This window comes from Acipenser ruthenus, chromosome 10 (genome assembly GCF_902713425.1).
Source record: "Acipenser ruthenus chromosome 10, fAciRut3.2 maternal haplotype, whole genome shotgun sequence".
Taxonomy (NCBI): Eukaryota; Metazoa; Chordata; class Actinopteri; order Acipenseriformes; family Acipenseridae; genus Acipenser; species Acipenser ruthenus.
In genome coordinates this window covers 26,523,918-26,748,701 of record NC_081198.1, presented here as the reverse complement: position 1 = coordinate 26,748,701, position 224,784 = coordinate 26,523,918, and the positions used below count along the sequence as shown (strand labels likewise).

The window sequence follows — 224,784 nt, the reverse complement described above, 5'->3', positions numbered from 1 at the left end:
CACGCACACACCACCATGCAACCCCTGCACGCATACACCCACCGTAGCAATTCTTTGCAAAATATATTTTCGGGTATTCAGCCCCATTCATGTCTATGGCGGTGTTAAAAAACACATTTTCAGTCATATCTCTCGAACCAGAGCACCTACAACCACCGTTCGAAGGGTTCTAGACCAGCTTGAATGTAACATGCCCAGTTTCGTAGCAATTCTTTGCAAAAAATATTTTCAGGGCGTTCAGGGTGTTCAGCCTCATTCATGTCTATAGCAGGGTTGAAAAACACATTTCAGGCATATCTCTCGAACCCGAGCATGTAGAACCACCATTCAAAGTGATATAGACTCAGGGTAGCACCCCAAACAACCCCCTAAAACGGTGTGGTGGTTCACCCAAAAACTCATGTCATGACGCAAAATTCACTTTGCCAGGCCATCCTGGCATCTGAACCATGAAAATGGTGACTCCTTGTGTGGGGCCCCATGGGGCCCCGCCGCAAAAAAAATCAATTTCCTAACCCTCACAGAACCCGAGATACGCCCTGTCAAAAATGTCCAAAAACTACCCTTTTCGGGGTCATATCTCCATGACCCTGGGGCCTAGAAACCGGGTTGAACTTCCTAGGGTCATGTCTGGGGACCCTCTTTCACAGGGAACCAGTTTTCAAATGCTACATTTTCAACAAATTTACACATTTTCAGCATGATGGCATGTCAAGGTTGCATTTCCAATAGCTTTTGAGCTCCAGGTTGGCAAAAAAAAGTCTAAACTGGTGTCCTTTCTAGCTGGGGACACGTCACTTGGAGGGATCGACAGGAGGACACCCAACCCCCCCCCCCCCCCCCCGACCACGATTTCCTATAGCAAAATACATACAAAAAATGTCCATTATATATAAGACCTGAAATGTGCACATTTTGTAGTGTATTTATGCAACAGAAGCACCAATTTAAGTCCATTCCAAGTGTTTTGTGATCACAGTATCAGCTTGAGTGTATCGGAGCATAGTTTTGCACCAAAAGCGAGCAGAGGCGAAAAAAAGCACTATATACCCTATTCTTTAAAATATCACTTTGCAGTGCAAATTTGAGGAACACAACCACTTAGCAACTTGCAAATTGGTACTGCAATTTAAAGGCCTGTAGTGTCAGACTGGTAGTCCCTAACTGATTCAAGTGTTTTTGGAATGATTCTTGCAAAGATGAGAAAAAAGAGAGATTGACAAACAGCATTTTGCTTTATATGCAGAAACGGGCAACTACAAGAGGGTGTCAAACAAGCTGTGAATGTCCTAGGAGGCTACAGAGTACCTCTGGGTATGAATCCAGATGCTCGCAGTACCTGTTCTTAGATGTCGGAAACCAATGTATCGCTGTATAACTGTATACCCTATAAATATCACTTTTTATTGTGTATTTGAGGAACACAACCAATTACAAACTTCATTTGAATTGCTGTGCTATCAGAATATCAGTGTATAACTTTTCTGGGTATTGCAGTGTATGCTGGGTATCAAAAGGTCTTCACTTTTACAAAAGGCTGTCAAAATTTAAAAAAGGCCGTCAATGTTACAAAATAATAGGTGTGCTCCTAACCCAATACTTGTCTTTTTAATTCTGTGCATCCAAATACTTGTAGTTAAAAGTTTTAAGAATTAAGCCTACTGTTTGTTGTTCTGTCCTAAACCAGCAGTTTGTCACCCAAGTTTATTAAATAAACAGGAGGGGGGGGGGGGGGGTTATCAGATTATTCTCCATTTTATTGTAACTGAGGTACCGTTCAGTTGAGCGGAAATTGTAAAGGGGTACTCGAGCTGAAACCTCCAGATAGAAGGGGTACAGTTTCAAAAAAAGGTTGAAAACCCCTGACCTACCCCTGACCTAAACTATCAGGAATAGATAAGGGAAATGTTGACTAATACAATAGGATTTATTTGAAGTTGTTGAAGGGCACTGGTCTCTTAAACCCAGAAGTTCTGATAAACCCCTATGCCTCACTATATATTTATGGACATTACATAAGCAAATTAGATGTTTTGGTATACCATGTTCCTAAATGTTTTCTGGGGAGAGTAAAAACTACATTAACTTTGATTCACGTACTAAGGGTTACTCTTAAATGAATTAACAGTCCAGTTTATGGTAAACTGTGCATGCATGACTTAGAAACTCGGCTGTCAGCTAAGCAGAATAACTCAAAAACTGGCCTGAATTCGAAAATGCAGAATTCGGGACGTTATCTAAAAAGCAAAGCGGCCCAGAATTTGGGACGTTATCTGCAAACCAAATCGGCCCAGAATTTGCGACGTTATCTAAAAACCAAAGCGGCCCAGAATTTGGGACGTTATCTAAAAACCAAAGCGGCCCAGAATTTGGGACGTTATCTGCAAACCAAATCGGCCCAGAATTTGGGACATTATCTGAGATTACATTAGAGATAAACTAATGTATCCTCTAACAAAACTGCAATAGTGTATACATTTTATATTAAAATATATCGCAAAAACGATTATAGATATATGCTACTTGAAAGAAAAAAGTACACCACCACAGAAAGCCAATTCTTACATTCGTGCATAACATGATAATTCATATAAAGTAATCACCCATAGTTTGTTATATCAGTACAGCGTAATACCACATTATATTTTAATGGAAAGGTTGTGGAAAGCAGATCTCTCTCTCTCTCTCTCTCTCAATTCAATTCAAATTGGCTTTATTGGCATGACAATAAAAATAATTGTGTTGCCAAAGCACATACATGGCATAACCAACTCAAATATACAGACAAAGAATTTTTCTTAATACTAACAGTATCCCTCCTCCCTCTATATTAATACAGTAAACAGAATCCCTCCCTTCCCCTCTATATCAAACAGTACCCCCTTCCCCCCTCTATATTAAACAGAATCCCCCTCCCTCCCTCTATTAAACAGAATCCCCCTCCCTCCCTCTATTAAACAGAATCCCCCCTCCCTCAATTAAACAATACCCCCTCCCTCCCTCCCTCCCTCTTTCTATATTAAACAGAATCCCTCCCTCCCTCCCTCTCTCTTTTCCCTCTCTAGTGTGACGTGTTCACGGTCTGTCCCTCAGGCTATGACAGGTCTCCACGTATTGACCAGCCAGTCTGGCTGTGTGTTTGTCTTCCCCCAGCAGGATTGACAGCTTCTGGGTATCACACATTTTTGGGAATTCTGGGACTAAATCACAGAATTTGGGGAAGAAAATGTCCCTTATGTTTTTATATTTTTCACACTGTGTCAGGAAGTGAATCTCTGTCTCGACCTATCCTGTCTCACAGTGACCACAATGCCTGTTCTCCCTGGCCAGCCAGGTTTGCCTCTGTCGGCCTTTTTCAATGGCCAGGTTGTGGTCACTGAGCCGGTATTTGGTCAGGATCTGCCTCTGCTTTGTGTTTCTGACAGTTACCAGGTAATCTGCCAGGGTGTAATTTCTATTTAGGGTCCGATAGCACTCTAGTTTGTTTTGTGTTTTAGTGTTTGTATCCCAATGGTCCAGATAGGAGTGTTTCAGGTGTTTTATAATTTGGTTTACACTAATTGGAATTGTTTTTGCAGTGCTGTCCTGAAGCTGACTGATGTCAGTGTTGTTCAGCTCAGTGAGCTTCAGGACCAGCTGGCTGAGGGGACTCTTTTCTGGGCTGAGCTCTTGGTATTGCAGGGCTTTATGATGGAGTGAGTTTGGGTCACTAGTTTTTAGATCAATCCAGTATTTTAATGCTCTTTTTTGGATGTTAATAATCAATGGATAAAGGCCTAATTCAGCCCTGCATGCATTGTTTGGTGTTTTTCTTTGTAATCTCATGATGTTTTTACAGAACTCTGCATGCAGGGTTTCTGTGGGGTGTTTGTCCCATTTTGTGTAGTCCTTGTTGGTGATTGGGCCCCACACTTCACTGCCATAGAGAGCAATTGGCTGAATTACACTTTCAAAAATTTTGACGGGGGGATTTATATTGTAGAGCCTCCTCTTTATGGCATAAAAAGCCCTGCGTGCTTTCTCCTTTAGTGCATTCACTGCCAGGTTAAAGCTCCCTGATGCACTGATGGTCAGACCCAGGTATGTGTAGCTGCTGGTGTGCTCTAGGGTGGTGTTGCCTAGAGTGAAGTGGTACTTATTTCCCTGAGATCTGGCTTTCTTCTGGAATATCATGGCTCTGGTCTTGTTCATGTTTACTGTCAGGGCCCAGGTCTGACAGTACTGCTCTAGCAGTGCCAGGCTCTGCTGCAGCCCCTGCTCTGTGGGTGACAGCAGGACCAGGTCATCTGCATAGAGCAGAAACTTGACTTCAGTGTCATGTAGAGTGAGGCCAGGGGCTGCAGACTGCTCCAACACTGTGGCCAGCTCATTGATATATATGTTGAACAGTGTTGGGCTCAGACTGCAGCCCTGTTCTTTTGTTGCCAATTTTCACACCACACTTATTTTCTGAGTACATCGATTTTATGATGTCATAGACTTTACCCCCTACACCACTTTGAAGAAGTTTAAGAAATAGTACTTTATGCCAAATTGAATCTCTCGCTCTCTCTTATCACAATGTTAAAAATGCCTGCAAGCTTTTCCACTCGTGTGACGACATATTCATGTGACAGACATGGACCAATCAAAACGCGAGAGTGTTATGCGGTTCCATCCCAAAAACCGGGCCTGTGTCATACCTCCCATGTACCTCCGCGGTTATACTCATACCTACAGCATTCGACGGCAGTCATTATCACGGTACGTTTTAAACATCATCAATATTAAAATGAAAGACAAACTAACAGATACAACTTAAAAGTTGTATTCAAGCACATCATATCAAACATTTGCACCGAAACACCGTATTTAAATGAACAATTAAACATAAAGGGGTTTATTTTGTAACTTACCACATAAAGCACTACTTCAGAAAACGAAAAACTATAATAAAATAAACATTTGAAAACAAACTAGTGTGTAAACAGGTTTATGTACATACAAAACTGTAAAAACAAAAGTAGTTTTTAATCTCAAACAAAAGTAACATATGATTTCTCATAATCCAGGTTGAGCTGCTGAGAGAGAGAGAGAGAGAGAGAGAGAGACTACTGTAGGTTATAGTCGAAATAAAAACATGTATTGTAAAAGTTGGTTCGAGTGTTAATGAAATTTAACTTTCACATGTTCCACAAACACACAGACAAATATCAATTCTAAGTAGTAAAACTTTTACTTAGTAGAAATTATGTTTCATATAATTGTGTGCGTGTGTTGGAAAGGTAACCTGTAATGCGCGGCGTAATTCAGAATGTGCGCGACAACACGTGAATTCATTTCTCTCGTTAAATGTTTTTATCTTCATGGCAACGCATAAAGCTCTCCTCACGATATTCAAAGTTGTTATTTTCCAACTTAGTAAGCAAACACAGGCATTTAAATATCCCCCTCCCCTAAATGACGAAGCAGGCTGCACTTGCAGTTCCAACACAACATAAAAACTTCTTGTAAACCCGGTTTAAGAAGACTGTATGTATGATCAGTAGACACGCAAGGACAAATCGGAACAAACATTCAAATATACCCTCCTGCATTTTAATATTAATTAGGTTATCTGCATTTGGAAGGATCATTTCTCTGGCTAAAATAAACTACACACACACTACCCAAAAGTTACTACCGGTACCAAAATAGCGAGAAAAAGGCGAAGCTCTGAAATCTGAAACAAATGCGGTCTCCGACCAAGTATGAGGCGCCGTACCGGACATAATTCAAACTGACACCTCATACACTACACACTGAAATTGCAAGCGGTACACACTGAAATCTCATACACTATATAGTGAAATCTCATACACTACATTGTGAAATCGCATACACTACACACTGAAATCTAATACACTACATAGTAAAACCTCATACACCACATGGTGAAATCTCATACGCTACATACTGAAAATTCAAACAAGGTCAGTGACATCATAAAATACTCCCGCGTCAGACAAAGGAGTTCATTTCAGTTGCACAGGTTGTCAGAATGGAGGGATTGAGGTGTACAGCGGCAGAGCTAATAGAACAAATTTTAACTAGACCTGGAATCATAAATACTCTTTCAAATGCACTTGATCAAAGGGCATCGGCCAAAGCACGCCCTGTACATACCACTGTCAATTCAGAAATTAACAGTTTGTTTCATAGGCCTACTAGTACTACATGTCAAAGTCAAACTGCTTGTAAACAAAACGAAGTTCAGAATATCACTTCCCCGACAAATTCAAGAACGGCAGACACACCCCACTACCAAACTAGGCAGCATTTTGGTTCTTGGCACTCGGTCAAGGAAAAGGTACAGTATATTTTTCTTAATCACAAATTAAAAGTTATGCTTCAAAACACACGTCTCACTGAGAGCAGTTAAAACAACCACGATTATATTTATTGATATAAATGCATTCGCAGTTGTACTGAAACGTTTTTCTGCCAGTATTTTTTTTTAGTTCAAGCAAAGTTGTGCAAATAAATATGCTTTGTATTCGGAGATAACAGTAAGTGTGAAAGAGTGTAGGCCTAGCTAACCGACGCCAGCAGGCACGTCGCATGTGTTCTGTTTCAGTGCTCTTTCGGCTGTTTAACTTTCAAAAATATTGAAATGTTAATTGTCGTGAAAGCAGTTTTTGCTACTTAGTAAACACTCGGTTACATTGGTCATGGGGTTATTTGCTGATAGCCAAACATAAAGAAAGCAAAGACGAGTAATTAGTTTAAATAATAGCTGTTAACTATGTTGTGATCTAGTTCTAATTACTGCTTAGCGACAAATTCAACTTGTCATTAAGCGGTGAAAGGTTATAGTAAAGATTCTAATTGAATTGTTATGACGCTGATGTCTCCTATGGAATTGGAATTGAAATGCTGTACAAAACGAGAAATCAATTGCACGGTGTGTTTCTATCCTAGACCGAGAAGCTGTGTAACACCCCATGAAAACTTCTACAAGGATGTCATTCTCCTGCAAAACCCTGAAGAAAAGAACGTGGTAAAGCAGAACAATAAACAAAAACTGTATGAAATGGGGCATATTTTGAATGCCTTTGAGTTCTCTAAGAATTGGGACAGCATGACGGTGATGTTCAAATTAAGGGATGCCTTCCATGCAAAATGTAAGGTAGTGTACTCATAAGTTGTTCATAACATTAAAGCTGTATGATTTTTTTTTTGTATTTTACAGTATGTATTTACACTACATCCAAGCCAGCCAATATACAGTTATATTTAATATAGCCTTATTTTACTGTGTTCATGTTGTAAATCTGCATAACAAAGACAGTAAAAGTATTAGACTGGTGGTGCAGTTATGTGAGGTGACTCAAAAGCTTGCTTCTCTTTCTTGCAGTGTGGAGTTCATGATGGGCTGTGGAAACAAACTGGTAGTCCCAACATTGTCAGGGAATCGAGAGCTAAATGGAAGAATGCTTCACAAAATTTTTGGACAGAAAACCTTATATTTAAAGCCTTCAAGATCACTTAATGTAAGTATGTATACATTGTTTAACTCTTATTAGCCCGAGTCAGAAGATGAACTTGAGAAAGAGTCTGAAATTGTTCTTCCTGAATCAAGGAATTCCTTTCAAGAGGAAGCCCATGCTTCAACCCATGTGTCTGCATATAGACACGACACACTGCCTGCATCAGCAGACCAGATCATTGTAATTGTGGAGGAAGATGACAGAATGCCTGCAGAAAACAAAGTAATTGAAGTTACAACTGTTGTGAATGATGACATTGCAAATCCAACCCACAGAGCTGTTTTTTCTTCAGAAACAGAACTACTAGTAAATCAAGAAACATTAGGCAATAAAGGAGAGGTCTCTGTGCATTTGCCAATAACAGAATTGTCAGCAGCTTCTGAATATAACACTTACCTTAACCTCATTAGTACCAGCAACGACAGCGATTCTGAGTTCTCTGAAGATTTAAATGAAGCAATGAGGGCTAGCATTGAGGATCAACTGATGTAAGTGATATGAAATACAATATATATATATATATATATATATGTATATAGCATCTATATCCCCTTATTTTCCCAATCCAGTGATGATATATAATTTATTCATTCATTAATTTAGACCACACAACCTCATATGTATTTAGTATATACATGTGTGTACATTTATATTAAGCATTCTCTCTCTCTCTCTCTCTATATGAGTTTTGGCAAAATACTAAATTACAATATTTTTGTATAAAATCGAAGCTGCCAACTAGAAAATACAAACTGGAGCAACTTTCCATTATTCATCTAAGTAGTCAAAAGTTATTGTATGAATTTGAGTGCTTTTAATCAGTTAGATTGAACCTACTGAAATAGTTTATATGCATTATAAAAACTATTAAATAATGATGGATTTGTGTTTTAAAAGTATATTTACAGAGAGTAATAGGAAATTGACATCATTGGAACTCAGAACTACTGAAATTAAATAGTGGTAATGGTATTAGATTGCATTATACTGTTTAATTGGTGTTCTTTACATTGCAATGATGTCTTTAAGCAATACTAATTGTCTTCTCTATTTCCATTTAAATAGGACTTCTGCAGCCACCCCTTTGCAAGCAAAAGAAATTATTAGATCTTGCTTCCAAAATATGCCATGCGGAAGTTTCCAGGTTTAACATAAACCGAGCAAATATTTTGGATGGAGCCTTGAGAGGATTTCGAAGAGCTACCTATAGTTTTGCTTACGATTGTAAATCGCCCTGGATAAGGGCGTCTGCTAAGAAATAAATAATAATAATAATAATAATAGTCCGAACAAAAGGATGTCTGTTAAGTTCTCAGATGATATGGGAAAATTGGAGGAGGCAGTGTATCTAGGGGGTCCCCGCAGAGAGTTTTTGCATTTGCTAATGCACAGCCTTGAGCAGTCACCCATGTTTGAAGGAGCTGAAGGAGCACTCAGTTCAAAAGGTAAGTTATATTTTAAAGACCAACTTAAAACAAGTTGTTGTATTATGGTGACCTGGGGAAATAAATTGCAAACAGAACTTCTTTGTTCAGAATCTCTTAAGATTAAGGTACATGGTTTCAACACAAAAGACCATTAGTTTGATCTCAGGTCCAGTGACTCACCAAACTGCATTAGTAAGCTTGATGAGAGTATAACATAATAACATTTTTTTTTTGTAAAGTTTCCATACTTGGCCATACAGGATTTGAGCTTTGGTGTACTGACCAGACATTACGTCGACTAGTTAAGTCGACTTTCTTCCTTTTAGCTGTTTTAGTTGGAGATAATGATGTTATCCTACATGAAAATCATATTGGAAATTCTGTTATTTCAGCTGTGAGGGAGGATTTATACTTTGAAACTGGGAGAATGATAGCCGTGTGTCTGGTGCATGGAGGGCCTGCTCCTGGGTTTTTTTCTCCCACCTTGTTTGCTTGCTTTGCCACTGGCCCAGAAACAGCGAAACCAGTCATTGAAGATGTAGCTGATTTCGAGCTACTTGAAAAACTAAAAAAGATAAACAACAAGCTGAAAAATGATTGTCTTACTGGATTGTTTTGGGATATAGTTTAATGTAATCTTTTTTTAATATATACAGACGTGCTCAAATTTGTTGGTACCCTTACAGCTCATTGAAATAATGCTTCATTCCTCCTGAAAAGTGATGAAATTAAAAGCTATTTTATCATGTATACTTGCATGCCTTTGGTATGTCATAGAATAAAGCAAAGAAGCTGTGAAAAGAGATGAATTATTGCTTATTCTACAAAGATATTCTAAAATGGAGAAAAGTAATCACTGTGCTGTTTGGTATCATTGTGTGCACCACACTGAACATGGACCAGAGAAAGCAAAGGAGAGAGTTGTCTGAGGAGATCAGAAAGAAAATAATAGACAAGCATGGTAAAGGTAAAGGCTACAAGACCATCTCCAAGCAGCTTGATGTTCCTGGGACAACAGTTGCAAATATTATTAAGAAGTTTAAGGTCCATGGAACTGTAGCCAACCTCCCTGGGCGCGGCCGCAAGAGGAAAATCGACCCCAGAGTGAACAGAAGGATAGTGCGAATGGTAGAAAAAGAACCAAGGATAACTGCCAAAGAGATACAAGCTGAACTCCAAGGTGAAGGTACGTCAGTTTCTGATCACACCATCCGTCGCTTTTTGAGCGAAAGTGGGCTCCATGGAAGAAGACCCAGGAGGACTCCACTTTTGAAAGAAAAACATAACAAAGCCAGACTGGAATTTGCTAAAATGCATATTGACAAGCCACAATCCTTCTGGGAGAATGTCCTTTGGACAGACGAGTCAAAACTGGAGCTTTTTGGCAAGTCACATCAGCTCTGTGTTCACAGACGAAAAAATGAAGCTTTCAAAGAAAAGAACACCATACCTACAGTGAAACATGGAAGAGGCTTGGTTATGTTTTGGGGCTGCTTTGCTGCGCCTGGCACAGTGTGCCTTGAATCTGTGCAGGGCACAATGAAATCTCAAGACTATCAAGGCATTCTGGAGCGAAACGTACTGCCCAGTGTCAGAAAGCTCTGTCTCAGTCACAGGTCATGGGTCCTCCAACAGGATAACCTCTCAAAACCCCAGCCCCTCACAGACAATTTCCGCCTGGGGGGCTGTGCCCTTAAATAAATCACAATATCTTCCAAAGTATAGACAGCACAGGCATGGTTCAGGGCTTGAATTCAAGGTAACCCTTTGGGCATCAAGACTAAAACCTCAGGTGTGATAAAAGTCTTACTCAGTACCACACTGGAAGGAGATATCCAGAAAAAATACATAAAAAAACAACAAACGCTTTTCATTTTTTTATGTTCTATAGTCATTTTTTCAACTTGTAGCATATGAAAATAGTGCTTCACCAACATGTCTAATATACTGGGTAAAAATTTGGAACTGTTTGATCAAATTCTACAGGAGTTTTTACAAAGCTAAGCCCAAGGGTCCCCAAACCTCTCCAAAAATAAACATTGTGTAAATCTTTATGTCAATTGATATACTAAGTTCTAAAAGGGATGTTATCTTCTGGCAACTCACAGGCTAGCCATTGACACATGCATTTGCCTTTGAAAAGCTGTTTGTTTTTTTTTCTCTTATCTCATTCAAGAGGTGGGCGTGTTTGTTTGCACATCAATTACTCTGTGATGTATTGGGTTACAAACACAGTAAAGGCATGAATGGAAAGCTTGTGACCTCCCCTACAACGTGATCAGGAAGATTTTACCGTCATCAAGGTTGTAAGACCAGAGCAGCAAAACGCAAGCTAGTCGATTGCTTTTATTTTGAATGCATGGGGGTACTAGACACATTGCGAATGGGATATCTCAGCGGTGAAATGACGGATTCGAAAAATTCCTTCGCTGTTTGACGGTAGGAAAACAACGATTTTGATATCGAGTTAGCTTTTTTTTCTCTTTTGCTTTTGTAATAATATTAAAAATGAGTTATGAAATATAATATTTACATGCAGTTCTGTGTTCCGCCCGCGGGACAAGAGGGGGCGTAAGAGGATAATGACCCAAAACACACAGCTAAAAGCACCCAAGAATGGATAAGAACAAAACATTGGACTATTCTGAAGTGGCCTTCTATGAGTCCTGATCTGAATCCTATCGAACATCTATGGAAAGAGCTGAAACTTGCAGTCTGGAGAAGGCACCCATCAAACCTGAGACAGCTGGAGCAGTTTGCTCAGGAAGAGTGGGCCAGACTACCTGTTAACAGGTGCAGAAGTCTCATTGAGAGCTACAGAAAACGTTTGATTGCAGTGATTGCCTCTAAAGGTTGTGCAACAAAATATTAGGTTAGCGGTCCCATCATTTTTGTCCATGCCATTTTCATTTGTTTTCTTATTTACAATATTATGTTGAATAAAAAATCAAAAGCAAAGTCTGATTTCTATTAAATATGGAATAAACAATGGTGGATGCCAATTACTTTTGTCAGTTTCAAGTTATTTCAGAGAAAATTGTGCATTCTTCGTTTTTTGTGGAGGGGTACCAACAAATTTAGGCACGTCTGTATATTGAGTATACTTAATTGTTCTTTCTGAACTTTCTATGGGAATATCAATGTGTATTAACATCTAGAAAATGCTGTCCAAAGTGTGAGCAAATCTTTAATAGGATGTCTTATCTGCTGACCTGGATGCCTTTTTATTTAAACTTGTTATTTATTGCAGATTTCAGATTCTACCTGTCTTCAGAATCTTCAAGAATCAACTGAAGCATGTGTTGACTACCTGATAAATGCCGGCTGTTTTAGGCCTATTACACGTTTAGAAGAAAAGGACGTCCTAGTCCAGGATATTTTGATTTTTCAGGTTGTGAATCGTGTCCGTGGGTCATTTGAAAGGTTTGATTAGTGTTTTTTTATTCTTTTTTTTATCTAACATGCTGTAGTGTAATGCAATAAGTATTACATTTTAGAAAGAACTAGGGCTGGAAGAGTTTAAACAGTTTAAACAGTATAATACAAATTATTTTTTATTTACTTTAATTATATGTATACCCCCTCTCTCCGCTCCACAATAAAGACAATCAAAATAGTTCCATTCAGTTATTTTCACTTCCTTCACCACACTAGGCTTTCCTACTGTATATCAGAAAATGTTTTGTGACAACTTTGGGAAAATGAATGCAAACTCGTTTGAACTGATGTAGTTAACTTCCAAGCACTTATCTTTTCTTATCATTAGTTGGTGTACCCCCACGACCGAATATTTAAACACTTTACATGTGTATTCGTTTAAATGTTGATTTACAACCTTAGAAAGATCCAAACAAATGCAAACGCTTTGGTGCACAAACCATTTCCCTTTGAATTGTACTTGCTGTGATGTCTGCTTTTGTTTTCTTGAGACCCAACTTCACTACTTTACTCCTACTTTTATACAGTTCAGCTGTTGATTTAAAAAATATGTAATAAATAAATAATTAGCTTTTTCCCTTTGCAGGTTTAAGGAGGGCATGAAAACACTTGGAATTTTAGAGAAGATTAAACAATACCCAGATAAATTTTGTCCCCTACTTTGTCATAAACCCATTAAACTTACTGCTAACATCTTGGACGGCCTCTTCCACATTACGTTCTCTATAGATGGAAGTAACAGGAAATTTGTGGAAAGTAGAGTGGTGGCATTTTGGTGTGATTACTTGCAAGATGCAGAAGGCAAGTCTTGCATTTGGTTTAAATTCTTTTTTTTGGGGGGGGGGGGGGGTTGTTGGCCTTGAAAATTGCTTAACGTTTCATCACTCAGTAGTTTGCAAGCTTCTAAATATTGTTCTGTCATACAACTTTAACCATTATCTGTACATCTCTCTTTTAAATTATTAGATGGTAGTTCTATGTTTGTAAACTTAACACCAATGCCTCTTTTGCAAATATTGCTCAGATCGAGTTTTTGTGGCTGCAGGAAGTTTTCCTTTTTACATTATACAAATAGCAGTTAACTGCAAAGTTCTTTACTTGGAGTAAAGATGCCAGTCAGCCTTTAAAACCCTAAGGTACTATCTTCCCCTGTACAAAAGGCCAGAGAATATGCTGTTTTTATTTTAGCATAGGCATACAAGCCTTAATCAATACTATTTACATGTTTTATTTTCAGAGGGGAACACTGAATCAAGTCTAGAATGCATTCTTGCATTTGCTACTGGGTCCAGCACAGTTCCACCAGTTGGATTTTGTCCTGAGCCATCTTTAGAGTTCCTTCATCCACAAGATGTTGCAGCCAAGTATCCCATTGCCAACACCTGTGTCAATTGTCTGCGTTTGCCTCTTTTAGAAAATTATGAAAATTTTAAAACAAATATGGACTTTGCCATTTGCAATACTCAGGGCTTTGGAATTGAGTAGAACTTGCACTTCGGCAGTTTGTGGAGTGAGGTTATTTTTTAGCAGACTGCCAGTTTCTCAGTATTTGTATCGCAACTTACTTGTTTTACTATTCTGCATGAACACCTAGAAGAACAAATAGCGTGGTTCGGAAACATCTAGCATTATATATCCCTGCTTGTTTCTACAACTGTTTAACGTACCTGTCATTTTTCTTTTCATTGTCAACATCCTGACAACTTTTTACACTTACCGGTATAAGTTCAAAGTGTGTTTCAAAGGCCTTTTCAACATGGCAGATATAGTGGAGTCGGGTCTGAGATCAGGGGTGTGTCCTCTGATCACTGCAGGAAAAGCGATTAAAAAAAACCAAACAAAAAAACAAATGTTTAAGGTTTTGTGTTGTGTACTTGCACTTGTGGGTTTTTTTTTTTGTTTTTGTTTTGTTTTTTAATTGTTCTTCCTGCAGTGATAGAAACACGCGGGGATGTATAATGCTAGATTTTTCCTGACCCTGCTATTTGTTCATCTAGGTGTTCATTTGTTTTCATTTATTTTAAATGAAGGTGTGAGCTTTCGTTTTCAGTGTATACAAGTTGAAATATTGCTACAATGTGTAGAATAATTCATCCATTGTGCTTTCGTTGAGTGTTTTAAAGTTTTGGAAAAATGTACTTACAATTTGTTTTCTATCTCTAATAATGTTTTTTTTACTGTTGTGTCAAAGTACACCAAAAAATTATATTAAACACAGTTTGTGAGTTTTTTCTCATATGTCTAATGTGTCATATTAAAATGATGGTTGCCTTCTAAGAATAACCCTTCTTTAACCTAGGGAATTAATGAATGTTGATGTTTTCCCACTGTTGCAGATATCATTAAGAAAAGTGGTATAATGAAACTGTTGAGAAATATCCAGTTATTGTTAGTAAAGTTTTGACTACTCCTAAGTTTATAACAAACCAGTGTCCAGTACAATTACAGATGCAACAGTTAAACAGTGAAAATGTTTTAATTAATCTTTTACATTTGTATTTTTACAAACCTTCAAGTAATAAACAGTGAAATTTCAATCTTGAATTTTTTTCTCACTCAATACAAAAAAAAAAACCTTTCTCAAAAGACACAGTTTCTTTAACTGATCAGGCATGTTCTGTAACATTTTATATATATGGGTGTGTGTATGTATAATATATATATATATATATATATACACTACCGTTCAAAAGTTTGGGGTCACTTAGAAATGTCCTTGTTTTCCATGAAAACATACATGAAATGAGTTTGAATAGGAAATATAGCAAAATGAATAGGAAATATAGTCATTGACAAGGTTAGAAATAATGATTTTTAATTGAAATAATAATTGTGTCCTTCAAACTTTGCTTTCGTCAAAGAATCCTCCATTTGCAGCAATTACAGCCTTGCAGACCTTTGGCATTCTAGTTGTCAATTTGTTGAGGTAATCTGAAAAGATTTCACCCCATGCTTCCTGAAGCACCTCCCACAAGTTGGATTGGCTTGATGGGCACTTCTTACGTACCATACGGACAAGCTGCTCCCACAACAGCTCAATAGGGTTGAGATCCGGTGACTGTGCTGGCCACTCCATTATAGACAGAATACCAGCTGACTGCTTCTTCCCTAAATAGTTCTTGCATAGTTTGGAGCTGTGCTTTGGGTCATTGTCCTGTTGTAGGAGGAAATTGGCTCCAATCAAGCGCCGTCCACAGGGTATGGCATGGCGTTGTAAAATGGAGTGATAGCCTTCCTTCTTCAAGATCCCTTTTACCCTGTACAAATCTCCCACTTTACCACCACCAAAGCACCCCCAGACCATCACATTGCCTCCACCATGCTTGACAGATGGTGTCAAGCACTCCTCCAGCATCTTTTCATTTGGTCTGCGTCTCACGAATTTTCTTCTTTGTGATCCGAACACCTCAAACTTAGATTCGTCTGTCCATAACACTTTTTTCCAATCTTCCTCTGTCTAGTGTCTGTGTTCTTTTGTCCATCTTAATCTTTTCTTTTTATTGGCCAGTCTGAGATATGGCTTTTTCTTTGCAACTCTGCCTAGAAGGCCAGCATCCCGGAGTCGCCTCTTCACTGTTGACGTTGAGACTGGTGTTTTGCGGGTACTATTTAATGAAGCTGCCAGTTGAGGACCTGTGAGGCGTCTGTTTCTCAAACTAGACACTCTAATGTATTTGTCCTCTTGCTCAGTTGTGCACCGGGGCCTCCCACTCCTCTTTCTATTCTGGTTACAGCCAGTTTGCGCTGTTCTGTGAAGGGAGTAGTACACAGCGTTGTACGACATCTTCAGTTTCTTGGCAATTTCTCGCATGGAATAGCCTTCATTTCTCAGAACAAGAATAGACTGACGAGTTTCAGAAGAAAGTGCTTTGTTTCTGGCCATTTTTAGCCTGTAATCGAACCCACAATTGCTAATGCTCCAGATACTCAACTAGTGTAAAGAAGGCCAGTTTTATTGCTTCTTTAATCAGCACAACAGTTTTCAGCTGTGCTAACATAATTGCAAAAGGGTTTTCTAATGATCAATTAGCCTTTTAAAATGATAAACTTGGATTAGCAAACACAACGTGTCATTGCAACACAGGACTGATGGTTGCTGATAATGGGCCTCTGTACGCATATGTAGACGTTCCATTACAAATCAGCCGTTTCCAGCTACAATAGTCATTTACAACATTAACAATGTCTACACTGTATTTCTGATCAATTTGATGTTATTTTAATGGACCAAAAATTTGCTTTTCTTTCAAAAACAAGGAAATTTCTAAGTGACCCCAAACTTTTGAACGGTAGTGTATATATATATATATATATATATATATATATATATATATATATATATATATATATATATATATATAATCGTATGACCTTAAATTATTTTTGAGCTGGACTGTTCATTAAAGATTTTGTAGAATAGTAAAAAGCGTAATCGGGTAACAGAGGTTTGCACATGTCTTCAGTGATAACACCGATAGAGAATGTAATCAGTACTCTTTTTGTATTGTTGATAACATCACTTTATGTGGCTTAAATTACTGATTAGCATCTGTCATACTAATTTGTTATAATTAGTTTAAATATTTGGTCAAACTCATCTAGGAAATGTATGCTGCTTAACAAACAATGTATACTTTATACTTTCCAGATTTTTCAAACACATGTAAAGAGAGTTATGTTTTTTAGTTTAGTCTCACTTTAAGAAATGTCTGATGGAATATAACATTTTAGATGTAATTTCACCATATGAACCAAAAAAGGGTTTTCCACATAAGGAATTGCTGTATTATGAAATAACAACTACACTCCTACTGCTGTTCTTTGAACTTCATTGTTGGTTTTGAAGGTCAAATAACCACCAGCACACTTAAAAGTAGTTAGTGTTGCTAGATATTTGCCCCTTTTACCACAACAAGTAACAGTATATTAGTTCCCAGAAATACATGCAGAAAGACTGGATACCAACAAAGCCAGCTGCTTATTAAGGATACAGTGTTCTGCTCTCAAGAAAATTGCAAAGTGTTCTAAATAATTCAATACCATGACTGCCATCTCTGGCCAGAGGATCAATTAATTGATGAATATCATTATTAATATCTTCATTTAAATTAAGGCTGTTTTCTGGAATTACCACATTATTATTTGTCTGGAGGTCAGGTAGTGGACCGTCTTCATATATGCCAAATGCCTCCCCATCCTGGTCAAAAATTCTGTCTGGCAGGATGGTTAGAGCCCAGCTGCTGCAGAACACCTCTGTGCCACAACTGAAGGGGAGAATGTCCTCCTTGTGTGGAAAGGCCATGATTGTTCCACTGAGATACAAATTCTGTTGTTGCCCTTTGAATTCTTGGTCAGTACACATAATGGAGACTAAACAAATGGAGCTCATTAAGAGAATCAAGTATGTTGTGCTCTTCCATGAACATAAATAAACTGATGAAGTAGGACGAAACTACTCTGTTAAGTTCAGACCACAGCCTTTCAATCCTTTGGTTGTGTACACTGCGACCGGTTATGAAGCTTTCCCCGATTCAGGCCTCTTGTTTGTAACATATATTGTGCCACTTCCACATTTTCCATGCCTTGGTCACCACGCACTCTTGGCATTCCAAAATTGCGAACTCCATTGCAGAAAAGAGATAGGACACTAGATGCTCTATTGTTTTCAAGGCATTAAAGATATATTATAGTTCGACTATAGCCATCTATACATCCATGAAATACCATCCTCCAGCTGATAAGCTTGTGGTTGCTCTCTATGTGCCTGAAACCGGTCAGAAAAAAAACAATGAACTCATCCTATAAAAACATTTATGTACAAAATAGTTTTTTTTTTTATTATTATTATTATTATTATTTATTTCTTAGCAGACGCCCTTATCCAGGGCGACTTACAATTGTTACAAGATATCACATTATACATTATTTCACCATACAATTACCCATTTATACAGTTGGGTTTTTACTGGAGCAATCTAGGTAAAGTACCTTGCTCAAGGGTACAACAGCAGTGTCCCCCACTGGGGATTGAACCCACAACCCTCCGGTCAGGAGTCCAGAGCCCTAACCACCACTCCACACTATTTTTAAATGTAATATCAATATTATTACTGTACCTGTTTTTTAAAAGCCAAATATTGTATAATACTGAAAAACATTGGTCTCTGGCATTTGGATTTGTCTTCTTCAGTGTTATAAATTCCAATATGGGAATAGGTAAAAACTGGACCAAGACCAAACTGCCTGGATGGGGCACTTAATTAAATCTTAATATCACATATCATATGTCAATCAAATACTGTAATTGCCATCCATAATTATCAAAAATAATTATTCTTGAATCACCTATGGTTTTTTGTTGCGTGTTATCCCTGTCCGGGCCAGTCCAGAGGGTTTAGTAGCTGATACTGGACTGTCATTCTGTGACAGAGATCGAATGATTCTTGGTGTTAGATCTCCCTCTCGACCTGTGAGGGCACGGTGCAAGAGGAACAGAGTACCCTTAATTAAATGGCACGACAATTTATTCCGTAGGGTAGGTGGAAGTCGGTCATTTAGGAAGGGGGCGGAGCTACGGCACCCAAGCTCATTGACCCGGACGGTAAACGGTGTGGCATCCGAGGACTGGAGGAGCGGATGTGCTCGTTAACTTCGGGGTCATGGGAGAGAGTATAAATAGGGGGCATGGCTTGAGTGATCTGTTCCTTTGTAGATGGTTAAATTACGTAACCGAGAAGCAGCCCGTATTGTAAAACAAACTGAGTGTTTCGTGTCTGTGTCTTAACACTGTGTGTCTTGTGTGTTGTTTTCACTAAAGATTACTGAGCACGATCCGGAGCTGCAGCCGCAGCCCAGCGAAAAACCGGGACTTCACCACTCACCTTTTCACTACCGGAACTGTCTTTGTTTTCACCACTAGCACTAGAATCACGCACTGTCTAATTGTGTCTGTGTTTTGTGTTTTGTGTGGGTGACGGGTCAAACCCGTGGGATTACAAACCGAAGTGATACACGCCGCTGTATCACTTCCAACACTCTTATTATTTGCAGGTTTGCCTTAAGGCTCTGGACATTTATTAAATTAAATAAACACCCTTGCACCTGTACAAACGTTGTCCGTGTGATTACTCTGCACTGCACTCACCTGCACATCTTTACCACTTTGCCACACTGCTTTATTATTATTATTATTATTATTATTATTATTACAACGGTTACATAAATTACATATGAGGGGCGCAGAGAGAGTAAAGCTTAATTTTCTTGCATTACTTGCGTTGGTTCTTAACTTCGTATATTCTTGCTGGTCTGCAGATTTTCTTGACACATGGAAAAGTTCTTTCAGCAACAACAAACAGAAATTGGAAAATTGATAATTAGTGTTGTTTCGTCCGGAAGCATTAAAATGTATTTTTTAAAAAAAACAGGGAAACTGCTATAATGATAATTATTTTTATATGTGGACAATGGGGAGGTAAAAGGCTAACCATTTGATGCAGGTGTTAGGAAGATCAGACCCTTTTTATGCCCTGTCTGGACAGTTTTGTCTTGGTCCTGCAGCATTTTTGCTTATTAAAAAAAAATATGAAAAATTGTATTATAATTATTTTTCATTTGGAGGCTATATATAAGGAGTAAATGTCGGCAGCATTCTTGCTCGGTCCTACTAATTACCACAAAGTACCACAAAATACCACAAGCAATTTTTAAATAACATAAACAACAATGCATTTGTATCATTTGAGCCGATGTACTTTACTAAGTTTCAGTGCAGTACGTCACAAGATGAAGTGTTTGTTTTAACACGTTTATATAAACTAAACTTAACTTCATTAATGGATTTTTTTATATAACACAGGTAATGGAAATAAGCATTGATACAGTGAAAATCTTACTGCTGGTGGTACAGAAATAGCTGTGTCATTTAAAGTTAAGAGTGTTTGAGTCTTTTGCTAATATAGTACATGACCTGATGATGTGAAGTTCTCTATGTTTATTTTCATTACCTGTGCTATATAAAAAAAAAACATTAATAAAGTTACCTTTAGTTATCCTCATTGCTATTAACATGTTCAAAAAACAAGTTTTGTTATTGTAAAGTACTTCCCTGCAAGGCAATAAAGTATATCGCCTCAAATTATACAGTACTGTGCAAAAGTTTTAGGCAGGTGTGAAAAAATGCTGTAAAGTAAGAATGCTTTCAAAAATAGACATGTTAATAGTTTATATTTATCAATTAACAAAATGCAAAGTGAGTGAACAGAAGAAAAATCTACATCAAATCAATATTTGGTGTGACCACCCTTTGCCTTCAAAACAGCATCAATTCTTCTAGGTACACTTGCACACAGTTTTTGAAGGAACTCGGCAGGTAGGTTGGCCCAAACATCTTGGAGAACTAACCACAGTTCTGTGGATTTAGGCAGCCTCAGTTGCTTCTCTCTCTTCATGTAATCCCAGACAGACTCGATGATGTTGAGATCAGTGCTCTGTGGGGGCCATACCATCACTTCCAGGACTCCTTGTTCTTCTTTATGCTGAAGATAGTTCTTAATGACTTTCGCTGTATGTTTGGAGTGCTGCCATTTTTCTGCACCCCAGTTCCTGTGTTTTCGTGCATAGTTGAGTCGCTTGGCCTTGTTTCCACGTCGGAGCTATGGCTTTTTGGCCGCAAGTCTTCCATGAAGGCCACTTCTGACCAGACTTCTCCGGACAGTAGATGGGTGTACCAGGGTCCCACTGTTTTCTGCCAATTCTGAGCTGATGGCACTGCTGGACATCTTCCGATTGCGAAGGGAAGTAAGCATGATGTGTCTCATCTGCTGCAGTAAGTTTCCTTGGCCGACCACTGCGTCTACGGTCCTCGACGTTGCCCGTTTCTTTGTGCTTCTTCAAGAGAGCTTGGACAGCACATCTGGAAACCCCTGTCTGCCTTGAAATTTCTGCCTGGGAGAGACCTTGCTGATGCAGTATAACTACCTTGTGTCTTGTTGCTGTGCTCAGTCTTGCCATGGTGTATGACTTTTGACAGTAAACTGTCTTCAGCAACCTCACCTTGTTAGCTGAGTTTGGCTGTTCCTCACCCAGTTTTATTCCTCCTACACAGCTGTTTCTGTTTCAGTTAATGATTGTGTTTCAACCTACATATTGAATTGATGATCATTAGCACCTGTTTGGTATAATTGTTTAATCGTACACCTGACTATATGCCTACAGAATCCCTGACTTTGTGCAAGTGTACCTAGAAGAATTGATGCTGTTTTGAAGACAAAGGGTGGTCACACCAAATATGGATTTGATTTAGATTTTTCTTCTGTTCACTCACTTTGCATTTAGTTAACTGATAAATATAATCTATTAACATGACTATTTTTGAAAGCATTCTTACTTTACAGCATTTTTTCACACCTGCCTAAAACTTTTGCACAGTACTGTATATATTATTATTATTATTATTTATTTCTTAGCAGACGCCCTTATCCTGGGCAACTTACAATCGTAAGCAAATACATTTCAAGTGTTACAATACAAGTGTATTGTGGCTGTTATATTCATTTAGCATGCATGATTTTCTAAGAGTAAAATGCATTACTGTTTATGTTATTTAAGGATTGTTTGTGGTACTTTGTAGTAACTTTGGGGTTAGTTTGTAGTAACTTTGAGGTACTTTGTGGTAACTGTGGGGTACTTTGTGGTAACTCTGGGGTACTTTGGGGTAACTGTGGGGTACTTTGTGGTAACTCTGGGGTACTTTGGGGTAATTAGTAGGACCCCCCCAAATGTTTGAAATAATTACAATATTTATTAAGACATTTAAAACTTGAAAGGGTTACATACCACAGCTGGTTAGGACTTTGGACATTATAAATCCATCTTCGAATTGCCATACGTCGTCTGAAAGCTCTCCCAACGGGGTCAACATCTCGAATACTCTGCCTTACACGCCAACGCTGAACACGGAGATTACGTCCTCTTAGACTTCCAAGCACATATGTTTCCCCAGCGTTGGGTGTATTTTGTAGTATATTAAATATCTCACGATTCAAATCATGGTTGGAAATAGCAGAAAATGGCTGTGGTTGAATTCTCAGACGGTTTATGAGTCTAAAAAGAGTACGCCGGTGTATTCCAAAACACGTAGCAATACTTTGCCAACTGAATCCAAGGGATATGCAATGATTTATTTGTTCTCGTGAAATGCAGCATTGAGGTCGACCCACAGCCCCAGTTCTAACAGTTGGGGGTACGTGTAGACGAAAGATGCATTGGCAGGACAGAGCGGTCTGGTTTCATATTCATTTAGAGAAAGACGAAAAGTGTTGTAAATCATTTCAAGAATACAAATAAGTTATTGTGTATGTTCCGGTTCACCAGTGAAAGAATTGCACGCAGAAAGCATTGAACTTACTATTCTTGTCTGGTCTTCAAGATCCCTGTGTAGACGCTCTAAAATAATGATTTCATTGTTGAACTCGTGCCTTGTTATGTGTTCAAGTCAACGGAGTACCCCATTAAAGTAATTCACAATATCCCTTCATTGCTTTTCACATGTTTTGTCAAAAGGGAATGTATGAAAACACAACTCAAACAAATGATAATCTTCATTTTCAGGGGGAAAAATATTCGACATCGTTACTACCAAAACAAAGGCTTTGACTTTCAAAATCGTTGTTATAATTGTTTTGCCAATTTTAGCAGGCGATGTATGCGATTTCACCGTGTAGTGTATGCGATTTCACTGTGTAGTGTATGCGATTTCACTGTGTAGTGTATGAGATTTCACTATGTAGTGTATGAGATTTCACCATGTTCTGTATGAGATTTCAGTGTGTACTGCATGCAATTTCAGTGTGTAGTGTATGAGGTGTCAGTTGAATTATGTCCCTAGTGGTTAGGGCTCTGGACTCTTGACCGGAGGGTCGTGGGTTCAATCCCTGGTTGGGGACACTGCTGCTGTACCCTTGAGCAAGGTACTTTACCTAGATTGCTCCAGTAATAACCGAACTGTATAAATGGGTAATTGTATGTAAAAAATAAATAAATAATGTGATATCTGTATAACGTGAAATAATGTATAATGTGCTATCTTGTAACAATTGTAAGTCGCCCTGGATAAGGGCGTCTGCTAAGAAATAAATAATAATAATAATAACGGCACCTCATAACCAAGCGCTTCCAATTTATTGTGAGTGCCCTGATTATACCTGTATGTTGTAAGGTAACACTCTACTCCCCTCCAGTGGATTACCTAGTAATTGCAGTGTTTTCTTACACTGTAAGACAGTGCTGCCCAAACACGGTCGTGGAGAGCCCCTATATGGTAAGTTTTGTAGGTCACCCTAAATCGCTAATTTCTAAAGACTGGGAACACATGGAAGTTATTGATCAATTAAGCAAATAACTTGTTCAATTAAGGGAAGGTCATTGGGCCAGTTTACACGCTGGGAAAATGTCATGACTTGTTTACTGTCATGACTTATTTAAGGTGGTAGGGTCTGGATTACAATTTTAGTTAGTTTTGGTTTATGTTTAGTTTATGTTTGAATACAAATGTAATACATTATACAAAAATCAAATACAACATGAAGTTTCAAAGCAGGAATTATTAAATTAAACAAACCAAGACTATCTAAAATTATAATTCAGCCGTACCACCTTAAATAAGTCATGACAGTAGACAGATAAGTCATGACATTTTCCCAGCATGTAATCCAGGCCATTGAGGGCTGAAAAGGGTAGTTCATTTTTTGTACCAAATGATCTCTAAATTACTTAATTTAATAAATCACCTGCTTAATTGATCACAGTGAAATTGTTCCAGGTGTTAAGAAATTGATGATTAAAGGTTACCTATAAAACCTGCTGGATAGGGGCTCTCCAGGACCGGGTTTGGGCAGCACTGGTGTAAGACCTATCTAGTGCCTAATATCTCCAGTACCTGCACTGCCCTGTTACATTTTTGTGTTAACACACCCTTCTGTTTGATTCACCCTTGATAAAGACATGCCATAGAAAAGACTCTTAAGCTAAGCCAGTGAAGGATCTCAGCACCCTGATGCCAACACAAAGTCAATCTCAGTGATGCTGAGAGCCCTGGGCTCAACATGGCAGACAAGAACTACATTACAGTAAATATGTTATTATTATTATTATTATTTATTTCTTAGCAGACATCCTTATCCAGGGCAAATTACAGTTGTAAACAAAAAATACATTTCAAGAATCACAGTACAAGTATTAATACAATTAAGAGCAAGATAAAATACAATGACTTCAGTTCTTGTAAGTACAAGTATATTACAAAATACAAAATGTTATTGTGGCTCATCATTGTAACAGTAAAAGTACCACTGCTTGGAAGAAATATTCACCACAAAATGTCCCCAGTTACTACATAAAAAGGGCCCATTACATTGTAGTGTGGGTTTGTGAATCTCCAGAAGCTCACCTCACACAAACCTCCCCATCAATCTCCTCCTCGAGTCCCTCCATGTGCTCCGCTTCCCTTCCAGATCTTGTTACATGAATGGGTAGAGGGGTGGGGCATTGCAAACCCGCTGAACTGTGTGCCTATATAAACTGTCCACACAGTCCATTCTGTATACTACCACCTGCTGCTGCTCAAGAAAAACCTGACTGCGTTCCGACAGAACCTGAAGGTAACGAAGGGCATTGTAGAATCTTAGCATAACCTCCCTAGACTTGTATTCCGCACCTTTTGCAATTATGCTATCATTCAATTGGCTTTTTTAATTGCCTCCCCATATTGACAAGATCGTTCAAAATATTTCTCCCCTATTTCCATCACATTCATTTTACACCTAGAACCTATATTTGTACACCCAATATGCAATACTCTGCATTTCCTAACATTATAATTCTAATATTATAATAGTCTTCAAACTTACCTCCTGATATTGTTTCCTTCATGTTGCATGTTATGGAAGTTAAAGTAATCTATAATTACCTGGGTCTGTCTTTTTATTTTTTTATTTTTTTAAATTTAGAGTCGTCAATTAGTTTTTTTTTTTGTTATTTTCTCCTCAATTTAGTGGTGTCCAATTATTCTTTTTAGCTCAGCTCACCGCTACCACCCCTGCGCTGGCTCGGGAGGGCGAAGGCGAGCACACGCTGTCCTCTGAAGCGTGTGCCGTCCAGCCACCTGCTTTGTTACACACTGCAGACTCACCATACAACCACCCAGAGCTACAGCGTCGGAGGACAACGCAGCTCTGGGCAGCTCACAGGCAAGCCCGCAGGCGCCCGGCCAGACCACAGGGGTCGCTGGTGCATGGTGAGCCGAGGACACCCTGGCTGACCTAACCCTCCTGCCCCCCGGGCGGCGCTCGGCCAATTGTGCGCCACCCCCTGGGAGCTCCTGTCCTTGGTTGGCTGTGGAATAGCCTGGACTCAAACTCGCGACGTCCAGACTATAGTGCACATCCAGCACTCCACGTGTGCTTTCACTGGACAGCCACTCGGGAGCTTGCCCCTCTTTTTTAAATACTGGTACAACATTTGCTCTACAGGAACTTCACGTGTCTCTAGTCACGATACTAGCCAGTGGTTTTCATATTTCTACCCTTGTTTCCTTAAGCACTCATTTATCCGTTCAGTTTCTACTGAACCACATCCTGTAGGATTTCCCCACTATACTGGGCAAGATGAAATCACCCATAACCTGGGGGGCTGTAACAAACCCCAACAGAAAAACCTTTGGTGCTTTTACCTAACAGCTCACTTTGGTTATTAGTCTGAGATAAATCAATGCTTTTTATTTGTAGAATCACCCCTAATATATAGAGCTTCTCCTCTCCTATCCGGTGTGTGTTTTCAGGATAGTTTGTACCCATATCTATGGAATCCTGCACCATCTTCAGGACTAAGCCAGGTTTCTGTGATTCTAGCAGCACTCTACTTTTCAGTTAAAATGTGTGCTTCTAGTTCTAATGTATTTCTGATGCTTCCAGCATTTAAACGCAGGAATTCAGTTTTTGCGACTTACACCTTTGGTCCTAACTAGAACCTGTTTAGTTTAAATACTTTCTAATCTCCCTGTGGGTTCTTTCTATGTTCCTTCTCAGAACAGGTGTCTATCCCGTCCATACATCCATCCAAATGCACAGCTATGGCCAAATGTTTTGCATCACCCTATAGAATGAACTAAATTTGCTTCATGAAGTCGAATGAAACCTGTTGAATAATGTTACGTTACCATATTGAATTATATACCACTTTGTAGTTTTCCATATACTTATGAAAAGTGAAAAGATTTGAGAAATGTGACATTTGAAAATCTAACATGAAATACTGTACTACTATTATGGCTTCCGGTAGACTTGCGATATCATTTTGTAGTTTATTTGATTACATGATGTTAATAAAATATCTAATTATGTTCATATAGTTTTTTTTTTTTTTTTTTTTTTTTTTTAATTATGTCTCAATCCTAAAATTATAGATGATGCAAAACTTTTGGCCATAGCTGTGTGTCCCGCTTGCATTTTTCCATTTATGTGGAGAAGCGGTTAAGTTATTTCATGCCAGTTGTTATTCTATACTATTCTATACATACTCTTGATGCTTACTAATCATACTGATAGATGGAGTTGTCACGTTTGAATGATTCTGTGCTAAAGAGGCCACTAACGAGTGACTATTACAACAATTGTACAAATGGCTGAAAAAATAAATTAAATAGAGACAGGTCCTCAATCATCGCTAATATTTGTATGACCAGACTCCTGATTGGGATTGCTCTGTTTTTCAGGTTAGCCTATAACCTGAGTTTAACCAAGTGCCAAAGTGCAGTGAGTACCAGTTTTCATCATTAGATGGCGCACTAGGGATTGATCAATAGATTGAAAAGCTTTCTCTGTACTAGACTGCTGATGCATTTCTAGTCTATGTACTGTAACTGCATAAAATAAACTGCCCTCTGTATACTGGATTCATGTAAACCACTGTGTTGGGATTAAATAAAAGGGTTTACTTTTTACTAATTGGCTGAAATATTTTATTCCCAGAAATTATAAGAATTCTAAATTAAAGTAATTAAACTAACAAAACCCAGCAGCGTAGAACGTTGGGTTACTCACCGTAATCCTTGTTCCATGAAAGACAAGACGATCACCAAGACATTATGTATGGGATATGCCTGCCCATTGGGTAGGTATCGCTGAGCTCTCTATACCAGAGCTGCTGATAGGCCCCTTCCTGGGATGATGCACTCGGTCCTGTCCACCGAGGGATTAAAACCGTCATCCAAAGGAAGCCATTTCTCTTTTTCCATCGAACCCGTGAGGACGACCGATGCAACCTCGCGTGGTGACATTACGTATGGAATAATGTATACCAGAGCCGTCGCGAGGGAGAATGAACGGCAGCATATGAGGGACTGTGATAGAAATATAATGAGTTCTGGTTGTAAATCTCCCTCTCGACCTGTGAGGGTACTAAGTAGCGAAAGGGAAAGGCTTTGGACAGATTGTTCTGACAGTTTATTCCCTGGGTCGGATGGTAAGTCAGCCTGGAAAAAGACGAGACTCTGATGCGGGAACGTATTGACCTGTAAGGTAAACGAGGTAGCAGCTGCAAGCAATAGAGCTGTAATCGTTTACCAAGGGGTCATGCATAAATACATAAAAGGGGCCGGAAAATTGTAAATCTTTTCCTTCGCATGGGTTTCACCGATACGAGGAGACTGGAAGGACCGGGAGATATCCCCGCAATAAAATAAAGAGTTAGTGAGTGTTTTGTTGGTGTTTTCTGTTTAGTAACTGTCTGTGATTGTTTCGTTAAATAGCACTAGACGGCTAAACAAATCCAGAGATGTCACCAGGGGCCAGCACAAAGCCGGATCACCACAGCACTTGTTTTCACCAATAGCACGTAATATATTGTACTTCACCACAAGCACTGAGAGCACTCACTTTGGACCTGTGACCGTGTGTGTCTAATTGTGTGTGTTTTGTACCGTGTTTATTGTTTGCGGGACTGCAACCCTTTTTCATTACTGTGCAATACACATTGCTGTGTATTGCCAGTTCATTATTGTTTTCTGGCTGGTCATCAGACAATTGGATTTCAAAATCATTAAAACCCTCATTTCACCCGTACTTTGTTGTCTGTTAGTTATATGGAATTACTGCATCCGCACTGCACCTGCTATACACCTGCTACTAATTACCACTTTGCCAAAGGGACGCACAAGCACTGTCTAACCCAGAGGTTAGCGGTGTGAACGTACACCCTCAAGGACCCTTGTGGCAGGGAAGGGTCTACCACATTAAGACGGTAGAACTTGGAGAAAGTATGCGGCGTAGCCCAGCTAGCCGCAGTACAAATATCAGACATCACGGCACCTCTGAAGAAGGCCCAAGATGTAGCCAACCCTCTAGTGGAGTGTGCAGCTACCCTACCAGGTGGGGGCAAGACAGCACCATCATAAGCAGTCCAGACTGTATCCACAATCCAGTGTGACAGATGCTGCTTAGAGAGGGGCTGTCCTAGGGTCCGTGTCCTGTGACAGATGAAGAGCTGGTCAGATTGACACAGAGCTCTCCACAGACTGATTAACATGGAAGGCTGTGATCACCTTGGGGAGGAAAGCAGGTTTGGTGTGCAGAGACACCCTGCTGCCATCCTCCCAAATACACATGCAGGAGCTGTGCACAGACAGCGCCTGCAGCTCACTGATAGCCACGAGGGAGGCTGTCTTCATAGACAGGTACTTCAGCTCTATGGAGCGTATGGGCTCAAGCGGGGTCTTCGTGAGAGCCTCCAGTACAATATTAAGGCTCCATTTGGGGGAAACAGTCCTGCTGGGAAGGTGTAACCACCGAGCGCCTTTAAGAAATCGGGTAGCCAAAAAATGCGCGCCTGGAGACACTGAATCTACGGGGGCATGGTAAGCAGAGATAGCCGCTAAATACACCTTCAGAGTGGAAGGGGACCTACCAGCATCAGCCCGTTCTTGCAGAAACTGTAAGGTGACTGGCATGGGGCAAGATATGGGGTGATGACTTCTAGCCAGACACCAAGTTTGGAAATACCTCCATTTACAGGTGTACAAGGACCTAGTGGAGTCTGCCCTAGTGCTCTGCAACGTACCCACAACTGCATCTGATAGCCCTAGGGCTAATCAGCGGTCCCTTTCAGGGGCCAGACCCATAGCTGGAACCTGCCCGGTTCCGCGAGCCAAAGAGAGCCTTTTGCCTGACTGAGGAGACCCATGCGCAGTGGAATCTCCCAGGGCTGGCCATGCAACAGCTGGCACAGGGTCGAAAACCAGACTCTCTTGGGCCACTTGGGGGCCACAAGGAGAAGTGACGCTTCCTCTAACCGGACCTTTTCGAGAAAGGCCGGGAGCAGCGGTATCGGCGGGAAAGCGTACAATAACGCTTTGGGCCATTCGTGCGCTAGGGCGTCTACGCCTAAGCGGTGGAGGGAGTAACACAGGGGGCAATGCGTTGTCTCTGCCAAGGCGAAGAGATCGTCCCCAAAGCCGCTCCACTATCTGAGGGTGGAGACGCCACTCTGACGGATGCGGACCGCACCTGGAGAGGCGGTCTGCTGGCCAGTTAACCCTATATCTTGCCCTTTGCCAGTCATCTTACAGTTTCTACTCCCATTCTACTCCCACTCCCATGAGAGTTAATCCTCCACCAGCGTAGGGCTGCCGAGCACGCGTGAGACAGTCAGCCAACGGTATCTGTCTCGTTTGGCATTGAGTTGAATGGCCAATATGGCACAATAGGAGGGTGACCTGCGATCCCTGTTGAAACAGGGAGAGGCAACCCTGGATAGCTGCAAATCTGTCGTCCAACAGGTATGGAGTTCAGCCGGAGCCCCAAGTATGTAGTGCACTGCACCGGTGTAAGCCGACTCTTTGCATCACTGATGGTGAGGCCCAGCCTCGCCAGATGTTCTGTCACGACCGCCGTGTGGGCCACTGCTCCCTCTCGTGACTGGGAACAGATCAACCAATCGTCAAGTTTTTTACTTGATCCCCTGAAGCCGCAGGGGAGCCAGGATAGCGTCCACACACTTTGAATACGTACGAGGAGCTAGGGAGGCTGAATGGCAGCACAGCAAACTGAAAAGCAAAGCGGAGATACTTCCTGTGCTCTGGACGAATGGGAACGTGAAAGTACACGTCCCATAAGTCCACGGTGGTGAACCAGTCGCCAGGCCGGATGGACTGGAGAATGTGACGGTGCGTCAGCATTTGGAATCTCCTTTTTTTTAAGAACCCGTTGAGGAGCCTCAGGTCTAAGATGGGGCGAAAGTCGCTGTCCTTTTTGGGTACCAGAAAATACCTTGAGTAGTGTCCCTCTCCGTGGGTGGTGGGGTCTATGAGACGAATGGCTCACTTGCACAGCAAGGCGGCCAATTCCTTCTGAAGTACCGAGGCCTGGAGAGGGTCTGTCACGGAAGTATTCGTGATGCCTCGAAAGGGAGGAGGTCCCAAGCGAAACTGAAGCACATAACCGTTTTGCATGGTGGCGAGCACCCAGGAGTCTGAGGTACAAGCGCGCCAGTACTGCAGCTGTTGTGCCGAAAAGGGAGTCTCAGGCTGCCAGCCTTCAGGGGCCCTGCTCAGGCTGCTGAGGTTGAGGCAGGGCAGTTTGGGGTGGCTGTTTAGGCCTCCTGTGACGCTGGTGTGTGGACTGGCCACGTCCTGCGTTCCCTCTGCCTGCCGGTTGGGCCTGGTTGTTTGCTCGGTACTGCGTGCACCGAGTACCGAGAGCACTATGTGCACTGTGTACCGTGCAGCGCTGTGACTGTGCACTGACGGTGTAGTGCTGGGCACTCTGTGCCGTATGCACTGAGCACTTGTGCACCGAAATACCTAAGTATCATGGGCTATGTGTGCGCCACGATACCGAAGCACCGGAGGGGCCACTACGCACATGTGCCTACCCTAACCGCGTGGTCACACACACCTGGTCAGCGCGTAGTGTGTACCAGGGGGACACAAGGCCGAAGCCACGGTGGCGAGTTGAAGTAGACAGCAAAACACAGTAGAAAGATAGGGGAGTTTGTTTGTTTACAAGGCTGTCATCAGGTGCAAGTGGTGTGGTGCAATAAAGTGACTGTCCAAACAGTATGTCTCTGTAGCAGGGGAGACCTGGACTGACTATCTGGCACATGCGTATTGCTGCAGGTAGAGGGCTGCAGTCTCCTATGATCCGCCTGTCAGTCATGGCGATGACACGGAGAGGTGGGGAAGAGAGTGTGTGTGTGTGCTTTCCCTCTCTCTGAGTGGCTGAGAGAGCCTTGGGAGATTACTCGGCCCTTAAGAACGGTGCTTTAGGTGCACTCGGGTGGCTGGATTGGGGAACACACCGTGACCCTGACCGCAGACGTCAGGTGTTAAAAAGGAGGAAAACGAGGCAAGTCTGGCTGAGGATAACAGCCGGCCTGAAAATAATTAAAAGAGAAATCGAAATACGTAGCTACACACCCAAGGGGACGGGTTTAGTTATACGGGGAACTCCGGCCATCCCAGTGTAAAGCAAGCGAGCGTAGGACGGAGGCTCGTGCTGACCGGCTTAGCGGCAGTGGGGGCACTGCGTAAGCAGAACTTTTGTTTGTAGGTTTATTACTGTGTTTTATTTTCCCTTTTTCTTTCGCCTTTGGTTTTCATTATTATTTACGAGCACTTGTTGTGCCCTTGCTTGTGTACCTGTTGTGGTACAAGCCATGGTGCTGGTTACTGTCGCCAGTATCCAGTCCACGGACAACAATGCCATCTCCTGGACGCAATAAATCAGTGCGCCTGAGCGGCGTTTCAAATAAAATACTGTCTCCTGGTGTCAGTGAGTTGCCCACCACCCTCCCACAGTCTCCCAATAATAATCTGTGTTTATTTGAACACAAAAAGAAAACAGTCCACCCCTCTACCAGGAATGGTATTGGGGGGTACAGGACGGGCTTGCAAACCCAAAAATAATAAAACACATTATAATAATCCAATGGACTTGGTCTGTTTAGCGTCTGCCGTGCACGAAAGGGTGCGTGCTCGGTTCCGGGGATCATGGTAAACAAAGACGTGGTGTTTGTGCAAGGAAGTGCTTTGGTGTGACTGCTGGCTTTGTAGCGACAGCTCCGGGATGCTCAATCCTCCTCTGCAAAAACAAAACACACACGAAACAAAACAAAACAAACAATACAGGCTCCGGCCGTCTGGTTACGTTTGTCAGTGCAAGGCGGAGTACTGACGTAGCTGCTTCCCCTTTGTACCCACAAACTCCTCTCTGTAATCAACCCGTCGCCATGGTTTCTCCAATAGAGGGCCGTCCCGCAGCTGATTGCAATAGAGTCTTTCCGGATACGTGCAACTACGCACTCCCCCTAATATGGTCACCTTCCGGTTTCCACCCACCATCGCAGTCGGCAGGGTCTACTCGACAGCGGGGATGCGGCAAGGCTTAGCCCCGTGGAGGAGAGCACGGCGGGAAGAGTCACTCAACAGCGGGGATACAGAAAGGCCTACCCGCGTGGAGGAACTGTGTACTCTCAGGAAGAAATAGACAAAGTCTTAATCATACGACTCTCGCCTTTCTTCACTGTATGCTCTACTGCCGTACACTACCTCTTTACAGGTACAGAATAAAACTCAAAATGAAATTAATACCACGTGTGACAGGGTGGCTGGGTGGTGGGCAGAAGCAGGAACTAAAAACACTGACACCAAGTACTGCAGTTAAAATAAACGACGCGGTGCGCCGTTTTATTTTTAAATAACAAAAATAAATAAAAGGTTTAAACAGAAAACACTTCCTCACAGAGCAAAAATAAAAGGTTTAAATAAAACAAACCACGAACACAAAATGATAAATACAGGTCAGGCTGGGCAGTCGCTGTCACTGTTCCTGTATATTTTAAAGTTTAAGTTTCGTTTTCTCTCTCCTCGCTCTCTCCACTCTCGCTCCTCATACACCCACCCCGAGTGCAGAGAGCTGCAGGTTTATATATTGTGGCCGAGGGGTTTAACTAGCTGGCAATTATTCTATTACCTCTTGGCCACAATCTGCATGAGTTTTCTAAATTACTGTGGATGGGGCTACCCATCCACGCTACTAAACAATACAAACAATGCAGCTACGCCGTCATTTAAAAACATTTCTAAATAAATAAAATAACAAAACACCCGGCGCTTCACCGTCATATAAATATAAATACAATAATAAAACAAAACAAATACAAAATACACTGCACAGGGGCGGAGGGGGAGACCCTGTTCTCAAAATAAGTAAACACTAACTGTACAGGGCTTCTCTCCCTGTTACACACACAAATTGAGTTGTTAAATGCTTAAATGGTTGGCTTTCTGAAAAATAAAATACAATTTGACTTTAAATTAATTACTTAATAATCTTTATCCCAACAAAGCATCTTAAACTCTTGAGCTGTTTGGTATACACTAGAGCAGGGATGGTGAACCTTTTTCTTTTAGCTGGAGTGCCCAAAGGCCGATTATTTTTTTTTTTATTTTTTTTTTTATTTGTTCTGACTGACACACTATTGTGGGCCCCCAGATGAATTTAAATCAAGGGAAGTAATGTTAAAACTTTACAATGCGTTAGTAAGACCTCATCTAGAATATTGTGTTCAGTTCTGGCCACCTCGTTACAAAAAGGATATTGCTGCTCTAGAAAGTGTGCAAAGAAGAACAACCAGAATTATCCTGGGTTTAAAAGGCATGTCGTATGCAGACAGGCTAAAATAATTGAATCTATTCAGTCTTCAACAAAGAAGACTACGCGGTGATCTGATTCAAACATTCAAAATCCTAAAAGGTAAAGACAATGTCGACCCAGGGGACTTCTTTGACCTGAAAAAAGAAACAAGGACCAGGGGTCACAAATGGAGATTAGATAAAGGGGCATTCAGAACAGAAAATAGGAGGCACTATTTTAGACAGAGAATTGTGAGGTTCTGGAACCAACTCCCCAGTAATGTTGTTGAAGCTGACACCCTGGGATCCTTCAAGAAGCTGCTTGATGAGATTCTGGGATCAATAAGCTACTAACAACCAAACGAGCAAGATGGGCTGAATGGCCTCCTCTCGTTTGTAAACTTTCTTATGTTCTTATGGCGCTTTAACACCACTTTACTGCAGAATGAATCTTTTTGCAGTTCCAGCTTAAACGCAATGAGTTTCTTCAGTTCAACCTTGACTCTGTTGATGACCTCTGTATTCTGTGGGATTCAGTTAAAGGTTTCATCAGAGAGAATTCTATTTTATTTGCCTCACACTTTAGAATGATCTTTGAAATGGAAACCAAGCTGGCACTTTTAGAACAGGTTCACCAGAGCTCCCCCCTGACGTCACTAAGCTTGCTCAATCTTATTAGGAGCTTAACCTGCTGCTCAGACAGCAGGCTGAGTTTCATATTCATAGAGCGAGACTAGGGTGACCAGATAGCAAGAGTGAAAAATCGGATCACTATCAGTTGGTGAGGGGAGGAAAGAAACCTCGCGAACTACTGCACAACGCAAGCGACGCATACTACGTATCTTTCTTCTGTAGATAAGCTTTTTTTTTTATTCCAAAGCGGTTAACTTTCTTGTTTACTGTTCAGATGACAACGGTGTTTTAATCAGCCTATCAGTGCATCTGTACTGGCTTTTCTGTGACCTGTACTGTCTGTACAGTAGGGGGTTGAAAAGTCAGTGCTGCATTGTTTTGATTTAGGCTGCTAAAATGTTTTCAGCATTTGACGTAAAATACCAAAAATGGACGACAAAGCAAAACAAGCAAAGTATATTTCGGCTGAGGATCATGTCAAGACATTTCCCAAAGAAACTGTACATGCAGATGGAGGTAATTGTTTTGCACATCTTGTAACGTGACTTAAAGAAAATACGATCGATAGCTATAATTTCAGAATCACACATTAAACAAAAGGCTACTACAGAGGCTGCTGAACAGAACGTAAAACAAACAACAGCTTTCAGAAAACAAACTGGAAAGTCAGCGCAGACAAAAGAAAGTATTCCCGCTACCTCGGTTCAAACAACCTGCTGTTTACTTTTTAAATGCAGTTAGAATTTTAGACCAGAACGGGCACGTTTTCTTTGTTTTGACTCGGTACTGATAAAATAAATTCCTGGATGGGACAAATAACATGACAACTAACGTGCTGCCTATATGGACTTTATTTATGAATGGCAGAAACCTTTGGGTAACTGAGTTTTGGGACAGTTTCTAATTGATCTCCACATCTGTATAACTTGGCAAAGATTTGCCTTACACTTCCAACCAATTCAGTGGATGCAGATGTGCAGTCTCAATCTATGGACAAATCCACACCAGACAGAGAGGCAGCAACTATTAGGAGATGTTGCATGCTTGCCTTTTAACAAATGACAGCACTCTGTTTTAGTAAGGAAGCATGTACCACTATCTTTAGGCTTTTATAGTGCTCTGAAATATTAGGTGTATTTAATGTTTAAACTGGTCCGTGAAATGTCAGTGAAATCCTAATTATAATCCTAATCCTAATTGGATGATTTGACCATGGGCATATGATTGAATCCATTTTTTCCACACTGAGTTCGGTACTTGTCTTTTTTCGGTCTTTTTTGCTTTTTAGCGACAGGCTCGTCAACAACACCAACCACCATGACACGTCGCCAGTAAAACCTGACTCTGGCGCAAGCACCAAGAAAAACACATGACACATGCCGCATCATGTGACTGCAGGTTAACGTGATTGGATAGCCGCATAGATGCAATGCAAACAACTCACTCAAACAACACGGCCTAAACCAGTAGAATATGCTGTTGCACCGCGAGACAGTACAGCAGCCACAAATACGACATTTCCTAATGAGAAAATAATTTCACATTTTACGATGGGTTTTCAACGTTTACTCTAAAAATCGTGACAAATGGCGTCCCGACAGTACCTCGATCGGGACGCGGACAAAGCCCCTAATATCAGGACGACCCCGATTTTATCATGACGTCTTGTCACCCTAAGCGAGACAGAATTATTATTTTCATGGCAGTAGACCTTCCCATTTGCTGTTGTGTTAAAATGAGTGCTTTGCTGATATCTTAAGCTGTTAATTCCTTACAGGGAGGCAGGTTGACGGATCCTTCCCAAATAAACTCGGCATTCTGTTCCTTTTACACTGATCTTTACAGTTCTGATATTCGTTTTGATAAGGAAACTCATTTCCTCCAAAGTTTCCAAATGCTACGCCTTTCACCCACTGAGTCTGCAGAGCTCAGGGCTCCTCTTTCCTCGGATGAACTAGAAGACGCGTTACAGAGCATGTGTAAGGGGAAATCCCCGGCCATTGACAGTATCCCTTCTAAGTTTTTTTTTTTTTACTTGTTGGACCCAACTAGGCCGTCTTGTGCTTAATATGATGCAAACTGCCATAGATAGAGGCTCTTTTCGTAGAGACGTTAACACTGCTCCCTCTTACTAAAAAAAAGATAGACAGTGCTCTTTGTTCAAGCTATCCGTCCCCTGTCTCTGATTCATTCAGATGCTAAATCATATGCTAAGGTTCTATCGTGCAGTCTTGAGACCTATATGACTAAATTAATTCATCATGACCAGACTGGGTTCATTAAGTCACTCCTGGCATCTGACAATGTTCACCGCCTGCTTCATATTTTACACATTGCCACAGATGTGGCTGCTCCCTGTGCTGTACTCTCCCTTGATGCAGAGAAGGCTTTTGATCGCTTAGAATGGGACTTTCTGTGGTCGGTTTTGGATCATGGGGCTGGGCTCAGAGTTTATTGATATGATTAAAGTTTTATATGCTAACCACTCGGTGTCAGTGCTAACAGGAGACAAATGCTCTTCCCAATTCGCCATCTCTAGAGGCACCCGTCAGGACTGTCCACTTTCGTCTTTGCGGTTTGCTTTGTCATTAGAGTCTCTGGCTCAAGCTGTCTGCCAATCGGTGCTTTCTGATCCTGTCACTGTCCTGTCACTGTCCTGTCAGTGCTACCCAACATCACATCTCGCTATATGTCCTGTCAGTGCTACCCAACATCACATCTCGCTATATGTCCTGTCAGTGCTACCCAACATCACATCTCACTATATGTCCTGTCAGTGCTACCCAACATCACATCTCGCTATATGTCCTGTCAGTGCTACCCAACATCACATCTCACTATATGTCCTGTCAGTGCTACCCAACATCACATCTCGCTATATGTCCTGTCAGTGCTACCCAACATCACATCTCGCTATATGTCCTGTCAGTGCTACCCAACATCACATCTCACTATATGTCCTGTCAGTGCTACCCAACATCACATCTCGCTATATGTCCTGTCAGTGCTACCCAACATCACATCTCACTATATGTCCTGTCAGTGCTACCCAACATCACATCTCACTATATGTCCTGTCAGTGCTACCCAACATCACATCTCACTATATGTCCTGTCAGTGCTACCCAACATCACATCTTGCTATATGCGGACGATGTGCTATATTCGTTGAAAATGTTCCCCGCTCACTTCCTCACCTTTTAAATATTTCAATCTTTTTAATTTAATATCGGGCTGCAAAATTAATTTGTCTAAGTCTGCGATGGGGAGTGCAACCCTGCCTCCTAACATACCATTGGTTACACATTTCAAATATTTGGGTGTTGATATTCACACATCCTTACATTGTATCAAATAATTTTAACAAAATCTTTGCTCAAGTGACTCAGATCTAGATAGATGGTCACGTCTTCCTAACTTGCTACAGGCCCGCATCTCTGTAATTAAAATGAATATACTCCCTTGCATAACTTTTTTCAGTTCTCTCTTTCTCCCCCTCCCGGGACAAACAGCACACTTCGATTTCTAAATTTATATGGAAAGGGAGACACCCATGTATTAAACTCTCCACTTTACAACGTGAAAAGATTTCGGGTGGTTTATCGTGCCTAACTTTCAATATTTTTGATCATTTGTAATGCCCACTACTGTCTGGCTTGAGCCTGATGCTCCTGTTTCATGGTGATTAATAGAAGAGAAATTGGTATCTCCATACAGATTACAAGACCTGATTCATTCTAACATCACTCTCCAACACTGTAGATTGCGCTTCGGTCTAATAATCTCACAGTTAATTACTATTTGGCATTCTGTTGAAAGACACTTCAAACTTCATCTTAAATGGCATTCTCACACACCTATCTTTCTTAATTATGCACTATTATCGGGTGGTCGTCCCTTCTCTTTCCTACTCTGGAAAGATAGGGGTATACACAGTCTCACTGATATTTCTGACATTGGCTGTCTTCACAAATTCCAGGATATACAATCCTCTTTTTATTTTATCTTTGACTTCACTCAGCAATGCGTGCCTATGGGGTTTACTGGGGGACTGCATTACCAGTGCATCCACTACACGATATGCTGAACACGGGGCAAAACAAAGGGGATGGATTCTTCATTATATGTCTATCTTTTAAAAGCTTCATACAAACCTCTAGCAGCTAGTACGATCTGAAATAGAGACCTAGCTTCCTTATATATCAAGGTTAACTGGGATACTATCTGGAATAATTTAGGCTTAGCTTCTAAGAACCCTAACCATCAGATGATCCATTTCAATTTTTTTCATAGAACATAATTAACCCCTCGTAGACGCTTTCACATGAAGCTTGCCCCTACCCCTGAATGCTCGCTTTGGCACCTTTCTGCATATGGTCTGGGAATGCCCTGTCGTAGCTTCTTTTTGGGAGCGAGTATCCGCTACTTTCTCCATTATATTTGGAAAAGTAATCCCTTGCTCCGCTCTGGTTCTCTTATTGAACGATGACACATCCCTTGACTTAACTCCACAGCAGAAACGCATCTGGTTAGCTGGCCTCGCTGCAGCGAAAAAGATGGTTGCTCTGCATTGGCAGCCACTGCACTCCCTTCGCTGGCACCAGTGGATCCAAACGTTCCTTGATATTATTTACTTAGAGTTCTCCAACGCTCGGATCCATGGTTTCCAGCCTGGACGATCCAAGCCTGGAAAAGTATGGCTGACATCATCAAGCCATTGTTGAATCCGGTCTAATTTAGATACCTGGGGTCTTTGGGGGGGGGGGGGAGGGGGTATTGGGAGGGAGGGGGATAGCCACCAGGACGTAAGCCGAAAGGCCTCGGATGATGTATAATTCCGACCTATCTGACCCCGAGCACGAAGTATGAAAGATTGTGGCCATTTCTCCATTTAGTACAGGAGATGACAGTCAGCAAAATGCCACAAGCACTAGGCTAACAATCCCGCCCATCCATAGCTGACATTTGATCATCCATGGGGCAGACTTACTGTTTTTGATCAGCTTCCTGGTCCAGGAGTGGTTGAATAAGGCAGCTCAGTGGCATAAACAGCCAACCATGAATGGGCAGATAATAACGGCTACATTTAGCACTGCTCCATTACTTGGGGGCGGGGCCATCCTTGCAAAGCAAACTGACTGTCACTCAGCTCTGTAGGGGGTGGGCAAAAAAAAAAAAAAAGCACATAGCACAAAGCACATAGCTGCTCACTAGGCGTACCAACAAATACGACTCTGCGTGCTAGAGCCAGTGGGAGTGGATTACCTAGCAACAATGTTACGTTGAATATGCAGGAAGTCAGGCATGGGCACCTCATGGGCACCTCACAGATACACAACTAAGCAGGTTTTCTTTCATAGTTATTTAAAGTCAGAAAAATGAACTGAAATACATCAGACCAGGAACAGAAATGGTGAGTGAATTGTGAATTGTGCTGTTGCGCCGGTTTATTACAAAATAAAAAAAGGTTTTAACAAACCCAAACACTGATACAAAACAAATGGCACATTGGCTAAAATAAATAGACAGACAAAACAGACGAAACGAAACCAAACAATAACAAGTATCGTGCTGGTTTAAAAGCCAGCATGCTTAGCAATTGTTACTTCTTATTATTTTACCTCCTCTCCACACCCGTTCTCCACTCTCAAACACACAACCCAGAGTGAGTGAAACTACCTCTTTTATGCAGCTGTAGCGAGACTCGATTGCTAATCGATCATTCAATTGGAATCTGTGTATATCTGCACGTGAACTAATTGTGCTCCCCGTGCTTCCATACTAAACCCATTTTAATCTGCACATGGAGCGATTGTGCATTTCCCTGTGCCTAAATACAAATTACAACACTCGTGTTACATAGCCCAATTTATATTCCGTGCACCACTATATCCACATATAACAGACAACATGAAACACACCACATGCAACATAACACATGAAATACGCACAGGTGCGGGGGCACCCTGCCACAGGACTATTTTCTGTTGTGGAAGGTTATACCTCAAAATGTTAATAAATCTTTAGAAACTATATAGATTTCTCCTTTCTTTTTTATAACATGTTTATAAATCTGTTTTATAAAAGCAGTAAGGCACTTGAGGGCATGGGTTGTGCTGGATATTGTCACTTCTTGGTTGGTTGCAGGGACTCGACTGCGTCTCGTGCCTAACAACGCACCAAGAAGTGACAATATCCAGCACAACCCATGCCCTCTCGTGCCTTATTGCTTAAATCAACACCACATCAGGGCAGCAGTGTTTCATTTTCTGAGAATAAACAAATAAAGATCATGCATTTGTATATGGAATCTGTTGATTTGGGGAAAAATAAACTGCCAGCATGTTTTAATTTTTTTATGGAGGCCATTTTTTTAATCTTATCTTGAATACTGTGTAAACATCTTGTGAGGTATTTACAGCTGCAAAATAGTACTACAAAGTCTGTTAATACTGTAAATTCTGCAGTCTGTTAATATTGTAAATTGTACAAGGTCTGTTAATACTGTAAACTACAGTCTGTTAATACTGTAAACTCTACAGTCTGTTAATAATGTAAACTCTACAGTCTGTTAATACTGTAAACTCTGCAGTCTGTTAATACTGTAAACTCTACAAAGTCTGTTAATACTGTACTTAACTCTATAAATCAGTAACGTGAAGTGGTAATTTAAAGGGTTTTTAAATCCTAAACCAATCTAGTTATTTCAAAGGTTATTTTGTTCCTTATGTAAGGTTTTATTGTCTGAGGAATTACCAAAGTTTAAGCACTCTGCAGGTTTAAAAGCCTACTATCACAGGAGACAAAGCACATTGTACAGAAGTACACACTATTACAACCCGAGGTAAGAACAAACCTAGACTTGTCGGTCAGCCTTCAGTGTTGCCAGGTCTTCTTAACTTGAACCTTTTTAAACCATAACCTAAGCAACTAATAGCAGTTTCTGAAAGCAAAGGTGTCTGAGGTTCCAAAACCACAGCTAGAAGTGTGGTATGTAGATACAACAAGAGAAACAGGACTGCTAGATTTTGTATAATAAACCAAACAAACTGGAAAGAACTTTCCAAAATATCTGAGTGAAGGTATGAGTAGAGCTCTGTGAGATACTTGACTGTTAAATATACTGGTACATGATGTAGCAGCAACAATGAGAAAATGGGCTTGTGTATTTAAAAATGTTAAGACTTCTCTCGTTTCTCCAAGATGCAATCTCAGATTACAGAAGAGTGTGATATCATATAAGGCTGTAAAATAAACGAAAAAAATCTAAATATAATGGCGTTTTAAGTGTGATTTTAATTAAAAACAAACATTTGGCTCGGTTTAGATTGATTGTTTTAATGTGTTGCAAATATTTCTGTACAGTTGTGATAGCACATTTCAAAGAACTCTGCTAGGGAGAACACATATGTACTATTATTACCACCCACTTGGGATACTGTGTGAAATGTACATGGCATGGCTGTCAGCAAACATACCACGACTGCGGTTAGATGTCCCGGATAAACTGGGATTCTCCCAGCTTTCAGCCTTACTTTTTTTGTCCCAGTAGGAAACAGTAAAATTGTTAAGTAGTCCCAGTTTTTTTTAAGTACAAAATTGTAGCAGTGTGCTCAGCAAATTCATACAAGCAGAGTAATGTATTACATTGTGCAAGCTCCATTCAGAAATAAAAGAAACAATACGTAAGAAATAACCCACAACAGGGTGTGCGTTAAGACAATTCTTACCGCACGCCCTGGGTGAGTTGTGAGGCACGAGGCCGCAGGCTGAATACCTTCAACCACCCAGGAAGTGCGCTAAGAACTGTCTTACCGCACACCCTGTTGTGGGTTATTTCGCTTATAAAATGGCTACATTTTTTTTTTTTTTTAAATAAATACACAAACTAGCTTTTAAGGGAAAAAATAAGAAATATATTATTTTTCACAATGTTTCACAGCAGTACTACTCACAGTCAGGGCTGGATTAAAGGACGTGGGGGCCCTATGCATATTATGGCAAATGGTGTTATTGGCATATTAGTTAATCCGGCCCTGCGTTGGGGACAGAGGAGGTATGACACAGGCCCGGTTTTTGGGATGGAACCGCATAACAGTCTCGCGTTTTGATTGGTCCATGTCTGTCACATGAATACGTCGTCACACGAGTGGAAAAGCGTGCAGGCATTTTTAACATTGTGATCAGATAGATAGAGAGAGTGATCTGCTTTCCACAACCTTACCATTAAAATATAATGTGGTATTACACTGTACTGATATAACAAACTATGGGCGATTACTTTATATGAATTATCATGTTATGTACGAATGTAAGAATTGGCTTTCTGTGGTGGTGTACTTTTTTCTTTCAAGTAGCATATATCTCTAATCGTTTTTGCGATATATTTTAATATAAAACATATACGCTATTGCAGTTTTGTTACAGGATACATTAGTTTATCTCTAATGTAATCACAGTTTTACATACAGTGCCTTGCGAAAGTATTCGGCCCCCTTGAACTTTGCGACCTTTTGCCACATTTCAGGCTTCAAACATAAAGATATGAAACTGTAATTTTTTGTGAAGAATCAACAACAAGTGGGACACAATCATGAAGTGGAACGAAATTTATTGGATATTTCAAACTTTTTTAACAAATAAAAAACTGAAAAATTGGGCGTGCAAAATTATTCAGCCCCTTTACTTTCAGTGCAGTAAACTCTCTCCAGAAGTTGAGTGAGGATCTCTGAATGATCCAATGTTGACCTAAATGACTAATGATGATAAATAGAATCCACCTGTGTGTAATCAAGTCTCCGTATAAATGCACCTGCACTGTGATAGTCTCAGAGGTCCGTTTAAAGCGCAGAGAGCATCATGAAGAACAAGGAACACACCAGGCAGTTCCGAGATACTGTTGTGGAGAAGTTTAAAGCCGGATTTGGATACAAAAAGATTTCCCAAGCTTTAAACATCCCAAGGAGCACTGTGCAAGCGATAATATTGAAATGGAAGGAGTATCAGACCACTGCAAATCTACCAAGACCTGGCTGTCCCTCTAAACTTTCAGCTCATACAAGGAGAAGACTGATCAGAGATGCAGCCAAGAGGCCCATGATCACTCTGGATGAACTGCAGAGATCTACAGCTGAGGTGGGAGACTCTGTCCATAGGACAACAATCAGTCGTATACTGCACAAATCTGGCCTTTATGGAAGAGTGGCAAGAAGAAAGCCATTTCTTAAAGATATCCATAAAAAGTGTCGTTTACAGTTTGCCACAAGCCACCTGGGAGACACACCAAACATGTGGAAGAAGGTGCTCTGGTCAGATGAAACCAAAATTGAACTTTTTGGCAACAATGCAAAACGTTATGTTTGGCGTAAAAGCAACACAGCTCATCACCCTGAACACACCATCCCCACTGTCAAACATGGTGGTGGCAGCATCATGGTTTGGGCCTGCTTTTCTTCAGCAGGGACAGGGAAGATGGTTAAAATTGATGGGAAGATGGATGGAGCCAAATACAGGACCATTCTGGAAGAAAACCTGATGGAGTCTGCAAAAGACCTGAGACTGGGACGGAGATTTGTCTTCCAACAAGACAATGATCCAAAACATAAAGCAAAATCTACAATGGAATGGTTCACAAATATACATATCCAGGTGTTAGAATGGCCAAGTCAAAGTCCAGACCTGAATCCAATCGAGAATCTGTGGAATGAACTGAAAACTGCTGTTCACAAATGCTCTCCATCCAACCTCACTGAGCTCGAGCTGTTTTGCAAGGAGGAATGGGCAAAAATGTCAGTCTCTCGATGTGCAAAACTGATAGAGACATACCCCAAGCGACTTACAGCTGTAATCGCAGCAAAAGGTGGCGCTACAAAGTATTAACTTAAGGGGGCTGAATAATTTTGCACGCCCAATTTTTCAGTTTTTTATTTGTTAAAAAAGTTTGAAATATCCAATAAATTTCGTTCCACTTCATGATTGTGTCCCACTTGTTGTTGATTCTTCACAAAAAATTACAGTTTCATATCTTTATGTTTGAAGCCTGAAATGTGGCAAAAAGGTCGCAAAGTTCAAGGGGGCCGAATACTTTCGCAAGGCACTGTATAGACTGCCCCTGTTTTCATTTACGTCGCAAATTCTGGGCCGCTTTACTTTTCAGATAATGTCCCAAATTCTGGGCCGATTTGGTTTGCAGATAACATCCCAAATTCTGGGCCGCTTTGGTTTTTAGATAACGTCCCAAATTCTGGGCCGCTTTGGTTTTTAGATAACGTCCCAAATTCTGGACCGCTTTACTTTTCAGATAATGTCCCAAATTCTGGGCTGATTTGGTTTGCAGATAACATCCCAAATTCTGGGCCGCTTTGGTTTTTATTTTTTGGGATGTTATCTAAAAACCAAAGCGGCCCAGAATTTGGGACATTATCTGAAAAGCAAAGCGGCCCAGAATTTGGGACGTAAATGAAAACAGGGGCAGTCTATATGTAAAACTGTGATTACATTAGAGATAAACTAATGTATCCTGTAACAAAACTGCAATAGCGTATATGTTTTATATTAAAATATATCGCAAAAACGATTATAGATATATGCTACTTGAAAGAAAAAAGTACACCACCAGAAAGCCAATTCTTACATTCGTGCATAACATGATAGTTCATATAAAGTAATCGCCCATAGTTTGTTATATCAGTACAGTGTAATACCACATTATATTTTAATGGTAAGGTTGTGGAAAGCAGATCACTCTCTCTCTCTATCTTCTGATCACAATGTTAAAAATGCCTGCACGCTTTTCCACTCGTGTGACGACGTATTCATGTGACAGACATGGACCAATCAAAACGCGAGACTGTTATGCGGTTCCATCCCAAAAACCGGGCCTGTGTCATACCTGGAGGGGACTGAGAGTGTGAGTCGAGCTGACTTTTCTGGTCCTCTCTTTCCCATCACTGAGAAGAACTGACGGTTTGTCTGCTCGAGCCTTCTATGTTTCTGTACACACAACACGTCATTACTCGGACAGAGCCTGTCACTGTCGTTCACGCAGAAATTACCGGAGAAATAAAAAAGAAATGGACATCAATGAGAAACTACATGTAAACACACACAACCTAAAACTTCTACCAAAATAGAGTGAGAAAAAGGTGAGATTTATATCAATTCGGGGTCATTTTTATTATTATTTTTATACACAACCCCTGAAGCAGTTGTAATTGCTGTCTTTACAAAGGTACCACCAAATGTTCCTGTCAGGACACTGCACTCTGATTGGTTATCATATTGTTTACCGAAACCCTAAACCTAAGGTCAGTATCATATACTGCAGCCATTACACATCTAAAGCAGTTAATGTTTGGCAGTTAATAAGCGTTTTTGTTACTTAAAAAAAAAAGTGACCGGAGGTGCTGACTTCTTCAGTTGTCCTGTCAGGCACTGCGCTGTGTGTTGACTCGGTCTGTGAAGCTGGCAATAATTTCACTTCTGTTGCTTCCGGAATAGCGGAAAACAACAGAGGATCAGTGTAAAATAAGTCCCGTTTGACCCATCCTTTTGACAATCAGTATCAGGTATTTATTTTAAATAAAATATGTATCGTATTATTATTTCTTAATTTATATCTGTAGTTACACACATGAATTCATTATTATAAATCGAGCTGTTACAATATACATTTAATAAATATATTGTAACGGCGAATGTGCTGTGGTTTCTAGCGTGTGGTGACACAGTGCCGATAGTGGTAATAACAGACCAGGCCGGTGATGTGGTTCAGTTAGTATTTATAAGTACTGTTTATTGAAGTGCTCTGTTTCAACCAAGACAAGCTCAAGGGTCATTACAACTAAGATGACTAGATTTTAAGCTCTAGGGTTTTTATTTTTACTTTGCCAATGTTTGATCTAATAGCATATTGAAAGAGTGAATGCAGAGACTCATGGTGATATTCAGAGTGGAATCTTTTACTTTCAAAAACGGTTTTTATGAATAACTGATCTTATCTCTGTAATGTCATTTGTACACAGCAGGTAGTCATTACATTACACAGTAGCAATTCAATAATATCAAATTCCGAGATTACTGCTGCAAATCGAGTTCCTTTTCTGCTGAAGAAACTGCATCTTCTGTCTTTGATTTCCACTTTCCATCTCACTCTATCTCTATGCTATCCTTCAGTGTCCAATCTGCAAACCAGGCCCTTCCTGCATGACAATATTACATAACTCAATATTTCTATTTATTAAATGGTTACTTCATAGAATCTATTTTTTTCAAAATATAGAATTTCTTACCATTTAATATAGCATGCTATTTGTTCTGTATATGTTTTCTATTGCAGTTTCTGATTTGATCATTGTTTTTCTCCTATGAATCTAAAAGCTGTGATAAAGTAAAATACTTATAAAATACCTTATAGAGCTATCACACTATGCAACAGATAGCATTAACCTTAAATATTGTCTCTATTTCCTTAAAACTTTGCAGGATAAAATATACATTTAACACAATAATATAAATAAGGGGTCACCAAATTAAAAAGCGATGCCTCTAAGGCAGCTTATTTACATATATTTTTTAAAAAAAGCTAAAATGAAACAAGGACGTGGTTCTTTTTTTATAATTGTTTTAACCTATTTGTATCATATGCAGTACTCAACTATCAATGTAAATATTTTTTTTAAAGAAATTAAATTGCTACCAGGAGACATGAAACTATTGTATTTCATTATTGCTAAAAACAGCATAACATAAGAACATAAGAACATAAGAAAGTTTACAAACGAGAGGGGGCCATTCAGCCCATCTTGCTCGTTTGGTTGTTAGTAGCTTATTGATCCCAGAATCTCATCAAGCATCTTCTTGAAGGATCCCAGAGTGTCAGCTTCAACAACATTACTGGGGTGTTGGTTCCTTTCCCTCACAATTCTCTGTGTAAAAAAGTGCCTCCTATTTTCTGTTCTGAATGCCCCTTTAACTAATCTCCATTTGTGACCCCTGGTCTTTGTTTCTTTTTTCAGGTCAAAGAAGTCCCCTGGGTTGACATTGTCTATACCTTTTAGGATTTTGAATGTTTGAATCAGATCGCCGCGTAGTCTTCTTTGTTCAAGACTGAATAGATTCAATTCTTTTAGCCTGTCTGCATACAACATGCCTTTTAAACCCGGGATAATTCTGGTTGCTCTTCTTTGCACTCTTTCTAGAGCAGCAATATCCTTTTTGTAACGAGGTGACCAGAACTGAACACAATATTCTAGGTGAGGTCTTACTAATGCATTGTAGAGTTTTAACATTACTTCCCTTGATTTAAATTCAACACTTCTCACAATATATCCGAGCATCTTGTTAGCCTTTTTTATAACTTCCCCACATTGTCTAGATGAAGACATTTCTGAGTCAACATAAAGGTCTTTTTCATAGTTCCCTTCTTCAATTTCAGTATCTCCCATATGATATTTATAATGCACATTTTTATTGCCCGCATGCAATACTTTACACTTTTCTTTATTAAATTTAATTTGCCATGTGTCTGTCCAGTTCTGAATGCTGTCTAGATCATTTTGAATGACCTTTGCTGCTTCAACAGTGTTTGCCACTCCTCCCATTTTTGTGTCACCTGCAAATTTAACGAGTTTGCTTACTATACCAGAATCTAAATCAATAATGTAGATTAGGAATAGCAGAGGACCTAATACTGATCCCTGTGGTACACCACTGGTTACCTCACTCCATTTTGAGGTTTCTCCTCTAATCAGTACTTTCTGTTTTCTACATGTTAACCACTCCCTAATCCATGTGCATGCATTTCCTTGAATCCCTACTGCGTTCAGTTTGAGAATTAATCTTTTATGCAGGACTTTGTCAAAAGCTTTCTGGAAATCTAAATTAACCATGTCGTATGCTTTGCAGTTATCCATTTTCAATGTTGCATCCTCAAAAAAGTCAAGTAGGTTAGTTAGACACAATCTCCCTTTCCTAAAATCATGCTGGCTGTCTCCCAGGATATTGTTACCATATAGGTAATTTTCCATTTTGGATCTTATTATAGTTTCCATAAGTTTACATATAATAGAAGTCAGGCTTATTGGTCTGTAGTTACCTGGTTCGGTGTTGTCTCCCTTTTTGTGGATCGGTATTACGTTTGCTATTTTCCAGTCTGTCGGTACAACCCCTGTGTCAAGAGACTGTTGCATGATTTTGGTTAGCGGTTTGTAAATAACTTCTTTCATTTCTTTGAGTACTATTGAGGATCTCATCTGGCCCAGGGGATTTGTTTATTTTAAGAGCTCCTAGTCCCTTTAACACTTCTGCCTCTGTTATGAAAAATAAAAATAAGTCTCACCTTTTTCTCACTCTATTTTGGTAGTAGTTTTGGGTTGTGTGTGTTTCCATGTAGTTTTCTCTTAGACTGAGAAATTATCGTTCCAAATGCAAATAAACTAATTTGTATGAAAATACAAATTTTCAAAGGCAAATGAATGAATATGCAAATAAGTGTCTGAATTTCAACGGATATCTGAACATGAAAATTCCATGTTTGTCCCAGCAGTATATTCATTAGGTTATCTACAGAGGAAGTGTTTAAATGTGTGCATCATATCCAGCATAAGAGAGACTCTTGTCTTTTACCTGGGAGGATGGGTCAAATCATATTAATATAGTTAATTCAAAATTCTCTTATCAAATATTTATTATTTATTTGTATATGTTTTGAACTGGAGAAATACTACTAAAATGTATATGTTACATTTGCCTTACAGGAAACTCATCTGTTAAGAGTCACAGTAATGGCCACACTCCCAGTACTCGGTGAGCCCAGGATTGTGATAGTTGGTGCTGGGATTTCTGGACTGGCAGCGGCTGCCTCATTAGTAAGTAATGGATTTCGAAATGTCACTGTTCTGGAAGCTATGGACAGGCCAGGAGGTCGAATCCATACAATTAAGCCTTTTGGGACAAATGTAATTGAGCTGGGTGCTAATTGGATTCATGGTCAGGAGGGAAACCCCATCTATCAGTTGGCCATGGAACATGGCTTGCTGGCTGAAGAGGGAACTAGCATTACCATGTGTGTTCCTTCGTCGATAACGCGTCAAGATTATTTCTTCAGCCAAAGTGGGAAGCAGCTCCCTCCAGAACAAGTTGAGCAAGTGTGCTGTTACTTTAGTAAATTGATGTCAAAAGCATTTGACCAAGAGTTGGATGTGAAGTATAATTTAAGAAGTCTTGGAAGTTATCTAGATGAAGAGTTCAAGGCGTCTGATTTGGCCTCCTCAGAAGATGCCCGAAAAGTCTTTGAGTGGTGCAAGCGGAGTGAGTGTACAGACGAAGCCTGCTCCTCTCTGTATGAGTTCTCAGTTGGTCAGCTGTGGCTATACACTGCATTAGAAGGAGGCTTCTTTAACTCTGTGGGATCAGGAGGCTACCAAGCTTTATTGGATGTGTTTCTAAAAAGTCTGTCTCCAGGTGTCCTCTTGTGTAACAAACCAGTAAAGTGTATCCAGTGGGGTCTGTCTGAAACAAGTATCTCTTTTCAGGGTGCCTGTCCAGTCAGGGTGCTTTGTGAAGATGGTCAGCAACTAGAAGCAGATCATGTCATTGTGACGGCCTCCCTCGGCTACCTGCAGGACAATTCCTCCACGATGTTTAAGCCTGTGTTACCAGAAGAAAAGATGAGGGCTATTGAGAGACTGGGGTTTGGGGTGGTTAGCAAAATCTTCTTGGAGTTTGAGAAGAGGTTCTGGCCACAAGACTGTGCCGGGATTCAGCTGGTTTGGGAGGAAGGGCCAGAGGACAGGAAGGTTTACAAGTCATCGTTGGGTGATGAGGGCTGGAAGGACAAGTGGTATAAGAAGATCTGTGGTTTTGACATGGTGGCTCGCCATCCCAACGTTCTTTGTGGCTGGATTACAGGAAGGGAAGCGGAGCACATGGAGGGTCTCGAGGAGAAGACGGTTGGGGAGGTTTGTGTGAGGTGAGCTTCTGGAGATTCACAAACCCACACTACAACTCAATGGGCCCTTTTTTATGGTGGTTGTCTATGCTGCACTCTGTGAATATTTCTACCAACTGAATTTCTTCCACAATGATCACCCATTAGCAGAGAGTGGTGTAACATCATCTTAGTATTGTTGTAGAATATTTTCTCTAGATTTTGGAAATGTGCAATAAAACAGGACTCACCTGGACAGGAAGGGATTTATTTTAATTTAAACACTGAACTGCGACACCTTTAAATATCATCATCTAATACCAACAAAAATACATTCCCAATCTAATGTAAATCTTTTTGCATGTCTCCTTAGTTATTATTATAGGGCAGGGCAGCAGTGTGGAGTAGTGGTTAGGGCTCTGGACTCTTGACCGGAGGTCGTGGGTTCAATCCCACTGCAGCTGTATCCTTGAGCAAGGTACTTTACCTAGATTGCTCCAGTAAAAACCCAACTGTATAAATGGGTATTTGTATGTAAAACTAATGTGATATCTTGTAACATTTGTAAGTCGCTCTGGATAAGGGTGTCTGCTAAGAAATAAATAATAATAATAATAATAATATTATTATTTGTTTATTTGACAGAGTCACTTACAGCAATGTCTCACCCGAAAGACGGAGCACAAGGAGGTTAAGTGACTTGCTCAAAGTTGCACAGTGAGTGAGCTAGGATTTGAACCAGGGACCTCCTGGTTACAAGCCCTTTAACCACCGGACCACACAGCCTCCTCTAAGTAGTAGTTAACACACAATTTCAGAACAGATAAAGCCAGTGGACAAGTTCTGTAGTATCCAAATAAAGCAAGGGAAACTAAGTTTGTTGTAAACACAGACATTTATGGTGTATTATTATTTTCTTTTTTAATAAAGGCTGGCCCTGATTTCCAAGCAGTGGTACTTTTACTGCTACAGCGATGAGCCACTGGAGACCAATAACATATTTACTGTATTGTAGTTCTTGTCTGCCATGTTGAGCCCAGGGCTCTAAGCGTCACTGAGATTGACTTTGTTTTGGCCCCAGGTTGCTGAGATCCTTCACTGGCTGGGAGGTTCCTGACCCTCTCCGTGTGTTGATGTCCCAGTGGAGGCAGAATCCTTATGTCCGAGGCGCCTACACCTATATCCCTCTCGGGGTGGATGCAATGAGAGAGCAAGAAGCCTTAGCAGAACCTCTGCCACTTGAATCCTGTGACTCAATTTCGAAGGTACTTGTCTGATTGATCATGGCTGCATTTTTATATTGTGCTTGTGTGCACAATCCAGTAAGTCTCTTGCCCAAGTAAGTTTGTTTGGGAGTCTTATTTTGCCACACACAGACATCATACAGTTGTAATCCCAAATATGAGATGTATGGCATTCTAAAAATTAGCATAAAGATTATTTTTTTGGATGTGCAAATTAAAATGGACATTTAACTTTAAGGACTGAACGTTTTTCAGTGCGATGGTCCCCCAGGACCTTTTTTCTTTTTTTTTTTTGGCTGTATTTGACTCTCTTTTCTATAAAAATTCACTATAAGTCTAATTCTTATAGTAGTATCCTGGAATTGAATTGGATTTACAGTGTTTTCCCAGGTTTTTTTCTGAGCTCTAAACAAGTTCCTGTAGTGTTTTTGTTTCTGCGTCCTGCTGTAAACTCCTCCACCCTTTAAAAATTAAAATCAACATGTACTGCAAAGTATGGTGGCCCAGTAAGTCAAATAAATGAAGTGTGTTTTTTATTGTGTTTACCCGATCACGGGCCCAGACTGACACTTCAGTATGAACGTGTTTACACCATCACAGTCCTTAAAGGGTTTAAATTTCCTACATTTGGATAGCTTCTAAGTTCTATCCGATCTATTGCTGTTTGGTGCCTTTTTACAATATGTACCTCACAAGGCTATGCAGAATGGCTTAGTTTAAGTGCCCTTTCTATGCATATCTTTTGATCTGTCGTACCAATATCATAGATATAAACCCAAGATGATGCCATGTATATTTTGGATGGAATTGGGTGCTTTATATAAACACTTGCACCCTTATTTGTTTACAGCCTCTGCAGGTGCTTTTTGCTGGGGAAGCAACACATGTCCAGTTCTACACCACCACCCATGGCGCATATCTCACAGGAGTACGGGAAGCCCAGAGGATCATACAGCATTATAGCGATAGGCTGCATAGCCCAAATGGAGAAAGAGCTTCTTAGACTAATAATCTTCACAGAGCTTTTCTGTGACATCACCCTTTGTATCTTTTGATTGATTAATTCCACGAATCTTCTGGCTAAAAGTGCCCCCATTCCAAATGAAAAAGGAGGAAAGACAAATCACAAACAAGAAGGAGAAACGCTGCAGTGAAAGCAGATTTCTAATGTCTGTAAGCACCACAAGGCCTGTCTCCCACCACAACAGAGAAACACATTGTCTTGTATATGTGGTGTTTTACAAAAAGAGAATCTCCAGAATGTCTGTGGATCCCCTGGGCTTTGTGGACAACCAGGGACCCCCCTACCCCAATTTGAGTACCACCGTCCTGGGCAGAACCTGTAATGTGTGTGCAATATGTGACTGTAGACAAGCAAGTACAAACTCATGGTTAGTGGTGTCAAATGCAGCTGTAATGTCAAGCATCTTTGTCTGCATTCAGAAGCAGATTGTTCACTACTCTGAGAAAGAATGTTCTAGGCTATAATTATCCTAATACCAGAACAGGTATTTTACAAAAACTATTAGAAGAAGAATACAAATTTTAAAAATAAACCCAGAATGATTGCAATTTCCTTGACATAACACAATGTCCCATGCCTACCACTATTTGTGTTGTTTGGCACTCTCTGTCAGGCTAGTGAGCAAATTGTCTTTAAATTTGTTTATTTACAATGTTAAACAGTTCAAGTGTTATGCTCTCTGCAAAATGACAAGTGGAGACTAATATACAAGAAATATTAGAAAGAGAAAATGTACTAACGAGAGTAGGTCATTTCGCCTGTCAGGTTCCTAGTAACTGGTGGAGCTTAGCTCTTAAAGGATCCCAATTATTTAGCAGCAAAAGGCAAGTGGAATCCATTAATATTTAATCAGACAATTTTTAGTTGTTACCATGGAAACTTGCTTGTAAACATATCAAACTTGCCTCACCTCAAGCTCGCCGTGGTTTAATGATACGACTCGTAAGATGAAATATGAGGGTTGTAAACTAGAACGGAGATGGCAAGAATCTAAATTGCATGTTCATTACATCGCATGGAAGGGATCCCTGGTTAAATATAGGAAGACTCTGGCGTTAGCTAGATCCTCATATTATTCCAATTTAATTGAAACAAATAAAAATAACCCTAGATTTATTTTTGCTACCCTAGATAGATTAATGAATCCTTCCCCTAATAGTCCTACCCTTGACATTGGCTCCTCTCACAGCTGCAATGACTTCTTACATTTCTTTAAAAATAAAATACTAGACATCAGAAATGAGATTCCACAGACACCAGCACAATTTTACCAACTACACCTATTAAGGCTGCTATGGGGGCTTTTTCTTTGATTACCTTACAGGAACTGACAGAGCTAGTTCGACAATGAGAGATACTACATGCTCTCTTGATCCGATTCCTACAAAACTATTATAAGATGTTCTTGGTGTTATTAATACCCACATTTTAAAAATTATAAATGGTTCACTTTCCTCCAGTATAGTTCCCTCAGCACTTAAGGTAGCTGTGGTAAAGCCTATTCTTAAGAAACACAATTTGGACCCTAAAGTCCTCAATAACTATAAGCCAATCTCCAACCTACCATTCTTAGATAAGTTTCCAGAGAGAGTTGTTGCAGTTCAATTACAAACATTTCTAACTCTTAATGGCATATTCGAAGTTTCAGTCTGGTTTTCATGCTGCACATAGCACCGAGATGGTGATACTGTAGACCAGGGGTTCACAAACTTTTTTTACCCGAGGCCCACCTGTTCAGCTGCATTAGGCACTGCGGCCCACTATTAGCACACCTTGGGAAAACGTCAAATTAAAAACATGTTATATGTTTAAACCTGTAACATTCTAAACCTAATCTAAACTGTCCTTCATTCATTTGAATAAATATTGTGAAAGATGGGAATCCCATAGCATATGCACCAAGTGAAAATAAAAAAATTGAAACAATTTCATTTTAGTCAATAAAATAAATTGCAAAAACTTACAGACGTTTTTATCAAACCTTTGTATAACTGAACATTGATTGATTATTGATTATTTTTCTTGGTTATCAAACAAGAAATAAGTGCATTCATAAATACCTTAACAGGAATCACTTTCAGTAAAACAAGTACAATGTGCACAAAAACATAATTATTAAATCCTAATTTCTGATCACTAACTAAACCGTCCAGCCGTTACCACTCATGCTGAACTGTCAGGCACAAAAGACGAATGCGCTCAATACAGAGGGAAACGGGAGCCTTGCAGAAGTTACTTTTTTTGCCACTAATCTGTGCAACCAAATACAACTTGCAAAATGACATTCTGCTGGCTTGCAACATCCCCGCCCCCCAAAAAAAATAAAGCACAGCTGCGCCATTTAACCAAACACAAAGGAATTTACCTGGAGCAGTAAAGCTGGTGATGAGAAATCCAGATTAGATTTGTGGACGGTTTCTTCAGAATCACTACAATACATTAAAACTGTTTCACATCTGCCTTCTCCTTTTATGGATCACAATGCTATGTTTTTAATTTAAATGGTAATCTCTCTAATATAAATGGTAATTTAACTGGCTACTGGAAATTTAACTAATCTTTGTTAAAAGACAATATTTTTTGTGATAAGGTGAAAACTTTGATTAATAATACACTATATGACGATTTAAATAAATCAGACATTAGTAGAGCTTTTTATTATTATTATTTGTTTATTTAGCAGACACCTTTAGAGACTAGGGTGTGTGAACTATGCATCAGCTACAGAGTCACTTACAATTACGTCTCACCCGAAAGACGGAGCACAAGGAGGTTAAGTGACTTGCTCAGGGTCACACAATGAGTCGGTGGCGGTGGTGGGATTTGATCCGGGGACCTCCTGGTTACAAGGCTGTTTCTTTATCCACTGGACCACACTGCCTTGTTTCTGAATTCAGAAACAAGGTTGTGGAATTTAGTAAAATTAAACAGGAAAAAAAAAGTATTTTTTCTTTAAATGATAAATGATCCTCTTTGATTAATAAAGGTGTATTGTCTGACGAGGAATCTTTAGAATGGCAAAACATACAATTAGCACTTGATAATTATTTTATTGAACTAATTAATGGCGCTTTCATTCATTCATGTGCTCAATGGTTGGAAAATGGTGAGAAAAATTCCAGTTATTTTTTTGCTCTTGAAAATGTATCTGTTCTTTAAATATTAATGGTAAAGCAACCAAAAATCAAACCAAGATTGCACAATATGTAGGAAACGTTTACCGTAATGTATATAGTTATAACTTCAAGAATAAAGAGACTGAGGTATTTTTGAACAAAATTGTTAGTATTATTATTTATTTCTTAGCAGACACCCTTACCCAGGGCAACTTACAGTTGTATACAAAAAATACATATCAAGAATTACAGTACAATTAAGAACAAGATGCAAAATACAAAAAAAAACAGTACGATTTGCTATCGGGGCAGTTCAAGAGCAGATAACAGTGTTGATAGTTACATCAGGGTTAGATACGAGTGCAGGTGAAATACAAAATACTACAGATTGGGTTAAGTGCAGAATTAAATACAGTAAAATAGGGAGCAGATAAGTGCAAGTTAAAGTGCTTTAAAGGCAGAGTACTATATTGTCCAGAAGGGGAGAGTTGAGTTTTACAGGTGTTGTCTGAAGAGGTGAGTCTTGAGGAGGCACTGGAAGGTGGTCAGGGACTGGACAGTCTTTACATCCGTAGGATGATCTTAGGTCTCCACTATATTTTATGTTAAAGGAACGTAGCAATAGAGAGGAATTATCTGATTCAATGAAAGGCGTTATTTCTCTTATTCCCAAATCGGATAAAGATGTTTTATTGTTAGATAACTGACGTACCATAACACTTTTAAACATAGATTATAAAATTATTGCCCTTATCTACACCAACAGGTTAAAATAAGATTTAAATTATATCATTAATGAAAATCAGGCTTCATGAAAAATCACCACATTAACAACAATATTCGATTAATTCGATTAATTTTAGATTTATTGGATTTATTGGATTATAAGGATCACCGCTCGCATCCAGTTCAAGACTCTTGTACTAGCCTACAGATGCCTTGACCAGACTGCACCCAGCTACCTCCAGACCCTCATCTCTCCCTACACCCCCACTCGACCTCTCCGCTCCGCCTGCACTAGAAGACTGGCTCTACCTCCGCTACGCTCCCCTGCCTCCCAAGCCCGCTCCTTCTCCACCCTTGCTCCGCAGTGGTGGAACGACCTTCCTACAGATGTCAGGACTGCCCAGTCCCTGACCACATTCTGGCGCCTCCTTAAGACTCACCTCTTCAAACAGCACCTGTAGAACTCCTCTGTTGTATCCTGGGACACTATCACCCTTCATTTAAATATGCTTTATTTTGCTCTTATCTGCCCCCTATTTTACTGCATTTAATCCTGTACTTAAGAATATTGTAATCTGCCAAGTGTTTAACCTGTAGTATTTTGTACTTAATCATATCCTGATGTAACTATCACTATTTAATCATATCCTGATGTAACTTTCACTATTATCTGCTGTATTATTAAATTGTGGTTTGTCACACTTGAAAAAAAAAAAAATTGTATTTCTTGCTCTTATTGTATTATTTGTATTGTAACACTTGAATGTATTTGTATTTGCTTGCGATTGTAAGTCGCCCTGGATAAGGGCGTCTGCTAAGAAATAAATAATAATAATAATAATAATAATAGTTGATAAAAATTTTGTTTTTATTTCTAGACTTTTGATTCACCTGTCACAAGTGTAGAAAACATTTCAGTTAAAAACTCTGTTACATACTTTGGAATTTTTATTTCTAAGAATAGCATTGAAAGAGAAAAATAAAATATTTCCTAAAATACAAAAAACCAAATCAATCTTTAATCTCTGGTTACAGAGAGATTTATCTATTTTTGGTAGATCTTTATTATCTAAAGTTGAAGGCATCCCTAGACTGGTATACCCTTCACTCTCTTTGTATGTATCTGAAAGAATATTACAAATATTAATGATGTATTATTAAAATGTATTTGGAAGAACAAACCCCATATAATTAAAAAATCGGTTATTATTTCTGATCCCAAAATTGGTGGTTTAAATAATATAGACTTTAATCATCAACAATGCCTTTACAATTAAATGGTTAAAACAATGTTTGCTTCATGATAATTCTATTTGGTTTTTAATTCCAAACTTAATTTTCCATAAATTGGGAGGTCTAAAATTTCTGTTAGCATGCAATTAATCCCTTGATAAAATTCCCTGTAATTTATTAAAATTTCACTGGCAAGCTTGGAACCTAGCTCATATCCATAACTTTTCTCCTAATAGAGAATTATTATGGAACAACCAAAATGTTTTAAAAAGAGGGAAATCTTTATTTATTGAGTCATGGAAGGAAAAGAATATTTTGTTTATGAATAATGGAAACGTTCTATCATATGAAACTTGTATGAATAATTTCAATTTTCCTGTGCCATACAAATATTTTTGTTATACTGTAAGTGCTATTCCTCCAGGAATTTGGTCTCTGCTCAAGAGTCACTATGGTTATAATAATATGAATAACTCTTTTCCTGAATTAAAGATTAGATCTAAACTTCTTTTAGATCCCTTATGTTAGAAACACCTTTCTTAATGAAGATTATACACTATCTAAAGGAACTCCCTTTTGGAATAGCATTTTTAATAATATTAATTGGCAGTTCACTTGGTCCCGCTCTCTTAAATACTGTATTAATAATACAATTAAAGAAGTTAGTTTTAATATTTTACAGAAGATTTGCCCTACGAATGAGACAGTTAGTAAATATAACTTTGATGTATCAGCCTTGTGTAGCTTTTGTAATGGGGAAACAGAATCCATTGTACATTTATTTGTTTTGTGCTCTCTTACCAAAAAATTCTGTCAGATGTTTGTCTTTTTATCTGTAATCATTTGAATGTAACTATTGACCTACAATCTGTAGATATAATTTGCTCTTTAAAACATGATAACAAAGATGCCTTATTCATAGTAAACTTAATAATACTTTTGGCAAAGTTTTACATTCACAAAAAAAAAAAATCCAGTTCTTGCACTTTTAGACAGAATAAAAATAATTATTTCAGTTCTCTTATGTTGTGTAAAAACAGTAAATTCTAAAGAAATATAATTTGATTTAACCCCTTGTATCTTTATATATAAATGTAATTAGTCTACAATTGTTAGTATTTCAGTTATTATTATTTATTTCTTAGCAGATGCCCTTATCCAGGGCAACTTACAATTGTTACAAGATATCACATTATTTTTTACATACAACTACATTATTTTGTACACATTTCTAATGTTGAATTCAGATAAAACAGAGGTTATGCTAGCGGGCTCACAGAACCAACTAAAAGGAAATGTGGGATTACATGAGCTCGACCCTTGCAGTCTCTCATCAAAGCTTAAACTAGAATTTAAGAGTTTGGGGGTCATCTTTGATCTTGATCTCTCATTTGAGACTCTGTCACAAAGACGGCCGGAGTGGGTGGCGTCAGACCAGATGCAGGAAATAAACAGACAGATATTTGGGGTTTGGTGAAGCTGAGCGAATGCTTTCGCTCAGCATTTAATAACAGAACAGAAAATAAAAGGTTTGAAACAACAAAACACAGCACACGGCACTTGAGGCCAAAATAAATAGACGAACAAAACGGACTAGACAGACAAACAAACACGGTGAGCAGATAACAATATTTACGTTCTTTTATATTTACTTTACTCCTTCTCTCTCCCGTTCTCCACTCACCGAACACCCAACCCCCAGTGAGTGAAAACATGCAGCTTTTATGCAGTTGTACCGAGACTCGATTGCTAGTCAATCATTCAATTGGAATCTCGGTACAACTGCACGTGAATTAATTAAAGTGCAATTCCCCGTGCTCACATATTATTACTTTTTACTTGCACGTGATGTGATGTGCCATCCCCGTGCCTAATACAAATATACAATTTACACACACGTGAAACACAGACCCGCTTATATCCCGTGTACCATTGCCTATACACCAACATTTACACACAACACGTAACATATAACATACACAGGGGGGGCACTTTGCCACATATACCCCCCCTTGTGCAACGCACACATGGCCTCAATGGCCACCTCCCCCCTCAGTCCCAAAGTCCCGGAAGAGGGGGAAGCAAGTTGTTTCTGGGGGTGGCCATGGTGGAATGTCTGGCACCCCCCAATACTTCGTGGCTGGCAGCTCCCTCTTCCGGGGCTTCAGCCACACTATCTCCTGCCGCGAAAGAGCAGCTGGGGGAGCTGGTCTCCTGACCTCCCCCCCCTTCTTCATGGCCGGCAGTTCCCCTCCGTGGGGCTCCGGCCACCCAATTTCCAGCAGCGAAACTGCTGCGGGGGGAGCTGGTCTCCTGACCTCCCCCCCTTCTTTGTGGCCGCCAGCTCCCCTCCGTGGGGCTCCGGCCACCGTGTTTCCTGCCACGGAAATGCGGCTGGGGAAGCTGGTCTCCTGACCTCCCCCTCTTTCTTTATGGCCGGCAGCTCCCCTTCATGGAGCTCCGGCCACAGTGTAGCGACCCGAGGCAAAGCAGAGGCCCCGGCAACCCCAGGCGACGCAGGACCCTCGATGACCCCAGGCGAAGCAGGATCCCTGGCGACCCCAGGCGAAGCAGGATCCCTGGCGACCCCAGGCGACGGCAGCAGCAGCGGCCCCTCGGGAGGAGACGGCAGCAGCAGCGGCCCCTCGGGAGGAGACGGCAGCAGCAGCGGCCCCTCGGGAGGAGACGGCAGCAGCAGCGGACCCTCGGGAGGCGACGGCAGCAGCAGCAGACCCTCAGGAGGCGACGGCAGCAGCAGCGGACCCTCGGGAGGCGACGGCAGCAGCAGCGGACCCTCGGGAGGCGACGGCAGCAGCAGCGGACCCTCGGGAGGCGACGGCAGCAGCAGTGGACCCTCGGGAGGCGACGGCAGCAGCAGCGGACCCTCGGGAGGCGACGGCAGCAGCAGTGGACCCTCGGGAGGCGAACTTGGGAGGGGAGCCCCTGGCCATAGGGCCGGCAGCGGGAGCTCCACTTCTCCCTCGCGCCCTGCACCCTGTGTGGAGCAAAAGGCAGCCCCAGGCGATGCGGAACAGGCAGCCCCAGGCGATGCAGAGCGGCTGGCAACCCCAGGCGATGCGGAGCGGCTGGCAACCCCAGGCGATGCGGAGCGGCTGGCAACCCCAGGCGATGCCAGACAGACATCCTTGGGCGAAGCGTGGCGAGCATCCTTGGGCGAAGCGTGGCAGGCATCCTTGGGCGAAGCGAGGCAGGCATCCTTGGGCGAAGCGAGGCAGGCATCCTTGGGCGAAGTGAGGCAGGCATCCTTGGGCGAAGCGAGGCAGGCATCCTTGGGCGAAGCGAGGCAGGGAGTCAGGACAAACTGGGGTGCGGGTGTTGGCCCACTTCTCGACCTCTGCGGCCGGGCGGTTCTTCCCCGTGCTTCCCTCAGCAGCCTATGCAAGGGCTGCTGAGGACCGCCAGCATCTAGTCCTGGTTTTTCTGGTGAAGGGAGAGGCAGCTCCTGCTCCTCTCCTCGTGACGGTGGGGGAAGTAATACCAGCAGGCATTCATCCTCTGCTGGTTGGGGAAGTGTTACCAGCAGGCATTCATCCTCTGCTGGTGGGGGAAGTGATACCAGCAGGCATTCCTCCTCTGCTGGTGGGGTTGGCGGAGGCAGAGGCAGCTCCTGCTGCTCTGCTCCTGCCGGTGGAGGTGGCAGAGGCGTGTAGTCTCCTGCCGGTGAAGGTGGCGGAGGCAGAGGCAGCTCCTGCTGCTCTGCTCCTGCCAGTGGAGGTGGGAGCGGCGTGTAGTCTCCTGGCGGCGGAGGTGGGAGCGGCGTGTAGTCTACCCTTGTTTCAGGGGACTGGTGCGGCCCTCCATCTCTTGCAGGGGACTGGTGCGGCTCTGCCTTGGAATTCACCCTCTGCTGGTGGACAGGGACCCAGCAGGCATTCACCCTCTGCTGGTGGACAGGGACCCAGCAGGCATTCACCCTCTGCTGGTGGACAGGGACCCAGCAGGCATTCACCCTCTGCTGGTGGAGACTGTGGACGCTCTACCTTCCTCTTCTTGGGCCGTGGACGCACCGACTCCTCCCTCTTGGGCTGTGGACGCACCGACTCCTCCCTTTTGGACTGTGGACGCACCGACTCCTCCCTCTTGGGCTGTGGACGTTCGGGCTCCTCCCACTCAGGCGTAGGACGTTCGGGCTCCTCCCACTCAGGCGTAGGACGTTCGGGCTCCTCCCACTCAGGCGTAGGACGTTCGGGCTCCTCCCACTCAGGCGTAGGCTGTGGACACTCAGGCTCCTCCCGCTCAGGTACTGGAGAGGGCAGCGACTGTACCTCCTCCTCTCCCTCTTGCTCACTGGAAGGCATCCCTCCCATGTCTGCCGCTAGGTACCCCAGCACCACCATGGTGAGGTCACGAACGGATGCCGGGTTGTGCTGTTGCTCCCAGTCCTCCCATCGTTCTCCATCTCGCATCCGCAGTGTGTTAATAACCCAGGGGAGGTCACTGGCGAAGTTCCCCTCGGGGTGCACCAGCCAGTCCCATATTTCCCGGGACGGTGGGGAACCCGGTGGCAGTGGGGGTAGAGGGGTGGCTACTGCCCCGTTGTGGCTGTCCTCCTCCCAGCCCGGCATGTAGGATGAGGGCTGCAGCTGTTGTTGTTGCTGCTGCTGCTTCTGCTGCTTCCTGCAGCTCTTTCTTCCCATCCTCACTTTACTTTTTTTTTTTTGTAATCCAAGAAAATGCTGTTCCTGCTCTGGCCTGAGTCCTGGAGGCGCTGTCGATCCCACTTAGGACACCACGTGTCACAAAGACGGCCGGAGTGGGTGGCGTCAGACCAGATGCAGGAAATAAACAGACAGAGATTTGGGGTTTGGTGAAGCTGAGCGAATGCTTTCACTCAGCATTTAATAACAGAACAGAAAATAAAAGGTTTGAAACAACAAAACACAGCACACGGCACTTGAGGTCAAAATAAATAGACGAACAAAACGGACTAGACAGACAAACAAACACGGTGAGCAGATAACAATATTTACGTTCTTTTATATTTACTTTACTCCTTCTCTCTCTCTCCCGTTCTCCACTCACCGAACACCCAACCCCCAGTGAGTGAAAACATGCAGCTTTTATGCAGTTGTACCGAGACTCGATTGCTAGTCAATCATTCAATTGGAATCTCGGTACAACTGCACGTGAATTAATTAAAGTGCAATTCCCCGTGCTCACATATTATTACTTTTTACTTGCACGTGATGTGATGTGCCATCCCCGTGCCTAATACAAATATACAATTTACACACACGTGAAACACAGACCCGCTTATATCCCGTGTACCAATGCCTATACACCAACATTTACACACAACACGTAACATGTAACATACACAAGGGGGGCACTTTGCCACAGACTCATATTAGGGAAGTTACTAAAGTATCTTTTTACCATTTGAGAAATATAGCCAAAACTTAGACCAATTATTTCTGTATCTGATGTCGAGAGACTAATGCATGCCTTTGTTTCATCTAGAATTGATTATTGTAATGCACTTTTTTCTGGTGTCCCAAAACGTGTGGTATCCCGCTTGCAGCTTGTTCAGAATACTACCGCTAGAAATCTGACTAAAACCAGAAAAAGTGAACATATTAACAGTTTTGGCCTCTTTACACTGGCTGCAGTATAGAATTGATTTTAAGATTTTGCTGTTAACTTACAAGGCCCTCAATGGATTAGCACCTATCTATTTGCAGGAGTTAATGACCCTGTATCTTCCAAACCGCACTCTGAGATCACAGGATACGGGGAGCAACACGGGAGGAAGGGCTTTTTCTTGTAGAGCTCCTAAATAATGGAATGCTCTGCCTGCGTTTGTTATGGAAGATGGGACCGTTACAGTTTTCAAGTCAAGACTAAAAACGCATTTTTATAAAATGGCTTTCTTGTCTTAGTGGGTTTTAATGTAACTTTAAAATTGCTGCTTTTGTATTATTATGTGTATACTGTTATTTAAATGGCCAGATTATGGCAGTTGTGTGACACGCTATACAAATGTATTGTGGTTTGTTCTTTTTTTCTGCTATGTACTGTACAGTGCTTTGCGATACTTTTGTATAAAAAGCGCCATATAAAAGCAATAAATAATAATAATAATGGAGTGACACTGATAGCTCTGCCAGGTAATCTACCAAATCCTGGTAAAAGGCCAGATGTAGTACAAAATTATGAGACTGAGCTTCTGCAACAGCTATTGGTTCCTTCCATTTCTTTGCATACCTTCTATACATATAAGTTCATCATGAAGTCATCAATTTGAAAAATACAAAAAAGATTTCATATTTTGGGTACTGCTGTACCTCTGGAGCGTGGTTATATTGAGCTCAGTCTAAAGGGGCGTTCACACCGGACGCGGCGCGGCACTGCTGCGGAGAAGGGTATACTTGCAAGACGATGACACACGCCTCACACCCTAAGCCTGACACCCCAAGCCTGGTACCCTTATAACTCCGCCTCTAACTCCACAGTGACGCAAAAAGAAAGGCGTCACATTTGAAAAGGAGAAACACATGCACGGTTGTTGCAAGCACAGTTGCATTAAAATTTTGACAGGAGAGGACACACAAGGTGAGTTTAACTTGTTAAATTCACCCTGTATTTAATTATCCATGAGTAATTATATATATATTATATATACACTGAGTGTACAAAACATTAGGAACACCTTCCTAATATTGAGTTGCACCCCCTTTTGCCCTCAGAACAACCTCAATCCGTCGGGGCATGGACTCTACAAGGTGTCGAAAGAATTCCACAGGGATGCTGGCCCTTGTTGACTCCAATGCTTCCCACAGTTGTATCAAGTTGGCTGGTAGTGGATCTCTACTCCGAATAGCTCGTTCCATCTCATCCCACAGATGCTCAATTGGATTGAGATCTGGTGACTGGGAAGGCCACTGCAGTAAGCTGAATTCACTGTCATGTTCATGGAACCATTCCTGGACAATCCTAGCCTTGTGGCATGGGGCATTATCCTGCTGAAAAAATCCATTATCATATGGATACACTGTTACCATGAAGGGATGCACCTGATTGGCAATGATGTTCAGATATCCTGTGGCATTCAAACATTGCTCCACTTTTATCAAGGGGCCCAATGTGTGCCATGAAAACACACCCCACGCCATCACACCACCACCACCAGCCTGCAATGCTGACACGCGGCATGATGGATGCATGTACTCATGTGGTTTTCTCCATACCCTAGTCCTCCCATCAGCGTGAAACAGCAGGAACCGGGATTCATCAGATCAGCCAATGTTTTTCCAATCCTCCAGTGTCCAGTGTTTTCGTTCCTTAGCCCACTGCAACCGCAGTTTCTTGTGTTTTGCTGAAAGAAGTGGAACTCTGTTAGGTCGCCGGCTGCCATACCCCATTCGTGTCAAGGTACGACGAGTTGTGCATTATTTTATGGGTCTTTCAGCACCAATGTTGTACTGGACTGTCAGTTGACTAACTGTAGCCCGTCTGTTGCTCTGCACAATTCGTGTCAGCCTCCTTTGGCCTCTTTCATCAATGAGCCGTTTTCGACCACTGGCCTGCCGTTGGCTGGATGTCCTTTGGGTGGTGGACCATCCTTGATACACACGGGAAACTGTTGAACGTGAAAAACACAGCAGTGTTGCAGTTCTTGACACACCGGCACGCCTGGCTCCTACTACCATACGTTAAGTTTAAGAAAAAGGGAAACTGCTGTGTACCAGGGACTTGGGAGAAGATTCACCTTCCAGCAGACAATGACCCCAAACATACAGCCAAAGCCACACTGGAGTGGCTTAAAAACAAAAAGGTCAATGTCCTGGAGTGGCCCAGTCAAAGCCCGGACCTCAATCCAATTGAGAATATGTGGAAAGAGTTGAAAATTGCTGTTCACCAAAGGTCCCCATCCAACTTGACGGAGCTTGAGCAATTTTGCAAAGAAGAATGGGCAAAAATTGCAGTGTCCAGATGTGCAAAGCTGGTAGAGACTTATCCAAATAGACTCATGGCTGTAATTGCTGCCAAAGGTGCCTCTACCAAATATTGACTCAAGGGGGTGAATACTTATGCAATCAATTCTTTTCTGTTTTGTATTTGTAATTAATTTAGAACAATTTGTCGATTTTATTTTTCACTTTGACATTATGGACTTTTTTTGTGTTGATCAGTGGCAAAAACTCCTAATTCAATCCATTTTGATTCCATGTTGTAACACAATAAAATGTGGAAAAGTCCAAGGGGGGAGAATACTTTTGAGAGCCACTGTATGAGGCATGAGTCACTCACTCAGGGTTGGTGTGTTCTGGGCGAAAGAATGGGAGACAGAAGGAGAAAAATAATTACCGTATACCCACTGTATATTCTCTGACTACAAGCCGTTTGAAACAATGCAGTACTTGTGTCTGAGGTTGAGATAGCTTCTATTCAGATGGAGCCTGCCGCTGCTCCTGATACTTTGCCTGCACCAGCAGTATGCAGAAACACCAGCTGTCCTGCTCGGCCTGTCTGTAACAATCCCGTCCACCTGCTGCAGCCAGCAACCCAGTGTTCGAAGCCAAAAATCACGTTCCCCTCTCGCCATCCGGCACGTACTGATCCAGTCCTTAATAACTCTCTCGTACCTCGCCGCTCTGTTACAGCTTTGCCGGCTCAGTCTCTCTCTTGGGTCACCGCCCATGCTGAAAAGCAAAAGGAAAAGAAAGCAAAGCCTTTTACTGGGCAATCTATTTTAACTCATCATACAGAGGGTATCACCCGCAGTAAATACATCATTAATGGGTTACAACCCCAAGTCAAATTGCCTTCTTGGCCGGTTACTGCAACTTAACCAGTCATTTTTATTGGGCTCCCTATTAAACAAAGTGGCGCTTCCCTTAAAGTGGCAAGCTTCTATATTGTAACCCTGTGTGAATCTGGGGGCAGAAGTGTAGTATATGGAATAAGGAATTCCTTATATGGTAAAAAGAGCGCCAACAGAAAACATAAGACTGTACGCGGCAACGCCGCAGAGGAGAGCGCAGTGAGAGTGAGAAACTGGAAGTACTGTTTAACGCATGTCTCTGTAGCGAAATAAAGGATATTCTTCTTTTTTTACAACACTTGTCTGTTCCAGTTCTTAGTATAGCAAGAAGGATAAAAAACAGTTTGTTACACATGTATTTAGGAAAAGTCATAAATGGACAACCGCATAACTTTCAGACACGCAGAGTAATTTCAATTTGAAAACCTCAAACTGTAAAAATGACTGCTGTGATGGTTCTGTATTAAGAACATAAGAACATAAGAAAGTTTACAAACAAGAGGAGGCCATTCAGCCCATCTTGCTCGTTTGGTTGTTAGTAGCTTATTGATCCCAGAATCTCATCAAGCAGCTTCTTGAAGGATCCCAGGGTGTCAGCTTCAACAACATTACTGGGGAGTTGGTTCCAGACCCCAGGATATTGTTACCATGTAGGTAATTTTCCATTTTAGATCTTATTATAGTTTCCATAAGTTTACATATAATAGAAGTCAGGCTTATTGGTCTGTAGTTACCTGGTTCGGTTTTGTCTCCCTTTTTGTGGATCGGTATTACGTTTGCTATTTTCCAGTCTGTCGGTACAACCCGTGTCAAGAGACTGTTGCATGATCTTGGTTAGCGGTTTGTAAATAACTTCTTTCATTTCTTTGAGTACTATTGGGAGGATCTCATCCGGCCCAGGGGATTTGTTTATTTTAAGAGCTCCTAGTCCCTTTAACACTTCTGCCTCTGTTATGCTAAAGTTATTTAAAACTGGGTAGGAACAGGTCGACATGTGGGGCATGTTGTCTGTGTCCTCCTTTGTAAAAACCTGTGAAAAGTAATCATTTAATATATTTGCTATTTTTTTTTAACTATGATTTTGCCATTTGTGTCTCTTAGACATTTAACCTCCTCTTTGAATGTTCTCTTGTTATAATATTGGAAAAACATTTTGGAATTGGTTTTAGCCCCCTTAGCAATATTGATTTCTCTCTCTCTCTTGGCCTTTCTAACTTCCTTTTTGACTTGTGTTTGCAGTTCCAACTACTCTCTCTGTGTACTGTTTTTGGTCCCTTTTAAACACTCTGTAAAGTGCCTTTTTCGCAGAATATTTTTTATTTAATTGATCTATTAAACCATTTTGGCCATTTTGTTTTAGATTTAGATTTGTCTACTTTTGGGATGTAATTGTTTTGCGCCTCTAGTACTACATTTTTAAAAAAACAGCCATCCTTTTTCTGTGGATGTTTTCTCTATTTTACTCCAATCTACTTCTGTTAGTCTCTGTTTCATACTTTCATAGTTGCCTTTAAACCACCTTAAAAGTGCTAAATTCATACCTTATTAGTTGCCTTTAAACTATCTTAAAAGTGCTAAATACGGTTAGCGTCCACACTACCCAGTATTTAATACAGTATCGAGAACCGGACTGGAGACCACCTCAGGGGTAGTCTCAAGTCCAGTTCTAAATTAGATCTGGTAGTTCGGTTTGAGCTATGAAATCAGAGTGTATCCAAAGGTTTCGTCAGGCTTTTGGATGGTGTTGAAAATGTGTCGTTCAAATGTAGTATTTCTTTTCAGAGTGCAATATTCATCACATTTTTTAATCAGGATCTCGATTTTGTCTTTTCCCTCCTCCTCGAAAGTAAACGTGTTGAATATTTCTTGGGCCTGTTCTCCTGCACAGTGCAGCAGCATTGCGCATTGCAATTTCTGTGATTTGGTGTCTTTTTCATATAAATTTGGAACTGGTCAATCCACCGTCTCCAGTTTCCTTCAAAGCTTAATTGCTCGGGCGGCCATAGCATTTCCATTTTGCAACAAGTCCCTGTTATTTCTTCTGACACCATGTAATGGTTGTTCTTTTAATAAGAGATGTGACAGAGATCCTCCAGGGTATCCAGTCAACGTTATTCTACTGAAACTTCCTCCTGTGCACTAGAGGGCAGCATACTAATTGCAATCAGTAACTCTTATTATTACAATATCTGTTTGTTTTTGATTAAAATGAGTTTACTAACTGACTTTCTGACAGAAGGGTTAATTGCAGCATGCCAAAATGTGCCAACAGGGGGATAGTGTGCTTGATCCACTTGCTTGGACTAACATTAGTTGTATTGTTAATTCCAAAAGCAGCGTACTAAAAGTTGATGAGATGATTGGGATCATCAGTTAAACTAGATCAAGTTTAGTACTGATTGCAGCACACTAAACCAGACCCTTCTGGTCACAAAAGATCCACAGTAAGTGGATTCAGTTAGTTCTGTGAAGTCCGAGACTGCTCTATAGTCTGCTTCCTCTGATTTGTCCTCTTTTTCTCAATCTTTGCTTGCAGATCTGTTTGTTGTTGTTCTTTACATTCCTCATGTCTGTATTACATCACTCAGGAATGTATACTTCTAATAAACATAAGCGTTTTAAACTTCTAATACAACCTTGCAGTCCTTATAAACACAGCCATGATCATGTGACATGGTGAAATTACAATTTCAGGTGTTTCATCAATGCTGTGCATTTACAGTGCTTTTATTATTCACCTATGGGTCTATTTACTGTGCTTACCACACCTTCGTGTACATTTTGCTTTACAATGCTTCAAATAAATATTTAAGGATATCTCTAAATCATTTCCAGATACAGTATCTCAAAATATTTTAAGATCTCTAAAATACATTTAGCGATATCTATAAATAACTTCTTGCTCATTTAGAGATATCTCTACATTGACAGGAAGTCCATTTTCACAGGAAGTAATTTAGAGATATCTTGAAGTAATTTAGAGATATTGTTTATTTACAGATATCTCATTCATTTAAAGACTCTCTATATATCTCTATATGTTTCAAGATACAGGTAGTGGACAAAAAAATGGAAAGTCACTTAATAGGGCGTTGGGCCACTATGGTATCCTGCTCTGTGGAGTTCTCGGCGGACCGTTTTTGATTAAACTGGCTGCTCGTGCCCCAGGTTGAAATTTGCAGTCAATTGATCTGCAGTTACTCGCCTGTTTTGCCTTGCACTTCGAATTAATGCACGGATATCACGATCCTGGAGTATGCGCTTCTGCCCACTGTTGCCTTTTGCTGATGATGTCTTTCCCTCGGAGTTCCATGCCGACATCACTTTAGACACCGTTGCCTGTGAAACATCAGCAAGTTGAGCTGTCTTGGTCACTGAAGCGCCTGCCAAACGCGCCCCAACAATCACCCCTCTTTCAAAGTCACTGAGGTCTCCTCTTGCAGTCATGCTAGCCATAATTATAGGCAACCAGGCCTGTCCAGCATTTTTATACATGACCCTAAGCATGCTGGGATGTTATTTGCTTAATTAATGCATGAGCCACGCCTGTGTGGAAGCCCTTGCTTTCAGTATACTTAGTGTCCCTCATTTACCCAGCTGTTTCTATTATTTTGTCCACTACCTGTATGTTACAATGCAATTTGAGGTATCTCTAAATGATAATTGGGCTTCCCATACCTTCTGCCTCATGCTGCTAGCACTTTGTTTAGTGCTTGCTGCTCTGACCTCCACTCAGCTCTCCCCTATACTTTACTATCACAGTACTTGTGCATTATTTGCATCATTTTAACCCTTAATATATCATTAATTTAACATGTAGGCTACTTTTAAGTTAATATTTGTTACGACAATGTTAAATGTCATGTTGCCATTTTTTGTTTTATGTTCTTTGTAAATTAATTAGAATTGTATGTACTAGATTGGTATCTGCGAATTATTGGTGTAGTGGAGGGTTAATGGAGATCCAGTCTTAATACTTAACAAGAGGGCTGCACCTAATATACAACTCCCAATGTCCCTTTGTTTAAAAGTATCCACGGGGTATACAATGTTAAAAAGGAATACTGGGAAAAACAATGAGATAATGTGAATAATAAATATAAAAGAGGGGGAAATAATGGGCTCTAACTATTTGCAGCACAGCACACAGGAAATGTGTCTTCAAAATCAGGGTAAATTTTGTTCAGTTCCTGGAGATTGGTTCAGAAATTATTAAAGTGGACCAAACCACAAGCAGTAATTATCCCATAGAGTTTAGAATCCGTCTATTTACAATGCATACGTAGAATGACAAAATGACCACGGTAAAGCATGGGTTGACGTTTTGTATTAGGAGTTTAAAACGTAAGAAGTTCAAGGGAATCATTCTTTGTGTTAAATCCGACATTGAGATTTAAAATTAAATAAATAACTATTGTTCTACCGAAAAAACGCCATCCACATTTTTTTTTTTTTTTTTTTACTGAAATCTTACAGAATCTTGTTTTTATAAATAAAAAAATATGACGAATCACTTTGATTTTAAAGAAGTGATACTATAAGGTAACATTAAAAGTAAGGATAGGCTATCATGGCCTCTATTCATCAGTGTCGGTCCCAAAATTCCTTATTAAGAATTTTCCAGCAGTTGTCCGACTGGTTTGATGAATCAAAAACATTCTTTCATCTTTTCGACTGCGTGTGACATAACTTCATTCGAAAAAACCACTGACTTTCACAGTCTGAAAAATCACTCCTACCCACTTTTGACCATCTGGATACATTGACTACAACAATGGGGAGGTGTAAGTGATTTAATACATGTTTTAGGAGTAAAAAGGACCGTTAACGCTGCCTCTAACTGCTTCTAAAACATCATCATCATCATCATCATCATCATCATATAGCAAAGCCTATATTGAAACTTGAATTACATTTTGAATTAAGCCATCATGAGATTTTTGTTATAGAGCTTTATGTTATAAATAATACGTTTGCTCATAGTGGAATCCCGGCTCTATTTAATCTTTACTGTGCTGGAATGTATGCAGAGGTGGGAGGGGCTTCACCTGTCCCATTTTCAGAACCCAGCAATACCAAACCCTTTTCACAGATACATATTACATGTGTGATGAATTAGGGGCAACCATATTCCTCATGTGCACAAACCGAAATACAAAATAAAATAAAACAATAACAGAAGCACCATCTTTAAAATATTACATTGCATGCATGTTATCCTTTTTTATTAGAAAGTAAACAGACAAGAATAGCCTTGGCTCATCATACTGCTAGTTCATTTTTCTATCTGAGGAGTGGGTGAAAGAGCAGGGTTATCTTGGTCCAGCTTTAGCTTTCACCCACTCCCTTCTATCTGTGGCCTTCATGTAAGCCAGCTCTTTCATTCCGTTCAATGATGGTCATTTGTATCTTTGTGGAAGGAATGTGTGATAGGTCCTATCCCTTTTTTTGTCAAACTGTGTTACCAGCAAATCTAGGCTTTTTATGACTTCCTTATCCATTCACTACCTGCATGATATTGTAGGATACTGAATTGGGATAATTCTTCATTAATAAAATGCTTCCTTATGTGAAAATCCATTTTAGATACAACACTGATAACTTTCTTTCTGCAATGGTAGGTCTTCACTGGTTTAATTAAGCTACAGTTTATTTATCTTGCAGAAGTGCAGTGCATTTACATTTTGGTATCTTGATTTAAAAAAGGAGTGTTTTGTGCTGTATTTATACTTGCCAGCACTTTCCATACAGCCTGCTATATTGATTTTAGTGCAATAACTATAACTCCTCCCGTTTGAACCAGCGTGAAGAACCAATTGACGTCAGAGCAGAACTCCAAACCATGTGCAGTTTAGCTGTGCTCTGATAAAATGCACGATTGTCTTTAATGCTTAGTCTAAGTCCACAGCACTCCCTGTTTTGTTTAATGCCTTTTCTGTTTTCTTTTGCCACCTGGTGGCAGGACTAATGAAGTGCAGCTGATTCAAAGCTGGTCAGAAGAAACAGCATTGCAAAGCTGTGACATTTTTGTGTTATCGTGACAGGTTGTGGCTCCCACTGTATTTCTTATTGTTCTCATCTTGAATCATGTGCCTCCTGTGACTTTAGCACTGTGATGTATTATCTGATTCCACCTTTAATGACCACAGCAGCACAGTTCACTCCACAATCTAACAGCAATTGAAGCAGAATGATTTATTTTTCAGTTTTATAAATATATTAGGACGATGTGCAGAACAGCTTGTTATAAACTTATTTTGATGACCTTCTGAGTAACATTATTCATTCCATTAGTTTTTCACAGATTCATTGAATGTGATAACAGTATGAGCCCCTGGATCGACATCAACCCATTTCCTTGAGTAATGTTCATCACACTCCTTGTCAATCCCCAATTACAAACTGCAAGAACAGCTCTGCCTGTTGAGCTTCAGCCCCCCTGGGAGAGTCAGTGTCCAATCTCTGCCACATTGTCGATGGCCCCTCGAGGATCCTGTTTGTTGAGCATGAAGTGCCCCTGGACCTGGGCAGCACTAATACTTTGAGACACAGCCAATGCCCGCTCTGCAAACTTCTCCCCCTGTCCCGTCGGCTCAGTGGGGTAGAACCTCTGGAACATCTGGGTCAGCTGCCAATGTGAACAGTACCCAACATACTGCTTCAGGTCGACCCGTCCAGGACGGATCAGAGCCGGGTCTAGCCTGAAACAAGCAGGGTGGTGCATTAGAAAGGTTCAGACATTGTGACAGCTGTTTCCCAGTTCTATGGCTCCTTTCAGTCAAAATGTGGTGAAAGCTGTAATTAATAATAATTAAAAGGTTTTGAAGGCTGTAACACCAAATCACTTGAGGGTTACCAATGTATGGTTAGTAAAGGCACAACAGGGCTGCAGTTATAATTGTAAATAAGGGGTATATGTAGACAGAGTGGGGGGTAATGCGTTACTGCAATAATATTACTTTTCTCCATAACGAGGTAATATAACGCATTACATTTTTAATGGGAGGAATACTAGTTACTTTTCTCATAAAATATACAAGTTTGTCTCGTTCCGTTTTCTCTGTTGTGCACCTGCGTTGGTGGTCTTTTCTTTTTTTAAAGCCAAAGTACCGTTCACGTGAACAGCTCTTTATTGTATTTTACAGATGAATTGTCTCAGTCAGCACCACACGCTGTGAAACAGGAAACACTACCAACTGGACTTACCACAGTGTGTCCTGAATATCATGACAGTCCTTAAAGTAACTGCTATTTACCCTGAACATATGGAAACCTTGATCATAACAGCTTTCATACAAGCTTTAGCAGCACCGAGGTCTTAGTTTCATTTTTATCTGGCTAATTCCGTGCGTGTGCACAAACAGGTTAACTGGCTTGAGTACAGAGCTTAATAAAGCTGGCATAACAGAGATCCCTACAGGTACTTAAACAGCTTCTTCAGTAACATGAGCTACAACAAGGACTATTTAGATTTAGTTTGACAATGTAAGCTTTGATGAACTCTGCTGTTTACAATAATGTGTTATGCACTGCAGCGCGTGAGTGAATGCAAATCTGTTTCGCTGGCTGATGCTGTTTCTCTCTCTCTCTCTCTTTTTGAACAGCCCGCTCCAGCCTGCCTGTCAATTTGTGTGGTTGTGAGGTTGTGTCAGCGACTGTGTGTCAGCTGTGTGTTATGCACATGGCCGTTTTTCAGCTGTGTGCTACTGCGCATGGCCTTGTGTCAGCTGTGCGTTATGCACATGGACGTGTGTCAGCTGTGTGTTACTGCGCATGGCTGTGTGTCAGCGGCCGAGCAGAGTGGAAAATAAGTTCTGACTGCTTTGAACTGCACTCTTTTGTCTGCCTCTCCCTTCACCACTGGAATTCACACACACAGCCGGCCGCTGCAATAGGCACAGTTTAAAAACCTGTTTGACACATCTAATAAATTCATTACCAGACGTATAGTTAAAAAGGAAACAATAGTCGCAACAATCCTTTTGCAAGACAAAACAAAACAAGAAATGTAATGAGTAACATGTAACAAGTAATATAATGCACTACTTTCTTTATTAATTAATAAGGAAGGACATTATATTACTTGTTTTCTGCAGAACTGAGTAACACGTTCCTTTTTTCCAGTAGGGTGCCCAACTCTATGTAGAGATAAATAAGAGAACGGTAAGGTCAGAGGATGTGTCATATTGGAATAAACATCTTGTCTATCAAAAAAGCACTATTTTTAAAAAGGGCAGATGTAACCAATAAATAACGTATATTGTGATAAAAAACATCTTCTTACATTGTTTTAGTGTCATTTATTTCTGTGCCATTTATTTCCTGACAGGTTGTTTTGAAGTGGAAGTAAGTGTAATGCTGTGCAAAATCTGCTCCGTTTATAAACATCGAAAAAATAAAAAACATCCAGTAAATAGTTACATTGACACCTTCATATGGTGAAAAAATAGAACATTACCATTATACTGTAAATTAAGAAAGCCTCTTTTATTTGGCTGAATTTATAACGCTGTAAAATATTATATTTGTGAGAAAATATGTGAATGTAAGAGTTGACAAAAAACATAGTGTCCGAGTTACGTTTGTCACCAAATGTATTTGCTGTTTTACAGATCTATATTTACTCTAAATAAAGTTTCCTGCTGCTAATATGTTAACTATTAAACAAAATAATGTGTATTTTAGACTTCCTGAAATGATGTTAACATTATATAATGATTTAAATGTCTTTTTGTTAGTGTTGTAATTAGCATATTAAGGTTTGCCACACATTGGTAACCCCTTTTCATGAAATAACCCTTGAACAAGAAGCACTGTACAATGACTTCAGTGAGCCTGGAGTAGGTCATATTGTTATTGTGGTCGTACCTGTCTATGTAGTTGGTCGTCATGAATACGATTCTGGCCTCAGTGGATGCTACTCCATCGAGTGCGTTTAGGAGTCCGCTGAAGGTCAGTCTGCCCATTCCTTGGTATGCAGCTGGGTCTGTGAGTAGAGAAGACACACTTCAGAACAATGCCAGAGTGCTGACCGTCTAAGCTCTAGCAGGGAGCATTGTCAGGAGCTCATGGTGACAGTCTAAGCTCTAGCAGGGAGCATTGTCAGGAGCTCATGGTGACAGTCTAAGCTCTAGCAGGGAGCATTGTCAGGAGCTCATGGTGACAGTCTAAGCTCTAGCAGGGAGCATTGTCAGGAGCTCATGGTAACAGTCTAAGCTCTAGCAGGGAGCATTGTCAGGAGCTCATGGTGACAGTCTAAGCTCTAGCAGGGAGCATTGTCAGGAGCTCATGGTGACAGTCTAAGCTCTAGCAGGGAGCATTGTCAGGAGCTCATGGTAACAGTCTAAGCTCTAGCAGGGAGCATTGTCAGGAGCTCATGGTGACAGTCTAAGCTCTAGCAGGGAGCATTGTCAGGAGCTCATGGTGACAGTCTAAGCTCTAGCAGGGAGCTTTTTCGGGAGCTCATGGTGACAGTCTAAGCTCTAGCAGGGAGCTTTTTCGGGAGCTCATTGCACACTTTATTGCTGTAGACAATTCATATTAGCATCCCTTAATAATGTTATATAGTAACAAATAAATCAGAAGTTATGACTAGACTTACCTGATTGTGACAGCCCTCAGTAGAGATAACCTGCGGCTTCATACTTAGTCTGGGTTTCCAGATGTCTAGGGCTGGGTTTTTTTTAGGTTGGTTGATGAAAGTGCTGGTGCTAGTACTAGCAGGCGTATGCAAACACCCAGCCTGCGTACCACAACTTAAACCTTTTGTTAAAAAAATGCTAAGAACCTAATGCTGGACATTTTTGAGTTTGTTAAATTATTCTGTGTAGACCTGATTTGGACTTGGAGGGCTGTTAAAAAAAATAACAATGATGCTAAACTGACTAAAACAGCCAAATGCAAAAGTATTGAAAGAAAATAAAATGTTAGTTGAGGTCCCAAACTATTGTGAAAGTGGATAAGCAGTAAGCTGGGCAAAGCTGTAAAACAAAGGGATGCTTGTTAGTAATGTGAGGAGGTGCGTGCTCACTAAGCACTGGATTCAAAGGGATGCTTGTTAGTAATGTGAGGAGGTGCGTGCTCACTAAGCACTGTATTCAAAGGGATGCTTGTTAGTAATGTGAGGAGGTGCGTGCTCACTAAGCACTGGATTCAAAGGGATGCTTGTTAGTAATGTGAGGAGGTGCGTGCTCACTAAGCACTGGATTCAAAGGGATGCTTGTTGTTAGTAATGTGCGGAGGAGCAACTGCCTGCAGCTCCAGGAAATTTATGTGCAGCCCCACCCAAGGGGACTGCCACACACCGGAGCCGGAGGCGTCCGTGGTGATCACCTCTCGCCTTGTGATACTGCCCAATGCCACACCTAGATACAGATGAGCTGGCTGTTTCCACCACGAGTGGGCCTCCACACAGTACTGGGACACCGACCCGCACTCTGATGCCTTGTAGCCTCAGAGGGGCCAGGATAGCCTTGATGCATGTCGAAAAGGTGCGAGGAGCTATAGAAAGGCCGAACACAGAACTTGTAAACAGTCCCTTGAAAGGAGACCCGCAGATATTTCCTGTGGCGGGTCTTATCGGGTCATGGAAGTAGGTGTATTTCAGGTCCACCGTAGTGAACCAGTCGCCCGGTCTGACAGACCACAAGGGCTGTTTCATTGTCAGTATCTTGAAATTCCTGCGCCTCAAGAACAGATTAAGCTGTCGAGAATGGGTCGTAGGCTGCCGTCTCTTTTCGGCACCAGGAAGTACCTGGAATAAAACCCCGACTCCAGGTCGGAGGGTTCTATTACCTGAACAGCCCTTCTTTGTAACAGGGTCTTCACCTCTTAGAACACCACCAGGGCGTCTTGAGGGTTGGAGACAGAAGTCATAACCACTCCCGAAAAGGGGGGAGGTGCTACTGGCTCGTCCTCCTCCAGCTCCTCCAGTTGAGGTTCTTCTAGCTCCTCGGGAGTTCCCGAGGCAGTGAGGGACATGGAGTCATCCTGCACGCACTCTTGCTCTGCAACAGCTGCTTGCACCACAGGGGGAGCAGGGGCGGGCTGCGCCGGCTGCGCCTCAGCCAGTGCCTTCAACATCTGGCTCTGGGCTGAGATGGCTTCCCACATGCGATCCATCTGGGTCTTAATGGCCGGGTCGCTCAGGGAATGGCGGCTAGCCTTCCTACGCCTCGGGGGGTGGTGGTGGGGAGAAGAGGATGAGGTCGATGCCGAAGACCGCAAGGGGCTTCTGCCTCTGTGCTGTCATTTTTGCCAAACGCCACGGTGAGGAAGACATATCCCTCTGAGAGGAGGTCGGGGAGCAAGTACTGCAACCTGATTGTGCCTGCACTCAACCAAATGCCTGGTGAACAGTACACAGGCTTCACAAAAGGAGTGATCCTTTAATGCCTGCTGATCATGCTCAGCCCCAAGACACCACAGGCATCGTTGCGCGGTATTGAATACGATACGGTGTACTGTGCGATACGGTATGGTATGCACGGTACAGTGTACTACGGTGCACGGGACAAGTCTGCCCGTCCAGGAGCGCTGGCTTGCAAGCAAGTCTGAGTCCAGACTGCTGTACTGCTGAAGCAGTGAGCCGTGCGCACAGCACCTGGAATAAAAAATGGGAGAAACACAAATACAGCAGCTTCAACCACAATATATATTTAAACATAGTTTAAATTCACACTATGCTTGTAAAAAACAAGACTAATAAACAAGACTAAAAAAATCTCCAGTCGGAGATGGTACAGAAAGAGAATAAATAATATTAATAATACTGTGTCAGCGATCTGCGTGTGCAGGAGCAGGATAGCCCGCTGCTGCCGCTGGCCAGGAGGCAGCGAAAAAAAGACATTCGTATGAGGGATGCAATAAATCTGTATTCAGCTTCCATTGTATTGTTTGATCACCACCGATGGTCAAGCCTGTCCATGGTTTTTTGTTTTTACTTTTGACCAAGCTTCCTCTGCCTGCTGGAGGTTTGACTGTGCATTCACACCCCATTCCAAACCCCTCTTTCTCCTTAACAACAGCGCTTGAACGGATTGTCGTGCACAAGACCTTCAGTGAGGTAAACACTGTCAAGTGATTCAATGAAACATAAAGTCATTGTATTTGGGCTCATTTTACTTTTACATCTCGAACGTGTAGTGTCACAATGCCTTCTTTTCTAAAATTGAAGATGGCAAGAAAGTAAAGTGCAGCACATGCCAAAAATGTCTCAGCCACTCACTAACACTACCAATTACTGAGGCAGGACCTTTCAAAATTACAAACAAAAACTGACAGTGGTAAAAAGAATGACCTGAATGGTGACACAGCAAAATCGATTCCAAGTATGATCAATAGACACAAGTTAAGACCTATGATAGTTGTTGAAGGGGGTGCATTTCGTCTTGGCTACCAAATGCCTTATCTAAGCTGTTCACTTTAAAACACGTTGGAGAGAACATCTCTTACCAATGTGAATCCCTATCAAGCACGACAGATGTGTGGACAAGCATGGCTCGAGAACTGTATCTCACGGTTACTGGGAACTGAAAACAGCAGTAAGACGACTGGTTGGCCCTTTTAGAAAAAGCGAGCTAGCAACTACTGTTTTAAAGCAGAAACAACAGGAAATGGTAGCTACAGAAGCGCCATCTCTTAAACCTGTACAGTATGTCACAACAAGGTGGAACCTGAGGTGGCCCGTAGTGATTGTTTTGTCAAACCCAGATTATATCCGCTGTAAATGATCACGATAATCATGATTATCGGCGGAATAACAAAAAAGTATTATCGGCAAACTGTAGATAAACGAGAGGTTTCTGTCTCCTATCTTTCTGAAACCAGGTATTTGGACACTGTAGCGGTGCTTGCCCCAGTGCTGTGACCTTTCAACTTTGGTTTGTTTATTTTTTTGTAAAGGTGCAGTATTGTAGCCTACTCAGAAACAACCATTCACAATCTGAATGTCACCTAATTATTATTATTGAGGTTCATTTTGAACATGGTAATAAAAACAAGTTATTTGCCACATTGAAGTATATTTTTCATAAATATATTGGTTAAATAAGTACATTTACGCCCGATGCCCACAGAGAAATAGGAACACGGTACATGCCTCACGCAGACAGTTCGGTGCTGCTCACTGCTTCAAAGCACAGCTACTGTTACCCACAAGCATAGGCCTATCATATTCTGTAAGAGACGATAATACCACCCTGCCCCTCCCAGTGTTCTGGTATAAGTCCCTGCTCCAGTTAGATTGAAATTGAAATGAGATTCTTTATTATTAGTTTATTACTTCTGTGAGCAGGTCAGTTCATTTTATTAAGTAGCTTCATTTCATTTCACTAAGCTTTTACATCATGCTTGTTTTGTAAAAGGAACCCAAGTTGCTTATGTGAAGTCATGCAATATTAACTATGTGTTTCCTTTTAAAGGAAAAAGAAAATGTTGCAGATTTTGTACAGGAGCAAAAGATGCAATGACCCTTTGTGTGCAGACATTCTTTGCTGTTCAGTAATGTTTTGATAATTATCCAAATAATCAAAGCAATGTTTCGATATATTAAATCAACAAGATTAATAATGATTTTATGTAGCACTGAATGATTTTTAAACCCATAGAGGCTGTAAGTTTCCTCTGATTGATGCTCACTCTCTGTGGCTAGCTCTCTGCTGACGAAGGCAGCGTCCACGTCCTCCAGGAGGATGATGCTCTGCTCTGGAGCCACGCTAAGCAGATGGTTCAGACGGTCGTCGCTCAGGCTTCGGTCACTCAGGCTCATCAAGCAGATACTGTACTCCAGCTTCCCAGCCAATGCCGTGCTGAAATACACCAACAGAGGAGATGGGAGGCAATGTTCAGGGAACCTATCCATCTACCCAGCCATGCATTTAGCTGGATGAAATCTGTACAGCACCACTAATAATATTTTAACCAGGAGCGACTGAGAAGTGAATGCTGTACCCTTGGCTCCATCTGTACTCGAAGGGCCCTAGTAGCAACAGGTGCAAGGGCAAAAGCACATTCTGGAAACAATTATAAAGATCTCTTACTTGCTGCTAATATTTTTCTTGTAAGTTTTGTACCATTAATGATGGTGCTGAATTAATGTTGATGTAATGTATCTTCCGCCAGTGAAAAACAGTCCCTATACTTTGTCTTTTAAAGCTACTTTTTATGTTTTTGAAAAACTAAAAAGATAACTGCTTATTTACATGTTTCATACACTTCGGTAAGTAAAGTTGCCGTTTGAAATCCCTGTTTCCCTAGTAGCGCTCTGCACCTTTATTTTGAATTCCTCTAAACACGCTGCCAGACAGTCAGTCCTGCAGAATGCCACTCATATCAGTCAACCTGAACAAAACTGCTCACTGCATTACACTGCACAGAATCAATTCCAATTTTGAGAATCAGTGGAATCGATCCCAGAAGTCGATTCCCAAAAGCTATTCCAGCCGATTCCGATTACATTACATTAAAAAAAGATATTCCTGAACACTTTTCTGTAAACAAGTATATTATATATATATATATCGGTGCCTTGCAAAAGTATTCAGACCCCTGACCAATTCTCTCATATTACTGAATTACAAATGGTACATTGAAGTTTCGTTCTGTTTGATATTTTATTTTAAAACACTGAAACTCAAAATCAATTATTGTAAGGTGACATTGGTTTTATGTTGGGAAATATTTTTAAGAAAAATAAAAAACTGAAATATCTTGCTTGCATAAGTATTCAACCCCCACACATTAATATTTGGTAGAGCCACCTTTCGCTGCAATAACAGCTTTAAGTCTTTTGGGGTAAGTATGTACCAGCTTTGCACACAGTGTCGGAGTGATTTTGGCCCATTCTTCTTGGCAGATTTGCTCCAGGTTGTTCAGGTTGGTTGGACGACGCTTGTGGACCACAATTTTCAAATAGTGCCACAGATTCTCAATGGGATTGAGATCAGGACTTTGACTGGGCCACTGTAGAACATTAATCTTTTTGTTCTTGAGCCACTCCAATGTTGCTTTGGCCTTGTGCTTGGGATCATTGTCCTGCTGAAAGGTGAATTTCCTTACAAGCTTCAGTTTTTTAGCAGACTGAAGCAGGTTCTCTTGCAGTATTTCCCTGTATTTTGCTACATCCATTCTTCCTTCAGTTTTAACAAGATGCCCAGACCCTACTGATGAGAAGCATCCCCACAGCATGATGCTGCCACCACCATACTTCACTGTAGGGATGGTGTGTCTTGAGGCATGGGCAGTGTTAGGTTTGCGTCACACATAGCGCTTTGAGTTTTGGCCAAAAAGCTCTATCTCTGTCTCATCTGACCACAAAACCTTTTCCCACATCGCAGCTGGGTCACTCTCATGCTTTCTGGCAAACTCCAGACGTGCTTTCAGATGGTACTTTTTGAGTAACGGCTTCTTTCTTGCCACCCTCCCATACAGGCCAGTGTTATGCAGAGCTCTTGATATGGTTGACTGGTGCACCATTACTCCACTCCCAGCCACTGAACTCTGTAGCTCCTTCAAAGTGATTGTTGGCCTCTCTGTGGCTTCTCTCACAAGTCTCCTTCTTGTTTGAGCGCTGAGTTTTGAGGGACGGCCTTTTCTTGGCAGTGCCTGGGTGGTGTGATGCAGCTTCCACTTCCTGATTATTGATCCAACTGTGCTCACTGGGATATCCAAACACTTGGATATTATTTTGTACCCTTTCCCTAATCTATGCATTTGTATTACTTTATCTCTAACTTCTGTAGAATGCTCTTTGGTCTTCATTTTCCTTCAGATTCACAGCCTGACCAGTGATCCTTCAACAGTGGGGTTTTTATCCAGAAAATGTGATAGCAACTTTAATGGTTCACAGGTGGAGGCCAATGGTAAGGTAATTGTGTCGTTAGGGCAATTTCTTCATCGGTGTAAACTGGGAGCTTCCACAGCACAGGGGTTGAATACTTATGCAAGCAAGATATTTCAGTTTTTTACTTTTCTTAAAAATATTTCCCAACATAAAACCAATGTCACCTTACAATAATTGATTTTGAGTTTCAGTGTTTTAAAATAAAATATCAAACATAACTAAATTTCAATGTACCATTTGTAATTCAGTAATATGAGAGAATTGGTCAGGGGTCTGAATACTTTTGCAAGGCACTGTGTATATATATATATATATATATATAAACATTTATTTTACAAATCAAAACAAGAAAATGTAAATAAATACACATCTGAACAGACATCGGTTTACAACATACATATTTATAAAACTGAAACGATAGCAATACATTTTTTACTTTTCAACAGCAATCGGTTTAATATCAGATGAGCAAAAGCAACTGAACAATGCAGATGAATAAACTTAGAAAAAAAACATTTTACAGAAACGCACAGCATAAGTCTAATTTCTTTTTCTTTTTTTTACCTTGAGTCTAAGGCTGTTCACAATCAACACAGATTATGCGCTTCTCACCGCCGCCTTTCTGCACAGGGCACAGCTGCTCAAAGTTTTATTTTTATTGCACTTGCCAACCTGGCATTGGCTTCTCTTGTGGCTCTCAGTGGGGTTGCCAGCTTCAGCTGTGGGTACACGCTTGGCAATCTCCCTCTGTTCCAAATGCTTCTTGCAAAGTTCCTGTGCTAACTGTAAAATATATTCTCTCCTTGGTAAATTCTTCTCCTTGCATTCTTTGTAAAGTACCCAGGAGTTGATGGCTGCTAGGTCCAATACATTGTAAAACACCTGAACAGGCCACCTTCGGGAGCCAGCTTTCACAGAATACTTCCGTGCCATCTGATCCAAAACATCAACTCCATATTTTGTTGCGTTGTAAAACTCCACAGTCTCTGGTATTTATTTTCACTAGTCCCGATGCTAATTGACTGACCAAAGCAGTGCAGCTGGCAAGCAGGCACCAGCCTTCAAAAGGCTGACTGAAAAATAATAGACTGTCAGTCATTCACTCAGGCAGAGAGTAGAGACTAATCTGATTACAGCTAAACACACTGCGGAATGGTAAATAAAAATAATAAAGTAGAATACCGTTCTGTATAATCACAATACAACTGTTTTCTGTGTGGCCGTCAATGTGACTGCACCCGGGGCTTTTAGGTATAATGTAATATATCTCCTTTATTTCTGCACTTGTTTCATGCTTTGTGAGAATATTTAATACATACGGACAGAAAGGTACACGAACGCGCAGGGGCCGCGGGTCTTCTAGTGTTAAGCCAATCACAGTGTTTAATTTATCCAAGCCGTTTTATAATTGTACTTATTTGAGGTTGTCCGGTATATATAATAAGTTGCTTCCCGCTGAAGCTTGCACTGCACCCAGCCACACTTCTCACTACACTACAGATAGTGTGTATGCACTACTCTAGGACCACTGAACTTTTCAGTTTTTTGCTATGCATTGAAAATTCTGCAAGTAGGGGCTAACTGCGCATTGTTTCCCGTGATAGATGTTATTAATGTAATCTCCTGAACCATATACTCTGAAGGATTTCAAAAGCTCAAATCAAAGAGTAGATCTCATAAATATAATCTGACCAAAACATTTCTGAAACAGTTAGAATAAGCATGTTAGTGACATCCACCCCCTGACACTGCAATACATTCTACATTAGAGCCACCAAAAACATGACATGTTGATCCCCATAATCACTATCCACTGCAAACAAAAATGTAAGCTTGACATACAGACAGCTACCTTAATATACTCTATCTATGCCTTCACATGTATCTATGTATGAAACAAAATGAACCACATCACTAATGATTACATGTTTGAAGTAATGGCAGGGATGGAAGTAGGACACTTTGATTAGCCACAATGTAGCGGTAACAAGCTCAGGTGTGTCTTATTAAACCTATACTGTAAATCCAGGAATGGATCAAACTGCTGTGCAATGGGAGTCTTATTTCCATCCCTGTATTGGATCATGGTTACAAAGAAAAGGACCCAGATTCCCAGTTCTTTACATGGAACTCACATGAAGCTGCTCTTGCCACAGCCGGGTGGCCCGTGCAGGAGATAGCCTCGCCTGTAAGGGATCCCTTAGAAAGAGAACAGGAAGAGTTACACAGGCCTAAGGAAATTCAGAACCAACACAGACAGAAAGAGTTACACAGGCCTAGGGGAATTCAGAACTAACACAGACAGGGGGTTTATTATCAAAAACAATGTTCTGATAAAAACAGTAGATACTGTCAACAAGGTATATTTTTTGATAAAGATGGCTACATTTTGGAAACATTATGTTAACAATACCTCTGTCTGTGTACCACTTGGGATTGGCAATAAAATCCTTCACGTCATCTACAATCTTCTCAGCCAGCCCTCTCTCCAGGATGACGGAGGTCAGAGGTCGTCGTCGCCGCGGACACCCAAATGGGCGCCACTCTGACCCCATGGCTGTATACATCACTGTCCTTCCCTCCTGCTGCTTCAGGGCCAGCTCCCTTGCTGCAGGAGAGGAGAGAGGTGAGCGAGAGTAAGAGGAAAGTATCGGGGGTACTCAATAGGCGGACTCCAGTCCGAATCCGGACCGCAAGTACATTTTGACCGGACCGCCAATCATATGCCAATCTATGCTTTTATTTGCATTCAGATTGGACATTTTTGTAAGCGTCAACATATCCCTTCTCTATGGCTAATAAAACAACCGTTATATTTTGAAAATAAACAATTAAGATACAATTTTCAAACATTATAGTGCGAGTTCAGAAAATCACATTTTACAAAGACCAAGAAAACAATGACAAGTACCGGTGCTACAAAGCCCATTTTTGTTAAGTAGCTTTTCCAAGCTGATTAAAAAATATTACCGGTAAAACATACAATATAATGCTCTTTTTAAAAACACACATGAGTCAACGTGTATTTGTGTTACTGTTGGTACTCCTGACTCAGGGAAAGCACACAACATGATACCGTACCGTACTGTACTACTCGTGTGTACGAAACATCACTTTGCAAGCAATGGTAGCACAACGGACAGAACCCGGCCGATATCTCATCATTCCACCATCCACTATGTGTGCAAAACTTAGCAAGGAGTATACTGATTGTATTGGCGATTAAAACTGTCAAATTCTCCGATCCAAGTCAGGCTTACAGCACATGCAGTGTGCAACACTTCTGAGTGTGTGTAAAATCATATTACAGCACAGATCCAGTAAAACTACAATTCCCAGATTCCCATCACACTCACACTGAATCAAAGATAGGACGGGCAGACCTGGTCTGCTGTACACAGCACCTGCACACACATACTGTGCTGTGACAATAACATACGAATGCTTACTGTGAGACACTGTATGAAATGCCTGCACACACATACTGTGTTGTGACAATAACACACTAATGCTTACTGTGTGCCCCACCCCTGTGCGTATTTTGTGTTTTATGTTGTATGTGGTGTGTTGTTGTTGTGTATGTATGTATTGGTGCACGGGGTATAAACTGGGCTATGTAGCACAAGTGATTTAAAATGTATAGCTTTATTTAGGCTCGGGGATTGCACAATCACTTCACGTGCAGATAAAATGTGTATTAGTATGTGGGCACGGGGAGTGCACAAAGTAGTTCACATGCCGGGATTCAAGTGAATGATTCATTAGCAATTGACTCCCGGCACAGCTGTATATACAGTGGCTCTCAAAAGTATTCACCCCCTTGGACTTTTCCACATTTTATTGTGTTACAACATGGAATCAAAATGGATTGAATTAGGAGTTTTTGCCACTGATCAACACAAAAAAAGTCCATAATGTCAAAGTGAAAAATAAAATCGACAAATTGTTCTAAATTAATTACAAATATAAAACAGAAAATAATTGATTGCATAAGTATTCACCCCCTTGAGTCAATATTTGGTAGAGGCACCTTTGGCAGCAATTACAGCCATGAGTCTATTTGGATAAGTCTCTACCAGCTTTGCACATCTGGACACTGCAATTTTTGCCCAGTCTTCTTTGCAAAATTGCTCAAGCTCCGTCAAGTTGGATGGGGACCTTTGGTGAACAGCAATTTTCAACTCTTTCCACATATTCTCAATTGGTTTTACTTAAATAATACAAAAATAAATAAAAAGTTTAAACAAAAACACACTGTGCTTGCAGAGCAAAATAAATATTTTAATAAATAATAAACCATACAGGTGAGGCTGGGAAGTCGCTGTCACTGTTCCTGTATATTTTAATTTAAGTTTCGTTTTCTCTCTCCTCGCTCTCGCCACTCTCACTCCTCATACACCCCACCTAGAGTGCAGAGAGCTGCAGGCTTATATGCAGGTGACCATCTCCAGATTAGCAATAAAATTAATCACTTATTTAATTCGGGAGATGGCCACCTTTTGCACGAGTTTATTAATTATTCCTGGCAGAGGACGAGCACCAATGTCGCCTCTGCCAGAACATGTTTTAAAATAAACAAAACCGCACGGCTACGGCGTCATATATAAATACAATAATAAATACAAAAACAATAACAAAACATACAGCGCTTCGCCGTCATATAAATACATAAATCAATAATAATAATAATAATAATAATAATAATAATAATAATAATAATAATAATAATAATACAAAACAAATACAAAATAACACAGGGGCGGAGCGGGGAAACCCCGTTCTAAAAATAAATAAACAAAACACTGTACAGGGCTCCTCGTCCTGTTACACTACCCTACTAAAAAAAAAGTGTTTTGCTACTTGCTGCTAAGGGATCTTCACGTTCATAACAACATGATGTTAAATAGAACTGAGATGTACAAACCTCCAATATGAAAATTCACTTGTGAAGGCATGATTAAAGCACACTGTACCGTTGATGGCAGCCCTGCAGCGGTCACCAATGATTGTATTGGTCTGATAGCATTTTAAATGAGCATTGATGACCAGAAATGTACTTCGATAATACGCCATTTCCATCTTTTCAAAATAACCCTTTTACCAGCACCCAAAAGAGCTGTTTTACATACTCAGTATATATTGAAAATGGTATGCTAAATTACCTGTCCACATGCTGTCTTTCCAATTACAAAAACAGTAACCACCGATTGAACAGCAGTAATGGATTGCCTTGGCATGACAGAGCTTAAACAGACCTGTCCAGACCTCAGCCCTGATTAATATGTTTCAACTTGCTGCTGTCGGAAGAGCTTCCTCCCATCTCTTTGAGATCTTACCTACATCCCTGAGGTACTTCTTAAGTGAGGTCCCAAATCCCTCTAAAACTTAAAAGTATTAAACCAGCTGAAATGGCACTTTCCACTCATCAGGAAACAAGCGTTACCCTTGCATTACGAGCCCCTGTGTAATTTGTTTTTTTTGTTGTGTATCACTCTTAAGAGCACTCCTTTTAAATAGTAAAAATGCACTTCAACTACTTCCACTGTGATTCTGGCAGAAAGTGTGCGGCGAGGTGGACACGTCACGAGAGGCTTCTCCGCTGGCAGTGCAGTCAGCACCTGGGTGTGGGAATATGCAGGACAGAAAATATTCTGCAATTTATCATCAGAGTCAGGCGAAATCGATAATTCAGTGTGGTATATGTGTTTCAGGATTTAGGATTTGAATGTAATTAATATGAAAAGAATCTGATCAGAATGAGTATTACAACTCCGGTATGCAGCATCCCAGATACAAGACTGCACCGTCCTTACTGAGCAATCGCCTGTAGCATCCCAGATAAAAGACTGCACTGTCCTTACTGGGCAATCTCCTGTAGCATCCCGGATACAAGACTACACTGTCCTTACTGGGGAATCTCCTGGATGATTTGTCTTCTAAATTAATTACATTTTTTTTTTTTTTTAATATAAATTAGTCGTTGCCAATTAGTTTTTATTATTTTCTCCCCAATTTGAAATGCCCAATTATTCTTTAGACTCAGCTCACCGCTACCACCCCTGTGCTGACTCGGGAGGGGCGAAGATGAACACACGCTGTCCTCCGAAGCGTGTGCCGTCAGCCGCCCGCTTCTTTACACACTGCGAACTCACCGTGCAGCCGCCTCAGAGCTACAGCGTCGGAGGACAACGCAGCTCTGGGCAGCTTACAGGCAAGCCCACAGGCGCCCGGCCAGACTACAGGGGTCACTGGTGCGCAGTGAGCCGAGGACACCCTGGCCGACCTAACCCTCCCTCCCCTCGGGCGATGCTTGGCCAATTGAGTGCCGCCCCCTGGAAGCTCCCGTCCACGGTCGGCTGTGGAATAGCCTGGACTCGAACCGGCGACGTCCAGGCTATAGAGCGCATCCTGCACTCTAGCGAGTGCTTTTACTGGATGCGCCACTCGGGAGCCCCGTGTTAATTACATTTCTAACATTTCTTATGGCTGTACTATGACATGAATGATAGTGTCTAATGGCTGTACTATGACATGATGAATGATAGTGTCTCATGGCTGTACTATGACATGAATGAGTGTCTCATGGCTGTACTATGACATGAATGAGTGTCTCATGGCTGTACTATGACATGATGAATGATAGTGTCTCATGGCTGTACTATGACATGATGAATGATAGTGTCTCATGGCTGTACTATGACATGAATGATAGTGTCTCATGGCTGTACTATGACATGAATGATAGCGTCTCAATGCTGTACTATGACATGAATGATAGTGTCTCATGGCTGTACTATGACATGAATGATAGTGTCTCATGGCTGTACTATGACATGAATGATAGGGTCTCAATGCTGTACTATGACATGAATGATAGTGTCTCATGGCTGTACTATGACATGAATGATAGCGTCTCAATGCTGTACTATGACATGAATGATAGTGTCTCATGGCTGTACTATGACATGAATGATAGTGTCTCATGGCTGTACTATGACATGAATGATAGTGTCTCAATGCTGTACTATGACATGAATGATAGCGTCTCAATGCTGTACTATGACATGAATGATAGTGTCTCATGGCTGTACTATGACATGAATGATAGTGTCTCATGGCTGTACTATGACATGAATGATAGGGTCTCAATGCTGTACTATGACATGAATGATAGTGTCTCAATGCTGTACTATGACATGAATGATAGTGTCTCATGGCTGTACTATGACATGAATGATAGTGTCTCAATGCTGTACTATGACATGAATGATAGTGTCTCAATGCTGTACTATGACATGAATGATAGTGTCTCATGGCTGTACTATGACATGAATGATAGCATCTCAATGCTGTACTATGACATGAATGATAGCGTCTCAATGCTGTACTATGACATGAATGATAGTGTCTCATGGCTGTACTATGACATGAATGATAGCGTCTCAATGCTGTACTATGACATGAATGATAGCGTCTCAATGCTGTACTATGACATGAATGACAGGATTGTCCACGCTTTTATTTTAGCCTGCTTTTGTAAACTGCCCCCAAATAATACCAGCGTAGCACAGATATGTATGATTCTTAGGCACAGAAAGTCATACAGGTTTTATCTCTTTTTTGCTGTTTTGCAGTATTTTACACTTGTTGACAAACAAAAATGTAGCTTAGGTATGAATATTAAGGGATTTCTGTTCAGTAGTAATGTTGATTAGTGTGTGGTTTTAACATATGTATTTTATTTTATCCAAGGCGACTTACAGAATGATTGTGACAGAATGATTATTGGTGGTAAATCTCCCTCCTGAACTGTGAGGGCGCCAAGTAAAGGGAACAGAGTACCATGATCTGGATGGCCTGACAATTCATTCCCCGGGTTAAAAGAAAGTTGGTCATCTAGAAAGGGGGCGGAGCTCCGGTACACTAAATCATGAGTAACGGTACAAACAGGGAACGGAGCGACGTGATCTGTTCCTTTGTTTGTAACAAACTCACCTTTAACAAAAGACAACTTCTTTATGTTCCACTTCCCAAAGAAAAAGGAAAATATCAATCATTTAAACCAGACCACAAATTTACAGTTATTTCAATCCTGTTTTTTTTATTCCTCCAACTAGATTTAAACTGAGCTTGGAACAAAAGAGAGAAAAAATAAAACGAGGCTGCAACAAAGTACCATTCAAAGAGAAATGTATTTGTAACAATATCAAGCACTGATCAGTAACATTGCACAACAAAGACTTCACTCAATCCACACTCTGTTAATCACTCCAAACAAACCATATTCAATCTTATAGGCTATCGTTCAAAGCCAAAGTTAGCACTGAATTTCTATTTACAAACAAACCAATATACACTGTTAACACGTTTAAACAGCAAACACAGACAACAAAGTGTTAGCGTGTTTGCGACTCAATCCCGGTTAAAGTTAGTCTAGTTATTAAACCCAGTCCGCTTATATAAGCATGGTAAACAAAGCACAGTCTCAAACCATTAATATTTTAGTACTTTGGGTTTATCCAATAGGCCTCCAAACCTATTAAGAACAATAGATCCAAAGAAGAGAGAAAAAAGAAACTCCAATTCCAAACAAAGTATCAAATAAATAAATAAATAAATAAATAAATAAATAAATAAATAAAACCCAGGTTTGATCTCACCACTCCCGGGTACCCTTTTGCTTGTAGATCATTGCACCTCAAGATGAATGTAGAATTTGGAGACTCCAATCCATGCAAGTAATAGTGATAAAAATACTAATAAACACATAGCCAACTGAAGACTGACAATGGCGATGCACTTCTGACTAGTAAAAAAAACCAAACAGATTCACTGCTTTAATAGTTTCCCTCATTGCTAAGTTCCCCAGCATAGCAATTGCTCATAGAAACCCTGATTGCCAAAAAGTGTGGACACACACCTTCAGCATACATAACTCCATTGAGAAAAAAACATAAGAACACCCCTTCCCAACCCGATATAGAACTGCAGTATTTAAGAAAAACCAAACATAAACAAGATACCTGTCCAGGTTTAAGTGTTGTGCAATTAGGTCCAACACATGGTGTAATTCTTGCACCATATAGAAACATGTATTATGTCGCCACATCCCTATGGTTAAGGAACTACCCGGAAGGACCAGTATTGTATGTATCATATCGTGAGTGTTTTGCTTGTTTGTCTCTAATTGTTACTTGTACTAGTAGACGGCTAACAAGTTCCGGGGCTGTCGCCAGAGGCCAGCACGATGCTGTGTTCCTACTTTTTTACAGGATCCCCTTTATTAAGGGGTCAGTGTGGAATTTTCCAAGTACACGCCTGTAAATAGTTGTACAGAATTCAGAAATGGCAATCCTACCACTATGCATCTGTCTCCTGCTAGACCTGCCTTCTCTTCATTTTACCCCCAAAATAAGTTTCGGGTTTAGGATTGCCAAGGACACTGCCATCACTACTCGGGAAGGTGACTACTGTGTGGTGACGTCACGGACCAGGAAGTACCAGAAATAAAACAGTGGATGGGCGGGTGAAGCTGAACGCTACTGCGGTCAGCGGATTTACTAAATAATAAAACAAAACAAAAGATTTAAACAGACAACAAAACACAAAACAAAAAGGCGCATTGGCCAAACAAATAGAAACAAATAAGTGTGCTGGTTTTAGCACCAGCACAATACTTAGAAGTTGTTTTTAATCTTTCTCTCTCCTCACTCTCTCCGCTCCCCGTACTCTCCTCTGTACACTCTTCCCGCAGCACGGACAGTTGCAGGTTCTTATACTCTGGCCGATGGGTTAACTAGCTATTAATTATCTTATTACCCCTCGGCCACAGTCTGCACGAGTTTAGTAAGGATGCGTGACTGTCAGCTAGTTAAATAATCAGTAGCTGATCAGCCACGCATCCTCACAAGGTTTTTAAATTATAAAAACAACAATAAATACGCTGCGCTTTGATCTGCGGCGCAAACAAAAAAACGAATAATAATAAATATATATATATAGGGGCGGGACACTCCGCCACAGGGTGCCACTGAACTTATGAGATGGATCGCTTATTCAAATCCTTAGCATATTTTTAAAGAGGAGAAAATGACTTGTGTTACTGGCAGCTGGTAATACCTTCCTGCAGGAGGTTGAAGAATATCTGTCGGTCCCTGCCCAGAGCAGTGAAGGTGACTGATTCCCAGGGGGTCCCTGTATGGAGGTCTATCATCTGCTTCTCCCTGGTCCTCTCCACTCGAATCCACTTCCTTTGATACCTGCAAGTGTGAAACACTTAGAACTCAACCAGATCACATATACTGTAACTAAATTTGAATATTTTTCCCTTTTTTTTTTATTTATAAATTTAGTCGTCGCCAATCTTTTTACCCCGGTTTTTCTCCCCAATTTAGCATGCCCAATTATTATCTGTATCCTCGGCTCACCGCTCGCAACCCCCCCGCCGACTCGGGGAACGGAGGCTGGAACATGCGTCCTCCGAAACGTGCTCCTGCCAAGTCGTCATTTTTGCCAAGCCCTCAGTTCCTCCTGCAAAAATTGAGTCATGTTCTCTGCGGTTGTTTCTTAGGTCTAATTAGATTTTTTTCTTTATTAGCATGATGACTACAGATAAAAGCTTTAATATTAAACTTAAATGAAATCAGGAAATGATCCGACCACTCTACCTGAATGATATCCAAACTAGAGACCAGGATTTGTGCTGAAAAGATGAAATCCAGTGTATGTCCGGCTCTATGAGCTGCGTAATCAACAGACTATAGTCTAGACTAAGCATATTATCCATGAACTGGGAGGCTAGTTTATCATTAGGGGAGTCGGCCCAGACAGTGAAGTCCCCCCATATCAAAGAAAAAGGGGACTCCAATGTCAGGGTCACACTTAGCTCAAGCATTTCGTCCAACCAATTGGGAGTCTGAACCAGGGGGTCGATAAACAATGGACAGATTACAGGAATAGTTGTTTTCAAAAGAACAATGAACAGATCAATATTCGAGAGACTGAAAGGAGGTGGGAGGCTTACAGGTGCAATGCAGGTGGTCCTGGAAAACAAGGGCTACACCAACACCACGTTGAGGTTCTGTTCACATGGTAACTCTTATAACCAGAGGGAAGTAAATGAACTATGTCAGGACCATTGGGGTTTGAGCTCCTGTTAGATTTACTTTTAAAACAAAGAATGTCAGACACATTCTATCAATTTGTATTATACGTTAACTTATGTAAAAACGGTACGCATTTATTTATCGGTTAACCATTTAACCTATTACATCCCTAATATTTACATTAATATTATAAGGACGCTGCAGATCATTTTAGTTTCTTTATGGACTGATCATCTCCTGTACGCTTAAAAAAGGGAAAGTGTTTTGTGGGTATTTAGGGCTACTGATTTTCCACGATCACGGAATCGTGGACAGAATTGGCATTTTGGGAATGGAATTCTGCTTTGCAACTGCACCTTTAAAAAAAAAAAAAAAAAAAAACTGCGCAAACAGTTTTGCATCGCTGTTATTCTCCTATAAAAAATAATGGATTGCTTTGAAAACTACACCAACCAGAAGCCCAGCGATGACGCTTGTATAAAACGTTTTTGTATGTTTATTTGGATCACTGGATAAGGAGAAAACATGTGGTTTGTGGGCGTTACGCTGATGGACTGTCCGTCTCTGCTGCGGCGCTACCTGTGTACTGGGTGAGTTGAGTTGTTTAAAAAAGCAACTAGCTGTTTTGTGAGAGTTCTGTTCTGTGGAATAATTTTGGAGTTGTACATGCAGAAAAGTCAAAAGTACCTGAAAAAAAACGATCGTCAACCCCCTGATTAAAATAACTTGATTGAATTTATGTATTCATTTATTTAGTTATTATCACAAATCCGTTACCCCTTTATTATTTGTTTATTTAGCAGACGCCTTTACCTAAGGCGACTTACAGAGACTAGGGTGTGTGAACTATGCATCAGCTGCAGAGTCACTTACAATTACGTCTCACCCGAAAGACGGAGCACAAGGAGGTTAACACAATGAGTCAGTGGCTGAGGTGGGATTTGAACCGGGGACCTAGTGGTTACAAGCCCTTTTCTTTAACCACTGGACCACACAGCGCCCTTCACCCACTCAACACAAGGAAACGACATGGTGATTGAGGTGAAACCTTACTTTAGTTTATAACTTATTATTTCTAATGCATCAACTCCTTAATAATACTATGTACTTGGAGTGATTTTTTTTTTTTTTTTACTTGTGTTGCTATAACAAGGCTCTTTCTACTCTAGCTAGTAAGAACAGGAAACGTGATGGTGAACGAGTGGACCAATAAATACATATTTATTTTACCGACTGTACCAAACACAAAGCCAATGAGTTTACTGTGCAATGAATGTGTGTCTGTAGTTAAGGAATACAATGTGAAAACCAAACACTGAGCTTTTGGAAATACGTATTCAGAGGGCTGAGCAGTTAGAAGCTCAAACGTAGACGTGCTGATCTCTTAAGTTATACTATTAATATGTTGCACACATAAGTGTCCTGAACATTGTATTTAATTTGTAATTTTATGAAAATTGCATATTTTTGTAATAAAGCCCCTCGTTTGACAAGTCTGTATATTGTAATGCCAGCAATAAGCTGTTTTTTCAAAACACCTTTATTTGTTGACTGACCTACAGTGCATTGTTACAAATGGACTACAGTATCTGAGGGACTTCTATATAAAAAGAAAATGAATTCAATAGATTTTTAATGTAAAAATGTTATTTATGTTCAAATTACGTTGTTAATTCTTAATCAATTGGTAAAAGCTGAAAAAAACAGAATTGTCCATTCCCAGAATCAGGAGCCCGGGGTGTTTATACTTGCCAGCACTTTCCATACAGCCTGCTATATTGATGTTTGTGCAATAACTATAACTCCTCCCGTTTGAATGAGCGTGAAGAACCAATTGATGTCAGAGCAGAACTCCAAACCATGTGCAGTTTTGCTGTGCTGACAAAATGCATGATTATCTTTAAGCTTAGTCTTTAAGTCCACAGCAATCCCTGCTGTTTAGTTAAATGTATTTTCTGCTCTTTTGCCACCTGGTGGCAGGACTAATGAAGTACTGCTGATTCAATGTTAGTCAAAAAAACAGCATTGCAAAGCTGTGACTTTTTTACGTTATTGCACTGCCACAGTATCGCGTCAGGTGCCTGTAATTGCAGAAGTGTCAAATACTCATTTTCCACAAACCTCTAAGAAAACCAGTCCCTTACCAGATGATATGATTCCCTGGGCTGGGGAGGAAGTCAAACTGGGTATGGACACGTCCACTCTCGTGCTGCAGGTAGGAGGTCTCCACACTCAGGTGCTGTGTGTGCTTGGCATGCTTTGTGATCCAGCTCAGAAGCCACTGGTAGCTCTTGTCCTTGCTGGGCACCTCCAGGGTGATCATGTAGTGCCGGCGGAAGGCGATCATCCCCAGTTGGGCACTCTTCCTGGCTATGGCCATCGCCGTGCCCAGCCCCACCAGCCCGAAGCCAGCTCCAAAGTAGGGGTTGTCCTTCAGAGCTCCCAGGAAGTCAGACAAAGGCATAGCTTGAACTCACTGGAGACTCCACGGCACACAAACACCTCTTCAACTCAAGGGCAATCTGAAACACAGCCCACACAGAATGAGTTCACCTAGTTCAATTAGTTCATTAGTAAGTATGCAGGACTAACAAAACTGAAGGTGACCCTCAGCACCATCACCAAAACCTATTGCATGTCTTCCAGGTTTTAATGGATATTTTCTGCAACCAGAAAAATGTAAATGATGCGCCATTGTACAGCATTGACCTCCCTAAATATAGCTTTAGGTGTTATAGCTAATTAAATACATTTTGACTGTTGTTAAAGAAATCTCAGTGTTATACTCGCCTTACTTTCAGGTAATCTGGTTCTGTCTCCCTTCCTTTGTCATTTCATCTGAGCAGTGTCTTCTGTGCCCAAGTCTGCAGGACAATTGGGGAAGTGGCTGGTTCATGGCAGAGAAGGAGAGAGAGAATAATACCCTTGAAGTACAAGACTTTTTAAAAAATAAATGTTTGCTTTAACAATTTTTTTTTCTCAAAACTGCACTCGTGAGACCTAAATATTCAAAAGAAGCACACGACAGGAAAAAAAGTTTTAAAAAAATGTACTTAGCGATAACCTCGTTAATGAGATTATTTTCTTATTTGTGTAACTAGTGTGTTTAGAATGAAATGAGATCTCAATCACACACACACAGTAACTGTGTGGAAGAACAGATACATTTCTGCATTTCCCCCTCATCATCTTATTTGATGATGTTTATTGAACATATTCAGCAAATCAGAACAGTATTTCTAGTGTTGCAATGGTTATACTATACATTTACTACAGTTTGCCATGTATTTTAGTATGCTTTACCATACCTCTCTGGGCTTTACAACACCTACCTATTATTTACCATGTTTTCACTATGCTTTATAAGACGCTGCTATGCTTTTACTAGGGTACAACATTTTATCGGAAAAGTGAGCAATCATGTTTGTAAGGTGTGTTCTATTTAGGTGAAGACATTCACTCCCGAGTTTTTTACGTGACATCCAGCTCACTCAGTACACTACAGCGCTGTATTTTTATTCTTTGACAATCGTTGTCAAAATATTTTGAACAACCTGGTCAGATTATAATAAAATCACATGAGAATAACTGTTACTGATGGGTTTTTTATAATCTTAACGCTCTACCTTATTTTTCAATAGCAGTATTTCTTCAGCCTCTTTTATCTCTTCCCAAACCTAACCAGTCTCTCAATGGTCTCTCCAAACTAGGTGTCAAAGTCACATGGCCGCCCTCAGTGCACTTCCGTTGTTCTCCACTCAATGTTTCGTAACAGCGAGAGGTGCAACAATAGTTCCTAGCTAAATGAAATTTGTAAAACAGAACTTGGAGTAGCTGTCCCAGGTGGTTACTGAAATATGTTTCCAGCAATGATTTCAATGCATATTTGTATAAAGCAAAATATATTTACGTCTGTCTTGCATTTTCACAGTTGTTATTCAGGCGCTGCGACGACTATACTTGCCGGTGTACTCCGCCCCTCCCCCAAATCAAAATATGGCGACGCAGAGTGTTGATGTAAGTATGGAGCCCCACACACTTTCTACGCCTATATTGAATTATTCCTGTGTTTTTTGCGGGTGGTGGTGTTGAGATAATGTAGTTTTATGTACCATAATCTATTCTAAAAAGTACAGTATAAAATAATAATGATCATTTAAAACGGAGTGTTTATGAAAAGTGTTACTGAAAGCAATACCTATTTTTCCCTTCGGCCGAAATCATAATAAACGGGCTAGTCTAATTGAATGTCAGTCTTATTGTTGAAGCTTTCTGTCAAATGAATTTCGGTGATTCTAACTATTTTAATAAGCGTTTAAATACAATGGGTACGGTATCGTATTACTTCGCTCCTGAAGTTGGGTGAAATGCATTTTTTTGCAGATCAGAAAATATAAAACACAAAGGCCGAAACCTTTATATTAACATAATAATGGTAATGTGTGTTTTTTATTTTTATTATTTTTATGCACTCATGTGTTTTAATTTGTAATGCGTTTGTTTACCACCTTAGTTTTTTTTTTAGTTTTTTTTTTTATGCGTTTACAGTACGCAGTAACCAGAGCAGGTTTGCACAAACAATATCCACACTATATTAGTGTTTTCGTGACTCTCCACTTAGTCACACAGTAAGGTTGTCGACTTTGTGAGTGTATATATAAAATACATGGATGAAGGCTATATTTGCATCCTGCGCCATTCGAAAAATGGCATAATACCACAGTAGTGACGTCGAAAAGTGATAATTCCTCGAGGAAAATATACTTGAACTTTGACCCATTCGACTCCTCGAGACCATCACTTTCAATTAAAACACAAAATATCTCGTTTTCAATCACTCGACAACACCGAAAGTACAGAAATGTTCATTAATTATCAACAGATTGAGAATCGTTAAGAAAAATGATGTAAAGCTGGTACATTAGTATTTCAGAGAAACAGTTAACGACATAGAACGCCTACAGCACTGAAACACTGCGTTTAAAAAAAATCGAAGTGTACTGCTGAACCTCGTCTTAATTAATATTAGCATCACAAGGGTATCCATGTATTATAAAAAAAATAATAGATGGTCCTCTTAAGTGAGTTACCAGAAAACAATTCCATCTCGGGTTTCAGTGACAGTTTATAAATTACTCGACCTTCTGTCTCGTAAAGTATGACGTCACAGAAACCCTAGATGGAATTATTTCCCTGCAACTCACTGAAGCCCATATATATATATATATATATATATATATATATATATATATATATATATATATATATATATATACATTTTTGTACAGCCGTGTGCTGCTGGCCAGCCATTTGCTTTGACACAAAAGAATCTTTTTCAGTTGTTACAACTTCAGAGTAACTTCTCTACCATATTGCAGCTTTCATCTATCACAGCAGTGCTTGTATTTTTGGAACTAACAGTTTTTTCTATCCAATGTTAAATCACTTTTCAGAAAAATAACATGAATACAGCCATCATTCCTCATGCGTAGCAAACTGCTATTCAATACTTGTTCCATGTTTTCCAACATAAATAAAGCCTGCTTTTTACTTTTTCTTTTTACAAAAATATATTTATTTTATTTCGTGTGCCAGTATAATAATATTAATAATAAAAAAACAACATTTTGTATCATGCAAATATGCATTTAAAATGTTTTTTTTATTTATTTTTAATCTATGCAGTTATGATGTAGCTGCACAGAGTTCAATGCTGATGTAATTATTGTTAATGATAAATAAGTAGTGTGTTTTTTTTTTAACCCATCTATTTTAAAAGTCATAATGTGTTGATAAAATCTAAACTAATAATAATAAAAAATATATATATTTAATTGTTAATTAAACAGAATATAGAAGCCAGTAATAGAAAACAGAATAGTGAATCCTTGGGATCAGTAAACAGATTACTCTGGGTAGCAGGAAGGAAGAGTGGGGCTGTGTTGAGTTTAAGAGCAATGTTAAAACACCAACGTGGTGCCGGGCGTGGCTCCAGTGGGGGATGATCAGAATCTCAATCCTGGTTGGTACTACATTGATTGTGTGTTTTAGAGGATTTCATGGGCTTATCAAGTGTGACTGACCAAGTATAACTGCATTTTAGTATTTTTTTTTTTTTTACATTTAGGGTGATTTTGCATATTTAGGTTGTACAAAAAAAAAAAACTGCTGATATGTGTAAAACATCTACCCCTATATGTAATAACCTCCCACTCAATGTAATAACTCACAATGTGTAAAACATCTATGCCTATATGTAAAAAGTTACCCCTATATGTAAAATACCCCCCATATGTAAAAAGTTACCACTATATGTGAAACACACTCCCTCTACCCCCCCATGTAAAAAGTTTTTTTTTTTTTTTTTTTTTGTTATAGCAGTTCGCGTTCAAGTTGAGAGTTGGTCATAGTTTTGACGTTGTTTTACATTTAGGGGCAAAGATCATTTTTACATTTAGGGGTATAACGTTTACATTTAGGGGTGATTTTACATATTGGGGTTGTACATTATATGAAAAGGCATGATTAGTTGTGATATATCATTTCAATGTTCCAGGCGCGGATTCAAACCAGTTCACGGGAACTGGTTAGAAAAAAAATATCAGTCCACACTTCCGATATTCATGACCACGGGCAGTGGAGCGGGGTAGTTGCTGGAGCGGAGCGCGGAGCGGGCATTTCCAGCCTGTTCTTTCACAGCACTGAGAAGAACTGAGCACTTTTTATTTTTATTAAATACATGTTCGGCCATGGAGTTTGCACAGAAAATTAAAAAAAGGCGGTGACAAATACAGATGCAGTCACTGTACAGTATTTTCCATCATGCCTGTGCAAGGTAACCATTTTGGAATTCCATTTCCATTCATACCAAAATTAGGGACTTCTATGTTTTGCAGACTTGAGAATTGCATTTTTTTTTTAAAAATGTTGCACTTTATAATTCATTATGGAGGGAAAAATATATATTCTCCCGATTGTAGAGCTGCCATATAAAAATGTGAGAAACGTCATCAGTGTGTTTATCTGTCTGCGGTTATTACATAGCCTACATTGTTTTCATACAGTTCTACGGTTATGCACCAATACAGCGCTGTGAACACGGTTTATATTTTCTGCACTCTCAGGATAGTTTATACATTACAGGATGGTCTGTTAGCCCCGTTGAGACTCACTCATTTGTGTTCGTGGGTTGCTTTGAGCTCCCTATGAGATACTCGGATACAAACAAGCCCAGCATAAAGCTAATTTGATACAAATCAATATGAGTCACAGACATAAAAAAAGCTTTAGCCCCAGGCAGTAAAGTACAAAAGCATTTGCAAGTGCATAATATAACATCCACTGGGGTTAATGGGTCAGAATACCCATTAATGGGTCAGAATTAATGGGTCAGAATGAGAATACCTTCAACTGTTTATGTCCCGCCTCCGCTCACTTATGATTGGACTGTCGTGGAGAAAATGCAGATCTTCTATTGGTCAATTTTATTTTATATACAGAAGTAAAATTCTTTACGATTAAATTGTAAAAACAATTAAACTCTAGTTGATTAATTGGTCTGATTAATCTGTTAATCGGAGCAGCCCTATATATATATATATATAATGTGTGTAAACTCCAAAGAAGTGGTTAAACGTTGAATAATATGCTAGACGTTCACATGACAAATTTCACCGAACGCATATTTTTAATGTATTCATTTTAGTAATTTATCATCATATACAGGAGTCCGTCACATATCCAACTGCTGTGGTGCCAGGGTAAGGGCAGATATTATAAAAAGGAAGGGTTTTAGCATAAGAACATAAGAAGAACATAAGAAAGTTTACAAACGAGAGGAGGCCATTCAGCCCATCTTGCTCGTTTGGTTGTTAGTAGCTTATTGATCCCAGAATCTCATCAAGCAGTTTCTTGAAGGATCCCAGGGTGTCAGCTTCAACAACATTACTGGGGAGTTGGTTCCAGACCCTCACAATTCTCTGTGTAAAAAAGTGCCTCCTATTTTCTGTTCTGAATGCCCCTTTATCTAATCTCCATTTGTGACCCCTGGTGGATTTTGAATGTTTGAATCGGATCGCCGCGTAGTCTTCTTTGTTCAAGACTGAATAGATTCAATTCTTTTAGCCTGTCTGCATACGACATGCCTTTTAAACCCGGGATAATTGTGGTTGCTCTTCTTTGCACTCTTTCTAGAGCAGCAATATCATTTTTGTAACGAGGTGACCAGAACTGAACACAATATTCTAGGTGAGGTCTTACTAATGCATTGTAAAGTTTTAACATTACTTTCCTTGATTTAAATTCAACACTTCTCACAATATATCCGAGCATCTTGTTGGCCTTTTTTATAGCTTCCCCACATTGTCTAGATGAAGACATTTCTCAGTCAACATAAACTCCTAGGGCTTTTTCATAGTTCCCTTATTCAATTTCATTATCTCCCATATGATATTTATAATGCACATTTTTATTGCCTGCATACAATACTTTACACTTTTCTCTATTAAATTTCATTTGCCATGTGTCTGCCCAATTCTGAATGCTGTCTAGATCATTTTGAATGACCTTTGCTGCTGCAACAGTGTTTGCCACTCCTCCTATTTTTGTGTCGTCTGCAAATTTAACGAGTTTGCTTACTATACCAGAATCTAAATCATTAATGTAGATTAGGAATAGCAGAGGACCTAATACTGATCCCTGTGGTACACCACTGGTTACCTCACGCCATTTTGAGGTTTCTCCTCTAATCAGTACTTTCTGTTTTCTACATGTTAACCACTCCCTAATCCATGTGCATGCATTTCCTTGAATCCCTACTGCGTTCAGTTTGAGAATTAATCTTTTATGCGGGACTTTGTCAAAAGGTTTCTGGAGATCTAAATAAACCATGTTGTATGCTTTGCAGTTATCCATTTTCAATGTTGCATCCTCAAAGAAGTCAAGTAGGTTAGTTAGACACGATCTCCCTTTCCTAAAACCATGCTGACTGTCTCCCAGGATATTGTTACCATATAGGTAATTTTCCATTTTGGATCTTATTATAGTTTACATATAATAGAAGTCAGGCTTATTGGTCTGTAGTTACCTGGTTCGGTTTTGTCTCCCTTTTTGTGGATCGGTATTACGTTTGCTATTTTCCAGTCTGTCGGTACAGCCCCTGTGTCAAGAGACTGTTGCATGATCTTGGTTAGCGGTTTGTAAATAACTTCTTTCATTTCTTTGAGTACTATTGGGAGGATGTCATCTGGCCCAGGGGATTTGTTTATTTTAAGAGCTCCTAGTCCCTTTAACACTTCTGCCTCTGTTATGCTAAAGTTATTTAAAATTGGACAGGAACAGGTCGACATGTGGGGCATGTTGTCCGTGTCCTCCTTTGTAAAAACCTGTGAAAAGTAATCATTTAATATATTTCCTATTTTTTTTTCTTCATCTATGATTTTGCCATTTGTGTCTCTTAGACATTTAACCTCCTCTTTGAATGTTCTCTTGTTGTTATAATATTGGAAAAACATTTTGGAATTGGTTTTAGCCCCCTTAGCAATATTGATTTCTATCTCTCTCTTGGCCTTTCTAACTTCCTTTTTGACTTGTGTTTGCAGTTCCAAGTACTCTTTCTGTGTACTTTGTTTTTGGTCCCTTTAAAGTGCCTTTTTTTGCTGATTTTTTTTTTAAAATTGATCTATTAAACCATTTTGGCCATTTTGTTTTAGATTTAGATTTGTCTACTTTTGGGATGTAATTGTTTTGCGCCTCTAGTACTACATTTTTAAAAAACAGCCATCCTTTTTCTGTGCATGTTTTCTCTATTTTACTCCAATCTACTTCTGTTAGTCTCTGTTTCATACCTTCATAGTTTGCTTTTCTAAAATTGTAAACCTTAGCTTTAGTCATTACTTTTGGGGTTTTAAAAAATACTTCAGATGAGACCATGTTGTGGTCTGAGTTTGCCAGTGGCTCTCTGACCTCTGTTTTAGTTATTCTATCTTCATTATTTGAAAAGACTAAATCAAGGCATGCCTCCCATCTAGTCGGTGCCTTGACAAATTGCGTTAGGAAGCAGTCATTTGTCATTTCCACTATTTCAATTTCGTCCGTCGTGCCCCCCATTGGGTTTTCCCATTTTATATGGGGGAAGTTGAAATCCCCCATTAGTATGGCTTCTCCTTTTCTACACGCATTTTGAATGTCATTGTATAACAGATTATTTTGCTCAGCGTCTGAATTTGGCGGTCTATGGCATGCTACTGTTATTATGCCCTTTGAATTTGTGTCCATTATTCTGACCCATATTGATTCTGCATTGTTTTCTTTGTCCTGATTTAACACCTGGGCTTCCAGATTATTTCTTATGTATAACGCTACCCCTCCGCCTCTTCTGTCCTGCCTGTCTTTCCTATATAGTGTGTACCCACTAATATTATATTCGTTACCATCACTCTCAGACAACCAAGTTTCTGTAACACCTATCACATCGTAGTTACTTGTTAGTGCAGTAGCTTCAAGTTCTAACATTTTGTTTCTGAGACTTCTAGCATTAAGATAAATACATTTAATAGTTGTCTTACCTGAGTTGTTGCCCTTGTTTTGATGTGGTCTCCCTTCTTTTTTTTTTTGTTTTCTCCCCCCTTCCTTTCTAGTTTAAATGCTTCTAGACCTCCTGAAGGATCCTATCTCCGAGTAGATTGGTTCCCTTTCTGTTTAAGTGCAGTCCGTCCCACCTATATAGATAGTCCTTGTTGTAGAATGTGCTCTAATGTTCAAGAAAGGTGAAGCCTTCCTGTGTGCACCACGATTTCAGCCATGCATTTTGATTTTGTATTTCCAGCTGTCCATATGGTCCTTTGCAAGGTGCCGGCAGTATCCCAGAAAATACCACAGTTTTGGTCTAGTCTTTTAATTTCCTTCCTAGCTCTCTGAATTTGTTTTGCATGGATCTTGGTCTGTCTCTTCCAATGTTGTTTGTACCGATGTGGATGACTACTACCGGGTCGTCTCCTGTTCATTCTAGTAGCCTGTCCACGTTCTCAGTGATGTGCTTGACAAAGGCTCCTGGAAGGCAGCATGCTGTTGTAGTAAGGGGGTCCAAACTGCGAACTGAACTTGCTGTGTTTCTCAATATGGAGTCCCCAACAATCATGACCTCCCTTTTTTTTGCTGCCTGGCCAGCACTGTGTATAGGGTCTTGGATGTTGTTTCTTTCGTTCTCTTGATGTTTGTTTTGTTCATCTAAATGTTGAAGTGGCTCAAATGTGTTGGATGTCTGGATTTCTGGTGGTTGTGTTTGACGAAGTTTCTTTTTTTCCCTGCTTCTGCCTATCTGAACCCAGCTGTTTCGACTCTCTTCCATCTCCCTGGTGGCTTTCAGTCTGCTAGGGGTGCAGACTTCCATGAATTGTGGGTGTGTCAGCTCCTCAAGCTCCTGTTGCTGTCTCATTTCCTCCAGCTCCTTTTCTAGCAGGCCTAATCGTTGAAGCAAGTCCTGGATCGTGCGGCACTTTACACACACTTGGTTGAGCTCTGCTGGGTTTTCTCGGATTTCCTACATCATGCAGTTGGCACAGATTACTGGCTTGACCATTTTTTTTTTTTTTGGTAGTTTAGTTTTGCTTCTGCAACTGTCAACCTGCTTTCAACTGCTTCTAACTGCGTTGTACTTGTCCACTCGTACTTCTCCCACGCTGTCGCTTCCACACGCTGTCGCTGGGAAGACTGCATATTTGGAGGCCTGCAATTGCCTCCAAATATTTTTTTTAACTGGTGCAACAGAAAGATTGACACTGGGGCCGGTAAATAATTATGCCAAACAAAATTGCCGTACCACAATAAACACGTTCAATACGTCACCATTTGAAATGACAACATTCCAAAATTACTGTGGATGGAGTTACTGAATGCAGTAAAAAGCAAACATCCCTAATGAACAGAACGCTCTGACTGACGTTTATTTAGCCCTTACATCCCTGTGAATACATATACTACAATTAAAAAAAAAAAAAAAAAAGCTTTGTAGTTAAGTCTTTGTGATTGTGACAGGGTTGGAGGAGTGGTGACGTCAGGCCAGATGCAGGAAGAACACAAACTCAAAATACTGCAAAACAAACTCAAAATACTGCAGTGCAGAAAGACGCTGCGGCGCCGTTTCTTTTTTTAAAGAACAAAAATAAATAAAATATTCAACCAAAACACTTTGCTCACAGAGCGAAACTAAAAGTTCAACAGGTCACCAGCATTTCAGGATGTGAGGGCAATAGTTAAATCTATTTTTGCTCCTGTGCTAAGGTTTTAACCAATCACAGGCCAGAATTTCCAAGCACTATGTATGTACCAGCATATCTCTTAACTTTTCTTTTTTTTTTTTTTTTTTTCTTCCCCCCCCATAACAGCAGAAGTACACAGAATATCAGAGTGGAGACAGAAGAGCACATTCTGAATCGTGTTCTTATGGGACATGCTCTCTGCTGAAGCCTTCTGCTTCACTGTAGTGGTGTGCCTGTTCCACAATAGGTAACCTGACTGCCCAGGGAGACGTGGTAAAAATCTCAGGCAAGATGGAAAGCAGTGCAGCCAGTCTTCATGTAGACACTGAAGAGGAAAGAGAAGGGAGCGGCGCAGTGGAAACCCATCCTAGTGATCCCATCTTGGGAAGAGATGGAGGTAATGAAACTGCAGTGGGAATAGACTGCTGGAAAGAACTGTGAGCCCTGACCACAAGGACTCCCTGTGTGAGCCCGGACTCCGCAAGGACGCCCTGTGTGAGCCCGGACTCCGCAAGGACGCCCTGTGTGAGCCCGGACTCCGCAAGGACGCCCTGTGTGAGCCCGGACTCCGCAAGGACTCCCTGTGTGAGCCCGGACTCCGCAAGGACTCCCTGTGTGAGCCCGGACTCCGCAAGGACTCCCTGTGTGAGCCCGGACTCCGCAAGGACTCCCTGTGTGAGCCCGGACTCCGCAAGGACTCCCTGTGTGAGCCCGGACTCCGCAAGGACTCCCTGTGTGAGCCCGGACTCCGCAAGGACTCCCTGTGTGAGCCCGGACTCCGCAAGGACTCCCTGTGTGAGCCCGGACTCCGCAAGGACTCCCTGTGTAAGCCCGGACTCCGCAAGGACTCCCTGTGTCAGCCCGGACTCCGCAAGGACTCTCTGTGTGAGCCTGGACTCCGCAAGGAACTCCCTGTGTGAGCCCGGACTCCGCAAGGACTCCCTGTGTGAGCCTGGACTCCCTAAGGACTCCCTGTGTGAGCCCGGACTCCGCAAGGACTCCCTGTGTGAGCCCGGACTCCGCAAGGACTCCCTGTGTGAGCCCGGACTCCGCAAGGACTCTCTGTGTGAGCCTGGACTCCGCAAGGAACTCCCTGTGTATGCTTGTAAGGCATATATATATATATATATATATATATATATATATATATGACAAAGATGTATTAAAAAGTAAAGTCTCTTATTACACCCACTGCTCACCGAATACTGATAGTTTGTACTTGCCTCTCTTCACAGAGACTGCAGAAGTATTGGTGGAGACTGAAAGACTGTACCCCTGCCAGAAGTGCAACCAGAATTTCCCTGACCGCAGCCTGGTCTCTTCCCACACATGCCCTGAGCCTGTCCTCCAGAATCTCTTAATGGCAGTGGAACTGTCAGAGGAGTCCATAACAGTGCGTTACATGTGCCCGCTGTGCGCTGAGATCTTCCCCCTCCCCAATTCCCTGAAAAAACACTTCCGTGCACACCGTGCTGTCCCAAGCAGACTGCTGTCCTGCCCTGAACCAGGATGCATGTTTCACACTCCAGACTGGCGGCAGTACCAGAAGCACATGCGCTCTGTCCACTCGCTAGTGCCGGTTCCCTGTTCCTTTCGCACTTGCCGACTGGCTTTCCGCAATGCTGAGGAGATGGAGGCACACCGGCGCGGCCACTTCCCCTTCCACTGCCACTGCTGTGACTTTGTCACCGCGAACGCCAAGATCTTCTGTCAACACCGCAGGGAGCACGACCAGCCGGGACCATCCAAGGACGGTGAGAACCTGTTTCTTTGATTCACTAGTATATTAAAGGATGTATTCCTGCATAAACTCCCAATATGTTTGTTTAATAAAAGTATTTTAAACTTGTGTTTGGTGAGCCCTGCATGCCTGGTTCAAATCCCACCCACACCAAGATGCCGATTTTGGCTGGGGACCCCCAGAGAATGCTGCATTGACTTTTGCGCTGTCATGGGGTTAAGGGTAGAAAGTAGACTGGGGGTAGTTCAACTCGAAGTGCTTAAGGACCACTGCTAGTCAGGTCACTTGCCTCCAGGGATCAGGGCCCTATGAAAGCCATTGTATTTTTTTCTGATTACTGTGATAACAATTAAGTAGCCTAACAATTATGTGGGATGGAATAAACAGGTCATTGAAACAGACATCCCCATCTGTATGTTGTGTGGTTATTTTATTCTTCAAAACCTGTAAAAAATAAAAAATAATAATAATAATAATGTATTTTATAAATTAATAAATCACATAAGATAATAATATAATATAATTGATACAGCTTCCAAAGTCTCTTCAGCTTAGGGTTGCCACCTGTCCGGGTTTGACCCGGACAGTCCGGGAATTGGCATCTGTGTCTGGGTGGCAAGAATTAACAAACCCGGACGCCCTAACCTTCATTTAATATTTTCTTTGACATACTGTATAAAGGGACATTTTGGAGTGGAATTTATTTTGGCTTTATTGGCAGTTTGTATTGGATCGCCAATAATACTTCCACCAATCAGAGTGGCATACAGTGAGCGATTCCACCCTCTGACACACTGGTGGTATGCAGCACAGGTTAAGAAGCGCGCGCTGGACAAGGGATAGAATGTGTCGCATGTCACAGTGGATATGAGAATGACAGTGAGTGATGAAGCCAATTTGCTTAAAAAACTAAAAGCAGGCCGGACATTTCCATCAGTTGATTTAGGAAATCTGAAGTTCATGATGTGATCAGAAACTCTGAGGCAGTGTAAACTGCGCCTGCGACTGTGGTACCTGTAGGACTGTTCTTTTTAGGTTAAAAAGAACAGTCCTACAGGTACTGTTCAGTTTTGTGTTAATTTATTTTTTTATAAGGGGTTAATTAAGTAGCAGCCAAAATTGTTTGTGCCAGACTTGTTAGAAAGTCTCTGTAACAATTGTGCAATTTGCTTTGGATTGTTATTGTCGAATCGTTGTAGATACTACTATTAAGACACCCACTGTGCAGGTATCGCAACGTCCCTAAACAATATGTTAAAATAAATTAGTTCTGCACCGTATTAAAAAAGCTGATTTTGCCAGTGCTTGCTAGTCTATTAACCAGTTTTAAATTTAAAGCGTTTTAGTTTCAGCTTTATTATTTTGGCAATACTGTCCTACACTTACTACATGATACTGTGATCATTCCACTGTGTTATGTCAGTGCTAAGCTAGCTAACCATAGCTAAGTTTTTTAATTAAATGTAGAAATACAAAACTGCGTGGCGTTTTTCTTTGTGAACGTTCTAAGAGATAAATGCCAATTCAAAAACCATCAATCTACCAGGCAGCAAATCCGCAAATTTAATACCAACCAAAATTTCCAGATATACGGTACAGTAGTTGCTTAAAGGATTTCCACTATCTTGTATTATAATTTTGACTGTCACAAATGGTCTGCCTGTTCAGGCTCAGAAATCTAGTGACTGCCTGAAAAATGATTTGTAAAAAAGCAGGTAGACAGGATCGTCACTTCAGAGATTGCATTGATTTACTACAGCGTTACTCATCACCACAGCTACTTGTCTCAGGTAAGATTCACCTCTAACCTACCATGATATAGCTACTATTTTTCTGGCTTGCAAGTTCGATTGCTAGAAATATCAAGAGCACAATACTGTGTATACTGCATGATTATTGATTTGTACCGTGATCTGGTGGTATTGTGTTAAACTATTACAGTATACTGCAGTTTGGATAGACCTAGGCTGACTGAGAAATATGTCCGGGTTTGGTCTGTGGAAAAGGTGGCAACCCTACTTCAGCTTTACCCTTCCAAATGCTGTGCCAATAGTAGAATATCTGTGCTGTCTGCTGCTACTCTGTGTTTCTGCGCATGCAACACAATATGGGACTGTGCTGTCATAATTTGCCAATGTTGCTGTTTTCTTCAAGAGACCTTGGGCAAAAGTGAAATTGACTTGAAAGTTTGATGCATTTTTTTTAACACAGCAAAAATCTGCAAAATTTGACACCGTTCCATTGAATCTTAATAGAACATTTCTCCCGAGTTCTCTGTGTATCCCATAACCCTTTGCGCGTAGCATGATGGAAGTAAAGGGGGAGTTGAGTATCTCTGTATATAGAATATCTATGGTCTCTGCGTCTCTTAGCAACGAGCAGGAATGTTGTTAATGGGCGCCCCGCTACATGGTAGCTAGCCTGGCTGCCCTGTACTGTACACAATGCTTACGCATTTCAGAAACATGTGCTTAATGCTTACTTCAAATGCATTTCATCCCCATTGTTTTTGTCTTTTTGTACAGCACTGGATTCTGCGTTATTCTTTTTATTCCGTCCGTGTTCTCGCTGATAATAACGCAGATTTCAGAGGGCTTTATGTCAGTAGCGTGGTAACATATGTTGCTTTGGTTCAGCAGGTGAACAGAAGCGATAAGTTTTTATTCAAGTCTGTCTAAACAAATCCTAACATGATATACATGACTGCAATTAAAATGGTGTTCAAGAAAATTGGATTTCTTCTTTAGTGTGTTTCACTAGAACACCATTGTTCTCTGTACACAAGGGTGTCATCTGAGCATAGGAGGAGTTTCCACTGGAACAAGATCCTTTTACAATTACATGTCTGTTTTAATAATCTGTTCCAGGAGTTAGCAGTGTTTATTGTTTAAGAAATGTCGGTGATACAGTGGGAACCGCATGCTCCAACTGCAGTGACGCAAAATCTTCCAGCAAGATTTGCAGCACAGTCAAGGTTTGTGCGATTTGTTTAATCGGCCATTACGTGGTTTGCACGCTAGAGGACGCTACGTGGCTAGAAACTGGAATTTCAAAAATTATAACTGAAATACATCTGTTCACCAGCAGGTGTCGCATGCTGAAAACCATGTGCCAAATCAAATCACTACCCGTTCTAATTTGATAAACAGAAAATTAAACCAAAAAGTAGATGTGAACCACTATTTCAATGCACTAGTTGTGCTGTGTTTCACGTTATTCATGGCAAACAAGATATTTTTGATGGAATTACATCACTATAAAAATGAATGATCAACTACGTTAACATACATATAATAATAATAATAATAATAATAATAATAATAATAATACGGGTTATGAGTTTAGACATCAAGCAGTAAATTAGAGTAATAATAATGTATCCTTTTTGACATTTAGATGCCAGTTCTGGATAAAAGCCATGTTTGCTGCAAATGAAAAGAATAAGGTAGACAGCAGCAGAGATGAGTGTTGATAGTTTATACTTAGAGCTGTGATCAATATTTCAATATCAGAACTTCTATTAACTGAACTTTATTGATGTGGGTCAAAGGGAATGTGTCTGTTCCATCAAATCTGTATTTTTTCTTTTGTTTTTATCTAAAGTTACGGTGCAATGATACAGTTGCTAGTATTAATTACAGCAATACCCTGTTCACCAGGGTTTTCAATTTGTTTTAAGGTATGAGGCAGATGCAAGGCAGTAGGAGGCAGCGATCTCAACATGGCGCAGAGAGTGTGGAAGGGGCGGTCCCCTCTCCCATTTTTTAAAAAATAGATTAAAATGGTGCATTTTAGCACAATCTTTGGATGGTTTAAGCATGGGCTAGACTAGTAATGGTCTCCTTGTAGTGTCTGACAAGTACTCCATCTGTGCAACAAAGGAGCTTTATTTCAGCACTGCTCACAGCAAGGCAAAATCAACAAGAAGAAAAATTGACTTTTGGAGCATTAAGGCCCCTGCAATACAAGACTGCACCTTTAATTGTGTACAATTGTAATATTGGAAACAGCATGCTGCAGCTCCCATGCTCAGTGTTAGTGAAGTCCTGATCTGACAGCATGTAACACGGACAGCTCTTATGATTACATGTTACTGTTTATTTTTCATTAAAACAAGTTTAAATTGCAGTGTGTTCATTCTGCTATTTCCGATATTAAATACACCACAGCAAGCACGTTGTCATATATTGGAGATATTTTCATCAGCACAATCCGAGAGTTAAATTTAGTGCATGGCAGTTTATTTTACTGCAGTACATTTCATTTTGAATTCCCTCTATATATATATATATTTTTTTTTTTTCTCAGCAGTGCACTTCCTAATTACAGTCACAAATATTTATATGCGTTTTGTTTTTACCTTTCTGGTCAGTTTGAGAAATACACTGTTTTCATGCAACAGTTTGACTCTGCTTTAGTACAAAACTTACGCTACATTACTGTTTTTCATTATGGTAACATCTTGAATTACCGTGCCTGCTTCTTTGGCTAAAGAGAGGTTATCAGCTTGTCATCTACTAGGGAATCTGCTGCGTGATTTAATCATCCTAAACTCCTGACAGCAAAAAATGGCTTGGTTTACATGTATGTGAAAATTGACTCTACAGTCATGACTGTGTGACATTGTCACGCGAATACATCGTGAAACAGCAAAAGAACGTCCTTTTGGCAGCACGACTTTAATGGCAGGGTCTATCGCTTTCTCACGATACAAATAGCTGTAAAAACCCATGTAAACCGGAGCAGGAATCGTGCTTGTGGCTCACAAGGTTTCAGCAGTCAAGATCCTGTTTTGACTTAATATCACGTAATCTCCAGCAGAAAGGCCGTACAAAACATACCCCCGCCAACACACACACACACGCAAAATGTACATTTATGGACTACTTTAACACTAGAACCGCTGCAGTTATACTCATACCTACAACCGCCGGTACATTTTAATCACCATCAATATTAAAATGAAAGACAAAACTTTCTTACACAACAGTACTCACACACTTTCTTACACAACAGTACTCACACACTTTCTTACACAACAGTACTCACACACTTGTTTGGTCACCATCACAACTGTTGCATGGAAGTGGGGCTATTGTTATCGTGGATTGAAAACAAACATGCATGCAAAATAAATACAATCACATTTCATCTGCTGTGCTTCTCACCCCCACTGAATTATTATTACCTGAACCCTAATCACAATAACAGTGAGTACAGCTCTTACAAACGATTACCATAGAAAAATGCATTGCAAACATAATGCTGCATATTGAAGCAGTGAGGCATGGTACAGCATATTAAAACATGATAAATGCACATGATTACTATTTGAAAACTGCAAAAATAAGTGTGCAAATTTACTGTGGTAACTTTTAGTTTAAGGAAGCCACATAAACCCTTACTTGCTTACAGTATGATAGGAGCAACAGTTTTGAAGCAAAAAAAATAAGCGTTTGTCAAGGAGTGATTTCAACCACACACAAATATAAATTATAACTACAGATGTAGTTTAAATTATGTATAATTATTTTTTGCTAAAAACATATTCCATAAATATTCAAATACAGCCATTTGTTGAAGAATTTAAAAATAAAAAACATATTTGAACGATGCGATCAATCTCCTGAAGATAAAAATAAATTAAACATTCATTTTCTTTACAGCTGGATAAATAATAAACTTTGTTGTTGTTTCTGAAAAATAACTAATGGCTTTTCGATCCTTTTAATCTTTATTGAATTTCCAACGAACCCTCCATTTCAATTCAGAAATTCGCATACAGTGTAGGCATACCTGCTTTTCTCCCATGACGCCGGCAAATTGTGTGTGAATGGGGGTATCAGTAGTACCCTTACATAGAATATCGTAATTAATTTAAAAATATAAATATGTATTAAATATATGTAAATCCAATTGCAACACTTTATATACCTTTTACAATGTACAGATATGTGTGGTTTTCCCCCCCTTCTCAACAATGGTAAAACATAAGCCTGTATTTTATATTCTCTCCGATGCCTGGATTATTTTGACACTTGAAACTTTAACTGATTGAAATTGTATTTTTAGCAAAACTATCACATACATGTTACAGCGTTTCTGCAAGGGGAAGCTACTGCCTGTCACTAAATGCTTTACCGCTGTGACACCTGTCCACTCCTAAAAGCAGGACACATGCATGTAGTTATGGAGAAAAAAATAGGCCTATGTGAAAAATTAAGTTTTACATTAAAATAATAATTGCTTTCACTTGGCAGCCTTATTTTTTTTAATTAAGCAGAAAATGAAAGAATATAGTTTATAACAATTTGTTTTCAACATTCATAGTTTAGCTTTGTAATTATTTTGCAGAATTATATATTAATAATGTTAATATTAATAATTTGTGTATTCTGAGTCAGGTACATTGCTTTTATAAAGTATAATGTGACAGCAACCAAGTCATACATTTTCATTAATACTGAGGTTATGGCTTGATAGCTCTGGCTTTTTATTTTGAACTACACAGTTTCATTTGAAGAATGAGAAGACCCCACATGCAACATCAACGTAGGGTACATGTAAATCATACATGTTTGAATGCAAATAAAACCAATAACATTCATAAATATACAGCAGTGTGGGGTAGTGGTTAGGGCTCTGGACTCTTGACTGGAGGGTCGTGGGTTCAATCCCCGGTTGGGGACACTGCTGCTGTACCCTTGAGCGAGGTACTTTACCTAGATTGCTCCAGTAAAAACCCAACTGTATAAATGGGTAATTGTATGTAAAATAATGTGATATCTTGTAACATTTGTAAGTCGCCCTGGATAAGGGCGTCAGCTAAGAAATTAATAATAATAATAATAATAATAATAATAATAATACAGTCGATATATGAATCCAGTTTTATAGCTGCACCCTTGTTTAGAGTTTGTCTCCCAAAAGGATCCAGTGGAATGTCATTGACTGGAAGAGGGCACCTGCTGACCTGAATAATGAAGTGCTGCTGAATTCAAGGTTTTCAGAAAATTCCCAACACACACATTTTAAATAAATTAATAAATAAAGTAAACAGAGGTCACCCAGTGATCTTCAGTCATCCTGATCAGTAAGTGTGTTGCTGTGGTGAAGACAGACTGCATAAATCACAATGTAGTAGAGATCATTTCAAAACTGTGCTGTGGTAAAGAGACAGACTGTATAAAGCACTATGTAGCTGTGTTGAAGTGTGAAATCCAAGAGTGCAATCTGAAACGGGGTTAACCACATAAGACAGACAACAAGAACAAATACTAGTACAAGTAGCAAGCAAGGTAGCGTGAGGTGACCCTTCTCTGCAAAAGGAAAAGGTACGTGTACATCGTCCCTTTGTTATAGTTGTTGAAACTCAAGTCATTTTAAAGGATAACCACAGTGTCAACTGTGTAAATACAGTGCAGGGTTATTTTCGCCTTTGTCTGTAAGCTGATCACTGACCACAGTGTGACAAACAGAAGACCACATTCTCTCCTAGTAAACAAAGCAGTCCCTGTATGAAACCCCAGATTATCTTTAATTTTCTTTGATGGTCTTGTTCTCTACCATCACAGAGACTCTTCACATGCATGATGTGGAGGGAGAGGCAGGGCAGAGTGGCAACATCAGCCAATTACCAGCGCAGAAAAAACGAAAGCGGCTCACATTGGTCAACAAAGTGCCCAATGAAGAGGAGGATGAAGGGAACGGTATGAGAAAGAAGAAGACTAAGAGACATGTGGAGGAGAGGAGTGAGGGATCACTTGATACAACCAACACTTCCAGGGGAAGGTACTTCAAAGGTATGAGGGTTGGATTCTGTAATAGTTGTAATAGGCATTAACATTTATGGCTGCCTGAAAGGCTTTTTACAAATTCATTTTTACACTTGTGGCATGTACAATGCAAACATAACACCACCAAAAGTATAGAGCAGGTTTTAGAAATCTACATTTTCTTTTTTAATTTATTGTACTTTGTATCTTAACATAATAAATGGCATAAAAATGTATGAAATTCAGCTTACTAGCGACCCAAAATAAACAAAATGGGGGCTATTTTTACTATTTAAATAACAGCTGATCTTAATACTTGATAACAACGACGTCTAGAGCAAGCTGATGGAGACTACCTTGCACTAGCAAATTACACCCAAAAGGTGCTCTAAGTATAGTTCTACAGATGTGTGATCTGGTATTTGTAGTGTCTGATACCTATAAGAAATGAACACTAGTATAAAGTAAATATTTAAAACCTGATTCATAATGAAACAGTATGCTTGTGTGATACCTCTCAAACCTATTTTCTCAATAATGTGGCACATTTATTTGATCTTTTTTTTTCTGAAAGGTTTGTTACAGTTAAACCTTGTAATTAGCACAGGGATGCATCCTCAGTAATAGATGTCTGTCTAAACCTCCTTAGGGGACATTGCAGAGGGCACAGAGCACCTGTACCGCACCCACATCTGCCCAGAGTGTCGCCGCTGCTTCAAGAAACGCACCCACCTAGTAGAACACCTCCACCTGCACTTCCCGGACCCCACACTTCAGTGCCCTAAGTGTCAGAGATTCTTCACCAGCAAGAGCAAGCTAAACATCCACATGCTACGGGAGGCTGGCCAAAAATCCCACCACTGCCACCTGTGTGACTACAGTGCTGTAGAGCGCAACTCCCTCACACGCCACCTTGCCAGTGTACATGAGGACAAACCCAACTTCTACTCAGATGTGTACCCCTGCCCCTCGTGTGGGGAGCAGTTCAGACTGAGCCACGCCCTCAAGGAGCACATGAAGACCCACCATAGCATCCCAGAGCAGAAGGCCTTGGCCTGCTTTGAGGCAGGCTGCAGGTTCGAGACACAGGACAAGAAAGACTTTCAGAGGCACACGAAGGAGACACATGGTGTCACAGTGGCAGAGTGCCGTCACCATGCCTGCAGTGCCTTATTCAAGTCGAAGAATGAGATGGAGGCCCACCTCCGCATGCATGCAGCCTTCCACTGCTCCCAATGCCACTTCACCTGCTCCAATAAACATGCCTACCGCCGGCACAAGCGCCAGGGCCACCCAGGCACTGAGGAGCTGCGCTGCTCCTTCTGCAACTTCACGTCCTTCAACCCGGTGGAGTTCTCCGAACATGTGAGCCGCCTGCATGCCCACGAGAAGACCCATCGCTGCTCTGACTGCGGTTTTGCCACTGCACACAAGAGGGTGCTTAGTCGACACATGCTGCTGCACACAGGTGAGCCCTTCATGAGAGTGGATGCATAAATGGCACATACAGTTTTTATATTCAACTTGAAACTTGGTCAGGACATGTTTCTGCAAAATTATTTAGCCAAGTTTCAAAATAAATCATTCAGATGTTTCAGATCTAGAATTCCATTAATGGCCCATAGCTGGCTTGAATTATGACATTTTTGGAAAGCTACTTAAGTAAGGTAGTCAAGGTTTTACATAGTAAGTGATGGATGTATGAAGGGTTACCAAGCAAAGTTGTTGCTGCTGAATTGTTGGGATACTTTAATAAGTAACTAAACACTGGTAGCAATCAGCTACTCGGAACCTAAGCGTTAGCATAGGCCAAATTTCCTCTCGAAATCTTCCCCTATTTGTGATGATTATCTTTTTTATTTGTTCGTCATATCATTGAGTGCCTGCAGCATGTAAAATAATACAGAAAGGTTTATTGCATTGTTAGTTTTTTATTTAGACATGTAATGTCCAAAGGGAAATCTGTTTTTATATCTACTGTTTAATGTATTCTAATGCAGTTCTGTTTTACTGTGTAAAGTGTGGTTAATGCTGAAGTGTAATGTATTAAAAAGAAGAAAACATGAGGGCTGTTTCCAGAGTACTCCCAAGGGCAGAGCTGCAGCTTTCACAGTATATTAGCTGGAATATGAGCTTGTACAAATATATGTTTTTGGTGCTACAGTTTTCATAGAACCCATGATGATAAATTCCAGGGAGAAAATGGTTACACAGTAACCCATAATGAACATGTAATGCTGGCTCATCACTTGTTTCCCTCATTCCCAGGTGAAAAGCCCCACAAGTGTAAGCTGTGTGACTTTACCTGCCGGGATGTGAGTTACCTCTCCAAACATATGCTGACACACTCGGACGATAAGAACTACATGTGCTCTGAGTGTGGCTATATCACCAAGTGGAAGCAGTATCTAAATGTGCACATGCGTAAGCACACAGGCGACCTCAGGTTTGTTTCAGGATTTAAATAACACAATGCCCAACTGTCTTCCTCTCCCTCCATCCTTAAACACCCATTGTTTTAACACAATACATATTTACATTAAGTAGTATTGAACAGGCTGAAAACATTACTACATACGGGGGGGGGTCCAATCAGGTCGCCAGTCACAAAGCACAGTCTCCAATTGGATTATGGACAGTAGATTTTACTGTAAACTCACCGCGTACATACAAGAGAACTTCAGGCTTTTTGCTTCAAAACTGGCACCGCCCCTTTTGATCTCAGAGCTAATCCTTTTGAACTCATAAACCCAACCCTCTTTTCTTGTTTCCATAGTAACATGCACCAGCCAGCTAGAACAGCGGAAATGATCATTCCAAATTCATTCTGCTTTGTCTTTAGTTTGGAAGAGACGTCTTTTTCCAACTGTAAAGAAACACAAAATCCTTCAGATAGTAGGTTGACAACACGTGAGGAAGGGAGTGTTGAGGTGTCTGTGCAGTCCTAAACCTGGTAGCTGGTTCAGTTTGCCTTATTGAAGCTTTACCTGTTACACTGCATTTAGAAACCTGGTGGTCGGTTCAGTTTTCCAGTAAACTATTAAATGCACTGCATAGAGCTGCACAATTTCTTTAAAATGTATTCAATCAAAAAGACACCAGCTGCATCAAAGATCGGAAATGCTTCTGCTAAAGATGGCTCTGTCCAGTACAAGAAGGGGACATTTAACATGTATGTTGTTGTTTTTACTTTTATTTATGTTTTTATTTTGTTTGATAATTCACTGATACAGTCAACCCTCTTTATACCGCCAGGTAAGGGCCTTGGACAAAACGGGCAATAAAGCGAGGGTGGCGTTATAGTGAGGGTCAAAAAACAAACAAAAAAAACCCTTCTATGTTTGCAATTCAAACGTTTTATTTTTTTTTAGTTCTCCAATTATCTCCAGGACATTTTAATAAAACATTAATCTTTTTTAAAACTACAGTACTGTAGTTCTTAACACAACAGTAGGCCTACTAGTGAAGTTTTATCAGCTTTTCCCATCTGTATGCAACTAAATGGTTACTTTTGTGGAACAGTTTATACTTAGTGTCAAATCACCCAAACAACAATTCCATAAAAACAAAGAGGTGTATGATTCATTTGAAATTTACTGTATGTGGCACGACTGTAAGCCTGCTGAATACTATCCCCCATTGAACGATGCCATCTATTTATTTCACAAAGCAGTTTAAGTTCAATGCTTCAAGTAGCCTATAGCATTATCATTTAAGCAGTTCAAAAAAGAAAAAGAAAAAAATGTTGAATGTACAGGCCAACACTTTTTTTTTTTTTTTTAAACGAAAAGTAAAAAACTATTCTGCTGTTTACAAAATTGATAAGAACATAAGAAAGTTTACAAACGAGAGGAGGCCATTCAGCCCATCTTGCTCGTTTGGTTGTCAGCTTCAACAACATTACTGGGGAGTTGGTTCCAGACCCTCACAATTCTCTGTGTAAAAAGGTGCCTCTTATTTTCTGTTCTGAATGCCCCTTTATCTAATCTCCATTTGTGACCCCTGGTCCTTGTTTCTTTTTTCAGGTCAAAAAAGTCCCCTGGGTCGACATTGTCTATACCTTTTAGGATTTTGAATGTTTGAATCAGATCGCCGCGTAGTCGTCTTTGTTCATGACTGAATAGATTCAATTCTTTTAGCCTGTCTGCATACGACATGCCTTTTAAACCCGGGATAATTCTGGTTGCTCTTCTTTGCACTCTTTTCTAGAGCAGCAATATCCTTTTTGTAACGAGGTGACCAGAACTGAACACAATATTCTAGGTGAGGTCTTACTAATGCATTGTAAAGTTTTAACATTACTTCCCTTGATTTAAATTCTCACAATATATCCGAGCATCTTGTTGGCCTTTTTTATAGCTTCCCCACATTGTGTAGATGAAGACATTTCTGAGTCAACATAAACTCCTAGGTCTTTTTCATAGTTCCCTTCTTCAATTTCATTATCTCCCATATGATATTTATAATGCACATTTTTATTGCCTGCATACAATACTTTACACTTTTCTCTATTAAATTTCATTTGCCATGTGTCTGCCCAATTCTGAATGCTGTCTAGATCATTTTGAATGACCTTTGCTGCTTCAACAGTGTTTGCCACTCCTCCTATTTTTGTGTCACCTGCAAATTTAACGAGTTTGCTTACTATACCAGAATCTAAATCATTAATGTAGATTAGGAATAGCAGAGGACCTAATACTGATCCCTGTGGTACACCACTGGTTACCTCACTCCATTTTGAGGTTTCTCCTCTAATCAGTACTTTCTGTTTTCTACATGATAACCACTCCCTAATCCATGTGCATGCATTTCCTTGAATCCCTACTGCGTTCAGTTTGAGAATTAATCTTTTATGCTGGACTTTGTCAAAAGCTTTCTGGAAATCTAAATAAACCATGTTGTATGCTTTGCAGTTATCCATTTTCAATGTTGCATCCTCAAAAAAGTCAAGTAGGTTAGTTAGACACGATCTCCCTTTCCTAAAACCATGCTGACTGTCTCCCAGGATATTGTTACCATATAGGTAATTTTCCATTTTGGATCTTATTATAGTTTACATAAGTTTACATATAATAGAAGTCAGGCTTATTGGTCTGTAGTTACCTGGTTCGGTTTTGTCTCCCTTTTTGTGGATTGGTATTACGTTTGCTATTTTCCAGTCTGTCGGTACAACCCCTGTGTCAAGAGACTGTTGCATGATCTTGGTTAGCGGTTTGTAAATAACTTCTTTCATTTCTTTGAGTACTATTGGGAGGATGTCATCTGGCCCAGGGGATTTGTTTATTTTAAGAGCTCCTATTCCCTTTAACACTCCTGCCTCTGTTATGCTAAAGTTATTTAAAATTGGATAGGAACAGATCTACATGTGGGGAATGTTGTCCATGTCCTCCTTTGTAAAAACCTGTGAAAAGTAATCATTTAATATATTTGCTTTTTTTTTTCTTCATCTATGATTTTGCCATTTGTGTCTCTTAGACATTTTACCACCTCTTTGAATGTTCTCTTGCTGTTATAATATTGGAAAAATATTTTGGAATTGGTTTTAGCCCCCTTAGCAATATTGATTTCTCTCTTGGCCTTTCTAACTTCCTTTTTGACTTGTGTTTGCAGTTCCCAAGTACTCTCTCTGTGTACTGTTTTTTGTCCCTTTTAAACGCTCTGTAAAGTGCCTTTTTTCGCAGAATTTTTTTTTTTAATTGATCTATTAAACCATTTTGGCCATTTTGTTTTAGATTTAGATTAGTCTACTTTTGGGATGTAATTGTTTTGCGCCTCTAGTACTACATTTTTAAAAAACAGCCATCCTTTTTCTGTGCATGTTTTCTCTATTTTACTCCAGTCTACTTCTGTTAGTCTCTGTTTCATACCTTCATAGTTTGCTTTTCCAAAATTGTAAACCTTAGCTTTAGTCATTACTTTTGGGGTTTTAAAAAATACTTCAAATGAGACCATGTTGTGGTCTGAGTTTGCCAATGGCTCTCTGACCTCTGTTTTATTTATTCTATCTTCATTATTTGAAATGACTAAATCAAGGCATGCCTCCCATCTAGTCGGTGCCTTGACAAATTGCGTTAGGAAGCAGTCATTTGTCATTTCCACTATTTCAATTTCGTCTGTCGTGCCCCCCATCGGGTTTTCCCATTTTATATGGGGGAAGTTGAAATCCCCCATTAATATGACTTATCCTTTTCTACACGCATTTTGAATGTCATTGTATAACAGATTATTTTGCTCAGCGTCTGAATTTGGCAGTCTATGGCATGCTGCTATTATTATGCCCTTTGAATTTGTGTCCATTATTCTGACCCATATTGATTCTGTATTGTTTTCTTTGTCCTGATTTAACACCTGGGCTTCAAGACTATTTCTTATGTATAGCGCTACCCCTCTGCCTCTTCTGTCCTGCCTGTCTTTCCTATATAGTGTGTACCCACTAATATTATATTCGTTACCATCACTCTCAGACAACCAAGTTTCTGTAACACCTATCACATCGTAGTTACTTGTTAGTGCAGTAGCTTCAAGTTCTAACATTTTGTTTCTGAGACTTCTAGCATTAAGATGAATACATTTAATAGTTGTCTTACCTGAGTTGTTGCCCTTGTTTTGATGTGGTCTCCCTTCTGTTTTTTTGTTTTTTCCCCCCTTCCTTTCTAGTTTAAATGCTTCTGGACCTCCTGAAGGATCCTTTCTCTGAGTAGATTGGTTCCCTTTCTGTTCAAGTGCAGTCCGTCCCACCTGTATAGATAGCCCTTGTTGTAGAATGTGCTCTAATGTTCAAGAAAGGTGAAGCCTTCCTGTGTGCACCACGATTTCAGCCATGCATTTTGATTTTGTATTTCCAGCTGTCCCTATGGTCCTTTGCAAGGCGCCGGCAGTATCCCAGAAAATACCACAGTTTTGGTCTTGTCTTTTAATTTCCTTCCTAGCTCTCTGAATTTGTTTTGCAGGGATCTTGGTCTGTCTCTTCCAATGTTGTTTGTACCGATGTGGACGACTACTACCGGGTCATCTCCCGTTCGTTCTAGTAGCCTGTCCAAATTCTCAGTGATGTGCTTGACAGAGGCTCCTGGAAGGCAGCACACTGTTGTAGTAAGGGGGTCCAAACTGCGAACTGAACTTGCTGTGTTTCTCAATATGGAGTCCCCAACAATCATGATCTCCCTTCTTTTTGCTGCCTGGCCAGCACTGTTTATAGGGTCTTGGATGTTGTTTCTTTCGTTCTCTTGATGTTTGTTTTGTTCATCTAAATGTTGAAGTGGCTCAAATGGGTTGGATGTCTGGATTTCTGGTGGTTGTGTTTGACGAAGTTTCTTTTTTTCCCTGCTTCTGCCTATCTGAACCCAGCTGTTTCGACTCTCTTCCATCTCCCTGGTGGCTTTCAGTCTGCTAGGGGTGCAGACTTCCATGAATTGTGGGTGTGTCAGCTCCTCAAGCTCCTGTTGCTGTCTCATTTCCTCCAGCTCCTTTTCTAGCAGGCTTAATCGCTGAAGCAAGTCCTGGATCGTGCGGCACTTTACGCTTAGAGGCGATTAAAATGATAAGCAAAGTGAGCTCAAGTAAACTCTGCTATAGGAATCATATTTTGAGTTGCTTACCTGGTATTTTTGGAGTAAAGCAAATCTAACAGTGTCTGGAAAATAAAGAAATGTGTTCACTTCCCTGGAATGTTGTATATAGTTATCTTCCCTGGCATTTGATTAATATAGTTCTGTTCCCTGGCATTTGATTAATATAGTTCTTTTCCCTGGCATTTTACTTCACTCACTGGCATTGTATGCACACAGTAAATGGTTCACTGGCATTTTATTTATATAGTTCCCTGGTGTTTTATGCACAGAATATAATTCCTTGGAATTGTATACAGTTAGTTCTCTGGCACATCGATTGTATACAGTTCCCCTCCCACAATTTAAAGTTAATGAAACATATCCATTACATGAAAACAAAGCATGCAAAAGCAACGTGTGTGCAGCATACACATGTCTCCTCATAGTGTCCCCGTTTGAAATGCTGGCCACCAGGTTTTTAAAGCCAAACAGCCACCAGCATACAAAACACATTACTTACAGCTTCCGCCTGCCCTGTTGCAAATACTATTTCAGTAATCATGTTTTGATATTTTTTCACATATCCATATCATAAATGACTCATTTGTGTGAATTCTCGTAGTCGATTTAGACATCAACATTGTCGTACTATGTACAACAAAACAGTCCGCAAAAGGAAGTGTTTTTTTGTCTCCTACAGCCTTTTCAGCAACACTCAGCTAGTGTAGCATGCATTTCAGACCTATTAATAGAAGGTCGGTAGAAAAACTTAAGATTAGTATTACTGAAGATACTGAAAAATTGTATGTAAAAATAAATGAAAAAAACTTTTACCAATACATAAATGCTGGTACAACAAATAGATGTGTACTGTACCCCACTATTCTGTGCTCAAAGTAATGATCCTTCTCTCTGTCCTGCCCTCCCAGATACCAGTGTAACCAGTGTTCTTACCGCTGTCACCGCGCAGACCAGCTGAGCAGTCACAAGTTACGGCACCAGGACAAGTCCCTAATCTGTGAGGTGTGTGCTTTTGCCTGCAAGCGCAAGTATGAGTTACGCAGACATATGCAGGTCAAGCATTCACAGGGGGGCAACTGCCAGTCGCCAGTCTTCCAGTGCAAGTTCTGCAGCTACAACACTCACTACCGACAGGCCCTACTCAACCATGAAAACTGCAAGCACACTCGACAACGGGAGTTCCGTTGCGCACTCTGCTCCTACTACACATTCAGCAACACCAGCCTGTTTTTCCACAAGAGGAAAGCCCATGGTTATGTTCCAGGGGATAAGGTGTGGCTTGAGAACTATAAGCAACACGAGACAGACAACAATGCATCACAGATACAACTAGGCTATTGTGAAAATACAGTAGGTCTCCCGTCTAATAAAGAAGAAGGGTCTGCCAAAGGTCTGAGGGCTCCAGAAGAACTTGGTGGTATTCAAGGAGAGTCTATCCAGGAGACAGAATATATAGGACAGGAGGCGATTCAGGTATGGGCAGGGAATTGCAGCTTAGAAAATGGTAACCAAAAACCATTGGATAACTGTAGCATGGATAACTACAACCAAGGTCTATCCTCTGAAATTGTCAGACAGGAGTTGCCCTCTGAAATCTGTGACCTGGCAAACTGCAGCCAGGAGTGGACCGAAACCTGCCCAGCTAATAATTCATGCAAAGAAAATGCCATCAGAGACAATTGTACTAGACAGGAGCCAAACGATGAACGAGAATTCTGTACCATACTATTGACTCAAGTTTCAAATGTCGAACTTGAAGACCCCAATTGTTCTCAGGGCCAGGCTGAAAAAGAGAGGGGTTTGATGGCAGCTGACTCTCCGGTTCCTCCAATGGGTACAGGGAGCAAATTATTCCCTGAGACAGAGGCCATGGATCCTCCCTTATGTAAGGGGAGTGAAGAGGAGGGGGTGGGAGGAAGTGAGTCTGAAGAACCCATTGATGCCAGTGAAGGAGAAGTGCCTTTAAGAGTACATGTGAGGATAGGAGAAAGTCAGATAGAATCAGAGCAAGACAGTGCCCTGATGGACAGCCAGGAGGAAGAAGACACAGTGGACTCTATTGTTCTTGAAGGCAGCTCAGAGAAGGGGTTGCCCATGAAGGCCAGTGGTAGTCAGGAAGGGGAAATGTCCCACTCCGAGTGTGTGCTTAAGGCCCTAAGGAAGCAGGATAAAGAGCAGGCAACGACATTGGTGCTGGAGGGCCGAGTGCAGATGTTGGTTGTACAGAACAAAGCATCTGTATTCAAGTGTGACCAGTGCTCCTACGTGACAAAGAAGCAGACATCCTTGAGTCTGCACTGTCGCATGCGATGTCGTGCAAGGAAGGCTCACCTCCAGTGTGGGGAGTGTGGAGCTGTTTTCAAGCAGCAGCGAGGCCTTGATACACACAGGCTAAAAAAGTGCCCAGTCCGCCTGAAAAAGAATAGGCGGTTTGCGAGGCCGCTTACTGCAGGTCAGCCATCTTCTAAGAAATTGGGAGAGAGTGAGCAAGCTGTAAGCCTTCCAGGAGAAGCAAGTACGAATCAAGCCATAGCAAAGCTGTCAGAACTGAACCAGATAAGAACTGGTGAGTTGGAAACATTGGTATCTGTAGAAGCAACCAGCCATTCCACTCTTGAACAATCTGACTGCACCACTGCAGCGAACTGTGCTCCAATGGCAAGCCTACATGACTTGAATGCTCAAGAAGAACCTGGCACAGTTCTTGGTGAGGAAGAGAATGTAGCAAGCATCGAAAGGGAGGCTACAGATTCTCCTCTATCCTTTACAACCTCTCCGCACCATGTAGGTGACTTGGAAGGCTATCGTAAGGATGGTGGAAAGTTCCGGTGCAACAGGTGTTTGTTTGCCTGTTCTCGTCCCTCTACAATTAAGCGACATTGTGCTTCCTGTTCTTCTAGGGCCTCTACAACACGGGTGCTACGTAGCCAAATGGAGAAAAGGGGAAGGAAGAAGAAGATGGCGGAGGAAGAATACGATGATGATGATGATGATAAGGAGGAGGTTGAGGATGATGAAGATGATGATTATGAGCAAGAGGAGGAAAATAAAAACCTGAGAAAAAATCGGTTCTCCTGCTCCACTTGCCCTTTTACATGCCACCAGAAAAGAGCACTGACGAGCCATCGTAAGCGTGGCTGTCTCAAGCCAGGTGAGTTCCAATGCCAGCTGTGCTCCTTCGTCGGCAAATCAATAACTGCCCTTAAAAGCCACAAAATAGTCCACAATAAGAAAAACCGGCTAACTACACTGAGTGGGAAAAAAGCACGTCTCCGCTGTGAATTATGCCCTTTCACCTGTAAGCAGGAACGTTGCCTGCGCCAACACGTGGCCCTCAAACATGAAGGTCTGAAACCCCATATATGCCACTACTGTGACTTTAGGACCACTCGCCGCTATCGCCTTGATGCCCATGAGTCCCTCCACACAGGTGTAGGCCGTATCTCTTGTGACCAGTGTGACCAGACCTTTGGCACCAACTCTAAGATGCGGCTTCACCGACAGCGTGTCCATGAGAAGCAGCCCACCCACTTTTGCCAGTTGTGTGACTACAGTGGCTACAGTGCCAATGATGTGACCCGCCACACCCTTTGCTGCCACACTGGGGAACTATGCTACACCTGCACCGACTGTCCAGCAGGCTTCAGCTCAGAGACTGCCCTGAAGCAGCATAGCCAACGACTGCACCAGAAAACAACTAGCATGGTCTGTCCACACTGTGACTTCTCTTGCCGCAGCGAGGCAACCCTTAAGAGCCACGTGCAGCGCAAGCACCCGCAGCTGCAGTGTCCCAGCTGCCAGGTCAGCTTTGAGACCAGGGAGAGCCTGGAAGAGCACCGCAAAACCCATTTCACCCAGCGATGCACTCTCTGTTCGTTTGCTGCCCGCGAGCGGCAGCTCCTGGTCCAGCACCTTATGGATGAGCATGAGGATGGCCCCCCTTCTGAGAAGCCTCTGAAGTGTGCTGCCTGTGGATTTGCCTGCCGTCACCAGCTGGTGTTCGAACAGCACGTGCGCTCACATGGTGGCACCCGGCTGTACAAGTGCACCGACTGCCAATACTCCACCCGAAACCGTCAGAAGATCACCTGGCACACCCGCATTCACACCGGGGAGAAGCCGTACCGCTGTGAGCAGTGCAGCTATGCCTGTGCAGACCCCTCGCGCCTGAAGGTGGGTTTCATGTCTGTCTCTCTCTACTAGGGGTGGGCATTTCCCTATATTTTAATGAGTGTATACACATACTTTACTAATCCAGTCTCTTTAAAATTGTACCCCTTCTGTTTGGAGATTTTAGCTCAAATACCCCTTTACAATTTTCGCTCAAAGAAACTACAAAATGATATCGCAAAAGTTTAGAAGTACAGTATTTCATGTTCGATTTTGAAATGTCACATTTTTTAAGTATATGGAAAACTACAAAGCAGTATGTAATTCAACGTAATATTATTCAGCAGGTTTCATTTGACTTTATGAAGCAAAATAAGTGAATTGTATAGGGTGATGCAAAACTTTTGGCCATAGCTGTACATTGCCTGAATCAATAATGTGGACATTAAGTTAAACTTTGTATATCTGTTGGTGAAACGTACATGCAATTTATTATAGAAACTGAAAATTGACGAGTTTGAGTGGTGTTTATTCTTAATAACCGATTAATATCCGATTTTACCAAATAATAATAAAAAAGGGTGAAAAAAAACCCTGAACTGAACAAAAACTAAAACCGAAAAATACAAGCCTTAGTATATCGCTTCAATGGACACTATAAAACACAAATGCATGCCTTCCGATCCTGGTACATCTCTTCATTGGACACTATAAAACACAAATACATGCCTTCCGATCCTGGTACATCTCTTCATTGGACACTATAAAACACAAATACATGCTTACAGTGAAGGCAGGACATGCCTGCCGATCCTGGTATAAGTTCTCCTCTGTGAAGTCTTATAAATAGTGTAGCACAGAGTAGACGTTAGATCATTGAATATCTACTAAAAGTCATCATTGTAATGGAACAAGTTAAAACTAAAAACTTGGTTTTATTTATTGAACCCCATCCTTCAGCGGTGCTTAGTCAGTGTATCTTTAGCCATCATGTCAGATATTAGGGTTGTTATTCGCTTTATTTTTAATGGCAAAACAAGGAGGCTCATTTTGCTGTTTAGTCCACCATTTGGGTAATTGAAAATACACAAAACTTATAAATTCACAGTCCCAATAAAAATACTGTTTTTTAAAAATGTATTCTGGATTATTTGCAAAGATAGGTTTATTAGGATTTCATATGCTATCAAAACTGGACTTTAAATATTAAACAAATATAAATTAGATTCACTAAGCTTTGCTGAAGGAGTAAAAACACTTAACTATACAAATACCGTGACAATGTTTTAAATAATTACACAACAATAATTGTTGAAAGTGAAAGCCTATACAAACCCTGTACAGTCAGGCTCTTAAAATGTTCTCTGAAATGCAGACACACTGCCAGACAGAAAGCAATTTCATTAAAAAGTCTATTGAGGGTTCAATATACCTTAAAGGCATACAAATGCTAGAAAAATCTACTTGCCCCCTCCCCGTCTCACAAAACACACACAAAAAAGCACCATATAACTTGTAGGATTTTGGTTTTATTTAACAGTGAACACAATCAATTGATGATTAACAGGTGCTTATCTAGCCTTGACTGGTTCACTAAATTCAAGATACAGAAAAGGTTCCCCGTGACCCCACCTCACCTCCACAAATGTATAACATACTTTAAGGAAATGTTCCTTTCAGTGCAGTTTGGAACACATTTGCTAGTACATACTAAGAGTACAACTATAATAAGCAATACCTGGAGTTATTCAAATATAAAAATAGCTTCTGCCTGTTTTTTCCACTCTTTCTCTATAAGCTGAATCCAACTCCTGATGTACAGGTGTTTTAGTTTGTTGCATCACAGGTACAAAATCATTGCCAACTATTACTGCTACTTTGTGGATTTTTCTTGACGTTCTTTGTTTTGTAACACTGAACCCCAGATTTTTAAAGGACTTGTGTATAACCTGTCAAGTTTCTCTGCATTTTTTTACTGTTTTTCTACCAAATTGCAGGCAATATTTACAGTAGGCTCCATCAAATTCTGCAAAGACAAAATAGGTTTTCACTTATTTATTTCTATATATATTTTAAACCATGTACAACGTTTTACAGCTATTTTTCCTCATCTAGCATCTCGTCCCATGATGGTAACTGAACACTGCTGCAGCAGAGTGATCCTGGTTTCATACCCTGATGGTTGTTTTTTTGTTTATTTTTTGGAGGGCAACATTCTTTCCTTTCATTCATGAGAATTACAGTCTGTATTTTATTTTAAAATAATAATACAATATTGCACAGATAATCTCATATATAAGCATTTCATTTCTATCATTATAAACATATTTGCCAATCTTCATGTTTTAATAGTTTCACAAATCTAGTATCACTCACACACTCTTCTGCAGTATTCACAGTAAACAGGCGTGCTAGTGTCACTCACACCCTCTATTCTGCAGTATTCACAGTAAACAGGCGTGCCAGTGTCACACACACTCTCTGTTCTGCAGTATTCACAGTAAACGGGCGTGCCAGTGTCACTCAGACAAGCCCATCTGGATCTGAAGTTTTAGAGTCTGAATTGCATGGCAGCTTCTGAAGGACCACTCAGTAACATGGCTGTCAGTACTAAGAGCTTTAAGGAGCCACTTACTATGCCACAATACAACTGTCAACAGTGAAAATGTATATTAAGAGTAATGAAAATGGAATAACAGGAAAATCTACATGTGGTATAAAAAAGAACTCTTCATGAACGTTCATAGAGTATCCTGCATTTATTAATTTTTTTAATTAAAAATCGTAGCTTAATCCCCCTTTGGCATAGCGCCATAGCAGAACCTCTGATAGAGTAGCTGCTATGAGCTGGCTCTCTGCATTACCCATAGATACAATACTGGTATCACCCACTGTTTTAACAACGCTTGATTTTATATCTGTCAGGATATTTAATCAAGAATGATTGAATAATTTAGAGCCATAGAAAGAAATAATGATGGATTTAATATGTATTTATAGTAATACGCTGGGCTGCAGCGGCAGGCTTACTGTGATTAATGGGTGTGTTCAGGTCATTTCCAAAACAAGACAGAGTATACAGTTTGTCATTTTCTAAAGTAGTGGTTCTCAATCTGTGGTCTGCCAGCTCCCTTCAAGTGGTCCGTGGAAAGGTTACATAATTACGGAAAGGAAGCGACAGCATAGTTTATAGATCCCATTGCAAACCCAACATTTGAGACCTTAAAAACTCAGATACAGAAGCAGGAAGAAAATACATACATGGAGAATATCTCCAATTTAAAAAACAGGTCTAAACTTGCAGTCATATATATAGGCTGGAGTGTCTAAATGTATTCTTTACCAGGGAGTTTTCATGTATTGCGCTCACATGCACCGAACACAGTAGCCTGTAAGGTTAGGGATAACGCACCACAGGGCATTAACATACAACTGTAGTTGGGTTGGAGGCACGAAGCGAAGCACCTTCAGCTAACAAAGCTGTATGTTAATGCAAGACAACGCACAAGCCCTGGAGTGTTATCCCGCTTATAAAACAGATGCAATTTAAAAAAGGTTATTTCTTTTTTTAAAACAAATAATTTTGTTTATATATCATTCCACTTAATTAATTCAAATGAGTGAAACCTCCGTGCCGGTCTCAATCGCTCCGTAAACAGAGCTGACGTTAGCCTTGTTAGTGACCAAGCATTAAAAAATGCCAATCTTGTATTTATGTTGATAATGAAAAGATACAGAAAAGGAGGCAAAGACGAGATCAATACATACATATGATTACATATAAGGGAGAGTTTGACTGAGCAGTTACCCTACAGAAGAAAGAAAATGCTTATACAAGTCCAGTAAGAGCACGTAGCAAGTACGATAAATGGGTGAGAACTATTTCAAATAAATAAAACATAAAAAACCATGAATAAGGATCGATTGAGACCAGCACCGAGGCTAACATAACAAAACTGAGTACTCGTGACAAGCCGAATTGCGCACTGAAGCATAGAATTCTCGTAACAGACCGTTTACATTTTCAAGACAAACTGTTTTTAAATCAATTAAAATTTCTTTGTTTAATCAAATCAATAAAAGCACCAGCTGCCCAATAATTGTAGTTTTCTTTGATTTCATGAAGTTGTTGACTTGGTAAATCTTTGTGTCACTTGGTTTTGCTTCTTGTAATTCTAGCCATTCTACTGTCATGCCTCTGAAAAAATCAAATGTGATGAAAGGAATGTCACTCATTTTTAAAAACTGTAAAAGATCTCTCACAACAATGTGTATTTATTGCGAGTTGTTTATGTTGTGTATTGATAATGTATTAATTGAACTGTGCTTCGGCAAAAATAAGTTCCATTGTTCATTGTACTATTTAACTGCAGGGTAAAAAATCCTCAACAGCCAATCAGCGAGCAGCATCCAAACATTCAGTTTTATAAATAAAGATTATACCAGCTGGAGATTCGTAGCTCTGACTGTGGCGCTACCTCATGGATGTATTGTAACGTCACAGATTATTAATTCACATAAATCAATTTCTGCTGCAGTTATCAATTTAAAAATAAAACTGCCCGTTTTTTTCCCCTGTCGGCAAATTCGTGTTAGTGAAAAGTAAACTAGAATTGTTCTTTGAAACTCCAATTTTAAAATAGCTTTGCTCACAGAAACAGGCCCATCCATCGCATTGATAGTATATGGCGGAGTGTCCTGTCCTTATATATATTTGTGCACTGTTTTATTATTATTTGTATTATTGTTTGCGGCATGGATAAAAGCGCCACGTATTTGATATTGTTTTTGTATTTTTAAAAACCCTGTGAGGATACGTGACTGATCAGCTAGTGGTTTATTTAGCTAGCTGACAGTCACGCATCCTTATTAAACTCGTGCAGACGGTGACCATCTCCCGAGTTAATTCATTGATTAATTGTTGCTAATCGGGAGATGGTCACTGTATATAAACCTGCAGCTCTCTACCCTCGGGGAGAGTGCATGAGGAGTGAGAGGGGAGAGAGCGAGGAGAGAGAAAACTAAACTCAAAAATAACTGCTAAGCGTGCTGGTTGACACCAGCACGATACTTATTTGTTTATTTGTTTGGCCCTTGTGCCTTTTTGTTTGTAGTTTATTTAAATCTTTTGTTTATTCATTTAATAAATACGCTGAGCGCCGTAGCGTTCAGCTTCACCACCGCCATTCCATCCATTGTTTGGTTTCCGTTTACTTCCTGATCCGTGACGTCACCAGTCACACACCACTCAAACAGCTGCTCGGCTAAATAGTATTATAGTGATTTTTTTACGTGCTTATTTTTCAGTCAGCTATACTGTTTATGTGTGGTCCGTCGAGATAACAAAAAATAATAATTCAGGTGGTCCTCGAACAAAAAAACTTGAGAACCACTGTTCTAAAGGATTAACAATGTTCTATTTGATTACACGAATAAACGTTCACACATGCCCATCCCTATCTCTGCCTGAGCAGATCAGTCCCTATAAGCGTTCACACGTGCCATTCCCTATCTCTGCCTGAGCAGATCAGTCCCTGTAAGCGTTCACACATGCCCATCCCTATCTCTACCTTAGCAGATCAATCCCTATAAGCGTTCACATATGCCCATCCCTATCTCTGCCTGAGCAGATTTTTTTTTTTACCATTTTTTTTTTTTTTTTTTTTTTTTTACCATTTTTTTATTTATTTTTCTTTACCATTTTTATTTATAACAGTTTTATAGTACATTTTTTCAGCTATAGTGCTCCCGTCACAGTAAATAAGACCGTCTAAGAACTTGTATGTGAAGATGAAGATCTGTCACTAACAGATGTGTGAATAATTGGATACCTTCCATCCTGTTTATAATTCAGTATTGGTCAATAATACTAATTGGATACCTTCCATCCTGTTTATAATTCAGTATTGGTCAGTAAATGTCACACTTGTTTTATATCTTTTTTCAAGTCATGTAAAATGATGCCAAAATATATTGTAATATGTAATATTAGAACTTTATTGCCACCTCCCCGGAAATGAGGGAAACAAATACATCTGTAATAAAATGCTGTGTCTGTTTTAGTATCACATGAGGACTCACCAGGACGAGCGGAAGTATCTGTGTCCAGAATGTGGCTACAAGTGCAAATGGGTGAACCAACTGAAGTACCACATGACAAAGCATACAGGTGAGCTTGTCTGCCAAGAGCAGAGCTAGCTGTCCTGCTTACTAGCCTGGTGTGATTAAGATGGGATGGGGTTTTCAGTCATTGTTTTCTGTTTAGGGATTAGACTACAATTAATATCATAAGGAGTAAGTAGAGGTGTGTGTGTATGTGTGTAGTTCTGTAGTTGAAACACATTCATGTTTCTGTACAGGTGCTAAGCCGTACCGCTGTGAGGAGTGTGAATACTGCACAAATCGTGCAGATGCTCTGCGGGTCCACCAGGAAACACGCCATCGGGAGACTCGCTCCTTCATCTGTGAGCAGTGTGGAAAGGGCTTCAAGACACGCTTCCTTCTGAAGACCCACATGAAGAAGCACAGTGAGGAACGCCCCTATGTCTGCCGTGTCTGTCAACGGGCCTTCCGCTGGGCTGCTGGGCTGCGCCACCACTACCTCACCCACACCAAACAGCACCCATTCTACTGCCTGCACTGCAGCTACCGTGCTAAGCAGAGGTTCCAGGTAGTCAAGCACCTCCAGAGACACCACCCTGATCGAGCAGACAACCAGGACCTCAGCCAGGGGGTGGGGAAGGACCCCGGGCCTCACACTGTCCCACTGCAGCAGGCCATGCTCGAGGGGCAGCAGTGAATAGACAGGGCTCAGGGGAGCAGGAGGGGTGAGGAATCAGCCAGAGAGAGTGGCACAGTTTAGAAGGGCCTGAAACATACCACACTGGAGATGGTAATATGTCTAACCTGGTACATTAGAAAGTCTTTCACCCATTCTGGGCTGTGATGTGAGTACCATGGGACCTTCGTAAAAGATGTTAAAAAATGAAATGGCTCAAACAATTATGCAATGAGTTACATTGAATCCTGAAGAAAGTATGAGAAACAGTATTCCTCACTCTCAGATTTTTTTGTTTTAACCACCAAACAATGCTATCTCTGTCTCTGTAGCCACTTGACCAAACTGCCTCCCAGTTCCTCAACAACGACCAATAATGTGTTTGGTCCCCCAGTTCCTTCATGCTTACCAGTTTACAGTGAATTAGCATTTATCATTGCTTTACACACATTTCCAGTCCCTCATCTCTAACTTTTTGGGCCACAAGCCTCACAGTTCCCATGTCAATTACTTTGTGTTTTGTTCCAGTTTTTAATTAGGCCCTCTTCTGAAACAATATACACAGCCTCTTCAAAAGCATTCAGTTTTTATTCTCTTGGAAAGCTTCATATTTATTTGTAAGGTATGGCGTATGTATATACATACATAAATGCAAACATGCTAACACATGGACAGGAATAAATACCAGCAAATGCAAAGAATGTGTAACAAAATAAGATTATAAGTTCCCATTAATAAAATATTAAAAGCAATAACATTTTTTTTCAATAAGAGCAAAGTATAAAAAAATATAATACTAATACAAGCAGCAAAAACTGTACACTTAACCCTAACCCTAACCTCTAACCCTTACAAAACAGGATAGGTAAAGTAGAACTGGAAGAATTTGGGGAATCCTCTCTATGTTTAAGCTATATGCAAACAACCATTGAGTAACTTCTTAACAAAATATAGGCCACAAAGTTAATGTTCACAGTGTCTTGGGTTAAAAAGCTACTAATTGATTACTGCAACACAAAAGTAGTTACCAGAGATAGTCAGCCCTTTTATGTCAAATACAATCCTTGTCTGTGTTATTCATATATATGGAATATGCATTTACATTTTGCTTAATTATTTTTAACAGTAATATTTCATATGCATGCAGTTTTTGGTGACAAGTTATGTCTGCAGATTCAAATGCGGTCAAACAATTGGATTTCAAATCCAAATTCCCCCAAATGTCTGTGAGGTATTCCAGCAGCGTTAACCGTGGTAAGAGAAACACTACAGTGTGTTGCAAGGAATAAGATAAAAGCAATGCTTCTGGGCTGTTGTTTTTGGTGGTGATAATACAGCATGCCTTTTAATGTTTTCAGGAAATCTTTGAGCCCCAACTCATATATTAGTGCAGTGGCCACTCGTTCACACTGTCATGCTGGGGAAGGTTCTCATGCTGTTAGGGGTTCATTCCTGACGGGTGTAGAGGGGCTTGTCCACATTATGCAAGGTCAGTGATCCTTATGTGCACAAAGAGCGAGGCAGGAGATATACTGGTCCCGTCCCTTGAAAGCAGATGGATGTGGCGATATCCTGAAAGACAAAATCACATTTGCACTTTCAGTCCAGGTCTTTCTACCATAATTAAGTTGAACCAACTAAACCTCTTCCCAGGTTAAAAAGCACTTATTCATTTAGTTCCGCCCTTTAAACCTGAAATGGAACTACACATGATATAGACTAGAGTAAAATATTCCAAAATGTTGAACAGTAAGCAAAAGTGTTTCATTTCTGAATACATGAACTAGGGGGCAACTGTACCCAGTGAATAACATATTTTGTTTCTAGAATGTTCAAATTGAATTTGTTTAAAACACATATATAGCACTAGCTTCAACCTTTTAATGCACCAACCATAATACACATGATCCTGCATGTAAGCATTTTCCAGTAGCAATTGAAAAGTGCTCTCAAACCACAGCAGTTCTTTCATTTTCTTTTCCTTTTTTTTTTAAAGAGTTCTACTCTTTGTTTTTATTACTGAATCAGCTTTAAATAGGCCTACTCATAAGAAATGTTATGAACGACAGGAGGCCATTCAGACCATCAGTGCCCATCCAGTTACAAGTATCTGATTGAACTACGCCTGTCCAGAAGCTGTTATAGACAGGAAAATGGTCAAATAAATCACTTTGAATTGATGCTGCACCAGCAGGCTGCTTACCTTGCTGAATGCTCATGAAAGGAAGAGTGTACTGCCCCACAAAGTCATTCTTCGAGGTCTTATCATAATCCTCCACGACAAAGCGCACTAGAGCCAGCTCAGGGACATGGACAGTAAACTGAAGGGTCTCATACCACACAGGGTTAAATCCTGTAGAGATAAAAATGAGAAGATGCTGTATAAATAGGGCTTCTGTGTTTTGGTTTTTATTGCTTTCATGTTCGAGTTTTATGTAAATTGTTGTTTTTTTTTGGGGGGGGGGGGGTTCGCTTTTTATAAAATGTCTGAAATTATTGTTTTCGGTTACTTACCAAAATGCTTCTTTTTTTTTTTTTTTCTGTCACAATAGTAGTAACTCGACAGTACTTGCACTCACTATCTAACTGTAATATAGCTTTAAATCCTGCAAGCAAGCCTTCTACTGTAATTGTAGTCTCGCAAGCAGAGTCTGTAGAATTTGCTGCCACTCAGTAGTGTGGAAGGGTTTAAAGTATTCAGAACGAATCAGTGATAGATACGAGTCAGGAAGGAGGTCATGAGTAACCACTTCCATTTTTTTCCTGTTTATTGGCTATATACCAATTTTATTGGTTTTTTTTTTTATTGGTTAAAACTGAAACTCAGAAGCCCTATTTATAATGCATTACACCGCTGTTGGTTTCTCCAACACCTCTAGAGCTTCCCATATACAGTGTTGAAAAGAGGAAAACGTGTCTATAGGTTTTGACCTGTAATCTAGGAACATGTGACCCTGCACTAGGGGTGGGAATCGGCTATGTCTGTTATTCGGGACGACCCTCAAGTGCTTCTCTGGTTTTCCTGTTCCACCCCTATTATAAGGGAACGCTCTCACCGTTGTTGTCAATGTATTTCGTCTCCTGTTTGGCCTGGTCCATTGGTACTCCATGGATCTCCACTCTCACTAGTGGGTCGATGATGGAGCCCTCCTTAATGTTCACTTTGGGGAGCTGCTGTCCGCTGATTATCTGTGAACCGGGGGGGGGGGGTCAAGAGGATAGAACGTGTTATTAAAGTGACTGGTTTGTTCACTGTGGGGAGCTGCTGTCCACTCAAATCCCAAATTAACAAAGAGAAGCAAAAGATGTTCAACTCAAGAAAAAGGAGAAGTGATAATGGTGCCAATAAGATGTATTCTTAACTGCCAAGTTTGTTCACCTAAAAACTTCAACAACATTGACCTACTTATGACTTGCCGTTATATTGACATATGTAGGATCCGTATATGAAAAATTATTTTGTAGGTAGGTATGTATGTTGACGTCATCGTCACACTCCTTTAACCCAAAGCATCTTGTAATCTCCAGGCCTCATAGATACTGTATACACACCGTTTATTCAACTGATCCAAACAACGGGATCTACTATTGTCATTTAAGTCAATAAAATATGAATCTCGAGTTGTTCGTATTTTTACAGACCTTGGACCCTTTATTAATTAGATCAACCACTATTTAAATAATCTTTTAAATGTGAAATGTGTTGCTTCCTAAGTAACAATAATAAAGGAACTTAAACAATATCTAATTCTGTAATGTTCCAGTAATGAAGACAGCCCGATCAGGTTCACCCACTGTATTCCCAGAATGTCCCTGTATGGAGAGGGCCGAGGGGCATGTACCCTTCCAAGCCAGGGGGTGTCCCTCGTACCTGTATGGAGAGGCGGAGGGGCATGTACCCTTCCAAGCCACGGGGTGTCCCTCGTACCTGTATGGAGAGGCGGAGGGGCATGTACCCTTCCAAGCCACGGGGTGTCCCTCGTACCTGTATGGAGAGGCGAAGGGGCATGTACCCTTCCAAGCCACGGGGGTTCTCCGGGTCAAACCTCTCCCAGCCCCTCAGGAATTTGGGCTTCAGGACGTATCCACAGCGGCAATTCTGGCTGAAGAGGCCATCATTGAGGTCCATCTCCATACCTGCTGTCTGGAAGTTCAGAGCAACTGGAATATGAACACAGAGACTAGGGTGACTGAGATGAACATTTTAGCGACATGATGTCTAATAATACACACAGATTATTTATTTATCTATATTATACATGGATGAAGGCTGTATTTACACCCTGAGCCATTCTTAAAAAAAAAAAAAGGCATAATACCACAGTAGTGACGTCAAAAAGAGATAATTCCTCTAGAGGAAAATATACGTGAACTTTGACCCATTTGACTCCTCGAGACCATCACTTTCAATTCAAACACAAAATATCTCGTTTTCAATCACTCATCAACACCCACAGTACAGAAAGGTTCATTAATTATCAACAAAATGAGAATACGTTAAAAAAAATAATAATCTTCGGTCTCGTAATTTATGACATCACAGAAACCCTAGATGGAATAGTTTTCCTGTAACTCACTGAAGCCTATCTGTTACATATATGTGTGTTAAGCAGTTGTATTGAACTGTCCAATCAGAGATGGATGCAGTTACTGGGTGGAACGTGAATGATTAGCTGATTCACGTTTGACAGTGTTTTGTGATCTAAGAGTTGGAGCGTGTACTCAACTGAGTGTAAGTTAAGTACATAATACGTATATCAATTTTAATAATTTGTTTAAAATAAATTATTCTTATATATCTCATTAAATATTGTATATAGTCATGTCGTCATAAAAATATATATTTTTAAATATATGCCTATTTTCTGAAACCGGACTTCCTGTGTCGTTTTTATGAATGAGGGAGGCGGGTCAAACAAGCTCTTTAATCGTGACAATGAAAGATCTGTGTGATTCATTTTGGACCTTGACCGGGCAATCCGCGAATTGCCCAGTTTTGGGGTTTGCCAAATACCGGTCAGAGACCGTTTTAAAAGCTCGTTGACCAGCAGAGACAAAAGCCTGAAGTCAACGTGACTGGCAGCAAAACGTGTGAGAGGCAGCTAAAGAGTGGCTCACTACCTACGTAACGAAAGTTTAGAGACAGTTGTAGTTGTGGCGCGTAAGTGCATATTTACTTCAGCCCGCGCTCGTTTTTTTTTTTTTTCATTGAAAGAAAAATCTGCCGGTGGAGAGGAGACATGTGAGTCGGTATGTCTCGTCAGCTATTAATAGCAACATTTTTCAAAAATGCGGTTTCAAATACAGCTGCAAGTGAAAAGGAAACAGAACTGGGCGTGCCTGAAGAGCCATGAGACATCGAACCTACTACAAAGCCTTCTAAAATAAAGAGATTGTACAACCCTGAGTGGGAACAAAAGTTTGTGTGGGTGCGACACAAAAATGTTGGTGGCATTGACAAAATATTTTGCCAGTTTTGCATAAAAGCTGCACGTAAAAATGAATTTACTAAAGGCTCAGTTAATATGCAAGCTTCTTCCCTGGTAGCACACGCCGAGTGCAACGACCATATTTTAACTATACGTACACTGAAGCAGCAAACTACTATGAAAAAGCACTGTGATAAAGCAAGTCAATAATCAGGCAGCACACTGATTACTCAGCTAAAAGTTGTTTATCACATGGCACAAAATAGCTTTAGTTATCCCAGTATCAAGTGTTCCGGCCGAGAGAGGATTCTCGCTACAGAACAGAATACAAAATGCAAGTAGAAGTCGTCTGACAGGAAAAAGTAACACGCTTGATGAGGATCGCCAGTTTTAATAGAGACATTAACAACTTTGACTTTGAAAAGGCCAGCCGACACTTTCTTTGTGAAAAGACCAGGTGAAAAGAACCAAAAGCAAAATAATTGAAAGACCGAGCTGTTTTTATTTTATGCTATTTTACGCTAGAACAATTCACACAGCTGCAGAATCACTGAAAGCTTAACGTAAGTGCAGTTTATATTTTCTCTTGAGTTTTACTCTTAAATACAAAGTGTTTTAAGGCTATATACTATAGCGTGCACGGGGGAAGGCAGCAGTAGAGCTGGTAGGTGACGTAATCACACACAAAGACATAAGCCCGATATACGCTCTTTGCAAGGGAGCCGGCTCTTTTGTACAGCGGTATTGGCGCTACATTTTAGTGCGAGAGGTCCCGGGTTCGTGCCCGTCCTCCGCCTGTGTGTGGATTATCTCGCTCTGTGTGATGCGCCTGCCTGCGGGAACCGAGATCGCTACAATACCTGCTTTTAGTTTTCAGTTATGCTAAGAACTATAACTGTGTTTGAGTTGGACGTTACACAGCAAATATGTAAAAATATCAGTAACGTTTGAAAACAAATTATTGAACAGTTTATTTTGCGTTTAATTAAAAATGACTGTGAAAGGATTGTGTACAGAATTTTGAATCTATACAAAAACATTGTCAATGTAGAAAAACGCAACAGCCGTTTCTGCAGAGAAATCAGCGATCCAACGTGATTTAACCCATTAAATGCAAGGCTACTTATTCAACATAGATACATAAAAAGCGAGTAAGAAGATGAGCAATTGGCATATGTGGCATATTTACCCGCTGTTCTTCCCCAGTAAACCACTGCTTGTTACTTGTTACTTTCTTAAGCCAACACATTTAAATGACCCTTGTTTGTTACATTTTAAAAGATTGATTTAAACATTGCAATGTAAATGTAACTACCATTATATGTTTCAACCTTGGTGACTTTCTTTGATGCGCTATTAATTTTATATATATATATATATTAGCTCAAAGAGCCAGCTGCCCAACGTGTTGTACATATCTTTCTCAAGGGAGCCTGTGTTTGAATCCAAACATTGGAGGTATTTATAGGTTTTTGACGGCATGACAACTACTTGTTATTGTTTACATTCAAATTCATGATTTATTCATTCTTACATGATGTAATGGTGTTCTATATATTGTGACATCATTTTTACTTCTATCTTTGAATCTGTATTAATTCTAATTAACACTACTTTACATAAACTTATATTTTTATTATGTCATGCAATGCTGGCTCTGAGGATCAGTCTAGATTTGGCCTCCCCAGCGCATCAGCATGCACAACTTTTGAATGAATTTTGTTTATTTATTTAAATGTTATATATTTATTGAAGTTAATTAGTTCATTCTTTTCTGTTGAGTCCCGCTGGCATAATCGTGTTCAGTCTATTTATCCATTTACTTTCTTTTATTCTTCTATATGTCGCATTGTCTAATTTGAGCTGTTCTAATACTACAAACTTTACATCATTTATGTCATGTCCCTGACTGGTGAAGTGCTGTACTATTGGTTCATTCATTTTTTTATTTCTAATTAATGAAAGGTGGTTCTGAATTCTTTTATATAAAGTAGTTCCAGTCTCTCCAACATATTTGATTTCATCACATTTTTCACAGGCTATTCCATAAACAACATTGCTATTTTTACAGTAGGTATTAGTTTTTAGTGGATATGTGGTGTTCTTATGTTTAATTATATTTTTACGTTTGTCTATGTGTTTACACACTTTACATCTACTAGTGCATATGTTAGTAGAACCTATTTTGTCAATTATTCTTTTATGTTTACTGTGAACTAAAATATCACCTAAATTAGCTTCTCTTTTGAATGCTACAACTGGGGCCTTAAGAAATACTTTTTTTAATTTTTTTGAATTATGTAGAATCCGCAAGTGTTTCCAAACTATCTTAGAAATATTGGGCAAAAGTTTAGAGTAAGTCATTATTAATGGGACTCTTTTGACCTTTTTATCTCTATTTTTATAATCTAGTAGATCATCTCTTTTTAGTTTATGAGGCTGTGTGGTCCAGTGGTTAAAGAAACGGCCTTGTAACCAGTAGGTTCCCGGTTCAAATCCCACCTCAGCCACTGACTCATTGTGTGACCCTGAGCAAGTCACTTAACCTCCTTGTGCTCCGTCTTTCGGGTGAGACGTAGTTGTAAGTCACTCTGCAGCTGATGCATAGTTCACACACCCTAGTCTCTGTAAGTCGCCTTGGATAAAGGCGTCTGCTAAGTAAACAAATAATAATAATAATAATAATCCACTTTTCTTAACTCCGTCTCTATAATTCTTTCTTTGTATCCTCTTTTTTTAAGATTTGTTTTTAATACATTTCTTTGTTTTACATAGTCACTTTCTTTTGAGCATATTCTTCGTATTCTTATTCCTAGACCCTTTGGGATTGCCCTTTTAGTGTGTATCGGATGTGCAGAGGACATGTGTAAATACTGGTGCATGTCAGTAGGTTTACAGAAGAGGTCAGTCTCAATTGAACCTTTTTCAAGTTTTACTATGGTATCTAAAAATTCTATTTCTTTCCTTGTCCATCGAAGGTCCACCTTAATATTACTGTGTATTTCATTTGCCATTTTATGAAACTGGAAAAGAGATTCTTCTCCATGTGTCCAAACCCCAAAAATATCATCTACAAACCGAATGTATTTTAAAGGTTCTCTTTCTGATTTTCTAAGTAATTGTTCTTCCCATTTCCCCATGTATGTACTGGCAAAATGCATTCCTAATTAGATCCTATTGCGGTACCATCGTTTTGTTTGTAATTCTTATCAACAAATGTAAAATAACTGTTTTCTAAAACTATGTTGATCATGTTCAGTACCTCTGCTGTAGGTATTGATTTATCTAGTCTATTATCTAGTGCTTTTTGACAAGCTTCTAAAGTTTCTTTACGAGGGACACTTGGGTACATATATATATATATAGATATATATATATATATATATATATATAGATATATATATATATAGATAGATATATATATATATATATATATATATATATATATAGATAGATAGATAGATAGATTTTTTTTTTTACATGAAACTTGTACTTTTTATATAGGTATATAAATGTCAATTGCTGTGGATAAACTCATCAGCCAAATAAATTAATATGACATGTAGTTTTCTAGCTTGCTATTTATTAATTTATTTATACATTTATAATATAAACATGTATTCATTTCTACATTTATTTATTTATTTATTTAAAAATATTTATTTCTAAATGTATTTATTCCTCTATGCATTTGTTTAAATCATGTATTTATTTCTACCAAATAAATTATTCCTTTTATTTATTTTTAATTAAACGAGGAACTACAATTTATTAGAGTTCAGAGATTTAGAGAAGGAAGCTACATGCCACTCTTGTGTGCAATTCCATTCTATGGTATCTACCAAACAGACAGGAAACTAGAAATTTTCAAACAGGAAATCGAAAATTTCTAGAATCGAGCAGCACCTTCAGGTTTTCAGCGAAAGCTGGTCAGGCTTGGATGTAAGCTTAGAAAATGAACGCATTTCAACAACTGAGCAGTGGCGCAGCGGGCTAAGGTGTTTTTTTTTTTTCCCTCCATCCTCCTGCGATATGTGCTGTTTTAAAACATAAATAATTTGTTTAATATAAATGGTGCGGATATCAAACTGCTTGCACACCCTGGTATGTTTTGACGTTGACCAACATGTGGAATCACATGATTGGTAGATGTCCAGTTATTTAGCTTTTCTGTTTGAATAGTCGCTACAGACCCTTAAAAAGTCGACAGAAGAAGAATAATTATTTTACCTTAGTTTGACTTATATCTCATTGTGTATAAGAGGTATGTACGTTTTCACATTTGAGGTAAGAAAGTTTCAGACTTTTGATACTGGTACAGATGGTAATTCTAAGTGATTTAGTTTTGCCGCTGCAACATGATAAAAACAGCTAAACTCTTTGAGCTGTATAGAGACCCTCGGTAGTTTCAAACAAGTTTTTCTAACTTGTCAGAGGAACTACCGTTCCTCTCAATACGTGTAGCGTGGACATAACCGGTTCATTTAGTGTGGTGACCAGTAAAAATTTTAGTAACAGGTCACTATGACGGGCTACGTTTTTTCCTAGCGGAAACCCTGTTAAGTATTCGGTTCGGCCGAATCTTTTGGATTCGGTGCATCCCTACTTTTTACAAAATGTCCTTCCTCATCAATTAGACCCCGTACTGTGCTGGCCTAGGGCCGCCACATACTTAGGTCTGCAACCCTGTTCACATTTGCGGTTTAAGGCGCATTTGCGTGTTCACAATGTGACAGAAAAGCAGGCCTAAAATGTGGCGAATTGTTTTGTTTTTGTTTTCTTTTTTTTTTTAAATGGAACAATAGCCTGCACTCAGAATGGAAGAGCTACCGGGAGATACAGTAATCCTTGATTTGTGGCAGATGTTTCTTATTAATATTAATTGCACAGTAGCAATTTTATGATATATATTAAAAAAATAACATATTATTGACTATTTTGACGTAATGTTATGGTGTGTAACGGGGTGACGGTCCGAGCTTACCCCCATCCACAATCACATTATTATCTCAAGAACAAGGAGGTATTTAGAATGCAGGAAACAGCAACTTGCTAGTGTTGACAGCTATAAATATTTATTTTCGGAATGGATTCACTCAAATTGCAAATGACTAACAGGTTGTACACAAGGACTGACATTCACAAGACAAGCTTATGACTAACCACCTAACAGTACTACTGCTCCCTCCTAAGGAAAGACATGGCACGATCGTTAAACTATTCTGTTGTTTACTTGTTATTATCATTGTCATTATTATTCTCTAGTCCCTAACCATTACAAGTAAAGACTGATATTACCCCTTCTCTTGGAAGATTACCCAACATATGGCTATAACAAAACCCATTCCACATGTAGCTATGGCAGCGTCATTAACGGAAGCGCCCTAATCTAAATACAGCAATACACCGTCATATATGAAATACACTTTGCTCAACAACATGCACGATACATAATAAACCACTGCTCTAGCGCCAGTAGAATAACATTAACAATAACAACCACAATAATTGAAATATTATAGTGAAAATAAAAATTGTTACACTTTCATATTTTAAGTAAGTTAAATCAATAAAACAAACTTTTTTTTTTACTTCAAATATTACAAATAGTTCCCTGTTGTAAAATTTATCCAGTCATGTGTTATGAAAAGGTGGCCTAAGTCTGCTTTGTGTTCATATATATGTAAAGGCTGGCCCTGGTCCTGGATTGCAGGCCCTGGGCTGCATCGAAACGGCGACCTAAATCTAGTGGTGGCCTTAAATAGCAAGTGTGAATGAGGTCATTCATCCCTTGGAACGAGAGCGTGCTCATCATGTTGGGCAGCTGCAGAGTGTACATACAACTTGACTTTTTCATTTTCTCTGATAGACCAAGCTTTTCCATGTGACTTAATCAGAGATTCGATTATTGCCTGTGTTCATGTGGGTCAATCAAACCACGATTCTGATTTTGTTAAGCCCTACTTCAATCAGTCTGTGTGGATGGAAACAATTTCATGGTCCACTCGTCTCACAGTTCTTACCTATTTGGCAGCCCACGTTCCACATATCCTGGGGATTATAGTTGGAGGAGTCTGTCCGCATGCCGCTGGGGTACACACGGGTCAGCTGCCTGGTGTTATGTTGCACAAACTCGGCTCCTGAGGGACCAACAACCATAGCTTTCTTATATTTGTAATTAGTTGTCAAAGAAATGGTCAAGACTTTAACTAGCTATGTTTCTGTCACCATATCATCTACTATTTGAAACTATTTATTGTTTTCTTTTTATACATCATGCTGTCTATCTATCCATCTCTAACTATGTAACACTCAACCGTAGTACATATTGGAAGACTAAAATAAACATATACAGTTCTTTGACAAACGTTTTGACAAAGTTTTTCTGAATGTTTCCAATGTTCAAATTGTTCTGTATTCACATTCTTAGATCCCAGAGTCTGGTACGGTCTCCCATCCCAAATCTTTTTAATGATCCCAGGAATTAGTTAGTGCTGGTTAATGCATGCACTGGACATGGAGTGGATAATAGAGAATGGGAATAAGGAAAGTGTGCTATTGATGGTTACTTAACTAGGAAGTATTTTCTGGTCTAACAATCAACAATCAGCACACGGTTATTCCTTGAATGGGACCATTAGGAGATGTTTATACTTTTATCATCTGCAGGGAGACCACACAAACCTCTGTGATATGACAATGTGAAACAAAACTCATTTCAACACTGAGGACAAAGAAGTTTCTTGTCTTGTAGAAGGAACTCCACACACAAAGTGTTGCTTAGTCAGGAAAACAACCTAATCTCTTTCCCAGAGATGTATCAATTTATTTATGTATTTATTTGACAGAGACAATGTACAATTTTTAACATTTATGACATGTCATAAGATGCATTGCACCCAGATTTAGCTATGAGATAATTGGCAGTCCCTGGGCAGGTGTATAGAAAGGAAGAAAATAAATAAACCAGGGGCAGCCGGTTAACAGTGTTCACTTGCTCGCCGAACCCCCAGTCTGTTATTAATGAATTGTGCTTCCCTTCTTCTGGGTGACATGTGTTTCATTTCCCCCTCTCACGTGACACTGGCACATCAACAATGCCGTTCATCCCATCTGTTTAATGAGCTGAAGCCAGGCTGTGCACACTCCCCAAATCCGGCGTGCACATGCGCAGTAGCAGCCAGCTGCCGGATGGAGCGCAGCCGTTTAGCGAACACGGTGATCAGACAATCAGCGCGCATGTGCCAAGATAACAAATGCTATAAATATGAGCAACACGACTTTGTCTCTTCTCAGTCTTGCATAGTGTGTTACTTTGCGAAAAGAGAAAACGTTTAAGCTGTTTAAATATTAAATTCACAAGTCTAATTATCTTTATCTAACTTCTTCTAACTTTAACGTTATTTGTCTTATTTGTTCAACATTGTTCTTTTCACAGTTTTAATCTGCCTTTATTTTTCACCGTCTGACCCTTTTTCTCCCGAGGCTGCTGTGTTTGGCTAATTTTATTATTATAATATTATTTTAGATTATTATTTTGTAATCTTGTTAATAGCCGAGTCAGGCATTTCTTTTTCTAGGTGTTTTAAATTACTATTTTTTACTGTTTGTCTGTAGCTGATCGGTCTACTTCATTGTTAATTAGTGTTTTTTTGTTGTTTGTTTTTCCTTTGGCCTTAATTGTGACTTATTTTTTTCCTGCTCTTGGTCTTTGAACTTTGGATTGATTTAGATTCAGGGACAACTTCAATTTAAATAAACCCACACTTCAATTTGAGTACATTCGGTGGGTTTTAGTTTTTTCTTCTTTTTTTTGCTATATTGCCAGGTTTTAATATTCTAAGTTAATCAAAAAAAGAAGACATGAATACAGTAGAATCTTTGCTTACTAATAATTGCTACAATGGAGGAAGTGCAGAAACTGCAGATCAAAAGGTTGGGACCAAGCAGACCTCCATTAAATTAGTACAGGTGAATAGTGACAGAGGACAGGCGTATACTATAACCTTTAACGAGTCGTGGTGTAAGCTTAGGTCATGGGGTTATGCAAGAAAACAACAATGCACTATTTTGCTTTCCTTGCCTCCTTTTTGCTAAGGCTCGGGGTGACACTGATGCAGCACTGTCAAGAACCAGAGTTACAGACCTGCAACATCTCTCCTCTAAATCAAAAAAACATGAGAACTCAAGAGTTCAGAAGACATGTGAAATACATCTAGGTATGTTAAGGAGAGTGAATATCGCTGTCCAGCTTAGCACTGCTTACCGAAATGCCATAAAGAAGAACAATGAAGAAGTGTCTAAAAACCGACACATTGACCTTACGAGGTCATGATGAATCATCAACATCTTCCAATCCTGGTGTGATTCTCGGGCTGCTAGATTTAGCTTGATCAGGCAATGGAAACACACTTGAGGAAGGCCACAGTCTTTAAAGGCACCTGTGACAGGATGGACCGAGGTTTGAGACTCAGAGACAGTTTTAAAGTTCAAAAATAAAGTTTTAATAAACAAAAATACAAAATAAATAGGCACAAGGGCCAAACAAAAAGGTTTCAAACACAAAATACAACCACAAAACAAAAACTTACAAAATAAAGCTTCCAGGCTGGGCGTTGCCTTCACTGGAACAGAAAACACAGCACAAACAAAACACTCTTCTTCTCCTTCCAGAACTCTCCTTCAACTCTCTCCCAGCCAGGGCCTCTCCCCTGGCTTTTATCCCCTGTGGCTGGAGCCCAATTATTCAATAATTACTGATTAGTCAATTAGGGCTCCAGCCACATTCTCACATGTTTTCCTGGCAGGGAGGAATTTTAACCCCCTCCCTGCCAGTCCCAACCATGATCATAAAGACGGGGCAGTACCCCGTCACATATCCCCCCCCTTGTGCCAAGCACAACATGGCCTAAATGGCCACCTCCCCCCTCAGTCTCAGTCCCGGAAGAGGGGGAAGCACAGTGTCCATGGGGGTGGCCATGGTGGGACGTTCGGCACCACCCAATTCTTCGTGGCCAGCAGCTCCCTCTTCCGGGGCTCCGGCCACACACCATCTTGCCGCGAAAGTGCCGCTGGGGGAGCTGGTCTCCTGACCTCCCTCCCCCTCTTCATGGCCAGCAACTCCCCTCCGTGGGGCTCCGGCCATAGTGTAGCGACCCCAGGCGAAGCAGGATCCCCGAAGACCCCAAGCGACGGCAGCAGCAGCGGACCCTCGGGAGGCGACGGCAGCAGCAGCGGACCCTCGGGAGGCGACGGCAGCAGCAACGGACCCTCGGGAGGCGACGGCAGCAGCAGCAGACCCTCGGGAGGCGACGGCAGCAGCAGCGGACCCTCGGGAGGCGGAGACGGGAACGGCGGCCCGGCTCCCTCTGGTGGCGGAGGCGGGAACGGCGGCCCGGCTCCCTCTGGTGGCGGAGGCGGGAACGGCGGCCCGGCTCCCTCTGGTGGCGGAGGCGGGAACGGCGGCCCGGCTCCCTCTGGTGGCGGAGGCGGGAACGGCGGCCCGTCTCCCTCTGCTGGCGGAGGCGGGAACGGCGGCCCGGCTCCCTCTGCTGGCGGAGGCGGGAACGGCGGCCCGGCTCCCTCTGCTGGCGGAGGCGGGAACGGCGGCCCGGCTCCCTCTGCTGGCGGAGACGAGAGCGGCAACTCGTCTTCCTCTGCTGGCGGAGGCGGGAACGGCGGCTCGTCTCCCTCTGCTGGCGGAGGCGGGAACGGCGGCTCGTCTCCCTCTGCTGGCGGAGGCGGGAACGGCGGCTCGTCTCCCTCTGCTGGCGGAGGCGGGAACGGCGGCTCGTCTCCCTCTGCTGGCGGAGGCGGGAACGGCGGCTCGTCTCCCTCTGCTGGCGGAGGCGGGAACGGCGGCTCGTCTCCCTCTGCTGGCGGAGGCGGGAACGGCGGCTCGTCTCCCTCTGCTGGCGGAAGCGGGAACGGCGGCCCCTCTCCCTCTAGTGGCGGAGGCGGAAACAGCAACTCGTCTCCCTCTGCTGGCGGAGGCGGGAACAGCAGCTCGTCTCCCTCTGCTGGCGGAGGCGGGAACAACAGCTCGTCTCCCTCTGCTGGCGGAGGCGGGAACGGCAGCTCGTCTCCCTCTGCTGGCGGAGGCGGGAACGGCAGCTCGTCTCCCTCTACAGGTCCCTTCAGCCCTAGGCCTGTGGGCTTCCCCTTCTCGGGCCGTGGACGCACCGACTCCTCCCTCTCGGGCCGTGGACGCACCGACTCCTCCCTCTCGGGCCGTGGACGCACCGACTCCTCCCGCTCGGGCTCCTCCCTCTCGGGCTGTGGACGTTCGGGCTCCTCCCTCTCGGGCTGTGGACGTTCGGGCTCCTCCCTCTCGGGCTGTGGACGTTCGGGCTCCTCCCTCTCGGGCTGTGGACGTTCGGGCTCCTCCCTCTCGGGCTGTGGACATTCGGGCTCCCCCTCTCTGGGCGAAGGCAGCGGCTCCCCCTCTCTGGGCGACGGCAGCGGCCCCCATTCTGGCTCTCGGGACGGCAGCTCCTCCCCTTCTGGCTCTCGGGACGGCGGCTCCTCCCCTTCTGGCTCTCGGGACGGCGGCTCACCCCTCTCTGGCTCTCGGGACGGCAGCTCCTCCCCTTCTGGCTCTCGGGACGGCAGCTCCTCTCCTTCTGGCTCTCGGGACGGCAGCTCCTCCCCTTCTGGCTCTCGGGACGGCGGCTCACCCCTCTCTGGCTCTCGGGACGACGGCTCCATCCCTTCTGGCTCTCGGGACAGCGGCTCCATCCCTTCTGGCTCTCGGGACAGCGGCTCCTCCCCTTCTGGCTCTCGGGACAGCGGCTCCTCCCCTTCTGGCTCTCGGGACAGCGGCTCCTCCCCTTCTGGCTCTCGGGACAGCGGCTCACCCCTCTCTGGCTCTCGGGACAAAGGCTCACCCCTCTCTGGCTCTCGGGACGACAGCTCCACCTTCTTTATTGGAATGATTGGGGCGTCTCCCATATCTACCGCCAGGTAATTAATGACCATCAGGGCCAGCTCTGCGAAGGACGCCGGGTGATGCTGTTCCTCCCACTTTTCCCACCTCCCCCCATCTCGACGCCACAGCGTGTTGACAACTATGGGGAGGTCGTGGGAGAGGTCTGCCTCAGGGTGCATCAACCAGTCCCATATTTCCTGGGATGGTGGTGAAGGCGGTGATGTAGGAAGTGGTGGGGTGGCTGCCGAGGACGGGGTTTGCAGCTGCTCCTGGTCCCGATTGTGGGGGCATCCTGCCCAGTTGTGGCCATCCACCTCACAGTACCCACACCAGTCAGCTGGTAGCCCATCTGGACAGGACCTCCACTGATGATCCTCCTTCCCGCACCAGGAGCACCAGGGGAAAAGACTGGCTGGGTCCTCCAGCTGGGGTGGCTGTTGTTGCAGCAGCCTACATTTCTTCGGCTGCTGCTTCTCCTGCCTTTGCCGCTGTCTGCTCTTCTTCCCCATTTATCAAAAAAAAATAAATAAATAACTCCCAAAATTCAAGAAAGAAAAAAAAAAATTACTGCTCTGAGCCTCCAGGTGGCGCTATCCCACTTCTGACACCAAATGTGACAGGATGGACCGAGGTTTGAGACTCAGAGACAGTTTTAAAGTTCAAAAATAAAGTTTTAATAAACAAAAATACAAAATAAATAGGCACAAGGGCCAAACAAAAAGGTTTCAAACACAAAATACAACCACAAAACAAAAACTTACAAAATAAAGCTTCCAGGCTGGGCGTTGCCTTCACTGGAACAGAAAACACAGCACAAACAAAACACTCTTCTTCTCCTTCCAGAACTCTCCTTCAACTCTCTCCCAGCCAGGGCCTCTCCCCTGGCTTTTATCCCCTGTGGCTGGAGCCCAATTATTCAATAATTACTGATTAGTCAATTAGGGCTCCAGCCACATTCTCACATGTTTTCCTGGCAGGGAGGAATTTTAACCCCCTCCCTGCCAGTCCCAACCATGATCATAAAGACGGGGCAGTACCCCGTCACAGCACCTCTAAGACAGTTCAAAATTAACTTCTAGGCTGCATGTTAGAGGTTTCAGGGAAACTATTGTGAAGAACTGAAACAGACTGATTATGTCGCTATTCAAGTTGATGTCACTGGTGTCATTATAAATATTTCCCAAAGGGTACTAGTTTTTAGGTACATTGTTCCCAAAACTGGACATGTTGCTTGAGTGATTTTTTAGGTTTACTGAGTTGCAAAGTGGAAATGCTGAAGCTATTTCCACTGCCATTATGCAACAGCTAGATGCCATATTCACAGAAGAAAGTGAAAAGGCTAAAATAACTGCACAGTGCTACGATGGAGCTAGCATAATGCGTGGTGAGACTGGTGGAGTCCAGAAGTTTGTAAGGGATTAATATTCAAATGCACATGTTGTCCATTCCTATGCCCATCAACTCAATCTAATAATGGGACAAGCAGCGAGTCAGTTTCAGAGGCTGGGATCTTTTTCCAGACCCTCTCTGGTTTTTCAACTTTTTTTCTCTCGCTTTCCAAAGAAAACTGCTGTTTTGGATGAAGTTGTAAAGAAAAGATTATCAATTGCTCCTCAAACAAGGTGGAAGTTTCGTAGTGCAGCAGTGATGACAGTGTTTGAACAGCGCAATCACCTGTGAGGGTTTTCAAACATAGTGATTAAGGAGACTTTGACATGTCACAGTTAGAGAAGCTAATGGTTTTTGCCATAGCCTCATGAACAGAGAGTTTCTGTACTTCCTGCACTTGTTCCAAAAGATAATGATGAAGGTGGATATTTTGTGTGGGAAACTCCAGGCAAGGAATATTACATCTGTTGAAGCAAATGAAGCGGTAACTCAGTTTGTTCAAAGCATTCAGGACATCCGAGCATCTATTAGAGCACTGGAATCCAGCCTCCCTGAGAACCTGCCACCAATGCTAACAAGACCAAGGGGCCCGAATACCACAGAAGATTATGATACAGCTGCCTTGCAAATTTGTGACATCATCATCATCTCTCATGCAAAGGAACGGTTGCCTTCAGAAAGCACCTTGTCTCTGCAAAATTGCTGCAGAGTGACCGTTTTGATGAATATCTGGTAGTTTTCCCAGACGGTGTACTAGAGAAAACAGTTCAAGCATATCCAATGCTTAGTAAGACTTCCTTATGCATTGACTTACAAACAGTGTATGAAATGGAAGATTTTAAAAATGCTGAAAATGCATTAAGTTGCTTGAACTGATGATATATAACAAGTTGGAAAGAACATTTCCAGAGATTACAAAACTACTGAAGATAGTTATTACCACTCTGATGCCTACAGCAAAGGCAGAAAGGTGTTTCTCAACACTGAAGCGGATAAAAACCTTCTTGAGAAACAGTATGAAAACCAAACGATTAAATTCTTTAGCCATGTTATCAACTGAAAAAGACATGATGGCTGACGTTCCTGACTTTAATAATAAAGTAATCAAAAAATTTGCCACGATGAGACATTGCAGAGCAAACTTTTTGTATCGCTCCCAACATGGTTTTAGGAAAGGGAGATCGTGTCTAACTAACCTGCTTGACTTTTATTTAAGGATGCAACATTGAAAATGGATAACTGCAAAGCATACAACATGGTTTATTTAGATCTCCAGAAACCTTTTGACAAAGTCCCGCATAAAAGATTAATTCTCAAACTGAACACAGTAGGGATTCAAGGAAATGCATGCACATGGATTAGGGAGTGGTTAACATGTAGAAAACAGAAAGTACTGATTAGAGGAGAAACCTCAAAATGGAGTGAGGTAACCAGTGGTGTACCACAGGGATCAGTATTAGGTCCTCTGCTATTCCTAATCTACATTAATGATTTAGATTCTGGTATAGTAAGCAAACTTTGCAGACGACACAAAAATAGGTGGAGGGGCAAACACTGTTGCAGCAGCAAAGGTCATTCAAAATGATCTAGACAGCATTCAGAACTGGGCAGACACATGGCAAATGACATGTAGTAGAGATCTGATTCAAACATTCAAAATCCTAAAAGGTATAGACAATGTCGACCCAGGGGACTTTTTTGACCTGAAAAAAGAAACAAGGACCAGGGGTCACAAATGGAGATTAGATAAAGGGGCATTCAGAACAGAAAATAGGAGGCACTTTTTTACACAGAGAATTGTGAGGGTCTGGAACCAACTCCCCAGTAATGTTTTTGAAGCTGACACCCTGGGATCCTTCAAGAAGCTGCTTGATGAGATTCTGGGATCAATAAGATACTAACAACCAAACGAGCAAGATGGGCTGAATGGCCTCCTCTCATTTGTAAACTTTCTTATGTTCTTAAGAAACAGATGCATAGGACAGTGCTGCTACCACTGAGTCTGGCCCCCTGGACACCCCCCCCCCCATCTCCATCCTCTCACCTGCGTCTGAGGTGTGAACATCCAAACATTTTGGCCACCAGCCACCACTGAGTTAAACAAACACAAAAACGGAAAAAGAAAATAATGCAAATAAAGTAACATTTACAGAAGGGAGCAATTTGCAATTGACATATGCCACACTGAAGTGCCAATCCAATAAAATAGTATATTTACAATTAGTGAGCACAGATTATTTTTTTTTGTTTTCATCATAATTTTAGTTTATAAGTAAAATCTTTACATTCATGAGTACCTTTAATACTGTCTGCTAAAGAATTCCAAGAAGTTACACCTTTAAGTGAAAATGCAGTTTATGCAAATTGTGTTCATTGTCTTGCCATCATGCAGTTACCTTTAACAGCAGCCCTGGCAATTCTGTTACAATAATCGGAATGAAGTTTTATCAATTCCATTAATGGTGGAGGGGCAAGATCATATATATATATATATATATATATATATATATATATATATATATATATATATATATATATCAGGGTTCTCCCCAGGCCTTTTCAGCTGCCCCGGCTGTCACGGCCCGGCTGAAAAAAACCGATCCGTCCGTCTTGCAGATGCTACTGTGCCTTTAACAATAGTAGTGGTGGGAGTCGATTCCCAGAAGAGGAGTTGATTCTTTCCATGGGGGGGGGGGGGCAATATGTAACATTGCTTCCCTTATTACTGCTAGTACGTAGTATTAATAATGATACCTTTATATTTGCCAATTATGTAGCCCTCTACTGAATCTATAAAGAAGTCATTAAAAGTGATTGCCATGCCCTTCTATTCTTTACCAATGTACCCTGTATCTTTTAAACAAGCCCTTCCTTACACTTACAGTTTCTTGCATAAGTATTCACCCCCCCCCCCCCCCCCCCCCCCCCCCTTGGATTTTTCCAAATGTTGTAGTGCTAAAACCTGGAATTAAAATTGATTTAATTGGGATTTTTACTTGGTAGAAGCACCTTTGGCAGCAATTACAGCTGTGAGTCTTTTTGGGTAAGTCTCTACCAGCTTTGCAAATCTGGATCCTGCAATTTTTGCCCATTCTACTTGGCAAAATTGCTCAAGCTGTCAAGTTGGATGGGGACCGTTGGTAAACAGCAATTTTCAAGTCTTGCCACAGATTCTCAATCGGATTGAGGTCTGGGCTTTGACTGGACTATTCTAAGATATTCAGGTTCTTGTTTTTAAACCACTCCAGTGTAGCTTTGGCTGTGTGTTTAGGGTCATTGTCCTGCTGGAAGGTGAACCTCCGCCCCAGTCCCAGGTCTCTTGCAGACTGAAACAGGCTTTCCTCTAGAATTTCCCTGTATTTGGCTCTATCCATCTTGCTCTCAATCCTGACCAGTTTCCCGGTCCCTGACGATGAAAAGCATCCCCATAACATGATGCTGCAACCACCATGCTTCACCGTGGGGATGGTGTTCTCAGGGTGATGAACAGTGTAGGCTGTGTTTTGCGCTAAGGCCAAAAAGTTCAATTTTGGTCTCATCAGACCAGAGAACCTTTTTCCACATGTTTTCTGTGTCTCCCACATGCCTTTTGGCAAAATCCAAATGGGATTTGATATGGGTTTTTTCAGCAATGGCTTTCTTCTCGCCACTCTTCCATAAAGCCCAGCTTTGTGGAGCGTCCAGGTTATAGTTGTCCCATGGACGGTTTCTCCCATCTCCGCTGTGGATTGCTCCAGCTCCTTCAGAGTTACCATTGGCCTCTTGGTTGCTTCTCTGACTAATGCCCTCCTTACCTGGTCACTGAGTTTTGGTGGACGGTCTTCTCTAGGCAGAGTCGCGGTTGTGCCATATTCTTTCAATTTTTTAATAATGGATTTAACGGTGCTCTGGGGGATGTTCAAAGTTTGGGATATTTTTTTATAACCCAACCTTGATTGGTGCCAAACTCTGGGGCCTTCCAGAAACAGGTGTATTTAATCTGAGATCATGTGACACTTTAATTGCACACAGGTGGACTCCATTCAACTAATTATGTGACTTCTGAAGACAATTGGTTGCACCAGAGCTTATTTAGGGGTGTCACAGCAAAGGGGGTGAATACTTATGCAATCAAGACTTTTCAGTTTTTTATTTGTAAATAATTTAGAAAAATATGTAGATTTTTTTCCCCACTTTGACATTATGGACTATTTTGTGTAGATCAGTGACAAAAAATCCTAATTAAATCCATTTTAATTCCAGGTTGTAACACTACAAAATGTGGAAAAGTCCAAGGGGGTGAATACTTATGCAAGGCACTGCATCTTTTCCTTCTGCTTAGACAATCTAAATGATTCCAAATGAATGTGCTGTTCCTCTTTGCCTCTTTTGTTATGTTAATAAAGATGTTTGCTTTTGCTTTTCGTGGCTCACTTGCTACTTAATTCCTTAATACTTTGAACATTTTAATATCAGTGTCACTTCCAGTTTTTGAAGAGATCTTTAATGCTAAATCCCTTCATTAATTTCCATACTGATTCATTAAGCCATGGTATAGCAGCGTTATCACTAGATTTCTTTCTGAACATCTTGGAATACTTATCTATATTATTTTGGCATATGACCTAAAGTTATCACAGCAGTTTTCCAAGTTGTCACATTTTATGAGTTCTTCCCAATCTATTTGTTACGTACATTCTCAAAGTTAATAAGATCCTTTTTAGGAAGTGCTACGGCATGTTATGATCTGAGAGCCCAGTCACCAAATTGTATGACTTTGTAACACATTCGGGTTTGTTAAATATCAGATCTATTTGAGTTTTAGACGTTTTTGTAATTCTAGTCAGTCCTTTTACCATTTGACACATAGGTCCTATCTATTCACTATTTCTTTCAGGTTCTTTTTGTTAGCTTTATCTAGCCAATTAATATTAAAATCACTTGAGATCGCACTCTTTAATAATGTGTCTTAAGTGGTCAGAGGAAGCACTATTTGCAGAGGGCGGTCTGTTAAACCAATACTTGTAAAGACATCTGAGGAGATAGTGTTATATTTATCCCTGTATATTCAAGATCATTGCTACCCTTAAACCCTATCTGATTACATGTAATACTCCCAATGACATAAATTAATACTCCCCCACCTCTCCCATGTTTTCCTTATAACTGGCAAAGTAAATACACCTAGAGACAGTTTCTGTGTAGTTTTTGTCTGTCTCTGTTAGACATAAAAAAGTTTGTCTCCACTTGATCACACTTCGGAGATAGACTTCTAATGTTTAAATGTCCACCAAATATTCCTTTCGGTTTTACTTTTGGATCCCATAGTACTTTGGCATTACTTACCGTCTGAAAAAATAAGAATTTATGTTGTTTTACTACTGCCTGATTTCTACATTCCCCTTAAAACCTTTCCCCTGTGTTTGAGATCTCCATTACAGTCTTATTACTTGTTTGAAATTGTCACAGGATGGCCGTCAAGAAAAACTAGCAGAGTGACAATTTTACTCCTCCGTGGAGATAGTTCCAGGTTTATTATTTAAAAAAAAATGATAACAAAACAAAACTCAAATTTACACAAACATGCGATAAGGGAAATGTTAACTAAATTAAAAAAACAGCAAGAGGTTTTCCGACTATCTCGTTCTTTAGGCCCTCGTCTGGCTTCCGGATCCTTTTCCTCATGCCAGGTTTTCCGGCTCTGTAAAGAAAAGATTTCACCTCTGCTGGTATTATGATTAATTCCCCCTTTTATGCGAGTTCTTCCCATGAACCAACCCCGAGTGTTGCAACCAGAGCCCTTTTATGTGACTTGGAACACCCCCCAATGAGCGGAACACCAATCAGCGATTGATATTTAAATTGCCTGCTGATTCTGGAGTTTTCCAGCACATTCTCATAATCCTTCCCCCAACAAAGATGGTAACCGCTCTTTTGGGACTTCCACCCAAAAGCCGGAACTTCCGCGTCACGCCCTCTCTGTTGAAAGCCTCAAGGTTGGCTCACAGCCCCCCGGTAGTTGGGAGGTCGAATTTTAGCATATGATCGCTTTACCTCGTCACAGAAATCCACCTTTATGTTTGATGTCAGTGATATTATTCAGTCTTTTAAAGCCTCTATAACTATTCCCATATGTAACTCTGTTGTAATCAGTAATAAGTGGCTTTTCAAGTGTATCATTTGTTTGCCGACAAGAGAAACTATATGAGTCCACAGTGAAATGAGACTGAGTTAAGTTTAATTTAGCACCTGTTTGTATTGAATTCTCCAGCAGCTCTCCTTTTTCCATACTCAAATCCCGTATTGTACTTCGCTGTTCCACTTTCCTTCCCGCCGACAATTCCAAGGTCAAGTCCATTCCCTTCAGTATCTCCCTATTCATCCCTTTCTTTCTCATAGCAAAAATTGAGAAAGAAAGAATAAAAGTCACAGCTCCATCAATTAACTGCATATTGTGCCTATCCGCTGGGATAGTGTCAGAGTCAACTGGCCTGGGGTTAAGCTGAACGTCTCCGATAGGAATCCACAAAGCCTCCATTTCCCAGTACTTCAACCAGCCTTTCTCCTTCCAACTCTGGACGAGTTTGTTAATACAAAAATCGGCAGCATTGGTGTACACCAAAATGTCCCTGTAGCAGGGCAGCGCCCTGCCTGTAAATAATATTGTTGTGTGGTGATTTGGTGGTGGTTGGCAGGGATGGGATTAATTTCCTGTCCCTGCCAAAATACATGTGAGAATGTGGCTGGAGCTAATTGAATTATTGATAATAAGGCTCCAGCCACATGCTATAAAAAAGGGGAAAAATCCTTTGTTTGAGAGAGGTGTTGGGTGAGTGTTTGTTTGTGCTCTCTGTAGATTTTTGAAAAAGGTGTAGTGAAGGCTAATGCCCAGCCTACATTTTTGTGTTTTGTTTAAACCTTTTGTTTTGGCCCTTGCGCCAGTTATTTTGTGATTTGTTTTATTGTGAAAGTTCTGTTTTGTTTAACTGTTTTGTTTTTGCTCTGTGAGCAGTGTTTTGTGCAACTTTTTTGATTTCTTTTTGTTTATTAAACTGCACAGAAGCGCGTTAACTGCAGTTCCTTGTCTCTGAGTCTCTCTGCCTGCCGAATAACATCTGGGCCCACAACGCTACCCTGTCACATATGGTGTCAGAAGTGGGATAGCGCCCCCTAGAGACTCGGAGCGGGACTGTAGTTTAAAAAAAAAAAAAAAAAAAAAAAATGGGAAGGAAAAGCTGCAAAAAACAGCAGAAGCGGCAGCAACCGCAACCGCAGCAGAGAAAGAGATGGTGGTCCCGGGCGCCCACTCAGTTTGGACCCCCAAACTGGGCAGCTGAGCAGGAACAGTGGAGGGCTGAAGGGGCCCCCATGTGCGAGGCCTGTGGCGAGTTTGGGCATGACCGGGAGGACTGCCCCTACGGTGATCCCCAGTACGAGGAGGCCTGGAACCAGGGCCTGGTTGGGGATGCCGCCGAATGGTTCTGGGCAGTCGACCATACCCAGGTGTCCTCAATGTCCAGGAGTGAGGAGCCCGAATGCCCACCGCTCAAGCCTGCACCAGCCGAGGAAGAGTGCCTGCTGATACCATCACCAGAGGAGATCAGCTGGGAGGCCATCCTCCGCACTGTAGAGGCGTCCTGCTGGTGTCCCCTCTGTGGAGAGCGGGGGCATTCTCTACTCAACTGCCCCCTCCCACCAGAAGAATGCCTGCTGCCTTTGCATCCACCACTGCCACCAGCAGAGGGAGAGAGCCTGCTGGCCCCGCCTCCGCCAGCAGAGGGAGGATGCCTGCTGGTCCCACTGCTGCAGCCAGAAGGGGAGGAGCCCCTGCCGCCTTCGCAGCCAGAAGGGGAGGAGCCCCTGCCGCCTTCGCAGCCAGAAGGGGAGGAGCCCCTGCCGCCTTCGCAGCCAGAAGGGGAGGAGCCACTGCCGCCTTCGCAGCCAGAAGGGGAGGAGCCCCTGCCGCCTTCGCAGCCAGAAGGGGAGGAGCCCCTGCCACCTTTGCCATCAAGAGGAGAGGAGCAGGAGCTACCTCTACCTCCACAAACATCACCATTGGGAGAAGTGGAGCTCCTGCTGCCACCTTCATTGCCGGTGGCTCCCCTACCGCCATCGCCTGGGGATGCCAGTTCGCCATCGCCTGGGCCTGCCTGCTGCTCTGCTTCGCCTGGGGTTGCTTGTGTCTCCCTTGCTTCTCCTAGGGTTGCTGCTGGTCCTGTGTCGCCTCCCGAGGGTCCGCTGCTGCCGCCGTCGCCTCCCGAGGGTCCGCTGCTGCCGCCGTCGCCTCCCGAGGGTCCGCTGCTGCCGCCGTCGCCTCCCGAGGGTCCGCTGCTGCCGCCGTCGCCTCCCGAGGGTCCGCTGCCGCCGTTGCCTGTGGTCACTACAGGCTTAGCTTTGCTTGGGGTCGCTGCCAGCCCTTCATGGCAGCAGGAAATACTGTGGCCGGAGCCGCACAAAGGGGAGCTACCGGCTACGAAGAAGGGGGGGGAGATGAGGAGACCACCTCCACCACAGCCCCGACCACCACCCCTGTGCCATAGCCCGGCGCCTGGGGGTTGGTTCCCTCAACCTGGGCTCCCAGACACCCAGGCTGCATGTCTGGACCTCTGGTCGCTGGGCCTGACTCCCAGGTCGCAGCACCACCAGGCACAGGAGGTCGCCTGGTCTCCTGCTTCGCTCCCCCTGGTTGCCCAGACGTCGCTCCACAGTCGCCTGGGCTCGCACCTCTGCCTGGGGCTGCAGCCGACTGCTCGCCTGCCTGCGCTCCTGACGCCCCATCCACTATGCCTGGGTCCCCTGTCGCCGGGTCTCGGTCCCGCCAGCAAGGCGCCGGACTATGGACTAACCCTCCCTCAAGGGTGGGAGAGGAAGGACAATAGGGGACTTGAGGGAGGGTGGATGGCTTTCAAAGGGGGGGGGGGGGGGGGAGGTGGCCGTGGGGCCATGTGTGCTGCGCACAAGGGGGGGGAAATGTAGCAGGGCAGCGCCCTGCCTGTAAATAATATTGTTGTGTGGTGATTTGGTGGTGGTTGGCAGGGATGGGGTTAATTTCCTGTCCCTGCCAAAATACATGTGAGAATGTGGCTGGAGCTAATTGAATTATTGATAATTAGGCTCCAGCCACATGCTATAAAAAAGGGGAAAAATCCTTTGTTTGAGAGAGGTGTTGGGTGAGTGTTTGTTTGTGCTCTCTGTAGATTTTTGAAAAAGGTGTAGTGAAGGCTAATGCCCAGCCTACATTTTTGTGTTTTGTTTAAACCTTTTGTTTTGGCCCTTGCGCCAGTTATTTTGTGATTTGTTTTATTGTGAAAGTTCTGTTTTGTTTAACTGTTTTGTTTTTGCTCTGTGAGCAGTGTTTTGTGCAACTTTTTTGATTTCTTTTTGTTTATTAAACTGCGCAGAAGCGCGTTAACTGCAGTTCCTTGTCTCTGAGTCTCTCTGCCTGCCGAATAACATCTGGGCCCACGACGCTACCCTGTCACAGTCCCCAACAAGGGAGAACATAAGTTTGCAGCCGGAAATGTCTGACACCTCTAGTGTGATTAGATAGATCTCCATTACAGATAATACAAACACAGCTGTTACATAAATTAATATAGTTAACCATTTCAGTATAAGCTGGAGCACATATTTGCTTGAGGGAGAAAGAAATAACTTAAGTTTGAGTTGAGAGTTAAAGTTGAGGAATTGAGACTGAAATCCTAGTTTTTTTAGGAACGGAGCAGCACCTACCACACTGCGCCATCTGTCAGCCATTATCCCCTAGAAAGACCCAATGATCTTCAGTGAGAATGCAGCAGTGGCTCTACATTGTCAATGAAATGGCAATACCAAGGGGCAACATCACCACAATAGCAGCTACAGTGCTATGAGCCATTGATAGAATGGTGCCATGGTATCACTGTGATATCATTCTTTTATGCCATACCCAGACCTGCTAACCTCTACGCATTTTGTGTATCCACTACGCAATTTGAGTTGGTAATATGCGGGTACGCTTTTATCAGAGATGATACGCAATAATACGTAGTCCATATTTCGCTCATCGTCTATGATGTTGCCTGTAGTTAGAGAAAGTGTTGCATCTAAAGTCAGGGCCGGTTTTAGGGCAAAGCAAATAAGATAGATTAACCAATCAGGTTTTGAGTTTAGTTAAGTGATAGAATAACCAATCAGCTTTTGAGAACCAAAAAAAAAAAAAAAGGTTATTGTGGGTTGACTGACAGAAATTCCTACCACCCAGTTTCTTTGTATAATCACTGCCATTCTACTGTAGCCTATCAGGCTTTGTTGAGCTGACTCGCTTGTGTTCCAACTGCCAGTTTTGGACACACTGGAGGGAGTGTGAAGTACTGGGACTTGTGAGAAAATTATTTCAAACTGGCTACAGTACCTTTGTTTTTTAATTAATGCAATAGTTATGCATTCATTTTTGTTTTTCACAAACGCTGGTTACCAAACAGGCATGTCAGTAAAATTCGATTTTATAAAAATGAGCACAGCATTAACATTGTTAATGTGGTTAAGGTACGAAAGGCTTCTGTTTACTTTGCAAGTAGCGTACAATTACATTGTAGATAAATGCCATTTCATTGTGCTTAAACAAGTCATAAATGGCTGGTTTGTGATTTTATATTGAAGTTCAGTAAGATCATTAATGTAGCATTATGGATTTTGTTAACGGTAAAATATTTTTTAGTGTAATCCTGTTTAACTGTATAGCTAAATATTTATGAAAAAAAAAACGGCCATACAAGTAAGCGTGTTAAAGTGGGACTTAATACTACTACTACTAATAATAATAACGTAATATCAGAACTACCAATATATGCTTACTGATATTAACTTTTTATGAAACGCTTACTACAAACTAATGGGTCCAGTCTTTTTTGTTTTTTTTTATTCTCTTTTAATCGCTGAAATCCATTTTACCCTCCTGTCTGGATCAGCAGGAATCCTGAAGGAAATGTTATATTTCTGTCCAGAACAAAAGAATCGGGCATTACTGTAATGTTACCGCGCTAGGCGTTTTGGTCATCTTCTACAGTAATGCTGACTGTGAAAGAATGTTCAGCTTGGTGACCAAAAACAAAACCCAACACAGAGCCAGTCTGAGCACAGACATGCTAACTTCCCTGGTAACACACAAAGTCATGATGTCAGCGAAGCAGCAAGTGTGTCACACACAAACCTTTAGTGACACCTTGCTCAGGAAAGCCAAGTCAACCACCTATGAAGCTAAACATTCAAGATCTGAAAGTACAGTTTGACCTGCTGGATTCCTTTCTGTTCCAAACAACTCACTTTGTGGACAGCTATTACATTTGGTGCTGAGTCAAGTTTTTTTTCACTTTTTTTAAAGTGCTTTGTTTCTCTGTTTTAGAAGCTTATACATTTCAATATGTTATGTTTTGACAGTAAATAAAATACAAACATGCTACAAAAATGGCTATTTTCTGTACTTGAAATAATTTTCAGTTGGTATAAATTAAAAAGGTATCATCTATACTAAGTAAACAAAATTAAATTTAAACTGAAACAATCATAGCTAATCTCATTTTTTTTTTACTGAAAAATTCATACTCAAAACTCACCAGAGTAGTATTTAGCTGTTTTATACCCTAAAACAATTCTGGGGGGAAGCCCCCCGGACCCCCCCGAGATGTCCACGTGAAAGAGTGCTACTCAAAAAAAAATGTCAAGGTTGGCAGGTCTGCATACCCCATAAAACCAGATATAATTTCCAGTATAATTGTCCACATTTCCCCTGCATTTGCTTGGGTACGGATTCAGTATAGTCATTCCTGTTTTTGTTTTGTCTAAAAGATTCTTCCCTTCTTCCCTGTCTAGCGTTCAGTTAGTTATTTCTTTTTTGGGGATTTCAATTTGTTTGCCTGTCTTTGCTAGCCCTTGTCTGTGCTCTGTGTGGTTCCTCACTTTCACCATCTTCTTGCAGGGATCTGGGTTTAATCTGTGCTGATATGCTGGAAGGCCTCTTCTCCTGTATACACAAATGCTGTTCTGCACTGAGAAGGATGTTATCCTGCCTCAGTGTTCACTCCAACAAACCAGATGAGGACGATTTCCTTTCCTAGCCTAAAGGATTCCCTATCCAATATGAAGAAAGCAAGACATGAGCATGGCCAAGGATCCAGGCCATATAAATCTCTCTGTGGCCAGAATAAGGAAGTAGGGAAACCCTCTGCTGGATAACATGGAAAGAAGTTTGAATGCAATATAAGATGCACGTGTTTGCAGGTTTGTACACTCTGTTACTTTTAAAAGGAGATTATCAGAGGAGGTATAGTAACTGGTAAATGCGAGATTGCATGATTGCATTTAATTGCACTGAGAGTGACCGTCTGACTGCTGGAATAAACACAATCGCACATTGCTGGAGGAACCGATGCGCTCAAGAGATAACATAGGCTAAGCATAAAGGAACAAAGGGCCACACCAAGATAACACCATCTTAGGCAGTGTGAGCCAGAACCAGTTTTACTTACGACATGTACACAAGACCCTCCACAGGGTGCCTGGGGTGATTGAACCCACAAAGAGAAGGAAGGAGAGGGGCTGAGGTCAGGGGCTGCTTAATCAAGGTGCGCTCAGCTGAGCTCACTTTCTTTTTCATTCAGACTAGTATTGGAGACTTGTTGATTTGAGGAGTCCTGGAGGATCAAACCTACAGTATTGCATTATATTCTTTTGTTCTGTTATGTTTTGTTTTGAACTTTAGTTTTGCTCTGTGCAGTTCGCATATGAAAGTGTGATCTGTACTGTTTTGCTTTGAGCGTTCGTTCTGTTTCCGGAATCTGCTTGCTCTTAATAGGAAAATGATTCCCTGCCTAAATTGAATAAACCAAACTATCTGAAGAAAAGGACTCTCTGCATTTCTTTGCATCTAGTTCACATCAAGAAACAACTACTCACTACTACTTTAGAAACTTCTTCAACCTCTGCCTGACATTTTCTACCACCACCTTGTGCCCCCAACCCCCTCACCTCTGCCAGTAGGAGGCAAGGTTTCCCACCTGTTCATCAAAGCAAAAATACCACCATATAAATCATTTGGAGTTACTACCAATATTCATGGCATTTAGACACTTTGCCCCAGTTTTAAAACGAAAGGAGTGCTAGTTTTTCCCAACAACACCACGGCCAGAAAGTACATCAACCACCAAGGGGGCACAAGGTCTTAGAAGCGTTGCCTTCTATCCATGAAGATCTGGAACTGGTGCAAGACATGGGACATCACAATCCAGGTAACCTGCCTGCCCGGACTCAACAACAGCATTGTGGATAGACTCAGCAGAGATGTTCGTAACAAGTGAGTTTAGCCAAGAAGTGGTTCTGTGGGTATTAAACAACTTAGCAAACCAAAAGGTAGACCTTGTTTGCCACAGTAGAGAACACCCAGCTGCCACTAGTTTGCTTCCATTTTCAACAGGGAGCAGCCATGGCAAAAGATAGCCTGTCCATTTCATGGTCAACCAGCCTAATTTATGCATACCTGCCCCTACCACTAATCCCATCAGTACTCAGGAAGCTAAGGATCGACAGAGCCAGTCTAATCCTAATAGCCCCATGATGCCCCAAGAGGTTCTGGTTCTCAGAGATCTTTGAGATGACCAAAGCCGAGCCCCTTCACCTACCAGTGAGCTGAGCTCTGGTCAGGGTGGCAGAAATCCCTTACCAGCTTGGTGTGAGCTGAGCTCTGTTCAGGGTGACAGAAATATCCCTTACCAGCTTGGTGTGAGCTGAGCTCTGTTCAGGGTGACAGAAATATCCCTTACCAGCTTGGTGTGAGCTGAGCTCTGGTCAGGGTGGCAGAAATCCCTTACCAGCTTGGTGTGAGCTGAGCTCTGGTCAGGGTGACAGAAATCCCTTACCAGCTTGGTGTGAGCTGAGCTCTGGTCAGTGTGGCAGAAATCCCTTACCAGCTTGGTGTGAGCTGAGCTCTGGTCAGGGTGGCAGAAATCCCTTACCAGCTTGGTGTGAGCTGAGCTCTGGTCAGTGTGGCAGAAATCCCTTACTGGCTTGGTGGCCAAGTAGTCACCACCAACTTTAGTCTGGTTTCCAAGTCCACTTTTTTGACTGACCAAAAAAAAAAAAAAGAATAAAGATCAATGCACCAAATGCCTGTAGATTTTAACTAAATAATTACTTATAAATCGAAAGAGCAAAACATTACCTTAAACTCACGAAAGTGCAATTTTTATTTGTCTTTTTTATTATTATTAATATTACTTACAAAATATCTAGAGTTTATTATATTTAAGACTGTATGAACTAGCAAGGAGAAATTGCGATTGAAGTTTTTTTAAACAACCACCCGGCTCTCTAGTCTCTCTTTAGTGTTTTTTGTGTTACTGTAAAATGTGAACAATATGTGGTCGGTTGTCTGCAGTTGTAATATTTATATTGGTACAATGAAAAGATAACAGCAAAAAAAAGGGAATTATTTGTGTATTTCGACCCTGACTTACAAAGAAGGGAAACTCAACAAATAATAAACACACACTTAAAACAAACGAGATAAAGATGTCTTAACATTTTTTTAAGAATATGCGGTGGATGCATAGGTTAGATTTGGCAAGAACTACTGCAAAAATGCATTGTATTAACTAATAGAGCCACATGCTAGAGGCAGATGCTGAGTCTAGCGATCGGTAGCACTGAGAGTTCATTAGAAGATGCAAATTAAAAGAGCTATTTTATGGCCAGACTGAGATCGCAATCTACATCAAGATGCCAGGGTTGGAGATCAGACTCAATACACAACATCCAACACGAGCGTCGCTTGTCCAAATAACAAATAACTGCTCATATTAAATATGAAAAACTAGACTAAACTAGACCCCCCACCTCGACAAATGCAAGATATGTCTGAAGATCCCCTAAAGAATATAAAACTACTTGCAGCTTTTAACTAGGGACTCACCCTGGCATATCTAGTGTCTAAAGAGAACAATGTAGCTATATTTAGAATAAAATATAAAATACACAGCAAAAGTCATATACTTCTAAAAAATACTGCCACTGAGCTATTTTGATCTGGGAGACGAGGCGGGGTCAAAAGTCATGTACTGGAAGCCAAGCCCCAAAACGCAGATTAGCCACTCAGAACACGGAGCGGGAAACTCGGATGCTTTCTTTGTTTGAAATTCTATAAAGGCTAGGACCCTAGAATCAAACACTGCTCAGTTTTTGCTCAGAAACTTGCCGCATCTGAGCTCTGTGCCCTGCTCCTCTGAATTTAACTAAGTATAACCTTTTCTGTCTCGATTCGGGAAGAGCTAGGTTATCCCAGATGTGGTGTGAGTGGTGCATGTGTTGGTAATCGTCAGTATTTCATTGGTAAATTGTTGTCTAATACCTTGTTTTATTGTAATGTTGTTTTTGTGAGTATTGACTGTGCAATTGTTAATGTTCTTATTATTGCTGATATTCTGCATTATTGCTTGTTTTTGTTGATTTTCTGAACATAATGCATAATGCATTCCATCGTTTTAAATAGATTCCTAGTAAATAATTTGCCAGTGAAACAACCTTGATTTATGAACCTTAAATTAAATAGCGTGGTCTATTTTAATTTGTTGTAACATGTAAATCTGCTGTTGTTTTCAGAAAGTGATATTGTGAACGGGTTTATATGTTATAATTAGGGCTTCTGATTTTCAGTTTTAACCGATAAAACACCCCCGATACAAAAAAAATGAAATTGGTGGATAGCCAATAAACACCGGAAAACACAGGAAAAACTGTGGAAATGGTTAATCTATTCACATTGACTTTACACTTTTCACATTAAAAAATAAAACCTACTACAAAAATAATAATAAATACATTTCCCAGTGCTGCTGGGCAATGTCCCACCTTCCTGACAAGCATCTATAATTGATTAGTTCTGAATACTTTAAACCCACCCCAACTACTGATAGCACATTCCTACATTTCTATTGGAGACTCCTCTTGCGAGATTTAAAACGAGATTACAATCAGGATGGAGTCTTGTTAATGAGATTTAAAGCTGTATTACAGTTAAGATACGGAGAATTTAAAACAGAATTGTAGCGAAATGTACAAAAATGCCTACACACAAAAACCCCAGAAAAATGTGCCCGTGACCACAGGGATTTCGTTGTGGAAGACAGCAAAGGAAAGAAGGTATAACTTAAGTGCGCAAGTACTGTCGAGTTACTTCTATACATATTTTGACAGAAAAAAAAACGCTCAATCATTTTGGAAAGTAACCAAAAACACTAATTTCTAATATAGATATGAAATGGGCTTTTTCAAAGAATACTAAAGATTTAACCCTTTGCGGTCCTATGTTGGACCAGGTCCGACACAAAAATGTTTCCTTTGCGGCCCCATGTCGGACCCTGTCCAACATCATCAAAAAGACGTAAAGCACAGGTCGAGAAAACCATTCAATGGCCGTGTCAGACCGATAGGCGCCGAGAGAAGCCAAAAAAAAAAAAAGGGGGCGGATCTGAGCAATACACATAGCCCCAGCACCACAGAGTTAACACGGCCATAAACAAACAAGATAGCTGCTTGTCGTATGCAGACAGGCTAAAAAAATTGAATCTATTCAGTCTTGAACAAAGAAGACTGCGCCATTTTCACGGAACCTCCAAGCGTTAGGGAGCAGCGCACGCCGTTTTCACGGGACCTCCAAGCGTTAGGGAGCAGCGGACACCGTTTTCACGGGACCTCCAAGCGTTAGGGAGCAGCGCACGCTGTTTTCACGGGACCTCCAAGTGTTAGGGAGCAGCGCACGCCGTTTTCACTGGACCTCCAAGTGTTAGGGAGCAGCGCACGCCGTTTTCACTGGACCTCCAAGCGTTAGGGAGCAGCGCAAGCCGTTTTCACAGAACCTTTTATAGTTTTTGTACAGTGTTTTTTTTTTACTTTACGTACATTCCCCTGTATGTCCTTGGTGCGCTACCATTGCTGGTAGTCTCACATGAGCTGTTCACTGTGTATTAAATAAATCCTGTTCGCCTGCGAGGCATATCAACTTCAACTTCCATCTCGATCTCCTGCCTGTCACTGAACAGGGAATGCACGCACCCACACGTCACACTTACCGTTACTTACTTACTAGGTGTATCTATGGCTTCCTCTAAGCTCTTCTCTTATTCTGTGTGTGGAGTTCATCATATCAGATAAGAATACAAAGATTACTTGTAATATGGTTTCTTTGTAGGATAATGAACTCCAAACCCTATATAACTTAACCCTTTTTCTATACTATCTTCCCTTTTTTTCGAAATGTGGACAATGATATTGGAAATTACGTCTTGTTTTATGGGGGAGCGGCACTAACGTCGGCCCCAAAAGGATCATATCACAGTGATTGGGTTGGAGATGGATTTGTTCTCCTGACTTAAGCAACATGGAAACCAGAAGTTCACTTTATGTGGAATTAATCATTGTACAAAGAAACAAGTAATCAAAGTATTCTTATAGCATTACTGCGCTTCCAAACGTTTGCTATGATATTTGTGCGGTTTTCTCAGATTTTCCCCATGGTTATACTATGCATTTATTATAGCTGACTTCCTTTCCTGTTTGTGCCCTTCTGATCAACAGTATATGTGTGAGCTCTAGATTAGGTGGATGAGTTTCCTATCCAGGCAGGGACTCACCTGACTCCTTTATATGCTTGCGTGCCTTGGACTCTGTGAAGGAGGAGATCTCATAGAGCTTGGAGTGTGTGCGAGCGTGCTTGAAGCTGCTGAAGTGCACACTCTTACAATAAACCACACAGTCAGAAAGCTCTTTGGATAGCTGCTGACTTGGCTTCTATATAGGGAGGTAAAGAGTATAAGTTAGAAATAAGATACAAGGTCCAAATAATTATCCACGAGAAAGGAAGCCATATGATTTGTGATAGTTTCCCCAATAATCTGAACTAAGAATATTCATACCAAGGTCATAACTTTAAATGCACATGTGACATACCCATGAATCCTATACCGCTGATCAATAGAGGATGTTACTCACTCACTACTGGCTGTAGAGCCTAGGAACACTGAGACTGATGAATGCTCTGGCAAGTCATGAGTTGCAGGCATCTATCCAGACCAATTAGTGATAGAAACAGAGCTTTGTGAAGACACCTGCCTTTTGAGTAACTAAATGCCCACCAGCCCCAAAGACATTGGAATGCCAGTCCACCATCTGTAGGCAAGCCAAGGACATTTACATCAGTCTCCTGTAACTAAACACCTGTACTGATGACAGCCAAGTCCTAGAAATGTCTCTAGTCTTGTTTGCAATTACTGGCATGTGTAATGTTAATATTGTGAAAGCAACTGCATTAGCTGTACCCTGCAGACAGTAGGCAGTGATGTGGTACTGCAAAGGTAAATATCGTAAAAAACATTAATATTGACTGGCTATTTCTTTCAAAAATTGGGCCCCTGACAATGATCTGGCACTATATAAGCAATAAAAGCAATAAAAGCAATAGGATTAGTTATAGCAGTATTGTAAAACCAATGATCATATTAAGTGTTTACTTAGTTTTCTCCCCAATTAGAAATGCTAAATTTGAATGTCACCTCACTGCTGCAAGCAACAGGCACCAAGGATTTTTTTTTTTTTTAAACTGGCAATCTAAAACCTAAGCAGCAGATGTTGCTAAGCTACTGAACCCTGGAAGATAGAGTTCAGCCTGACTATTCACTGCCTGGCCTCGTCGGGCGCCTGACCAGTTGGCTACTGTGGTTGGTAAAGTAACACAGCCACCCAGACCATGGGAGCCCTAACATCAATATAGCCAAGCAACTGCTTGACCAATATTCAAACAAGCATGCTCTTGATCGCATTACTAACCCTGAACTTCAAGCAGCAGTGTCTTTACTAGGTGAGCCTCTAGGGAGTCCCTCAAAGGCAGGTCCCCTAGAACAGGGCTTCCAAACCCTGGTCCTGGGGACCCCCTGTGTCTGCTGGTTTCCATTCCAACTGGGCTCTCAATTACTTAACTAGACCCTTAATTGAACTAATAATTTGCTTAATTAGAACTTTTTAATTGTCTTCAGCTCTTAACATTTGCAGATTTCAAGTTAGCTATAACATCTTATAAGTAACTTGAACACTGCAACTTTTTAGGAGTTGAAAACAATTAAAAAGGTCTAATTAAGCAAATTATTAGTTCAATTAAGGGTCTAGTATTCCAGAAATAAATGTAATAAAAATGCTCACAAACGCATTATTTTTGCCATAATTATCTTCTTGTACAGCACAATTTCTGATGTAAATAAATACAATATATAGAATGTATTTATTTAAACTTTAATTTAATTAAAGTTTCTAAGTAAATCTATCACACTGTATGGTACTTGGCTGCCTTTTGACAAAATCATGTGCTTTGCCATATGACTGCCCAAAAAGTGAATCTATATTGTACGATACACAGAACTTGACCAACAGAACCATAGAATACAGATGTGTACCAAATGTGAAGTCCCCTTATGGGGACACTAATAAAATGATTTATGTGTCAGCAGTAGCCCCCAGATACAGTACTATTTGAGCTACACAGGTAGTTGGTTTTCCTCACCTTGGCTTTCCTGCGTGTGCTGTCATCATCGATGTCGGCAGCCTCATCCTCATCGCTCACCTCCCCGACGTGCTCCTCCCCCGGTCCGTTCACACACTCCTCCAGGCTGCCTATCTTTTTCCCCTTCACCAAGACCTTGCCCTTCAGCTCCTGAGCAACACAAAGATGAGGGCATGGGTGGGGATTTGTATTTGTAATGTAATGTCTGTTATATCCACTAGGTGGGTATTAAAGTGTGTTATAGAGGGTATTATTATTTTATTATTTAGTTATTTAGCAGACGCTTTTATCCAAAGCAACTTACAGAGACTAGGGGGTGAACTCTGCATCACAACTGCTGCTGCAGTCACTTACAATAGGACCTGGGTTTTATGTCTCATCCGAAGGACAGAGCACAAGGAGGTTAAGTGACTTGCTCAGGGTCACACACAGTGAATCAGTGGCTGGGTGAACCTGCAACCTCCTGGTAACAAGCCCCTTTTTTAACCACTGGCCCACCAAGCCTTATAAAATGTTATAGCTAACTTAAAAACTGCAACTGTTTAAGAGCTGAAAACAATTAAAAGGATCTAATTAAGCAAATTATGAGTTCAATTAAGGGTCTAGTTAAGTAATTGAGAGCCCAGTTGGAATGAAAACCAGCAGATACAGGGGGTCCCCAGGACCAGGGTTGAAAACCACTGCTCTAAATCACTGCAGAAAGAGCGATTAAAAAAAAAAACATAACATAACAAGTGCTCCGGCTTTTCTGTTCCATACCACATCATGGATCGTTATTGCTGTTACCTGTTTGACAATGTGGGCAATAATCCTTACACTATCAGTGCACTAGAGCAGACATTTTGAAAAGAGCTTTGAAATAGACTTTAAAGTTATAAGTGTAAAAAGTTGTCAGCATGTCAACAATGAAAAGAAAAATGACAGGCAAGTTATTTAAACTGTTTAAATGCAATATTTTTTCACTATATTTTTTGGAACCCCACTATTTACTTAAGCAATGCTTTTGCTGAAGAGATGGATAAATGCAGCATGCTACAGCCCAAATGAAAATAAATGGTGATATAATATAAATTAACTATAGAGGCCACACCAAGCACGTCACATCAAAGCGTCATTGTCCAGCATAACATTCTTTTTTTAAAATCTGGTACATCTTATGGAAGCTTTCACACTGGCCATGTATTATAAAACAGACGGCGTCTGAAATAGACTGTGTTCCTATTTATTTATGGGTGTCCAGTGTAAATGTACTTACCAATGTATTTATGAAAAATAGACATCAATATGGCAAATAATTGTTTTTATTGCAAAAGATGTTCACTCAAACAGACTTAAGTATTTCATTGAGCAATGTTTTGCATTTATTTTCAACAGACTGATTATGATGTGACCAGGGGAATAAATGTTAGAAAGATGCATCGGACTAGCCTGCATTACTGTAAATAGTGTAATATTAATAGTGTAGGTATTACTGAATCAATATTTTATAAAGGTTGCAACCCTACTGTATGCATATGAAGATCCCAAGCAGGGTTACAGTAACATGCGATCCATACTCCGTTTGTACAGTCAATCAGCAGCAGATGGGCTTATTACAGCTTATTAGCGCCACTGAGAAAATATTTATTGCGTTATCTCCCAATAATTATTGCGTTAAAAAACAAAGACCAAGTGCAAAATGCCAAGGTTAGCCTATACCTTCTGTGATGATTTAGGTTTGGCAGCCTCAGCAGACAAAAGCCCCATCATTTAACCCTTTTTAAGGCACACAAAATCTGACTTGCTAGAATTTTTCTTTGCTGATTTTATGAAAGACTGATGAAAATAAGGTAGATTGCATATCTTATTTTTACATTTTGCAAAAAAATGAAGAAAAAAAATATAGGTGCCAAATGTGTCCTCTAAACTACACGGTACATCAGTAAATTCCAGTCAATTCCGTCTGTCAACTCCACTTGCTTCCTGCAGGTGGCGATCTCCGTGTGATCAGTCTGACCACTGATGAAAAATGCTCAGGAGCGCTCTGAGCGGCTCACTTACTTAATGCACCCACTGTATTTAGCATGTAAGTGTACATTCTTTCCTTTTTCATTTCTTTACTGTTTTCTTTTAAACATAGCCGGGTGATTGCTCTGCACTTGGGGACATTATTGTTGGTGTAATTTATATGTGGAAACGGGTTTGTTTTGTATGCTTTTTGAAGTTGTTATTTTTGATTGTTTACAGACTGCAACACACTGTACTTGTGAAGGCAATGCTCAGCCAAGGCCATATGAAGCAGCAGGAGTCGTCGTAATAATACCGGCTCATAAGTAGGTTAGTTTAGGGGATATTGATCCCAAGTAACGTATAGCGATGGTAACGTGGTGTAGCAGGTTCCTGGAGCGGGACGCCGCGTTCAGTAAGGATGGCGCTCGCCCTTGCACCTTTTATTTGTAGTTTTTGTACTGTGTTTTATGTTGCCTTTTGTACAGTTTACTGTATATGTCCTCTGTGCGTAACCATCGTTGGCAGTGTCACATGACCGGTTTGTTTAGTTCCTGTTTTGTGGTTAACCCTTTCCAGCGCAGAGATGCCAATTGGAATCACTGTTTTAGGGTCTTAGATCTCAGTATTTGTGGTCAATTTTTTTTTTGTCAACATTGGTAGTAATAAAGGCAGGTATTGGTTAAAATCTGGACCAATGGCAAGGGGTATTAGAGAAAGGGTGCTTGCATGGTCATGTGACTTAGAGTGCATGAACTGAAGTTTAGTAAATCCTCCTATTCTTCCAACTTTATTTCAATTATTTGAACAGTATTTAAAACGAATATTAGTTTTATCATTTATCATTTTTCTACAAACATGTTTTATAGATGTTTGTACCTAGTGTCAAAACATATTTTATTATTTTCAAAATAATTGTAATTATTTTTATGAAGCATAGAAATGTGTGATGCCAAATGGAGTTAGTGGGCCTATAGCATGACAAGCACTGCTGCATGCACTGCAGTGCCCCATGTGATGTGTGTGTGTGTGTTTCAATAAATATGATGCTTTAATTAGTAAATTATGGCATTAAGTGCTTTTTAGTTATAGTATTATGTGTTATAAATATTTATTTATTAATCACTATTCATATAGTGCTTTATACAAAGCGCTTTACATAAATTATTATTATTATTATTATTATTATTTATTTCTTAGCAGACGCCCTTATCCAGGGCGACTTACAATCGCAAGCAAATACAAATACATTCAAGTGTTACAATATAAGTCATACAATAAGAACAAGAAATACAATAATTCTCAAGTGTGACAAACCACAATTCAATAATACAGCAGATAATAGTGATAGTTACATCATAAATGATAAAACTATGTACCAGTGTCAGGGAAGGTTGAGAGAGAATTTATATATTGAAATATTTTGACAGCAGATATTGTCTGCTAAATATTGTGTAGTTATGTCTGTACTAAAGATAAGTTACATTTTATCATTTAGGATACCTAAGAAAGCACAGACTAAATACATAGCGGTACCTGCAGGAGATCAGTCTGATGCTAGCATTGAGTCAGATGAGGAAAGGGAAAAGCAAACTCCAGATTATGAAGTAGGAAGTGAAAGTGCAGGTCAGCTTCCAGATATTGGGACTTGAGGTAGACGTGTTTGATGGGGAACAGAGTGATATTTAAATCAAGGGAAGTAATGTTAAAACTTTACAATACATTAGTAAGACCTCACCTAGAATATTGTGTTCAGTTCTGGTCACCTCGTTACAAAAAGGATATTGCTGCTCTAGAAAGAGTGCAAAGAGGAGCTACCAGAATTCTCCCGGGTTTAAAAGGCATGTCGTATGCAGACAGGCTTAAATAATTGAATCTATTCAGTCTTGAACAAAGAAGACTACACGGCGATCTGATTCAAACATTCAAAATCCTAAAAGGTATAGACAATGTCGACCCAGGGGACTTTTTTGACCTGAAAAAAGAAACAAGGACCAGGGGTCACAAATGGAGATTAGATAAAGGGGCATTCAGAACAGAAAATAGGAGGCACTTTTTTACACAGAGAATTGTGAGGGTCTGGAACCAACTCCCCAGTAATGTTGTTGAAGCTGACACCCTGGGATCCTTCAAGAAGCTGCTTGATGAGATTCTGGGATCAATAAGCTACTAACAACCAAACGAGCAAGATGGGCTGAATGTCCTCCTCTCGTTTGTAAACTTTCTTATGTTCTTCTTATGTTCTTATGATACTGAGGATGTTGACTATGTACCTCAGCCAGAAGTATACCATTTCAAAATGTTCCAGATTTTGTTTGCAAATTTATATAGTATTATCTTTTTAAAAACTATTCATTTTTTTTAACCTTGATTGTTAAAAAAAAAGTCTAAGACAACTCAAGTGCCTTTTGTTGAACAAAAAAGTTAATAAATCACATAAAAAAATGTATGCACTTTTTCTTTTATGTGGCCCAATGATGCCAAATGTACTCATGTTAAATTTCCAAAATAAAATATGCAGTTGCAAAAAAACATCCAAATTTGGAATATTTAAGGTATTTTCAAGTAATTTTATGAATGACTTATTTTTCTGATGTGTAGAAATTAATGTGGGCTGGAAAGGGTTAAATCCTGCGCGCCTGTGCCGGCGTTTCAACTCCAACTCCCAAGTCTCTCTGTGTTGCAATGCGGTTACCATGTGACATGAGTACCTTGTCACAATACCGTTTAAATGTTGATCAGTGTGAAGGAATTTTCTTAAAAGTACTATATATCGATGTTCAAATCAAATTTGCCGTTTTGTCATTATTCTGATACAGAAAAATGCCAAACCCTATTATAGTGATCACCCTGATATAACGAACATTTCTCCAGGTCCCAGGGGGTTCGTTACAGTGAAGTTAGCCTGTATTTACAGTTGCAGGTAGGGAGGGAGGTAGGAAGGTAGCAGTCGTTTAGTTCTGGGCGCGTTGTTTTATTCACCACTGCATGCACCGCTGTAAAGCGGATTCACCAAACCATTGCTAAATTCACCAGGAGTCTCTCAACGAACTGTTGTTAAACTCACCAATGTGTCATCGCTGAAACAGCGGATTTACCAGGGTTGAGAGTTGGTGAACTGCAACAAAACCGATATGGCCACGGCCATGGAAGAATTTAGTCTCCAGTATGGAGACACTTCTATCAATTTAACTGTAGATTCAAAGATGGCAAATCTTTTGAAAATGGGTATGGAGTGTATTTAATAAATATATAGCGCTAATAAAAACGTTTATATAAATATTGTATTAATGTTGTATTGTATTTGAAAAACCGTGTATGTTATTTGTTCTTTTATACTTCAAACAAATGTTATAAAGTTGCTTACAGCAAGCAGCACATCAAGTGAGGCAGTCAGTCAGAGAGCAGTGGTAGGTGCAGCTGACAAGGTACTCAGGCAAGCAGGAATCTGGTTCGGGTTGTCACTCTGAAGCCAACAATGACCTTGAGAGAGCTGCAAAGTTCTGTGTCTGAGATGGGAGTCAGTGTTCACACATCAACAACAAGTCGGTTCCTACACAAAGCTGGCCTGTATGGATGGGTGGCAAGAAAGAATCCATTACTCAAAAAGACTCATCTTAAAGCACGTATGGAGTTTGCATGTAGATGATACTGCAGACATGTGGAAAAAGGTTTTGTGGTCAGACGAGACAAAAATTGAACTTTTCGGTCTAAATTCCAAGCGTTACGTCTGGTGCAAGCCCAATACTGCACATCACCCAGTCAACACCATACTAACTGTCAAGCATGGTGGTGGGAGCATCATGCTATGGGGATGCTTCTCTTCAGCAGGGACTGGGAAGCTTGTCAGGATAGAGGAGAGAATGGATGGTGCAAAGTACAGGCGAATCCTTGATGAAAACCTGTTTGTGTCAGCCAAGACTCTGAAACTAGGGAGGAAATTCACATTTCAGCAGGACAATGACCCAAAGCACAAAGCCAAAGCCACACTGGAGTGGTTGAACAAGAAGAAAATTAACGTTCTTGAGTGGCCCAGTCAAAGTCCTGACTTGAGTCCAATTGAAAATTTATGTCAAGACTTGAAGATTGCAGTCCATCGACGATCCCCAACAAACTTATCAGAACTGGAGCAATTTTCCCATGAAGAATGGGCAAAAATGTCACCATCCTACTGTGCAAAGCTAGTAGAGACCTATCCAAAAAGACTCATAGTAGTAATTGCTGCAAAAGGTGCTTCTACCAAGTACTGACTTAAGGGGCTGAATACTTATGCAACCAGTACATTTAATTATGTATGCAAGTTTTGCTGACACTTAACCTCCTCCTCATATAACAGTGTTCACTACAGTTTTGAATAAAAAAAAGTTTGTTTGAAAAACTGTGCATACATTATTTGTAATTCAACAAAATGTGACATTATTGGTAGGGGGTGAATACTTCTGCAAACCACTGTATATATATATATATAGGGGTGGGGCACCCCGTCAATAAATATATAAACATAGTGATTGCTGTGAGTGTATGTCTGGATGTCAAATAGGAAGGCCCTTAACTTTCAACAGCGAGAAGTACGGTAAAGAAAGACTGCTCTACAGTGCGGCAAAGATAACCACTCAAAACCACTGATGAAATGTACAATGTATACTCAATGTTTATAGCATACTCCATTTTTACATACAGTGCCTTGCGAAAGTATTCGGCCCCCTTGAACTTTGCGACCTTTTGCCACATTTCAGGCTTCAAACATAAAGATATGAAACTGTAATTTTTTGTGAAGAATCAACAACAAGTGGGACACAATCATGAAGTGGAACGAAATTTATTGGATATTTCAAACTTTTTTAACAAATAAAAAACTGAAAAATTGGGCGTGCAAAATTATTCAGCCCCTTTACTTTCAGTGCAGCAAACTCTCTCCAGAAGTTCAGTGAGGATCTCTGAATGATCCAATGTTGACCTAAATGACTAATGATGATAAATAGAATCCACCTGTGTGTAATCAAGTCTCCGTATAAATGCACCTGCACTGTGATAGTCTCAGAGGTCCGTTTAAAGCGCAGAGAGCATCATGAAGAACAAGGAACACACCAGGCAGGTCCGAGATACTGTTGTGGAGAAGTTTAAAGCCGGATTTGGATACAAAAAGATTTCCCAAGCTTTAAACATCCCAAGGAGCACTGTGCAAGCGATAATATTGAAATGGAAGGAGTATCAGACCACTGCAAATCTACCAAGACCTGGCCGTCCCTCTAAACTTTCAGCTCATACAAGGAGAAGACTGATCAGGGATGCAGCCAAGAGGCCCATGATCACTCTGGATGAACTGCAGAGATCTACAGCTGAGGTGGGAGACTCTGTCCATAGGACAACAATCAGTCGTATACTGCACAAATCTGGCCTTTATGGAAGAGTGGCAAGAAGAAAGCCATTACTTAAAGATATCCATAAAAAGTGTTGTTTACAGTTTGCCACAAGCCACCTGGGAGACACACCAAACATGTGGAAGAAAGTGCTCTGGTCAGATGAAACCAAAATCGAACTTTTTGGCAACAATGCAAAACGTTATGTTTGGTGTAAAAGCAACACAGCTCATCACCCTGAACACACCATCCCCACTGTCAAACATGGTGGTGGCAGCATCATGGTTTGGGCCTGCTTTTCTTCAGCAGGGACAGGGAAGATGGTTAAAATTGATGGGAAGATGGATGGAGCCAAATACAGGACCATTCTGGAAGAAAACCTGATGGAGTCTGCAAAAGACCTGAGACTGGGACGGAGATTTGTCTTCCAACAAGACAATGATCCAAAACATAAAGCAAAATCTACAATGGAATGGTTCACAAATAAACATATCCAGGTGTTAGAATGGCCAAGTCAAAGTCCAGACCTGAATCCAATCGAGAATCTGTGGAAAGAACTGAAAACTGCTGTTCACAAATGCTCTCCATCCAACCTCACTGAGCTCGAGCTGTTTTGCAAGGAGGAATGGGCAAAAATTTCAGTCTCTCGATGTGCAAAACTGATAGAGACATACCCCAAGCGACTTACAGCTGTAATCGCAGCAAAAGGTGGCGCTACAAAGTATTAACTTAAGGGGGCTGAATAATTTTGCACGCCCAATTTTTCAGTTTTTTATTTGTTAAAAAAGTTTGAAATATCCAATAAATTTCGTTCCACTTCATGATTGTGTCCCACTTGTTGTTGATTCTTCACAAAAAATTACAGTTTCATATCTTTATGTTTGAAGCCTGAAATGTGGCAAAAGGTCGCAAAGTTCAAGGGGGCCGAATACTTTCGCAAGGCACTGTATCACTTTATTATTAAGTTATTGTGAAATAGTACCATTGTTACAGTACTTAGTGCTGAAATATCTAAAAATGTAATTCTGCATTTTGTTAAGGAAATGTTGTGTTCCGTGACAACGCTTCAGGTTGAGTCTTTGTGGTCAATGCAGCTTGACGGTCGGTATGAGAATACATCGGACGCTAACACTTTGATGTGACGCGCTTGCCGTGACAAGACCTTAACAATTACAATTCAGGACTACTGGTGAGTACAGTAACTCATTATATGTTATGTGTTATTTTGTTTATCTAGTTTAACTATTGTATGAAATTCATTTAGCTGGTTACACAGCACAAGCATCGATCCACCCCCCCCCCCCCCCATTAAAAAAAGTATGAAATGTAGCTTACTGAATCAGATAAGGCACATAAACTGCAGGTTTTTTTATCTACATTTTTTCAGGAAATATGGAAAATATGCGCATGTATTTTGCAAATATTTTTTGTAATATAATATTACTTTTCATGACAAGTATGTGAGGTGGTTTTATCTTTTCCTAGTTTGAATAAAAGATAAGATTCTGGTCCATAGCTTATCAGTTTAAAAAGTTTAGAATGCTTCCTGAAATTGAAGAAATTAAAATATGCAGTTTTTTTCATTTTTTCGTTTTTTCATTTATAATTACAAAATTGAAAAATTTTAATTTTGGTGAAATCACCGTAGCATTTTCAGTCAGGCAATATAAAATGCAATTTGTGTCATCAGACCACTGGATTTACAAATAAAATAACATTGCTCCTGGATTATCATTGTCTGTCTGTTCATTGATCACTGCTGCATTCCTGCACCTGCACACTGTTAACCACTTTGCCACACATTTCCATCCATTCTGGTTATATAACATGTAGCTGGACTGAAAATGGACCAAGAAGGAATATATATATATATATATATATATATATATATATATATATATATATATATATATATATATATATATGTAAAGTTTGAGAGAAAGGAAAACTGCTGTGTACCAAAATGATCAATAAGAAAAAAGAAAAAAAGAAAAGAATATTTCAGGTACTTAGAAAGGTAGAATAATTGATTACAAATCAATTATAAGGATGTTTCGGACGTTTTCATTGGCTGAATACAAAAAAACAGTGCTTTAAGAAGTTGATAAAAAAACAAACAAGTAGTCTTTTAAACAAAATTCCAGAATGATGATGATGATGATGATGATGATGATGATGATGATGATGATGATGACCTCAGAATAGAATGTTCATTCCAAATGGCTCCAAAGTGCCTAGTTTGAAAATAAGTTCACATTGCTTTTGTTTCCTGACAGCATTAGTTCCATAGCATTGAACCATCCCACAAATTGTGATGTCTTCTATAGTGTGGTCATTTCTGTTAAAATGTCTGGTGACAGGAAAGGTAGAGGTGTTAATTCGTATACTTCTCAGCAGCCAATGCAATATACTATTCCTTTACTAATGCAAGTAAAAGTATCATGGATAGTAAATGAGGAGGATTTTGCTCCCTTTACTACTGTGTTGCTGTGAATGTATTTACAAGTTGCACAGCGTGACCTATTGCATGGAAACGTACCCTTAAGACTGTCCAGATTGGGTCAAATGTTACTGTGGACCAGATGCTCTCTTAGATTTTTGTCTCTTCTATATGACATTAGAGGATGGTTATTGAAAATAGGAGCTGTAGAAGGATCATCTTGAAGAATGCTAAAATTTCTTTGTATGATGTGTTGTACTTTTTTGGTCATAGGATGATATGTAAGAACAAGGGGAATACGATTGTTGGTATTCTGTGTTTTGGTTTTGTACAAGGCATCCTTTCTGTTTATTGTCGATACTCTTAACTGAACTTCTCTAAGTATAGTGTCTGGAAAACCACAGTTTTTGAAAAATGCACATATGTCATTTGTTTTATTCAAAAAATCACTATCAGCATATTCCTACCCCACTGAAATAATTTCCAAGTTCCTTGATGATGTCTTCAGACCCATTGTGGAATCTCTATCTTCATACGTTAAAGACTCTAACCATTTTTTGCAAATAATAGATCATTTTTCTTTAAATGGTAACAGTGAAAATATAACTCTCTTCTCAATGGATGTCAAAAGCCCCCAACAGTGACGGTTTACAAGCACTAAAATACTTCCTTGATAAACGGACAGTAAAAGAACCTGCAACCGATATTCTTTTGCAACTAGCCCAACTCATCCTTTCTTTGAATTGTTTCTCCTTTAATGGAGACTTTTTTATAAACAAGTTAGAAAAAAACGACGCTTGGCTGATCGCTTTGTGGAACATCTGAGAAGTATACGAATTAACACCTCTACCTTTCCTGTTGCCAGTCATTTTAACAGAAATGACCACACTATAGAAGACATCACAATTTGTGGGATGATTCAATGCTATGGAACTAATGCTGTCAGGAAACAAAAGGAATGTGAACTTATTTTCAAACTAGGCACTTTGGAGCCATTTGGAATGAACATTCTATTCTGAGGTCATCATCATCAACATTCTGGAATTTTGTTTAAAAGACTACTTGTTTGTTTTTTATCAACTTCTTCAAGCACTGTTTTTTTGTATTCAGCCAATGAAGGACTTGTAGTCCGAAACGTCCTGATAATTGATTTGTAATCAATTATTCTACCTTTTTAAGTACCTGAAATATCCTTTTCTTTTTTTCTTTTTTTCTTTTTTCTTATATATATATATAGTCCAACTTCCACTGCCTCAAAGTGGCAGGAGTGTGACAACGGGTTCTCAAGACGAAATACAGCGGGGTCCCCTGACTCTGGCAGGTTCAACCATGCTGTGAAAGCTTGAGTAACATACTCAGCCAAAGTGGAAAGGGCACTCACCAACACGCCTTGCCAGTGTGGTGCGTTATGGCCAACCCCCCCACCATGATGAAAGCACAGACAAAAACATGGCCCTCATTCCCCTGAGGCTGGATTGTCGCCGACCAAGGCAGCGGCCAGTTAGGCATGAAGGCAGAGGGTGCTAAGAATCACTGGGTTACGATTTTAGGCTGCCACAGAACACTGACCCTGGCCATGTACAACTGCAGACCTCTTTCAGGTGAAGCAAGACTTCAAGGGTTGGAAGAAGAACTTGGAAGAATCAAGTGGGACATCGTAGGACTAAGCAAAGTACAGTGAAAAGACGAAGGACTATTAGAACTCAAGAGTGGACATCTTCTCATCTACTGAGGCACTACAGATGGACAAACAGGAGACATTGGGTTCATTGTCCACAAGAGAATCAAGAATAACATAGTAGAGATTGACAGCGCGTCAGAGAGGTACGCAAGACTGATAGTGAAAGTTTCAAGGAAGTATGAACTTCAGGTCATCCAAGTGTATGCACCAATAACAAGCTATTCGGATGAAGAAGTCAAAGATTTTTATGTACAAGAACTACATGAAAATGGGAAAAGCCACTATAAGTTCATCATCAGTGAATTCAACGCCAAAATAGGAGCCCAGCAAGAGGATGAGAATGCGGTCGGCAAATTTGGACATGGCGACAGGAACGAGAGGGGCGACAGACTAGTCGAATTTGCAGAGAACAAGACCTTATTCATCATGGAAATCAGGAAATGGACATGGAGAGGACTCAACAGAGTGAAGAATGAAATTGACTACATACTCACCAACAAGAAGCACACTGTGCAGGATGTCTCAGTACTAAACAGTTTTAACACAGGAAGTGACAGAAGTGTCTCCTTCCCTCTGTCCAAAGTCTAGCTCCACTTAATTTCCAACTGTGTCCTCTGGTCCTGGTTTCTGGACTAAGCTTGTTTAAAGTTAACCATGTCTCAGCATTGCATTATGTAACCTCGTCGTCCTTGGATTTGTACTCTACACTTTGTACATTCTGTGTGCTTGCTGACAGCAGTGAATCTATTACAACACTGAGGTATTTCTCTTGGTGTACCTGCTCTAGTTCTATCCCTCCCCCCATTTGGTATTACATTGTTGTGACCAGTGTGTAACGCTTTACATCTGTTGCCATTAAATTTCACCTGCTACGTGAAGACATGTGAAGGGGTCTTATCCGTACCAAGCAACTCCAGGTATTAACAGTATCCATTTACCCCAAACAATATGCGATGAGCCAGGTGACAACATGTTCCAAAGATTGGATAAATTATGCTACACTGATTTTCTGTCTAACAATTAATTAACTAATGTAATCACAAATCCTATGACCATCATTCATATATGTATATTTAATCACAAATCCTATGAACATCATTCATATATGTATATTTTTTCAATGTATTGATTTTAAACATGACTGCTGTTTATATGTCTAAGCTCATCATGGTACTGATCTTAGTATCGCACATCACATAGATATTAAACGCTCAGTTTTTCAAACTGTTTTCACTTCTGGGAATGACTGTGATTCTATGAAGAGCTCATATGATATTAGGGAGTCTCTATGTTAAGGAGACTTTGGCTAGCACACTAGCTCACTGTACCCTTGAATTATATATGACATCAGCATGTGCATCACAGGCAGCTCATTTGGCAGCTGTACTTTTCCTCCCCAGGCTGGCTAGAGGATGATGAGACACTGCTGAGAAAACAAATAACAAATCTCACTTCTACTGTACAACATGCTCCATGAAAAACCGCACAGGCCTAATCACTGACAGCTCTCTCCGACAGGCCAGGTATTACTGAATGGATATGGTGTAGTGGTGCATCATTGCATAACATTTAGATTGTAAGCTGGTATGGGGGGGGGTAATGGTACGCTGCAGGTCCATGGTTGGTGTGGCAGGGTAGCGCAAGTGCAGCGGCTGTCAGGCAGCAATGCAGACTGGGAGGCAGGAATAGCAGCTTGAAAGCGCAAATGTGTGTATTTATGAACCCAAATGGGCAACAGAAATAAACAAGATAAACAAAACAATTCTCGAACACTTACTTTACAAAACAAAAAGGAAATCATCACTTATCACTCACACTCTCACTCACTCACGCACGCACTCTCCAGGGCTGCTGCCCCAAATGGAACCTCTAGCTCCCTTTTATACACCTGTGTGAACATCCATTTGCACCAATTAACTAATTATCCCACCACCATATTCTCACATGTTTTTCAGGGAAGGGGAATTAACCCCTCCCTGCCCATCACGAGCACAAACACACCAAAACACACACTATTTACACAGGCAGTGCTCCCGCACTGCCACAGTTGGTAATAAATCTGCATATTGAAATCCACACAATAAATCATGCTGCTGCATTTTACACATTACTGTACAATGTGAAATAGTGTAATGAAGACGCCAGTCAGGAATGCAGTTTAACACAGCAGGCTCTTTACGCTTCATTTCTCTGGAACGAATGACAACAGCCACAACCAGGTCACCGAGCTACTAATTACAGTCCTGGCGGACCTGGTTGGAGACAAGCCGACATAAAAATAATAAACAGAAAACAACCAATAAACGATACAACGCACGCACACGCACACGCACACGCACACACTCTCCAGGGGCCACAGTTCGGACAGTTCTCAGTCTCTCAGAGTCTTGCCTGAACACGCCGTTACAATAGTAAAAGATTATTTTTTAATTAAAACTAAATGATTTTTTTTCTTTTTTTTACTCTAGCCTATTTAGTACATAATTAACAGAAAACAGAACACACACACTTAATAATCATTAAAAAATTTGATAGTGTGCTTATTCATTGTTTTTTAAATTTTCTTTTTTGTAGTCTTTTCCTTCAATTTATGACATCCAGTTTCAGTGTTTCTTTTTATTTGGAGGTTAGAGAGGTTCGGCAGGTTTCATTGTTCATTGGGTTCAATCCCTTGTGGGGGACACTGCTGCTGTACCCTTGAGCAAGGTACTTTACCTAGATTGCTCCAGTAAAAACCCAACTGTATAAATGGGTAATTGTACGTAAAAATAATGTGTAAAAAATAATGTAATTGTATGTAAAAATAATGTGATATCTTGTAACAATTGTAAGTTGCTAAGAAATAAATAAATAAATAAATAATAATAATTGTTAATAGTTTAAAATCCCATGATTATAATAGGTGTTTAAAAATAGACGTTATGATAATGAGGCTCAACAAAACACTTGTCAAATGAAAGTCTTGATTATTGGAAAGTAGATGTGTCAATTATAGAATGTCTTTAGCTGGGACATTTGTATAATTTGATGTCGAGATCAGTCAATAGCTTTCAGCTTTACTAAGAACTGTGGAGGACAGAAGCCAATAGGGAGTGGGAAGAGGTGGGACTAAGGGAACAGGACGCATAAAAGAGAAAAGAAAAAAGGGGAGATCTGAAAAGTTTCACTGTGCTGCACGCATACAGTTTAGTTTAGTGAAAACTAAACGTTTTTAGCCCATATTTTGCAATTTAATTTCTGTATGTGTGTGGGCCCCCCTCTGGTGTCGGGGCCCCGAGTGATGACGCCGGCTCTGATTGAGCCAATCAAGAGAGGCTAAGTACAGTTAATACATCAGTGCTATCACCTACAAAACAGCACATGCCTAACCCTGACCCTATCACCTACAAAACAGCACATGCCTAACCCTAACCCTATCACCTACAAAACAGCACATGCCTAACCCTGACCCTATCACCTACAAAACAGCACATGCCTAACCCTGACCCTATCACCTACAAAACAGCACATGCCTAACCCTGACCCTATCACCTACAAAACAGCACATGCATAGAAAGCAGCCCTTGTAGCCCAGAACCTGGACATTAATGTACCCCAGCGCATTGATCGGGTTAAAGAAAAAACAAGCCAGATGTTCGGTACACTGAAATATAGCACAGTGTTGGCAGGATTATTATTCTTACTCAGTAGACCCTGCGTTGCAGGCTCTGCTACAGGGAACTTAGCCTGGCTTTTCTCTGTCCTCTGTGTTTCCTGTCTCTAGCTTCCCTATTTTATAAGGAGGATTTCTGTTCTATTAAGTTGTTTATAATTTTTTTAAAGTCTGCCATCTTGGATTGTGAGACTCATGCAACTCAGACAGCGTGGCATATTTTATTATTATTATTATTATTATTATTATTATTATTATTATTATTATTTCTTATCAGATGCCCTTATCCAATTGTTGACTTACAATTGTTACATAAATCACATAATTTTTGACATACAATTACCCATTTATACATTTTGGTTTTTTTTTTTTTTTTTTTTTTACTGGAGCAATCTAGGTAAAGTACCTTGTTCAAGGGTACAGCAGCAGTGTCCCCCACCTGGGATTGAACCCACAACCCTCCGGTCAAGAGTCCAGAGCCCTAACCACTACTCAACACTGCTGCCACATTTATATACATCTATATCAAGTCTGAATGCAGCTATATTTTATATACATCTATATCAAGTCTGAATGCAGCTATATTTTATTTACATCTATATCAAGTTTGAATGCAGCTATATTTTTATATATTCAAATTTTAAAAAGTTGTGCAACCCACTTCTTATAGCAAATGAACTTCAGCCCAAATCTCACTTGATATAAAATGGTAAGAACATTTTTACATGGCCTGAGAAGCAGAAATGTATTTTCCTGTTTCTTTGTCTTTGACATAATGAATGTGTAATGAACATATGTTAAGTATGTGTGAGTTCTGTGCGCCTGTGATGTGCTCGATGCATAGAGAGTTCCAGACCCTCGTTCAAGAGGATGGTGTTCGTTACCTCAGGGGAAGGCAGCCTGCTCGGAATTTTCCCATCCACAGTGGTTTTCAGCAGCATGTCTCCCAGAATGCTGTTCAGGTGATGTGCCATCACTCTCTGCTGTTCCACACTGCAGTGGTTCTCAATGGACAGGATGACAGGGTACTCTGATACCTGCAGGGAGAAGGGAGGGGGTTAATTATTGAAACAGGAGAATTATCACAGGAAAGACAATACCATCCATAGACCAGTGAGTCTCATTCAGGCATTATCCTATTGCAGAGATACAGCACAATCACTCACACACGTGACAATATTCACAAATAGATATCATTAACAGATAACAAAATGAAGATTAGCAACGTGAAGAGGTTTCTAATGAACTTGCAATTGTATCCAATATTTTTGCTGGTTGACCCACATTTTCATCAGGTTATATTTCAATGCTAATACTAGACGCAGAGATCTTGTGACCAAGCTGTTGTTGAGTGGCGTGTGAGTGGTGACGTCAAGGACCAGGAAGTAACAGAAACCAAACAATGAATGGCGGATGAAACTGCAGCGCTACGGCGCTCAATGTTTTTATTAAATAATAACAAAACAAAAGATTTAAACAAAACGAAACACTACAAACAAAGGGCACGTTGGCCAAACAAATAAGTATCGTGCTGGTGAAAACCAGCACGTTTAGCAGTTGTTGTTGTTGTTCTTACTTTCTCTCCACAAAACCTGTCTCGCCTCTGACACTCTCCCCTTTAGCGCGAAAAGCTGGAGGCTTTTATATTCAGGCCGAGGGGTTAACTAGCTCTTAATTATCTTATTATCCCTCAGCTAGTTAAATAATCAGTAGCTGATCAGTCACGCATCCTCACAAGGTTTTTAAAATGCAAAACAATAACAAATAACAATCGGCTTTTGCGTCATATAAACATAAATCATAATATAAATAAATAACAAACAAAGGGGCGGGACACTCCGCCACAGATCTCGCAGGTTTCTTTAATCTTTAAACAGTTTCTGGTATTTTAGATTTGTGTTGCTTGGCTCTGAGTTATTTTCCTCACAAAGGGCCTTGATTCGATTGAGATATAACTATTGAGCATACCAAGGTTACACGGCAGTCACTCCTGAAATTCATGACAGATGCAGATGTCTAAAAGGCATAATTTCCATTATGAACACAATTATTTCACATGAATATGTCCGAGACTGATTAAAAACTGCCTGACAGACAGTACAATATAGACTAGACATCTTCTGCAATATACAGTGCCGTGAAAACATATTTGCCTCCTGTCTGATTTTCTGCATTTTTGCATATTTTTGACACTGAATGTTATCAGATCTTCAACCAAAACCTAATATTAGATAAAAGGGACTGTCACAAAGACGGCCGGAGTGGGTGGCGTCAGACCAGAAGCCGGAAGTAAACAGACAGAGACGGTGGTGATGATGAGCTGAGTGCAATGGCTGCACTCAGCGTTTATTAACAAATAAAAGGTTTGAAAATAGCACAAAAACAGGACACGGCACTTGCGCCAAAATAAACAGACATACAAAAACGGACTAACACTAAACAAACGGTGCACGGACAGACAAACAAACACGATGAGAACAAACACTTATATTTACGATCTTTCTATTTACTTTACTTTTACTCCTCGCTCTCTCACCCGTTCTCCTCTTCCGAACACCCAACCCTGACTGACTAAAAATGTGCCTATTTATACTGTTGTGCTGGGATTCAATTACTAATTAATTATTCCCTTGAATCCCAGCACGTGAATTAATTCTGTGCAACCCCGTGCTCACATATTACATTTAACCAGCACGTGAAGTGATTTGTGCCCTCCTCGTGCCTAAATATAAATCTACACTTTTTAAATACACGTGAAACACAGACCCGTTTATATCCCGTGTACCAATGACTATACACCAACATTTACACACGCAACATACAAATGCACACAGGGACGGGGCGCATTGCCACATATACCCCCCCTTGTGCGCAGCACACATGGCCTCAACGGCCACCTCCCCCCTTAAAAATCCAGCAGTCCAGGACAAAGTCTCGGGCTGGGAAGGGAGGCTTCAGTGGGCCCATGGCTGGCCATGCTGTCAGCACCCCTGCCGGTAGTGGCACGGCTGACAGCCTGTTGGTTTGCTCCTGCAGCGAAACTGCTGCTGGGGAAAGTGGTCTCCTGACCTCTCCCCCTGTCTTTGTAGCCGGTAGCTCCCTTTGGTGGGGCTCCGACCACAGTACTGCCGGCAACGAAGAAGCTGCAGTGGGAGCAGGTCTCCGGACCTCCCCCACGATCTCCGGCAGCGAAACTGCTGCAGTGGGAGCAGGTCTCCAGACCTCCCCCACGATCTCCGGCAGCGAAACTGCTGCTGGGGTTGGTGGTCTCCAGACCTCCTCCCCCTTCTTCGTGGCCGGCAGCTCCCCTTTCTGGGGCTCCGGCCACCGTACTCCCTGCGGAGGTACGGGCAGCAGAGGCAGCTCCAGCTCCTCTGCTCCTGGTGGTGGTGGAGGCAGAGGTAGCTCCAGCCCCTCTGCTCCTGGCGGTGGTGGAGGCAGAGGCAGCTCCAGCTCCTCTGCTCCTGGCGGTGGTGGAGGCAGAGGCAGCTCCAGCTCCTCTGCTCCTGGCGGTGGTGGAGGCAGAGGCAGCTCCAGCTCCTCTGCTCCTGGCGGTGGTGGAACCAGCAGGTATTCACCCTCTGCTGGTGGAGGTGGGAGGGGCCAGCAGTCCTCCCACTGCGGTGAAGGTGGAACCAGCAGGTATTCACCCTCTGCTGGTGGAGGTGGGAGGGGCAAGCAGTCCTCCCACTGCGGTGGAGGTGGAACCAGCAGGCATTCACCCTCTGCTGGTGGAGGTGGGACCAGCAGGTATTCACCCTCTGCTGGCAGCTTGGGTCCTAGTGCTGTGGAAGCCCCGACTTCCCTCTCTTCGGGCTGTGGACGCACCGACTCCTCCCTTTTGGGCTGTGGACGCCCCGACTCCTCCCTGTTGGGCTGTGGACGCACCGACTCCTCCCTGTTGGGCTGTGGACGCACCGACTCCTCCCTTTTGGGCTGTGGACGTTCGGGCTCCCCCCACTCAGGCGTAGGACGTTCGGGCTCCTCCCACTCATGCGTAGGACGTTCGGGCTCCTCCCACTCAGGCGTAGGACGTTCGGGCTCCTCCCGCTTGGGCTGTGGACGCTCAGGCTCCTCCCGCTTGGGCTGTGGAGGCAAAACCAGCAGGCATTCTTCCTCTGCTGGTGGAGACGGGGACAGCAGGCATTCTTCCTCTGCTGGTGGACCTGCTACCTGGGCTGCTGTTCCACTTATAACTGCCTCCAGGTAGCTGAGGACCAACCCCACACCTTCCTCCCAGGTGCTTACGGTCTGTTCCCTCGCATATGCCTCCCATCGCTCTCTGTCCATAAATCGCAGGAACTGGACGACTACTGGGATAGACTGGGCCTCCAGCCCAGCATTTTCCAGCATCCAGTCCCGCATTTTGATGGCGTCTTCTGCCATTTTTTTTCTTTTTTTTTTTTCTTTTTTAAATCCAAACTGCGGTTCCTGCTCTGGCCTGAGTCCTGGAGGCGCTGTCGATCCCACGCAGGACACCACGTGTCACAAAGACGGCCGGAGTGGGTGGCGTCAGACCAGAAGCCGGAAGTAAACAGACAGAGACGGTGGTGATGATGAGCTGAGTGCAATGGCTGCACTCAGCGTTTATTAACAAATAAAAGGTTTGAAAATAGCACAAAAACAGGACACGGCACTTGCGCCAAAATAAACAGACATACAAAAACGGACTAACACTAAACAAACGGTGCACGGACAGACAAACAAACACGGTGAGAACAAACACTTACAGTGCCTTGCGAAAGTATTCGGCCCCCTTGAACTTTGCGACCTTTTGCCACATTTCAGGCTTCAAACATAAAGATATGAAACTGTAATTTTTTGTGAAGAATCAACAACAAGTGGGACACAATCATGAAGTGGAACGAAATTTATTGGATATTTCAAACTTTTTTAACAAATAAAAAACTGAAAAATTGGGCGTGCAAAATTATTCAGCCCCTTTACTTTCAGTGCAGCAAACTCTCTCCAGAAGTTCAGTGAGGATCTCTGAATGATCCAATGTTGACCTAAATGACTAATGATGATAAATAGAATCCACCTGTGTGTAATCAAGTCTCCGTATAAATGCACCTGCACTGTGATAGTCTCAGAGGTCTGTTTAAAGCGCAGAGAGCATCATGAAGAACAAGGAACACACCAGGCAGGTCCGAGATACTGTTGTGGAGAAGTTTAAAGCCGGATTTGGATACAAAAAGATTTCCCAAGCTTTAAACATCCCAAGGAGCACTGTGCAAGTGATAATATTGAAATGGAAGGAGTATCAGACCACTGCAAATCTACCAAGACCTGGCCGTCCCTCTAAACTTTCAGCTCATACAAGGAGAAGACTGATCAGAGATGCAGCCAAGAGGCCCATGATCACTCTGGATGAACTGCAGAGATCTACAGCTGAGGTGGGAGACTCTGTCCATAGGACAACAATCAGTCGTATACTGCACAAATCTGGCCTTTATGGAAGAGTGGCAAGAAGAAAGCCATTTCTTAAAGATATCCATAAAAAGTGTCGTTTACAGTTTGCCACAAGCCACCTGGGAGACACACCAAACATGTGGAAGAAGGTGCTCTGGTCAGATGAAACCAAAATCGAACTTTTTGGCAACAATGCAAAACGTTATGTTTGGCGTAAAAGCAACACAGCTCATCACCCTGAACACACCATCCCCACTGTCAAACATGGTGGTGGCAGCATCATGGTTTGGGCCTGCTTTTCTTCAGCAGGGACAGGGAAGATGGTTAAAATTGATGGGAAGATGGATGGAGCAAAATACAGGACCATTCTGGAAGAAAACCTGATGGAGTCTGCAAAAGACCTGAGACTGGGACGGAGATTTGTCTTCCAACAAGACAATGATCCAAAACATAAAGCAAAATCTACAATGGAATGGTTCACAAATAAACATATCCAGGTGTTAGAATGGCCAAGTCAAAGTCCAGACCTGAATCCAATCAAGAATCTGTGGAAAGAATTGAAAACTGTTGTTCACAAATGCTCTCCATCCAACCTCACTGAGCTCGAGCTGTTTTGCAAGGAGGAATGGGCAAAAATTTCAGTCTCTCGATGTGCAAAACTGATAGAGACATACCCCAAGCGACTTACAGCTGTAATCGCAGCAAAAGGTGGCGCTACAAAGTATTAACTTAAGGGGGCTGAATAATTTTGCACGCCCAATTTTTCAGTTGAAATTATTGTTGAAATATCCAATAAATTTCGTTCCACTTCATGATTGTGTCCCACTTGTTGTTGATTCTTCACAAAAAATTACAGTTTCATATCTTTATGTTTGAAGCCTGAAATGTGGCAAAAGGTCGCAAAGTTCAAGGGGGCCGAATACTTTCGCAAGGCACTGTATATTTACGATCTTTCTATTTACTTTACTTTTACTCCTCGCTCTCTCACCCGTTCTCCTCTTCCGAACACCCAACCCTGACTGACTAAAAATGTGCCTATTTATACTGTTGTGCTGGGATTCAATTACTAATTAATTATTCCCTTGAATCCCAGCACGTGAATTAATTCTGTGCAACCCCGTGCTCACATATTACATTTAACCAGCACGTGAAGTGATTTGTGCCCTCCTCGTGCCTAAATATAAATCTACACTTTTTAAATACACGTGAAACACAGACCCGTTTATATCCCGTGTACCAATGACTATACACCAACATTTACACACGCAACATACAAATGCACACAGGGACGGGGCGCATTGCCACAGGGACCCTGAGTGAACAAATGACACACACATTTGATACATATTTCATTTATTTAGGGTTATAAAGAAAGTTATGCAACACCCAATGCCCCCTTAGACTCAATAACTGGTTACGCCACCTTTAGCAGCAATAACTGCAACCAAATGCTTCCTGTAGTTATTGATTAGTCTCTCACAGTGGTGTGGAGGAATTTTGGCCCACTCCTCCATGCAGAACTGCTTCAACTCTGACATTTGTGGGTTTTCGAACATGAACTGCTTGTTTCAGGTCCTGCCACAACATCTCAATGGGGTTTAGGTCTGGACTTTGACTAGGTCATTCCAAAACTTTAAATTTCTTGTTCTTCAACCATTCTGATGTAGACTTGCTTGTGTGTTTCGGATCATTGTCTTGCTGCATGACCCAGTTGCGCTTCAGCTTCAGCTCACGGATGGATGGCCTGACATTCTCCTGTAGAATTCTCTGATACAGAACAGAATTCATGGTTCCTTCAATGATGGCAAGGCGTCCAGGTCCTGATGCAGCAAAGCATCCCCAAACCATGACACTACCACCACCATGCTTGACCGTATGAAGTTCTTACTGTGGAATGCAATGTTTGGTTTTTGCCAGACATAAAGGGGCCCATGTCGGCCAAAAAGTTCCACTTTTGACTCATCTGTCCATAGAACATTGTTCCAGAACTCTTGAGGATCATCCAGGTGCTTTTTGGCAAACTTGAGATGAGCATTCATGTTCTTCTTAGTGAGCAATGGTTTCCGCCTTGCTACTCTGCCATGAATCCCATTTTTGCCCAGTGTCTTTCTGATGGTGGGGTCATGAACACTGACCTTAGCTGAGGCGAGAGAGGCCTGCAGATCCCTGGATGTTGTTCTAGTGTTCTTTGTGACTTCCTGGACAATTTTACGCCTTGCTCATGGAGAGATTTTGACAGGATGGCCACTCCTGGGAAGATTCACTACTGTCCCAAACTTTGTCCATTTGGACAATATGGCTCTGACTGTGGTTCGGTGGAGCCCCAGAGCCTTAGAAATGGCTTTGTAACCCTTTCCAGACTGATAGGCATCAACAACTTTTTTTCCGGAGGTCTTCAGGAATTTCTTTTGTTCGTGGCATGATGTTCCTCTAGAACCTGTGTGCTGACAACTTCACTCTGATGGTAAGGGCCAAAATTAGTCAGATTTATATTGGGCGGAGCTGGCCCAAATCAGGCCTGGTTGTTAACCAAAGTACTCAAACAGCTGACCCTAATTATCCCTTTAATTGGGTTGAGTTAACTACAGGGGGGGGGCAATAACGTTTTCATACCTGAAGATTGCATGTTTGATTACCTTGCACACCAAACAAATGAAAGAAGCACCAAACTTTGGTGTCATGTTTTCTCTCAGACTCCCTCTATATACTACTACAACCCACAAAAAAATCGGACTAAATACAATGTGAAAAATATGCAAAAATGCAGAAAATCCGACAGGGGGCAAATACTTTTTTACGGCACTGTAGTTCACATCATTGCAATACTTGCCATATATTTACACTGACAGTAGTGTCTCTACATTATAGAAAGGGCTAATGACTTTAACACTCTGTATACTTGAGTTTCTTACATTTTTACCCTAACCCTAAGTCTAAATCTCAGCCTACCTTGAAGGCATAGTTGCTAAGAACCAGGATGACGTCCTTGAAGAAAATTTTGCTGGTAAGTGTGTGTCCGTGATACACAATGGGCTCTCCACTGGGGCCATCCCAGCAATCCACCTCAACACAGCGACAGCCACGCTTCAGAGCCCTGGGTAATAAAGCAGACAGAGAAGGACATGTTTGTGATGACCCTTGTCCATCATTATGGGATACCTGTGTCACACAGGGATGCAGTGGTTAGGGTTAGGGTTAGCTTAGCTCCCACTTATTTATTAACTAAAGTCAACATTTTATTTTGGTATTTTGTTATTTATTGATAGATGCTTTTCATGGCACATTGGTCAAAGGTGCTTGCCTAACTACTGTCCCACAGCACAAGCTAGCAGGAAGGAACTCGGGTTTTGTTTGTTTGTTTGTTTTTTACATCGCACATCGAAATGGCCAAAGGCTATGAAAAACAACTTCATTCATCACACCTCCTTTTAATTTATTAAAAAAAAAATGCATCCATTGATAGGTGTGACGGAGTGTGCCTCCCCTTTGTATATATTTGTTTATTATTATTAGTTATTGTTATGATTTATGCATTATATGACGGTGAAAAGCCGTGTTACTTGTTTTAGGACAAGCAAGGTGCCGTCCGCCACGTTATTGTTATTGTTTTGTATTTTAATTACCTCGTGAGGATGTGTGACTGTCAGCTACTGATTGTAACAACTGGCCGACAGTCACGCAGACTTAGTAAATCCGTGCAGAATGTGACCGAGGGGTAATATAATAATTGATAGCTAGTTAGTCTCTCAGTCACAAATATAAAAGATCAGCAGGTTGGCTGCACGATGAAGGGTGTTCAGAGTGGAGAACGAGTGTGGAGTTAGGAGGTAATTTCATTTCAAGAAAGATAACGATTGCTACATATGCTGGTTTTTCAACCAGCATACTACTTGTTGCTGTTTGTTGTTTGTTTGTTTGGCCAACGTGCCCTTTTGTTTATATCAGTGTTTTTGTTCTGTTTAAATATTTCTTTTTGTTTGTTTAATAAAACGCTGAGCATGTAGCATCTCAGTTCCGCCCGTAGTACTGCCTTGTTGTGGATTGATTTCCTGGTCTGACGTCACCACTGCAGACATCCAGATCACATAGGATATGAATAATTATGTATAAAGCTGATCCTATTGCGGTCCATATTTCATTGCAGCATAAACCATAAAACACTTCATTTAATATACATGGAAAAAAACACTGCATTTTCTGGTTATGTTCTGTGACAGAGAAAGAATGAATCTTGGTTATAAATCTCCCTCCCGACCTGTGAGGGCGCAGTGTAAAGGGAACAGTGTGCCCCGGACTGGATGGTTTCGCAATTCATTCCAGGGGAAGGTGGAAGTCAGGCATCTAGAAAGGGGGAGGAGCCACAGTACACCAAGTCTTAATACCATTATTTTACAGACTGCAAGTGCTAGTAAACATGGGCTAGTATGTGTATTTTAATTCAGTTGGTATTTATTTTTTGTTAACTCTAACATTTTGTAAAGGTTAACTGTATTTATTGTAAACATATTGTTTTTAGGACAGCTCCAGTACTACATTCTGGTACTGCTGTCAAATCAGTGACACAGAAATGCTTAATACTTCAAAATGAGTTATAAAGGCAGTTACTCATTGATAAGCTGCAGTACATTCCTTTGAAAAGAACCTCCTAAAGTAGTATTGTGTTTGTATTGTATCTCCAGAGGGTTGTCCTGCTATAAAGGTACCTTAAGGTCAGAGGTTTTTTCACATAATCCTTATATGTCACTGTGGCAGGATGGCTGATGTGGTGATGTGTGTGACGTCAGGTTCCAGGAAAACAGTACACCAAAGGCAGAATGCGGGGCAAAACACTGCGTGGCTGCACAGTTTTTTTATTAAACAAAATAAAGACTTTTCAAAACACAAAATAAAAGGGCACAAGGTCCAAACAAAACAAAGCTACAATACAGGAAATAAACAGAACGAATACCTTAACAAAACAAAGGTAGCAGTCATTTTCTCACAGTGCTGTGCTGTCTATCTCCTTCAAACTCTCCAAAAATCTCCAAACTCTGTCTATGTACCTTCTTCTCACTCCAACCAAACTAATGAACCTGGAGCTGGGCTTATATAGCAGGTGGTTAGGAGTTAATTGCACAATTAACAATCAATAAACTCCTGACCACCTGCACCTGAACTATAATCTCTGGATACGAATTAACCCCATCCTAGCCAAACACTATTACAACTGCATTTGAACCAAAACACCGCTGTTTTTCAAAACAGAAGAATATACAAAATACAACCAATAACAATAAATCATAATACAAATATATAGGGAGAAGCGGGCACCCCGTCACAGTCGCTTAGTTTACCAGTGTGACAATGAGCTCTGTGATGATATACTCTGTTTCTAAGGTAGAGTGTGAAAGACAGGCGGTATCATTTTGGCATGCTGCGCCTCGTTTTGTGTTACCTAATGTAGCCCTCGACGCTGCTTTGGCCCCGAAGCTGGTCCTCAATCAGGTAGGTGTTGTGGGAGGAGGAGATGACGTAGTGGCTGAGCGGCTGCCTCATGTCCTGATAGAGACCCTGGTGCCGCGGGTTGAAGATGGAGCCTTCAGGAGAGCTGAGGTACATTAGGAACCCATCGATAGTCATGGCATGGAGCTTCTTGGCTGCATGGAAGGGTTAACAATGGATCAGGATTAATCTGGTGGGAGGAGCTAGCACAAGTACTAAATAGATCATTACAAAAATTTACTTCATATTTCTATAAGTTACCACTAGAGAAATCTTGTATCATGTAATCAACATGTAGGCATAAACACATGACCATGAACATCAAGATTCAGCCAATCTTGGATTGAATCCTGGATTGACATGTTTTATATAAAGATTCCTGTTCAATTCTGGATTACATTCCAATCTTGGTGAGGATTGGGTCTGGATAGTTTTGAAGTCATGGTTGCTGTTATTTTTAACTTGTTTGACAAATTCAGGACGTAAAATGCTCTATGGAGGTGCAGTGAAAGTGGGAGGTCCTGCTCTATGGAGGTGATGTGAAAGTGGGCAGTCCTGCTCTATGAAGGTGATATGAAAGTGGGCGGTCCTGCCCTATAGAGGTGATGTGAAAGTGGGCGGTCCTGCCCTAAGGAGGTGATGTGAAAGTGGGAGGTCCTGCTCTATGGAGGTGATGTGAAAGTGGGCGGTCCTGCCCTATGGAGGTGATGTGAAAGTGGGCGGTCCTGCTCTATGGAGGTGATGTGAAAGTGGGAGGTCCTGCTCTATGAAGGTGATGTGAAAGTGGGCGGTCCTGCCCTATGGAGGTGATGTGAAAGTGAGCGGTCCTGCTCTAGGTGCAGTGAAAGTGGGAGGTCCTATGGGAGCAGGACCTCCCACTTGCAGAAGCAGAGCTACAGTGAGAGGCGTCCACTTCAGGCAGATCTGCAAAGGACTCATCAGCTACTAAATAACAACCAAAGAGAGGAAAATCTCCATCTGCTCTGTGGAATAAATGTTTTAGTTGATTCAATTCTTGGTTGGTTAATTATTCATAAACCAACTTAAAGTAGGTAATCGGCAGATGGAGTTGCTATCAAGGTACAATAACAAATATGTAGTTTATTATTTCGTAGCCTATTGATTATAAATATATATTAAATACCTTGTTTTTTTATTTATACAAATGTCTATATATTACCCCGGTAGAAACTTCCTTGTTGAACGATGCATCATCGTCGTACAGATTTTGGAAACTATTAAATTGCTGAGGCACTAACACGGAGAATTCTTAAGAAATATTATCAATAGATGTAGGGGTACAGCCAGCTGCCGGCGCTCTCTCGCACTGCAGCCAGTTCATCCCACCCCTCCTACAGTGCAGTACCGGTGTCTGAGGGCTCGTATCGGTCAATGAGCAGCAATGCGTGCTGCCGGCTCTGCTCGCACTGCAGTTGCTCTTCCCGCACAAACTCCACCAGCTCCAGCAAGCTCAGCTTCTGCCCATCCCCGGAGAACTCCTGGAAGAGCCGCAGCACGTCCTCCCGTTGCGTCAGCATCTTGTAGAACAGCACAAACTCGTCATCCTCCAACGTGCCCGACTGAGACTTGTCAGCCATCTGGGTGTAGAAAAAGGACAATTGTGATGTTCTGCTTAAACAGCCTGTTTGATGGACTCACTTCCAATGTACTAATTAAGACCACAGGAGTAAAAAGCCTATTTGAACTTCAATGGAATAGCACTGGTGTATCTTATGATTGTGCTTTTTCTCTCATCATGTTCTTTTTATCTCTATATATAATTGAGGGGAAGATATTATATTTAAACTTTTCACTGTTCTACTCTTGAAAAGTTATAGCAGCATGTATAATCAGCAAACAGAAATTCTTAAACTCCAAACTATAAAATGAATTAGCTAGTCTATATAAACTGAAAACCCTTCCTAAGACTCATACACTGCTCTTTCTTGGCAATCTTTTCTTTGTAATTTTATTGTATTTGGCGAACTAACAAGTACACTATGACAGTAATATGCACCCCTGACCCAGCTGTAAATATAAAATAAGTACCCTGAAAAAGTAGATCACATGACCCACATCCACTGCATGCACGTTTCAAAATGTTCCACACAGACAGACAGGATACTCCATATACCCCCCGGATCCTGATACTCTCCAGAACTTACAAAAACATCCTTTTAAAGTTTCATCATAAAACAGAATGCGTAGCAGTGCTGCATTACACATAATGTAGAAAAATACAGTACTGAGGGCGTCCACCTTTGAAAGGGCATTGGCCACTCAATAATGTAGCAGGTATTCGATTCCTCCAGTGAAAAACATCCATGACTTGAGGAGAATTAACATATATAGCTGGATTCACAGACCCTGATTAACAATTAATCAGGCAGCAGTGTGGAGTAGTGGTTGGGTCTCTTGACCGGAGGGTTGTGGGTTCAATCCCAGGTGGGGACACTGCTGCTGTGCCCTTAAGCAAGGTACTTTACCTAGATTGCTCCAGTAAAAACCCTGTATAAATGGGTAATTGTGTGTAAAAAAATAATGTAATTGTATGTAAAAATAATGTGATATCTTGTAACAATTGTAAGTTGCCCTGGATAAGGCTGTCTGATAAGAAATACTAATTAATCTTGGCCTACCTAATGTTACCTTAGCTAAGTTAGTCCAAGACTAGCACTGCTCATTGTCTGTGAAGCCACCCAATACACTTTACTTTTACAGAAAGGAAAGAAAAGGAAAGAAAACATCGGGATGGCTGTAGCTTGGGTGTTTTTGGGGTTTGCTTATTTTGAAGAGTTTCGTAGAGCCTGAGAGCTCATATCGGTCAATGAGCAGCAATGCATGCTGCTGGCTCTCTCGCACTGCAGCCAGTTCATCCCACCCCTCCTACAGTGTAGTACCAGTGACTGAGGGCTCGTATCGGTCAATGAGCAGCAATGCGTGCTGCCGGCTCTCTCGCACTGCAGCTATTGGTGAAATCTGGGCTCAGACAGACTGGATACACAATGCCTGGATACAGCTTTTTTCAGATCAGGCTAAAGCATTACTATTGGATTGAGATCTGGTGATTGTGAAGGCCATTTCTGAACTTTTATTGTTGTTTTCTTCAAGAATTCCAGAGTTGACTTAGCCGTACGCGTTGGGTCGTTGTCGTGTTGGAAGATAAACTGTCTGCCAATCAGCCTCCGAGCGGATGGTATCATTGTACTGTGTAGAATGTTTTTATAGTCTGCATTCGTTCGATGCTCAATCACATGAATGTCTCCAGTCCCTGAACTGCTAAAACACCCCCATATCAATCACGATCCAACCACCTACATATTTAACTGTAAGTACAAGCATTTCTTCATTGACGGCTTTTTTTTTTTCTCTAAAAACACTGTTGTCCATTTTTGGGGAAAAGTTATATTTTAGTCTCATTGGACCAGAGGATTTTGTTAAAGGATGCTTCAGATTCCTGTTCATATTTCTTGGCAAATTTTAGAGTTTGTTTTATGAATTATTTTTAAAAGTGGTTTGTAGCGAGGTCTACGTGCACACAGCTCTTCTATGTTCAGGTGCCTTTGTGCAGTTCTTTCTTGCACTCTTATGTCCGATTCTTCTAAATCTTTCTTTAAGTCCTTGACGACTTCTACTACTTGCTGTACCCATAATTTTCTTGGGTCGTCCACTTCTTTCAAGCGTTTCAGGTGAATTTGTTCTGGGGTACTTCTTGATTATTGCTCTGATTGTGGATTTTGGTATTCCATATTTCTTTGATACTGTTCTGTAGCCATTTCCTTTGTTGTTGTTTGTTTTACGAGTGTGTTTCTCAAATGTAAATCCAACTCCTTTGTCTTGACAGTCATCTGCTGTGTTGCCAAAACATTCTTCAATAGATGTTAGAAATAATTATCTATTTTTCTGGCTATTGACTTTGTAATGCAGATTAGTCACTGTGGAATGGTTTTCAATCAATGAATATATATTTTGAATTACTTATATTACATTTTTACAGACTTTTAATGTAAAGGTGCCAATACTTTTGTCATGAACAAATATTTTAAATTGCATAAGTGTTTTTTCTTTTTTTTATCAAGTTTGTTAAGCTACCAGAAATTGTGTATTTTGGTCTGTGTCATATTAATTAGTGGCTAATGTTCACTAAATGCTTGTATTAAACATGTTTTCTTGAATGATCTTATATTAAGTGTAGGGTGCCAATACGTCTGTCAGTGACTTTTTTGTAACCCACCTGAAAGAGGTGTAGGGCATGGTGCTCATTCATATCCACATTCATCATCTTCAGCAGGTCCCGCACCTCTTTAAAGTTCATGCGTCCGTCATTGTTCTTATCTGCTTTCTTAAACCAGTCACAGATCCACCTACAAGCGGGTTAAGGAAACTCCAAGGTAGTTGGAAGAGAAGTGCTATCTTTTGCAACCTTTCTGCAATACAGATGATATCATCATACCAGCATAACAGATTTCCTTGTATTTTCAATGTCCTTATCTTTCATTTGACTGGCAAGTCATTTACATGTACAGTATAGTCGTTTACTGATTTAAATATCATATCAGATTATTTTTAGTGTGGTGATACTACCATTTTATCATTATGATAATAACTGCATTCCTGGAAACAGCTGTAAATTAATACCTACCGATAAGCATGATGTTATGTATTGTGTTGGGGGAAAAAAAAAACATGTGTATGTCAAGCTTCATCATGCATTCACTCTTATGTACTACACTTGTTATAAGGAGCCTTCTTGGGAGTGATTTGGATCACACTTTACAGTAACTAAACAAAAATGATTAATAATGAGGTAGTTTCCTCAGCGGAACAGTATAACTGTTAATAATGAAATTGAAGGGGAAGACTGAGACTTGGTTTAGGGTGTAAAAGAACAACATGAAATAACGCACTTATTACTAGTAATGGCAGCTTTGTCTTTTTATTTGTGAGAAGGATACTGGTCGAGTTTCTCACGCTGGCCCATGTTCTCCAGGTTCTCAATTAGCTTGCGCATCCCCTGAATCCACGTCTTGGCCTCCTCCGGAGAGTCAGCCACCAGATCCAGGTTGCCGCGACGACCTCGGAAGACGAGAGTGAAGCAGCGGTCAGGAGGAAACTCCTCAGCAATGCTCTGCAGCACCTCTGACTGGTGACCTTCCCGCACTGCCTCCACATCACCCACTGAGACTGCGTGTAGAGTACAGAATGAGTAGAGAATGAGTACAAATACTGAGACTGTGTAGAGTACAGAAATGAAGAGTAGAGAATGAGTATGAATACTGAGACCGTGTGTAGAGTACAGAATGTGTAGAGAACAGGGGTGAAATTCTGCCGGTACTCACTGGTACACTGTCCATCCACTCACACAGTCCACTAGCGCAACGTTTCTCAAACGCGCTTTCATTCAGCACAGTTCATGCTGCTTGCATTTTGTTTCCTCATACTGCTTCTGTTTCTGTTATTTGCTATTGGCCACCATTGATGTCAGTATAATCACTGCATGTTGATTGGCCAAGCTTTCATTCTGATCAGAAATTCATTTTGGCATGAGTCACAAATCTCCGCCCATTTTGCTTTGTGTCAGTGCTCATTCATTGATCAACGAGAGAAGACTTTAGCAGTGCAATGTGAAAACAGTGGTTTGGTGTAATTATCATTATTACGAAGTAATAATTATTTTCTTTAGTGAGAAACTATGTGAAATATTTGAAACAAACATTGCTGCACATGAATTTGAAGGCAAAAATTCATGTCAGTGTTCGCCATAAATTACATAGTTGATAAATATTGGAAATAATTATAACGCATTTTGCCTTGCACCGAATTACCAGATTGCCAGAATTTGAGTGAATTTTTTTTAAATGGCAAGTGATGTGTTGGACAGTATGGATTAACAATAACATAAAAAAACAGGATCAAACTGCTAGATTAACTAGATTTGGTAAGCGAGTCAGAATCAGGATACAGACACTTTTCAAACACTGGCCCAGCTTCCAAGGTACATGTTGATCAACATTTTGTTTTGTTGTGATCCTAGTATTTTCTGTTATGAGGACTGTAATAAACGAAAAGCAAAACGGTAAGGTGTTTTTTTCTTCGTACAATGCCCCCTTTCTAAAACATTTTGAAGAGTTTAAGTTAAATGTGAGTTTTCACTTGCATGCACATCTAAAAAAAAAAAAGTCAGAAGTAAACCACAGTAATGATGCAGAAACCACAATACCAGGGATAAAATAAAAAAAGTCTACTTTTATACTGTTTCTGCCTGAAAAATCTTTTTCTGGAATAGATCATGGTAATTAATCAACAGAGAAGCTGTGGAAGGGTGGGGTATTCACTCACACTGGAGACAGAAGATGGTAGTTGAAAACACCGGACAGGTGCCCAGTTTTATTTATTTTATTTTTGATTTATTTTAGCCCGCAGAAGGTGCTGTTGTCTGTGGCCTCTTTACCAGCAACGGTAATCAGGACCACAGGTTACTTTCACAAGTATATGCAGGTTCGTGCAGGCGCACTCACAGGTGCTCAAAAATAATAATGAAAACCAAAGGCGAAATGAAAAGGGAAAATAAAACACTGTAATAAAACTATAAAAGTGCTGCTTACGCAGTGCCCCCACTGCCGCTATGCCAGTCAGCTTGGTAACTCCGTCCTACGCTTCGCTGTGCACTATACACTGGGGTGGCCAAGGTTCCCCTATCACTACACACTTCCCCTCGGGTACGTAACCATATATTTTAATAATTGGTTTATTTAAGGCTGGCTGTCTTCCTCAGCTGTGCTTGTCTGATTTTATTCTCTTGCTCCCACCACTGGTGTTCCTGGTGTTTGTTTACGCTCACCTTCTCAGCTAGCGTCACTGTATTTCCCCGGTCATGGCCACCCGAATGCACAACCAAGCGCAGTTCTTATGGGCCGAGCAACCCGCCCAAGGCCCGCCTCTCAACCACTCAGAGAGAGGAAAAGCCAACACACCTTCCACCGAACCTCTCCGTGTCATTGCCATGATTGACAGTCAGATCTTACAAGGCTGCTGCCCCCGTCCTGCAGAACCACGCATGCGCCAGACAGTCCGCACAGATCTTCCCTGTTACATATCCTCACCACCGGTCCATTTGAAAATCCTACACCCCCATGCCTTCCCAAGAGAAAAAGTCTGCATTTTGATGCAGTTTCCCTGCTCAGTGGACTACGTGGAAGGCATAGGGCTGCAGGGCCAAGTACCACCACGTGATTCTGGCGTTGTTATCCTTCATCCGTTGAAGCCATGTAAGGAGGCATGATCTGTAACCAGGGTGAAGTGTCACCCCAGGAGGTAGTACCGGAGTGACTCATTTTACTGCGAGATACTCCTCGATGGTACTATAGTTTTTCTTGCAGGGAAGGAGCTTCCTGCTGATATACAGGACCAGATGCTCGCTTCCCCATACCTCCTGAGACAACACTGCCCCGAGACCTGTCTCTGACGCATCCGTCTGAGGGGTGAACCTCCTACTGAAATCAGGACTGCATAGCACTGGTTGCTACACAGCCTTCGCTTCAGAGCGAGAAAGGCCCTCTGACACGACTCCGTCCACTGAACAGTATTTGGGACAGCCTTCCGGGTGAGGTCTGTCAAAGGAGCAGCGAGCGTGGTGAAGCTCGGGATGAACTTCCTGTAATAGCCCGCTAGTCCCAAGAAAGAGCGCACCTGGGTTTTGGTCGTACGGACCGGCCAGTCAGCCAAGGCTTTCACCTTAGCAATCAGTGGTCTGATCTGGCCACTCCCTACTCGATAACTCAAATACTCCGACTCACTCTTCCCAATGGCACATTTCTTTGGGTTAGCAGTGAGCCCAACCTCCCGCAAGGATTGCAGTACCGCCGCTACCTTACACAGATGACTCAGCCAATCCTCACTGTGGATAACCACATCATCTATGTAAGCAGCGGCGTACTGCTGATGGGGCCGCAAAATGCGATCCATCATCCGCTGGAAAGTGGCTGGTGCTCCGTGCAACCCAAAGGACATGGTCCTATATTGGTACAACTCGAAGGGAGCCGAAAACACCGTTCTCTCTCTGGATTCCGGAGTCAGGGGTATCTGCCAGTACTCCTTTGTTAAATCCAGTGTCGTCATAAAATGAGCCGTGCCTAGACACTCCAGCAACTCATCTACCTGGAGCATGGGATAAGCATCAAACTTCGATTTTTCATTAACTCGCCTGAAATCAATGCAAAATCGAGTTGACCCGTCCGGCTTATCCACTAAAACAATGGGACTGTTCCAGTCACTTTGGGACTCCTCTATTACACCCAGTCTGAGCATCTCATCAATTTCCGCCTTTATTACCTGCCGTTTGCGCTCAGGTAATAAAGGCAAACTGGCGCCCCCAGCTAAATTTCAATGTGGTGGTGGGCTACTCGAGTCTGCACTGGGACCGGAGAAAACACATCAGGAAACTTCGTCACCAGCGCCCGAGCCTGACATTTCTCTGTTGGTGTCAAATTATCTGCAATCCATACCGACCCTTTCTTCGCCAACATAGAAAGATCAGGTCCCAGGTCTGTGACGTTATCTGCTTGCGCCACTAACAAAGCCTCCTGTTGCAACCAGGGCTTCAAGAGGTTTACATGATAAATGTGCTTTTCTCTCCATCGCTCCGGCTGGCAGATCTCATAATCAACCTTCCCAATCCGGCATGTAACCTCATAAAGTCCTTGCCACTTCGCCAGAAGTTTAGACTCAGAGTTGGGTAACAATAGAAGCACTTTATCCCCGGGCTGAAATGTGCGCAACTGGGCCCCCCTGGTATATTGGGTCTCCTGTCTGTATTGAGCCTGCAGCAAATTGTCATGCGCCCATTTTCCCACAGACTCAAGACATTTGCGCAGGTCCAATACATACCTGACAGTATTGATCGAATTATCCTGCTGTTCCTCCCACATCTCTCTGACCAGATCGAGTACGCCCCGGGGTCTCCGCCCATACAGCAGCTTGAATGGTGAAAACCCCGGAGAAGCCTGAGGTACCTCTCTGATAGCAAAGAGAAGTCACTGTCAATAAATCTGCGCAACATGTTTTTGAGGGTCTTACTAAAACACTCCACAAGACCATTGGTCTGAGGGTGAAAAACCAAGATCCTAATGGTCTTAATCCCCAAAAGTTTACATGTTCCCCGGACTAGCTGGGACATAAAGTTGGTGCCTCGGTCGGTCAGTATTTCCTTAGGGATCCCGACCCGGGAGAAAAACCTTCACTAGCTCATAGTAGCATAGCATAATCCAAAATGATCAATAGGTGTGTGTATCCCGCCGCACTCCTTTCTAGTGGTCCAAGGATGGAGGTGATTAAAATGTCCAAGTACATAATTAGTAGTAGTAGTGCCTGTTACATAATACATTTGAGGGGTATTTTAGCCCCCATTGTGCATTGTTTGACCTTTTTGTATCACATTTTCATAGCACAGTTGTTTTTTATACCATTTTTTATAACATCATCCCTTTTTAGGATATCTTGAAACAAAACTCCCTCTCTACAGCAGTTACTGCACAGTGTAATATTTTTTAATGCTTGTCATTTAAGGTTTAACTTAAGTGTTATATTACAGGACATGACTGAGTGATACAAGCAGAGGATACAAAGCTTTCAGTATTTTCAGCTTCTTTGTTCATGGTGAATTGGTTATAATTGATCAGTTATTTTTTAAGGCTTATTTTGTATTTATAAATGTATTGTTTACTAATATGTACAAAGTATTTATTCATTGACACTCAGATTGTCTCAATTTTTAAAATATTTACACATGACTGTGCATACAAGTACCTGCACTTTTTGTTGAGAATTTCACCCCTTGTAGAGAATGATTACATATACTGAGACTGTGTGTAGAGTACAGAATGAGTAGAGAATGAGTACAAATACTGAGACTGTGTGTAGAGTACATAATGAGTAGAGAATGAGTACATAGAGTGTGTGATATAACAAGACACAATTGATCACCTCCAACCCACCAGTTATCTTGGCCTTAACCTGATAACAATTTAGTAAAATTGAATATGCAAAGAACCTACTCTCTCCTGTCCGGTTTTTGACAATGCCATGTCAAAATATCCATTAATAATTAAACTAATAAATTATGAATCCACTGAACAGCACACACAAATCAATCTGAACGTTCCTTCACCCCTTGTAATAGAAGGGAACTGACTGTGCCTTCCATTCCACACCTTTCCTGTCAGCTTATATTCAGAGCATTATTGTCATTTAAATGCACGGGTATTGATTCTGGTATATAGTCACTTTTATTACATTTCTGTACAGTATATTCGACAGCTAATACAATGAGCTGCATGCTCTGTGTACTGGCTTCGTTTGAAAGATTTACAGCTTGTAGTTACTACAGGATTTTATTGATATGCTTTACCAGAACTGTAACCACTGAAAAAGTTTTGATGACGGGGCGATTGTTACAATGTAATTAAAGACGATTTTACAAATGGTATTGTGGTGATTTCAAGATCTGTCGCTGTAGATCATTAAGCTGTAGATCACAAGCTGGTATACAAGTATTACTTAATTCAAAGCAAACCACAAGCTTCTATACCTGTAAGACAGGTATTTCTGTAGCTTTTCTGGCTGCTTCCTGGTCTCTCTTGACTTCTATGTATTTCACTGTGACAGGCTTTGTTTGTGGTTATATCCATGAGATTCGGTTCTCACATGACATAGAGGTGCTAATGGGTAGCTTGTTTCTCTATATTTTAGGCAGGGGCTAAGTTGGATCATTACCACAGCGCCAGCTTTGTTTTATCAATACATGTCACATTCACCTCCCCAAAGGACAATAATTCATGTGGGACTTGGTTGAAAGTGGGTGAGCTCCCGCCTTTATGAACCAGCCAGCCACTTCATCCACATGTTGCTGTGCAGCATGTGTAGGTCAGATCTCAGTCATTTCATAAGGTCGAAATAGATTTTGTTCTAAGAATAGCTCTTGTTTGTGTTTAGATTTGTACGTACAAACCGGCACGTTATATTGAACTGCTTTCTCTCTACCAAACATGTATGAAATGTGCTGTGTTTACAGAAGATACCAGAGAACAAAGTTCAATGCTACAGAACTTCAGTTTCCTTGCAGCTGCTTATAATATTTTTGAAATCTAGGCCAGAGATACACAAGTAATTTGTATTGTCAGTTCTGTTTCTAAATGTGCCACAAGCACACTGGGAAATTGATAATTACTTTAAGCAATTTTAAGATGGCGCCTGTGTACAATAAATGTGTCTCAGCAGCTGCTTTATTAGAATCATTTTGAAAAGACATAGAAAAATGTGAGTGACCTTTTTTTATGCGGCTACAGTTTTTTTTAGATGCACCACCCCTTTCTCCGATGACACCACCACTTTCTCTGATGTCACTACCCCTTTTTCTGATGTCACCACCCCTTTCTCTGATGACACCACCCCATTCTCTGATGTCACCACCCCTTTCTCTGATGTCACCACCCCTTTCTCTGATGACACCACCCCTTTCTCTGATGTCACCACCCCTTTCTCTGATGACAGCACCCCGTTCTCTGATGTCACCACCCTGTTTCAGGCTCCTTGTTGCAGCTACGACTTTGCACTTCTTGGCTACCGTAGTCTGTAGCCATACTTCATATTTAGCAAAATTAAGAGTGAAATCAGGTGATTAGAAAATGAATACCATTGGGCAGCAGTGTGGAGTAGTGGTTAGGGCTCTTGACCGGAGGGTCGTGGGTTCAATCCCAGGTGGGAGACACTGCTGCTGTACCCTTGAGCAAGGTACTTTACCTAGGTTGATCCAGTAAAAACCCAACTGTATAAATGGGTAGTTGTATGTAAAAATAATGTGATATCTTGTAACAATTGTAAGTCGCCCTGGATAAGGGCATCTGCTAAGAAATAAAATAATAAATAATAATAATTGGCTGAACACACACAGCACGCAGAAAAATGGTCAACTGAATTGCTGGAAATAGAGAAGTGATCTGTTCTAGCAACTCGATTGCCAATCGAAAATGTGTTGACAACTCGAGTTGTCAAAAGGCCACGTTACATGAGTATTTGCTTTTCTCGAGACATCTGTATCTCATGAAATAAATGTGGACATAGTGCCTTTTTTGTGTTTATATGTAAAGCCTCTGATTTCCCTTTGGAATGCCTACTTTTCCCGGAACGCTATGCAAATGAAGGAGATGGGGAGGGGGGTCAGATTTAAATGAGCCATGCTGACGGCCCACTTAGATTCTTGTGCTGTTAACTGTGCAAGTCCCCAAAATACTGTTTACATGAGAGAGAATCCACGTGTCATTGTGTGTGACGTAAATAGTTATTAAAGATCTGATTTGCTGATGGATAGTGCCTGCTTTTTTAATACTATGTTTTAGTTTTTCGCCCACACTGCTTTTCACACATCATCAGTGTGTGTGTGTGTGGGGGGGGGGGGTTGTTAGATCTTTATTAATAATAAACTGGGCCAAATCCGAGTGGTGGTTGTACAGGCGTTTGGGCTATTGCAAGGGAGGGGGCTGATACTACTGAAGTGTACTGAAGTGAACCACGAGCTTATTCCCCAAATTATTACAGCCTGCTGTATCCTGCCAGGACCGTAAGGAGGTGCACAGGCAAGCAGAGGAACAGCTACTTCAGCTTCCAGCAAGAATTGCACAACAGCGATATGAAGAGGGTCCTGCTATTACAGAAGATTTAACAACAGTTTTAGACAGAAATGGAAGATTAGAAATGGGACAGAAATTAGATAGAACAGTGGGGTCAAGATTAGGTTTTTTAAGTACAGGTAAAACCCAGGAGGCGAATTTAAGAGCAGGTCGGAACTGTACCTGATTGAAGGGATAAATTGAGAATGTGTGAGATGTATGGAGCAGGTTCATCACTACATTAATGAACTAGATTGGTAGGACAGGGATCTAGAGGACAGGTAGAAGGGCTAGATTTTGAGAGAAGTTCTGAAACATCTGAAGGGGTTACAAAAGAAAGGAAGAGAGACAGGGTGGAGGTATAGGATGGGGAGTCAAGGTCAAGAAATGAGTTAGGTGAGGAAGCAGAACAGAGGGAAGTTCGAATAGTATCAATTTTTGAAAAAAGAAGAAAAGTCTTGGTAAGTGTTGGAGGAGGAAGTAGGACCCAGCACCCTTCTACCAGGGTGAAGAATTTTGTATCACATTTGTGTTTCATTAGCTTGTTTTGTATAGCTTTATATGAAATATAGCATCCTCATTTGTGCTGTACTTGTATGACTGCTTCTGCTAAATAAAGTATTGGAATATTGAGTATTGCTGATTCCCAAGAATTAAGTCACGAAAATTCCACACCACATTTTATTTTGAGAGTTGTTTAAACAATGTTCGTGTTGTGCATTGTATCAAGCTGCCTCATCATATTCTCTTCCCTTACTATGGATATTAACACCTGAGCCTCTTCATCGCTCGGAGGACAGTTATACACATTTAGACACAGTACTTAGTAGTATTTTACAATAAAGTCCTTTTGACAGTTGTTTGGAAAGCTATTTGCAAGTGTATTCTGAAGTTCTGTACAGTAGCTGTAACCACCTGAATTCACAAGCCCACGATGCAGTTTATCAAACATTTTTAGTTATAGTTTTAAACAGAAACTTAGTAAATACAATCTGTATGATGCTTTATAAACACATTTCGATCCGTGTATGATTAGCAATATGCAAAGTTCTAGGGAAGACGGAGAAAAAAGTGGGGTTATCTGCAACATCAATCTGATAAATGCAATACTGCAAACAAAATAAAACATGCTGCCATCTTTGGACCATGGTAACTTACGTATCCCCATGTGACTTTTATAGCAGTTTTAGGAAAGGACTTGAACGGGCTAATTAACATTTTCACGAGAAACTCGTGTTTACATGTGTAAGTGGGCGTTGATTTCACAAGCTTTTCCTGGAATCTCACAAGAAATGGAGACTTTCACAGTAAAATACTGAGACCGTTTTTGGGACACTTTCACAAGGTTTCGCTGCCAAGTTTCATGTGTATTGTTGAAATATTAAATTGTTTTAAGATTTTTACAAATGAAACACATAATGAACTGGAAATATGCAAAATGAAGAGGATTACAGGGATAAAGGGGGTTAGCACCTCTATGTCATAACATTGTCAGACCACGCAGTGATTTATGGGAAATTGAATGTAAGGCTTCACAAAATGTCACCGAGCACAATAACTTAGAAATAGTGAGAAAATAGATAAAAGCAGAAACAACAGGCGATACAGAAACTCCTGGTTTGCTTGTAACTGAGTGACACACTATCATGAGCTTTTAGTTTACAATAGACCCTGAGGAGTATAATAAAGCAGAGAGGTGCTTTTGCTTTCGTCAAGCATAGTAGTGCTTTCACACAGGAAACCACTTCAAACAATACTCACAGGTGGAGTGGCTGTTGCCTGTCTTTTTTGACTTGTACCAGATGGTCATACAGTCCTCTTGCAGTTTGAAATAGCGCTGCTTCTTCCAGGTGCGTGATTTAATCTTCCTCATTACTGTCCCCAGCAACATGGACTGCAAGTTCTCATCCCCCTGGATACCTGAGAGGTAGCAGAGAAACACTTAAAGTAGTGATCTGAGCAGCAAGTGTCTGGATATCAAGGTGAAAGGTGTTCAAGTGGATTGATGTTCACCACCAGCCCCACAATTACATGAAGCCATCATTTCAATTCATCTACTTACGCAGGTTGCTGGATGAAGCCATTCCTTTACTTGTCATGCTGCTGACATCTAAACAAAAAGAATTACATGAAACATTTTCTGTAAAAGTCCATTTTCTAAAAGCAACTTAAACAGTAAGAAATGCAGTTGTTTAAAACTCCATAGTAAAAAACAAGTTTAGATCAAAAGATTCTGGTCACAATAAACGCGGACCAGCAATAACGTTACTAAAGCTAAATGATGAATGCTTTAGAAAAAAAGAAATAATCCAGTCTGATCTGTTGTTTGAGACCGCACTTTCAGAGTAGACTATAGTCAGCAGAATTGTACTAAGAGACAAAGCAGTTTTGTTCTACAGCACATTTATTCCCCTGTGTGAGTCAGCACTCTTTTTTATCAGATTCTGGAGCTTTGCCATAATGCTTTGTGGAAAAATAATGGTTGCATAGGGAGCGGGGCATACAAGTATCTAGGAGGGGGCTCTGTGAGCCTGACAGGACAAAAGTATTGCAGTGTCATATCACTGTAATACCAGGAGAACTGAATAATATTTGTACCAAATCCATTATGTTGTCTTTATTAGTAAAGTATAGGTCTGCTAATGGTTTTACTTGGGTTTGCTTACTGGCATTGTAATGTATACCAATGTATTTTCCCAGGAGGCCATGTGCTGGGAGGAGAGTTCTTGAGCTTAAATTTCCTTTGGTTCTCAGTAACTTTTTATTTCACTGCCATGTACATCATCCAGAAGAGCTGTATAGGAATAAATACTCAAATATACAAAAGCAAACATCCCGGAGAGCAACTTGAGTTCATTTGTGCTGGATTCAGCTGTTTCAGCCAAAAAGTGTATAAAGTTACTTGCCATCATTCTGAATCATGAAACTCTACTAGATCTCATTACTGGACAACCCCTGTAATTGTCAGGATCACAAACACAACTAGCAGCGACACGTTATACTTATATAATAAAGTCAGTACCTTAAATGCTCTCTGAAATATGAGGCTTTGACAGTGCAGCTGCAGCAGCTTTGTAAAAAAAACTATTTTTTTTTCAAAGCCAATATTAATATCACACAGCAAAAGCAGCGCTAGATTTTACTTGATAAATTTGATAATATGAAGCCCTGTTATTATCTGCTCATAACATTTGTTTTCCATTGATGACAGTGAAAAGAGACAATTTGAGACAGTGACTTAGAGAATAAGTCTCGGAAGTTTGCTGTAATTATGCTGTAACAGTTTTTATAAATGTCAGTATTCTAATATGACTAATTACTAAATAATAAAATATGTGTGAATCTAAAATCAGCAATATTGGGTTCAACCCAAACTCCATCTAGCAAGCTGGAAAGATCATTTTATTAGACCAATATTTCAGTTTAAACCCATCTTTCAAGACACCATAGGCCCTTGTATGAGGGTGAAAGTCGATTTGATAAGAAAAAAATCCCCTGTAAGGACCTATGCCATTTTGATTTTAATCATATTTGTCCATTACATTTGCACTGATGAACAAAATGGATCTGCACTCCAGTCTAAGTGCTATAGCATAGCAGCTTGCACTGTAATCTTGTTAAATGCATCAAGATGTATTAGGGTAAGAAAAGGTTCTATATAGATGTAATTATCTGCGAGCAAATTCAGTACAGACTTAGTTAGAGCTATCCCATCTCCTACAGCTGCAAGGCATAAATCAGAGAACAGTAAATAAATAAATGGCATATTATGAGCTAGGAGGCTTTTTTTAAAATAAATTAAGGTAAAATTTGAAATCAGCAACCAAAAATATTTGAGCCTGGAGAAATGTACAGTGGAACATTTATTACGATTATTTTTTAAAGTTTCATTTTCTATGCCGTTATTTTTCTCGGCTTCCTATAATGTGCTGGTATTTATTTTTTCCGCCCAATTCTTAGTTTCTTAGTGCCAAAGCAAAATACTATAATGAATCTTGAACCGTTCATTAACCTGCGTACTTGAACCTTGACCCATATTTCGGTTGGGACTATCTCTCTCATACAAACCAGTGGTACACAAACACGTGCTGCTCATATGGATGTTCTTTTCTGAAAGATTGCGAAAGGAAACACTCAAAATATTGTATTCAAGTATCACACTATTGTTTTACATGATCAGTATTATAAAGGCTGTTTATCGTGTGGTTCGTGAAGCGTCCTTGCAGTTGTCATATCAGACATGTAATTACTGCACAAGATGGATAATACCAGACTGCTAAGCCGTCCTGTTATAAAGCATTCTGCACACAGCCATACCTGCTATATCAATTCATTATACACACAGCTATACCTGCTATATCACTTCATTAGACACAACTATACCTGCTATATCACTTCATTAGACACAACTATACCTGCTATATCACTTCATTACACACACACACACCATACCTGCTATATCACTTCATTATACACACAGCTATACCTACTATATCACTTCATTATACACACAGCTATACCTGCTATATCACTTCATTAGACACAGCTATACCTACTATATCACTTCATTAGACACACAGCCATACCTACTATATCACTTCATTAGACACACAGCTATACCTGCTATATCACTTCATTAGACACAACTATACCTGCTATATCACTTCATTAGACACAGTTATACCTGCTATATCACTTCATTAGACACAGCTATACCTGCTATATCACTTCATTATACACACAGCTACACCTGCTATATCACTTCATTATACACAGCTATACCTGCTATATCACTTCATTAGACACAACTATACCTGCTATATCATTTCATTAGACACAGTTATACCTGCTATATCACTTCATTAGACACAGCTATACCTGCTATATCACTTCATTATACACACAGCTACACCTACTATATCACTTCATTATACACACAGCTATACCTGCTATATCACTGCATTAGACACAGCTATACCTGCTATATCACTTCATTAGACACAACTATACCTGCTATATCACTTCATTATACACACAGCTATACCTGCTATATCACTGCATTAGACAAGCTATACCTGCTATATCACTTCATTAGACACAACTATACCTGCTATATCACTTCATTAGACACAACTATACCTGCTATATCATTTCATTAGACACAGCTATACCTACTATATCACTTCATTATACACACAGCTATACCTGCTATATCACTTCATTAGACACAGCTATACCTACTATATCACTTCATTAGACACAGCTATACCTACTATATCACTTCATTATACACACAGCTATACCTGCTATATCACTTCATTAGACACAACTATACCTGCTATATCACTTCATTAGACACAGCTATACCTACTATATCACTTCATTATACACACAGCTATACCTGCTATATCACTTCATTAGACACAGCTATACCTACTATATCACTTCATTAGACACACAGCCATACCTACTATATCACTTCATTATACACACAGCTATACCTGCTATATCACTGCATTAGACACAGCTATACTTGCTATATCACTTCATTAGACACAGCTATACCTGCTATATCACTTCATTAGACACAGCTATACCTGCTATATCACTTCATTAGACACAGTTATACCTGCTATATCACTTCATTAGACACAGCTATACCTGCTATATCACTTCATTATACACACAGCTATACCTGCTATATCACTTCATTATACACACAGCTATACCTGCTATATCACTTCATTAGACACAGCTATACTTGCTATATCACTTCATTAGACACAACTATACCTGCTATATCACTTCATTAGACACAGTTATACCTGCTATATCACTTCATTATACACAGCTATACCTGCTATATCACTTCATTACACACACACCCACCATACCTGCTATATAACTTCATTATACACACAGCTATACCTGCTATATCACTTCATTACACACACACACCCACCATACCTGCTATATCACTTCATTATACACACAGCTATACCTGCTATATCACTTCATTAGACACACAGCCATACCTGCTATATCACTTCATTAGACACACAGCCATACCTGCTATATCACTTCATTATACACACAGCTATACCTGCTATATCACTTCATTATACACAGCTATACCTGCTATATCACTTCATTAGACACAACTATACCTGCTATATCACTTCATTAGACACAGTTATACCTGCTATATCACTTCATTATACACAGCTATACCTGCTATATCACTTCATTACACACACACCCACCATACCTGCTATATAACTTCATTATACACACAGCTATACCTGCTATATCACTTCATTACACACACACACCCACCATACCTGCTATATCACTTCATTATACACACAGCTATACCTGCTATATCACTTCATTAGACACACAGCCATACCTGCTATATCACTTCATTAGACACACAGCCATACCTGCTATATCACTTCATTATACACACAGCTATACCTGCTATATCACTTCATTATACACAGCTATACCTGCTATATCACTTCATTACACACACACCCACCATACCTGCTATATCACTTCATTATACACACAGCTATACCTGCTATATCACTTCATTATACACACAGCTATACCTGCTATATCACTTCATTAGACACAGCTATACCTACTATATCACTTCATTAGACACAGCTATACCTACTATATCACTTCATTATACACACAGCTATACCTGCTATATCACTTCATTATACACACAGCTATACCTGCTATATCACTTCATTAGACACAGCTATACCTACTATATCACTTCATTAGACACAGCTATACCTGCTATATCACTTCATTAGACACACAGCCATACCTGCTATATCACTTCATTAGACACACAGCCATACCTGCTATATCACTTCATTATACACACAGCTATACCTGCTATATCACTTCATTATACACAGCTATACCTGCTATATCACTTCATTACACACACACCCACCATACCTGCTATATCACTTCATTATACACACAGCTATACCTGCTATATCACTTCATTATACACACAGCTATACCTGCTATATCACTTCATTAGACACAGCTATACCTACTATATCACTTCATTAGACACAGCTATACCTACTATATCACTTCATTATACACAGCTATACCTGCTATATCACTTCATTACACACACACCCACCATACCTGCTATATCACTTCATTATACACACAGCTATACCTGCTATATCACTTCATTATACACACAGCTATACCTGCTATATCACTTCATTAGACACAGCTATACCTACTATATCACTTCATTAGACACAGCTATACCTACTATATCACTTCATTAGACACAACTATACTTGCTATATCACTTCATTAGACACAACTATACCTGCTATATCACTTCATTATACACAGCTATACCTACTATATCACTTCATTAGACACAACTATACCTGCTATATCACTTCATTAGACACAGCTATACCTACTATATCACTTCATTAGACACAACTATACCTGCTATATCACTTCATTAGTCACAGCTATACCTACTATATCACTTCATTATACACACAGCTATACCTGCTATATCACTTCATTAGACACAGCTATACCTACTATATCACTTCATTAGACACAGCTATACCTGCTATATCACTTCATTAGACACAACTATACCTGCTATATCACTTCATTAGACACAGCTATACCTGCTATATCACTTCATTAGACACAGCTATACCTACTATATCACTTCATTAGACACAGCTATACCTACTATATCACTTCATTAGACACAACTATACCTGCTATATCACTTCATTAGTCACAGCTATACCTACTATATCACTTCATTATACACACAGCTATACCTGCTATATCACTGCATTAGACAAGCTATACCTGCTATATCACTTCATTAGACACAACTATACCTGCTATATCACTTCATTAGACACAACTATACCTGCTATATCATTTCATTATACACACAGCTATACCTGCTATATCACTTAATTATACACCTATATCACTTCATTACACACACACCCACCATACCTGCTATATAACTTAATTATACACACAGCTATACCTGCTATATCACTTCATTATACACAGCTATACCTGCTATATCACTTCATTACACACACACACACCATACCTGCTATATCACTTCATTATACACACAGCTATACCTGCTATATCACTTCATTATACACACAGCCACCATACCTGCTATATCACTTCATCATACACACAGCAATACCTGCTATATCACTTCATTACACACACACCCACCATACCTGCTATATCACTTCATTATACACACAGCTATACCTGCTATATCACTTCATTAGACACACAGCCATACCTGCTATATCACTTCATTATACACACAGCTATACCCGCTATATCACTTCATTAGACACACAGCTATACCTGCTATATCACTTCATTAGACACACAGCCATACCTGCTATATCACTTCATTATACACACAGCTATACCCGCTATATCACTTCATTATACACACAGCTATACCTGCTATATCACTTCATTAGACACACAGCCATACCTGCTATATCACTTCATTATACACACAGCTATACCCGCTATATCACTTCATTATACACACAGCTATACCTGCTATATCACTTCATTAGACACACAGCCATACCTGCTATATCACTTCATTATACACACAGCTATAACTGCTATATCACTTCATTATACAGACAGCCATACCTGCTATATCACTTAATTATACACACAGCTATACCCGCTATATCACTTCATTAGACACACAGCTATACCTGCTTGTGGCAATGTGCCCCGCACCTGTGTGCATATTATGTGTTGTATGTTGCGTGTGTGTGTTAATGTTGGTGTATAGTCATTGGTACACGGGATATAAACGGGTCTGTGTTTCACGTGTATTTAAAAATGTAGATTTGTATTTAGGCACGAGGAGGGCACAAATCACTTCACGTGCTGGTTAAATGTAATATGTGAGCACGGGGTTGCACAGAATTAATTCACGTGCTGGGATTCAAGTGAGTAATTAATTAGTAATTGAATCCCAGCACAACAGTATATATAGATGCACATTTCTTTCAGTCGGGGGTTGGGTGTTCGGTGAGTGGAGAACGGGATTGGAGACGGAGGTAATTGTGAATATATAAAAGTGAATAGTTAGAGTTTTCACTCACCGTGTTTGTTTGTCTGTCTGTTTAAGTGTTTAGTACATTTTGTTTGTCTATTTATTTTGGCGCAAGTGCCATGTCCTGTGTTTTGTCTGTTCCAACCTTTTATTTTCTGTTCTGTTTATTAAATGCTGAGCGAAAGCATTCGCTCAGCTTCACCAAACCACACCTCTCTGTCTGTTTATTTCCTGCTTCTGGTCTGATGCCACCCACTCCGGCCGTCTTTGTGACACTGCTATATCACTTCATTAGACACACAGCCATACCTGCTATATCACTTCATTATACACACAGCTATACCTGTTATATCACTTCATTAGACACACAGCTATACCTGCTATATCACTTCATTAGACACACACCCACCATACCTGCTATATAACTTCATTAGACACACAGCCATACCTGCTATATCACTTCATTATACACACAGCTATACCTGTTATATCACTTCATTAGACACACAGCTATACCTGCTATATCACTTCATTACACACACACACACCATACCTGCTATATCACTTCATTATACACACAGCTATACCTGCTATATCACTTCATTAGACACACAGCCATACCTGCTATATCACTTCATCATACACACAGCTATACCTGCTATATCACTTCATTAGACACACAGCCATACCTGCTATATCACTTCAAATGGATTCAGCACAATGGTGATAATAACCAGAACTGACTTTATCAAAATTCATCAATTACCGGGCATAACAAAGAAAAGTAGGCTATTATTGATATATCTTGTTAGCGTACTTTTTATTTGATAATGTACCGCAAATGTGCTTACATGTAACCCTTCTAATCTATGAATTTTATTTATGGAAATTAGTTGTACGAGTGTGTCACAAAGACGGCCGGAGTGGGTGGTGTCAGACCAGAGCCAGGAAGTAACACACAGAGACATGGAGTTTTGGTTAAGCTGAGCGCGTGATCGCGCTCAGCATTTAATAATTAACAGAACAGAACAGAAAATAAAAGGTTTTAAACACAAAAACAGGACACGGCACTTGAGGCCAAAATAAAAGGACAAACAAAACGTACTAACACACAAACGGTGGATGCACAGACAACCGAACAAACACGGTGAGTGAAAATGCTTATTTACTTTACGTTGTTTTATTTTCTCCTTCTCTCTCTCCCGTTCTCCACTCACCGAACACCCACCCACCAGTGACTGAAAACATGCAGCTTTTTTGTACCAAGACTCGATTGCTAGTCAATCATTCAATTGGAATCTCGGTACAACTGCACATGAATTAATTAAAGTGCAATTCCCCGTGCTCACATATTATTACTTTTTACTTGCACGTGATGTGATGTGCCATCCCCGTGCCTAATACAAATATACAATTTACACACACGTGAAACACAGACCCGCTTATATCCCGTGTACCAATGCCTATACACCAACATTTACACACAACACGTAACATATAACATACACAGGGGGGGCACTTTGCCACAGAGTGTTAAGTGTTAGTGATATTAACCAGAGTGTGATACAAACCAAACCTGTCAGAGTACAGATCGTTAAATAATAACCAAAGTGATATTTTAGGAAGGTATGTTTAGATGATTTAAATTATCAGGGTCCTTCAGAAAATCAGTAACACCAAAATTACTGGAGACCAAAGCGCAACATGAAAATAAATGTTCTTTCAAAAAGTGTAATTCCTGCTGAAGGAATAATCTCACCACAAAAAAAAAAAAAGATACCAGGCATATAAAGTAATCTACAAAAAAGTCCTCGAAACAATACAGTTTTCCAAATTAATTTCCATATGACTGCCATTCTCTTAATGCAGTGCTGCCCAAACACGGTCCCGGAGACCCCCTATCCAGTAAGTTTTGTAGGTCACCCTAAATCGCTAATTTCTAAAACTGGGAACACATGGAAGTTATTGATCTAAGAATTAAGCAAATAACTCTGGTCATTGGGCCAGTTTACATGCTGGGAAAATGTCATGACTTGTTTACTGTCATGACTTATTTAAGGTGGTACGGTCTGGATTACAATTTGTTAGTTTTGGTTTATGTTTAGTTTATGTTTGAATACAAATGTAATACATTATACAACAATCAAATACAACATGAAGTTTCAAAGCAGGAATTATTAAATTAAACAAACCAAGACTATCTAAAATTATAATTCAGCCGTACCACCTTAAATAAGTCATGACAGTAGATAGATAAGTCATGACATTTTCCCAGCATGTAAGGCCATTGAGGGCTGAAAAGGGTAGTTAATTTTTTGAACCAAATGATCTCTAAATGACTTCATTTAATAAATCACCTGCTTAACTGATCACAATGAAATTGTTCCAGGTGTTAAGAAATTGATGATTAAAGGTTACCTATAAAACCTGCTGGATAGGGGCTCTCCAGGACCGGGTTTGGGCAGCACTGTCTTAATGTATTGTATTAGAATGCTGTTTTGTGATTTTAGAATATCTAGTAATTGTATTATTATTATTTAATTATTTAGCAGATGCCTTTATCCAAAGCAACTTACAGAAAAGTAAACAAATATAAAAGTATATAAATTACAGGCAATAACAAGGCAAAGCAAACACATATATACAATCTATACAAAATAAATATAAATAAAAGAAAAACACTAAAACATGTATAAATATGAATTTACAAATAAAGACTGAATAAGTAAGTTTTGAGAAGACGGAGGAAAGCAGTAAAACTGAACAGTCCTGAAGAGAATCGGGAGCTGGCTCCACCACAGGGGGACGTAGGAAGAGAAGGAGCGAGCATTGGAGGAAGGAGGCCGCCTCAGGGTCGCCTCAGGGTCGCCTCAGGGCCGCCTCAGGGTCGCCTCAGGGTCGCCGCATATTTAGGTCTGCAACCCCGCTTAAGACACCTTTGCGCGTTCACATGTGTGACTGAAAAGCAGGCCTAAAATGTGGCGAATTGCTTGGGTTTTTTATGGAATGATAGCCTGCACTCAGAATGGAAGAGCTACCAGGATATACAGTAATCCTTTTGTAGCATGTTTCTTATTAATATATTTTTTTTTCAATGCAGCACATATGATCAAAGGAGGCCCTGAGGTGCCCCTTGGCCACCTTAAATCGCAAGTGTGAATGGGGTCATAGAGGCATTGGAGAGAGTATGGAGGAGAGCAACACGATTAATTCCAGGATTAAAAGGCATGTCATATGAAAGAGCCTAATCTGTATAGCCTAGAAAGAACAGTCAGAGGCTGACTTAACAGAGGTATTTAAAATTGTCAAGGGGTTCACAAAGTAACTGCTGACAATTCTTTTTCACAGGTCATAGAGAATAGAGCCAGGGGCCATGGTTGGAAACTGAAGAAGGGAACCGAGGGGAGAAGGAGCTTTTTCACAGAAAGGGTGGTGAACCATTGGAACAGGCTGCCGGACAGAGTTGTTGAAGCAGAGACTATCAGATCCTTCAAGAATAGACTGGATGCTGTCATGAACAATACTGTTAACCCTCTCTGTGACCACAATAAGATATTTAGCTAGCCGCCTGGAGGAAGAGCGGTCCATTTAGCCACGGATTCCCAGAGGTTTAATTTCCCCTACTAACCTAGGGGACCGAAGTCATTGTATTTTATCTTGCTCTTAATTGTATTAATACTTGTACTGTGATTCTTGAAATGTATTTTTGTTTACGACTGTAAGTTGCCCTGGATAAGGGTGTCTGCTAAGAAATAAATAATAATAAAAATAATAACCTGGTTAGGGTTTTTTTGTTTTCCCTCTCTTAAGTGCTAACAGACCACACTGGCACCAAAGGGAGCGAGCATAGGTGGGCCGAATGGCCTTTTCTCGTTCTCGAATTTCTAATGTTTATATGAGGGAGCAACTGTCCCCATGTCCATTCAATCTTGGCATTTGAAAGACTGTCTGAAAGGGGTGTTGTTGTGAACTATGTAGCGTGTTTGTGAGTAGAAGGAAAACTATTTATTTGGTCTTGATTAACAGTTCAAAAAATGAATCCCAATGACTCAGGAAGCTTTTAAAATGTATTAACAGTAACTAGTGTTATACAATGAGAATGGGAAAATTAGTTATGTAAAATGAATTTGAAAATCTTTATTTTATCTTAACTGTTTATCCGTGAAATTATTAGTGGTGTTGAATTCAAATTAAAAAGTTCTAAACTATTTATGAACACTAAACACATTAAATAAAGCACTGGAACAGATAACAATTTGCCAGCAGTTATATGATTATCAATAATTGATGTTAGCCATTGATGAGTTATTAAACTCCAATTCGTTAATAATGTAGAATATACAGGATCATCTTACCTACTCCAAACTGATGCCAAAAATGAATAATTTAAACTCAAACAAGGATATAAAACTTAAGTTTAAAATACAATTAATTTTCTCCCAGTACTTTAGGGGACTTAATCCCACACATGATAACAAAGAAAACAGAGGAATCTCCAGCTCTCTTACCAGCCTGAAGAAGAGCCTCCCTCTGGGTGGGTCAGTTGCTTGTTCTCTATAACGCAGCCACATCGCAGGTGGAGGGCACCTTTCCCTGGCCCTCAATAGCAGTCATCATGCTGCTCTGCATGATCAGGGGAAATGAACTGCAGAGAACAGTGATCTGACTCAACACAACTGACAGGGCAGGGCTCACCTCGCTCTCTCTCTCAAGAGCAGAGCTCTATCCAGCACAGACGCAGAGAGTGGGTGGGACTTACATGAAGGAAAAAACAGGGAGGAGGAGAAAGAGGGTGGACAGTTTTGTGATGGATTGTTGATCTGCAGTAAATTGGCAGAATTAGATACATGGTAGTTTTCTCTATTTATCAAAAGGGATTATAAGCTTTGCTAATGTAAGTTAGCTTCCTAAAGCCTGCTCTGAGGGGTAGGAGTCACTCTCCTTGCACTTTCTGAGCCAAACTTAGTGGACAAACCACAACTCAGGTCTACTGGAACCCATGTGTCATTGGAGCTGCAACCCAACACAGTTTAACATTATTCAAATGTAGTCTTTTAATTTAAAGTGACTGCCAACTTCTCTAATGAAAAGCCCTCAGTTCTGTTCTCTCTTATCTTTCATGTTATTAATTTGCATTTGGCCCACGTGCCCACATTCCTGGATCTTGTACTTAGAAATATTTTATCATCAGCAAACCTATCACTAAATGTAATCTAGTCCTTCAATTAACATTGTAATAGATGAGCCAGAAACAGATTAGGCCAACAAGTACAGCACAGATACAAACACATTTTACCAGAAAAGCAGGATTAACAACAAAAAATACCATAATGTTTAAGAACATAAGAACAGAACATAAGAACATCATTACAAACGAGAGGAGGCCATTCAGCCCATCTTGCTCGTTTGGTTGTTAGTAGCTGTGGCAAAGTGCCCCGCCCCTGTGTGCATTTGTGTGTTCTGTGTTGTATGTTGCGTGCGTGTGTTAATGTTGGTGTATAGTCATTGGTACACGGGATATAAACGGGTCTGTGTTTCACGTGTATTTAAAAAGTGTAGATTTGTATTTAGGCACGAGGAGAGCACAAATCACTTCACGTGCTGATTAAATATAATATGTGAACACGGGGTTTCACGTAATGAATTCACGTGCTGGGATTCAAGTGAGTAATTAATTAGTAATTGAATCCCAGCACAACAGTATATATAGATGCACGTTTCTGTCACTCGG

At 40.8% G+C, this 224,784-nt stretch overlaps 4 protein-coding genes and 1 long non-coding RNA gene across 13 annotated transcripts; 3 read left to right on the top strand and 2 right to left on the bottom strand.

The window, feature by feature from the left end:
- The first annotated feature begins 4,679 nt into the window (after positions 1-4,679).
- On the top strand, positions 4,680-13,168 carry LOC117407378 (uncharacterized). 2 transcript variants are annotated; one of them, XR_009329691.1, is made up of 7 exons: positions 4,680-4,743; positions 6,940-7,142; positions 7,376-7,511; positions 7,545-7,996; positions 8,574-8,953; positions 12,186-12,358; positions 12,960-13,168. It is a non-coding gene; the product is annotated as an uncharacterized LOC117407378 (long non-coding RNA). The 2 variants fall into 2 exon arrangements; XR_009329690.1 differs by having other exon boundaries at positions 6,940-7,147.
- A 32,411-nt stretch (positions 13,169-45,579) lies between these two features.
- LOC117405323 (spermine oxidase) lies at positions 45,580-55,198 on the top strand. 4 transcript variants are annotated; one of them, XM_059031988.1, is made up of 5 exons: positions 45,580-45,835; positions 49,448-49,558; positions 50,225-50,661; positions 51,701-51,884; positions 52,714-55,198. In XM_059031988.1, the coding sequence occupies exons 2-5, from the start codon at positions 49,475-49,477 to the stop codon at positions 52,864-52,866; spliced, it is 858 nt and encodes a 285-aa protein (XP_058887971.1). In that variant the 5' UTR covers positions 45,580-45,835; positions 49,448-49,474; the 3' UTR covers positions 52,867-55,198. The 4 variants fall into 4 exon arrangements, with proteins under 4 accessions (XP_058887971.1, XP_033864189.1, XP_058887970.1 ...); XM_034008298.3 differs by having other exon boundaries at positions 45,580-45,656; positions 49,448-50,661; XM_059031987.1 differs by having other exon boundaries at positions 49,448-50,661.
- Positions 55,199-72,923: 17,725 nt separating this feature from the next.
- Positions 72,924-97,670, bottom strand: LOC117408813 (mitochondrial chaperone BCS1). Of its 4 annotated transcripts, none has more exons than XM_059031986.1 (9): positions 97,604-97,670; positions 96,489-96,580; positions 95,838-96,215; positions 92,708-92,847; positions 85,002-85,196; positions 84,724-84,787; positions 80,386-80,555; positions 75,616-75,733; positions 72,924-73,448 (listed from the first exon to the last, which is right to left on the bottom strand). In XM_059031986.1, exons 3-9 carry the CDS (start codon positions 96,155-96,157, stop codon positions 73,196-73,198), a joined length of 1,260 nt encoding a protein of 419 aa, XP_058887969.1. In that variant the 5' UTR covers positions 96,158-96,215; positions 96,489-96,580; positions 97,604-97,670; the 3' UTR covers positions 72,924-73,195. The 4 variants fall into 4 exon arrangements, with proteins under 4 accessions (XP_058887969.1, XP_033870043.1, XP_033870035.1 ...); XM_034014152.3 differs by lacking the exon at positions 97,604-97,670 and adding an exon at positions 97,320-97,459 and having other exon boundaries at positions 96,484-96,580; XM_034014144.3 differs by lacking the exon at positions 97,604-97,670 and adding an exon at positions 97,320-97,459.
- On the top strand, positions 97,630-134,680 carry znf142 (zinc finger protein 142). 2 transcript variants are annotated; one of them, XM_059031985.1, is made up of 9 exons: positions 97,630-97,710; positions 106,077-106,347; positions 107,186-107,704; positions 115,266-115,493; positions 116,116-116,934; positions 117,735-117,912; positions 123,946-127,210; positions 133,211-133,316; positions 133,507-134,680. In XM_059031985.1, the coding sequence occupies exons 2-9, from the start codon at positions 106,242-106,244 to the stop codon at positions 133,944-133,946; spliced, it is 5,661 nt and encodes a 1,886-aa protein (XP_058887968.1). In that variant the 5' UTR covers positions 97,630-97,710; positions 106,077-106,241; the 3' UTR covers positions 133,947-134,680. The 2 variants fall into 2 exon arrangements, with proteins under 2 accessions (XP_058887968.1, XP_034779987.2); XM_034924096.2 differs by having other exon boundaries at positions 97,631-97,710; positions 106,080-106,347.
- Positions 134,681-134,822: 142 nt separating this feature from the next.
- On the bottom strand, positions 134,823-223,759 carry LOC117408797 (1-phosphatidylinositol 4,5-bisphosphate phosphodiesterase delta-4). The gene is made up of 16 exons (XM_034014114.3): positions 223,562-223,759; positions 211,965-212,012; positions 211,664-211,822; positions 202,196-202,424; positions 201,475-201,604; positions 198,607-198,838; positions 197,194-197,395; positions 194,709-194,853; positions 187,232-187,384; positions 171,229-171,378; positions 169,310-169,466; positions 145,378-145,494; positions 137,911-138,086; positions 136,982-137,114; positions 136,129-136,278; positions 134,823-135,497 (listed from the first exon to the last, which is right to left on the bottom strand). Exons 2-16 carry the CDS (start codon positions 211,999-212,001, stop codon positions 135,406-135,408), a joined length of 2,262 nt encoding a protein of 753 aa, XP_033870005.1. The 5' UTR covers positions 212,002-212,012; positions 223,562-223,759; the 3' UTR covers positions 134,823-135,405.
- Positions 223,760-224,784: the final 1,025 nt, after the last annotated feature.

Coding starts and splice junctions, on each gene's coding strand:
- LOC117405323 (XM_034008298.3), top strand. CDS start 49,475: ATGGCCACACTCCCAGTACTCGGTGAGCCCAGGATTGTGATAGTTGGT. Junction 50,662..51,700: donor GTTGGGGAGGTTTGTGTGAG/GTGAGCTTCTGG, acceptor TTTTGGCCCCAG/GTTGCTGAGATCCTTCACTG. Junction 51,885..52,713: donor CCTGTGACTCAATTTCGAAG/GTACTTGTCTGA, acceptor ATTTGTTTACAG/CCTCTGCAGGTGCTTTTTGC.
- LOC117408813 (XM_059031986.1), bottom strand. CDS start 96,157: ATGCCTTTGTCTGACTTCCTGGGAGCTCTGAAGGACAACCCCTACTTT. Junction 92,848..95,837: donor CCAGGGAATCATATCATCTG/GTAAGGGACTGG, acceptor TCACACTTGCAG/GTATCAAAGGAAGTGGATTC. Junction 75,734..80,385: donor CAGAGAGCTAGCCACAGAGA/GTGAGCATCAAT, acceptor CTCTACTCACAG/ACCCAGCTGCATACCAAGGA.
- znf142 (XM_059031985.1), top strand. CDS start 106,242: ATGGAAAGCAGTGCAGCCAGTCTTCATGTAGACACTGAAGAGGAAAGA. Junction 115,494..116,115: donor CAGGGGAAGGTACTTCAAAG/GTATGAGGGTTG, acceptor AAACCTCCTTAG/GGGACATTGCAGAGGGCACA. Junction 127,211..133,210: donor CAGACCCCTCGCGCCTGAAG/GTGGGTTTCATG, acceptor TGTCTGTTTTAG/TATCACATGAGGACTCACCA.
- LOC117408797 (XM_034014114.3), bottom strand. CDS start 212,001: ATGACAAGTAAAGGAATGGCTTCATCCAGCAACCTGC. Junction 198,839..201,474: donor ATGCCCTACACCTCTTTCAG/GTGGGTTACAAA, acceptor TTCTACACCCAG/ATGGCTGACAAGTCTCAGTC. Junction 187,385..194,708: donor TTAGCAACTATGCCTTCAAG/GTAGGCTGAGAT, acceptor TTCTCCCTGCAG/GTATCAGAGTACCCTGTCAT.